This window comes from Fulvia fulva, chromosome 1 (genome assembly GCF_020509005.1).
Source record: "Fulvia fulva chromosome 1, complete sequence".
NCBI lineage: Eukaryota > Fungi > Ascomycota > Dothideomycetes > Mycosphaerellales > Mycosphaerellaceae > Fulvia > Fulvia fulva.
In genome coordinates this window covers 1,523,531-1,783,161 of record NC_063012.1, presented here as the reverse complement: position 1 = coordinate 1,783,161, position 259,631 = coordinate 1,523,531, and the positions used below count along the sequence as shown (strand labels likewise).

The 259,631-nt window shown below is 52.2% G+C and overlaps 78 protein-coding genes across 78 annotated transcripts; 48 read left to right on the top strand and 30 right to left on the bottom strand.

Moving 5' to 3' along the window:
* Window positions 1-48,338: 48,338 nt before the first annotated feature.
* On the top strand, window positions 48,339-49,501 carry CLAFUR5_00428 (Putative mannose 6-phosphate receptor-like protein; the record flags this gene model as incomplete). Its single annotated transcript, XM_047899576.1, has 3 exons — window positions 48,339-48,691; window positions 48,746-49,280; window positions 49,331-49,501. The coding sequence occupies 3 exons, from the start codon at window positions 48,339-48,341 to the stop codon at window positions 49,499-49,501; spliced, it is 1,059 nt and encodes a 352-aa protein (XP_047756280.1).
* A 342-nt stretch (window positions 49,502-49,843) lies between these two features.
* CLAFUR5_00427 (uncharacterized protein) lies at window positions 49,844-50,399 on the top strand (the record flags this gene model as incomplete). The annotated part of the gene is made up of 3 exons (XM_047899575.1): window positions 49,844-49,918; window positions 49,984-50,133; window positions 50,187-50,399. The coding sequence occupies 3 exons, from the start codon at window positions 49,844-49,846 to the stop codon at window positions 50,397-50,399; spliced, it is 438 nt and encodes a 145-aa protein (XP_047756275.1).
* A 347-nt stretch (window positions 50,400-50,746) lies between these two features.
* Window positions 50,747-51,335, top strand: CLAFUR5_00426 (uncharacterized protein; the record flags this gene model as incomplete). Its single annotated transcript, XM_047899574.1, has 2 exons — window positions 50,747-50,842; window positions 50,907-51,335. The coding sequence occupies 2 exons, from the start codon at window positions 50,747-50,749 to the stop codon at window positions 51,333-51,335; spliced, it is 525 nt and encodes a 174-aa protein (XP_047756274.1).
* Window positions 51,336-51,858: 523 nt separating this feature from the next.
* On the bottom strand, window positions 51,859-52,687 carry CLAFUR5_00425 (Eukaryotic translation initiation factor 4E-1; the record flags this gene model as incomplete). The annotated part of the gene is made up of 2 exons (XM_047899573.1): window positions 51,859-52,323; window positions 52,385-52,687. 2 exons carry the CDS (start codon window positions 52,685-52,687, stop codon window positions 51,859-51,861), a joined length of 768 nt encoding a protein of 255 aa, XP_047756273.1.
* A 429-nt stretch (window positions 52,688-53,116) lies between these two features.
* On the top strand, window positions 53,117-54,835 carry CLAFUR5_00424 (uncharacterized protein; the record flags this gene model as incomplete). The annotated part of the gene is made up of 1 exon (XM_047899572.1): window positions 53,117-54,835. One exon carries the CDS (start codon window positions 53,117-53,119, stop codon window positions 54,833-54,835), a length of 1,719 nt encoding a protein of 572 aa, XP_047756272.1.
* Window positions 54,836-55,712: 877 nt separating this feature from the next.
* CLAFUR5_00423 (uncharacterized protein) lies at window positions 55,713-57,270 on the top strand (the record flags this gene model as incomplete). Its single annotated transcript, XM_047899571.1, has 2 exons — window positions 55,713-55,820; window positions 55,879-57,270. The coding sequence occupies 2 exons, from the start codon at window positions 55,713-55,715 to the stop codon at window positions 57,268-57,270; spliced, it is 1,500 nt and encodes a 499-aa protein (XP_047756279.1).
* Window positions 57,271-57,805: 535 nt separating this feature from the next.
* On the bottom strand, window positions 57,806-61,402 carry CLAFUR5_00422 (Peregrin; the record flags this gene model as incomplete). Its single annotated transcript, XM_047899570.1, has 2 exons — window positions 57,806-58,856; window positions 58,908-61,402. 2 exons carry the CDS (start codon window positions 61,400-61,402, stop codon window positions 57,806-57,808), a joined length of 3,546 nt encoding a protein of 1,181 aa, XP_047756278.1.
* A 592-nt stretch (window positions 61,403-61,994) lies between these two features.
* On the top strand, window positions 61,995-63,050 carry CLAFUR5_00421 (Cystinosin; the record flags this gene model as incomplete). Its single annotated transcript, XM_047899569.1, has 3 exons — window positions 61,995-62,035; window positions 62,088-62,544; window positions 62,682-63,050. 3 exons carry the CDS (start codon window positions 61,995-61,997, stop codon window positions 63,048-63,050), a joined length of 867 nt encoding a protein of 288 aa, XP_047756277.1.
* Window positions 63,051-64,749: 1,699 nt separating this feature from the next.
* CLAFUR5_00420 (uncharacterized protein) lies at window positions 64,750-65,175 on the top strand (the record flags this gene model as incomplete). Its single annotated transcript, XM_047899568.1, has 2 exons — window positions 64,750-64,971; window positions 65,059-65,175. The coding sequence occupies 2 exons, from the start codon at window positions 64,750-64,752 to the stop codon at window positions 65,173-65,175; spliced, it is 339 nt and encodes a 112-aa protein (XP_047756276.1).
* A 127-nt stretch (window positions 65,176-65,302) lies between these two features.
* Window positions 65,303-67,961, top strand: CLAFUR5_00419 (Phototropin-1A; the record flags this gene model as incomplete). The annotated part of the gene is made up of 4 exons (XM_047899567.1): window positions 65,303-65,628; window positions 65,683-65,814; window positions 65,884-67,309; window positions 67,362-67,961. 4 exons carry the CDS (start codon window positions 65,303-65,305, stop codon window positions 67,959-67,961), a joined length of 2,484 nt encoding a protein of 827 aa, XP_047757346.1.
* Window positions 67,962-69,100: 1,139 nt separating this feature from the next.
* Window positions 69,101-71,378, top strand: CLAFUR5_00418 (uncharacterized protein; the record flags this gene model as incomplete). The annotated part of the gene is made up of 2 exons (XM_047899566.1): window positions 69,101-69,352; window positions 69,402-71,378. 2 exons carry the CDS (start codon window positions 69,101-69,103, stop codon window positions 71,376-71,378), a joined length of 2,229 nt encoding a protein of 742 aa, XP_047757347.1.
* A 713-nt stretch (window positions 71,379-72,091) lies between these two features.
* On the top strand, window positions 72,092-74,393 carry CLAFUR5_00417 (Aspartate--tRNA ligase, mitochondrial; the record flags this gene model as incomplete). The annotated part of the gene is made up of 2 exons (XM_047899565.1): window positions 72,092-72,174; window positions 72,437-74,393. 2 exons carry the CDS (start codon window positions 72,092-72,094, stop codon window positions 74,391-74,393), a joined length of 2,040 nt encoding a protein of 679 aa, XP_047757352.1.
* A 164-nt stretch (window positions 74,394-74,557) lies between these two features.
* On the bottom strand, window positions 74,558-75,199 carry CLAFUR5_00416 (uncharacterized protein; the record flags this gene model as incomplete). The annotated part of the gene is made up of 3 exons (XM_047899564.1): window positions 74,558-74,919; window positions 74,976-75,102; window positions 75,164-75,199. The coding sequence occupies 3 exons, from the start codon at window positions 75,197-75,199 to the stop codon at window positions 74,558-74,560; spliced, it is 525 nt and encodes a 174-aa protein (XP_047756727.1).
* Window positions 75,200-75,678: 479 nt separating this feature from the next.
* On the bottom strand, window positions 75,679-76,635 carry CLAFUR5_00415 (uncharacterized protein; the record flags this gene model as incomplete). The annotated part of the gene is made up of 2 exons (XM_047899563.1): window positions 75,679-76,385; window positions 76,443-76,635. 2 exons carry the CDS (start codon window positions 76,633-76,635, stop codon window positions 75,679-75,681), a joined length of 900 nt encoding a protein of 299 aa, XP_047757350.1.
* A 155-nt stretch (window positions 76,636-76,790) lies between these two features.
* On the top strand, window positions 76,791-78,017 carry CLAFUR5_00414 (Glutaminyl-peptide cyclotransferase; the record flags this gene model as incomplete). The annotated part of the gene is made up of 1 exon (XM_047899562.1): window positions 76,791-78,017. The coding sequence occupies one exon, from the start codon at window positions 76,791-76,793 to the stop codon at window positions 78,015-78,017; it is 1,227 nt and encodes a 408-aa protein (XP_047757351.1).
* Window positions 78,018-78,348: 331 nt separating this feature from the next.
* Window positions 78,349-81,270, top strand: CLAFUR5_00413 (uncharacterized protein; the record flags this gene model as incomplete). Its single annotated transcript, XM_047899561.1, has 1 exon — window positions 78,349-81,270. One exon carries the CDS (start codon window positions 78,349-78,351, stop codon window positions 81,268-81,270), a length of 2,922 nt encoding a protein of 973 aa, XP_047757393.1.
* A 1,392-nt stretch (window positions 81,271-82,662) lies between these two features.
* CLAFUR5_00412 (uncharacterized protein) lies at window positions 82,663-84,387 on the top strand (the record flags this gene model as incomplete). The annotated part of the gene is made up of 1 exon (XM_047899560.1): window positions 82,663-84,387. The coding sequence occupies one exon, from the start codon at window positions 82,663-82,665 to the stop codon at window positions 84,385-84,387; it is 1,725 nt and encodes a 574-aa protein (XP_047757357.1).
* A 533-nt stretch (window positions 84,388-84,920) lies between these two features.
* CLAFUR5_00411 (ATP-dependent DNA helicase srs2) lies at window positions 84,921-87,806 on the top strand (the record flags this gene model as incomplete). The annotated part of the gene is made up of 1 exon (XM_047899559.1): window positions 84,921-87,806. One exon carries the CDS (start codon window positions 84,921-84,923, stop codon window positions 87,804-87,806), a length of 2,886 nt encoding a protein of 961 aa, XP_047757354.1.
* Window positions 87,807-87,895: 89 nt separating this feature from the next.
* On the bottom strand, window positions 87,896-89,949 carry CLAFUR5_00410 (uncharacterized protein; the record flags this gene model as incomplete). The annotated part of the gene is made up of 3 exons (XM_047899558.1): window positions 87,896-88,438; window positions 88,490-89,218; window positions 89,272-89,949. 3 exons carry the CDS (start codon window positions 89,947-89,949, stop codon window positions 87,896-87,898), a joined length of 1,950 nt encoding a protein of 649 aa, XP_047756729.1.
* A 1,494-nt stretch (window positions 89,950-91,443) lies between these two features.
* Window positions 91,444-92,049, top strand: CLAFUR5_00409 (uncharacterized protein; the record flags this gene model as incomplete). The annotated part of the gene is made up of 1 exon (XM_047899557.1): window positions 91,444-92,049. The coding sequence occupies one exon, from the start codon at window positions 91,444-91,446 to the stop codon at window positions 92,047-92,049; it is 606 nt and encodes a 201-aa protein (XP_047756195.1).
* Window positions 92,050-92,192: 143 nt separating this feature from the next.
* CLAFUR5_00408 (Short chain dehydrogenases/reductase notP) lies at window positions 92,193-93,311 on the bottom strand (the record flags this gene model as incomplete). Its single annotated transcript, XM_047899556.1, has 3 exons — window positions 92,193-92,504; window positions 92,562-92,854; window positions 92,906-93,311. 3 exons carry the CDS (start codon window positions 93,309-93,311, stop codon window positions 92,193-92,195), a joined length of 1,011 nt encoding a protein of 336 aa, XP_047756194.1.
* A 676-nt stretch (window positions 93,312-93,987) lies between these two features.
* CLAFUR5_00407 (uncharacterized protein) lies at window positions 93,988-95,216 on the bottom strand (the record flags this gene model as incomplete). The annotated part of the gene is made up of 5 exons (XM_047899555.1): window positions 93,988-94,027; window positions 94,113-94,260; window positions 94,305-94,467; window positions 94,517-94,636; window positions 94,689-95,216. The coding sequence occupies 5 exons, from the start codon at window positions 95,214-95,216 to the stop codon at window positions 93,988-93,990; spliced, it is 999 nt and encodes a 332-aa protein (XP_047756164.1).
* A 1,449-nt stretch (window positions 95,217-96,665) lies between these two features.
* On the top strand, window positions 96,666-100,530 carry CLAFUR5_00406 (uncharacterized protein; the record flags this gene model as incomplete). The annotated part of the gene is made up of 5 exons (XM_047899554.1): window positions 96,666-96,923; window positions 96,984-97,116; window positions 97,177-99,823; window positions 99,983-100,334; window positions 100,411-100,530. 5 exons carry the CDS (start codon window positions 96,666-96,668, stop codon window positions 100,528-100,530), a joined length of 3,510 nt encoding a protein of 1,169 aa, XP_047756990.1.
* Window positions 100,531-101,020: 490 nt separating this feature from the next.
* CLAFUR5_00405 (Pheromone P-factor receptor) lies at window positions 101,021-102,275 on the bottom strand (the record flags this gene model as incomplete). The annotated part of the gene is made up of 2 exons (XM_047899553.1): window positions 101,021-101,439; window positions 101,501-102,275. 2 exons carry the CDS (start codon window positions 102,273-102,275, stop codon window positions 101,021-101,023), a joined length of 1,194 nt encoding a protein of 397 aa, XP_047756165.1.
* Window positions 102,276-103,415: 1,140 nt separating this feature from the next.
* On the top strand, window positions 103,416-104,711 carry CLAFUR5_00404 (uncharacterized protein; the record flags this gene model as incomplete). Its single annotated transcript, XM_047899552.1, has 3 exons — window positions 103,416-103,587; window positions 103,642-103,862; window positions 103,914-104,711. 3 exons carry the CDS (start codon window positions 103,416-103,418, stop codon window positions 104,709-104,711), a joined length of 1,191 nt encoding a protein of 396 aa, XP_047756994.1.
* A 75-nt stretch (window positions 104,712-104,786) lies between these two features.
* CLAFUR5_00403 (uncharacterized protein) lies at window positions 104,787-105,434 on the top strand (the record flags this gene model as incomplete). The annotated part of the gene is made up of 3 exons (XM_047899551.1): window positions 104,787-104,837; window positions 104,939-105,198; window positions 105,254-105,434. The coding sequence occupies 3 exons, from the start codon at window positions 104,787-104,789 to the stop codon at window positions 105,432-105,434; spliced, it is 492 nt and encodes a 163-aa protein (XP_047756201.1).
* A 221-nt stretch (window positions 105,435-105,655) lies between these two features.
* Window positions 105,656-106,347, top strand: CLAFUR5_00402 (Peptide methionine sulfoxide reductase B3; the record flags this gene model as incomplete). The annotated part of the gene is made up of 2 exons (XM_047899550.1): window positions 105,656-105,887; window positions 105,986-106,347. The coding sequence occupies 2 exons, from the start codon at window positions 105,656-105,658 to the stop codon at window positions 106,345-106,347; spliced, it is 594 nt and encodes a 197-aa protein (XP_047757004.1).
* Window positions 106,348-107,039: 692 nt separating this feature from the next.
* Window positions 107,040-109,844, top strand: CLAFUR5_00401 (putative di- and tripeptidase DUG2; the record flags this gene model as incomplete). The annotated part of the gene is made up of 1 exon (XM_047899549.1): window positions 107,040-109,844. One exon carries the CDS (start codon window positions 107,040-107,042, stop codon window positions 109,842-109,844), a length of 2,805 nt encoding a protein of 934 aa, XP_047757011.1.
* A 298-nt stretch (window positions 109,845-110,142) lies between these two features.
* Window positions 110,143-111,729, top strand: CLAFUR5_00400 (uncharacterized protein; the record flags this gene model as incomplete). Its single annotated transcript, XM_047899548.1, has 1 exon — window positions 110,143-111,729. One exon carries the CDS (start codon window positions 110,143-110,145, stop codon window positions 111,727-111,729), a length of 1,587 nt encoding a protein of 528 aa, XP_047757010.1.
* Window positions 111,730-116,684: 4,955 nt separating this feature from the next.
* Window positions 116,685-118,464, top strand: CLAFUR5_00399 (uncharacterized protein; the record flags this gene model as incomplete). Its single annotated transcript, XM_047899547.1, has 2 exons — window positions 116,685-116,777; window positions 116,842-118,464. The coding sequence occupies 2 exons, from the start codon at window positions 116,685-116,687 to the stop codon at window positions 118,462-118,464; spliced, it is 1,716 nt and encodes a 571-aa protein (XP_047755938.1).
* A 3,550-nt stretch (window positions 118,465-122,014) lies between these two features.
* Window positions 122,015-123,127, bottom strand: CLAFUR5_00398 (uncharacterized protein; the record flags this gene model as incomplete). Its single annotated transcript, XM_047899546.1, has 2 exons — window positions 122,015-122,930; window positions 123,054-123,127. The coding sequence occupies 2 exons, from the start codon at window positions 123,125-123,127 to the stop codon at window positions 122,015-122,017; spliced, it is 990 nt and encodes a 329-aa protein (XP_047755937.1).
* An 80-nt stretch (window positions 123,128-123,207) lies between these two features.
* On the bottom strand, window positions 123,208-124,159 carry CLAFUR5_00397 (uncharacterized protein; the record flags this gene model as incomplete). The annotated part of the gene is made up of 2 exons (XM_047899545.1): window positions 123,208-123,908; window positions 123,979-124,159. The coding sequence occupies 2 exons, from the start codon at window positions 124,157-124,159 to the stop codon at window positions 123,208-123,210; spliced, it is 882 nt and encodes a 293-aa protein (XP_047755944.1).
* A 520-nt stretch (window positions 124,160-124,679) lies between these two features.
* Window positions 124,680-127,982, top strand: CLAFUR5_00396 (uncharacterized protein; the record flags this gene model as incomplete). The annotated part of the gene is made up of 1 exon (XM_047899544.1): window positions 124,680-127,982. The coding sequence occupies one exon, from the start codon at window positions 124,680-124,682 to the stop codon at window positions 127,980-127,982; it is 3,303 nt and encodes a 1,100-aa protein (XP_047755943.1).
* A 710-nt stretch (window positions 127,983-128,692) lies between these two features.
* On the top strand, window positions 128,693-131,947 carry CLAFUR5_00395 (uncharacterized protein; the record flags this gene model as incomplete). The annotated part of the gene is made up of 1 exon (XM_047899543.1): window positions 128,693-131,947. One exon carries the CDS (start codon window positions 128,693-128,695, stop codon window positions 131,945-131,947), a length of 3,255 nt encoding a protein of 1,084 aa, XP_047755946.1.
* Window positions 131,948-132,944: 997 nt separating this feature from the next.
* CLAFUR5_00394 (Putative G3BP-like protein) lies at window positions 132,945-134,733 on the bottom strand (the record flags this gene model as incomplete). The annotated part of the gene is made up of 2 exons (XM_047899542.1): window positions 132,945-133,256; window positions 133,318-134,733. The coding sequence occupies 2 exons, from the start codon at window positions 134,731-134,733 to the stop codon at window positions 132,945-132,947; spliced, it is 1,728 nt and encodes a 575-aa protein (XP_047755945.1).
* An 859-nt stretch (window positions 134,734-135,592) lies between these two features.
* On the bottom strand, window positions 135,593-137,018 carry CLAFUR5_00393 (Glucosyltransferase 2; the record flags this gene model as incomplete). The annotated part of the gene is made up of 2 exons (XM_047899541.1): window positions 135,593-136,175; window positions 136,294-137,018. 2 exons carry the CDS (start codon window positions 137,016-137,018, stop codon window positions 135,593-135,595), a joined length of 1,308 nt encoding a protein of 435 aa, XP_047755940.1.
* A 1,249-nt stretch (window positions 137,019-138,267) lies between these two features.
* Window positions 138,268-139,599, top strand: CLAFUR5_00392 (uncharacterized protein; the record flags this gene model as incomplete). Its single annotated transcript, XM_047899540.1, has 1 exon — window positions 138,268-139,599. One exon carries the CDS (start codon window positions 138,268-138,270, stop codon window positions 139,597-139,599), a length of 1,332 nt encoding a protein of 443 aa, XP_047755939.1.
* A 723-nt stretch (window positions 139,600-140,322) lies between these two features.
* On the top strand, window positions 140,323-140,714 carry CLAFUR5_00391 (uncharacterized protein; the record flags this gene model as incomplete). The annotated part of the gene is made up of 2 exons (XM_047899539.1): window positions 140,323-140,355; window positions 140,421-140,714. 2 exons carry the CDS (start codon window positions 140,323-140,325, stop codon window positions 140,712-140,714), a joined length of 327 nt encoding a protein of 108 aa, XP_047755942.1.
* Window positions 140,715-140,857: 143 nt separating this feature from the next.
* CLAFUR5_00390 (Spindle pole body protein ppc89) lies at window positions 140,858-143,689 on the bottom strand (the record flags this gene model as incomplete). The annotated part of the gene is made up of 1 exon (XM_047899538.1): window positions 140,858-143,689. One exon carries the CDS (start codon window positions 143,687-143,689, stop codon window positions 140,858-140,860), a length of 2,832 nt encoding a protein of 943 aa, XP_047755941.1.
* Window positions 143,690-145,400: 1,711 nt separating this feature from the next.
* Window positions 145,401-146,330, bottom strand: CLAFUR5_00389 (uncharacterized protein; the record flags this gene model as incomplete). The annotated part of the gene is made up of 1 exon (XM_047899537.1): window positions 145,401-146,330. One exon carries the CDS (start codon window positions 146,328-146,330, stop codon window positions 145,401-145,403), a length of 930 nt encoding a protein of 309 aa, XP_047757082.1.
* Window positions 146,331-146,584: 254 nt separating this feature from the next.
* On the top strand, window positions 146,585-147,736 carry CLAFUR5_00388 (uncharacterized protein; the record flags this gene model as incomplete). Its single annotated transcript, XM_047899536.1, has 2 exons — window positions 146,585-146,831; window positions 146,886-147,736. 2 exons carry the CDS (start codon window positions 146,585-146,587, stop codon window positions 147,734-147,736), a joined length of 1,098 nt encoding a protein of 365 aa, XP_047757083.1.
* Window positions 147,737-148,420: 684 nt separating this feature from the next.
* CLAFUR5_20122 (uncharacterized protein) lies at window positions 148,421-148,765 on the top strand (the record flags this gene model as incomplete). The annotated part of the gene is made up of 1 exon (XM_059462959.1): window positions 148,421-148,765. The coding sequence occupies one exon, from the start codon at window positions 148,421-148,423 to the stop codon at window positions 148,763-148,765; it is 345 nt and encodes a 114-aa protein (XP_059318852.1).
* A 344-nt stretch (window positions 148,766-149,109) lies between these two features.
* CLAFUR5_00387 (Ferric/cupric reductase transmembrane component 7) lies at window positions 149,110-151,710 on the bottom strand (the record flags this gene model as incomplete). Its single annotated transcript, XM_047899535.1, has 2 exons — window positions 149,110-150,728; window positions 150,783-151,710. The coding sequence occupies 2 exons, from the start codon at window positions 151,708-151,710 to the stop codon at window positions 149,110-149,112; spliced, it is 2,547 nt and encodes an 848-aa protein (XP_047757090.1).
* Window positions 151,711-153,269: 1,559 nt separating this feature from the next.
* CLAFUR5_00386 (NADH:flavin oxidoreductase) lies at window positions 153,270-155,034 on the bottom strand (the record flags this gene model as incomplete). The annotated part of the gene is made up of 7 exons (XM_047899534.1): window positions 153,270-153,305; window positions 153,362-153,469; window positions 153,553-153,924; window positions 153,980-154,349; window positions 154,418-154,517; window positions 154,646-154,690; window positions 154,755-155,034. The coding sequence occupies 7 exons, from the start codon at window positions 155,032-155,034 to the stop codon at window positions 153,270-153,272; spliced, it is 1,311 nt and encodes a 436-aa protein (XP_047757091.1).
* Window positions 155,035-155,626: 592 nt separating this feature from the next.
* CLAFUR5_00385 (Heterokaryon incompatibility protein 6, OR allele) lies at window positions 155,627-157,565 on the bottom strand (the record flags this gene model as incomplete). The annotated part of the gene is given in 3 exon segments (XM_047899533.1): window positions 155,627-155,991; window positions 156,041-156,650; window positions 156,666-157,565. 3 exon segments carry the CDS (start codon window positions 157,563-157,565, stop codon window positions 155,627-155,629), a joined length of 1,875 nt encoding a protein of 624 aa, XP_047757088.1.
* Window positions 157,566-158,163: 598 nt separating this feature from the next.
* Window positions 158,164-159,047, top strand: CLAFUR5_00384 (4-nitrophenylphosphatase; the record flags this gene model as incomplete). Its single annotated transcript, XM_047899532.1, has 3 exons — window positions 158,164-158,179; window positions 158,235-158,326; window positions 158,385-159,047. The coding sequence occupies 3 exons, from the start codon at window positions 158,164-158,166 to the stop codon at window positions 159,045-159,047; spliced, it is 771 nt and encodes a 256-aa protein (XP_047757089.1).
* Window positions 159,048-159,376: 329 nt separating this feature from the next.
* Window positions 159,377-160,425, top strand: CLAFUR5_00383 (Acyl-coenzyme A thioesterase 8; the record flags this gene model as incomplete). The annotated part of the gene is made up of 3 exons (XM_047899531.1): window positions 159,377-159,427; window positions 159,487-159,538; window positions 159,614-160,425. 3 exons carry the CDS (start codon window positions 159,377-159,379, stop codon window positions 160,423-160,425), a joined length of 915 nt encoding a protein of 304 aa, XP_047757086.1.
* A 387-nt stretch (window positions 160,426-160,812) lies between these two features.
* CLAFUR5_00382 (uncharacterized protein) lies at window positions 160,813-161,505 on the top strand (the record flags this gene model as incomplete). The annotated part of the gene is made up of 1 exon (XM_047899530.1): window positions 160,813-161,505. One exon carries the CDS (start codon window positions 160,813-160,815, stop codon window positions 161,503-161,505), a length of 693 nt encoding a protein of 230 aa, XP_047757087.1.
* Window positions 161,506-161,970: 465 nt separating this feature from the next.
* CLAFUR5_00381 (uncharacterized protein) lies at window positions 161,971-162,971 on the top strand (the record flags this gene model as incomplete). Its single annotated transcript, XM_047899529.1, has 2 exons — window positions 161,971-162,057; window positions 162,117-162,971. 2 exons carry the CDS (start codon window positions 161,971-161,973, stop codon window positions 162,969-162,971), a joined length of 942 nt encoding a protein of 313 aa, XP_047757084.1.
* Window positions 162,972-163,414: 443 nt separating this feature from the next.
* Window positions 163,415-167,855, bottom strand: CLAFUR5_00380 (putative phospholipid-transporting ATPase DNF3; the record flags this gene model as incomplete). The annotated part of the gene is made up of 4 exons (XM_047899528.1): window positions 163,415-164,206; window positions 164,572-164,706; window positions 164,785-166,007; window positions 166,058-167,855. 4 exons carry the CDS (start codon window positions 167,853-167,855, stop codon window positions 163,415-163,417), a joined length of 3,948 nt encoding a protein of 1,315 aa, XP_047757085.1.
* Window positions 167,856-169,304: 1,449 nt separating this feature from the next.
* CLAFUR5_00379 (Catalase-related peroxidase) lies at window positions 169,305-170,295 on the top strand (the record flags this gene model as incomplete). The annotated part of the gene is made up of 2 exons (XM_047899527.1): window positions 169,305-169,401; window positions 169,457-170,295. The coding sequence occupies 2 exons, from the start codon at window positions 169,305-169,307 to the stop codon at window positions 170,293-170,295; spliced, it is 936 nt and encodes a 311-aa protein (XP_047755556.1).
* A 443-nt stretch (window positions 170,296-170,738) lies between these two features.
* On the top strand, window positions 170,739-173,023 carry CLAFUR5_00378 (Inclusion body clearance protein iml2; the record flags this gene model as incomplete). The annotated part of the gene is made up of 4 exons (XM_047899526.1): window positions 170,739-170,832; window positions 170,888-170,929; window positions 170,982-171,034; window positions 171,092-173,023. 4 exons carry the CDS (start codon window positions 170,739-170,741, stop codon window positions 173,021-173,023), a joined length of 2,121 nt encoding a protein of 706 aa, XP_047755555.1.
* Window positions 173,024-173,176: 153 nt separating this feature from the next.
* CLAFUR5_00377 (uncharacterized protein) lies at window positions 173,177-173,980 on the bottom strand (the record flags this gene model as incomplete). The annotated part of the gene is made up of 1 exon (XM_047899525.1): window positions 173,177-173,980. The coding sequence occupies one exon, from the start codon at window positions 173,978-173,980 to the stop codon at window positions 173,177-173,179; it is 804 nt and encodes a 267-aa protein (XP_047755550.1).
* Window positions 173,981-174,375: 395 nt separating this feature from the next.
* On the top strand, window positions 174,376-174,635 carry CLAFUR5_00376 (40S ribosomal protein S30-B; the record flags this gene model as incomplete). The annotated part of the gene is made up of 2 exons (XM_047899524.1): window positions 174,376-174,435; window positions 174,507-174,635. 2 exons carry the CDS (start codon window positions 174,376-174,378, stop codon window positions 174,633-174,635), a joined length of 189 nt encoding a protein of 62 aa, XP_047755549.1.
* Window positions 174,636-175,276: 641 nt separating this feature from the next.
* On the bottom strand, window positions 175,277-179,617 carry CLAFUR5_00375 (uncharacterized protein; the record flags this gene model as incomplete). The annotated part of the gene is made up of 2 exons (XM_047899523.1): window positions 175,277-176,545; window positions 176,597-179,617. 2 exons carry the CDS (start codon window positions 179,615-179,617, stop codon window positions 175,277-175,279), a joined length of 4,290 nt encoding a protein of 1,429 aa, XP_047755548.1.
* A 756-nt stretch (window positions 179,618-180,373) lies between these two features.
* CLAFUR5_00374 (Putative redox protein fmp46, mitochondrial) lies at window positions 180,374-181,109 on the bottom strand (the record flags this gene model as incomplete). Its single annotated transcript, XM_047899522.1, has 3 exons — window positions 180,374-180,621; window positions 180,784-180,955; window positions 181,080-181,109. 3 exons carry the CDS (start codon window positions 181,107-181,109, stop codon window positions 180,374-180,376), a joined length of 450 nt encoding a protein of 149 aa, XP_047755547.1.
* A 679-nt stretch (window positions 181,110-181,788) lies between these two features.
* Window positions 181,789-182,878, bottom strand: CLAFUR5_00373 (Serine/threonine-protein phosphatase PP1; the record flags this gene model as incomplete). Its single annotated transcript, XM_047899521.1, has 4 exons — window positions 181,789-181,807; window positions 181,864-182,192; window positions 182,246-182,647; window positions 182,699-182,878. 4 exons carry the CDS (start codon window positions 182,876-182,878, stop codon window positions 181,789-181,791), a joined length of 930 nt encoding a protein of 309 aa, XP_047755554.1.
* A 2,034-nt stretch (window positions 182,879-184,912) lies between these two features.
* Window positions 184,913-187,513, bottom strand: CLAFUR5_00372 (uncharacterized protein; the record flags this gene model as incomplete). The annotated part of the gene is made up of 2 exons (XM_047899520.1): window positions 184,913-187,318; window positions 187,481-187,513. 2 exons carry the CDS (start codon window positions 187,511-187,513, stop codon window positions 184,913-184,915), a joined length of 2,439 nt encoding a protein of 812 aa, XP_047755553.1.
* Window positions 187,514-191,002: 3,489 nt separating this feature from the next.
* CLAFUR5_00371 (Fizzy-related) lies at window positions 191,003-192,862 on the top strand (the record flags this gene model as incomplete). The annotated part of the gene is made up of 1 exon (XM_047899519.1): window positions 191,003-192,862. One exon carries the CDS (start codon window positions 191,003-191,005, stop codon window positions 192,860-192,862), a length of 1,860 nt encoding a protein of 619 aa, XP_047755552.1.
* Window positions 192,863-193,274: 412 nt separating this feature from the next.
* On the bottom strand, window positions 193,275-195,407 carry CLAFUR5_00370 (Very long-chain fatty acid transport protein; the record flags this gene model as incomplete). Its single annotated transcript, XM_047899518.1, has 4 exons — window positions 193,275-193,677; window positions 193,740-194,188; window positions 194,254-195,344; window positions 195,401-195,407. 4 exons carry the CDS (start codon window positions 195,405-195,407, stop codon window positions 193,275-193,277), a joined length of 1,950 nt encoding a protein of 649 aa, XP_047755551.1.
* Window positions 195,408-196,724: 1,317 nt separating this feature from the next.
* On the top strand, window positions 196,725-198,637 carry CLAFUR5_00369 (Putative amidase; the record flags this gene model as incomplete). Its single annotated transcript, XM_047899517.1, has 3 exons — window positions 196,725-197,502; window positions 197,636-198,445; window positions 198,495-198,637. The coding sequence occupies 3 exons, from the start codon at window positions 196,725-196,727 to the stop codon at window positions 198,635-198,637; spliced, it is 1,731 nt and encodes a 576-aa protein (XP_047756655.1).
* A 158-nt stretch (window positions 198,638-198,795) lies between these two features.
* CLAFUR5_00368 (Phospho-2-dehydro-3-deoxyheptonate aldolase) lies at window positions 198,796-200,277 on the bottom strand (the record flags this gene model as incomplete). The annotated part of the gene is made up of 1 exon (XM_047899516.1): window positions 198,796-200,277. One exon carries the CDS (start codon window positions 200,275-200,277, stop codon window positions 198,796-198,798), a length of 1,482 nt encoding a protein of 493 aa, XP_047756656.1.
* A 395-nt stretch (window positions 200,278-200,672) lies between these two features.
* Window positions 200,673-201,166, top strand: CLAFUR5_00367 (uncharacterized protein; the record flags this gene model as incomplete). The annotated part of the gene is made up of 2 exons (XM_047899515.1): window positions 200,673-200,969; window positions 201,062-201,166. 2 exons carry the CDS (start codon window positions 200,673-200,675, stop codon window positions 201,164-201,166), a joined length of 402 nt encoding a protein of 133 aa, XP_047756661.1.
* A 389-nt stretch (window positions 201,167-201,555) lies between these two features.
* CLAFUR5_00366 (uncharacterized protein) lies at window positions 201,556-205,389 on the bottom strand (the record flags this gene model as incomplete). The annotated part of the gene is made up of 1 exon (XM_047899514.1): window positions 201,556-205,389. The coding sequence occupies one exon, from the start codon at window positions 205,387-205,389 to the stop codon at window positions 201,556-201,558; it is 3,834 nt and encodes a 1,277-aa protein (XP_047756662.1).
* A 468-nt stretch (window positions 205,390-205,857) lies between these two features.
* CLAFUR5_00365 (Hydroxyacid oxidase 1) lies at window positions 205,858-207,134 on the top strand (the record flags this gene model as incomplete). Its single annotated transcript, XM_047899513.1, has 2 exons — window positions 205,858-207,048; window positions 207,102-207,134. 2 exons carry the CDS (start codon window positions 205,858-205,860, stop codon window positions 207,132-207,134), a joined length of 1,224 nt encoding a protein of 407 aa, XP_047756663.1.
* Window positions 207,135-207,186: 52 nt separating this feature from the next.
* On the bottom strand, window positions 207,187-209,238 carry CLAFUR5_00364 (DNA polymerase kappa; the record flags this gene model as incomplete). The annotated part of the gene is made up of 1 exon (XM_047899512.1): window positions 207,187-209,238. One exon carries the CDS (start codon window positions 209,236-209,238, stop codon window positions 207,187-207,189), a length of 2,052 nt encoding a protein of 683 aa, XP_047756664.1.
* Window positions 209,239-209,456: 218 nt separating this feature from the next.
* Window positions 209,457-210,037, bottom strand: CLAFUR5_00363 (uncharacterized protein; the record flags this gene model as incomplete). The annotated part of the gene is made up of 2 exons (XM_047899511.1): window positions 209,457-209,808; window positions 209,889-210,037. The coding sequence occupies 2 exons, from the start codon at window positions 210,035-210,037 to the stop codon at window positions 209,457-209,459; spliced, it is 501 nt and encodes a 166-aa protein (XP_047756657.1).
* Window positions 210,038-223,783: 13,746 nt separating this feature from the next.
* Window positions 223,784-224,035, top strand: CLAFUR5_00362 (uncharacterized protein; the record flags this gene model as incomplete). The annotated part of the gene is made up of 1 exon (XM_047899510.1): window positions 223,784-224,035. The coding sequence occupies one exon, from the start codon at window positions 223,784-223,786 to the stop codon at window positions 224,033-224,035; it is 252 nt and encodes an 83-aa protein (XP_047756658.1).
* A 917-nt stretch (window positions 224,036-224,952) lies between these two features.
* On the top strand, window positions 224,953-226,974 carry CLAFUR5_00361 (Carboxypeptidase S1 B; the record flags this gene model as incomplete). Its single annotated transcript, XM_047899509.1, has 3 exons — window positions 224,953-225,052; window positions 225,174-226,362; window positions 226,407-226,974. 3 exons carry the CDS (start codon window positions 224,953-224,955, stop codon window positions 226,972-226,974), a joined length of 1,857 nt encoding a protein of 618 aa, XP_047756659.1.
* Window positions 226,975-227,426: 452 nt separating this feature from the next.
* CLAFUR5_00360 (60S ribosomal protein L16) lies at window positions 227,427-228,214 on the bottom strand (the record flags this gene model as incomplete). The annotated part of the gene is made up of 3 exons (XM_047899508.1): window positions 227,427-227,878; window positions 227,948-228,083; window positions 228,194-228,214. The coding sequence occupies 3 exons, from the start codon at window positions 228,212-228,214 to the stop codon at window positions 227,427-227,429; spliced, it is 609 nt and encodes a 202-aa protein (XP_047756660.1).
* Window positions 228,215-229,005: 791 nt separating this feature from the next.
* Window positions 229,006-229,959, top strand: CLAFUR5_00359 (uncharacterized protein; the record flags this gene model as incomplete). Its single annotated transcript, XM_047899507.1, has 2 exons — window positions 229,006-229,083; window positions 229,159-229,959. 2 exons carry the CDS (start codon window positions 229,006-229,008, stop codon window positions 229,957-229,959), a joined length of 879 nt encoding a protein of 292 aa, XP_047755466.1.
* A 682-nt stretch (window positions 229,960-230,641) lies between these two features.
* CLAFUR5_00358 (putative acyl-activating enzyme 6) lies at window positions 230,642-232,544 on the top strand (the record flags this gene model as incomplete). The annotated part of the gene is made up of 3 exons (XM_047899506.1): window positions 230,642-230,815; window positions 230,873-231,068; window positions 231,130-232,544. The coding sequence occupies 3 exons, from the start codon at window positions 230,642-230,644 to the stop codon at window positions 232,542-232,544; spliced, it is 1,785 nt and encodes a 594-aa protein (XP_047755465.1).
* A 945-nt stretch (window positions 232,545-233,489) lies between these two features.
* CLAFUR5_00357 (TATA-binding protein-associated factor mot1) lies at window positions 233,490-239,251 on the top strand (the record flags this gene model as incomplete). The annotated part of the gene is made up of 2 exons (XM_047899505.1): window positions 233,490-233,503; window positions 233,569-239,251. The coding sequence occupies 2 exons, from the start codon at window positions 233,490-233,492 to the stop codon at window positions 239,249-239,251; spliced, it is 5,697 nt and encodes a 1,898-aa protein (XP_047757149.1).
* Window positions 239,252-239,684: 433 nt separating this feature from the next.
* CLAFUR5_00356 (tRNA ligase 1) lies at window positions 239,685-242,144 on the bottom strand (the record flags this gene model as incomplete). Its single annotated transcript, XM_047899504.1, has 1 exon — window positions 239,685-242,144. One exon carries the CDS (start codon window positions 242,142-242,144, stop codon window positions 239,685-239,687), a length of 2,460 nt encoding a protein of 819 aa, XP_047755467.1.
* Window positions 242,145-242,531: 387 nt separating this feature from the next.
* On the top strand, window positions 242,532-243,130 carry CLAFUR5_00355 (uncharacterized protein; the record flags this gene model as incomplete). The annotated part of the gene is made up of 2 exons (XM_047899503.1): window positions 242,532-242,771; window positions 242,825-243,130. The coding sequence occupies 2 exons, from the start codon at window positions 242,532-242,534 to the stop codon at window positions 243,128-243,130; spliced, it is 546 nt and encodes a 181-aa protein (XP_047757151.1).
* Window positions 243,131-243,860: 730 nt separating this feature from the next.
* CLAFUR5_00354 (uncharacterized protein) lies at window positions 243,861-244,356 on the top strand (the record flags this gene model as incomplete). The annotated part of the gene is made up of 2 exons (XM_047899502.1): window positions 243,861-244,192; window positions 244,239-244,356. The coding sequence occupies 2 exons, from the start codon at window positions 243,861-243,863 to the stop codon at window positions 244,354-244,356; spliced, it is 450 nt and encodes a 149-aa protein (XP_047757150.1).
* Window positions 244,357-244,728: 372 nt separating this feature from the next.
* On the top strand, window positions 244,729-251,528 carry CLAFUR5_00353 (uncharacterized protein; the record flags this gene model as incomplete). The annotated part of the gene is made up of 8 exons (XM_047899501.1): window positions 244,729-245,382; window positions 245,499-245,512; window positions 245,566-245,678; window positions 245,726-245,880; window positions 245,992-246,135; window positions 246,191-246,307; window positions 246,537-247,074; window positions 247,138-251,528. The coding sequence occupies 8 exons, from the start codon at window positions 244,729-244,731 to the stop codon at window positions 251,526-251,528; spliced, it is 6,126 nt and encodes a 2,041-aa protein (XP_047757153.1).
* Window positions 251,529-251,845: 317 nt separating this feature from the next.
* Window positions 251,846-252,245, top strand: CLAFUR5_00352 (uncharacterized protein; the record flags this gene model as incomplete). Its single annotated transcript, XM_047899500.1, has 2 exons — window positions 251,846-252,148; window positions 252,198-252,245. The coding sequence occupies 2 exons, from the start codon at window positions 251,846-251,848 to the stop codon at window positions 252,243-252,245; spliced, it is 351 nt and encodes a 116-aa protein (XP_047757152.1).
* Between the last annotated feature and the right edge of the window lie 7,386 nt (window positions 252,246-259,631).

Sequence of the window (259,631 nt, the reverse complement as noted above, 5' to 3'; positions counted from 1 at the left end):
GGCACTTCTTAATAACGTTAAGGACCTACGGCGTATTACGAACTAGATACTAGAGAAGGGCTAGCTAGAACAGTACCGCCTAGTAGGAGTAGTATAGGAAGAGAGGACACGGCGTAGCGCGACGAGACCGGCTAGGAGCGGGGGCTAACGGGGTAGTAATATAGACTACGTACGTTTAGAGGGAAAGCTAATCTAGATAAGGAGAGGCCGGGGGCGGGAAGGGTTTTTACCTATTCGGGTTTTCCTTTATATATAATAATAGATATATATCTATATAGACCGAATAGGGTCCTAGAATAGGAGAATAACAAATCTATCTATCTATCTATCTATTATTCGTTATCCGTAAGGTCTATTTCCGTACTAACCTACTATATCTCCTAAGCCTATATCCCGCTGTCCGGCTAGCCCTAGGGCCGCTAGGGCGCTCTAAAGATTTATATTTAGCCTAGTTCGTTAGCGGCCCGGTCAAGGTGTCGAGGCCTACCGGGAGGTAGATACGTTTACGGTTAGATTTCCTTATTCGTCTCTTCTACCCTCTTCCTTTTACTCGGCTCTAAGCCCTTATATCCGGTAGGTCCCTCCTACTATCGTTAGGGGTACCTAGCTAGTATAGAGATCCTTACTTATCTCGCTCGTTCTTATACTACTATTCTAGCTAGGTATTAGTTTGAATACGCTAGGTGCCTTCTACCGTAGTATATATACCTACTCTCCTTTTTTAGGCATTCCCTTCCCTAGTATAGGCCTACGTAGTAGGGATACCTTAGGGTCTTCTCCCCGTATTTTAGGGCGATATGACCGTACTGTTAGTATTAGAAGCATTATAGTACCCTATAGCTACTCTAATAGATCTCCGTGTCTATTCTCTCGTAGTTCTAGAATAGCCTCTTATCTAGTATCTAGTTAGTTTGTTCCGCTGTCTCTACCTAGATAATAAGCGATAAATACGTCTTCTCTCGGTCTACTATCTTATATAGATAGATAGATAGATATTTCATTAAGCTGTTGTAGTGCCCTTTGGCCTATGCAGCTATGCTATCTTGTTTTTGTATATATAGAGGGGAAACCGTGTTGGTGAAAACCCCTCCTCCTTCCCGCCTGTCTTTTCCTCCTCGTTGTCGTCTTAAATTTCCCTTGTTAGGGGTACGCTAGTGTCATGGGCCTGCCCTGATGACTACCCTATCTGCAACCCCCCTCGCTTCCGCCTCTTGTCTATCCACTCCTCCGTCTCGCTCGCGAGGCTAAACTGCTGGAGGTATCCCTGCTGTAGTATCCACCGAGAGATTCGGCGAATGTTGCCTTTGTCCCTAATAATTGACTTGTAGTCTCTCCTTCCCGCTTGGTGCCTCCAATTTCCCCTGCCTCTCGCCCACTGCGGGCATCGTAGTAGCATATGTTCTGGGTTTTGCGATGGGTAGCCACACTGGCAGGCTGGGCTATAGATGTCTAGTGCGCGTCTTCTGAACAGGTAGGCCCTTAATCCAATGTGTTCGGACCTGATTTGGATCGCTATGCTTGCTTCGGCCCTTGTCAGGTCCCTATATAGCTGGTAATTGTGTCTCTGGAAGGCTCGGAGCGCTATCGGGCCTGTTGTCTTAGGGGGCTTCCTTTTCCAGTCCTGCTCCCATAGGCAGCTCGCTATCTGTTCCGCTAGGTTTTGGGTCTTAGCCTTGCTCCCGCCGGCCTGGCGAGTCCTACGCTCCTCCTCCTTTCGTGCTAGCCATTCGGTGCTTGCCTGTACGGCCGTAAAGGTCGTAAGGTCATCCTCTTTTTGGCTTGTCCTATATCCTGCCCCTCTCCGGTAGCGGCTTTCTATCTTATTCTTTGCCTCCTGGATCGTGGTTTGTGCTAGGTAACCTGTCGTCTTTGCCGCGTATTGAATTCTCATTCCCCGGATGTACTGGCCGATTGGTGGTATTCCTGTCTCCATTTCTACCGTGCTTGTTGACGTTGTCTTGTATGCGCCTAGTACCCTACGTAGGTTGCCTGCCTGTGTCCTGTTTAGGGGTTGCTCTATCCGTTTCGGGATCGGCTTGCCTGCGCCTCCTGTTCCCCAAATCTGTGCCCCGTACAACATAGCTGGTCTGACGATCGCCTTATACATTACTCTTGCCTTGTCGAATGTTGCTCCCCATGTAGATGCCGTAAGCCTCTTTATCGAGGCTTCATTGACTTGCGCTCGACTCTGGGCTTTCTTAATCTGTACATTCCAGCTTAGCTTCGGGTCGAGCCAGATCCCTAGTACTCGTAGCTCCGCTGATGGCTTGGTCTCGTAGCCTTGGATTCTTACCGCCGCCTTCATATTATGGTGTGTTCTCGCTTTACTGAAGTGTATAAGTTGGTACTTTTCAGGGGCGAACCGGGCACCATGCTTCTTTGCCCACTCCTCGCATTTCTTGTGCCTATCTTCAAGGAGGCGACAGTTCTCTTCTGTCGAGTCTGACCAGGCTAGGATGTTTGTATCGTCTACGAACCCCGATGCTGAGGTTTGCGGAGAGGTGAGTAGGGGGATTAGATCCGACATAAATATTAGAAACAGGATAGGGGAGAGAGTAGATCCCTGAGGTATTCCAGTCTCTGCCTTCACCGGGTCGGACGTGTACCTTCCTAGGACTAGGTATGTCGTCCGTTCCTGGAGAAAGGAGAAGACGAACGACGTTGCCCACTGGGGGATGCCTTTCTGCTGTAGGATATGTATTAGCCTTTGGTGTGAGACGTTGTCGAAGGCCCCTGCGATGTCGAGGGATAGTAAGGACGCCGCTCGGTTCCTGCCGTAGTGCCAGAGGGTCTGGATTTGCTCCGTAATTAGCTCCATTGCTGTTAGTGTCGATCGCTGGCTTCTTCCCCCCATCTGTGTTGCTGGGAGTACGTGGTTGTCCTCGGCAAGCTGCGTAAGTCTCTGGGCTACTATCTTTTCTAGGACCTTCCCTATCGTATTTAGAAGTGCTATTGGTCTGTACGACTTGGGCTGAGTATAGTCTTCCTTCTGTGGCTTGCGTAGCACTACTGTCATAGACTCTCTGTACGGCTTCGGGTGATACCCTAGCCGTAGGCACGCGGTAAATAGGTTTGCAAGGCTCGGCGCGATCTCTTCTCTACACTCTTTTAGCAGTACGTTTGGTATCCTGTCTGGGCCTGGGGCTTTTCGTCCCTTTAGCTTACTTATGACTCCTGTTACTGTGTTAGGGCTAACCGCCCAATCCATGTCCAGGGGTTCCGGGTATGTGCTCGGGTCGATGTCCGTAAGGTCTGCCTCTACTTGCGTCGAAAAGAAATGGTCGGCTAACGCTTTTGCCTTGCCCCGGGGCGTAGCCTGGGCAATCCCTTCGCGGTCTACGATTGGGGGGAAGTGAGGGGCTTGTTGCTCTTCAGGTAGTCGTGCCCATTTAGCAAGTCTCCACATCTGTTCCGGGTTTTCTGTAACGAGCCCGATCGTCGCTCTCCAGTCCTGCAGCTTATCGCGTCTTATCTGTGCCTTCTTCTCTTGTGTCGCGTGGCAGTATTGCTCCCACGTCTCTTGGGTGTGCTCCTTCGTCCACTGTCGCCTTGCCCTTCTAGCCTCCCTTACCTTCGTAGAGCATTCAGGGGTCCAGAAGGCCTTCTGCTGCGTTGAGGGCCGGAGTAACGGCGTGTATTGTTCCGCTGCTTGCCATATGACCGAGGTAATCTGTTCCGCTGCTTGATCTAGCTGAGCTGTCGTCTCGAGTTCTCTATGCTGTGGTAGGTTCGCTATTAGGAAGCCTCTTATGTCGTCCCAGCGTGCCTTCTTCCAGTTACGGCGTGGTTCGTTTGCTGGCTCCTCTATCGCCTTCACCCCTAGCGTCGTTTGGATAGGGATATGGTCTGAGGAGGCTTCTAGCGCGTAGTTCGGTCGGCATTGGACTAGTCTCTCTTCAAGTTCTCGTGATAGAAAGCATAGGTCGATCGTGCTTGCACTAGTACGGGCCTTCCACGTCTCTGTTCCCTTTGGTGTTACTAAGGCCATTCCGTAGCGTGCGGTTATGTCCAGTAGCTTCCCCCCTAGAAATGCGTGCGGGGGAGTGAATTCGAGTCCCCACTGTGGGTGGTGGAGGTTGAAGTCGCCGAGGAGTACTTGCTTCGTGTCTTGGCTTAGGGTCCGCTCTAGGTGGGCGAGGGTTCCTAGTTCCCTACTCGTCCGACCCCGCGGTGGCGGGTTGTAAACGTTATGGATCTGGATAGGGCCTTGTGTCGTGTCGATCTGGATTGATGTTATGTCTCCTAGGTTGCCCTGCTGCGGTAGTATAACCTTCCACGACTCAAGGTCTATAGTCTTGCTTACGTATATACATGTCCTCGGGATGACGCCTCGTTGGCCCGCGATTACGGTGTGGTATCTCCGGTCATTACAAGTGGCTGGGAGTCCTACGTAGGGGTTGATCCATGGTTCCTGTACCGCAATAACGTGGTGCCGTAGCGGGTCTAGCTCTTGTAGAAAGTGGCGCTGGACCTTGTCCCTACTTTTGTTTACGTTGTACTGTACGATAGTGATGTCGTCGTATAGTATCATTCGTTATCCGTGAGGTCCATTTCTGTGCTGACCTGCTGTGTCTCCTGAGCCTGTATCTCGCTGTCCGGCTGGCCCTGGGGCCGCTGGGGCGCCCCAAAGATTCGCATTTGGCCTAGTTCGTTGGCTGCCCGGTTAAGGTGTCGAGGCCGACCGGGAGGTGGATGCGTTTGCGGTTGGGTTCCCTTGTTCGTCTCTTCTGCCCTCTTCCTTTTGCTCGGCTCGAAGCCCTTGTACACGGTAGGTCCCTCCTGTTGTCGTTGGGGGTACCTAGCTGGTGTAGAGATCCTTGCTTGTCTCGCTCGTTCTTGTGCTGCTATTCTAGCCGGGCATTGGCTTGAATACGCTGGGTGCCTTCTGCCGCAGCATGCGCACCTGCTCTCCTTTTTTGGGCATTCCCTTCCCTGGTGTGGGCCTGCGCAGTGAGGACACCTTGGGGTCTTCTCCCCGCATTTTGAGGCTATGTGACCGTACTGTTGGCATTGGAAGCATTGTAGTACCCTATGGCTGCTCTGATGGATCTCCGTGTCCATTCTCTCGCAGTTCCAGAATAGCCCATTGTCTAATATCTGGTTAGCTTGTTCCGCTGTCTCTACCCAAATAATAAGCGATGAATGCGTCTTTTCTCGGTCTACTGTCTTGTGCAGCCATGCCGCCTTCGTTAGTCGTACTCCTGGGGAGGTGTTCTGGTTCTGTACTTGGAGGTGGGGAAGGTCTTCGACCTTGAATGTCCTAGGGACCCCGTGGGCGATGACGGTATACTGTTGGTGGGAGACTCGTGCCGACTTCGCGACTTTAGTAGTCCACTCCTTATAGGTCTCCAGCTTTCGTCTATCAGACTCTTGTGCGGTAAAGAGTCTTACTACGCCTGTTGCTTCTACCCTCGCCCCAACTACCTCCTTTTGGCCGATTCTGTCGACAATCTCCTTGCTTGTTAGGGCTGCGATTTCTTGTTTCTCCGCCGGATCAGTAATGTATAGGCGTACCGCCTTACTTTCCTTCGGAGGGGGTTGATTCTTGCCTGCTGCTACTGTTGCCCATGTAGTTGGTTTCTGGGCTGCCTTCTGTGTTACTTGTTGGATTGTCTTCGGGATTTGGTATGATAGCGCTTTTAGCGCTCCTAGTAGCTGTGCTATGGTGTTCTTATATGCCCGGGCTGGGTGTTCGTCATCCCCTAGTAAGTTCTCCGCCTCCGTATATAGGGTCGTCCACGCTGTGTTGTTTGTCGTTGGCCTCTGCTTTCTGTATAGTGGGCCTTGGCTTGTGTCCTGGGTTTTTTCTTGGTTTGTTCCCCGGTTTGACTCTTGGTGCAGAATGTTCGCAAGGCTATGGCTCTCGTTGGTTGCCATCCTTCGCTGTTGTTCGGGGTCGCGCTTCCTAATTGGGCAGTTGTCCTCCGCAACTCCGCAATTCTAGGGTCTGCCTTCAGGGGAAGGGGACCTCGGTTTTGGGGGTTTTTTTTTGTATCACAATTGCGCCGCCGCCAGCGCAGGCGGGTCGCTACTGCTTGAGTAGATTGCTCGTCTTGATAAGGGCTATCGATTGAATGGTCCTCGTCCTAGTACCCGAAAGAGTGCTCTTACTATCTTATATAGCTATATCGCTATTATTAGTCGTACTCCTAGGGAGGTGTTCTAGTTCTATACTTAGAGGTAGGGAAGGTCTTCGACCTTAAATGTCCTAGGGACCCCGTAGGCGATAACGGTATACTATTAGTAGGAGACTCGTACCGACTTCGCGACTTTAGTAGTCTACTCCTTATAGGTCTCTAGCTTTCGTCTATTAGACTCTTATACGGTAAAGAGTCTCACTACGCCTATTACCTCTACCCTCGCTCTAACTACCTCCTTTTAGCCAATTCTATCGACAATCTCTTTACTTATTAGAGCTACGATTTCTTGTTTCTCCGCCGGATTAGTAATATATAGGCGTACCGCCTAACTTACCTTCGGAGGGGGTTAATTCTTACCTACTACTACTATTGCCTATATAGTTAGTCTCTAGGCTACCTTCTATATTACTTATTAGATTGTCTTCGGGATTTCGTATAATAGCGCTTTTAGCGCTCCTAGTAGCTATACTATAGTATTCTTATATATCCGGGCTAGGTGTTTATTATCCCCTAGTAAGTTTTCCGCCTCCGTATATAGGGTCGTCTACGCTATATTATTAGTCGGTAGCCTCTGCTTTCTATATAGATAGATAGATTTGTCATTCCCCTGTTCTAGGACCCTATCCGGCCTATGCAGGTATATATCTATTGTTATGTACAAAGGGAAACCCGAATAGGTGAAAACCCTTCCCGCCCCCGACTACTCCTTGTCTAGATTAGCTTTCCCTCTGAACGTACGTAGTCCATGTCACTACCCCGTTAGCCCCCGCTCCTAGCCGGTCTCGTCGCGCTGCGTCGTGTCCTCTCTTCCTGCACTGCTCCTACTAGGCGGTACTGTTCTAGCCAGCCCTTCTCTAGTATCCAGTTCGTAATGCGCCGTAGGTCTTCAGCGTTGTTAAGAAGTGCCCCAATCGTCCGGTTCCTCGCCTTTGCCATCCACTCCCCCCTTCCTAGCGACCACCTCGGACAGACGAGGAGTGCGTGCCGTACGTTCTGGGAGCGATAGCCGCAGGGGCAGCTAGTATTCGTGTATCCTGGGACCTTCCTCCATGATAGGTACCCCTGGAGGCCGATGTGTTCGCTTCGCAGTTGGGTTGCTATGCTACTCTGTGCCCTCGTAAGGCGGTAGTGGATGAGCTTCGGGGGGTGCTTGACCGCGGATTTTGTAGCTGACCATTCCTTAGGTTGTCCCGCTGGCTGAGGGCGTCCACTATGCCCTACAACCTGGTTGTTCCACCTCTCTTTCCATAGTTGCTCTACAAACGATTTCTCACCTTCCCATTGTGTTGCTAGCTGTTCGTCCCTTGCCCGGTAGTTCGGCTCGTTTCCGGGTCGAATGCCCTTATGCGCTGGTACTGATTCGCGGGCCCTTGCGACTGCACTGGCGATGACCTTCTGTACTGGGTACTGTGCCGACTTGCCTAAGTAGGAGGTCCGTAGTCCCTGGATGTATAGGTCGATCGGCGGTATAGCGGTCTCGTGCTCAAGCATCCTCGTTGGTGTCGACTTATATGCCCCGGTGACCTTCCTTAGGCATTGGTTTTGGATCTTCGCTAGCGGCGCGACGAGTCCCTTCGATGGGCAGGCCCTCTCGCCTAAGGACCACACTTGGCTGCCATAGGTAAGGACTGGCCGTACAATAGCCGTATATAGAAGTCGTGACTGCCGGAAGTCCGCCCCCCATGTGGACGCAGTGAGCCTCTGGCATGATGCCATATTCTGTTCAGCTTTCCGTAATATTGCCTGTACGTGCTTCCTCCACCGTAGCGCCGGGTCCACCCATAGTCCGAGGATCCTGAGCTGATTTGCCGGGTTAGTCGTGTGCCCCTGTATCTGGATAGAAGCTTGCATATTGTGGAACCGTGGCCGGCGCGTAAAGTGTATCAGATTGTACTTTTCTGGGGCAAACCGAGCCCCGTGCCTCCTAGCCCAGTCCTCGCAGATCTTGTGCTTCTCTTCTAGTAGCCTACAGTTCTCCTCAGTCGAGGAAGACCACGCTAGGATGTTTGTGTCGTCTACGAAGCCGCTCGCAGCGGTGTTCTGGGATTCTAGGGCTGGGAGCAGCGTCGCCATAAAGAAGAGGAACAGAATAGGTGCTAGCGTTGAGCCTTGCGGGATTCCAGTGTGGACTGCTTGAAATGGGCTTCTGTACTGGCCGACCAGGATCGACGTACTGCGGTTTTGGAGGTAGGACCGTACGAAGTTGACAAGCCACTCAGGGAGTCCTTTCGACCTTAGGATGTAGAGAAGCCGCGGGTGTGACACGTAGTCGAAGGCTCCCGATATGTCTAGGCTAAGTAAGGAAGCCACCTTGTCCCTATTCTTATACCAGATGGCCTTTACCTGAGAGGTGATAAGTTCCATCGCGGATAGCGTCGATCGCTGTGGGCGCGCACCCATCTGGGTGTCCGGGAGTAGGGAGTGTTCCTCTGCCGCCTCGGAGAGTCTCGTTGCAACCAGCTTCTCAAGCGCCTTCCCAAGAGTGTTAAGGAGCGCAATTGGGCGGTACGACTTCACCTGCGTATAGTCTTCCTTCTGCGGCTTGCGTAGGACCACTGTCGTCGATTGTTTAAAAGCTATCGGGTGGTATCCGGTCTGTAGGCAGGCGTTGAAGATCGCTGCAACTGCTGGGGCTAGTTGATCTCTACACTTCTTTAGTAGCTCGTTTGGGATCCCATCCGGCCCCGGGGCTTTCTTCGCCGGCAACTTCCTCAGCACAGCGGTAACTTCTCCCTCGGACACCTCCTGTTGGACCGCGATGCTAGGGGCTAGGGGAGTAGAGCTGTTTATGTCGCTTAGATCAGCCTCGACTGGGGGTGGGAAGAACTTGCTAGCCAGTAGACGCGCCTTGGCCTCGGGGTCGCTAACCGGGCCACTAGGCGATTGTAGCGCTGGGATAGAGAAGGAGGGGCCCTGTGTAGGGTCCTGTCGGGCCCATTTCGCTAGCTTCCACATCCTCTCTGGCTTGCCGGCGATTTCTTCCACTGTGGCCCTCCAGCCGACTGCTTTCTCCCTCCGTATTATGGCTTTCTTCTGTTGGCATGCCTCCCTGTATACGTTCCAGGCCTCCTCGCTATGGCTGCTCGTCCACACCCGGCGGGCTCTCCTTGCTTCTCTTACTACCGCAGTGCACTCCGGCGTCCAGTATGGTTTGGACCATGTCGTTGGTTGGGCAAGCGGAACGTGGAGTGAGGTCGCTTTTCTTATTTCGTCTGTCAACCCCTGGACTGCTTCGTCTATCTCGTCTTTACTGTTGTATTGCTGCTGCGCGATCTGGACTAGCCTCTTGGAGTCATCGAGGTACGCCTGGATGTTGGCCCAGTGGGCCTTTCCCCAGTTTGGCTTAGGGGTTCTCGCTGGTGTGCGTTGTATCTGTGTCGCAATAGAGGTCCTGACTGGCATGTGGTCTGACGACGCCTCGAGTTCATGTTCGATCCCACAGTAGGTTACCGTGTGGTAGTGGCTATCTGAGATCCAGGAGAGGTCGATCGTGCCTTGGAGTCCCCCTCTCTTCCAGGTGCCCAGGTCCTTCGGGCAAGGAAGGAATCGTATTTAGCAAGCTAGCTACGAGATAAGGTGACAAGTCTTAACCGCGCTTTCCCACTCATCTAGCACCACCGTGTAGCCTCGTTTCGAGAGGTTAGCCCGGAGCAAAAGCTTCCCTCTACGCCCTCCCTCCCTGTTTGCTCCTTAAGCCAATATCCACCTCCATAGGCCTAAGCCCTTTAGTGCTCTCTATTGACCGACATGCGCATCCGTCCTCTCGGGCTGTACAGACAGTGTCAGCCGTCGCTGCCAGTGTACACCACGCCCCAGGTTTTGACGCCCTTCGCGTTACCGCAGCCTATCTCTAGAAAGCGGCCGTCCATGCCTCGCAGGTTTGCTCGGGGCACACACCACGCCGGGCAGCGTACTCCTTGCGTTTCCACCTACTAACCAATATGAAGTTCCTTATCACCCTGCCCTCGATCCTCCCCGATCACAGAACTAATCCACTTGCATTGTACGTCTTTTCCCCGTCCTAACAGCCGTCTTTTCCTTGCTCAGGCTATCGTCTTTTCCTCGTCGCAATCTACCATGTCAGACTAGGTGCGTTGTGTAGCGGGACAGGCAGTGCCTCAGGCAAAACCCTCGTTCCCATACCGGGTGTTCAACAGGCCCTTACAGGCTTCGTCGCGTGTCCACCTACCCACCGCATTGCCCGCTGGCAAACACCAGATTGTTTCGTAGTCCGCTCGACGCCGTTGCATAGTCCGCTCAGTTGTTGTTCTGTAGTCCGCTCGTCCAATGTTCGTCGCTCAGCCCGCTCGGTTTGCGGTCTCCGGGGGTGAAAATTCTGCACTCATACCAGAGGTGTCCTGTCGAGCGTATAGGCCACGGTTCCGCGCCCTTCTTACACGTAGAAAGAAGAGGGACTCGCTCCCGACACGAGTACACGCTCGTCGGATGGTTTTCATACCCGTTTTGCTGGTAGTCCTCTGTTCGCCGCGGCTTCGCCTACGTTGCGCGCCCGTCGCGCCCACGACGCTCCAGCGTGAGAATACTTGGCTCTCTCGTAGCTAGACGAGAGGTTCGTAGCCGACACCACGTACAGGTGATTCTCGTCGTCGACCCTGCTTTCTATATAGTAGGCCTTAGCTTATATCCTAGGTTTTTTCTTAGTTTGTTCCCCGGTTTAGCTCTTAGTATAGAATGTTCGTAAGGCTATAGCTCTCCTTAGTTACTATTCTTCGCTACTATTCGGGGTAAGGTCGCGCTTTCTAATTAGGTAGTTATCCTCCGTAACTCCGTAACTCTAGGGTCTACCTTTAGGGGAACGGAACCTTAGTTTTAGGGTTCTTTATACTACGATTACGCCGCCGCTAGCGTAGACGGGTCGCTACTACTTAAGTAGATTACTCGTCTTAATAAGGGCTATTAAATAAATAGTCCTCGTCGATATTCCGCTCTCCTCTCTTTAATAATATACTACTACTATATAGTAACCTACTATATAATCGAATACAAACTCGAGGCGTCGTTAGACTATATACTAGTTAGGACCTCTATTACGATATAGATATAATATATACTAGCGAGGACCCCTAAGCTAAACTAGGGAAGGGCCTACTTATTACGGGCTACCCGCGACCCTTTACTACCGAAGGGTCAGCCCGGCTGTTCCGCGGACCTTCCGTATCGGGTTAGCGCGGCTTAGTATAACTATATAACTTCGCCGCGCCTCGCGCTCCTCTTTCGTAGCTTCGTAGAACAATAACTATCTCTCTTAGACCCTATAGTACGCGCGCCCTTATAGTTTGTTCTACCTCCCTACCTAGATTACGGATTTAGGTAAGAGACGCGTAATAATAGGAACAGACTTATAGAACTAAAGAATACGCGACTACGAGCGTATAGTAGAACACGGTAAGGCGCCGAGTACGTAGATACCTAGAGAAGTTAACGCCGCGAAGACCTTAGCGATAGTAATAGGTCGCGTTAATACCGACACTATAACGAGTTAGTAGGACTTATAGACCTAGAACGGTATACTACTACCGGCAAAGCCCTTAGGCAAGCTTATATCTCTTTTCCTAGATCTCTTATCTTTTCTATAGTCCTAGACTTAAGATAACGACCGGCGTGTTACGATTAATACCGGCGTCGCTCTTTAGTAGGAGTTAGATATAGTATAGGAGAAGGCACTCGATAGGGAATAGAGAGGCGCTATTGACTTTATAGAACTCTACGAGCCAAAGGAGTACTAGGAGAAGGGTAGCGACGATATACTACCTATTTACTACTCCCTCGACGAAGCCGAACATATCGCCGCTAGCAATTTCTAGAACGTCGACGCGAACGACCTCGCCGAGTTAGTCCGAGACTATCCTAAGACTTTATACGACTTTATACTACGAGGATTTCATACCGCTTAGACCGCTACCGAGTAAGTCGACGTCTTATAACGTATAAACGCCCTCTAGAACGACTAGTACCGTAACCTCTACGCCGAATACGACCGTATCTATTAGATACTTAGAACCGAGAAGTCTGCCTTATAGAAGATAGTATAGGATCTTAAGAACGTACTAGACCTAGCTAAGATAAAGGAGGTCTAGGACAAGTATAAGCAAGCTAATAATCTATATAAGCAATTTTACGATCTTAGCGAAAAGGAGAAGAAGAAGGCATAAGAGGCTAAGAAGAAGGTATAAGATACTAAGAGTATAAACTAGGCGTTATAGAAGGAGATCGATAACTTAAAGACTCGACTCTAAGCTATAGAGGACAACACTACTAACGGTAATAGGCGTCGAGGCCGTAGTCCGTTACGCTCGCGCTCTTACCCGCGAGAGACCTCCCTCGAGAAGCTTTAGCGTATATATCGTAAAGCCGCTACCGGGGGCGGTAGGGGTAGTAGTAGAGATAACGATAATAATAACGGCCTAGGCCGTAGCGATAAGGATAAGGATCGAGGCCGCGATAATCGCCGCCGTAACGAGCGCTAAGAGACGGTACGTACTAGAGGAGGACGTACTAATCGTATATAGATACCGCTAGTAGACCTCGCCGAGCGTCTTATTAATATCGACCGTACCTTAGAGCGTAGTATAGAGATCGGTAAGGGAGTACTAGATCCTAAGAAGTTTAAGAACGATACCGACCTATCTTTCGATAGTTAGTATACGAGTATCCTACTAAAGCTTATAGTAGCGACCTTCCGTACCGAGTAGGATACCCTCCGCTTCCTATATAGATAGACTAATAGTAAAGTCTAGACTACTATTAAGCTACGTATCCCTATCCTAGGACATTAGTTATATAACGAGTTTAGTACCGGCGAGGAGCTACTAGACTAGATAACTCGATAGTACGGCACCCGGAACGAAGCTATAAAGGCTATAGTCGATATTATAACCTATAAGTAGTAGTAGAAGGAATCCTTTATCGTATTCTTTGCACGTTACTCGAAGTTACGTACCTAGATAGACTAGGGGGATAATACCGAGCTAATACTTTTCCGTAACCGCCTAAACCGTAAGTACTTCGTTAAGACATTCGGCGACCGAGAGGTTAACTATCGCCTAGATAGTATATAGGATGTTATTAAGGAGTATACCGAGTTAGACGAGACCTTCTACGAGACCGAGTAGCTATACCCTTAGTAGGACAATAACCGCCCTCGTAGTAGCGGCGGAGGAGGTAACTAGAACCTAGGCCCTACTAGTAACGTAATAACTACTATAGCTACCGTAGATAGCGCGACCGGCGCGATCGTATAGCGCCTACTATAGTACTTAGGCATTAAGAAGAAGGAAGACTTACTAGTATACCTTTAGAATCTACTACCGCTTAACCGCGAGGGTCGCGAAGATCTAAAGAAGTAGGGTAAGTACTTCCGTTACTATACCGGACTATATATTACTAGTAACCCCGAGTACGAGATATACGGCTACGACGGCGACTACCGCCTACCTCGACTACGTAACGCGACTCCGAACTTAAGCGCCCTCGCTACTAAGTAGGGAAATACCGGGGCCACTACCTAAGTATAGTAGATAGTAGTTAGAATAAGAATTAGAAAGAGTATAAGATCGAGAGGTATAGAATATAAGAGACGGACTATAGCGGAGAACTTAAGATATCGGCCTATATATTAGAACTATAGTTACCGGATATATACCCTTATATAGTACTACCTATAATAATACAAAATAGAAAGGCACGAGGCCTACTAGATTCTACTTTAACCTCTCTCTTTCTCGATTAGAAATATATACTTAAAAGATACCTCGGCTTATCGATCTCTACGTCAAAACAAGACATATTCGAAAGCTCTTATTAAGGCCATTCTAACGATATACAAAGCAGGCCACTGCCCCTAGGACTAAGGGAGTTCTACCTCATTTAATCTAGACAGCTTAAAGCTCTCTTCACCCTGTTTCTTCAGCTCTAAACGCCGCGGAGGTGCCTAGCTACATTAGGCAACTCCTAGGCAATAGTAGCCTAGGCTACGGTACTAACGGCGCCTACGGCCCTATAGGCGAAGCCCCCCTAAGACAACTAGTAGCAACTTATAGAGGACGTAAAAAGTATAGAAACTAACGATCAGCTCCCTTACCGGTCTCTATAGGTAATGATCACTTAGCTACGTACGGCGCTTATACTGTCGTATTACCGAGGGCAACAAGAAATAAGGACGACGTCCTAGGCGATTAGTAAGGCCATCCGGAATCAACACCCCTATAGCTAGGCATTAGTCGCGGTATCGATACTAGGCCCCCGCCTAACGTACGATATAGTTACGATCCGTATTGTAGCAAAGGAAGACTAGGCCGAAGTTACGAAGCTATCGAACAAGGAGCTCGCCTAACGAATTAACTAACTAGGGGTGGTCGTAGTGAAATAACAGTCTAACGGTACTCTACAGATCTATACTAGCTCTACTACTACTAGGAGGCACCTAGAGGCATAGCTATAGTAGGCATCTAAGGTTACGGTATTAGCGAAGGTCTTAACGAAACAATTTACGATCCTAGTCTACGACATGCCTAAGGAGTTTGACCTAACTAACTAGGGTCACCTACGCGCTCTCTAAGAGGACAACCCGGTCACTCTTAACTCTCTAATCCAGAAGGCGACTTAGCTCTATAGGAAATGGCTAGAAGGCAAGAAGGCCTCGGCGCTAATAGTATAGCTATAAGACGCGAAAGCGGCGGATCTAGCGATAGAATAAGGCCTAGTCTAGTAATATAGCCTCAAGATAGTAGAAAAGCACTCCTTATCCTTTCGTGTCCTCTAATACTTCAAATGCTAACAGTATAGACACTAAACCTACACGTGTACAAACAAGTAGGCCTACTCGAACTATATAGGAGACTATATATCTAGGGACTATATATCGACTACGAGACGGTACGCGAACTATCCGGGGCACTACCTATCGTATAGTACGGAATGCCTATAGCGGAAACTAGCGAAAAACAAGGCAATCACAAACAGAACCGTCGCCCTAAGATTCTACGGCGACCGTAAGGCTAGCCTATACCGGAACTAACTAGCGGCGGTCGGGTATAAGCGCCCTAGGGCCGAGAACGATATAAAGGATACGTAACCTAGGGCGTACGGGAGGCCACGTACTCTACTAGCTACAGCGAGGGAATCTAACTAGGCCCGGCTCCCCTTTAGTACATAGCTAATAGGCGTAGACTAGGACGTATAGGGTAGTAGGACATAGGACGATATAGAGGAAATAATTGTCGATGCCGATAACTAGCCTCGACACGCTTAGTATCATCTAGTATAACGTCAACTATAGCAAGGATATAGTCTAGAACCATTTCCTACACGAGGCGGACCCGCGCGTCTACTACGTCCTTATAATCTAGGAGCTATAGATTAACCCGTACTATAAGAGACCAACGACCTATAAGTTACTAGGCTATACGATATGCCTACGAGGCGACGGTAGACCCCGCACGTGCTTCTATATTAGCAAGGACATACTAGAATCCGACTAGGAGGTAGTGTACTACGTAGACGAAGAAGGCGGGGGCGATATTACCTCCCTCTACGTAGGTAGCACCTAGATACACAACCTATATATATAACCGCTAGCCTCGAGGTCTAGCCGCGACCTAGGGGTCTATAGACACCTAGATAGTGCGCTCAAGAGACAAGGGTACCACATCGTAGTAGGAGACTTCAACATATACTACCCTTCCTAGGAAAGCCTTATATAGCCGTACCCTATAGCCGACGAAGTACTCGACTTAATAGCGAGCAACGTAATTGCCCTTAATACCCCGAAGGACCTAGGCACCTAGAAGAGAGGGGGACTCTAAGGCACGATCGACCTCTCCTAGATCTTAGATAGCTACTACTATACGGTAACCTACTATAGGATCGAACATAAACTCGAGGCGTCGTTAGACTATATACTAGTCAGGACCTCTATTACGACATAGATATAACGTATACTAGCGAGAACCCCTAAGCTAAACTAGGGAAAGGCCTACTAGGCCAACATCTAGGCGTACCTCGATAACTCTAAGAGGCTAGTCTAGATCGCGTAGTAGCAATATAACAGTAAAGACGAGATAGACGAAGTAGTCTAGGGGTTAATAGACGAAATAAGAAAAGCGACCTCACTTTACGTTCCGCTTACCTAACTAACGATATAGTCTAAACTATACTAGACGCCGGAGTGTACTACGGTAGTAAGAGAAGCAAGGAGAGCCCGCCGGGTATAGACGAGTAGCTATAGCGAGGAGGCCTAGAACGTATATAGGGAGGTATACTAACAGAAGAAAGCTATAATACGAAGGGAGAAAGCAGTCGGCTAGAGGGCTATAGTAGAAGAAATCGCCGGTAAGCTAGAGAGGATGTAGAAGCTAGCGAAATAGGCCCGATAGGACCCTATATAGGGCCCCTCCTTCTCTATCCTAGCGCTACAATCGCCTAGTAGCCCGGTTAGCGACCCCGAGGCTAAGGCGCGTCTACTAGCTAGCAAGTTCTTCCCGCCCCTAGTCGAGGCTAATCTAAGCGACATAAATAGCTCTACTCCTCTAGCCCCTAGCATCGCGGTCTAATAGGAGGTGTCCGAGGGAGAAGTTGCCGCTATACTAAGGAAGTTACCGGCGAAGAAAGCCCCGGGGCCGGATAGGATCCCAAACGAGCTACTAAAGAAGTGTAGAGATTAACTAGCCCTAGTAGTTATAGCGATCTTTAACGCCTGCCTATAGACCGGGTACCACCCGATAGCTTTTAAACAATCGACGACAGTAGTCCTACGTAAGCCGTAGAAGGAAGACTATACGTAGGTGAAGTCGTACCGCCTAATTGCGCTCCTTAACACTCTTAGGAAGGCGCTTAAGAAGCTAGTTATAACGAGACTCTCCGAGGCGGTAGAGGAACACTCCCTACTCCCGGACACCTAGATAGGTACGCGCCTATAGCGATCGACGCTATCCGCGATAGAACTTATCACCTCTTAGGTAAAGGCTATCTAGTATAAGAATAGGGACAAGGTGGCTTCCTTACTTAGCCTAGACATATCGGGAGCCTTCGACTACGTGTTATACCCGCGGCTACTCTATATCCTAAGGTCGAAGGGACTCCCTAAGTAGCTTATCAACTTCGTACGGTCCTACCTCTAAAACCGTAGTACGTCGATCCTAGTCGGCTAGTATAGAAGCCTATTTCAAGTAGTCTATACTAGAATCCCGTAAGGCTTAACGCTAGTACCTATTCTGTTCCTCTTCTTTATAGCGACGCTACTCCTAGCCCTAGAATCCTAGAACACCGCTACGAGCGGCTTCGTAGACGACACAAACATCCTAGCGTAGTCTTCCTCGACTAAGGAGAACTATAGGCTACTAGAAGAGAAGCACAAGATCTGCGAGGACTAGGCTAGGAGGCACGGGGCTCGGTTTGTCCTAGAAAAGTACAATCTGATACACTTTACGCGCCGGCCACGGTTCTATAATATGTAAGCTTCTATCTAGATATAGGGGTATACGACTAACCCGGCAAATCAGCTTAGGATCCTCGGACTATAGGTAGACCCGGCGCTACGGTAGAGGAAGTACGTATAGGCAATATTATAGAAAGCTAAACAGAATATAGCATTATACTAGAGGCTTACTACGTCTATATAGGGGGCGGACTTCCGGTAGTTACGACTTCTATATACGGCTATTATACGGCTAGTCCTTACCTATAGTAGCTAAGTGTAGTCCTTAGGCGAGAGGGCCTACCTATCGAAGGGACTCGTCGCGCCGCTAGCGAAGATCCAAAACTAATGCCTAAGGAAGGTTACCGGGGCATATAAGTCGATACTAACGAGGATACTTAAGCACGAGACCGCTATACCGCCGATCGACCTATATATCTAGGGACTACGGACCTCCTACTTAGGCAAGTCGGCATAGTACCTAGTATAGAAGGTCATCGCTAGTGTAGTCGTAAGGGCCCGCGAATTAGTACTAGCGTATAGGGGCATTCGACCCGGAAACGAGCCGAACTACCGGGCAAGGGACGAATAGCTAGTAATATAATAGGAAGGTGAGAAATCGTTTATAGAGCAACTATAGAAAGAGAGGTGGAACAACCAGGTTATAGGGCATAGTAGACGCCCTTAGCTAGCGGGACAACCTAAGGAATAGTTAGCTACAAAATCCGCGGTTAAGCACCCCCCGAAGCTTATCTACTACCGCCTTACGAGGGTATAGAGTAGTATAGCAACCGAACTACGAAGCGAACACATCGGCCTCTAGGGGTACCTATTATAGAGGAAGGTTCTAGGATATACGAATACTAGCTGCCCCTACGGCTATCGCTCCTAGAACGTACGGCACGCACTCCTCGTCTGTCCGAGGTGGTCGCTAGGAAGGGGGGAGTAGATAGTAAAGGCGAGGAACCGGACGATTAGGGCACTTCTTAATAACGCTAAGGACCTACGGCGTATTACGAACTAGATACTAGAGAAGGGCTGGCTAGAATAGTACCGCCTAGTAGGAGTAGTATAGGAAGAGAGGACACGACGTAGCGCGACGAGACCGGCTAGGAGCGGGGGCTAACGGGGTAGTGATATAGACTACGTACGTTTAGAGGGAAAGCTAAACTAGACAAGGAGTAGTCGGGGGCGGGAAGGGTTTTCACCTATTCGGGTTTCCCTTTATACATAACAATAGATATATACCTATATAGGCCGGATAGGGTCCTAGAATAGGGGAATGACAAATCTATCTATCTATCTATATACTTAAACATAACATCCCTCTAATACCCCTAGTTTAGAGTAAGAACTTAATACTAGCCAATAGGAAGGCGAGTACTAGGCGTATTATATACGTAGCCTTAGTCGACGTTATTATCGGCGGTCATTATTACGAGCAAATAATATACTACGTAACCGACCTTAAATACGAGATCGTCCTCGGCCTACCTTAGTTAAGCTAGTATAACCCTAATATTATCTAGGAAACCGGCGAAGTGGCCCTTAGATTAGACTACTACTTTGGTTACTATCTTTGTAGGAAGACTTCGATAATAGTTTAGTCCCTAAACTACTAATACCGGTAACGTACGAAATACGGACTAGAGCCCTTTACCGGGGAGTCGCCGGGATTTACGGTAGGAGGGGCGGAGTTAAACGTCTCGTCCTTATATATAGACGACGATAAGAAAGTGGACTATTAAGGCGTTAGTCGTCACGCTAAGGAGATATATACGTACCGGCCTAGGGCCGAGTACTTCTATATTCTGCCTACTAGTAACGAGTCTAGCGAAACGGATAGTAACGGCGAGTTAAAGCTAAGCGTAATATTAGCTAACGACCTTGATTAGTTCCTAAATAAGCAACTTAACTAAAACCCGAAGGAGAAGCTTCCGCCCGAGTACTATTATATTACGGACGCGTTCTTAGCTAAAGACTATAAAGGGCTCCCGCCTTATAGGCCGGGTAATAACTATAAAATCTATATTAAGCCCGACGGCCTATAAGAGCCTCCTTACCGTAAACCCTATAGGCTTATACCGTAAGAGAATAAAGTAGTTAAGAAATAGGTCACTAAGTAGGAGAGCAAAGGGAAAGTCCGTAAGGCTAGTTAGAAGACAAGCTAGTCCCTAGCTCCTGTTCTAGGAGTACGTAAGCTAGGAGGAGGACTCCGAGTATATATTAACTATCGAGGGCTAAATGTAATAACTATTAAGAATAGGTACCCTATACCTTTAATCTAGGAAACCCTTAATAGGATGTATAGTAAGAAGTACTTTACGAAGCTAGATATCGTCGTAGCCTTTAATAAGCTTTATAGAGTATTGACGGAATCATCGATCTCTGCGCCAAAACACGACACATTCGAAAGCTCTTATCAAGGCCATTCCAACGATATAAAAAGCAGGCCACTGCCCCTAGGACTGAGGGAGTTCTACCCCATTCAATCTGGACAGCTTGAAGCTCTCTTCACCCTGTTTCTTCAGCTCCAAACGCCGCGGAGGTGCCTAGCTACATTAGGCAACTCCTAGGCAATGGCAGCCCAGGCTACGGTACTAACGGCGCCTACGGCCCTACAGGCGAAGCCCCCCCAAGACAACTGGCAGCAACTTATAGAGGACGCAAAAAGCATGGAATCTAACGATCAGCTCCCTTACCGGTCTCTACAGGTAATGATCACTCAGCTACGCACGGCGCTTGTACTGTCGTATCACCGAGGGCAACAAGAAATGAGGACGACGTCCCAGGCGATTAGCAAGGCCACCCGGAATCAACACCCCCATAGCTGGGCATCGGTCGCGGCATCGATACCAGGCCCCCGCCCAACGCACGATGCAGTTACGATCCGCATTGCAGCAAAGGAAGACCAGGCCGAAGTTGCGAAGCTATCGAACAAGGAGCTCGCCCAACGAATTAACCAACCAGGGGTGGTCGCAGTGAACCAACAGTCTAACGGCACCCTACAGATCTATACTAGCTCTGCTACTGCTAGGAGGCACCTAGAGGCACAGCCACAGTGGGCATCTAAGGTTGCGGCATCAGCGAAGGTCTCAACGAAACAATTCACGATCCTAGTCCACGACATGCCTAAGGAGTTTGACCCAACCAACCAGGGTCACCTACGCGCTCTCCAAGAGGACAACCCGGTCACTCTTAACTCTCCAATCCAGAAGGCGACTTGGCTCCATAGGAAATGGCCAGAAGGCAAGAAGGCCTCGGCGCTAATAGTATGGCTACAAGACGCGAAAGCGGCGGATCTAGCGATAGAACAAGGCCTGGTCTGGCAATACAGCCTCAAGACAGTAGAAAAGCACTCCTCATCCTTTCGTGTCCTCCAATGCTTCAAATGCCAACAGTATGGACACCAAACCTACACGTGCACAAACAAGCAGGCCTGCTCGAACTGTGCAGGAGACCATATGTCTAGGGACTGTACATCGACTACGAGACGGTGCGCGAACTGTCCGGGGCACCACCCATCGTATAGTGCGGAATGCCCACAGCGGAAACTAGCGAAAAACAAGGCAATCACAAACAGAACCGTCGCCCCAAGATTCTACGGCGACCGTGAGGCTAGCCCACACCGGAACCAACTAGCGGCGGTCGGGCACAAGCGCCCTAGGGCCGAGAACGATGTAAAGGATGCGCAGCCTAGGGCGTACGGGAGGCCACGTGCTCTGCTAGCTGCGGCGAGGGAATCTAACCAGGCCCGGCTCCCCTTTAGTACACAGCCGATAGGCGTAGACCAGGACGCACAGGGCAGTAGGACACAGGACGATACAGAGGAAATGATTGTCGATGCCGATGACTAGCCTCGACACGCTTAGCATCATCCAGTATAACGTCAACCATAGCAAGGATATAGTCCAGAACCATTTCCTACACGAGGCGGACCCGCGCGTCCACCACGTCCTTGCAATCCAGGAGCCATGGATTAACCCGCACTATAAGAGACCAACGACCTGCAAGTCACCAGGCTACACGACATGCCTACGAGGCGACGGCAGACCCCGCACGTGCTTCTATGTCAGCAAGGACATACTAGAATCCGACTGGGAGGTAGTGTACTACGCAGACGAAGAAGGCGGGGGCGATATTACCTCCCTCCACGTGGGTAGCACCTGGATACACAACCTATACATGCAACCGCCAGCCTCGAGGTCTAGCCGCGACCTAGGGGTCTGCAGACACCTAGACAGTGCGCTCAAGAGACAAGGGTGCCACATCGTAGTAGGAGACTTCAACATACACCACCCTTCCTGGGAAAGCCTTATGCAGCCGCACCCTATAGCCGACGAAGTACTCGACTTGATGGCGAGCAACGCAATTGCCCTCAATACCCCGAAGGACCTGGGCACCTGGAAGAGAGGGGGACTCCAAGGCACGATCGACCTCTCCTGGATCTCAGATAGCCACTACCACACGGTAACCTACTGTGGGATCGAACATGAACTCGAGGCGTCGTCAGACCACATGCCAGTCAGGACCTCTATTGCGACACAGATACAACGCACACCAGCGAGAACCCCTAAGCCAAACTGGGGAAAGGCCCACTGGGCCAACATCCAGGCGTACCTCGATGACTCCAAGAGGCTAGTCCAGATCGCGCAGCAGCAATACAACAGTAAAGACGAGATAGACGAAGCAGTCCAGGGGTTGACAGACGAAATAAGAAAAGCGACCTCACTCCACGTTCCGCTTGCCCAACCAACGACATGGTCCAAACCATACTGGACGCCGGAGTGCACTGCGGTAGTAAGAGAAGCAAGGAGAGCCCGCCGGGTGTGGACGAGCAGCCATAGCGAGGAGGCCTGGAACGTATACAGGGAGGCATGCCAACAGAAGAAAGCCATAATACGGAGGGAGAAAGCAGTCGGCTGGAGGGCCACAGTGGAAGAAATCGCCGGCAAGCCAGAGAGGATGTGGAAGCTAGCGAAATGGGCCCGACAGGACCCTACACAGGGCCCCTCCTTCTCTATCCCAGCGCTACAATCGCCTAGTGGCCCGGTTAGCGACCCCGAGGCCAAGGCGCGTCTACTGGCTAGCAAGTTCTTCCCACCCCCAGTCGAGGCTGATCTAAGCGACATAAACAGCTCTACTCCCCTAGCCCCTAGCATCGCGGTCCAACAGGAGGTGTCCGAGGGAGAAGTTACCGCTGTGCTGAGGAAGTTGCCGGCGAAGAAAGCCCCGGGGCCGGATGGGATCCCAAACGAGCTACTAAAGAAGTGTAGAGATCAACTAGCCCCAGCAGTTGCAGCGATCTTCAACGCCTGCCTACAGACCGGATACCACCCGATAGCTTTTAAACAATCGACGACAGTGGTCCTACGCAAGCCGCAGAAGGAAGACTATACGCAGGTGAAGTCGTACCGCCCAATTGCGCTCCTTAACACTCTTGGGAAGGCGCTTGAGAAGCTGGTTGCAACGAGACTCTCCGAGGCGGCAGAGGAACACTCCCTACTCCCGGACACCCAGATGGGTGCGCGCCCACAGCGATCGACGCTATCCGCGATGGAACTTATCACCTCTCAGGTAAAGGCCATCTGGTATAAGAATAGGGACAAGGTGGCTTCCTTACTTAGCCTAGACATATCGGGAGCCTTCGACTACGTGTCACACCCGCGGCTTCTCTACATCCTAAGGTCGAAAGGACTCCCTGAGTGGCTTGTCAACTTCGTACGGTCCTACCTCCAAAACCGCAGTACGTCGATCCTGGTCGGCCAGTACAGAAGCCCATTTCAAGCAGTCCACACTGGAATCCCGCAAGGCTCAACGCTAGCACCTATTCTGTTCCTCTTCTTTATGGCGACGCTGCTCCCAGCCCTAGAATCCCAGAACACCGCTGCGAGCGGCTTCGTAGACGACACAAACATCCTAGCGTGGTCTTCCTCGACTGAGGAGAACTGTAGGCTACTAGAAGAGAAGCACAAGATCTGCGAGGACTGGGCTAGGAGGCACGGGGCTCGGTTTGCCCCAGAAAAGTACAATCTGATACACTTTACGCGCCGGCCACGGTTCCACAATATGCAAGCTTCTATCCAGATACAGGGGCACACGACTAACCCGGCAAATCAGCTCAGGATCCTCGGACTATGGGTGGACCCGGCGCTACGGTGGAGGAAGCACGTACAGGCAATATTACGGAAAGCTGAACAGAATATGGCATCATGCCAGAGGCTCACTGCGTCCACATGGGGGGCGGACTTCCGGCAGTCACGACTTCTATATACGGCTATTGTACGGCCAGTCCTTACCTATGGCAGCCAAGTGTGGTCCTTAGGCGAGAGGGCCTGCCCATCGAAGGGACTCGTCGCGCCGCTAGCGAAGATCCAAAACCAATGCCTAAGGAAGGTCACCGGGGCATATAAGTCGACACCAACGAGGATGCTTGAGCACGAGACCGCTATACCGCCGATCGACCTATACATCCAGGGACTACGGACCTCCTACTTAGGCAAGTCGGCACAGTACCCAGTACAGAAGGTCATCGCCAGTGCAGTCGCAAGGGCCCGCGAATCAGTACCAGCGCATAAGGGCATTCGACCCGGAAACGAGCCGAACTACCGGGCAAGGGACGAACAGCTAGCAACACAATGGGAAGGTGAGAAATCGTTTGTAGAGCAACTATGGAAAGAGAGGTGGAACAACCAGGTTGTAGGGCATAGTGGACGCCCTCAGCCAGCGGGACAACCTAAGGAATGGTCAGCTACAAAATCCGCGGTCAAGCACCCCCCGAAGCTCATCCACTACCGCCTTACGAGGGCACAGAGTAGCATAGCAACCCAACTGCGAAGCGAACACATCGGCCTCCAGGGGTACCTATCATGGAGGAAGGTCCCAGGATACACGAATACTAGCTGCCCCTGCGGCTATCGCTCCCAGAACGTACGGCACGCACTCCTCGTCTGTCCGAGGTGGTCGCTAGGAAGGGGGGAGTGGATGGTAAAGGCGAGGAACCGGACGATTGGGGCACTTCTTAACAACGCTGAAGACCTACGGCGCATTACGAACTGGATACTAGAGAAGGGCTGGCTAGAACAGTACCGCCTAGTAGGAGCAGTGCAGGAAGAGAGGACACGACGCTGCGCGACGAGACCGGCTAGGAGCGGGGGCTAACGGGGTAGTGACATGGACTACGTACGTTCAGAGGGAAAGCTAATCTAGACAAGGAGTAGTCGGGGGCGGGAAGGGTTTTCACCTATTCGGGTTTCCCTTTGTACATAACAATAGATATATACCTGCATAGGCCGGATAGGGTCCTAGAACAGGGGAATGACAAATCTATCTATCTAATAAGCTTTATATTACCGAGGGGTATAAATAGCTAATAGCGTTCGCTACGCGGTACGGAGTATACGAATGTCTAGTCTTACCGTTTAGTCTATATAACGGCCCGGTATCGTTTTAGTTATATATTAATAGTGTGCTATAGGAACACCTTAACGACTTCGTGTCGGTATACCTAGATAATATACTAGTTTTTAGCGATATACTCGAAGAGTATATCGAGTACGTAACGAAGATTTTGATAAAACTACGCGATACCGGGTTGACCGTAGATATTAACAAATACGAATTCTATTAGTAGAGAGTCAAATACCTAGGCCTAATTATTACGCTAGAAGGTATTAAAATAGACCCCGATAAGCTAGAATGTATCTAAAGCTAAGAGGCTCTAACTAACCTAAAGGGTATATAAGCGTTCCTATATTACGGTTTACTACTACCGTAACGTCGCGCGCCTTAGCGCTTCCTTATATATCTCGCGCGCTTCGCGCTTCTCTTTTATAGCCTTATAGAACAACGCTTGTTATATAGTAACCCTATACTATCGTCTTATAGATCACTGCCCGTAATAGTTTGTTCGGTCTATAAGCGGTCTATCTAGTCAGGCTAGTAGTCACAATCAAATCGTACTAATAATAACTATAGTTGCGTAAATAAGCGCATTAGTTAAGTTAATAGATCACCTCTCTCCTTCGCGTAAAACGCGTTAAGGTAGGTCAAGTTCACTATAGTTACTAACCGTCGAGTCGCGCGTATAGGCGCACTAATAACAACTATAGTCGCGTAAACAAGCGTACTAGTTAAGTCAATAGATCATCTCTCTCCTTCGCGTAAAACGCGCGCCTCCCTACTCTTATAGGGCCCTTATATACCTACTAAGAGAGTAGTCTTATCTACTACGTAATAGTATAACATAGCTATACCCGGTAGTACTACTAACGGGGTGCTCTTACCTAAGTAACCTCTTTATCTAGATCTTAGTAAGTATAAGCGTTAGTCGCTCGTACGCGCTAAGCTTTTCCTAACCGTATCTACTAAAACGTAGATACTCGATAACCTAGGCACCGATACCGCCCTAGGTGCCTTCCCTTCCGACGACGACTCAAACGTATTCGCCGCCGAATAATAAGAGATCGAGAAGGATCTACTACCTAAAGAATAGTAGTTTACCTTAATCTCCGACCCTATTAACTTCGTACAATTCCTCGACGAAGAATAGATCTTAGAAGAAGGAAGAATCAGGGTGTATAAGATTATAGAGTCAAGAGATGATATATCTACATAAGATAGTGAAACTAATAATATACGCTAACCTAAGGAGTAGGTAATCGCCTTAGAGTATACTACTATTAAGAGCCTAGCCGAGTTCGCGACTCGTACTATAGTATACCCGGAGATTATGTTTCACCTCGTTCGCTAGATATAGTCAGACTTTATTATACTTTTCAACTAGGTCGAGTCCCTAAAGAAGGCTAATAAGGTTATATAGCGTAAGTACGCCGATATAAAGAAGGAACGTAACATCGTATCCGAGAGTCTTAGTCAACTCGAAAAGGATAAGGATGTTAAGGGCCTCTTTCTATTCTACTTTAATAAATACTAGAAGTATAAGAGTTAGATACAAGACCTTAAGGAAGCTAATTAGCGCCTCCGATAGGATAACGATACGCTCTTTAGACAGGTCGAGGAGTTGTAGGTAGGCATATTACCTAAGGACATCAAAGCCCTATCTAAGCGCAATTAGGCTCTAAATAAGGAGGTAATAGAGCTAAAGGCTTAGCTAGTAGCTAAGGACACGAACGGTACTAGCGATACTAGCGGTACTAACGGTAATAATAATAATGACCGTAGTCGTTAGGTCCGCGTCTACTCCCCTCGTCGTAACGGTATTTCACGATCACCTACGCCTCCTACTTAGTAGGACCGTATAGGTAGAGGTACCCGACGAGGAGGTAGTAGAGGTAGTAGCGATAACGACGGAGATAACTCTAATAACGATAAGGGTAGAGATAATAGTCGACTATGCCGTTACCTACGCCGTAACTCCTTACGACGAGAACGCTAGGATATACCTAGTAGTGCTTCTAGGGTAACTAGCAATACCGCCGTTAGCCAGTTCACTACTATCGAACCCTCCGTTAATGTTATATATACTAACAAGTTATTTAAGGACCTAGAAAGTAAGTTTGATAATAAGAATATAAACTTTAACCGTTAGCTCGATTAGCTAGAGATCAAGCTGTCCGTAATATAGTTCTAGACTATCGAGAACGGACTACGCTACATCCTTAACTACCTCGACGGGTACCCGTACTAGCTATACAATCCGCGAGTACCCTCTAAGCGTACTAAGCGCAATTACGTTAACCCCTTCAAGTCTATTAATAGGATAATCTAATTCCTTATCGACCGGTATAGTAAGAAGGACGTCGTAGGCAAGGCCTTCTAGAAGCTCTAGGTCTTATAGTAGGGTAAGAAGGAGTCATTTTCTATCTTTATCGCTAAGTACGACAAATAGCGCAACTTATACGACCTATTAGCTTAGACTAATTACCGCCTACTCGAGGGTAAGCTTAACTACAAATATATAGAGGCACTACCTATAGAGACTAAGGACCGCGAAGACTTAGTCGACCTATACTATAAGCTCGAAGCCAAGTTCGAGCGCCTAAAGTCAAAGACCCTAACTATACTACGACTACCTCGTAGTACTAGCGGTAGTAACGGCACTATACCTACCGCGCCCGGCGTAGCCTAAGGTTTAGGCCTTAAGCTATACGCTTAGATACCGCGCGAATTTAAGGAACTTAAGAAGCTCGAGCCTAAGGAGAAGGCTAGTATTATTGTAGTAGGTAGTTATATCCGCTACCGCCGTATAGACTATAACTTGTACTCGCTAGACTATACTATTAAGTAGTATAAGCGCCCTCCGCCGCGCGTAAATACTAGCTCTATAATATAGACACCGGCCAACCCTTAGTAACAGAGAAATAGCTAGACTAACGCTTAAGTATAACAACCGTTAGTCCTACTTACGAATATAATACTACGAAGGAAACATAGCGAGATACGGTAATATAAGGACTAGAGTACGCTTTACGTATATTAGTAAGCTCTCTAATACCGCCTATTATACAAGGGGCACTAAGGCCGAGAGTATCCCCTCACCTTATAATGCCTAGTAGTATAGATAGTAATTAAGCTCTTGCCTTCCTTAATTGTAGTGCCACCTCTTAGTACATAAATTCTGTATACGCTCGTATATATAATCTTCCTCGACTCTAGGAAGAACCTCTTTAATTAGGACTAGCTAATAGCGGCTCCGCTAACGAGCTTAACCGAGTCTACGTACTTTCCTTTTAATATCGGCGGCTACGTCGAAATCTTTAGCTACTATCTAGTAGAATTACTAGAGTATAACATCGTGCTCGGCTCTAGTTAGTTCGTAGACTACGGACTATAGATACAATAGGAGAAGGGTATTATAATAATGAATCATTTGAATTACCGTACCTATAAGGCAAACTAGAGGTCTAATAAGCACCTAATAGTACAGTCTATTAACTATCTAGCTACGCTAGTACTATTAGGCAATTATCGACCGCCGATAGTAGAAGATAACCCCGACGAAGTTACCGCTCCTACGCTATCGTTACCTAAGTATATACCCTAACTATAGTTCTATACGACGTTCGAGGACGAAGAGGATGACTTCCGTATATATACTCGATAACCGTTACCGGTAGACGGCGTTAAGACGTTAAAGCGACCGTACCGATATATAAAACAAAAGTAACGAGTTGTTAAACTAGAACTAGAGATCGATATCGTAAATATCTCCGCGGCCTACGTAGCAAAACTAGCTCGTAAGAAAGGAGCGGAAGTCTATATAATATAGATTATACTGCCTAGTCAGAAGTACTACGCTAACCTATTACGAGCCTACGTAATAGTAGCGACTAGGCAAGACTTCGATCCTACTAGGCTCTACGCTATAAACCTTCGGAAGGTATAGTTAGCAAACCCCTTAATAGCATATATAATAATAGTAAATAGCGACTTCGATAGATTTATAAAAGGCAAAGATAAGGACTAAGATACTAAGGTCTACTTGCCCTAGGAACTATACGATTTTAAGGACTGTTTTAACCGTTAGGATATATCGAAGATCCTACCTTACCGCCCTAGCAAAGACTATAAAATACACCTTAAAGACGAAACTAAGTCACCTCCTTTCAAGCGGCTATACGTAATGTCGTCTCGCGAGAATAAGGTAATTAAGAAGTAGGTCGATAATTAGCTAGAATCTAGAGCGATATAACAAAGCACGAGCCCGGCTTCTATACTAGTACTAATTATACGCAAACTAGGCGGCGGTCTACGGGTCTGTATTGACTATAGAGCTCTTAATGCCCTTATAGTTAAAAGTAGATACCTAATACCGCTATTCTAAGAAACGCTAAACCGCCTAAATAGGAAGAAGTACTTTACTAAACTCGATATTATCTCTACCTTTAACCGTATTTATATTACGGAGGGCTACGAATAGAAAACTACGTTTAGTACTCGCTATAGTCAATTCGAGTATATAGTAATGCCTTTCGGCCTATATAATACTCTAGGAACATTCTAGTTATATATTAACGATACGCTTAGGGAGTATCTCGATAACTTCTATTTAGTATACCTAGATAATATCCTGATCTTTAGCGACACATTCGAGGAATATAGATAGATAGATAGATTTGTCATTCCCCTGTTCTAGGACCCTATCCGGCCTATATAGGTATATATCTATTGTTATGTACAAAGGGAAACCCGAATAGGTGAAAACCCTTCCCGCCCCCGACTACTCCTTATCTAGTTTAGCTTTCCCTCTAAACGTACGTAGTCTATATCACTACCCCGTTAGCCCCCGCTCCTAGCCGGTCTCGTCGCGCTACGTCGTGTCCTCTCTTCCTATACTACTCCTACTAGGCGGTACTGTTCTAGCCAGCCCTTCTCTAGTATCTAGTTCGTAATACGCCGTAGGTCCTTAGCGTTATTAAGAAGTGCCCTAATCGTCCGGTTCCTCGCCTTTACTATCCACTCCCCCCTTCCTAGCGACCACCTCGGACAGACGAGGAGTGCGTACCGTACGTTCTAGGAGCGATAGCCGTAGGGGCAGCTAGTATTCGTGTATCCTAGAACCTTCCTCTATAATAGGTACCCCTAGAGGCCGATGTGTTCGCTTCGTAGTTAGGTTACTATACTACTCTATACCCTCGTAAGGCGGTAGTAGATAAGCTTCGGAGGGTGCTTGACCGCGGATTTTGTAGCTAACTATTCCTTAGGTTGTCCCGCTAACTAAGGGCGTCTACTATACCCTACAACCTAGTTGTTCCACCTCTCTTTCTATAGTTGCTCTACAAATGATTTCTTACCTTCCTATTATATTACTAGCTATTCGTCCCTTACCCGGTAGTTCGGCTCGTTTCCGGGTCGAATGCCCCTATACGCTAGTACTAATTCGCGGGCCCTTACGACTACACTAGCGATGACCTTCTATACTAGGTACTATGCCGACTTGCCTAAGTAGGAGGTCCGTAGTCCCTAGATATATAGGTCGATCGGCGGTATAGCGGTCTCGTGCTTAAGTATCCTCGTTAGTATCGACTTATATGCCCCGGTGACCTTCCTTAGGCATTGGTTTTAGATCTTCGCTAGCGGCGCGACGAGTCCCTTCGATAGGTAGGCCCTCTCGCCTAAGGACTATACTTAGCTACTATAGGTAAGGACTAGCCGTATAATAGCCGTATATAGAAGTCGTGACTACCGGAAGTCCGCCCCCTATATAGACGTAGTGAGCCTCTAGTATAATGCTATATTCTGTTTAGCTTTCTATAATATTGCCTATACGTGCTTCCTCTACCGTAGCGCCGGGTCTACCTATAGTCCGAGGATCCTAAGCTGATTTGCCGGGTTAGTCGTATGCCCCTATATCTAGATAGAAGCTTACATATTATAGAACCGTGGCCGGCGCGTAAAGTGTATTAGATTGTACTTTTCTAGGACAAACCGAGCCCCGTGCCTCCTAGCCTAGTCCTCGTAGATCTTGTGCTTCTCTTCTAGTAGCCTACAGTTCTCCTTAGTCGAGGAAGACTACGCTAGGATGTTTGTGTCGTCTACGAAGCCGCTCGTAGCGGTGTTCTAGGATTCTAGGGCTAGGAGTAGCGTCGCTATAAAGAAGAGGAACAGAATAGGTACTAGCGTTAAGCCTTACGGGATTCTAGTATAGACTGCTTGAAATAGGCTTCTATACTAGCCGACTAGGATCGACGTACTACGGTTTTAGAGGTAGGACCGTACGAAGTTGACAAGCTACTTAGGGAGTCCCTTCGACCTTAGGATATAGAGTAGCCGCGGGTATAACACGTAGTCGAAGGCTCCCGATATGTCTAGGCTAAGTAAGGAAGCCACCTTGTCCCTATTCTTATACTAGATAGCCTTTACCTAAGAGGTGATAAGTTCTATCGCGGATAGCGTCGATTGCTATAGGCGCGTACCTATCTAGGTGTCCGGGAGTAGGGAGTGTTCCTCTACCGCCTCGGAGAGTCTCGTTATAACTAGCTTCTTAAGCGCCTTCCTAAGAGTGTTAAGGAGCGTAATTAGGCGGTACGACTTCACCTACGTATAGTCTTCCTTCTACGGCTTACGTAGGACTACTGTCGTCGATTGTTTAAAAGCTATCGGGTGGTACCCGGTCTGTAGGTAGGCGTTAAAGATCGCTATAACTACTAGGGCTAGTTAATCTCTACACTTCTTTAGTAGCTCGTTTGGGATCCTATCCGGCCCCGGGGCTTTCTTCGCCGGCAACTTCCTTAGTATAGCGGCAACTTCTCCCTCGGACACCTCCTATTAGACCGCGATGCTAGGGGCTAGGGGAGTAGAGCTGTTTATGTCGCTTAGATCAGCCTCGACTAGGGGCGGGAAGAACTTGCTAGCTAGTAGACGCGCCTTGGCCTCGGGGTCGCTAACCGGGCCACTAGGCAATTATAGCGCTAGGATAGAGAAGGAGGGGCCCTGTATAGGGTCCTGTCGGGCCTATTTCGCTAGCTTCTACATCCTCTCTATCTTACCGGCGATTTCTTCTACTATAGCCCTCTAGCCGACTGCTTTCTCCCTTCGTATTATAGCTTTCTTCTATTAGTATACCTCCCTATATACGTTCTAGGCCTCCTCGCTATAGCTACTCGTCTATACCCGGCGGGCTCTCCTTGCTTCTCTTACTACCGTAGTGTACTCCGGCGTCTAGTATAGTTTAGACTTTATCGTTAGTTAGGTAAGCGGAACGTGAAGTAAGGTCGCTTTTCTTATTTCGTCTATTAACCCCTAGACTACTTCGTCTATCTCGTCTTTACTATTATATTACTACTACGCGATCTAGACTAGCCTCTTAGAGTTATCGAGGTACGCCTAGATGTTGGCCTAGTAGGCCTTTCCCTAGTTTAGCTTAGGGGTTCTTGCTAGTGTACGTTATATCTATATCGTAATAGAGGTCCTGACTAGTATATAGTCTAATGACGCCTCGAGTTCATATTCGATCCTATAGTAGGTTACCGTATAGTAGTGGCTATCTAAGATCTAGGAGAGGTCGATCGTGCCTTAGAGTCCCCCTCTCTTCTAGGTACCTAGGTCCTTCGGGGTATTAAGGGCAATTACGTTACTCGCTATCAAGTCGAGTACTTCGTCGGCTATAGGGTGCGGCTATATAAGGCTTTCCTAGGAAGGGTAGTGTATATTGAAGTCTCCTACTACGATATAGCACCCTTGTTTCTTAAGCGTACTATCTAGGTGTCTATAGACCCTAAGGTCGCGGCTAGACCTCGAGGCTAGCGGTTGTATATATATATTATGTATCTAAGTACTACCTACGTAGAGGGAGGTAATATCGCCCCCGCCTTCTTAGTCTACGTAGTATACTACCTCCTAGTCGGATTCTAGTATATCCTTACTAATATAGAAGTACGTACGGGGTCTACCGTCGCCTCGTAGGTATATCGTATAGCCTAGTAACTTATAGGTCGTTAGTCTCTTATAGTACGGGTTAATCTATAGCTCCTAGATTATAAGGACGTAGTAGACGCGCGGGTCCGCCTCGTATAGGAAATGGTTCTAGACTATATCCTTGCTATAGTCAACGTTATACTAGATAATGCTAAGCGTGTCGAGGCTAGTTATCGGCATCGACAATTATTTCCTCTATATCGTCCTATGTCCTACTGCCCTATACGTCCTAGTCTACGCCTATCGGCTATATACTAAAGGGGAGCCGGGCCTAGTTAGATTCCCTCGCCGTAGCTAGTAGAGCACGTGGCCTCCCGTACGCCCTAGGTTGCGTATCCTTTATATCGTTCTCGGCCCTAGGGCGCTTATGCCCGACCGCCGCTAGTTAGTTCCGGTATAGGCTAGCCTTACGGTCGCCGTAGAATCTTAGGGCGACGGTTCTGTTTGTGATTGCCTTGTTTTTCGCTAGTTTCCGCTATAGGCATTCCGTACTATACGATAGGTAGTGCCCCGGACAGTTCGCGTACCGTCTCGTAGTCGATATATAGTCCCTAGATATATAGTCTCCTATATAGTTCGAGTAGGCCTGCTTGTTTGTACACGTATAGGTTTAGTGTCTATACTGTTAGTATTTGAAGCATTAGAGGACACGAAAGGATAAGGAGTGCTTTTCTACTATCTTGAGGCTATATTACTAGACTAGGCCTTATTCTATCGCTAGATCCGCCGCTTTCGCGTCTTATAGCTATACTATTAGCGCCGAGGCCTTCTTGCCTTCTAGCCATTTCCTATAGAGCTAAGTCGCCTTCTGGATTAGAGAGTTAAGAGTGACCGGGTTGTCCTCTTAGAGAGCGCGTAGGTGACCCTAGTTAGTTAGGTCAAACTCCTTAGGTATGTCGTAGACTAGGATCGTGAATTGTTTCGTTAAGACCTTCGCTAATACCGTAACCTTAGATACCTACTATAGCTATGCCTCTAGGTGCCTCCTAGTAGTAGTAGAGCTAGTATAGATCTATAGAGTACCGTTAGACTGTTATTTTACTACGACCACCCCTAGTTAGTTAATTCGTTAGGCGAGCTCCTTGTTCGATAGCTTCGTAACTTCGGCCTAGTCTTCCTTTACTACAATACGGATCGTAACTACATCGTGCGTTAGGCGGGGGCCTAGTATCGATGCCGCGACCGATACCTAGCTATAGGGGTGTTGATTCCGGGTGGCCTTACTAATCGCCTAGGACGTCGTCCTTATTTCTTGTTACCCTCGGTAATACGACAGTATAAGCGCCGTGCGTAGCTAAGTGATCATTACCTATAGAGACCGGTAAGGGAGCTGATCGTTAGTTTCTATACTTTTTGCGTCCTCTATAAGTTGCTACTAGTTGTCTTAGGGGGGCTTCGCCTATAGGGCCGTAGGCGCCGTTAGTACCGTAGCCTAGGCTACTATTACCTAGGAGTTGCCTAATGTAGCTAGGCACCTCCGCGGCGTTTAGAGCTAAAGAAACAGGGTGAGGAGAGCTTCAAGCTATCTAGATTAAATGAGGTAGAACTCCCTTAGTCCTACGGGCAGTGGCCTGCTTTATATATCGTTAGAATAGCCTTAATAAGAGCTTTCGAATATGTCTTGTTTTAGCGCCTACTCCGACTATTACATAAAAAATAACAATATTCACCTTATTCGAGGAATATATATAATACGTATATAAAGTACTATAGCGTATACGTAAAGCCGGCCTATAATTAGATATCGACAAATACGAGTTCTACTAAATAGAGACAAAGTACCTTAGTGTTATTATAGGAGTCGACGGTATCCGTATAGACCCGGAAAAGGTCGACGTAGTTAAGAACTAGCTCACTCTAATATGCCTAAAGGATGTATAAGCATTCCTTAGGTTCGGAAACTTCTATCGAAGGTTTATATAGAACTTCTCTAAAATCTATATACCCCTTACGAATTTAATAAAGACTAGTAAGAATAGTAAGCCGATACTATTCGTTTAGACAATAGAATACGAAGTAGCCTTCTAAGGATTAAAAGATGTATTCTTAACGGACACGGTACTCGTACACTTCGTACTAGAGTTAGAACTATAGTCGAAACAGATGCCTTAGATTTCGTTACTACCGTAGTAATTTTATAGAAATACGGAGACGTCTAGAGACCGGTAGTATATATGTCTAAGAAGATGTTACTATAGGAGTATAACTACGAGATTTATGATAAGGAACTATTAGCTATCGTCCTCGCCTTCGAAGAATAGAGACCTAAGCTTACTATTAACTTAGACGATAATATAGACACCGATTTCGAGAATACGAAGGATATAGATAACAATCCCGTTATTATCTACTCCAATTATAAGAACCTAGAATACTTTATAAGCACGAAACAACTTAATAGACGGTAGGCACGCTAGGTATAGTTCCTAGCACAGTTCGTATTCAAAATCACCTATCGTCTAGGTATATAGGGCATAAAGCCTAATAGCCTTACTAGACGATCGTAAGATCTACCGTCGGATCTAAGCGATTTACGTCTATAGTATTAGAGCTAGGTCATCCTACCGCCCGCTCGCCTCGATATTAAGCTCAATTCAAGCGAGCTACGGGAGGGGGAGGTAGCGTAGTAGGTAGTATAGTAGGATTTACTTATATAAGTCAAGGCTCTATATAACGAAGAGACCGTTTAGGCTACTATATAATAGCTATCCTAGAACTAGTAAGTACCCCTATTACGTAAATATAAGATCGACGATCGTACGTCTAAAGTGGAAGATAGCATAATCTATATAAAGAACGCCTATAGAGGATATAGCTTATTTATCCTAGAAGTTACTAGCGTAGTAGAACTTCGTACTCTAATTACGAAACGTTTCTACGACATACCCGCGGCTAGGCATCCCGGCCGTAAAAAGACATTCGAGTTGATTAGTAGATACTACTACTAGCTACGTATAGTATAAACGATTAAGAGATTCGTCCGTAATTATATTATATATAGAACAATGGTTTCGTCAAATTAGTAGTATTAGGGCCTCCTTATACTATTACCGGTACCCTTCGGAGTATAGGAGGATATCGCTTTTGACTTCGTTATAGATTTGCCCGTAAGTAAGAGCTTAACCGATAGACAAACGTATAAGAACGTCCTTATAGTTACGGACAGGCTTACTAAGGAGAGACACCTAATCCTAGTACTATAGATAGACGCCCTATATATCGTATATATCTTTATCCGCTACATCTTCGTGCGTTATAGCATTCCTAAGAGCATCGTCTCGGATCGGGGCTCCTAGTAGACGTCTACGTTCTAGAGACGAGTTTGCTCCCTACTCGGTATTTAATAACGACTGTCGACGGCCTTTTACCTAGAATCCGATAGATAGTCTAAAAACATAAATAAGGTTATAGAACGTTACCTTAGGGCCTACATTAACTACGCCTAAGATGATTAGGTTAATTAGTTACTACTTGCCGAGTTTGTTACTAATAATTAAATATTAGCTACTACTAGAGTATTACCCTTCTACGCTAATACTGGTCGTAACCTAGAATTTACGGATACTAGTCTAACCACCCCTATAAAGCTTATGCCCTATAAGTAACGACTCGATACAGAATCTACGAATACGTTTACTAAGCGTATAAACTAGATGTACGTATATCTAAGGCAAGAAATTGTGTTAGCCTAAGTATTATAAGTAGATTTTATAAACGTATATCGCTAGCTACCTCCGAATTATAACATCGGCGACGAAGTTTATATCAACACTACTAACTAGTTAATAACACGCCCGTCTAAGAAGCTCGACATTAAGAACCTAGGGCCGTACGAGATTACCGTAGTACTCCCGTATCAAAATGCTTACCGCGTTATAATACCCGATTAGTTAGGCAATCTCTATAACACTTTCTACGCCTCGCTCCTATAACTAGCTACTAATAACCCCGAACCTAGACAGATCCTAGTACCGCCGCTTCTAATCGAGATCACCCGCGACGACGACGGCGAAATATCCGAAGAGTACTTCGTAGAGGACATACTCGATAGGAAATATTTTAGGCTAAAGGGAAGACTACTAAAATACTTACTACCGAAGCAAGACGAGTATAAGTACCTAGTAAAGTAGAAAGGATACCGCGAGCCGAGCTAGGAGACACTAGAAGTATTAGTAGGAGCAGCCGCCTCTATTATAGACTTCTACTATAACTTTCCGACGAAGTCTATACCCGCCGACTTTATACCGCCGTACGACTAGGTACCTAATAAGGACCGAGTTACTAGTATACTACGATCTTATACTAAGTCTAGGTAGTTACCTACGGAGAACGCGAGTACGTCTATACTAGTAGTTATACCGTAAACTAATACGCCCGTAACGGCGTCTAAGCTATAAGTAAGGACGTTACGCCGCTCGATAAGACTTAATACGAGTGCGATAGAGTTCGACACGCCTATAGTTAACCTATAAAGCTCTATAGAAACGAACGCTATAGATATAGGCTCGGATACTCAATACGCTAGGGCTACTATAGAACCGCGTATACCTACTTCTATAAAGATAACAAGGGATAGAAGTCTCTATAATAAGCGTTAGAACAAGGATGTCGCTATATACCCTAAGCCTCTATATAGCCGTACTAGCTTAGCCGCCCGACGGATATAGTAATCGATAGTAAGGAGGATATTCAAGAAATCGTAGCTCTAATAAGTAAAGAGATTGTCGATAGAATTGGCTAAAAGGAGGTAGTTAGAGCGAGGGTAGAGGTAATAGGCGTAGTGAGACTCTTTACCGTATAAGAGTCTAATAGACGAAAGCTAGAGACCTATAAGGAGTAGACTACTAAAGTCGCGAAGTCGGTACGAGTCTCCTACTAATAGTATACCGTTATCGCCTACGGGGTCCCTAGGACATTTAAGGTCGAAGACCTTCCCTACCTCTAAGTATAGAACTAGAACACCTCCCTAGGAGTACGACTAATAATAGCGATATAGCTATATAAGATAGTAGACCGAGAGAAGACGTATTTATCGCTTATTATCTAGGTAGAGACAGCGGAACAAACTAACTAGATACTAGATAAGAGGCTATTCTAGAACTACGAGAGAATAGACACGGAGATCTATTAGAGTAGCTATAGGGTACTATAATGCTTCTAATACTAACAGTACGGTCATATCGCCCTAAAATACGGGGAGAAGACCCTAAGGTATCCCTACTACGTAGGCCTATACTAGGGAAGGGAATGCCTAAAAAAGGAGAGTAGGTATATATACTACGGTAGAAGGCACCTAGCGTATTCAAACTAATACCTAGCTAGAATAGTAGTATAAGAACGAGCGAGATAAGTAAGGATCTCTATACTAGCTAGGTACCCCTAACGATAGTAGGAGGGACCTACCGGATATAAGGGCTTAGAGCCGAGTAAAAGGAAGAGGGTAGAAGAGACGAATAAGGAAATCTAACCGTAAACGTATCTACCTCCCGGTAGGCCTCGACACCTTGACCGGGCCGCTAACGAACTAGGCTAAATATAAATCTTTAGAGCGCCCTAGCGGCCCTAGGGCTAGCCGGACAGCGGGATATAGGCTTAGGAGATATAGTAGGTTAGTACGGAAATAGACCTTACGGATAACGAATAATAGATAGATAGATAGATAGATTTGTTATTCTCCTATTCTAGGACCCTATTCGGTCTATATAGATATATATCTATTATTATATATAAAGGAAAACCCGAATAGGTAAAAACCCTTCCCGCCCCCGGCCTCTCCTTATCTAGATTAGCTTTCCCTCTAAACGTACGTAGTCTATATTACTACCCCGTTAGCCCCCGCTCCTAGCCGGTCTCGTCGCGCTACGCCGTGTCCTCTCTTCCTATACTACTCCTACTAGGCGGTACTGTTCTAGCTAGCCCTTCTCTAGTATCTAGTTCGTAATACGCCGTAGGTCCTTAACGTTATTAAGAAGTGCCCTAATCGTCCGGTTCCTCGCCTTTACTATCTACTCCCCCCTTCCTAGCGACTACCTCGGATAGACGAGGAGTACGTACCGTATATTCTAGGAGTAATAGCCGTAGGGGTAGCTAGTATTCGTATATTCTAGAACCTTCCTCTATAATAGGTATCTCTAGAGGCCGATGTGTTCGCTTTATAGTTAGGTTACTATACTACTCTATACCCTCGTAAGGCGGTAGTAGATAAGCTTCGGGGGGTACTTGACCGCGGATTTCGTAGCTAACTATTCCTTAGGTTATCCTACTAGCTAAGGGCGTCTACTATGCCTATAACCTAGTTGTTCTACCTCTCTTTCTATAGTTACTCTATAAACGATTTCTTATACTCCTATTATATTACTCGCTATTCGTCCCTTACCCGGTAGTTCGGCTCGTTTCCGGGTCGAATACCCTTATACGCTAGTACTAATCCGCGGGCCCTTACGACTATACTAGCGATAACCTTCTATACTAGGTACTATACCGACTTACCTAAGTAGGAGGTCCGTAGTCCCTAGATATATAGGTCGATCGGCGGTATAGCGGTCTCGTACTTAAGTATCTTTATTAGTATCGGCTTATATACCCCGGTGACCTTCCTTAGGCATTAGTTTTAGATCTTTACTAACGGCGCGACGAGTCCCTTTAATAGGTAGGCCCTCTCGCCTAAGGACTATACTTAGCTACTATAGGTAAGGACTAGCTATATAATAGCCGTATATAGAAGTCGTAACTACCGAAAGTCCGCCCCCTATATAGACGTAGTAAGCCTCTAGTATAATACTATATTCTGTTTAGCTTTCCGTAATTTTGCCTATACGTACTTCCTCTACCGTAGCGCCGGGTCTACCTATAGTCCGAGGATCCTAAGCTAATTTACTAGGTTAGTCGTATACTCCTATATCTAGATAGAAGCTTATATATTATAGAACCGTAGCCGGCGCGTAAAGTGTATTAGATTATACTTTTCTAGGGCAAACCGAGCCCTATACCTCCTAGCCTAGTCCTCGTAGATCTTATACTTCTCTTCTAGTAGCCTATAGTTCTCCTTAGTCGAGGGCGACTATACTAGGATATTTAAGGATAATAATAGTATAGTAAAGCGTAAGAGCGTAGCGATAGACGACTTAACGACTAACTATTACGAGATAGCCCTTTTTACTAACTACCTCGTAATATAGTATCGTCGGCCGTACGCCCGCGCGCTAGCGGCCGCTAGTGCCCGCTAGCTCGATTCGCGCGACTTTATCTTCTCGCGCTTCTCGCGCTCTCTTAGATAGCTTACGTAACTATATATATCTTTACCTAACCCTATTATAGTACTCTCGCCCGTAATAGTTAGTTACGCCTACCTACGACTAGAGAGCTAACCTCTACGTACGATACCGAGACCGCCTAAGACAGTACGATAGTACTAGACCGTACGATTAATTCGCGATAATAGAGAACGCCGACGAGGCCTCTCGACGCCCTCCCCTACGACCTTTAAGTATACGACCTACCGCCGTTACTTAGCGATAGTAGTACCTATATCGTACGCCCTCTATCTTAGCCGAGTTACTAACCGGAGACCCTTAGAACCTAGAACTTTAGAACTAGCTCAACTTAATCCTTAGCGATAGTATATATCCGGACCGCGTAAGTAGGATATAGTATAAGTAAGGAAACAGAATAGATAGGGATATACCGCCGTTTGGTATAGGTAGGTCTACTCTCTCTTATCTTTATATACCCGATTTATAAATTCCTATAACTAATAATACGCCTTAGTCTTTAATACGATATAAGAGTAGTAGGGTAGAGGTTAAGAAGCTAGTACGACTAGATATCGAAGACACTCGTCTCTCGCCTTACGAGGACGATAGTAAAGGTATCGACTTTATATAGTTTATTAATAGTATATCGCCTCCTCGTATAGACTAGATCGACTTCGACGATATAGACTTCGAGTATAATCTAATAAACTATAAGATCGCCGATACCGAAGTATTTAAGAGGGTAGTCACCTTACGGCCTAATACTATATATCTTAAGGTTAAGAGTACTATAGATAGGTACGCCTACTAGAAGGTTATACTCGACTACTCCCGAGCCTAGGTACGACGCTATTACGAGGAACGCGATCAAGTCGATACTAAACTCGCGAAGCTCTAAGAAGAATATAATGTCGTCTTTAAAGACCGATAGGATGTAGTAACCGAGCGAGATAAGATATAAGCCGATACTATAATATATTAGACATCCTAGGAAGATACTAAGGCCCGTATCTAGATACTATAAATAGCCTTAGACGACGCCGTAACTAAGGAGTACTATAAGAAGATTACCGATAAGCTAGTAGGCCGTATTAAGACTACTAATAGCTATCTCGAGTAAGTAGAGGACGAATTCGACTAACTTAAGGCTAAGATTATATAGTAGGACACTAAGATCTCGTAACTTAAGATATAAGCCCGGCTTACCGCCTTACTAAGCGAGCGAGACCGCCCGCTCACTTTCCCTAAGTAGTTACGACCCTAGTAATAGCCGTAGTAGTAAGAATAGTAGACTACTAGTCTAGAAGGATTCCTATAAGCCGGTACCCGTCGTTCTTAGACTCTAGTAGGTAGCGGCTATCGGGCCCGTACCTATAACCGTACTACCCGCGCCGGTTCTCTCGTACCCTTAGTAGCCCGTACTAATAATACTACGATATTCGCCGCCTAAACCGACTAACGTTTCCTCTATCCTAAAGAGTTCGACAACTTAGGCGAGCTCTTCTATATCGACTAGAAAGAGAGCTATAAGGACTCTATCGCGGTACGATATACTATATAAACACCTTGTCTTAATATCTTTAACTACGTTAAGCGTTATACTCTCGGTACCCCTAGGGATATTATCCGTACGGCTATTAAGAACGACGAATAGGCAAGCCTCGAGGATATATAGGACGAGTTAGACGACAACTTCGGTAAGAATCCTCGAGATATTAAGCTTAAGGCTAGACGCGACCTATACTAGCTAAAGCAGAAGTACGGCTAGGAGTTTAGTAAATATATCGTCGAATACTACCGCCTTAGCACTAAGGCCGGTAAGCCTATAGTGTCGTACGAGCTATAGATTAGCCTAAACGAGTTCTAGATAAAGAAGATAGAGAACTACTAGCTTATAGACCCCGTTAGCCAGTTTATTCGTATTACTAAAGATAAAGAAGAGGTATATAATACCGTAAAGAGTATATATAGTAAGAGGGATAAGGATAAGGACACCTAGTAAGGTAGTAACGGGCGTCGTAGTAGTTAAGGACAAGGCTAATAGGGCTTTAGATAATAGAGCGCTAGTATAGTACTACGAGCCGCGCCGCCTACTATAAACAACACGCTTACGGTCTCTACGCGTACCTAGAACGCTAGCCCGGCCGTACGCCTTATCCCCTAGCGTTATACTATACTACCTAAGCTTACCGACGAACTCCGCGACCGGCTATACTAGTAAGGCCGCTACTTCCGCTATCGTGAACCTAGATATACCGGCCTCGACCCCGTATATATTCTTTATAACTCCCGCGGTAAGTAGCGTACCGGCGACGTCGACTATGAAATACCTATCGCTCTTAACGCTATAACCGACGCGCTAGCCCTCTAGATCGAAGTACTACCCGTTTAGGGAAATGCCTAGCTCCTTAGTACCGTCGCGCTAAAGGAGCAATATACGAATCTACGAATTATAAACACAAAGAACAAGACTACGAGATATATACCCGAGAGGAAGAATACCTATATATAGTAATAGCTAAGGGTAACACCTATACGCCTATATATATATAACTAACGTATAGAAAGTATATAGTGTACGCTAGTACTATAACTAGTATATTAGGTAGAAGAGCAAACGTACTCATCCTCTCTAATACTAGCGCCTCCTCTAAGTTTATTGACCTAAGATTTGTTCGCGTAAATAAAGTCTCTACCTTTAAGCTAGAAAGGCCAAGACGCCTACGTATAGCTAACGGAGCGGCTATACGACTACTCGAAGTAGTACTAATAGACGTTACTATCGGTAGCTATACTAGTTAAGAGCTATACTACGTTACTAACCTCGATAAGTACGACCTAGTACTAGGTATCTCCTAGCTCGAAGAATACGACCCTTCGTACAGCTTTAAATATAAGACACTTAGCTTCGATAAGCCTACCTACTACTAATATTATTACTAGAACGGTATACCTTATACGATAATAATAGAAGGTAGTAAGCCTAAGGCGCCGAAACTAGTACTACCCGAGCTAGAACCCGATATCTATTTTATTAGCGCGGACGCCTATTATCGTATAGCGAAGTAAGCCTAGAAGCGATAAGACTAGCTAGACGCTAATAAGCTCTTCGTACTATAGCCGGAGGATTTCGACGACGAGGAGTATACCTCTACCTTCGCTATATCGCTAGATAATTTAAAAATCTTTATAAATAGGAATAAGGTATAGGACCCGAAGGCTAAGCTACCGCCCGAATATTACGACCTAGCCGACGCCTTTAGGTATAAGAGCGAGTTTAAGCTACCTAAGTACAGCCCGTCCGACTATACGATCAACTTGAAACTAGGATTAGAAGCGTAGCGACCCTATAAGAAGGCCTTTAGTATAAACCCGGATTAGCTAGTAGAATTATTAAAAAGCTAGGAGGCGGACTCCGTGTCTACGTCGACTACCGCGCCCTAAATACTATTATAATTAAGGACCGATACCTAATACCTCTATTAAGGGAGATACTTAAGCGAGTTTCTAAGGCCAAGTGGCTTACTAAGCTTAATATTGTCGCCGTATTTAATAATATACGTATCCGTAAGGGGGACGAATAGATAACCGCCTTTATTACTAGGTATAGATTATACTAGTTTAAGGTCCTTCCGTTCGGCCTCTATAATAGCCCTAGTAGTTAGTAGCGTAAGATCAACGACATCCTCCGAGAATTCCTAGACGCCTTCGCTATAGTATACCTCGATAACGTCCTAATTTATACGGACGGCCCCTTAAATAATTATAGAGCTTACGTACGAAAGGTCCTATATAGACTACGGGATATAGGGCTACTAGTAGATATCGATAAGTATGAATTCTACGTTAAACGGATCAAATACCTAGGCCTTATTATTATAACGGAGGGCGTTAAGATAGACCCTATAAAGATTAAAGCTATTATAAACTAGGAGGTGCCTCGTAACGTTAAGGACGTTCTTACGTTCCTTAGCTTCACTAGATTCTATAGGAAGTTTATTTACGCCTTCTCTAAAGTAACCGCGTGCCTTATAGACCTTACAAAGATAGGTAAAAAGAGCAAAGTCGACGGCAAGGAAGTCAAGAAGCTACCCTTCGTATAGACCTAATAGTACGGTATAGCCTTTAAGGAACTTAAGTAGCGCTTTAGCTAAGTAAGTATACTAGCCTATTATTAACTAGGCGAGCAGATTTAAGTAGAAATAGACTCTAGCGACTAGGTTAATATAGGGGTACTATTATAGATAATTAACGGCGTCCTTAGACCCGTAGCGTTCTACTCGAAGAAGCTTAGTCCGTAAGAATATAACTACGACATTTACGATAAAGAGCTCCTAGCTATCGTTAAGGCGTTCGAGGAATAGTAACCGGAACTTATCGGCGCTATAGACGATAAGCTAGTTCGGGTACTTACTAATTACCGTAATCTTAAGTACTTTATAACTACTAAGTAGCTTAGCCGGCGCTAGGTACGCTAGGCTAAGTTCCTGTCCTAGTTTAACTTTAAGATTACCTATCGCCCGGGCGCCTAAGGAACGAAACTAGATAGTCTTACCCGTCGCTCTTAGGATATACCGGCGGGGGTAGACGATACTAGAACGTAGTATTAACAATAGACTATTCTAAAACCCTATAACCTAGACATTGTTACTTAGTTCGCTATATAAGTATAGGACGACCTACTAATAAACTATTAAGCACTATTAATTTGCGACTCGGACGATAAAGAAGAAGACTACTATACTAGTAATGTCGCTACCCCCCGGCGATTAACCCGCCTCGCCTAGCGAGACGTAATATAGCCGCTACTCGAACTAAACGACGCCGAGGTAGGTAGTAACGTCGACTCGGAACTAGATAGTAGAGTCCTAGTCGAAGAGACGCCTAGTAACTAGCAACCTGTCGAAGGAAGTATAGAGCCGTTAGACGAACCTACGCTACTAAAGGAACGGGAGTAAACGGAGTTATATAAAGAAGAACTATATATAGAAGTATATAATAGCCGGTCTATAACGATACGTATACTTAAACTAAAGTCTAATCTCTAGTAAGGGATCGCTAACGTATAGCTATAATAATAGAAGATCGCCGTATTAGATTACGAAATTATCGCGGATCGACTATACGTCGATAAAGCCTTATATATCCTAGCCTTTTAGAACCTCTATACCCGGATAGTACGTAAATACTATAATAGTAGAGTAGCTAGCTACTAAGGTATAGTAAGGACTTTTAATCTACTATAGAGGCAAAACCTCTTCTAGCCTAGTAAAGTAAGTAACGTCGTAAGATACGTACGATACTACCTAATAGATAGGCGCTTAACTCTATTAAGACTAATAAAGCAAGACACCCTATCCCTATACTATACGCCCGGTTACGAATAGAAGTATATCGCCGTAGACTTTATTGTCGACCTACCCGCTAGTAAAGATTCCGATACTAGACTAATCTATAAACATATTATAATAGTTACTAATAGACTAACTAAACGCGTACGGCTGCTCCCTACTAATAACTTAAACGCTAAGCACGCCGCTACCTTGTTCTATAAGTATATATTCCCCGTATACGGCCTACCGGAGGTAGTCGTAAGCGATAGAGGTACGTAATTCGTTAGCGCGCTCTTCCGTAGACTCTACGTAAGGCTTAGTATCTACTAGAATCTTTCTATAGCCTTCTATCTAGAAACGGATAGGCAACTAGAACGTATAAACTAAGTACTCGAATAGTATATCCGCGCCTATACTAACTATTAATAAGATAACTAGGTCGAGTTACTACCCGACGCCGAGTTCGCCCTTAATAATTACGAGTCTATAAGTACCGGAATAACTCTATTCTTCGCCGACTCTAGCCGCTACCCGCGGATAGAGTTTAGTAGCCTAGCTAAACTATAAGTTATAGCTCGGGAAGTACCTAACGTCGAGGCCGCTAACGCGTTAGTTAATAATATATAAGACACTTAAGTATAAATACGGCGGGTACTCGAGTCTATATACTACGACCGCCTAGACGAGCTACGCGACGTATATACTTTTACGTAAGTACGAACGGCCGAAGCCGTAGATACTCGGCGAGCGCTAGCGCCTACCTACTAGCCTAAAAATATAGTTCTACTAGATACCCGTAATATTAGGACTATATACCTAAGTAAGAAACTCGATTATAAGTTCCTTAGGCCGTTTCGAGTCGTTAGGGCCGTAGGTAGACGCTCGTATAAACTCGAACTTAGCGATATGATATAAATCTATAACGTATTCTATACGAGTAAGTTACGCCGCGTAGTAACCGAAGGGATGCCTAGATAACGTAGACTACTACTAGCGCCCGTAATCGTTAAACGCGAAGGCTAGGTATCGGAGGAATACGAAGTAGAGGATCTAGTAGATTCTAAGATTAGGTATAACGATATGTAGTATATAGTTATTTAGAAGGATCGTACGCGAAGCTAGGCTAAGTAGTTAGCCGTACTACCTAGATATAAAGAACTCGTAATCGCGTTCTACTAGCGATACCTAGACAAACTTAAGCCTACTTTCGACGGACTCGATTAGCCGGCAACTTAATACGGGCTAGCGCTAATCCTCGGACCGTATATATAAGTATAACTATAGCTTCCTTGATAAAGCTCTCGAAACTAGTACCGGTATTAGTACTAGCGATAGCCCTCTATACGCTCCGAGTATTAAACGTAGAAACGTCGTAGGAGCTCCTTATTCGAGGAGGGGGGGTACTATTACGAGACAGCCCTTTTTACTAACTACCTCGTAATATAGTATCGTCGGCCGTACGCCCGCGCGCTAGCGGCCGCTAGTACCCGCTAGCTCGATTCACGCGACTTTATCTTCTTACGCTTCTCGCGCTCTCTTAGATAGCTCGCGTAACTATATATGTCTTTACCCGACCCTATTATAGTACTCTCGCCCGTAATACTAACGACGAAGACGACGTTATAGAGGACAAAGTAATAGATAATAACGCGATAGATAATAAAGCGGATAATCTAGAGGACGATACGACCTTTATATAGGCCTACGTCGTAAGGAAGAATAGTACTAAGGACAGGCCGATTTTTTAGAGGGGGGGTAGTATTACGGGCCTAGGCGGACGTCGAGTAAATAGTAGTCGGTTACGTAACTCGGTACGGGCCGGCTCGTATACCTCGGCTTATATATTAACTTTCCGTACCTCGTGCTCCTCTTAGATAGCCTGTCTAATAACTTCGTTATTTGCCCTATATTAAGAACGGCTCCCTTATACTTCCGTATAACCTTAATAGGCTTAGTCTTCTTTAGCTTAATACTATACTTCTTAAGCTACCGTTTAGCCTATCTATCGCTAAAGGGCCTAAACACTTTGTCCGGTAGTAGTAATTGCTTAATAATATACTTACTAACTTCTGTTAATAGTCTCTTTAATATTAGTAGCTCTATTCGATCGCGATTAATAATATATTACTTTAACGCGGCCGACTAGATATCCAAAAGATTGCCCCTAATAGTAGCCCTATTAGTTAGGCTACCGTGCTTCCTACTCTATCGATGACACGACCTCTAATATATTGACTGTCCGGCCGGTTACTTATTATATAGGTACTTAATAAGAGGTAGAAGTAACGCGTTAATACGCTCTTAAGCCTACTTAAGAACAACATCAATCTGGCGCTCTTCGTCGGCGTATTTGGACACGCTAGTGCTACTGCTAGAGCTAGTAGGGCGGCTACGAGGCCTATTATACTATCTATATTAACGCGGTATTGTTACGGCTATTATAACATAAATAATTAGGATAATAAGAGACTACTACGCCCAAAATCAGGTGCGTGACCCTCCGCCAAGCCCGATATTAAGTGGGTGACAGGCACTCGCTATGCGAGGGCTAAGTGGACCCACAACAGCACGGATATAAATGTCTCCCCGTTCCGTGTGGCTGGTGCAGAGCCTCGGACCTGGCGCCCTGCATTGGACCCTGACGCAACGGGTCGATTGGCTTCAAGCTCATCTGCACGTCTTCCGTGAAGACAAGTATGCGACTACCAACCCGGCATTACAACACCGCCTCGAATGCTACACCAATCCACCCCATCATACATCTATACCTCGAGCGATAGCCCCGCGAACATCTACCACCATGAACCTGCTATACTACTCGCTAGCCGTCTACCTGTCGCTGACGTCGCCTGTCTTAGCAGCAGCATCCAAAGATTCCAAAGACGGCGAGAAACCCTGCACCATAACGTCGCCGACTAGTGGTAGCTTCTTCGACCTGAGCTCGCTGCAATTGCTTGATCCGAAAGTTAGCAAGACGAAACACCCGCGCGAACATAGTTGGAATGCAACGGGGTATGATTTAGGTTACAACTTTACGGTCAATGTGTGCGGGCCGGTCATTGAGAATGTAGAGGATGTGGTGGGTGTTGAGAAGAATCTGTGGCAGAATGTGTCGGCGTACTACAAGCATGATGGGAAGACGTATTCGTTGGGGTAAGTTGCTGTGATCGGGCAATGGACTGGGAAGCATTGCTAATACATCCACAGCCAGCAGAACTCCGAGCTGGTGATGCGAGGCCGGAAGCTTGTGCTCAACTACACCGACGGCTCTCCATGTGAATCGGTGTCGAAACGCAGCGCGCCCTTGCTGAATAACCTGGAGACTCGAGAAATCGTTGGAGGTGGAGACAAGAAGAAGAGCAAGGATAAGGATGACGACGAGGGCAACGACAGCGACTCGAAGAAGAAGCCATCGTCCAACGGAAAGAAGAAGAAGAGCACCATCATCAGCATGCTCTGCGACAGAGACCCCCTCGCCCCAACATTCGCACTTAGTTTCGTCGGCAGTCTGGACGAGTGCACCTACTTCTTCGAAGGACGATCCATGGCCGTCTGCGCCACCGCGAACACAAGCAGCGGCGGCTCACTAAACCCCTCCGGAGTGTTTGGTGTGATCATGGTAATCGCCATCGCAGTCTACTTTGTCGGAGGATGCGTGTACAACCGGGCAGTCTTGAACCAGAGAGGGTGGCAACAGATACCGAATTATTCACTGTGGGCCGGGATTTTTGGCTTCTTCAGGGTACGTTATGCCCTCCAAAGCGTGTACAGGCGGGTGCTAACGGTGTGCAGGATTTGGTCATGATTCTGACTTCATCGTGTGCGCGGTTCTTGCCGTTGAGGCGGGGGTATAGTCGAGTTAATGGCGGGATAGGAGGGTATGATAGGAGGGGCCGGGAACGGGGAGATAGTGATGCTGAGAATCGGCTTATTGATGAGTTGAATGAGGAGTGGGATGATTGATGTTGGGGATAGAGATTCTGGTGTAGTAAGCTCAATGACTCTTCAAAAGCAGTCTGCTGAACTGTGGTGTGCAGGACCATTGTTGTGGAGCATTGTGAGATGCGGTCTGCAGTGGAGTGGGTGAGAGCGATTGCTCAGTCCTTGTGATGAGAATGTCCATTGACGCGAGCACGAACGTGGCTCGTCAGGCACCAAAGTGAAGTTCCGTGACAGGCCACAAGTTCGCGGCTTCAAAAGCCACTATCAAGACCAACACAAAACATCAATCTCTAACACATACACCATTCCCGCACCGAATCTTTCTCCAACAGACGGCATCTACCAGCATCATCACCAGTCAAGATGGGCAGTGTCTTCACCGATCGGGAGTCGCAGTTGATGGCGATCGCCTGGCAGTGCTTCTCGGAGCAGCCAAAGGTCAGTCATCTTCGAGCGGATCTGCAATCCCTCCAGCGCAGCGCCTGATGCTAACCATTTCGTAGATCAACTTTGACAAGATGGCCGGACTCGCCGGTTACACCAACACCAAGTCCTGCTCAAATGCCTGGTCCGCCATCAAGAAGAAGCTTGCCGCTGAAGCTGAGAAAGTCACCGGCGGCGCAAACGGCGACGCGAATGGTGACGCTCCCAAGGTATGCCGCTCCCCCGGTAACTCATCGAATGCTTTTCTGACAGAGGCGTGCAGCCTAAGGCGACCCCTCGTAAGCGTGCTAAGAAGGCGGCCGATGAGGATGGCGCCGATGGTGAGGCCCCGGCCAAGAAGGCTAAGACCACGCAGAAGAAGCGCGGTGGCAAGAAGGCTACTGCTGAGGTTGAGGAGGAGGACAAGGACGATGAGGCTGCTGGCGAGGAAGAGAAGGCTGCTGTCAAGGATGAGCAGACGGACGAACTTGTCTAAGGCGCCTAGAGATGAGGGTATACGGAACCGACATGACATTACCCCCATGCTACTGCTACGCTTCGAGCCTTGTGAGCGGCGCATGAACCTGGGTAAAGCTGAGTCGTAGTAAAGGCAGCATCATAAGTCCCAGCTTAGCTACATTTCACAGACGTAGGTCATGCGCGAGGTGCAGCTGACCTGCATCAGTGAGAGTGAATGTATCACATCCGCGTAGGCTCAAAAATACCTCTCTCATTTCTTTCCACCTCTTCTCCAACTCCTCACCCAACAAACACCAGCGCAAAGCCACCAGCACCAACCAACCAACCAACCACCATCCACCACACCCATCAGCCACCACAACCATGTCCGCCGCCGCAACCAAGACCGAGACCGCCTTCACAGCCCGCGACTTCCAACTCCTCGCCAAAGCAATGAACTGCATGAAGACCGAACTCGCAGTAAGTCTCACCATCCACCCCACCCCTCCATACCACCCTCACTAACTAACACCCCCCCAACCAGGTCGACTACGCCAAATTCGCCGAACTCAGCGGCCTCAAGAACGCCAACAGCGCCAAAGCCTCCTGGCACGCCCTCAAGAAGAAAATCGACAAAGCAGGCGAAGGCAGCGTCTCCTACTCCGGCGAGCCCGATACTGCTGGAGCTCCCCCGAAGTCGAAGAAGCGTAAGAGCACTGCCAACGACGAGGGAGGCGATGATGGCGAGGGTGAAGAGATTGCGGCTCCTGCCAAGGCGGTCAAGAAGGGACGTAAGCCGAAGGCGCCGTCGGCAGCTGCGAAGGCGAAGGCTGAGGCGGAGGCTGTGGATAGCATTGAGAAGGCGGATGAGGAGAATGGGGAGGATGTCGCTGATGTGAAGGAGGAGGTTGGTGGTGAGGATGAGGGCGGTGAGGAGGCAAAAGTCAAGGATGAGGCTGCGAACGAGGATTAAGGTTGTGCCGTGCCCATGATCTGGGAGCAGTAGAGTCTTGCTGCTACGATGGTGGATAGCGAAGGCCCAACGTTGGTGGGTGTGATGCTAGTCGTGCTTGAGTCTTGGGCCACATGCTGTTACATATGAATTAGTAGGATGACAACTCGCGAACCCACCACGAAATGTACTTCATCCGCATCGGCATGAGCATAAACCAAATGAAGCACTCTGACTCTCAGGCAAAATTACTTTTTATTCATACCATCTCGCTGTCGAGAAACTCCTTGCCGCAATGCCAGTGGGTATTGTATCGTAGCTATCCATCCGAAGTGCCACCCAGTCGTAGCCTATGCACATGCACATGCACATGCAGTCATTTAATTCCCCCGGAGGGCCACTTGCTCAACCTCCCTGTGTGCTAGTCCTGCCAGCTAGTCTTTGAACGCCTTATTGCGCCATATGTGCCATGCTATCGTCAAGTTGAAGTCGTCGCGTGAACGCCGCAATCAGAAAGTCGAGTGAAAGGTGAAGCCGAACTTCGCTAGACCGTGAACTTGGCCTTGGCGCGGCTGCTTCCCGCGTGCGCCGAGTCTGCGTGACCGCTGAACTCGATTGACTCTGTTGCTGGCAGGTTCAGGACGTCCTTGAAGCGCTTGCCGATGCGCTCTAGACGCTTGCGGCTCTCGGCTGGGTCTCCTCCCTCGTCCTTGCGACCCTTTGGTGGCTGGCCTGCAGTTCTGGACCAGAGACCGACACGCCAGAAAGCTTTGCGGATGTTGACAACGACTCCCATGACTTCGTTATCGCTCTCGTCCTCCAGCATCTCACCGATGGCGGCAAGCATGATGTTGAGCCAGACCTCGTCATTGGCCTTGGTGCCCTTGAATGTGTATGCCCAGCGACCACCGTGCTTGTTCTGTGGGTCTTCCCACTCTGGCCGGACGCCTTGCTTGAAGAGATGGTAGTCGGACTTTTGCGCGAGCTCGGAGGCAGGTGTGATGTTGTTCTGTGATGACGATCAGTGTTGCGGCTTTTTGACAACGACAATACTACGAGAGCAAACTCACGTAGATACCCCAGAACTCCTCGACGCTGTTGAAGCTGATGACCTCCTTGAGCAGCTCGTTCCAGTCTTGCTTGCCGCTCGGTGGCTTGGTGAACCAGAGGGTCCAGGTGTGCTGCAGCTGGTGCTTAACGTTGAAGTTGGCCGGGTCGTCGAAAACAGTCACGATCTTGTCGTCGCTCGATGGCTTCTCGCCGTTGGTGGCGCCGTTGGTTGCGTCGGTCATGCCGCCGTCTGGGGAGATGGGGATCGAGTCAAGCGGCACTTGCTGGTCCTTTGGGTTGGGTGCTGATGCGACCTCTGCCATTTTGCGAGTGGTGCTGATGAGGAGTGACTGTGATGGTGGACGGCCTGATGGAGCGTGTGCGGAGTGAGAAGTCTAGGAGTACAGGGTGTGAGGTCGACTGTGCACCGGGCAAAGTCGAATGTGATGGTTGGCTGGTGATGTCGCGTAGCAGGTGCAGGTTGAGGGTGTATCTGGTCGCACTGCAGCAGTCGCAAAGTGATGGCTAGGAAATCGCTTGCCGCTTTGAGAGGACCGCGGGAAAGATTCACCCTGCAGGCACGGGCCTGAAACGGCTTAGCTCCAAACTCGCATTTCTGGTCGCGAGTCGCGACCGAGGGACTCTCGATCTTGCGCCCTCACATGCCTGATGCTCAGTTCTGACCTCCAGAGCTGACGTCTTGGAAGCCATGCATTGTGCTATATGGTGGTCAGGACCGTGCGAACTTCGGCATGTCCTCGATTGATGCTGACTTTGATCGTGCCGATGAGCATACACATGATGACCTTGAATCAGAAGAGGAGCCTGACAGAGAAGAGAGTCATGCCGACGATGACCTGTCCGACGATGACCGGCCAGGACGCTTCTACGGACCGGATAGCAGCTGGAGATTCTACACGCAAAAAGAGCGCGCTTTGGCGGCAAGTCTTGACCAGGCTGAAAACAATGACCTGAGCATCCATCTCTACAATGCCCATGCTTGGAAGCAGCAACAACGCGATGAGCAGCGCATGGTCGAAGCCAGACCATGGCATAGTAAGCAGCAATGGATCAAACCAGACGAAGAGGGTAAGCTACCATTTCTGCCGCCACAAGCATGGACTGCGTGGCCACTCAGACCGGAGCATGTTCCACGAAGCACAGAACAGTGGGGTGTTCCTGCCACAGCCGCAGATGAAGACGCAGATACGCTACGTGCACCCGAGTCCTGGAAGCCAAGCCTACACCTCCAGGAGGAAGTCAAGGCCACCATCCTTCGACTAGCTAAGGAGAGGTTCCACGCGCGAGAGTGGGCTCATGCACATCAAACCGAGTTTGTCAAAGCCGAGCCGACCAAGAGGCCAATGCGATCGACCTCGATCAAGCCGGAATATGACAGCGATGAGCCACTGGATGATCTTGACAGACTTGAAAAAGAGCTGCAGCAAGAGGCTCCTCCGGATCCTGGGGAGAGTAGCGAGCACTATACTCCAATGGTGCTCGATGACGAAGATGCCGCTAGCCGCATCGTGCAGCCTTCAGTCCGGCACATTCTTGGTAAGCTCGACAATCTCTTTATTGCGTTGCACAAGAGCCGTCGGGGCCATCGCAAAGAGCCAGGCGGTTCTGGACGCCGCAGCAGGAGCTCTCGCTCTCAGTCGCAGGCCCGCGCTCGGCCTCAAAGCAGTGGTAATGCGGCCAGGAAGCGGAAACGTGTCGTCTCTGATCCGCATCAGCAAGGAAACGACGGTGAGGTTGAGATCAAGTTCTCTTCGGACGATGGCGAAGAAGGAGAAAAGGTCTCACATGGCAGCTCGAGCAAGTCTGCTCTCGGGACGCGCGACTGGAGTGAGATTCTTGGAGTAGCAGCTCTTGTGGGATTCGACCAGACTGTCATCGATCGTACTGCAAGGAGATGCGCGACTCTGTTCCGCGAGGGCATGACACTGCGGACGATGCCAGAGGTGCTTGCGGGCACTGCTCACGATCATACCACGGACTACATTCCCGACATGGTCCCTCCAATAGCGTCCGAAAGCGACGAAGACGAGCCAGACGAGCCCATGGGAGACACCATCCATGTATACGCCTGTCCAGATGTAGACTGTGCGCGCCATGACAGACCTTTCGAACAACGATGGCGGCTGAGCGAGCATCTGAAGCGCAAGCACGGACACACCGATGAAGAGCTGGCAACAGAAACTCTAAAGCTATCGCCATCTGCCAGAACGTCACCCTCCAATGATTCAGATGGTGACAACGACTCTTCGGCGTCTGCAGAATTCGACAGCGGCGAGCGTGGGCCTATACTCAACGGATCGTCAGATGGACGGGACGAGTTCTTGAAACCTATCAGTGTCCATATTGGAAGATCAAGAGACAAGCGTGCTAGGAAGGCGCGCAGTAGATCTTCTGGCCCGAATTCGAGAACTGGTCGTCGCAATTCGATAGTGGATATGAAGGGGGAATAGACCAAGCAAAAGGCTTGAAGGTACGCGAAAGAAAGCTCACATGGTGGAGGCAATGGACTACAACCTTGAAAGCTTTCGAACACATGCTTTCGATGTCCCAAGGCCTGCAGACGAAAGAGGGTGGCCGCCAATGCAAGAGCTCCACCACCTCTTCATCGACTAGCGGCTCTAGCGTGACATTTGCTTGTGATGCTGTACGAGGGTGCGTCTGGCTTCGATTGTACTGAGTATGTCTGTAGCAGTCCACGGAGCTCGGTACTACTGTCACCCCACTGGGATAGAGTCCACCATTCTGATAATACATGTACTGTAGCCTCGCCCATGATGGGAACATGAAAAACACCAGTGCCGATGTCACGCCCAGATAGCGGCGAGAATGGCAGGGTTCGGCTCGGCTCAGGTCTATCCTTGGAAAACTGAGCACAGCTTCGACGTGCAGGCTGCAGCGTGAACTACTACGAGTCTACGACCTGCTCAGCCACGCGCTGGCTACCGCCGTTCTGCAGCGCTCCAATGTTTCATACATATCATCGCACTAGCCGTCCGTGTGGCCAGCTCCTGCCTTGGTTGTTGTCGCAGTCTTGTCGTTCCTGTCTATCTGCCCATCTTCTGCGAGAACCCAGAGTATCGTCGCTGCTACTGAACGCGTCAGCCAATAACAAACACGTCCAGCCTGCCCAGGTCCCTGCGATCCGCTGTCTCCGTCTCCGCAAGGCTCACAAGCTTCTCGAACGTTTGCTGCCGCGCACCGTCGGTCGCTACGGTTGCCCAACAAGCCAGCGGCGACGGGAACGTGGCAGATGCGACGATAGCGACCAGCGCCGAACGTACATGTCATCCCTCCTGCGACATCCCATCGCACACCTGCTGATCCGCCATGCTGCTTCCCAACGGTCATGTGGCTAGGGACGTGTTGGGCAAACGACAGCAGCAGAGTACCGACGGCGGCAGTGGAGGAGGCCGTGGATCGCCAATTGTGGTGGTGGTGCGTTGAAGCATAATGCTGCGAGTCACGGACATTGCATCGCTGACAAAGGGAACAGATTGTGGTCACCATAGTTGCAGTCATACTGTTCCTGATCCTGTCGTGCTATCTGTTGCGCAAAGTCAGGAAGAAGCACGAGAATCCCAAATATGTGCCGACGCAGTTCCTGAAACGGAAATGGCAGAACTGGAAGCCACGATCGTCCAAATCGTCCGAGGGAACATACAGTCGAGCGTCGGACGTACCCACCCTGCCCCTGCGAAGCGACAACCGCAGCGCGCGCGGCAGCAGACAGGATCTGCCAGACGTTGAACGAGCGCAAGCGGCCGAGACTGCCGAGACTGGCGATGGCGTCGAGAGGCATACCAGCGTGCGCTCGGTCATGACATTGCCTGCTTACTCCAAGTCAGTGCGGGAGAATGAGCGCGTGCTGGCGCGTGAAGGCGAAAGAGACGGTATCGATGTCGTGGTGGAGATGCCAGAGAATGAGGGCGAAGAAGAAGCAAGGAGAGAGGACGAGATGGAGTCACTGTACCAGATACGCCTGCAGAGAAGGACAGAAATAGCGGAAAGAGAGGAGCGACGGCAACGGCGGAGAGAAGCGCGCCAACGTGGAGACTTCGCCGAAGTCGAGCGCATACGGCAGGAAACCACTGTTGCAAACCAGGCGAGAGAAACACAAGGCGCTACGGCCATGATCGCAGAACACCAAGGCCGAAATCGAGACAGAAGGGTCAGCAGTGTCAGCTATGCTGCATTAGGCGTTGCAAGACATGATGGTACAAGGATTCGATCCGACTCCGCCAACAGCGATAGCAGACCTCTGCTAGATTCTGCAACGAGCATGAGCGGTGGCGCAAGCCTGAGGCCTTGGCCGACACGGGACTCACACTCCTTTACACATCACCGCAACCAATCGCCATCCGACTCCCTCATGTCAATGTCCGACAACAGCTCCGAAATGGTCGACATGAGCGATATGCCACCTTTTGGCCGCGCAGGAAGCGATTTCGAAATCGTCGCGCTGAATGGCAGCCACTCGCGAAACGGCTCAGCAGCACACACACCAAGCGGCGGCCGAAGCAGAGCATCAACCCACACCGGACCCATCCGGCCGTCAATCGACACAACAGCGACCGCAGCAGGAGTCAGCGGCGACCTTGGCGAAGCACAAATCCCAAGCGTCGAACCCCCATCCTACGACGACGATGGCTTCGAAGAAGCACCCCCTTACACCTCGCCTATACAAGAGCGTTCGCCGCAAACACAATTACACTCAGTATCTGCCACCACCACATCAGGCAGGCCTGAATATGAAGAAAGACGAACATCCAACAACGGCGCGCCTCTCCTACCTGAAATAGGCCGCTTACCCAGCATTAGAATCGCTGAAGCGACTCCCATCGAGCCGAGACAGCCAGTGTTTCCGGAAACAGTCCGGGAAGGGTGATGAAGTCAAGGTCACTGCAAGAAACAACAATTGTGTCGAAATTTTACTACCACGACTGTGATTTACAGCGAGCATTTTTTGATGGGCGTTTAGAGCGGTCACGACACCGAACGGAACGGATTGGGGGCATGAGAACCAAGATTTACGAGAGAGCGAATTTGTGTTGACTTGTGTTGACTCTGCGATCTGTGGATGTGTAGTAATGGCATAATGCGGCAGAGTTGTACTGTACATAGGTGTATGGTCAAACTGGAAGAGTGGCAACCACGCCCTGATATCTGAGATAACAAACGTTGAAAGGCACACTGGTCATTTGAGGTTCTAGTCCCATTACAAAACTTGTGTTATCTAACGTGCTGTGAACCCAATAACTAACTCTCCGTCACGAGTCGAAGCCTTATGGCAAGGTTAATATGCCCCATAATCAAAGCGCTCAATACATCTATCCGCTCTTTCCGTGCGCCATCATCACAAGTCATCACACCGCCAACGCCAAAATACTACTACAATGCTGGCACCAGAACTCATCATCACCCTACCGAGACCAGTGCTGTCTACGACCTCTCTTCTTCTTGTTCGCCTTCTTGATAGCGTCAGCCCGCGCTGGCGTCGGCCCAGTGCCGTTGGTACTGCCAGTGCCATTCGGAGTGTCCTCGACACCGACAGGGGCAAGCTCCGTAAGCGTGTCCTCGTCCATGTCGGAGAGTTCCTCAGACATGTCACGCAGCACTGCGCGACCAGTGTAGCGTTCCTCGTGGATTGTTGTGCCGAGCGGATCGAAGGGCTCGAGGTACCACGGCACACCGCCTTGGGCGAAGACGTCGTGGGATTCGGAGAGGACGTTGCTGTCGTCGCCACTGGTAGAGCCATCTGGGCCATTAGGCGCGGAGGATGACCGCGAGATTGGCGGTGAGAGTGGCTCAGCTGGTCTGTCGCTGCGCGTCTTCGATTGGTGCTCTGGTATTGAGGAAGCGTAGCTCGCAGCCTTGCTGGCAGGCGCGGTCTTGGCTTCGGGGACTGGTGTCGTGGCGTCGTTGCCTGCCACATTCAAGTGGATGGCTGCATCGTCGGTTGGTTCGTCAGCATCGATCATTCCCGTGTCGTGAATGTCGTGAGACGCACCTGCAACTGCCGAGGCGTCCGAAGCTGTCCGACGTCGGTTGGCTGAATCGATCTCTTCTTCGCCATCCTCCCTGGTGGCGGATGCGAAGATGCCCATCGAGTCCAGCTTGCGAAGCTCTTCTTCCAACTCAAGCCCTCGTAATTGAGCTTCTTTACGAGTGGCCTCTTCAAGAAGCTCTCTGACTGGCTTGAGCACTCGCTTAGCTACGCGCTTCAAGTCCTTCTGCTCTTGCGTGAGAGCCATGTGCTCAGCGGTGCCAGGCTTGTTCTCAAGAAGCTGGGCATGGATGTTATCGATGCCTGCGTCCGAAGTCAAGTCAACCTTGTCCCGGGAGGCAAGCGCCTGACCAACGACGCGGGAGAAGTCTTGCGAAAAGTCCGCGACCGAGGTATAGTATCGTTCGTGAAGCCGCTGTTCCAGGATCTCGAAGCCGGCGCGAAATACGCGAGTCTTCTCATCAAGCCTGTTATACGGTCAGTGTTTGCTCGTTCGATTTGTGATATGAGATACGTACTTTTGGGCGCGCCGCAGAATGGGCCACAGTAGCGGCGGTATGGGGAAGTAAACTGTATCAACAAGCTCTTTCAGAAGCTCAATCTCCCTCAGGCGTAATTCTTCCCGCTGTCTGATGTCGGCAGTCAGATTCTTCAAGAAACCCATATCTTTCTGCAGTATCTTGGCAAACGAGATACGTCGCTTCAGTCGTGGTAGCCCAGCAGCGCCCATGCCTGCGAAGTTACGGCGGGTGACTTCCATGCTAGAAAAGCTTTCCAACTGCAGCTGCAGGCGTTTCAGCAGAGCAGCACCTCTGCGAGCTTCTCTCTTCAGCGTCCAGTATCTACAGGCCCTCTCAACGAACTCCTTCCGCTTACGGATGGTGAACCGTGCAAGACTTGCTTCTACTGCGTTGAAGACGACAGCTGGGACGACTGGAGCGCCTGAAGCCAATCTCCAGCTTGACTTTTGTGGCTGCTTTTTTCGTCTGCCAGCTCCAGGAGTGACAGCGATAGTATCATCCACACTGTCGCCACCCAGGCCACCATCCGGCGGTGGTGGTGCACCAAGCTCTTGAGCTGCACTTTGGCTGTCAGCCCACTTCCGGTCCTTGAAAGCGTGCTTGTACCATCGTTTGGCTTCGATGGTCGCATTTTCGGTGTCATGTGCTCTCCGCCAGTCTTGAGAGACGTGTCGGTCACAGAATGCCTTTAGTGCGGTAGTATCGATGCCTTGCTGGTTCTGCGACTTCATTTTGAGGAAAAGCTTCGCGCGGCGCGCACATGTCACATGAAACGCTTGGTAGCAGTTTTTGTTCCCGCACTGTATGCAAGCTCCCATTTTCTGGTTGCAGATGTAACACGTCAATCTCCATCTGCTCTTTGGCACTTTGTCGACATCCTGGATCGGCTCCATGAATGTGGTGTTGGCGATCGAGACTTCCGGGATCCAGATGGCACACAGTAGGTGGCTCCACCTTAGCGTACTGGTCTGTTTGAATGCACCATCCACGTTTGGGCAAAAGATACACGTTGGTGTTCCGCGGCCAATCTCTTTGCATTTTCGACAAAACCACTGTCCCTCTGGAATGAAGGGCACACCGTAGCACTCCTGATGAACCGCTAAGTCGCATCCGTCACAAAAGATGATGGCGTTGGCATTCTCACAGTCTCCGTCGTCGCAGATCGAACACTTACTATCGGGCTCCTCTCCCGGCGGATTTGGATCGCCATTGACAGCTGCTTGAGAGCTCGAACGCGGCCTATGCGTCTGAGCGTGTCTTGGCTGCGGTTTCGGTATGCGCTTTTCCAATGCATGGTACTCCTTCTCGATTTGAGTCATGGTGATCTCGAAGATCGCAGGTTTGATCGCATCGACTTGTAGTTCCGCTTTGCGTTGCTGATTGATGTCATCGAGCCATGCCACATCTTGCTCGTCCATGTCGTATTCGACCTTACTGATAATCACACCCGCTTGTCCACTTGGCAGAGGGCCATCACTTTCCAGCCTCAGGCCCACTTCTGCCTCGTCTTCGGCCTGCTGTCCCTCAGACAGGCGAATCAAAGCTGCGGGAAGTAGCTCATAGCGATCCGTCTCCTGGTAACCCACGTGCGCCATGGTACGATCTACGTAGTTGACCTTATTCTCCTTCTGATCTTCCTCGTACTGCAGGAAATGGTTGTAGTGTCGGAAGGATGGCTTGGGGAGGTTCAACCTCTCTTTAGGATTATGTGTCGGGAGAGGCATGATTCTAGGGGCGGGTGGAGATCCCAATCCGTTCAGCATCGCCTCTGGCCTCCTAGGCGGCCTGCCTGGTTTGCGCTTCAGTGGTGACAGGGAAGACGAGCCAAACGACAGTTCCTCAACCTCCTCGGGAGCATCTTTCATCTCAATGTCCCCATTTGCCAGCGGCTCGCCATCGAACCCGCGTATGTTGAGCGTCTGGAGCTTCGGATCGTAACGGCTTATTCTGCCATCCACCTCGTCTGCGGTGTACAGTAACAAGCCTGCATCCAGACCTAAGTCAGGGTGGAACTCTTCCCAGCTACGCTCCTCCCTCGGCTTGTATCCATCGCTTGCCTGACTCGCAGCTGCCGCCGCTGCCGCGCTGCTATATCGTGGGCGGGGTGTTGCGGGCTGGGGTTGGTATCGCTCAGGGCGTTCGCGCTCTCGGCGTGGTCTCGTTGTCATGCTTGAACTGGGACGGACTGCTGAGCGTGTGACAAGCGGCGTCTCGGTTACTGCCACGCGCAGCGATCTGTCCACGTGCGACGTCTCACGCCTGGGTCGCGATCTGGGGAGGGTACGCAGACCCTCCGCCTCCACCTGCTCCCTGCTGAGCTCGTGGCCGTGTTCGTCGATGTATCTGCCGCCGCCTCCAGGTCCGCCAGGCAGGAACTTGCGCCGTTTGTTGGGGTTGGCTGGCTCGGTGGCCAGCTCGATGGAGGCAAGTGCACGGTGTTGTCGAGCGGGTGTTCGCTGTGCGCGTCGCGGGGACAGTTCTGGGGCCGCCATTCCGCGTGCCGCCTGAAGCTTGTTGCGCAGACTCTGGTGAATGGGAGGGCTAAGATGAGGTCGCGGTCGCGCTGCTGATGCTTGCCATGCAGACGTAGATTGCTCGTCTCAGGGCCACAGCTTGCTGCCCCCGTCACGCATGTCTTGTGAGTGCGCAGTCAGGAGTCGCTGTTCTGCCGTGAGTCGTCGTCGTGTCGTGTCGTGTCGCTCGATCGTGTGGTATGTCTTGCACTCTGCTTTCACGCTGGCGATGTCTTCCCACGCGTTCCTTCCTAGCGACAGCACTCCGCGTGCCTGTCCTCCACGTCCTGAAGTTGAGGTGCTGGCCCGCTCTCGCCGGCCCGGTTCCGATTGGATTAAGGCACCACGAGACCGCGCTAACAATCTCGCGTGCTGCGGTCTGTTCGCGTGATAACGCGGCGGAAAGACATGACCAGAACGAATGCACCATATGTTGATCATGTGTTGTCTAGCCTGCAATCTCAACGCTTCCTTCAGACACTTCCAGCTGTACAGCAGCATCCCTCTTTGAAGTAAGAGCATGGCTCAGACTGCGCGATAAGCATCGTGCCTATCTTGCCCATCCACTGCAATGTTTTCAGATGCTAGGCACTTCGCCATTATCGCCTCTTGGTACTCGAATCCGTGCGTACTGACACGGCGCAAATGCTGATACATCCTACAGGTTGCTCGGCTGGCTGTACTTCTTGGCATGGACGACATCCTTCTTCCCTCAAGCGATGCTGAACATGAAAAGACGAACGACCCAAGGGCTCATGCCAGACTTTCCACTACTAAATGTCTTCGGCTTTGGATGCTACACCTTTAGCACAGCCGTCTTTCTTTTTTCGCAGTCTATTCACGATCAATATGCGGCTCGTCACCCAAGGTCACCAGAGCCCACGAACCGCATCAATGATTTGGCCTTTGGTGCTCTAGGCTTTACGATGAGCATCGTGACTTACTCACAGTTCTGGCCACGACTGTGGGGCTGGGAACAAATTCCAGGCGTTCAGAGACACGCCAGCAAGGTCACACTAGGTCTGATATCTGGTAGTGTTTCAGCACTTGCGATCGCTACACTTATTGTGTCTGTCAAGGGCCATCCGGCGGATGGCAGAGGGTGGGCGTGGATCGACGTGGTAAGTGTCCATGACCCTTGCCCGAAGTCGCGGACGATGAATTGCAGTCCTCGGCGTTTGTGTTCGAATCAAGACGACGCACGCAGTTCGACAAACAGCTGCTGCACGACCAAGAGAGCTATACTGACTGCATGCAGGTCTATTGCACGGAGTACATCAAGCTTGTGATGACGATATTCAAGTACATACCGCAGGTGACCTCGAACTTCCGGCGGAGATCTACTATTGGGTGGTCAATTGCTCAGCAGCTGCTTGATTTTACCGGAGGTGTTGGAAGCCTCCTTCAACTTGTCGTCGACAGCAGCTTGCAGAACGATTGGTCTGGCCTGACCGGAAACCCTCTCAAGTTCGGGCTCGCAAACATTTCCTTGGCCTTCGACGTAATCTTTATTCTGCAGCATTTTGTGCTGTTCGGACCGGTGGAAGAAGACGAACTCGACAAGCATATCGCGATTGCCGGCGATCGAGCAGGGCAAGAACCTTTATTGCCAGACCGGGAGAGTTAATGAGTGATAGCCAGGACCATCGTATTTTGCAAACACATCATTCGATAGCTTGCGAACGCGCGATAATGCCCCTGTCGTCGTTTGGAGGCAACCCCGAATTGAGCGGAGCTCTTGCAGCCTGGTGCTTGTCGCTTGGGCCCTGCGAAGTGCAGTTCCCACAGGCATGCGGATCGGTTATCGAGAATTGTAGCGACGAGTCTATGGGCAGACCCCATTTTCGACTACGGGCAGACCCAAGCTGATGTAATTAATCAAAGTCCATCAAACCACATCCCCACCCCCCAGCCCTCTGCTGCACCTGGGGCCTCCCAAGAGATCCTCCCTCCCTTCGGGGGGCCCCTCCTACCTTGGGTCCCTCCCAGGGTTTGCTTCGGCTACGAGAAACAGAGGGCTATTAGCCCTCGCCGGGCGGGCAGGTACAAAGTTGAGTCCTCAGAATTTGATTGATTACATAAGATTGGGTCTGCCCGTAGTCGAAAATGGGGTCTGCCCAAAGAATTTATGGAATTGTAGCCGTGGTCACCAGTACGACCAGGATTGCGGACTCGACAACCAACTATGTGATCGGTTGACAGTTGACACCTCGGGCCTGCGGTGCAGTCGCAGTCTGAATGCGGAATGCTAAACTGTAGACCGTGCAGCCCTTGTGATGAGAGGCTTATGCAAGCGAACCTCCGCCACCGCGAGCTAAAGCTGACCTTCACACGCATAAGGCACAGATCACTGCGCTGATTCAGGTACCCGGAGAGCTAGACCGATCTGCGATCTGTTTCCTGGGCTGTGCCTGCATCCGACTGTACTGTGCTACATATCATGCTCCTAGTCAGCAAAGGTCGCAATGGTGACACAACAACACATAGCAGCCTCTCACAAGTAGATGTCGAAGCTCCATCTCCGCACGCGATTTGTCGTCGTATGCCAGGCAAGGTTGCGCGTAGGTTGCGCCGTGTTAAGCGTCTGAACTGGTGCTCGAGCGCAAGATGGATCTGCTTCCGAAGCAGGGTTCACGAGCACAAGAGATCACCGATGCATCTCGCGGCCTTAGGTTCGGCACTTGCCATCATGAAGCTGAAACTCCAATGCAGGGAGACCACGACTGCAACCCTCCCCAAGAGCAGCAGCTTTGTATGTTGGCTATGTGGTATGGATGCGATCCAGTAAGTCCAGATGTCTCTGCAGTCGAAGCATTTACCCGCGATGCAGCGAGTCGTTGGACGATAATAAATACGCCCGTTGAAGCTGCAGCGTGCGAGAAACGGCGCAGCATCGAGTTAAGCCACTGAGCGTGCTCAAACCAAAAAGGTGAGAAGCCTCGGATCCTTCAGGCAGCATGCGGTACGCCATGCGGTTGGCTGGCGGTGTCATTGCATTTCCTAGACACGTTTGACGCGGGATAGTGCATGTTCGCGCAGAGTCTCTTCGTTGACTGCTCGGATGTGGGTTTGGCTCATGCATGCGAGATGCATGGCAGGTGCACTATGGCGCAGGATGGACTGCAGAGCCAGGGAGAGAGTTGTCGGCGTCGACGGTGCAACGAGGTGCAGTGCTGGTGGTATATACAGCGCTGCAGCAGCTCGCGCGCGAAACTTTCAGTCAGACTCGACACCTGCTGGTCGACAGACGCCTCTCCTCCCTCTTCGACCTCTCCCACCACCACGCTCCGCACCGCATGACCGCCGCCAAGCTGCCCCATGTCTGAATGCCGTCGCGCGCCTCAGTGTCGTCGCAGGTGCTCCCGCAGCCTTTGATTCTGGCTGCCAACTCAACGAACTCGATGTCGAGACAGAGCAGCGGCTCCTCGAAGCGCGACTCTGCCATTGGGATCGCGGTGTCAGGATTCGAAAGGGTCGTGCAACGAACATCCTTGAAACGCGGTTTGCGTCGCGAGTCTGACTCGGATATGGCTCCAGTGTATCGCCTGGTAAGTAGTGGCCATCCACTGTACTCCTGCCCACTATCACCCGCGCAAACGATATTACATGGCGATAATTGCCTATACCCTACACAGAGCGTGCACTCGAGCGCTGGCAACATATTACGCCGTCGGTTGGGACCGCCCGCCTGCGCTTGCCGTCACAGAGCTGCTTCGCAGCGTCATTACACCCAGACAGGCCATCGCGAATAGGCTTCCGCGCGATCAGCTCTGCCTGTACAGCTCGGCGTCCATCGCGCATCGCTTGTTCACGCATGAGACTGCATTTCTTCCCCTTGCTGGCTTTCATCCTCTTCATTAATCTTTACTCTGTAACTGCATGTCGATCAGCGCTACTGCACTTCCGCCAATGCGTGTAATGGGCAAAGAATTGCGCCTGAAGGCCTTCAGTTCGGCTTACGAGTATGGACGACAGTACCCTCACCAGTCCGCCAACGGACGTCGCGAGCTGCGTGCAATGGACAAGGAGAATGCCACCTCCTCGCCCCGAGCATCGCAGAATAGCGCACCGGGCAGCCGAGACCAGAGCCACAACCGCAGCAAGGTCAACAGCGTCTACACTGCTATTCACGTTCCCACTACACCCTCCCGCGATGCCATGAACGAGTATGAGAGCGAAGACTTCCAAAGGAAGTACAATGCACGGTGAGCAGTCACTTCTTCCAACGGCACGTTTCAGCGTACTAAGCTTGTTCACAGTCCGGACACAGAGGTGCCTCCAGACACACCCGACTTCTCTGGCATGGACGATGGCACTGGTCAGCCAGTCGTTGGGCCCGGAACTCCTGGAGAATACTCAAAACGTGGGATCCACATCCCTACCAGGACAAGGTATGGCTGCGCGTCATTTAAATAAGATTAGCGCCTATCGAGAAATCAACCAGGCTGATGAACTCTTAGCAGTACTGGCGGCAAGCAGCGCTTAGCTCCGCAACAAACTCACGATCCAATGCCGCCGTCGAGATCGAAGTCGCCCATACCACGAGACTCACACCAGTCAGACACTCCGCCGTCACCGGAGACAGCGGACGAGTACAACTATGAACCTGGCGCCAGGAGCAGTGCTGGATCAGTCTTTTCGCAGGAAACGTCTGCCACGTCAATCCATACTCTGCCACCTTTGCAAACCAAAGGTCCAGATAACAGTGACGCTCAATACCTGGAGCCTGTACTCGAAGACGACCCACGATCCTGGGACCTTGTCGGTCCCGCTTCGGACGATCACGCGACTGGCATGTATGCGCTCGAGCAACGATCTGAGCAACTATTCAGCGCTGAGCATTTGAGGACCATCTTCGAAGACCCGAAGTTGTTGTTGAAGTTCACTGGTTTCCTCAACTCGCACCGCCCCAAGAGTATTCCGATCCTGATCTACTATTTGGACGCCTTGAAGGCTCTGCGGGCGATTAACTATGCAAACGCGATTGCGGAAGCTCTAGAGCCCATCAAGGGTCAAGGATTCACTGACGAAGTTGCAAAACCAACCAACAACAACGTTCTGGAAGAGAAGGCAAACCGTGCGTTCGATGTCTTGGTGCAGGAGGATCTCCCGGCATACGTTGCGCATATTTGGATCCAGGTCGTCAGCGTTAGCATTCAGCGACGTATTACTGGCACTCTTGCTCCACATCTGCGAGAAGCTAGTGAGGGTCTTGCGGAGGTCTTCTGCCTGACTGATCCTAGCAGGACCGACAATCCCATCGTCTTTGCCTCCGAAGAATTCACTAGAACGACACAGTATGGCATGAACTACATCATTGGCCGAAATTGCCGTTTCTTGCAAGGTCCACGATCAAGCCCACACTCTGTTCGGCGTCTGGCGATTGCATGCACTCAGGGTAAAGAGCACACGGAAGTGTTTGTGAACTACCGGCGTGATGGCAGTCCGTTCATGAACCTCCTGATGACCGCGCCGCTCATGGACAGCCGTGGAAACATAAGATACTTCATCGGTGCCCAGGTTGATGTGTCTGGTTTAATCAAAGACTGCAGTGAAATGGAAGGGTTGATCAGACTACTCGAGAAAGAGCAGGAGGCACAGGACCAGACTGAAGAGGAAGCCGACGCGAGCCACAAAGATGAGTTCCAGGAGCTCAGTGAGATGTTCAACGGCGCAGAGCTGGACACCGTCCGCAAGTACGGCGGACGCATGCACAAGGAGTATGTGGACGACAGTGACCGGGAAAGTCTACACTCTGGACGACCGCGACTACTCCTCAAAGACCCTACCCAAGACATCATGGACAAGACGCACAGGTCCCTATCGGACGCTGCGTCGGGTGTGCAGGAGAAGATTAATGGGAAATTGGAGGGCGTCTATCAGCACGTGAGTACTCTCTTCCATGCTCTAAACATTCGGCTACTGACTATTTGCACAGTACTTGCTGATCCGACCGGCGCCATCTCTGCGCATCCTGTTCACTTCTCCTTCGCTTAGAGTTCCCGGTATACTCCAGTCGCCATTCTTGAACCGCATTGGCGGTAGTAGCCGCGTCCGTGCAGACCTGGGAGCTGCGCTAGCAGAAGGACGCGGTGTCACAGCTAAGATTAGGTGGCTTACCCGTCCGGACGAAGATGGTGAAGGCGAAGGCCGGCCACGCTGGATCCACTGCACACCCCTTCTAGGCCATTCTGGCGCTGTGGGCGTTTGGATGATTGTCCTTGTGGATGAGGAGGGATCTCTTCCAGGCACATCTTCTGGACGGCGCTTCAGGCAAGCGCCACCTGTCTCCAATAACATTGGAGGCAAAGAGTGGGACGCTTCGCACTCGAGAGAGCGCAAGAAGCTCAATGCATACGATGCTCAGAGCGAGAGGGGTGGCAGCAAGAATGCGGAATACTTCCACCGTCCAGTCAGTCGCGGCGCGCACAGTGCTGTTGGAAGCTCAATGCCTGCTAGAAGCCCTGGCCCGCATCGGCAGACGTCTCACGTCACCAGCGCCAATGCCAGCGAATTCTCCTTCAATCTCAAGGGCTAGTGGGGGAGGAGGAAATTTGCAAAGCACATATTGATGACAATTGTTCTTGCAACCATGAGCGTGGCGTTCAAGGCGTGTGGAGGAGGACTCTAGCAAACAGATACCCCAAGACCACAACGGAAATAGGATCGGTCTGTAAACTGCGCTGCTAAGGGTCACTCGACTGGGTTGGAAATCTGTGGTATTGTAATTTGTCAAGATAAGTCGTCGATTCTGGGGATGAGATGTAGCATTAGCTTGTATGCAGCCATTATTGATCAGTAGTCGACTCCTCTGGCCGCCGGCGCGTTCCTAACATCACCGATCAAGGCGAAGAATTTCTCGCAGAGCTGCCCGTAGCCGGAGCAAAGCATCAGACTCGCGTTCCTAACATCACCGATCGATGGAGGCGAGAAAGTCCTGGCAGTGCTGCCCCGTAGCTGGAGCAAAGGATTAGGCTCAGTGAAGCGAAGTCAGTAGCGCTTGCCAGAGATCTGATCGCGCGGGCAATACTTTGCAGATATTGGCTTGTTCCAGGAGCTGGCACAGCATTACTCTGGCAGAGCCCTCAGCATTACTCTGGCGCCCTATAACGCGCTACAGAAAGGGAAAGAGAGGGTGCGTGGAGATGCCGAAACTGCCGCACCAAGATGGAAGCCAGCTCTTCAGCATTGATGGCAGACTCGCCTCTTCTTCCCCAGGGCCGGGATCTCGAGTACCCAGCGAGTGGAAGTTGAGTGATGCATGCAGTGAACAGCATCGCTCACTGGGATGCTCATGCTCTCAGAGGATGGCCAGTACAGCTCTGTGATGGAGCAAAAGAATGGCCACACATGGCAGCACGAGAACTGTCACATGCTCTTGGCGATTGCGAGTACTAGTCACGCGCACGTACGCTGAAGATGCTTGTGATAAGAATGTTGCGATGGGACACTGCTCAATGTCCAGACTTCACAGCGAGTCGCTGCATTCACACTGATGTTTGCTGCGCTCTCAGTGAACGAAGAAGGCCCCTGACCTTTCTTTGCGTGACCAATCAGCGCTAGCGTAATTCTCTTGCGACTTCGACCATACTTCACCCGCCACAACAAACGACAGCACCACCCGACTCAAGCATGCACAACACTTGACATTGACTACGCCCAGAACGATCTCGCAACATGCCATCGATACCACCAAAGCACGCTTTTCGCGGAGGAACATCCGAGATGCCATCAGCGTCTGCAGCACGAGGTGTGCAGCTTCAGTATCCAGTAGGTCTCTCCAAATCCCTTTCCCCGGTGGCGGCGATGGAGGCGGTGGAGGACCTACCAGAGCACGCGCGAGGCGAGGCGGACATCAAGCAGTGTCTGAGGATGTCTGCAATTACGATATACACGCACGAGAAGCTGTCCGAGTATTTCCACACGAGAGTAAGTCCACCAGAATCCGCGCTATGTGCGCTACGACTGACTCCATTAGGCGCAAAGTGACGATTGCATGCTACCTTTGTTGCTGTGCTTGCTGCACGGCCGCGATGTATCAGATCCGAGGCACGCCCTGCGGATGACAGGCTTTGACAAAGCTCACCAACTACCTTTCGCCTCATGGGACAGCTTATATCTCGTACTGGTTGCAGAGATACGCATTGTATACCACGATGTCCTACGAGAGCTTGCCACCGAGTCCGGCGGAAACAACAAGCTGATGCTCCATCACTTTGGCATAGACGGAACCGAAGACAATGCCCCCCTCCCACTGATGGACTTCGCCACTCAGCTGGAGGATATCTGGAGCCTACTCATGTCTGCGGCTCTACTGGGTCCATTAGAGCATGCGGTGCGGAAACAAAGGCTAAATCAGCAATACCTTGACCACACTCATGACGAAAACTTCAACGCAAATTTTGAGCAGTGGTGGAACAATCAGGTTCCCAAGCAGCAAGTGGAGGTTCTCAACAAATTCAAAGGCATACTCGATCCCATATCTCTATCTCCGACAGCCATCTTCGATTTCGTTCGTGAGAACCACGTCCCGTCATTGCGCCAAGCTTGCGCACAGCACAGGAACAACAGGGGCACGCTATCGACACAGCCTCCGCCTGTGCGTCGTGCAGACCAGGACCATGAGACGGACTACTTCGGACAGTATGCCTCAGAGGACGAACCGCAATGCTTCTGTGACGAGCAGTGTGCCTGCAGCATAGTCTGTCAGTTCGCGGTGCAGCGATGTTCTTGTAAAGCTGCGCCCGGTCAGTCCAGCGTCTCTCCGCCACCTCGACGCTATTACGAAGATACAGTGTATCAGGCCGACGCTGGTACTCCATCACCACAGCATCGGAATTTCGAGACCGTGTCAAGCAACATGGCGCAAATGCAAATTGCAGCGCAGCAATCACCTGGACATTTTCAGCCGGTGCAACCAGTCCACACAGCACAGATCGAGCGTCCCGAGAGGCCGGGAAAGAATCGACAGCGCTCCAACACAGCAAGGAGCGACTTGGCTTACGTTCCAGACGTTGTGCCTCCACCACCAGTGGCGCCCTTCAAGAAAGATGCATATCCACTGGCGTTCTACGGGCGCAACTCTGGTCAGAGATACCCCAACTTCAGCCAGCCATCTCCAGGATGCACCCCCGACAGCACCAAGTTCAATGGGTTGCCACCAAAGCCCTTAGCGTCACCGTTGGCGGCCGTCATGAGTTCAGCCCTTGATGCTGGTCCTACGGAAGAATCGAGGTCCCTTGCGCCGTCTGACAGCATTATCGATGACAAGACTTCACCTCTCAACGCTCGCAACATTATTCGCCGTATCGTCCCAGCAGCGGCCAGCACCTCCTACACGCAAAGCTTTCCAGTCCCAGCACACGGCAGCCACCGTGGCCCCGAAAATGAATTCAGCGACTGGGACACCTCTCATATCAAGACGCCGGTACTGGCGCCACTAGGACAACATCCCGGCACCGCAGACAGAGCCGGCACCTTGCGCCATTCCGTGGACGCACCATCACCCGTGCTTCGAGCGAAGAGCAGCATCCAAGACCAAGTTGCTCAAAGCGAGGCGGTGCTACCACCAGAAGCACTCCCTCTACCGGACTTCATTGCTCCTAGACCAGCCATGCAGCAGCGCTACGTCTCAGCTGGCGGTGATGCGAAATTGAAAGATCGGCCAGTAATTGCCGACTTCACGCTTCCTCCAGCTGTCGAGCCGGGAATGACTTTCAAAAAGGAAGATTTGGAAACCCGCCTGTCTCAAATGTCGCCTCCCCGACGCGACAGCGGGCTTGCCTCAGGACGACCAAGTCATGAGAACGTCATAAGTCCAGCAAGCAGTCGTGTCTCTCGTGACCTTAGTGGCGCTGCACAGAACGAGAGTCGCCACCGCACCAGTAGCAGCGTCAGCGCGAGGATCAAGCGTATCTTTTCCAGGCATGGTAGCGCATCCGAGGGATCAGGTTGAGAGATTAGTCGGATCACGACGCTGGTAGTGCAGCAGCTTGGATAGAGACAATGTGGACTAGGATACGGGACGATGTGGCGTGGTTGGGAAGGGCAAGCGCTTTTAAGGAAATGACATGGTGTCTACAAGAGGTCAGCGGAGTAAATAGGCGTACTCTGCACAGCAGGCAGCATAGTTGCGAGACTAGACCTAGCTCGCGCTCAAAATGTCAAAGGGTTGTCACACTATTGTTACAGTCAAGACGGCATGGTGGTGGCCGTCTCAACTTGTTGATAATGTAGTCTTCCAATATCCCGCATCAACGTTGGAAGGCCTGAGATTAAAGTGACTCGAGCTTCCCATGCTGTGTACTTTAAGCGGTGCAAGGTGACGGGACCAAAAATGGAAAGAAAAAAGTTGAGTCGAGATAGCCACCAATTTGATACGTCAAAACTATCTGGCAAAATACGATGGTCTTGTATGCGACCCTTTAATAACCCTCGTTCCAGTCAAAAGTGGATCAGAGATGCCGTCTTCGCGTCCGTTTGGTAACAAGGAGTGTGTGCCGAACGCAGAGATCATGCTGCTCCCAGTAACCACCCTCGCCCTTGAGCCCGGTGAAGGGAGAGCTTGAGCAGTGTCCTGGGAGTCAGTTCATCTGATACACGCTAGGCTTTCATCATCTGTTCGCAGTGTCAGTGTCAATTCCGCGCGGTGGGAAGCAATGTACGTACATGATTTTGACTAGGAGGGTCATTGAAGAAGAGGAAGAAGGACTGAAGCTCGCGAACGAAGATTTTGAGTGTTGCTGCGGAAGGCGGGTTGAGCCGCGAAGCCGTCTCTAGCGCGATTATGCACAGACAGCACCCAGGTCATCGGTCAACCACGCTTTGCTTTGACTTCCAACAAAGATGCATCAATTTGGGACGGTGCATCGAATGCTTCATGCTGTTACGTGGTCGTTGTCAGACTGCGTCTAAACAGCTTCTGTCGAGATGGCAAGTCTTGCAGAGATGCGTTGCCAGAGCACGCGTCAACGAAGCTCAATGGCCCGCAGCCTCTCGAGCAGGTGACGCGAGAAGACATTATGCGGGCTCATCAACAACTGCCGACCATTCGACTACCCTGGACGCTCTTAAGCAGACGATCGATTTCCCTAAGGCCACATGCGACTTCCAGGCGCTCTCACAAAATGGCGACAGCTTGACCAACCAGCAAATCGTCCTGCATGGCTACGTTGGAGCTCGCAGAGATGCATCGAAAACGCTCACATTCGCTGAGCTACACGACATGCGGCTGTCGTCTACAGTCCAGCTGGTCTCGGCGATGTCAAGTACTGTAGATGGCAGCAATAACCCTCATGCACTTCTACGCAATCTCGAAGAACACACTCCTGTGGCAGTCTCAGGCACTGTGGTATCTCGCAAGGCACCGAAGCCATCGAAAGCTGGGAACGACTCAATGATCGACCAAGGCCGCGTCACGAATGTTGAGATCAAAGTTGAGAAGATCACTCCGCTCAATGCTTTCCCCAAGGACATCATCATGGCCAAGGAAACAGTCTTTCCGCCAGAGCAGCGACATTTGCAGATCCGGAATGATCCTAGCATACGCGAAGCCCTCTTCTTCCGCAGCAAAGCAGCGCGAATAGTGCGAGACGAACTCTGCGGCAACCACAGCTTTGCAGAGATCGAGACGCCATTGCTTTTCAAATCAACGCCCGAAGGTGCAAGAGAGTTTCTTGTACCGACACGGGCTCCTGGGTTGGCATACGCTCTGCCTCAAAGCCCTCAGCAGTACAAGCAGATTCTCATGGCAAGTGGCATGCCACGATACATGCAGATTGCAAAATGCTTCCGCGATGAAGACTTGCGAGCTGATAGACAGCCAGAGTTCACGCAAGTCGATCTTGAGATGGCGTTTGCATCTGGTGAAGATGTGATGCTTGTTGTGGAGGCAGTCATCAAGCGTCTGTGGCGCGAGCTGGTGGATGGCTTTGACACGGCAGATTTCAACGACACCAGCAAGCTGAGTTTCCCCACTCTAACTTACGAAGAAGCAATGTCAAGATATGGCTCGGACAAGCCAGACTTGCGCTATGGCTCAGAGATCCGCCGGATCGAGTACATGCTACCCCAAGACCTAATCCTCAAGATCGGACCACTCACCGACCCAATCGTCGAAGTCATGAAGATCCCCATCGCAACAGAACCACACGAAAGCAGAAAATTCCTCAACACTTTCATGGACTCTCCAGAAGCCCAGCCCTTCCTCCAAAACCTCGAAGGTCAACCCGGCATCTTCATCTTCGACACCCGCAAGCCCCTCGGCGGAATGCAAGTCCTCGGCTTCGAAGCCGCCGAACAACTCGAAGAAATGCTCGAGCTAGAAGAAGGCGACCTGGTCATCTACCAAGCCCGCGCGAACGAACCCTTCCACGGCGGCTCAACACCCATCGGCAATCTCCGCCTGGCTCTCCACAAAGCAGCCATCAAGCAAAACCTCCTCCCCGCGCCCAAGGGCTTCGCGTTCACCTGGATAACCGACTTCCCCCTCTTCTCACCCATCGAAGACGATACTCCCGGCCAAGGCGGCGCCGCCGGCATCTCATCGACCCACCACCCCTTCACCTCCCCCGCCACCCCTGCCGACATTGACCTCCTCCTTCACGCGCCCTTACGCGTAAAAGCAGCGCACTACGACCTCGTCGTCAACGGCGTCGAGCTCGGCGGCGGGAGCAGAAGAATCCATAATGCTGCCATGCAGGAGTTCATCATGCGGGATATTCTGAAAATGAGTGCCGAGCGTGTCAATGATTTTGCGCATTTATTGGAAGTCTTGCGGGCGGGGTGTCCGCCGCATGCGGGGCTTGCGTTGGGGTTTGATAGGCTTGTGGCGGTTATGTTGGGGAGGGAGTCGGTTAGGGATGTGATTGCGTTTCCTAAGAGTGGGAGGGGAGAGGATGTGTTGGTGGGGAGTCCGACGAGGATGACGGAGGGGCAGATGGGGGTGTATCATTTGAAGGTGAGGGAATAGAATGTGGTGAAAGGGACGTCGTGGCCTTGCATATAGCTTGGGAACGTATAGAATGTACATCATGATCCCATACCAACGAGACTTCCAAACCTACCTCATACCCAACATCACATCCACATCTCATCTCATCATACCATCCCCCCACCTCTCACCAACCCCATCTCCTACGCCCTCTTCTTTCCCCCCAAACTAAAAGCCCCACTATCCCTCAACCCCCACTGCAACGCAGCAACTCCCAACACAGTAAAGAACACATTCCCCCACACTCCAATCTCCATAGCCACAGTATTATGACTCTCCCGACTCCAATGCGGATACGCGCCTACACCCGTCGCAACGTGATGCAAGATCGTAATAACAACAATCGCGCGCGCATACGGTTTCTTCGACTTCGGCGGGGCGTCGTTTACGAGGGTGGAGCCGACGTACTGGGATGGGAGGGCGACGGCGTCGGCGATGGCGAGGAGGGTCGCGGCTAGGGCGAGCAGGGAGAAGGCGTCGGTGCGAGTTGTGTAGAGTTCGAGGTCTGGGGTTTGTTAGTATGCATGCCATAAGCAGGTTTGGACAGCTAGGAGATCTGACCGTTGGGTGTTGGAAGTCCGTCGATTGGTGGTCTGAACCAGCCGCAGACTGTTGCTGGGTCGATGACTCGGACCATACCACGTAGGAAGTACCAGAAGGCAGTGCCGAAGACATAGGCGTGGTATGGCTTTGATTGTGCATAAGCTTCAGGTACAGCCGTGCGGTGGGAGCTCTTGGTGGTGACTTACATTGGCCAGTTCGCCGATTGCTTGTGTTAGCGACATGGTGCTTGCTGGGACGAGTTCTGGATGGTATGCTACAGCTTCAGGAGGGTGGTGAGAGGATGATTGAGAGCGTAGAGTGTATTGACCGCTCGAGAAAGGTGCTGGAGCTCGCGTGCGAGGTTGAGTTCAGTGTTCTGAGCATTGGGGTACGTCACAGTGCCGAGCGTTCATGCATGCACTATGCTGGAAAGGGTCGGCCTCCACAGCTCGTCCTTCAAGGGTGTTGGCACAGCCTCTTGGCTTCGTTACGCGTCGAACAAAGAGATGCGTGGCATGTTCGTGGCTGCGTGTCGGCTCCAGGTGGCTCATCAAGCAGTCGCATCAGCGACATGTACCCCGAGCGATGCACATGTGCAGTGGAAGCTCGCATCGAATGCAGTGAGGCTCCTCTGCAATGCAGTTGTATCCTATGCGAGGCCCTCCCGTTGCTACTCTTGCTGCAGACACAATCTTGCCCAGACCACCCTTGGCGATTGACCTCAAGGCTTGTTCTTGGACTTGATCCGACGAACAGGTGGCAGAGGCTCCAGCTTTGTCAGTGGTTTGGCTGACTTGGAGACCATCCTACGTGTCCGTACGTTCCCGGGTGTGATATTGTGTTCTGGTATCTGTTCCCACATCTTCTCCCATAGCCCTGGTGCCGAGCTCCTGTCCTTCTTCTGATCTCTTTGCACGTAGTACCTGCCGAGCAACCTTCGTATCAGTTGAGCGAAGAAAGTGCCCTCCCTTTCGTTTCCCTGGGTAGTAACTGGAGTGTTCTCCAAATTCGAAAGCCCTCCCTTCCAGCTGGGTCGGTGCCTCGTCAGGTCTGCAAACACCACATCGGTCTGGGTCGGCCACGGGATCAGCTTCATCGACTCAAGTCGGAGTATGGTTCGGGGCGGAAGGTTGTTGGCGAACTTTAGGAGGCCTTCTCTGGAGCGGCGAGCGTGTGGTGGGAGCTGCACTCTGATGGACATGACGGATGGACCACTTGTGAAGATGACGGCTACCATGGGCACTGCTGAAGCGACGATGCAGGCAGGGATCAAGCAGTTGGAGTGATGGGGCGAGAAGGCGATGGCAGGAGCGTAGATGATGGCGCCCACGCCAAAGACGACGAGGGTGCAGACGCGAGTGAAGCCGACGCACAGGGTGGCCGCAGAGCTGAGACGGTAGACATTGAGCCATTCGGGGTACTTGAAGACTGGGTCATGGTTAGCACACAGGTAGATTCGGAATATGTACATGCATGACTGCCTACCTTCAGCTGGCGTTTTGCCTACACTGCTTTGGCTGCGACCCAGCTGCCCAGTACGAGTGATGGGCGATCCAGGACGCCTGCCAACGTGTGGATATCCATTTCGGATAGCACAGCTGAGCCTGGCAGGACTGCGCACGGCAGTCCATGAGGTGGGCGGATGGCAGAGCGCGCGCTGACGCAGAACGCGCAGCATTGCTGTCTTCACATGCTGCTGATGAACTTGCAAGTGTTGAAACAGGAAGACCCGTGGTCGCAACGCCGAGACATGCTGCAGCCCGCACAGTCCATGTAGTAGTAGACATACAGTACACCCCTACCATGACACTGCGAAGATAACGGCACACGACCATGAAGCTCCTCAGCCAACTGCTGCTGCTGCCGCCGCCGCTGCTGCTGCTGCCGCCGCCAGCAGTCCTCCGCGAAACGTGCATCGGTGTGCACGCCTACTCGACTCTCTCCGACGACACGCTGCGTGCACTGCCCACGCCCGGCCACGACTTCGACATCAACACGGGCAAACTGCTCGCGCCGATCCTGCGCACCCGTGTCCCCGGCACAGAAGGCTCCCGCGCCGTTCTGCAGCACTTTGCCGACTTCTTCAACGACAATCTGCCCGAATGGAAGCTCTCCTTCCAGAACTCGTCCTCGACCACGCCCACCAGCAATGGCGACCAAGTGCCCTTTGTCAATCTGATCGCGAACCGAGATCCGCCTTGGACGAAAGGTGATGGGGACGTGGGGAGGCTGTCGCTGGTTGCTCACTACGACAGCAAGCTGACTCCGGAGGGCTTCATTGGAGCCACCGATTCCGCTGCGCCGTGTGCTATGCTCCTGCATGCCGCAAGATCCATCGATGCTGCCTTGACGGCAAAGTGGAACGCCATGTCCGCCGCGGGGAACACGGATGATGATCTAGAGGGACACCAGGGCGTGCAGATCCTCCTGTTGGACGGCGAGGAGGCCTTCCACACGTGGACACACACTGACTCGCTCTATGGCGCGAGGAGTCTGGCAGCAGAGTGGGAGACGACCATGTTTGGTTATGGAGGAGGTGTGTTCGAGTCCCCGTTGAGGACCATTGAGCTGTTCGTTCTTCTGGACCTGCTCGGCTCGAAAGATCCCAAGGTTCCTTCATACTTCAAGACAACGCATTGGGCGTATCAGAAGATGGCAGAAGCAGAGACGCGCCTCAGGGCAGCAGGCATGTTCAAAAGCTCTCCAAACCACCCCAGCAAGCGGGCGGAAGAGCGGGCGAAGGAGCCAATGTTTCTTCACGAAGGCGGGAAGAAAGATACAGACCGATGGTCGGGAGGCTACGTCGAAGATGACCATGTCCCATTCATGGCTCGTGGTGTTGAGATCTTGCACATCATCACTGCGCCATTTCCGACCGTATGGCATACCATCCAAGACGATGGCGAACATTTAGACTTGGATACGGTGGAAGATTGGGCCATGCTCACGCTTGCCTTTGTCGCCGAGTGGTTGGAGCTTGAAGGCTACTTCGACGATGTGCAGCCTGCAGTACGGCGGAGCGTGGGCAGGGACGAGCATGCTGGCAGAGACGAATTGTGAGTAAACAAATGTCGCCCTTGAATATACGATGCGTCAGAAGATCTGTTCACTGATGCATATACGATAGACTTGATACCCCAGGCTTAGGATAGTCCTCAATACCAACTTGATGCGAATCCAACGAATCGTCCCTTTGTCCCCAAATCCATAAACAATGCCATCCCCAGGACTGATGTGCCCATACAGTTACGTCCGCATCCGGCGACTCAGCACAAAGACACCTTCCACTCTTTGACATTGTATCATTAGTACGGACATCGCAGCTCATCCCTCAATCGTTCGCAGCTCCTCTCGCGCGGAAAATCGAACAACACATCTGATACTCACCAAGATGGCGCCCAGTCCACCTCCAGCTCCTAAACCTTACCGCTTCACGCACGGAAACCACAGAAGTGCCTCGCTTTCTCCCACTGTTGGTGTCGCCAACCGTCGAGGCCTTGGTCCGGGAGGACAGCCCAGGCAGAGTGCCGTGAGGAGACCGCGGCCGGCTGTGCATACAGATGGAAGTGGTCGTGAACGAAGTATGTCCACGCCGCGGCGGAGGAGATCGTTTAGTACCGGTGCTACTCCAGAGCCGGTTGGCGAGCAGGATTCTGAAGGAGGAGGTGATGAGAACGGCAACGACGACGATTATGACGAGGGTGGTGTTGACGGCGAGCAGCCCACTGGGTCAACTCCTGCGATCCAGCCACCTCTTGGCAATTCTGTAGACAACCCAATCCTGATCTCACCAAATGGGTATGATTCAAGCAGTTTCGACGACGACGACGACGACGACGACGACGAGCTGCCCGAAGACAGTGGGGAGGACCTCGAGCTAGATGAGGCACAGCAGCGACCTTCTCGGGCTTGGGAGCGTCGACTATCAGACTCGCCACTCACGAGCTTGGAGAAGGCAATTGCAGAGCCTGCCACGCCGCCCGTACTCGGTGTTCGGAATCCAGGGCGAGAACCTTCAAGGTCTCGCACCAGCAGCGCAAGACGCAGTGGCAGTGGTAGTCGTAGATCTGAGCGCAACTCGCCACGTATACCGGGTCCATCAGCCAGCAACCCTCAAAGCGGAGGCGATGATGATCGCCAAGAAGAAGAAGAAGGAGGAGGCGACGATCTATATGATGCAACGCCCAAATCAAAAAGTTTGAAGTCAGAGTACTATATGCCCATCTCAAGAAGTCCGAAATCGGCCTACTATACGCCCAACTCAAGAGGTCCGAATTCAGACGACTATCCTCTAGTTGATACACCACTTTTCTCGCGTCAAGCGGGTGAACAGCTTAACAGAGAGCTGCAGCAGAGTATCGAACAGGAGCCTGGCCCACGGCCAAGACCGGGATTGGGAAACGCATTTTTTGGACTTGGACTTGGTCGGCTGTTTTCTGGGGCTGGCAAGTCTACTGAGCAAGCTCGTGATCGTCCCGGTCATGGTCCTTCACGATCAGGCATTGAACAGCAACGTGGCCAAGACCGCCAGCAGAGACAAAACACCGATGACCTCCCGGATTATGAAGATGATTCTGCGCAATATGAGGAGCATCCGGCTGTCAAGAAGCTTGATGATTGTGAGAAGGACAGAGCTGACCTTCAAGAGGCGCTCGACCAGGCTCTGAAGGACGCCAACGAGTTTGAAGAGCAGAAGTGTGATCTACAATGGCAACTTGGAGAAATGACGAAAGAGCGTGACGACCTACAAGCTGAGAACGATGCACTGCGCGCAGCCAGCGACACCGACTCTCCTGAGATCGTGGCTGGAGAATCTCCAGACGACGTTTTCGAGAAGCCAGACGATGCGTCTCCTGCTGCTGGCGACGACGACGACGCCCTCAAGGAGTGCAAACGCGCCAAGAAACGTTTGCGGCGCCAGATTGCCGCGTGGAAAGACATTGCTAAGCGGGCTGAGGGCGAGAATCGACGCCTGCAAGACGAGTATGCTGACCAGGCGGCGCGGTACAGAGAGCTGCAGGATAAGCTGGATGAACAGGTTGAGCAGAATGTAGAGTGGCAGACGAAGCTAGCTGCTGTGGGCGGAGAGTATGATCTGTCGGAAGCGGAGAAGAATAATTTGCGGACTGAAGTGGCGACGTTGGAGCAGCGGAATGGACAGCTGGAGCAGAGGATTGAGGAGCTTGAGCAAGAGGTTCGCGAGCTGAGAGAGCGACCTAATATTGGATTGATCACTGAAGATGAGTGCGACAAAAGACGCAAGGAGGAAGTTGATAGCCTAAAAGCACGAATTGCAGAGCTGGAAGCGCACCTCGCCAATACCGAGGGAGAGCTTGAGACGTCGGAGTTTGCCGGAGAGGCCATGGAAGAGCTGCGTGACGAACTGGATGATAAGTTGCGAGAGCAGCGGGCTTGGACCGAAGAGTTGCAGGAAAGGAATGCATTTCTTGAAAGGGAGGTCATAAAGCTGAGAGAGCGAACCGATGAAAAGTTGATTACTGAAGATGAATGCGACGAAAGACGCCGGGAAGAAGTTGATAGCCTAAATGCGCGAATTGCAGAGCTGGAAACGCGACTCTTCGAAGCTGTGGATGAGCTCGACACGACGGAGCGTGACGAACTGGATGGTAAGTTGCGAGCCCTTCAACAGCGATATGATGGCATCGAGAAGCGACTCGAGGATTGCCAAGAGCATCGCAAAGGCACCGATCAACACGAAGAACAGCTGAGGCAGGAGTTCATCGACAGGGAGACGGAACTTGCGTCTACTATCGATGGCCTGCAGGCCCAGCTGAGAGATGCTAATGCGAGACTCAATAATGCCGAAGGTACATCGTCTCCCTCGAGGAAGAGGAAGCGTAATTCCTCGAGCAGTCGGTCAGATGAAGACGTGCGTACAGAGCTCGAGGCACAGGTTCAGAATCTTCGAGATGTGAATGCGGAGCTCGATGCTCAGGTGGAGCAGTTTAAGGCGGATTTGGAAGATTGTCGCAAGCACAGGAGAGACGTGGAGGATGGTCAGACCCCAGCTGGCGAAGGGAACGATGAGGAGGATGAGGAGGAGGATGAAGAGGATGAGGCGGATGAGGCGGAAGCAGAGCCTCCTGTACCCAGTGAATCTAATCGTGGTCGTGGTCGTGGAGGCGGGACAGGTGGTAGGGGCGGTAGAGGTGGACGAGGACGAGGCAGAGGAGGACGAAAGACAGGGTCGAAACCTGCATCCAAGGCTGCTGCATCGAAAGCTCCCCGAAAGTCTACGCCGAAGCCTCCGCCGGCGAAATCAACGCATACCATGGAGATGAGGAAACGGTAAATTGGAGCGCAGTAGTAACGTCTTTTTTATCAGTGTAGCATTTCTCGTTCGTAATAGGTATACATGATGTTTTCCGCATCCGGTCACTGATTGAACAATGCCTTTATGTGCTCAAAGCTCTCGACTGTCAGCGCGCACAGCAACTACATCACCCTCACAAACACAGCATTTTCCAGCATCAACCATGTCCCCGACCCCAACCCACACACCAGAACTTCAGGCCCTCCTTCAAGACGAAAGAGCCTCCCGCATCGAACTCCAATGGCTACGAAAAGAAGCCTCCTCAACCCGCGCCTCTCGCGCCGCTGAAATTAGAGACTTGCGAAGGAGGCTCAATGCATCCCTTGCACAAGCCAGTAGAGTTCCTGATCTCCGACAACGCATCAGAGACCTCAAGCAAAAATATCGCATCATGAAGGTCTTGGCTAAACTGAGATCAAGAGTCTTCGCCGAAGCCATGAGGCTGCGGAAGGAGCTTGATGGGAGTAGGAGGGTGAACTGCCGGCTGAGGAGGGAGATTGAGACGCTGCAAAGGTCTCGGCGGTCGGTCAAAACGGAGCGTGAGAGCAGGCGTTCTGTTAATGGTGCGAGGATTGGATCCACGATGATGAGGGGGGCTGGGGTGGTCAAGGTACATTCGAAGAGGGCAGAGGGCGCCAGGGGATGTGGGAGGAGGGCTTTGGGTCTTCATATTGATCCTATGGAGGTTGCGAGGGCGAGGGATGCTATGGAGAAGCAGAATGGAGGCGGTGATGCGACCTTTGTGCTAGGTATTGGACTGAGCTACAATGACACTTTCATTGATGGGAGCTTTTACTTCTATAGCGACGTTTTGTCGCATAATGGTACGATCTGTGGATGTTCGGTTTGCTTCGATGATTGTACCTGCAGTTGACAGTCACGCGGCTCTGTTTCCGTTGCAAGCAATGCTGCACAACTTTGTAGTCCATCTTCGGCCAGCAGACATTGTACTGTAATATTTCTCAAACACGGGCGAGCTCCTTGGCCTTGTCATGTTGACTCTTCTATAAGCCATTTCGCTTCTGTATACATTGTGTAACGTGGGTCAAGTTCGCGAAGCTTAGAATCACTGTTCACAAGCGTAAGTGAATGTCAAGCTGGACCCCTGCATTTTTGGGGTCTGTGCATCACAACGCCACCAGAACACTCTCATCGCGATCTTACTCTTCATTCCACCCCAACTTCAGATTCAACTTCAACCTCTGTCGCAACTTCCACATCTTGACAAGCAATCAGGCGCATCACACTGTTCAGCAAACAACAAGGCGCTACTCGGCTCTGCATTCAGAATCACTACGACAGAATTTTGCTTCAAGGCTCATCGACCACGACACACTTACATACCTCTGTCAGATCACTCGAAGCCTAGTCATGGACTTCAAGAAACTCAACCAGCAGCGTGTCACCAAGACTTCCACCATTCCGACTACCCCTTACTCACAACCGCAACGGGTGACGGACTACCAGAAGGAAAAGATCCTTAATTCCATCAACCAGCTCAACGACAAGATCGCGGATGCACAGGAGACAGCCACTCGTCTCGAGCGCGAGATGCCAAAGGCGCGCAAGGAACTCGAGCTGGCTCAGGCAGGTGTCGCCAAAGCAGCCACGAGCTACACTCGTGGTCGCCTCACTCGCGCTCGAGAGAAGCTATCCGACAAGGAGCTTGCCATCAAGGGCACAGCAGCCAGCATCCAAGCATGGGAAGACCAAATCGCGCAGAAGAAGAAGATTCTGGTCGACGACGGGAAGCTCAGCGGCTCGAGAAGCGGTGCTGCCACCCCAGTACCTGTGCAGCGGGTTGAACGCAAGGCATCTGCCACGCCGATGCTCAAGAAGGCACCACCCAAGATCACGAAGCGCACGGTCAAGGTGCCACTTGGTCCTTCCATGAAAGAGAAGGCTGAGCGTCAGGCGGAGGAGATCGTGCGGCGACGAGCTGTACGCGAGCGTGAGATACAGGAGAGGAGGGATGCCGCCGCCATGGAGGCCGCTGCGCAGCCGCAGGGTCAACAAGAAGTGGTCGAGACCGCCCCGGTCGCGCAGATGATAAGCGACCCAAAGGATTCACCTTCCTGCAGTAAGCGCAAGCGCGCTGGCGACGAGGGTCACGCTCAGCAAAAGAAGCCCAAGCTCGACAGCAACGAGTCGGAGGGCAGCGAGGTCTCGAAGGGTAGCGAGACGTCGCAGCCAGCCAAAGCCAGACCGGCAGTGCCTGACAACGCCACCACCGAGTCGATGAGGGCGAAGGGAAAGCTGTACGTCTACCACCCGAAGCGACGTACCTTCGACTACTACACAATCGGCGAGAACGACACCATCGTCGGCCTTGCTCAGACTCGACGCCCGAGTGGTTTTAGGTCGGGTGCTGGCTCTGCAGCACCGATCGCGGATCCTATTACTCCGACCCGTGAGCGTGATGGTGAGACTGACTATCAGCTCCATGGCTTGGTCAATACCAAGCTCTCTTGCTTCTCAAATGGAGCTCTGCAGATGCTGGGTGCCGCCTTGACGCACGAGCAGATCGAGCAGCTAAGAGGTGACGGCGACCTAGCTACGTTCGGTCTCAAGCACGATGACTTCCTGATGCTCAAGACTGATGCGGACGGTAAGATGAGGAAGTCTGACCGAGACAACCTCGAGTCGCTCAGGAGCAGGATCAGCATCCATGCTGCCAAGAACGGAGAGATCCCAATAGCACCATATCTTGGCCAGGTATTGCTGGACATGAGAGAGGGCATCTTTCACAAGTCCAAGATGCCAAAGGATAAGCACGTCGCCAATGCCTGTCTTATGCAGCAGGTATTCGCGTACGGTGCTGAAGGTGGTGCCCGATCGATGTATGATGGCGACTGTCAGCAGGATGCTCGCCTCTACATGGGCGCTCTCATCGATTCTGTGGGCGAAGAGCACAAGTTCCTTGGTGAGATTTTCCAGTCGACCGCATCGGTAGTGCTTGAGCGCAGTAAGTGTTCACATAAGAGCGAGCACCTCGAGACGGGTATGTCCTGCGATGCGTCCTCCGACATCCCGGGCGATCTTCAAGCCGCGGCCACTACGATGTGGTCCGCGAGCACAATGGAAAGTGGTTCGTGATTGATGATCAGATCGTCGCGAACGCCAAGCAGACCGATATTGAGGACAACAGTCGTCGCCAGAGCGCTATGGTGCTCCTTCGGAAGGTGAAGGGACAGTCCTAGGCGCATAGTTATGATACCGGGCAGGAGCGATAGGGCGATGAAATTACGAGACTGCTGGGATCCTTACGCCATGCTTGATGGCAGACTAGGCCGTTGAGAGATCATTGTCTGGCCCACATGGAAGCTGTGATAAGTTCAGCTTGGTTCGGACAGGAGCAATGGAGGCAATGCATGGTGAGTCGTGACAGACTGCAAGGGGCGTATGGGCGATGACTGGTTTGTTTTGTTAGCTTGTTAGGAACGCGTAATGACTGAACGAGCGGTGTCGTCGAAGCATCATGTCAGCCTCCCGGGGTTTAGTTTTGCCGAGATCACGGGACCGCGCGAGCCGAGTGCTTTTAGCGTGTTTTACACGCGACAAGAACATCCCAAGGCAAAATCTTACCATGCCTCGCATGCACAACACTCCACTATCTCCATCTCCATGCCATGGACAACATCTGGCAGGGCCTTAATGAAGCTCAGAAAACCGCCGTAGCTTCCGATGCTGCTGTCTTGCAGGTGCTGGCGCCGCCTGGCTCGGGCAAGACCAAGACTCTCACAGCACGCGTCGCGTACCTGGTCGCGCATCGCCAATGGAGACCATGCAACATCATCGTCTGCACTTTTACCGTCAAGGCCGCCGCCGAGATGAAGGAGCGCATCAAGAACTTCGTCGGTGAAGAGCTCTCGAAGCAACTACAGCTGGGCACTTTCCACTCGGTGGCGTTGCGCTACCTCAAGCGATATGGCCAGCACATTGGGCTCGCCAAAGACTTCGGTATCGCTGACTCGGCCGACAGCAAAGCCATCTTGAAACGACTGATCAAGAAACTGGGTCTATCCATGGAGCCTGGGTCAGCGTTCGGCCGGATATCATCGCGGAAAGTGCGCAGCGACGATGACCCAAAGTCCGGCAAGGGTCCTGCGAAGAAGGGTGTTGAGCAACAGGAGTTCCAGAGGCTGTTCGACGACTACGAGGCCACACTAGCAGCTTCAAATCTCCTCGACTACGATGACATCTTGCTCCGCTGTCACTTCCTGGTGAAGTCACATCCGCAATGTGTTTCGGATGTAGAAGCAGTTCTCATCGACGAGTTTCAGGACACCAACAACATCCAGTACGATCTAATGACCCTGTTCGCTCAGCAACGCAATGTCATCACCATTGTTGGTGATCCCGATCAAAGTATTTACGGCTTCAGGGCGGCCGAGATCAAGAATCTGTCAAGGATGAAGAAGCATTGGCCTGATACTCTCACGATCCACCTCGAGGAGAACTACCGGTCATCTGGTGCAATCCTGCTTGCTGCACAAAATGTTATTGAGCAGGACGAAAGTCGGCCGCCGAAGAAGCTGCAGGCGACACATAGCTATGGATTGAGGCCGGTATTACGAAAGCTGCCATCGGCATTCTCCGAAGCTGAATGGTTAGTGTCTGAGATCAAGCGAATGCAAGCTTTATCCGGCGGCATGATGCAGTCAAGCGACTTCGCTGTCTTGCTCAGGTCTGCTGCCCTCTCTCGCGCTATTGAGACTGCGTTTGGAAATGCTGGCATACCGTATCGAATGGTGGGCGGCATGAGGTTTTACGATCGAGCAGAGGTCAAACTACTCGTTGACTACCTTCGTGTCATCCACAACCCTCACAATACTGAAGCAGTCGAGCGCATCGTCAACGTCCCTTCACGAAAGGTTGGGGATGAGACAATCAAGAGACTTCGTGAGGAGGCCACGTCCAAAGGCATCTCCTTGTGGTCGCTCGTGCTCGACGTTGCACAAGGTCGTTGCTCACCGAAGACCAAGCTGAACGAGCCTGCTCGCAAAGGGTTGGGCTCGTTTGTGAACGTCATTCTGTGTGGCCACAAGAAAGTTGAATCATGGAAACCCGAAGAGGCATCGATCGTGGATCTGATCAGCATGATCACGCAGAAGATATCCTTGCAGGCGTATTTGAAGCAGAAGCATGCTGACGACGAGACCCATGAAGCGCGCTGGAACAATGTTGAAGAGCTCATGGCGCAAGCTGCCGATGTCATGGCTCCTGGTAAGCTTGCAGAGTTGGGCGAAGCTGATAGCCTGCCGAACGTGGACGATCTGGAGCAGAGAAGCGACTCCACCCAGGACGCTCTTTCGATATTCCTGTCCAACATCGCACTGACAGCCTCCGCTGAGAAGAAAGCAGATGAAGACGGCGAGCAGGTGCAGCAAGTCACAATCTCGACCATACACGCCTCAAAAGGATTGGAGTGGCCTGTCGTCTTCATCCCAGCCTGCTATGATGGTTCCATACCTCACTCACGAGCAGACGATCACGACGAGGAGCGCAGACTGCTATACGTCGGCATGACTCGAGCACAAGCATTACTTTACCTCAGCTGTCCGATCAAGAATACACAACGAGAAGAGACATCAATGTCTACTTTTCTGACCCACAAAGGAGTCGGAAAGTTCTTCGAAGAACATGGTCCGAGCCTGCCTTTCGACGTGATCACGAGCTTATCATCGACCCTCCGGAGAGAATGTCCTTCAGCTACGCTGATTACAGAGAGTAAGCGGAACTCGGAGCGCGATGAAGACAACTACTGGCCGCTCAATGGAGAGGAAGCCATGGAAGAGACACGGAGATGGGATTACAGCAAGAAGACTGGTACATTGCCCGGTTTCGGGAGTGCCAAGGCAGCAACATGGGCCTCTGACACTACCATGCAGCGCCAGGAAACATTCTCGATACCCAACGCACCTCTGCAGACGGGCTTCACTAGCGTCAAAGAAAGATACGACGAGCTCGTGGAGCAAGGCAAGATGGATCGAAGCGACAAGCGGGCAGAAGAAAAGAAGGACAATCCCATGGAAACAAAGGGGCGCAAGAGGCAGATCGAAGGTCAAGGCAGTATTTCAAGTTTCTTCAAAAAGCCTAAAGAAGCTGCTGAAGTGGTAGAGCAGCCACAGCCCGCTCGTCCATTGCGCGAGATACCAAATGCTGCGAATCATGGTGTCTCAAGAACAATCAGCACGTCACGGCAGTCGGTTCCCGACCGCAAGCCACGAGCGACGCCAATGTCATCGAGGCCACAGCCTAGGGCTAGCGACGATGCCAATAATGGGAGATATGTCTTCCTCTCCAGTTCGCCGCAGAAAGGGGATGATGAGCAGGAACAGCCGTTTAACACGACTGGCGAAAAACAGCATGAGAGCCAGCCAGCCGCTTCAACATCGTTCAGACCGGCTTCAACATTTCACACAACATCAATGGCGACAGCATCCGGGACACAACGTAGAACACTCGGCGTTAGAAGGAGTCTGCATGGATGGAGTGAGAGACGAAAGCCGTGACATGATAGTGTTGCCGTGATCTTCGTTACGACGTCATGAATATATGTTTTATACAATTCCGCTGCAGAGGTATCATCGCTCGGAACGCGTCAGACATTGAAGTTTGAAATATACCAACTCAGATCCCTTATACCCCTCGCACCTGTCTTGCCCACTCTCCGCAATGCAATCTGTTGCTGCACGCAAGCAGCTTCGGCACTCTTCATCATTCCCCCCGGCCCAGAAACATAAGTCCAGGCAGAACCTTCCTTCTGGCTCTTCGCGCCCTCCCATCCAAGGGTGGACGATGTCGACTCGGCAGGCACGGATCCCAGGAAGTCGCTCAAAGCAGTGTGAGGATCGATTCGTCCGGATTGCGTGCTGTCGTGTAGTACAAGCTCCATGTTTGGGCATTCCTGCGCTAGACGGCGGAGGTCTTCGACTTCTTGTAATTGCCAATCTGCCTGTCCTCGCGTGCTCCACAGTAAGCGAAGAGACCTCTGCGCGGGTTGCTCGGAAGCATCGTATTTGCCGGCCCACCAGTTTGCGATTGAGAGGGCGCCAGTGACGCCGGTGCCTCCAACGAGGAGGAATATGTGATTCGCGGCGTGCATTTCTGGGACGTGGTGGTGGTAGGGACCTTCTATCCTAGCCTGTAGTTTGTGTTAGCATCATGTTTGCAGCTGATCGGGTGCTTGACTTACGGGCAATGTTAGGGGGTTCGCTTCGTTTGCAGCGTCGTGGGCCAGGTAGCTCAACTTCCACGTCCACTCCTTATCGCGCTTCTTGTCCTTCTTCTTCGCTGGACCTCGTTGGAATAGTAGCACGGGACCCGAGTTTGATACGGTGGAGTAGACTGCGGAGAAGGGGTGAGCTTCGAGCCGGCTTATCTGTCCAATGTTGATGTAGTATGTCGCAATAGGACTGGAGGTCGATGGTGCAACGACTGTCTTCTCACTATCATCCGAGACGTGCCCAGACTCCAATGCCTTCTCCGAGTTGCCCGAGCTGATCTTAGAGCCCCAGGGCAGTCGAATGCGGTACCAGTCGTTGCCTGCATACTCGATCTGAACCTGCTGCTTGGCATACAACGAATTCGACACCCGCCACGCCCAGTCAGCCACCCATAATATGATGCCAGGCAGAAGGAAGTAGAACCCTGTGCTGCTGTGTATACAAAGTGCCCAGATGACCAGAAAGGCCAGGATGATGTGGGTGAAGTAGAAGGTGTTGTAGTGGTTTCGTCTCAGCCAGGGTAGTCCCGTGATGACCATCGCTGGAATCAGTAGCCAGCCTGCGATCAGAGCGATGGGGAGAGTGAAAGCGTAGTAGTAGCCCATCGCTTCCGTCTCTTCCCAGGTGTAGGCTGGGTTGTCGGTTTGGAAATGGCCTTGTACTTCATAGGAAGCTTTGAGGTATACATCGAGCCACGACTATTCACTCTGTTAGCCTTGCTCTCGGCCCATAGCTCGGGCCGATAAGTTACGAAGAAGAACAGCCCGCGGATGATGGCGAATGCGAAGAGGCCGTAAGCCAGGAGCTTGTGTACCAGCAATAATGTCGAGGTATGGATGTTGAACGTTCGTCCTAGAATACTGTTTCTGCCCACTGGGATGACGACCAGTCCTGCCCAGATGTCGCACCAATGGCCCGTGATCCCACACCAGGCAAGTCGGAACATGTGTTCAGTCCAGTCGACCGTCGCTCCACGATCAAACCAGAACTGCTGTTGTGCCTCATACCAGTATCCAGTACTTCCAAATGTTGCTCCTACTATCAGGAAGCCCAGAACAAAGGCGCCAACTGAGAGCGGCTTGCCTGCCAAAGGTACGTGCTTCTCTGAAAAGTGCCATTGCGAAAGTCTCTGTATCGGTAGCGACCATGTTCGAGCGGTCAGTGACAGGCCTATCACCGCCAACAAGCTGTAGAACAGCGCGATGTGGATGCGAGTGTGGTACGGAAAGAAGTACTCGACGCAGTACGAGCTATAACAGGGAGCATAGGCGAGTCCAATGGTAAGGCCAGCGCAGGACAACAACAATGTAGGAGCAACAAGGTATGACAACCTGCGCCTGAGTGAAGTTGGTGGCGCCTGCATGGTCGATGAGGTGTAGCGAGAGCCGGACGGTACATGCTCCCTTTCGGCACGGCACCATTTTCTCATATACCAATCGCGCCAAGGTCTACCGGTGCACTGTGACAGCAAGTGGTCACCCCGATGACGCGTCTATTCAATGATCAAGCAAAGTTTCACAGAGATGACCATGGATCTGCGTTCGCGCACCGTACTGTACAACTGTTTGATGCGCCAAGAACATGGATGATGTTATCTCTCGAAGGCCGAAATGGTCGCAACGTCAATGGCGCATCCAATCGTGTAGTCAGTCTTGGTCTAGGATCCATGGGCCAGTGTCGGGTTTGCCGTTCATGCTGGATGAAAAGCAAATGCCTACAACCGTCGCGCAGGACGAAGATGTCGGAAGAAGGAAAAAAAGTGGGTCGAAACTCTATACCGAAGTCCGACGTCTTCGCTCTTAGCAAGGATGATGATGCCCCTGCTGCAGATCACGTATCCTTAAACACGACTGCATCGCGCTTTTCGCAGATAAGTCGTCCCATTGATGACATCCATCGGGATCTGCTGTATTACTCCGTAGGCCAAGTGAGCTTGGTTACGTTTGTGCCTGGAGATCTTTCGGCGGATGGAGTTTCTACCACAACAGCTGTAGATTCAAGCCGTCGCCGTGCGCTTTATGAAAGAGCCATCCCGTCAACTCGATAGTGACCAGTCGGCGGAGACGGTTGTCGGCTGTGTGAATGCTCGGGAGTCGTCTTGGACTGTTGGGCCATGGCAAAAAGCGACATCGTTCCACATAAGCACTTGGATGCGAGTACATGGGCCAGTGACCAGGTTTCGACATGTTGGACGGTGTCAAACCTTCGGAGCCAATGCCGGCAGGTCTGATAGGCGCGCGTTCTGCTGTCGGAGCATACACAGGCGTGTGGAGGTCGCCATGATATTGGTGCCATCTGGAAGCTCGACCAGACAAAGACGCTGCGCAGCATCCGGACGGACCTCGGAGCACAAGCTGGCTAGATAAGGCGCTACTGCGCCAGTCAGGGTATCTCGTGCGCTCGACGAAGTCCTGAAGAGAGCTTTCGGGTCTGGTTGGGCGTGTAGTATGACCTGCCGGCTGGAAAAGTAGTCTTTTGGGGCGGCTGTGTTGCTTATGGCTCATGGTGTACACTATGTAACAGTCGCAGCGCCTATATTCGAAGGTCAGCAAAAGTACCTTTGTACATACGCGTTACTTTGCTTGTGACCTCTCCGTCCTCCTGCGATGACCACGATCCGCAGGGCATCAAGCTCCCAAGCTAGACATCGAGGTCATGATGGGCACGCTCAAGAATCTCTGTCATAATTGTGACTCCTCTAGATGTCCGGATGCTGTCAAGTATAGGTTGAGTAGCTTTGGCATTGGATGACAGATTGCATGGGCAGACCGTTCATGCTCATGAACAGAAGGTACACTTCGTCGTCGAGTTTACGACTCCACGCTCTCGCTCGCAGCATACCGTCACGGTCGAGTGGGAGACGTACTCATGTTGCGTGTATCCACGATGTAAACGACGGATTTTCGAATGGTGTGTCTTCGAAATGTTGGACATCGTTGCAGATGGCGTCCCTCGGGAGACAAGTTGTGTCTTCTGCCGACGCTGCGCCACGACTTCTGGACCATCTCAGGTGGTACAAGTACGCGTTGTAGATGACCATCCCCCGTCCATACTGTGCAGACATTACAGTATGTCGCCGAACCGGGGCCTGGTGTCGCCATGGCACAAGGCAAGATCCTACAGCACCGCGAAACCAACCCCTCCGACACCTCGCCCCTACCGACAAGCAGCGCCCGAGCAGCGATTATCACGACATCCCGCATACCCAGAACCTCCCGCCGAGATTGAGCAGAAGAAAAGTCTCTTTCCACGGTTATGGCCGTTCAAGCCTTCGCAACAAGGTCCCATTGATCTGGGTGCCAAGGACCCAGCAAGAGGCGTAGAGTCAGCGAGAAGGGTGGTAAAAGAGGGAGTTTTAGATCCGCGCTACAAGTCGATTGCACGACGTGTTACGGCATTGATATGTGCACTTCCGCTCTCGATTTATCTGGGCTATGAATTGTTCCAGAGGCGCTTTAAGGGCAAGGAGCGGAAGAGGGTTGTACCTCCACCGGCGAAGCCAGTTGAAGGCAGCATGAATCCGGCGTGAAGTGTCAGGATTGGCAATTGGCTACCGAAGGCCTTATTGCTCGCAAGCTAGAACGCTACGGATGGAAATATACAACAGGTGCAACATGCATGACGCTCCATCGTTGTGTGGGATGGCCGACATCCATTTGTAGGACGACTTCATCACCAAGCAGTATGGCCACCATCAATCCGCAAGTCGGCACCAGTCATGAAGCTGGATGCGTCACTTATCAGGAACACCGCCGCGCCTCTGTACTCGTCTGGCCTGCTCAGCTTGCCAAGCATGTTCTGTGTTGGCCAGTCCCTCCTCCGCTCTGGATACTGCTCGAAGAGCGCCTCAACCATAGCGGTCACAATGTACCCAGGGGAGATGGTGTTCACCCTTATCCCATGTTGTCCCCATTCTGCGGCGAGGTTCTTTGAGAGTTGAACAACTCCAGCTTTGCTAGCATTGTATGCTGAGCAGATGAGACCCTGTTCAAGAGTCAGTCGCAGGTATCGTGCTGGCTATGGCATGGATGGAAGGCATACCCTGTTGGCGACTGCAGCGCTCATAGAGGCTATCAAGGCGATCGAACCTCCGTTCCCGTGCCGGATCATCTCTTTGGCCACTGCTTGAGCGGTCATGAACACTCCTGTAATGTTCACCTCAAACATCGTATTGGCATCCTTCGCAGTGTATTCGAGCGCTGGCGTCTCCTGCTGTATCCCAGCCGCAGCGATGAGTCCATCAATCTTACCCTGCGTTTCGGAGATGTTGCGGACAATTTCGTTCAGCTGCGGCACATCTCGAACGTCGATCTGTCGGTAATGCAACGTCGTACCTACAACCTGTCAGCTTGGACGAGAATTCCCAGCCAAAGCACCACGCCTACCAAGCTCTTCGGCAGCTCTCTTTTGCACCCGAAAGAAGTCAGGACTTGGTTCCGGTAACCTGTCCAGCGCATACACCGTAGCTCCTGCTTCCAGCAGCGCTTCCGCCTGAACAAGACCAAGACCTCTCGCCGCACCAGTGACCAGCACAACCTTATCATTCAGATTGAACTCCGGTAGTCTCTTTGTTGTACCAAGATACGAGCCAGATCTGTCATTATGTTTCAGCGCCGCCGCCTCTTCCTTGGGAGCTTCTGGTGGGCTTCGTCCAGGTACTGGAGCGTGGCCCTTTGGCCCATTGGTAGCATCGTGTGTTAATCGATACTGCACAAGTGACAAAGGTCTGTGGGCGAATCTGGCCGAGCGAATCACTCGCGGAGTGCTTCGTAGAAGTGATGCCATGATCATGCAAGGACTGCAACAATGCAGCCTGCTCGTGAGCGTAGAAGTCTTTGGATGTTGAGTCGTGGAACCATGGAGTGTTGTTGTTCACAACCAACTGCTCCTTCAGGATCACGAGAAGAGGGAGCAGTCGACGACAGGATGGCAAAGCCTGTCTCTCTGGCCAAAGCGGCACAATCCACCTTTTTGTGCGAGCATAGCAGCAAGCTCCACCCAGGTCATTCGCCCGACCTTCTGCGTGTCGACAGTGGCTTAAACTCAACGGTGTCAGCTCCAGCCCAAGTAGCACCACGCGGCTGTTTACCCCGGAGAAGTGGGGATGGAGGCACCGGGAACCCTTTTCAAGCCTTCCGAACCTGCGGCCTGACAGTCTGGAATGCCTTTTTGGCTCGCAGTAGTGAAGTACCTTGTCTGAGCCATGTGGATGTCATACGCGGTGCGACAGTCGCAGCAAAAGGCGGTATCAATGCTGGGATCACTCACAACAGAGAAGCATCACGAGTCGCAAGAAGTAATTGATTACGTGAAGTATGCAAACTGCCCAACAACGTTAATGGCGTTCAGGATATTCCTCCAAAGGGCTCCAGCGAGCTCAGGTCCTTGACATATTCCCTCCACCGGTACTACCGCCAGACAGCCTGTATCAAGCTTGTCGTCTCATAGGTGTGCAAGTGACGATCATCTATTGTGGGACGACGTAGAGGCCGATTGGGCAAGGGTTGCTGCAGAAGACGTCTGTTAGCATTTCCTCTCGAAGACAGCAGGAGCCAGGTCTGAGCTCGACGACTCATGTGGCAGGAGACTCACTAGTCTTGGAAGAAGTTGAGCTTCGCATTGCCGACGGGCTGGAGCCAGATGCCGAAGCGTTCGCCAGCAGGACAAGGGACACTTGCAATCTCCACGGCAGTGCCTGGTGCCAGTGTGAAGGAGCCTGGAGTGCGCAAGAATGTCAGTCCTACTTGCAACAGCAGTGGTATCACTCAAAGTGAATGGACGTACCGAGGTCCTTCTCGACCTTTGGAGCGGTGGCATAGGTGGTAGATTCTGTCGCTGGGGCGCCGAGGACGCTGAGTTGGAACTGGCCATCACCACCGTACTCGAATGCCGAAGTCTCCAAATCCTTTTGTTCTGGGAAGAGGAACTTCAGGTTGCATGTCTTGCCCTGTGACCACGTTAGAAAGAACAGCATGCGAGGTTTCGGACTTGCCCACCTTGGTTGACAAGGGAATGTCGAAGTTGAAGATCGATGAGACGGTCCCTTCAGCGGTTCCGTTGTAAGAGGTGCCGTAGGACTGGTCTGGGTGCTTGGAGTCGACGGGGACGATGAGGTGCTGTAGACTGTCAGCCTTGTTGGTCTCGCGCGAGAGAGTGCTTGCAACTCACTGGGAACTCGAAGTCCTTGATCTTGCTTGGCAGCTCGGCAGGGCAGGCACTCTTTGGTGGTGCTGGTGCTGGGGGAGGCTGCTTGGTGGCATCGCAGTTGTCCGCCGTCAAGGTAACGCCAGTGGTCTTCGGCTCGCCATGGAGGGGCTTGTCGTAGATGTTCCAGCCGCCGTTGTCACCTGTGGGCGCTCCATAGAATGAGGTGCTTCCGTTCATGGCGATCTTGCCATCTGATCCGACCGAAAAGCCTGGTGTAGGTGTTGCACCAGCATCGCACTGCCATTGGCCAGTCGGTGGTGTGATGATACAGCCGCGACCGTGGGAGTCAGTCAAGCCGCCGTTGCCGTTGATACAGTATTGACCTTCTGGGAGTCCAGTCTGTCCAATGCGGTTCTGTCCATCGAAGAGCTGATCCACGCGGCCACCAGGTCCGCCTTCAGCTGTGAGGTGGAAGCAACAGCCGGTGCCGGCCTCGCGAGCGACCAAGGCCTGTGCCACGGCGGGCAGTAGAAGGGCTGCAGATCTCATTGTCGGATCTGGCACGGGAATGGAGGGTTGTTTGACTGCATAAGAAGTGTCAGTGATGCAGTTTGAGAACGAGGCGGACCAGCTCACAAGTTGATGGATGATGAGATGGTGTAAGCTGATATTCTTGATGGATTGTTGCTTGCTGGTGGAAGAGTATGCTGTTGATGCAAATTGTCGATGTCGATGTTGATGTTGGTGAGAAGAGAAGAGAAGACGGATGTTTCGCGCAAAAGTAAGTGTTGACAAGTCGACGAGCGCTCTTGCACCCAAGGATCGTCATCGTCATTCCTGCGATTCGAGTGCTCGTACCTGACCCGCTACAGAGGTTACACGTTCACTCTTGGAAATTGCGAGGCGGCATCGACTGAAAGAGCTCGTAAGTGATCCTATGACACGTCGAACCTGCTTCCGAAGTTGTGTTGCCCAAGATCCTCGACATGCAGGCGCAATGCCACAGCCAACCGACTCTGCGAAGGAACGGCACCACTTGCTCCCTCCTTCCCAGCACGACCTTGTACGTGGCACTGGCTCCGGACGGCATCGAGCTCCGACTTTCGTACACGCCGAATCAGCAAGGACGTCCGATCATATCGAAGGCAAGTACAGTCTCCAGGACTTTTCCAACAAGATGTCGAATGATCTGCATTCCAACGTTTCAACGCCAGGCCACGTGCCTTCTTCACGCGGCATCTCGCCACACTGCGCCACTTCCGCCTCAGCTAGTGCTTGCCAGTATATCACCGATATTGCTATTGCATACGGCAGGATCAACCTCCAGTGCCCACATGCAGGTACCACAACAGGAGGACCCTGGCCTACACAGACGCACGCAAGGGCCACACGAAGTCGCGCTTCCCCACAAGCTACAGCTACATGTATGAAGCAGGCAAGACCATACCGGCCATACTTTCAAGAAGTCCAACAACTGAGCGGCTACTTTGCGGCTCTGTTCCTTCACTTCCATGGTCGCCGCAAATGCAGTCGTGTTGACGTTACTTCAAGCTGTTGCAAGCATCGCCAAGCTCGAACACTGCCGAGCAGGACTGCTAGCTCTGTCGAAGGAGTGGGATCCCTTCAACGAGCAGCATATCCACGTCGCTATCATGGGTGCTGCAGAGGATAACGTGAGGAGTCCCGTCATCACCTACGACTTACCGTCCCTCGGTCCGACGCGAAAAGACATCTTTAACCCGAATCACCGAAGCGATCTGCACTTTGACTGAACAGAGTACGGCACTGGTTCCTGGTCGGCATGTTCCTCCACACAAAGTGTGGGGTCCATTCTGGGGTTGTAGATGCATTGTCGTTGTACTGTGGACAAGGCGATACGACATGCGCGACCTTCCCTGACGATCTACGGTGATATATATCGTGTTCTGGCTGTTTTCTCCCTCCACTTCCGAGATACCTCATCCTTCTCCGTAGGTGTTGAGCATTCATTCTCGTCAGATGTCTCGTTTACAGAGCTTGATCGCGCTTTCGATCACTTGTGCTTCGTGCTTAAACACTAATGATCAAACCAATGCCGACATCGACTATGGCAGTTTTCAGAACCCTTCAAACTTCGTACGACCTCGGTTTCGATACTGGATACCTGATGCATCAGTCGATCTCGATGTAGTCGCAGACGATTTCAAGAAGGCTAAAGATGTGGGCATGGGCGGCCTCGAACTGCTAGGCTACTACCTTTATGGCAATTACCCTTCTGTAAGTTTTCTTGATGGACTGCCATGGAGCAATGCCTATATGATCTAACTTTCGCATCAGTTCGTGGCCGAGGGAGGCCCAGTCCCTGTTGACTGGATCCGGTATGGTTGGGGTACAGAGGCCTGGGTAAACCTCACAAATGCCGCACTGCAGGCAACGAAAAGCTTGGGCATGATTATGGACTTCGCTCTAGGTGATTACTACCATCGGTCATGCAACAGCTTGAGCACAACTGATCATTGTCCTTTCACAGGTCCCAACCAAGGTGCTGGAGTGCCTGCTGACGTTGGCGATGACGGAATCATGTGGGATTTGATTCCCTTCAACGTTTCTGTTCCCGTGGGCGGCACCTTTGACGACATCATCCCTGGCTGGGGAGCAGGCAGATTCGTGTCCGCATCTACCGGTCTTGTTATGTCGACGGAATTCGCGAATTATTCTGCCTCGCCTGGCTGGAGAGGGCCTATCTACTACAACGGCTCCAGTAACATCTTGTCTACTGCATCACTGGAAGACGTTACAGATCAGGTGGCCTCTGACGGGCACCTGAAGTTGACGTTCCCTGCTAGCACGGATGGTGTGGAGTACCAAGTCTTCGCATACTACGAGGCACAGTCGAGCTACCTAGAGCAACAGAGTCCACTCGCCCTGAACACGACCGTCTCACAGTCGCCGGTGGAAAGCTTTGTCCAAAATGGTTCATGGGTCGTGGACCACTTCAGCGCAAAAGGTGCCAAGCTCATCACCAATTTCTGGGAAACCCACTTACTCAGTGCTGAGACGAAGCAGCTATTCAAGGATGTTGGTAACTACGCTTGGGAAGACAGTATGGAGATCGGCGCCGGTGTGCTCGTTTGGTACACACCAGGGCTTCTCGATGCTTTTTCCAAGAGCAGAGGTTACGATCTTCGGAAGTATCTTCCGCTGATCTATTCCTACAATACCGAGCACAACGGTCCGCTTGCTTCACCGGATCACTATTATACGGACGAGGGCGATGCTGGGGAGAGCCACGTAAGCGACTATCGGCAAACACTGACGGAGTTGAACAGGGTTTACCTGGAGGCTTTGCGAGATTGGTCTGCCTCAACACTGGACTCACAGTTCTCTGCTCAAGTGGTCTACAATCTTCCCATGGATATGTTGTCCAATATCGATGCCGTCAATGCACCAGAGTGCGAGTCACTTGGTTTCAACCATATCATTGACGCCTACCGCCAATTCTCAGGTCCTGCGAACCTCGCTGGGAAGCGCATCATCAGCTCGGAGCTTGGCGCGCAGCGCGAAGAGGTCTACGAGCAGACATTACCTGAGCTCATCTGGGACACAAAGCGTAGCATCGCAGGTTCAATCAACCAGTTCGTCTATCACGGCTATCCCTACACCGGAAGCTACCCGAATACCACATGGCCAGGCTTTTCGACCTTCAGCTACCGATTCTCAGCCATGCATGGCCCCCGCCAGCCAAGCTGGGAGTACTATGACGATTTCATGAACTGGACTGCTAGGGTACAGTACATAGCGCAGTCAGGCGTGCCCAAACGAGACCTGGCATTTTACCTGAAGAAGGAAGAATTCTACGAGCCGGATTCGCAGTACCTGCCCGACGATTTACAGGAGACCGGCTTCACCTACGAGTATCTAAGCCCAGACAATTTTGCACGTCGAGAAGCTGTTGTAGTCAACGGGACACTTGCACCTGAGCGACAAGCATTCAAAGCGCTTGTGCTCCGAGCGAATGACACACTCACAGTTCCTGGGGTACAGTATTTGGTCGAATATGCGTACGCTGGCTTGCCAATCATCTTCTCTGGCGGCATCCCACAGGATTTGACGTACTTCAACAGCTCTGGTACGGACTTCGTCAGAACGGCTCTTGCAGACATCGTAACGCTTGGGAATGTGCACGTTGTGCCTTACGAGAACCTCGCAGCGTCTCTTCAGGGCTTGGGTATAACGCCACGCACAACAGTGGCTTCTGATCGTACTTGGTATACCTACTGGAGAGAGGACCAGAATACCTCAACCACGTACGTCTATGTGTACAATGATGCGTGGGACAGCGAGTTTGGCGAAGGTAGTTCGACTGGATCTATCACCTTCGAGGAGACAGGGACACCTTCATACTACAATGCGTGGACTGGCGAAGTCGAGCCGATACTTGCATATCAACAGAGCCAGACAAGCACAACGATCAGCCTGTCGCTGGCAGGAAATCAGAGCACAGTCATCGGGTTCGATCATTCCCAACAGGCTTCGAAGCATGCGGTCGCTTTCCCAGAGGAAGTCTTCGGTGCTTCTTCAGATGCTGGGAGCATTACTGTCAAGGCAGGCAACGCGACACAGCCGGTCCTGCTCGCCAATGGAACTACAGTCAAGTTGCCGGTTCCTGCAGCACCTCTAACTCTTGCCAACTGGTCACTCGTCGTAGAAGCTTGGAACCCGCCAGTCAATCTCGAAGCAGATCAGACCAAAGCAGCGTTATCCAACTCCACCTACAACATCACATCTCTCGAACCCTGGAATGCCATCTCCGACTCACTACGCAACACATCAGGCCGCGGCTTCTACACAAGTACTTTCACTTGGCCGCCAGTCAACGGCACTGCGGACGGCGCCATGCTCGAGCTCGGTCCTATCATCAACACTGCAAGAGCATGGGTCAACGGGAACCAGCTCCCTCCTTTGGACCCTACAAATGCTCGGGCAGATATTAGGGACTACTTACAGCAGGGGTCCAATAAGGTCGAGATTGTGGTGAGTACGACTCTTAGCAATGTGCTGAGGACGATGTGGAAGGATATCAGGTCGAGTGGAACATTATGGTTGGGGCCGGAGCCGAAGGAGCAAGAGTATGGGCTTGTTGGTAATGTTACTGTGGTGCCATACAGAACCAGCAGGTTAGTTTGGTAGAGTATGTAGTTAGATTGCTTTCACACTACGTAAGCGAGAGCGTTCTTCAGTCGTGAATAGTGAGTGACTCCTTCCCAGTCGTGCTGGCTCCAGAGCTGACTCACGTGATCACGCGTGGCCTGCAACCTCCATTCGCTACTTCTCAGCCGCCTCACTTCTTACTCGCTCGCACACGACCTGTGCTACTCCCTCCAAATCATGCCTTCATCCGACTACAGCAACACAGTCGGCGGAGGCCTCAAATTGAAAGGTGCCGGCGGCGTCGACAAGAAAAAGAAGAAAAAGAAGGCCAAGAAAGAAGACCCAGAAGAGCATACCTCCAAGCAAGATACGAATCCAAACAACACGAACTCCGCGCAAACCGCATTACAAAAAGCCCTAGCCGAAGAAGAAGAGGAAGACTCAGGAAAAGCAACCAGCGGATTGCCAGGCGCGGACGTGAAAGAGTACGGCAAGACCGAAGCGCAACGCAGATTCGAAGAGAGGCGGAAGAAGAGGGTGTGTAATATCTATATCCTATGTCCTATCTTTTTGCAGTGTGATGCTGTACCCTGACTGACGATGTGCAATACAGCTCGATGAACGCCTGCAGAAGGAAGGAGTCAAGACCCATAAGGAGCGCGTGGAACAGCTGAATAAGTACCTCTCGACTCTTTCGGAGCACAATGATATGCCTCGTATTGGACCTGGTTAAGGCTGGGGTGGGAGCTGGATAATGGGTATACAATACATGATGAGGGATGTCATGATGATGGTCTGCGGATCGCTCAACGGGATGATGAGAGCATATTTGGCGCAACGGACGACGAACGACATGGAGCTGGGGCGGTTCCTTGGAAGTGCCAACGAGTCGATGTTCAGAAGATATGGCCGGACGATCTGAACTGGAGCAGGGAGAACCATCACAAGCAGCAAGGCTGCTTGATACGAAGCTTATCTGCTACGCCGTTCTCGTTTGGCTTCTTTACCAGCCATATGAGCTATCCGCTACGCTCAATTACGCCCGAAGAACATCGCTCATGCCTCGCGATAGACGCGAGTGATAGTGCGAGAAACCCGCACCAACAGATCCCATTACCATCGAAAGCAAGTCGCACTGCTGCACCACGCCGAGATATCCTGCTCCCTGTTATCCAGCTCACGCTCCACTCAGCATACCAGCCTTTTCAGCCACGATTTGAGCCCTACTCCGACCTGACATTATACGTGCGGTCGACGTAGATCCTCTGGTCGCCTTTCTGCAGCTCGAGATCGATGCTGTCACGACTGAGTGTAGCCTGGTGGCCCATGCCCGCCTTCTTAGAGCTCGGACTTGCGCCGGAGAAGCTTTCAGCGCGGTCGTCGACGAGAGTGCCGTCTACAGTGCTGTTTGAAGTCAAATGTCCCTTCTCGTTCGAGTAGTTGTTATTGCTGCTGTGTGCAGTGATCGACTTGCGAAGGTTCTGGTTGCGCCACTGATACGGCGCGGCGATGTTGATGTTCTTGTTTGTGTTCGTCGAAGCCCAGATTGCTGACAGTGGAAGGAAGACGGCGACCAAGAGTGGCATCATGGAGTAAATCTGCGAGTGGCGGAGGTAGAAAAAGGAGATGATGCCGAAAAGTCCTGGTCGAAACATGTTAGCGGACAGTTTTTGTGTAATCGACGAAGCGCGAACAGAACATACCTGGAATGAGCAAGGTCTGACATCCCATCACAAAAATTATTTGCATGGGACCGAACTGCTTCATGCCCATCTTGCGTCGCTGGTAGATGGCGTGGCCGAGCTTGGCGCAGAAGGCCGTGCTGAAAGCGAAGATGCTGAAGAGGGTGCAAATGAGGCTGACCATCTGGGCTTTGTTGAGCTGAGCGACGTGGTGCTCTGAGATTCCTTGCGCAGTCATGGACCACATGATGTTCAACACTGCCAAGCCAATCCGCGCTGCCACGACGATGAAGACCACCGCGACGGAGCCAACGGCAATGCAGAGGCGGTAGCGTCGCTGGAGTGTGCAGCAAACGATGCGAACCTGGAAGAGGAGGGACAGCTCAACGGCTGCGAGGGTCAACAAGGAGATGATCTCGCCTGCGATAGATATATCGAAGGCGTTGCCGACGTCGTAGTAGAGTCCAAGGCACCAAGTGTAGTAGTTGAAGAGTGGACCACCAGCGCTGACGAGCAGCAAGATAGAGCGGATCCAGAAGCCCATGAGTGCAGCCATGTTGAGGGCGAAGACAACGCTGCGGCGCTTGTCGGCTTTCGTGAGAAGTGCTAGCAGAAGGATCAGCACCGTGGTGATTCCGAGGTGCACACCGTAAACCGCAGCCGTTTCAAGGACGACTTCTTGGAGCATGAAAATGGTGGCGATGCTGACTTTGGTGCCTGACACGCCATCTGGGTTGATGAGGGTGATGACTTGGTCGTAGGGGTCGAAGAGGGTGTTGTTTGGGGTGGTATCCATCGCGGGCAGCGCTCCCTGATACTGAGCTTGATTGCTGCCGTTTTGTTGTTGTTGCTTGTTGCAGTCTGCCGATGGTGAGAGTCCTTTGCTGAAAGAGGAGGATAAAGCAGGAGCGAGCGAGAAGTGATATGGTCTGTCTCAGGTCGAAGAAGGCGGTCGAAGGTGCATGAAGCAAATGAAGACAGGAAGTGTCGTGGTGATGGAACAGACGAGCTTCTTGCAGAGGACCAGCGACAATGACGCTTGGACACGCGGGTGTGGTATTGTTCGACAGGGGCACCCAACAATACCAAGGCGTGAGTGGTGGTGGAGGAGGTCGCCGAAGCCACCGGGAGAAGAATAGGAGACGTGAAGTATTGTTGGTGAGGGCGAAGTGATGGAAGCACGAGAAGTTGGCGACGGTGAAAGTGGGCGTGGGAAGTGCGTGCAACTTCTTTCAGCGCTTTTGCCCAAAACAGCTGATGGGCGAATCCTGGTCAACTGGATCCAGCGCAAGACTCACGATGCGAGATGCAGTGTTTCAACGGCACCACGACGAAGCGTCCACTACATGGCTATGGAAGTGCTATTATTGGCGATAACCTGAAGTCGAGGTTCGATGTCGTTGCTGCTTGTCTTACCAGCTGAAGGAAGAACAATACCAAGCGCTTGGACCACCCGTTCGTGCAGGGGTTCGATCTGATACCCCAACGGCAGCTGCGCTTCGCCTTCGAGCACCGTCCGTCGCGCTGGTCGAGACGTGCAATCTGACAGTCGACAACACGCTGAGCTGCATCGCTTGTTATGGCTGTGGCGGATGCGATGGCGTGCGCTGCATTTAGCGAGGCATCAGGGACTGCATCTGGTGGCAGGGTCGGCTTTCCAGATGTCGACTGTCCAGCGACTAATCGACACATACTGCGACTGCAACTCCGCATAGCCTGGAGTGCTGTGGACTGGAACTGCATGGATGTTGTCGACGCGTTGCCGACAGGTGAACATGAAGATAGTGTCGTGCCTTCCTTCACGATGACAATGCTGCCTGCAGCGCGACGCGCTGTGTTGCAAGAGCACTTCTGTGCTTGACTTCACTTCACCTCATCTTTCCCGCTGCTCGACAGACACCGTGCATGTGTGACGGTCATTCCCCGACTGGCAGATATGACTGCGTGGGAGACGACATTACGCTGCATGTCAATCCGGTCTGACCTTCTCGATCTCCCTCTCGCCTCGTCCGCTTCCGAAACAAGTGAAATAATCTACATGCGAGGCACCATCACTTTGTGTTCAACAAAAGACGCTAACTCGGGTCTGGCGGTCATCGGTCGAATCTGTAAGTCTGCGCCCTGCATGCGTTCACTATTTGCCTACTAATATTTGCGCGAAGCGGGCGGTCCTGTGTTGGTTTTCGAGACCTTTGAACCGGACACAACCGTTGAGCTCGCACCTGGTCACGACAATCTCGACTGCGATCAGTACCACCACCCTCTTCCTGCGAGTACCGCCAGTGCCAGACACTTCGCGCACCTCCGCAGTGGTGACACAATTTCGTATAACGCTTACGGCTTGAAGCTCGCCATCCACATGCAAAGGACGCCACTCGACATAGTTGGTCGGATCCTTTCTAATTGCATAAGCCACTCACTGATATCTAACCAGACTCCTGACAAGGACACTCAGTCTCAGACGCCATCAGAATCATCCTCGATGGCAGCCTTCGGTGCAGACCAGGTCCAGGCCGTGAATACTTCATACGAGACCATCGCTACCCAACCATTGAGTCAGCCTCTTGTCGAAGATAGTGAGACCGACGTCGATGAGGATGATCTCGACATGCCTGCGCCACCTCCAGCTCCAGCTTTGCCCACCCCAGACACGGCTGGCGTCAACAGTAGAACAGCAGAGAGCGGTACTATCGAGCCGGACACGGGTGTCGAGTCCGAGCCCGAATCTCCATCGAACAGTCCGCTGCAGAAGAAGCAACAGTCTCAGGAACAAGCACCACGCAAGTCAGACGATGACACTGCCGCCAGAACACAGGATCGGATGCTCCTCGCGATGGCGACACCGAGCAGTAGCCTGAAGACATATGGTAAGAGCAAGACCCGGGACGCGTCTCACACCCCTAGCATGAGGGATGGCGAGGCCGGAAGTCTCCGTGGTGGCCCAGAAATCAACCCCAGGCATGGAATGAAGCGCAAAACGGCTACCAGGCCTGACGTATACGATGTTGAGGATGACCAGCCGGTCAAAAAGAGGAAGGGTTGGCTACCAAAAGCCGCCCTTCCCGACGAGGATACAGCTGTGGTGCCTTCCAACGACATCACCGACGCTGATAGTACGGAAGATGAAATTGTGGTAGCGCCCCTAAAACCTCGAAAGACAGCGCCGGCAAGCAACACGATCTCTACTCCTACGAAGCAAGATCGACCAACAAAGGTGCTCTTCAGTGGTTAAACACCAATAAGACCACAGACTACATTCCTCAAGCGGTGCAAGGTCGAAATCATTCGAAGCCTCTCGAACCGCAAAATGGACTATATTTGCGTTGTGCCTCGCGCTCGCTTGATGACGACAGCTAAGGTGGGTCACAATGGCGCGCCTCAGTCTGTACTCAGTAAGAGTTGCTGGAGGTATTGACACGTGGATCCTAGGCATAGCTGACGCATTTCATGTTCGAACAGGTTCTTAGGTCCGTTATCGCCAACAAGCCACTGGTGACTGCGGATTGGCTCTCTGCTTCCAAGAAAGCAGATGCTGTACTTGATATCGGAGACTACATCCACGAAGACTTCATCGCCACAGACAGGAGTTCACTGTTCGCAGGAAGGATTCTTTTCTTCACCAGCGCACCGAAGACCAGTTTTGGCGCGGACTGGGACGAAATAGTTCAGTTCGCGAAGAAAGTGGGCGCTACATCTGTTGAGAGCGGATCTGCCACGACGTGAGTACATAGAGACATATTATGATCCGAAGGCTATGCTAACGAAGCCCATCAGTGGACATGATATCACACCAAAAGAACGAGTCCTCCTTCTCGGCGTCGACAAGGCAGACAAAGACGTTAAAGCTCTCATCTGGGATCACGAGCGAGTGGTGTACATGAAGACAATGTTGGCCCGAACAATCCTTGCAGCAGCCTTCGCACCTGAAGCCTCGCGCATCACTCTGGACACTTGATGAATTGCTGTATCTCTGGCCTCTGCTTCCGCCACCTGCAGTCTTGGCTCGAAGCGGTACGGCGAACGCCCGCCGGTCTGCAAGTTAAGCATACATCGATGACGTATCTTCTGTAGCTCTTTCAGTGGTGGCGGCAATGTTCTGATTCCAAAGCAGCGTTGTAAAGATAGATACATATTGCTCCAAATACCTCGTCAGCTGTATAACACTCGCATCCCTCCATGCGCTTCCCCTCAATCCAAACCTTCGTCCGAACGCTTTACACCTTCAGTAACACGACCTTGCGAACTCCGTCAAGCCCATTCAACTCCAGTCTTGGACGAACAGGCACCGCATTGCGAGCTTCTATGCCCATACCTTTCATCGGAGCACTGTTCTCAACAGCCGACACACGCAAAATGACCCACCCCGTGCAGAAGAGCGATAGCGAATGGCAAGCGCAGTTGAACAAAGGTACGTCTGCACATCCTCCACCCTAGTCCTGCCATCAAGGTCCAGCCTCCGCGTCTTCCAGCACAAACACACACGACTGACACGTCCCGTCACCATAGAGCAATTCCGCATCCTTCGCGAGAAGGGCACGGAAGCACCCTTCACCGGCAAATACGACAAGCACATGCCCGATGCCGGCGTCTACACCTGCGCTGGCTGCGAAGCACCACTGTACAAAGCAAACCACAAGTTCAAGAGCGGGTGTGGATGGCCGGCTTTCTTCGATGCGGTGCCGGGCGCGGTGACGAGGCATACGGATAAGACGTTTGGGATGGAGAGGACGGAGATTGTTTGCTCGAATTGTGGAGGACATTTGGGACATGTGTTTAAGGGAGAGGGGTATGCTACGCCGACGGATGAGAGGCACTGTGTTAACAGTGTGAGCTTGAACTTTGATAAGGATGATCCGGTGAAGGAGTAGAGTGATTGTGTGATGAGATATGATGGTGCAAATGGAGATGTAACAGCTTTGTGAGAGCAGGTTCATGCAGCCAGTAGATGCCAGACATGATGGCGTCAGGTATGGGCGGTGTGTCAAACGTGGCCAGGCTTAGGTGTGGAACGGTAAGCACATGTCTGCTTGGACGCCTTCATCTGTGCACGCGTCCACCGCTGGTCAGTCTTGCAAATGCTGACCGCCAGTTCGAAGCAAATTGCTCCCGGTTCTGGCGTCGGGCATAGGCTGTAGGCTGTCGGGTGCCAGTCGCGTCATCAGGAGTAGTGGCACTCTGTGCTCAGTTGCGTGCTCGAGCCAAATGTGATCACTGATATAACGTGTTGCCGGGTGGTCGATTCTCGACACGTCCTTTGTTATGCTCAGATCCAGGCCATGTCGTTTGCTGGCCGCAGCGACTGCAGTGAAGTGTGGGAGAGAAGCGTCGACCTGTCGACTTGGTCAAGCAATGCAGCAGAAGGTGTGTCCACAATTGAAGTTACATGTATTCGTTCTATGCCATGCCAACACCGACCGCTCGGGCCGTGCAGCGTGCTGTTCTTGGTGACACGCGCGAATCATACACACCCTCTCCCTTTCAAGCACACTATCTTATCACCGCACGCACGCACTTCCTCTTCTTCCTCCTTCTGGAACGATGATATCCACGTGCTCCAGCAATGTCGGCGCTTGCGATTCACCGACAAGCGCTGACGCCCACGCCCAACGCAGAATCCTCAGAGACAGATGATACCCGCCCAAGTCTCAGCGCTTTGAGCAGACAGCCCAGCCAAGACCACGGCGATGCTACCAATGCCCTGCCCACTCTCGCCCAACGTCTGCGCCATACGAGCTCCGTCCTCGCCATAGGAATCTCCGACGACCACATCTTCGCCGGTACCCAGGCGGGAGAGATCCTCGTTTACAGCTTGAGCACGTACGAGCGAAAAGCCGTTATTGATGGCCACAAGGGGAGTGTGCTGGGACTGTGTCTGTCACATGATCAGTCGTTGCTGTTCTCCAGTGCGGGTGATCGCATTGTGAATGTCTGGAACGCTCGGACGCTGAAGAGGACCTGTCGGCTGAAATCGTCCTTCGACGTCGGTGATGTCTTCTGCATTGCCTACTCCTCAGCTCTCCGGACCGCCTACCTAGGCGCACAGAACACCTCCATCCAGTGGAGCAGGATCACCCGGCCAGGGAGCAAAGAGCTCCCGCCTGCACCGAACCGCTTCTTCGACTCGAAGGGACCTGGAGGTGTGACGACCCCCCGGCCACCAGGATCAGAGGTTACACCACGTCACGCTACGGGAGGAGAGAAGATAGAGATTGCGAAGGAGAATGTCAGACACTTTGCGCATTATGGATATGTATACTGCATGTTACTGGCGAAAGAGGGTGTGCCAGAACATCTCGGCCAGGAGGTGTTGGTGACGGGTGGAGGAGATGGAGTCATCAAGCTGTGGCAGTTGGACCAGGAGACAGGAGCGATCGGGGAGCTCTATGGACTAGACGACGGCCGGGAAGAAGGTCATGCCATTCTATCGCTAGCCATGGAGGGTACATTCATCTACTGTGGCAGAAGTGGAGGAGAGGTAGATGTGTGGGATCTCGAGACACGGCAGCTTCTGCGGAATATCAAGGCGCACAGGGACGATGTGCTGACGATCTGTTTTGGTGGAGGATTCCTATTCACAGCCGCAGTCACAGGTTACGTCAGGAAGTTCGATCGACAGTATCAGTTGAAGAACAGACTCAAAGCACACGATGGTCGCGTGCTCACTTCAGCATTTTCATGGCACAAAGATCGCCCGATATATGCGACCGGATCAAACGACAACAGTCTGGCCATTTGGGATGTCAGCGACTGCATCAGCGCACCATACATGGGGAGCAAGACCAGTAACGAACAGCTGGTCGAGTCGCTTGGACGATTCGTATCCTTCCGGACGGTGTCCTCGGATCCCAAGCACAAGGCGGATTGTCGTCGAGGTGCATCTTTCCTTCGCTCCGTCTTCAAGAACTTTGGAGCAACCACGGAAATGTTGCCTGCAGAAGACCCGGCGAATCCCATCATCATGGCGAAGTTCCGTGGCAATCCAGCCACTGCCGCGAAACGCAAGAAGATTCTCTTCTATGGACATTATGATGTTGTTGCAGCCACTAATGCTAACGGCAAGTGGCTCAATGACCCTTTTCAGATGGAGGGTATCGACGGCTACCTATACGGCAGAGGTACATCTGACAACAAGGGACCTATCATGGCCGCCATCTTCGCGTGTGCAGAGCTTGCCAGTGAACAGGCCCTGAATTCGGACATCATCTTTTTGATTGAAGGCGAAGAAGAGTGTGGATCGCGTGGCTTTGAGAAAGCCGTAAGGGCGAGCAAGCACAAGATTGGTCATGTCGACTGGATATTGTTGGCTAACAGCTATTGGCTGGATGATCGCATTCCGTGCCTGACGTATGGCCTACGAGGTGTCATACATGCAACTGTCCAGATTGAGAGTAACCATCCCGATTTGCACAGTGGTGTTGACGGGAGTGCGCAGTTGGATGAGTCGTTGAAGGACTTGGTACTGCTGCTGGGGACGTTGACGGGCAAAGGAGGTGAAGTCAAGATTCCTGGCTTCTACGATCCAGTACCTGAGGTGGTCGAGAAGGAGGCTGAGCTCTACGCTGACATTACCAATGCCCTCGTACAGCGCAACCCCGATCTTGGCGACCCTGATGCTTTGGCAGCATCGTTGATGAGACGCTGGCGAGAGGCATCTTTGACTATACATCGCTTCCAGACTTCCGGAGGGGAGAACGCAACGATCATACCACGGATGGCCAAGGCAGCTCTCTCAATGCGCCTCGTACCGAACCAGGAAGCAACTGTCGTCGCGCAAGCACTGACTGAGTACCTACACGCTCAGTTCAAAGAACTTGAGTCCAACAACCGACTTTCGGTCACAATTGACCACCAAGCGGAACCATGGCTAGGTGACTGGACGAATCAACTTTTCAAGATACTGGAAGAGGCCATCATGGAGGCCTGGGGCCCAATAGAGCAGCAACACTACCGCCGCAAATCCTCAATAGCACCCCTCAAAGTCTCCCCACCTCCACATGCGCCAGGCTGCTTCGCCACAAAACCCTCGCCAACCACCTCCACAGTCCTTGCAAACGGCAGTGTAGAGACTCCTTTGCCCGCAAACGGCCTCGCGCCTTTGACGGAGGTCACGAACAAACTAGAGGAGATTGCTTCACCGCCTACACCGAAGCACAAACAGCGTAGGAAGCCGTTGTATATTCGGGAAGGTGGGTCGATTCCTGCTATTAGGTTCTTGGAGAAGGAGTTCAATGCGCCGGCGGCGCATTTGCCGTGTGGGCAGGCTAGTGATTCGGCGCATTTGGATAATGAGCGGTTGAGGTTGGTGAATCTTTACAAGAGTAAGGATATTTTCAAGAAGGTGTTCAGGGAGCTCCCTTCGAAGTAAGGGGACCCCTTAGGATTGGTGTCGACGAGCCTTGTGCGTTCTCGACGGCTGAGTGAGACGGTCGTTTGGCTCGCACAGGCATGAATCAGAAGACATGCATAGCTGCAAGGGCAGACATGCATCGTGTAAGAGTAGAGCAAGCAATTGGCCTTGTTGTTCTAAGACACGCAGCAAGCCGGTAGGCTGCAGTGACCTCTACGAGGTAGATATAACGACAGACACCTGTTGCGATATGTGCCCTTTTATTCAGTACACTGCACTTGCCCAGGTCAGCATAACACGCCTCCACCAGCTAAACATGGAAGCAAATGCTCAAGATCACAGCAGCGCACCAACATACGAAGACGAAAAGGCCTCCTACCAAGAGTACCTCTCCACTGCTGGCACCGGTCGGCACGGTAGGCAGGAAGAACTCAGAACCACACCTTTATTCTCACTGGCAGTTAAGCACACTATCGATGGCAATCTTGGGCATGGTGTTACCGCTCGACGCCGCAGCAGCAGCACTACAGGCTCAGATGACTTTCGAGATGCGTCTGATGAGCCAAGCGACATCGAGGTCCAAGCCGCCCCAGAGTGCCCCAACCAACCCCACGATGAGAGCGAGTCCATTGATGATCCGCAACCTCCAGTTCTACCACAGTATGCTCTCATAGGACACCACGTTGGAGAAGACGCGACCATCGGCAAGAACGAGCCTATCCTTCTCAATGTCAACGCACCCAGCTCAACCTTCATCTGCGGATCACAAGGCTCAGGCAAAAGCTATACCCTCGCTTCAATGCTTGAAAACGTCCTCCTCCCGACTACAAAGTTGGGCAAAGTGACTGAGCCAGTCGCCGGCGTCGTCTTTCACTACGATGTCGATTCTACCAACTCCATAGCTGAAGCCGCCTACCTCTGCTCCCGCGGTATCAAAGTCAACGTCTTCGTCTCTCAGAGTAACGCTACAGCTTTGACCAAAGCGTACAAAGCCATTGATAAGGACGGCAACATCACGGTCCAGCCGCTGTTGCTTCGCTCTTCCGACCTCAGCATTGAGCGCATGCATAAGCTCATGGCCGTTGCGAACAAGGAAGGCCCGATGCCGTTGTATATGGAGGTCGTGCAGCGGATTCTGCGAGAGATGGCGATCAGTGACACGTTCAGCTACGCCAACTTCAAGGCCAAGCTGGATGCAGAGAAGCTTACCAAAGATCAGACTGGACCAATGAGTCTCCGCCTGGGTCTGCTGGAGAGCTTCATGGCGGTTCAAGACAGGGGCGAACTCCCTAGCCGACAGCATACTAACCACCCAAAGCAGAGCCTATTCGACCTCAGCCCAGGTACGCTCACCATCATCGATCTCAGCGACACCTTCATCGACTCCTCCACAGTCTGCATCCTCTTCGACGTATGTCTCGGCCTGATCAAAGAGCAGCGTCCACCATCCGGCCTAGTCATCTCCCTAGATGAAGCACACAAATACATGAACAAAACAGCCGCCGCAGACACCTTCACCGAGCGCCTCCTCACAACCATCCGTGAACAGAGACACAATGCCGCCAGAGTCATCATCGCCACCCAGGAACCTACCATATCGGAGCGACTCCTGGATCTCTGCTCGATTAGTATCGTCCACCGCTTCACATCTCCAGCGTGGTTCCTGTCCATTAAGGATCATCTCAGCGGGGCCTCGAAGTTGGTGACGTCGTCAGAGGAGCAGCATGCTATGTTTGAGAGGATTGTGGATCTTCATGTTGGGGAGTGTCTGGTGTTTTCGCCGTCTTCGTTTGTGCGGATGGAGGATGGGAAGGTGAAGAAGTTGGGGGCTGTGGCTATGAAGATGAAGTCTAGGAAGAGGCTTGGGGAGGATGGGGGGATGAGTGTACTTGCGTCTGGATAGGGTGATGGGGTTCTTTGAGGTGATTCGGCTCGGAGACATTGATTTGAAGGGCGCTGGATGGGAAGCTGTGCGGCTGTGAGACGATCACGTAGCTTGCGTCGTTTCAGAATTTGTATGGGGTTATGGTAGCTAGAAGGGTTCATGCACTGTGATCAAACGACCTTGAACTTTCTCCCATTCCCAGCACTGACAGCAACCAGAATGAATGCTCCATGTAATCGCCCCTCCCTTACTTCAGCGTTGAGCTGAGAGGTACTGACTTAGCCATCATCTCACCGCAAAGGACATCTCACTTCAGAATCGTGGCATGTGATGAACACGTGGTACCGGACCTGAAACCCACGGGGTACGGCTGCAGTGCATTGCGGTAAAATGAGACAAGTGCCATCAAGGTCGAGCAAGGTGTCATCGTGGGTTGACGTTGCTCAAGCCATCACCGTTAGGTTGCTCAGAGCCCCCATCACGCCCAGTGAAATCAGCTGCAGATGAGGCAGTACCACCATCAAGCCACCCCAGATCAATGTTGTGATCGCAGTCAATCAAACAAGCACGTGGACACTCACACCTTCATGCCGATACAGCAAGCGAGAACTACTCGATAGTGGATTCATCGCGTGGGTCACCAAGAGCCAGGCACGCTATTGTTCGTGGGGTGATCATCAAGACTCCCCAGGCGTGCGACAACTTTCTCCATTCACCTCGCCACGCTGCCCATGTCTTCGCGTTGTCTTCATCACATTCAGCCATGCCAAGAGATCCCGACGGTGAACTCCACCGTGGGAACAATCCAGCCACCCCATCATCCCTCCCGAGGTGTACATATCGTGATATTGGACACTGGAGAGATCGTCGTTTGTCACCGATCCTGCGGGATGCAACCATGAATATACTTCTGGGGATGACTTCCGAACGCTGCAAGCGGCACTCAAGCGGTATGCCCCGGTAGACTATGCCGGTGCAGTTCCGTCTAGCGCGCATGCAGGGTCGAGAACAGCACGAGCTTGCGTTCCTTGCCATCCCACGACAACAACAGCGAGCGCACAGCAGACAGGTCACAATTGCTCCTCACGACAAGTCTTTGTAGCCGGATTTGGCCGCTGTCCTTTGGAGGATGCGCTTTTACTTTTTCCTCTCCCCGGATACCTAACGTGCCGCGGGTATATTGCAACATCGTGGAGATATCAAGCTTTCGACCTAAATCCTGAAGAGTTGAAGTCCAGATTCCCCAGAGGAATGCGCGGGATGCATCTTTCCAACACCCGAAGCCGGTTCATAGCAGCGTGGGCTCGGGGCCACCCCAGTCTTCGATGCTTGCAACAAACAGATTGTGCATACGATCAAGTGGCTTCACCGCAGCTTGACCTCCTTGCAAATGCTTGGTGGAATTTGGTATGCATTCTTCCGCATGCGAGATGCATCCCTTTGAAATTTGGTCCACAAGAATTACTTTCCATTTTCAGCCTCAAAACAAGGGCTTAAGCTGCATAGCCTTTACAAATTTGCGTTGTTAAGCAACGTTCAAAGTTTAGACAGGGCCTCCGCACTGACTTTGACCGAGAGAAGGTGCTAAGGGATGAATCTGGCGAAGTGCGCGACGACCCAGATTACGGGTTCAGGCTAAAGAGGCGCCTCTCCTTTCTGTTTCCAGCTCCGGGGAACTGGACGCAAGATGCAGTCTTCAAACGGCTAAAATAGACTTGCGGCGCAGCACGCTCACGCTGTATCCGATGTGGCTGACTTTGATAGTCCGAGGCAGACCCCCTCTCGTCCGTTCCATCGGCGCAGACATTGCTCAGATGACCAGATGCTTTTGTTGTGTTGGCAAGCCAAGAGTGAGGCATTGCGTATCATGTAAGACATCGCTGCCAGGTGTCGGACTCCAGCACCACGGGCGGTCCACACCACTTCGGAACAACAACATGTCGGACACAGTTGCACGCGTCATACGGACCAAAGCGCCCACCTCCACCAAAAAACAACACCACATCTTCAATCGTGTTTTCTTTATCCAATATCAGGCCCATTGCAACCAGCAAATTTACATACGTATCTGGATACATCACTAAACAAATTGTCGTGCTTGGATTGGCTATATGTGGTGTTGTTGTCGCATGCTACCGTCGCAAACTTTTCACCTGTTTCTTGGATTGGAGAAGCTACTGCAAGATGACCAAACACCTTTCAACACCTCAAAAGAATCAGATAGTAGGAGCCTATCACTACTGCAGACTTAAGGGCATCAAGTGCTCGCAAAGAGACCTTGTTAAGACCTTCAAACCGCTCTTCGCACCCACAAGGCATCAGGTGCGCAATGCTCTGGACACTGCAGGCTCAAGACAGCCATATCACCTTCCAGAACCTTCACCTTCCGGACCAGATCAGCTCTTATCCAAGGAGGACTTGGACCGGTGTGAACGGCTGCTTGAGAACTACCACAGCAGGGGTCAGAAGAACACAGTAGATACACATTGTGACTATAGACGCAGCAGAACGAAGAACAAGGTGGTGTGGATGTGAATAGAGAGATAGAACACCTTCAGAAATGAACATAATCCCACCAGTTGTTTTGGGCGGTTTGGTCAGTGTGGAGCGTAAGTTGATGGTGTGAAGGATGTGTAGTATGTACGTTTGAAGGGCATGCAGTTGCACTGGAGTCGTGAAAGAGTGGGTGACACGCGATTTCTGGGGAACGTTCATGGGAAGGAGCCGCCCGGAGCCGTGTGGAGTGGTCATCTGCCTCGCAGAACTCTTGTTGCAATTTGCAAATGCCGGACGCACGCCGAGAACTCCTACGCGTTGGTAGACTTGATACTCCAACACATTGCTTTCGATTACTAGAACTTGCCTGTTCCAAGCATCAATCGCAAACGCCAGCGTAGGCCTCACAAATGATACAAGAATCCGCACTCCACGAACCTAGAACATGTTAGATGTGCGTGAGCAGATGCTCTGCTATGTTTGTTGACCGGACTGGCTTGATTCAAGGACTCGCGCATCCCGATTCGCTGTCCGTCCTTGCTTCACGCAACACGAATGGGAATCACAAGCATCCGGGCTGTGGGGTGTACTCGTGGGACTGAACGGCACTCAACAGCAGCTCTGCATCCTTCGCTTGCGACCCGACAGGCGTTTGACAACGCATAGCTCTCCTTGGGTCATCTGCCTCTCTCGATCCTGCAGGTCAAGTCGTGCGATCTGATGGCGAATGCGCTTTCAGCGTGGACAGTAAGGAAGCGCCCTGGCTCTGCGGCTGTGCCTGATTCATGGAGCAAGCTTGTGACGAACTCCAATCTTGCTGATGATCGAGGCCATGAGCGCAACTTCCAATTCTGATGTTCTGCGCTCCAAGACAGTGGCTAATATGCTGGCGCTTTCTGTTCGGGCAGTACTGCCAGTCACGGCCTCGAGCAACAATCATTGCTTTCGTGGCCTATCTGGTCGGTCGGCGATCCGCGACGTGCAGATTGGATCTCGGTCAGGCGAAGCAACCACGATGGGATGCATCCCCCGAGCGCGTAGATGAGCGGAAGGTGTGAAGTTGCAATTAGTCGGGAGTGGACATCGTCCTGGCCGTGAGGCAGCCAGGCATACCTTTAAATGCAGATACAGCGTCTCGTTGGCCTCGCATCGAGGCACTTTCGACAAGACCTCCTGCAAGAGGCAAGCCGAGAACTTGATTCGAATTCTCTGCGCCTCAGCCACGTTCTCGTCATCGCCGAACAGAGACCGCATGGGGCAAGAATTGCTTGCAGGCCTTGCGAAGCGTGCAGCTCCCGCTGCAGAACAGGTACAGTAGATCTCACGCTGCAGCTCGGAGACCAGGCGGTCGCAGTAAGGCGTTTGGCAGATGACTGTGCGGCGAAGCCTTAGCAAGAGAATTGCTTCTGGCAGAGTGTCCGGCTGACATGGCAATACGGAGGACGAAGGTCCTGTTACTCGAAGCACTCCCTGCACGACGCTGACGAGAACGGGCTACTATTCTTGCCAGTCAGCGATGCATCGTCCGACGACGGTGACCTGGCGCGGCGGCTTCCCAGTACTAGAGTACGGAGCATGGCCACGAGTCCAGCCAGAGTATCACAAAGAGTAGTCGGGTAGTGGAAACAGACGGCGCCTGAAGGTGGCATTTCTTTTGTGGTTCCTCAGCCACAGTAGTGGTCCGCCCACCCCACGCGTAGCCTGTAGGCCATCTGCCAGAGCCGAGGCGAGGCGAGGCGTGCAGCGCAGCGCAGGTGGTGCTGTGCTGCCGGTGCAGCGAGGACACGGTCATGGTCGGGCAGACGACTAGGAAGGAAAATTGGCAGGTCTCAGGAGTTGGTACCCGACAGACGGCGATCATGGATCACATCAAACGCTCGACACAAACGGTATCCGTGTGCCGCTGAGTTGGGACGGCCCAAACGTGGATAGACTTCTCAAGACTCAAGGCGACGACAGGGAAGGGCGCGCGGCTTGCGATCCGACAGTAGTGTAGAACTCTCATATCCCCGTACCGAAAAGAGTCCCCTGCTGCGAGGCGCATGTCAGAGACGACGCAGAGTGGTAGATAGAGGCAGCTGGGCCCGCCGATGCTTCGTTGGTGCATGCTACAGTCACCGCCCACACCTGGCCACGACGAGACAGACCTCTTTCACTGCCACTATCACTACCATTACCACCACGACTACGCCTCCCCGTACACTCCTATACCAACAACACTCGACACATCAACCCCCCGCCGTGCGCAGTCTGCCGGAAATTGACAAATTGCTGTCGGCAAGTGCAGATGATCGAAGCCAGCCCGAACCTTTGTGCTCTACTCCACACCACCTCGTGACTTCATCGCGCCCGGATCTGAAAACAGCCATCTGGAAGCACCACCACCACCACCACCACCACACGACGCCGCCGCAGCGCTCCTCTTCTGCTGCCACCACGACCGCACCCCGTCGTCCGCGACGCAGCCTGTGTGCACCATGCCCTTCCGCCCTGAGCATTCGTTGTTGCGTGTCGAGGTGCCGCTGTTGCACACCGTCGACACGTCGTCGGTTGAAGCCCTCATGGGCATGGTACGTTCACGTGCGCTCGCCGGACAATGAAAGCCAGCTGCTTACCTCTCACCCCTCTGCACAGTGGTCGCTATTCTCCAAGACTTCTCATGCGATGGAAGACGGCAAGCGACTGGAGAACCTCAGTTGGCGGCTGTGGAACCGAGAAACGTTCTGCTGCGCACCAGAGTCTCAACGCCCGCTTTCGCGTAGTCTTCCTTCCCAGCGACGCATAACACCACGAACGGCAGCGACGAGTGGCGAGCTGTCGATACCTGCCCTGTCGTCCTCACTCGACTCCGCTTCCTCTTCCGACGACGACGACTTGGACGTCGACTCCACGTCACATACCATTACCCCTCGCATTCCGAGAGCGCGGCCAGGCCTCAGACGAAACGATTCCGGAGAAAGCACGCGAAGCCGTGGCCGCGAAAAGCACATCACACCCGTCGACCTCGAGAAGATCGTCACCTCGATCAAGAAAACGAACTACCTGGACCCGATCGACCTGCCAATGCCCACCCCAGCGCTGCCTGCCGTGGAGCCGACTTCTACCAACGCGTCGCAAGTGCTTTCGCGCTTTGACCTCGACGACGCCTCGTCTAATGCGACACCGCAGACATGTACATCACAAGCGACGCTCCTCGAATCGTCCGCCTCCACGGTTGCGACGGACGACTCGCACAACTCGCACACCTCACACCATGTCGGTTCCCAGGACAGCTCATCCACCGAGATAAGCGGCCATAGCATTGTACACGGCTTCACTAAACCATCCTCGTATCGATCACACACAAACCTCGCCATCACTCAGCCGACTCCAATCCTGAAGACATCTCCACCGCTACGGCAACCTGTTCCTGAGAAACGCGCAAAGTTCATCCTTGGATCTGGTTCATCTGCGGAAGACGAGAGCTCCCTCGAGAGCCACATGTTGAGGAGTGCACTTTCCGAGAGTCTGAAACAATCTCGCGGCAGTCTCCAGAATTCGAAGGGTAAGAAAACGACTTCTTTCAAGGACGAAATCGCCGTGGCACGCGCAGCCGCAGTACGCCACAGTCCTGTGTTCGAGTCCGACGATGAGGAGGACGAGGTTTCCGAAAGTGCAATCGAGGATGATGACGACTCTTCTGACTGGGAAGATTCCGATGAAGGGAGTGGGCCATCTTCCGTGAACGAAAGCAAAGATCTTTTCCAACGGGTGGATTCCAGGCCTAATCTCTCATCGCGAAGATCACTTCTCACCACCATGATGCACGAGCCCGACCGGGCCAAGGCGCTCCAAAATGCTGCATCAAAGTCACAGCCAGCACTCCGCCGCTCGAGGACAAGCACTCCGAATGGCCCATCGGTAGCTGCGTCGCCCACGGAGAATGGATTCTTACAGCCCAAGGGCCAGAAATCGATTCCCAAGCCCATCCTCACAACGACCAACACCACACAGCCTTTGGCACTGTCTCCTCGGTCTACTCGTCGCCACATGCTTTCGACCGAACTCACGGAATCACTGCGAAAGAACTTGCTTTGGGAACGTCAGCATAGGAGCACTGGCAACCTCGCAGCCATGAAGCGAAGGCACACGTCCAACGATGTGAAGAACTTGAAGCAACATCCGGAGCCCGTTGCACTCTCGCACAAGGATCCAGCGAAGTTCAACAATGATTACTTTCACCAAGGTTTGGGTGAATACCATGCCAAGGGATGGTAGAGCGCGGAGTTTGTTTGGTACTGCGTTTCAGCGAATGTTTACAGCACACAGCGAACCGGAGTTTTGATGCTTGCTCGCAAGGGCAGGTCTTTGTACTCCGTCTGGGGTTCGCAGGGTCACTTGGGACGGAGATGGAGGAAATGATACCAGCATCGGCACTTTACAGATTATTGACGGCCGGCAGTAAAATGCTTACTATTATACTATCCTGTCGACTTAGTGCCTATTGAGCGAACATGCGCTCGGCCTGGTCTGGCTTTGTACATTACACGAGGCTGTAACATTACCACAAACCATGGGAATACATCCCACGAGCATGCAGGCGTCTTCTCAACATTCAACATATGCCCATACAAGTACATCACGAGGGCGTAAGGTCTGCATTTGAGCAGGCAGCCATGCTGACGTTCTGGACAGTCTGATTCCCACATATGAGCAGACCGCTATTTTGAAGCCCAATAACATTCCCAGAGCTAATGCTGAGTACTGAACGCTTCTGCATGCCGTGCATGGCATATGCAAGACAGCAAGCCGAGGCGTCCCATAGGTCGATAGACTTGCTGATCTTCTGACAGCTGCAGGCAAAGGTGATATGGTGTCTCATCAATTCGAGAGATCTCGTGAAGGTACCACTGGTACCCTTCTCTTCCAGATGACTGACAGCACATCGGTCTACTGCAGTACGCGTTCATGTGCTCTTTCACATGACGACGCTCACACGAGCGCCGGCCGGAGAATATCTCATCCACTCGAGGCCTTCTCCACCTTGCGTTCTCAGCAGAACTGCTTCCAGCCAAGTTCGCCGGTGCTATTGGATAGCTTCCGTTCTTGCGAAGCAGCAGAGCATCGGGTGGGAACGGCAGAGATGGATTGAATCGCTTCCTTCTGCCCCACATTCGTGGTCGTATCCACAGCGGCTAGAACAATGCAAAAGACGTTTGCACGGTTTGTTCGGCGCTTTCTCGTTCTCCAGGAATTCGCGCTTGGCAGGCTGGCAGGCTGGCAGGTGCCGGCTTCTGCGCTTCCTTCTACACCACAGGAGGCGGCGATGTGATCTTCTGCTGGCGTTTCGGCTGCCTTCTAGGCCGAGGAACATGACTACAGTACGACCACGGAAGGCGAATTGCTACAGCGAGCTTCAACACGTGGTCTGCACGGCAATGACGCTGGCGTCGGGAGGTGGTTCAGGAATGGAAGGTCCAAGTCGAGCGAGGAGCTCGCGGAGACAGCCAGTATCGACATGGTAAGTGCAGGCGTATACCATGACGACTCAGTGGTGGACTTTGCCATCCCAATGCGAGAGATTGCCAGTATGTAGTGAAGCGCCTCATTCTTCCGCCATTTCTCGTGTGGTGTGAGCAGTGTTCTAGTCGCTCTTGCTAAACGCGAGTCAAGCACGCTGCATCGCGACCCATTCTGCAGTGTCATGGGAGTGTGGTTGTCTGACAACTCTGACTCGACCTTTGTCCAGCCTTCATCTCAGGTCAAACAAGGAACTACGATTCGGCATCTCGTGTGTTTGACACTTCGGCATGCCAACAAAGTCAGGGTCATCCCTTCTCGTTCATTTCGATTGGAGCGTTGGACACCTGTCGGCACTCACATACAACCAAGGCACGGCTGCCCATGCGAATCAATCTTCCGCCACCGCCCCGGATCTGCTTGTCCCCAGTCCTTGTTGGATATCGAAGTACCTTGAGCGCGATGTCATCTGATCGTAACAACCTCGATGAACCTGGTCGGCCCACGAGCAAAGGACCACATAGGTGAACTTAATGAAGAACCATGTTTTGCTCACATTGTGTGCTGATTTTCTGAACAATGTCCATATCACGAACAGTTCGACCATCCGCCATACAACGTGACGCGCTATGTCAAGAGTGCTTGTCGCTGCTGTCTCGCGGACTTGTCGTCAGTCCTAACGATCAGTGCTTCCAATTGTCGCATAGCGGTGCCTCGCCCTACATTCTGCGTGGTGATGCCAGCCTGTATGGGAACTCTCAGTCCGGCCGGTGCTGCTCCGCGTCGCCAGGGCAGTCTCCGTCGATCGGATACCATGCAAATATCTGGTCGCAAGCCGAGACGTGGCGAGCGCCTCGCGATTAAGTCTGATAATGACCGTGATCAAGGAAGCAGCAGCACATCGTCGATGCGCGTCCCTCTGGTTCAAACACGTCGTATCAACGTGCGGTGCTGAGATTTGCACTCAGACCACGACAAGCCTGCTTTCCGGTCACAGGACCAGCCTTCATCATCAATGCATCTTGCAGGTCACGCGCGTGCCTGATGAGCACAACGGGCCTGCTTCCCCGTCGGCAGACGCATTAGAGCCGATGGTTGTGGGCCGACTCCTGGGAACCTTCTCCACCCAAGGCTTCGTTGTCATCATGAACCGTTGGCGGGCGTCGCAAGGCTTGAGCCGTGGTCGATGTGGCGCACGCGCGGTGCAGCTGGCACTTGTGACTTGCGACGATCCCGAGAGAAAGCCCTTGCCGCCAGACAGCGCTTTTGCGACATGTGATCTGGTGATGGCGTCCACTTGCCGTGACCCCAGTTCGTGGTCTTACCATGAACCGAGCATAAGCGCATGCTGGTCTGTCTTGATGATCGAGATCCTCAAATGCAAGATGAATACCCCAATGTCTGGTGATATCCGGCGACAGTGTAGCTTGATCCGCTAGTACAGGAACGGGTACAACCAAGCCTGTGCCTGTTCTTGTCAACACATCATCTGGGGTACATCTCGATTCTCCACCTCCACCTTCTCTCCGCAACCGTACAGGATTGCACCCTCGGTGCACATTGCCGGCGCCTCACGTCGAACGCACACCCACTCACAGCTGCTCAACGTGCTTTCACATGCTCGATCTGACTTTGGTACAAATGTACTTATACGCGTTCATGCACTCGACATAACATGTCGTGCTCTCAACATATGCTTCTCGGTCAGCTTTACACTACAGCACTCACCGGCTCGTGACTATTGCTTCTTCGAACACAGCAGCCATTTGCGCTCGCTGTCATGTGTTCTGAGTGCTCTCTGTGTGTCTGACGCTGTGGCGGTGCAGTTCCTGTGCTCGTAACGAGGTCTGCGGCCAGGAAAGGCATACCGTCGGCATCTGCCTGAGGCTGTCTTGAAGATACATCTTCGGTCCAGCGGCTTGTGAAGACACCACGTCGGCGTATGACGGTGGTTTGTTGATTGACCAGAAGTCATCACACGACGTTAAGAATTTGATACATTACATGTACGACACTTGAGCATGACGTTCGCGGACCGTTGTTGCAGTGCCATATCGCACTTGCTCGTGAGTTGTGGCTTGTCATCGCTGAGACTTGCGGGCTTCGAGAGACAACACTTCGTTGGAGGTGTGCCATCTCGTCATTTGTGTGCAACTATGAGGCTATCGTGTCCTGCTGCCAGATTTGAAGCACTCTGTGGCGATGAGGCGCTGGAGAGTGTACACGACATCTTGAGCCTAAATCCTTCTGGTCCAGAGCTGAATAGGTGGGTATTGATGATCACCATATACTGTAGACAATGCAAAGCTCAGCCATCTTTCATGAGATCATTGACCCAATGTGGAAGGTCTGGCTTCATCTCCCAACTCTTCCGCCACGCTTCCGACCAAGCATTGACACTACTTGGCATAGCAAAGACAGCCGTGACCAACCAGATGCTGCTGCCTGCTTCGAACTCAGCGTACAATGTTGGCAGCAACGTGCGTGGCTCGATGAGGTTGCTGTTAGCATCAGCATGGCATATCCCACCTTTTCGATTGTGCTTCGAAGCCAGCTCTGCGACCCCTGAAACTCCAGCTCTGGATACCACGAGCGCTTTGTTGCCGGACTTCATGGTGCCTTCCATTTGTCCTTCAGGTGATATCTCGCCCAATATCCTGCCGTCTTTGGTCCTTGTGCCTGCGATAGCGAAGCCACCTTCAGCACTGAGTAGCTGTTTGTCTGTCCTGATGCGATGTATCCGGATGTGCCAGTTGGGAGTGTCATCAGCCGGTGGCAGCAGCCATGTCTTAACCTCGACATCTTTCCAGGGGTGCATAGTAGAGTAGAGCACTGGAGAGCCATTCATTTCTCGAAGTTGCGCATCTTCCACTTCACGACGCATCTTCCAGATCTCGCCGTTGTCGTCGCTCAACGCTAGCGCACTTTCAGGCACGAACTGCTCCAAGCTGTAGCCGCCAGTTGGCACTGAATAGCCAAAGCTTGCGCTGTAAGCGAAATGCCCATACTTTGCTTGAGATGCCTTCAAGGGATAGTGGCATTTCTGCCCGCTCGAGAGGAGAAATGTATGGCCGCCTTTGTGGATCATGATATGCTTGGGGTGCTTCAACGCTTTGACATCGGGAAGAAGACTAGGCGTGTGCGTGAAAGGATGGGTCTCCTCGATGCTGGACCAGAAGGGATGCAATTGCGGTTGAGCGATTGCGGCAAAAGCCAGCATGCACCTAAGATCAGGAAGTCAGTAGATGTTTAGTGCAGAGGACAGAGTCGTGCAGCCGTAACGAGCTAGCAACGCCCTCTGGAGCTCTGATAAAGGGCAGCAGTATCGACCTCTCAAAAGCGCTTACCAGTATGGAGATCCGGGTGAGTTGTAATTCTCTGCCAAGTAATAACTGGGATAAGTGTAGCCGATGTTGAGCATTCCATTCGGCTGGAAAATACCAGGATGCTGACTCCACCAACGCAGGTTGCAAAGGAATAGTCCCTTGATGATGCCCCAGGTCAGAGGCGCAGGAGGCTCGACATCAGCGTATGCAAAAGCGTCCAAAATGCAATTGTTGCGAAGCGATAGGTCAAACTGCGACCGAACGGAATACTATGGCCCTCAGGCGCTTGATAATGCACGAAGTCGAGCGCGTATGACCTCGCTCGTTTGCGATACTCACTCGCTCGAGCTTGATCAAAGTCTGCAGCCAGTTTCGAGTATAGCAGCTGCAGATACTGGATGGCAAAGGAGCCGGAGTAATAGTCCATCTGAGTATAGCCTTCCGGGCCATCGTTGGACCAGCCATCTCCACGATGGAATGTGTCAAGATGATCCATATCTGCTTCAATCTGGTTGTGTGAATAGTGGGCGTTGTTGGCCTTCAACCCCAGATTGGCGAATACTCGAAACCATAACCAATTGGTGTTTGGCATCTCCTTGTCGTTCATCGACCCGATCCACTTGGAAACATTCGTTTTCTCCTGCTCAGTCAGTGGATCCCAGAAGTGCTTGCCCGCGATTGCTAGGGTCCATCCGATGGGGCAGGACTCGACCATACGCTGATCGAGGTCTTGCATAGCGCCCCAAAACTCTGGTCCCTCTGGGTTCGTGCCGGAAGCCAGGCCCTTGATGAAGAGATGGGCGTTCTTGTAGTCAGTACCACCAGCGAGGAGTGGAGCAAGGCCCCATAGTGGTCGAGCAAATCCTTCGATTTGAGCTGCAGTCTCGTCGACTGGATGTCATTGTCAGCTTCGTGAGGTCATCACAAGGGGGGCTCGTAGGCCTACATCTGGTGCCGGTGGAGCCCACGCGCACAAGTGCACATTCTGGTGAGAAGCCGGACTCCAGAGGGTCTAACAATGAGGAACACGCTGCTATCACATCGTCCCGAGTCTCGAAGCGGTTCTGCGAGAATGGGTGAGGAGGACAGGCCTGGTTAGCTTCGGCCACGCAGGAAGTCGTAGCCATTGTTGCGAGTCAATGATGACGGAGGAGAGACGAACATACTACCTTCGTGTTTAAGAGGAGGACTATCGGTATATGATGCGCCGCTGCCATGGCGGCCGTGTAGAGGGAGTGGATGTTCATGGCTTGAGTGCCGGCTAAATGAATCGAAGAGGAGAAGAAGGCGCGACGCGGAAAACACGTGCAGTCGCGTTCCAATTTATTCCCAATTTGTTCCCATAGCAACAGGCAGCACGACGTTGCTGGAGCTTATGGCGGGTCAAGTGAGCATCATTACAAGTGGACACGACCGCACGTCTGAACATACAGCAAAGTGTAAGTGCAACATATCGCCCACAACATCTCCGTACACTCACTTCCAGCAAGGGCGGACTCACGAAATCCGTCGCCGCGGCGTACCGCCTTCAAGCCCATCAACACACTCGGCACCCAGTCGCAGTCGTCGAATCCAGGGTCCTCAAGCAACGCAGTAAACGAGTGGTTAGAAGCTCAGGCACGCTGTGACGTGAGCGACACCGAACACATGGTCCGCGAAACAAATCCCAGCCGGACATCGTCTGGCCACTACCTGTCACCGCAGAAGCGCGACGTTCAGGAGCGCATCCCACTAGCCAACATATCCGCGAAGATGCAGTCCCCGTCGCCGAAAGCGCCTGCGGTGGATGGAGATGGCAAGGCTGCAAACATCTCTCTGTCGGACATCACCTTCGGGGAGGCCAGTCCCTTGCGCAACCCGCTAAGAGGGCCCACACAGCCCAGGAAGCAGACGTCGAGCATCTTCATGCCGAAGCAGCGTCCACAGCAGTCGATCAGGCCAACCACGACGTCTCGAGTGACATCGGACGAGTATCCCGCAGATCAGCGCGACTTCTACTTTCCAGGTCAACGTCAAGCATCGTCTTCATGGCAGGCTGCGCATGATGCGAATGCACAACGCAACCACGGCCCAAGCGCTACCAACATCTACCGACCCACAAATGCACCGCTCCAGACCTTCCATCCCCCGAAGCCGACGTTTAGTTCAACGGCTCAAGCAGATTTCTACAAGTCAGCACTCAACCCACCAAAGTCGGTGGTCGATCTTACCGCACAGGATGACGACAGCGACGGAGAACGATTCGACCCGGACGCCGCGATCAGAGCGGAGAGCAGAAACTTTGGCTCTGAAGATCCATACATGTATGTGGACGCCAACAAGGCGAGTGAAAACATCAAGAACTTGCTTGAAGGCGCGTTCGATGATGAAGAATCGAAAGGTAAGACTCGTCTCCGAAGACGTGCTAAGACGCGCGATGCAGAAGAGGCGGAGTCTAAAGGTCTTGCCAGCAAACTGGCAGCGTTGAATGTCAAGGACGATACACCGACAAAAGATGACGACGAAGATGCAGAGGAGGAGGAGGATGGCACGGTCGATGGACTTGCAGTGAAGCTCTTGCCACATCAAGTCGAAGGTGTGTCATGGATGATTGACAAGGAGATCGGACAGAAGAAAGTCAAGGGCGTACTGCCTTATGGCGGTATATTGGCAGATGACATGGGCCTGGGCAAGACTGTTCAGTCTGTAGCACTTCTGCTCACGAATCCACGACCAGCGTTGGACGCGAAGCCGGAGCGCAAGAACCAGAAGATGCCTGGTCGGGAGGTCGGCAAGGGCACACTCGTTGTTGCACCGCTTGCCCTCATCAAGCAGTGGGAGTCCGAGATCAAGACGAAGGTGTCTAAGAGCCACGCTTTGAAAGTCCTGGTACACCACGGTGCGAGTCGAACGAAGTCTGGAGATCAGCTGAGAAAGTATGATGTCGTGATCACCACGTTTCAGACACTAACATCGGAACATGCTGGCTCGAATATGCTCGTCAGTGGTGGCACCAGGATCGGATGCTTCGGCGTACACTGGTACAGAGTTATGCTTGATGAAGCCCACAGCATCAAGAATCGCAACGCAAAAGCGACTCAAGCTTGCTACGCGCTGAACAGCTGGTATCGATGGTGCTTGACTGGAACGCCGATGCAGAACAACTTGGACGAGCTGCAGTCACTGATCAAGTTCCTTTGCATCAAACCGTATTGTGAGCAGCCAAGCTGGAAGCAAGATATCATTCAACCGATGAAGAACGGTCGCGGAGGCCTTGCCATGAGGCGATTGCAGTATTTCCTGCGTGCGTTCATGAAGCGGCGCACCAAGGACATCCTGAAGCAGGAGGGTGCGCTGAACTTTGGTGGTAAGACTGGCAAAGATGGCGAGAACAAGGGTGGCATGCAGATCGTCAAGCGCGAGGTGCTCACAGTCGAGTGTGAGCTGGACGAAGAAGAACAAGACTTTTACAGTCGTCTTCAAGCCAGAGCCGACAAACGTTTAGACGAGATGGCACATGCTGCCAAGGCTGACTACATCGGAGCTCTCGTTCTTCTACTGAGGCTCAGGCAAGCTTGCAACCACCCGCGGCTGGTCGAGATGTCTATGAGCAAGGACAAAGATGCCATGACTACTGGAATGGCGGGTGCTCAGACTCCTCGGAAGCCGAGCGGCAACGACATGGACGACCTCGCAGCCCTAATGGGCGGGATTAGTGTTCAGACCAAGCACTGCGATGTCTGCCAAGTCAAGTTATCTCCAGTTGAGGCTAGAGATGGCGCGGTCCGGTGCTCTGAGTGCGAGGATGATCTTGCTGCTGTGAAGAAGAAGCAGAAGGAGAAGAAGCACAAAACTAAGGCAACCAAATCCAAAGCTCAAGCAGTCAAAGCTGAGGTCAAGTTGGAGCAGCGCCGTGCTAGAAATCGCAGAATCATCGACGACAGCGACGACGACGAGGATGAGAGCCATGCCGAACAGGGCAAAGCAGGCACCACAGACGATGAAGATGAAGAAGGCGGCGGCGAAACTCTCGACACCATCGATTCGGACAGAAGTGACGAGGATGACTCAGATGTCGTCGACTCGCCATCGCGGGCGAAGAGAATTAGCGGTCGCGGTGGGAAGGAGGGCGATGAGGTGTCAGACGTAGACGACCAGAGCGAAGAGGATGACGAAGATGGTGAATCGGACGACTCAGACTCGGAAGCCAACATCCTCGACGGCGTGGGCACCAGCGGAAAGTCAAGCCATACGCCATCGACCAAGATCCGCCATCTCCTCCGCATATTGCACAAGGAGTCGCCCAAGCACAAGACGATTGTATTCTCGCAGTTCACCACCATGCTCGATCTCATCGAGCCACCCCTCAAGACAAGCGGCCTCCGCTTTGTACGATACGATGGCAGCATGCGGCCCGATGCTCGCGAGCAGTCTCTGAACTCTTTGCGCACCGACCCGAAGACACGGGTTCTTCTCTGTTCGCTCAAGTGCGGCTCGCTCGGACTCAACCTTACTGCCGCTTCGCGAGTTGTAATTGTGGAACCTTTCTGGAACCCTTTCGTAGAGGAGCAAGCAATTGATCGCGTGCATCGACTCAACCAGACTGTTGACGTCAAGGTATTCCGCCTGACGGTTCGCAACAGTGTGGAGGAGAGGATCATTGAACTGCAAGAAAAGAAGCGCGAGCTCGCCAAGGCAGCCATAGAAGGCGGCAAGGGCGTTGGCAAGCTTTCTATGAAGGACATTCTTGGCCTCTTCAAACGCGACGCTGAGCATGGTGGGCACGATGAAGAAGATCGGGAATTGTGGCAGAAGTTTGGAGGCGACAATCGACTGCTGGACCATCGTAACGAGATCTCTACCGACGATCGCGGCACAACTATGGGTACTGGCTCTCGTCCAGTGTCAAATCGGCCACAGGCGAAGGCGCGGCCACATCAAGAGCATGATGTGTACGGGAGGAGATGGTGAGCTTGAGAAACGTCTCGTTTGCATGGCTGGGAGCGGACAGGATCGGAGATAGAATGTGCATTGGATAGCGGCACACATTTCGTAGTCTTCTCCGTATTTCTCTGCTTGTGCAGTCCGAAGAAAGTATACACGTTAGCTTTCACGACTTACACGTTCACATACTGTAACTCGGCGCACGAAGTGAATGTTCCATAAAGCTAGACCGTCTGTCTGAGTCCGTGATTGGCTGCAGAATTGCATATGCCTGTTCAAGTTAGCGAGCACCGTGGACGACACACGGGCAGCGCTTATACATGCTGTTGTATTCTTGTTGCAAAGCCATACTGCCCAGTGCTAACGCAACAGGCGAATCTTCGCGTCTCGAGCAGTCACGAGTGTTTGACGTGTTGTCAACAAACAGCCAGCGCTTGGTGGTGAATTTTGAGGTGTTTCAGATTCCGCGTCAACGTCACTTCGCGTCGCCAAACAAAAAGCCAGGAAGCTGAAGTTGGAAACACAAGCTAGGAGGTAGCGCGCTCCACCACCACCACCACCAAAAGCGACTTTCTGTTCTTCTTACTCTTGTTCAACTTACGACCATCTTGAACTGCTTGCTCTTTGCGACACCCCCCCTCCCCGCCAAATCCGCGTGACATTACCACCACAAAGCGCGACCACGACTCCTGGAAACACACCACTCAAGTGAAGCCTGCACCTTCATCACCACCATCATGCCGCCCAAGCGAGGCAGAGCGCAGGCGGCGGGCTCCAGCCAGGCAGCATCCGCATCACAGCGACAGACTCGCTCATCAGTCACTCCACAGCCAGAGACCGCACGCCAAACACGAGGCGGCGGTCGCAAGCGCCGACGAAGTGATGCCTCCGAACAGTCAGAGCAGAGCTTGCAGTCTGCGGCTACTGCCACGCCGGGAAAGAGACGTAGAAAGACCAAGACAAGCACCGATGCCGACAAGGAGCACGACCAGCTCCATGACCTGCCCGATGCTATTCCCGAGGAAGTAGAGGTCGAGGCCGAGGAGACTGTACAGACTGCGGCCGGCGCCGAGCTCATCGAGACGATCGAGGAACATCACACTTCGCGGCACGTACGCTTCGGTGACGGCGACGACACCCACGAGGAGTCCATCATCACTCTCCACTCGGACGATCGAGGCACTGCTACGCAGATGACTCCCTACCCGAACAAGAAGACCGAGAAGATGACCGTCAAACGCCGTCGAACAGGCTCGCCAGCTCCCAATGGCCACAGCCACTCTCAGCAGGACAAGCGCTCTTCTGCCATCCATGTCCGGCACTCGCTACCGCCCAGCTTGTCGCAAGAGGAAGAACACCGCATTCAGGCACAATACAACCTCGCTCCGCTCAATGAAGTTCTCAGAGAGCGCGTCGCTCGTCTTCGCAAACTCGAGGACCTGCGTACCAAGCTGCGGGGACGTCAGAACAACGGCGATGAGACTCAAGCAGGCGAGATCCAGGCGCAAATCGATGTGCTCGAGCAGGAGGACCAAGATGCCCGAGATCACGATAACGATATGGATGGCGATGACATGCTTGTGCTGCGAAGTCAAGAGGAAGTCTCCTACCCAAAACTGCCCCGCGATTCGACCATCTTCGACTTTTCACAGTCAGTCACCGATGACAGCAAGCCTGCACGGGAGAGTATAACCGAGGAGTTGTTGCTCAGACAGTCTCAAACCAGGTCCACTGCAGCGAGCTGGCAGGAAGAACGTGCTCGCTTCCACGACCACATAGAGGCGTTAAGCAGAGAGGCTATCGACGCCAAGGCAAAACTCGACATCCTTCGGATCGAGATTGAAGGCCTCGGTATTGGTGACGATGGAGCTGACTCGATCGCCATATTGAGCACCATAAGGGAGACTTTTCTACGCACACGCGAGCGGCTGGAGAGGATCTTGCCGGATAGTATCCCGGAGAACGCTTCCAACGAGGATATCCTTGAGATCCTGATCGCCAATGTCTCCGAATTTGCAGACCGACTGCGAGAACAAGACGAAGAAATCTACGAGCAGAACACGCTGACTGCGAGCCTCAGGAAGCAAGTCAACGGCCTGCTCGACCGTCTTGCTGAGGCAGAGCTGAGGAAGCAAGAACTACATGAGCGCTTCAGCGAGCTTGATCAGACAAATGACGCCAAGGAGCGTGAGATTGAGGATCTTGAAGAAGAGAAGAGAGAAGTGGAACAGCAATGTGATTCGCTACAGGACGAAGTCGATTCCAAGAAGCAAGAACTCAGTGCCGCTCAGAGCGAGAACGTTGAGTTCGCTGCCACCATCACTTGCTTGAACGCTTCGTTGCTCGAGTATCAGGGCGAAGAGAAGCGTTTGCTGACGTTGATCACGACCATGGAGGAGGAGCATCGCACCACCATCGCGCGAATGAATCAGGAGCGTGAAGAGACAGTCCGTGACCTTGAGGACCGTCTTGACGAGCAGACAAAGCTGCGCACTGAGGCTGAGCTTCTGGGCGACGAGCGACAAGCGATGATTACAAGCTTGGAACTGCGCATCGAGACCATCGAGACGGAGCGTGACACTCTTCGCGAACAGCTGACAGACGTCACTGCTCAGCGCGATGAAGAACAGAATGCGCGCGACGCTGCAGAGGCCGATCTTCAGCAGAGGGGTATCGAGGTAGAGGAACTTGAGAGCCGGGTGGAGCGTCTCGAGCTGCAGCTCACCGAGTTGACTACAGAGCTTGATGAACTTCGACAAGCCAACGAGTCCGAGCGCACGCAACGCGAGGCGGCCGAGAACGACCTCGATGACCGTAATGTCGAGATCGAAGAGCTCAACGAGAAGCTGCGCGAGCAAGGAAAGCAAGCCAATGAGCTTCGACAGAAACTTTTCGAGATCCAGCAGACCAACCAGGCAAAGATCCGAGAGCTTGAGCAGGCTGCTTCGGAGCGCGATGAGCAGTACCAGACCGATATCGCCGATGAGGTTCAACGACGGGAGTTGCAGGAAGAACTGGTGCAGGAGCGCGCCGCCACCATCCTTGACCTCGAAGCACGCATCGAAGAGGTCGAGAATGAGATGCGGGATCTGTTGGCTGAGCGGGATGAACGCATTGAGGCTCTCGATGCGGAGGTCATCGAGAAGGACAGCGAGATCGAAACATTGCGCACCGATTTAAAGGCTGCTGAGGACCTGTATGAGACCGAGGTCGCACAGCGTCAACAAGAACGCGAGGAAGGACAAGCCAGCATCGCTGCACTACAACTCACCATCTCGGAGCATGAATTGCAAATCACGCATCTACGCGATGAGGCCACAGTCACTTCTGATCTGCACAACTCCGAGATCGACGATAGAAACGCTCGAATCGCTGAGCTGAATCACGAAGTTGCAGAGAGGCAGGCATACCTCAACGATCTCGAAAAGGAGAAGCTCAGCCTGGAGCGTCGCGTCGAACAGGAAGCGACTGCAATGCTCCAGCTTGATGCTGAACGAGGTGCAGAGATTGATCACCTCAAGTCCATCATAAACGAGAAGCAAGAAAAGATCCTCAACGTCGAGGACAAAGCTCACAAGGCTGACGCAGCATGGGCTGAGCTGGTGGAGGCTCGTGAACAGGAGATTCGCGAGCTCAAGAGTACTGGCACAGAACAGACTGAGACCATCACCACGCTTGAGGCTGAGATGGCAGATTTCCGGACTATCATGACTACGTACATTGAGGAGACCAACGCCGAGATGCAAGGCCTTCGCGATGAGATCGGTGCCCTTAATGCCCATGCCGGCAAGACCACGGACAGACGCCAAACGGCAGGCGAGGAGCTCCTCGGCAGGCTTGAGACAATGAGCGCCTTGAGGATGACTGCGACTACAACCACCACTACCAAGACTGCACACGCTGAGCAGCGATCGCTTCGCAAGACGCGTGGTCGCAGCTTCAAGGACAGTGCCATCGGTGCCGAGTTGGAGGAGAATATGAGTTCTTCTTAGAATGGAGGTTGATGATTCTCACACGAGGCCCTTGGAGTCCAGGTGGTCGGTGCACAGGACAAGTCCAAGGAAGTCACAGCTGGGGTTTAGATTGTGAGTTTGTAAGAGATGGCATAGCGAGCGAGCGAGCGAAGAAGGGCTGGAGCATGAAAACACAACACGACAGCAGCAGCGGAATCTTTCTTGTATTGTACTTTTTATGCTAGCACCGCATAGACACTAGGACAACAATATTTCTCATGAACATAGCAATCACGCACTGAATCGAGGAAGGAAGCCCGTAACAAGGAGCCTTACCAAACCAATTTGTACATCTCTCATGACCTCTGTACGCTATCTGCCCTATTCCAGACCAATACTTTCTACGCGCTAATGTAAGAGAAAAGCAATCAATGCATGCCCATGCTGCTGCAACATAGACACATCATCAGACTTGACTTCCCAATTCCGCGAGCAAACCAACCAGGGGGGAGGTAAGACTAAGGGGGTTGGTTGGTACATCTCGCGCAAGTAATGCAAACTGTCCGCTTCTTCTTCTTCTTCTTCTTCTTCTTCTTCTTCTTCATCTTCGTTCCCAAAGAGCAAAGCAAAGCAAACGCAAAAGGACCACGCTATGCAAACTACAAAACGCTTTTCTCTTGCCCCCACGAGCGCTTATTTGCACCCGTACCCGCCCGCTCTTGCCAAAGATATTAGCACAGTAGTAGAATTTGCATTCCAGAAAAGAACGGATATTGTTACAGTTTGTCGTGTCGTGAGGTTTCGGAGGACGGCACTATTCCTCGATGCTCATCATATCGAGCAAGGCCATAGCGGCGGCGAACCGCTCAGATGTTATCGATGAAGTACGGCTGCCGTTGGGAGAAGTCGACGGGGTCATCACTGCATTATCGTCAGACGACTCGGCTCCCAGTGTCCTCGACGAGTCTGAACCAGATTGAGAGCCGTCTAGGCTGTCGCTATCGTGTTCGTCGTCGTTCAGTTGTTCGTAGATGTTCTAAGCCAACGAACCTCCCCTCCCGCCTCGCGGAGCACTGGGTGCAAAAGAGCCGCCGCGTCCTCCTCCTCTTGGAGCACCGCCAGCGCCGCCTCGCTGACCTTGTCCCTGGAAGCCGCCACGCGGAGGTCCCTGGCCAGCTCCGCCTCGGCCGCCGCGACCGCCCTGGAATTGGCCACGTGGAACGTATGGGGTTGATCCTGGTCGGATGCGGCGCTCCTCAACGTAGAGCTTCTCGCCAGCCAGTTCGAATGGGCTCTCGACTGCCTTGTTGTAGGCATCAGCAGTCTTGAAGTCGACAAAGGCACAGTTCTAAATACCAACAGTTAGTTACAAGAACAACGTTTGGGACTTTGTCTGCACATGCACTCACCTTTTGACGTGCAATGTCGAAGTAAACGATTTCGCCAAACTGCTCGAGGGTCTTTCTCAGCTCAGCAGCGTCGACATTCTCGTGCACGTTCTTGATGTAGCCTCGGTTCTGCTGTGGCTGCTCCTGCTGTGGTGCATTGGTCTGTCGCGACTGCTGGCGGTTGTGGCCAACGGCTGTCCACTCATCCTGGGATTCGGAGCCTTGCTCCTGGCGCTGGGCCGCAGGAGCTGTTGGGGCGGGTGGTGTCGATGCCTGGGTGGAGGATGGAGTTGCTGGCTTTGGTGCGGCTGGCTTTGCGGTGGGTTGTTGGGGCACCGCTGGGGCGGGCACTGGAGCACGGTTGGCAGAAGCTGCTGCTGCGCGCGCAGCCCAACTCATTGGCACAGCGGGGGCGGCAGGCTTAGGTGCAGGTGCTGGTTGAGGGGCAGCCTGCTTGGGTGGCGAAGCGGCAGGAGTTGGTTCTGGATCCTTTGGCTTCTCGGGCTGTACATCAGCTTCAGCAGTGGCGGTGCGCTCGAGCTCATCAGTTGGCTCAGGTGCAGAAGTCCGTGTCTCTGCTTCCGTTGGAGTAGCGGTGGCCTCTTCGACAGCTTTCTTGGCACCCTCGGCACCCTCTCCATTGACGAGTTCCTTGACCGCAGCGGAGGCATCTTCGGAGGATGCTTGGCGATCAGCGGCCTTCTCCTCGAGCTCCTTATCGAGCTGCTGAGCATCTGCCTCAACGGCTTCGCCTGATGTTGCAAGTGTCTTTGCTTCGGTTTGAGTCGATGCTGGCTCTTGCTCGCTGCTCTCAGTGCCAGACACTTGTTGGACCTCCTCTGCTGGTGCAGCGGTAGACTCTTGCTCCGGCTCATCCTCCTCCTCGACCAGGTATCTGAAGATATCGTTCAGCACGAAGTAGCCGTTAGTCTGAGTGGCGAGCACGAAGGTCTGGGTGAACTTCTTGTGTGGTTGACCCTTGTTCGAGATCTCGCCGATGACCTGGATGACGATGTTTTGGTCCGAGGCCTGGGAGTCGACGTTGGTAACGCGGACTTTGCAGTCTTGGTAGTCGAGATCCTTGATGCGGTCATTGATGGAACGTTGGCCGACACACACAGAGACCTTGTCGGCCTCAACGCCAGAGACGAACTGCGAGCGCTTGTTGTAGAAGAGGTACAGGCGCTCGGGACTTCGGCTGAGGGTGGTGTAGTATTGCTCGACAAAGTACCAGCCCACCTCGTCCTTGCTGATGTCGGCCTGTGCGGGCTGCTGCGAGCTTGCGGCGTTGGACGGGGTGGAAGACTGCGGTGGAGCGGAGTTTTGCGAGGAGACGGCGTGGTTGGTAGTGTATGCGAATTCGTTTTGGTTTATGCCTCCGTAGGCGGCGTGGGGTGCGTAGTTGCCATTTGGCAGGGCACCAACTTCAGCAGCCATGATCGCAAGGTTTGCACTGCACGTGTGGGTGTCTGCAGATATGCGCTGCGCTGCGGGAGGAGGGATGATCTTTGCGAGTCGAGGTCTATCGTCGGCGGGCAGAATAGCCGAGCTGCAGAAAGCGTGTCGCGTGTGGTGTGGGAGCTGCGATGTGGTGCGGCCGTGAGATTAGTGAGGCTCAGGCAATTGCGATGAGCGGCAACAAGCACGTGTAATGAAGTGCGAAGGGAGGGTGATGGAAGTGTGGTGGTGGTGGTGGTGGTGGTGGTGGTAGAAGTGGTGGATGACGGTTGGTGGTGTGCAGAAGTCGCGTGTGGGAGAAAAGGCTCATCCATGGATCTCGAGGACTTGCAAGTTGCCGAAGCGCCAGCTGGTCTGTGCCAAACGCTAATTGACCACCAATGTGTTCGGACGGCGCATTCACCAACAACACACATCACACGCCACTGAGAGGTCCAACATGATCGATGGCTACATGTGCACATTCGATGCTTCAGTTGTATCAGCCATATCTAAAGCACTATCGTAATCCCCTGCACCGCCGAGCCAATGCTGCGCTGTTGCTCTTCCATATCAGCTTCCCATGCCACGCCTCAATGCCTGTCACTCTCCTCTGTATTTCACTCTGCAGTGCCTGCTATGTTCTACCTCATGGTTGTACTGTCTCGTTGTACGCGGTCCACCAGCTTTCCAGCTTGAATATGCAATGCTTACTATGCGACGATGGTCCTGACGACGTGCTCCATCTGCTGCACACAACCATCCTGCGGCCCTGCTGATCGTTTTCTCAGCTGCCTGGTGTCTCGTTCTCCTCTTGTACAGAAGGCTATCATGGGCTAGGCCCGGGCTTGGGCTTTGCCTACTTGTAAGGGTAGTCTTTCGTGTTGTCATGCACGATGAACTGTTCGAAAGCAATCCCGCGCAGCTTTTCGGTCGAGCTGAGCCGATTCTTGACTTTGGTCATCTCAGTGGTCTTCGGTTTGAATGCGACAGTAGCCCATGAGCGCAGCAGTCTCCGCCAGTAACAAGCTGTCGCAGCAGGCGTTGTGTATCGCTCACGGAATGTCGCTTTCGCAGTGTCCGCAATTTTCTGTGCCTCGTCCAGATGCTCGTTGTAATACTTGATCTTTTCCTCCAGGTCTGAGAAGTCTCTCTCCACTCGGACACAATTCGTGTCGGTGTCCAGCAGGTGGTAGTAGTGTGCTATCCATTCCACGTCGTGGACCATGAGCAAGGAGTCGCAGTTCAGCAGATGTGTCATGCGCGCAGACCAAGACCGCCCTTCCGTGTTGACGACATAGCGGTATTTGCAAAACGATGCCATGGGTATCACCGAGTCTTTTTTGTCCCAGCTCATCTGGACAACATCTGCCCATGGCTTGCCTTCTGTCACGTTCAACAACGGCTCACGTACTTCTGGATTCGTCCACGCAACACCTCGCCTGTACCCGTGTTAGTATGTCCATACGATAGTTCGATTGTCTGAGCAGCCAGCACGTCAATCCAAGACACGTCTTCATCGTGTCTGAGAGCGCGCGAGGTCCACTCCGGATGACTTACCATGCAACTTTGGCGATTTTCTGATCCAATGGGCCATCATGCTCTCTGGACTTTGATTGTTGCAACGACCATCCTTCAGCTTCCGGTGGGGCGCCGAAGAAATGGAAGTCTGGTATGACCCAGACATTGTCATGCCGTGGGTTTGCAAATGCTCGTGTGAACCCCCATAGCGCCCTTGGCTTCTCGCCCACGACAGGCTTGTCGTCCACAACGACAGTGAATTCAACATCAGGCAAAGGTTGACCGGCGCTCTGAGCAGCGTTGAGAGCGGTCTGTATTTGCTGCAACACGGCAATAATGCGATGTCGAAAGTCCTTGCGGCCCAGTCCTCTGGTCTGGATTATGCGCAGCTGCTGTCCCGCGATCAAGCCTCGTACGCCTCCATCGTTGCCACCGACTAGCTCTATGCTTTCAGAGGTGATTTTGCGGCCTGACTCGCCCCAGTACTGCACGGCGCGATCGACCTCGTCGTATAGCTCCGGAAAGGCAGCATCGCATTGTTCGACATTGAGATTTAGATTATCGTGGTCGCGTGCCCAGTCGTACGACCAGGCTCCAGTATCTTTTCCAATTGTCTGTTCATCTCCGTGCTCAAGCGCGCTAGATATCTGCTTCGCTCTAATGGGGAACGGTTGTAGGCTGAATTGCTGTACCAGGATGCACAGAAGGAGGACTGCGCTCAGTGCTTGCCATAGCAACGGCGACTGAAGAATCGGCATGACCATGCTGGCTTCGAATGCCTACGGGACATTGAAGGAATCTGAGGCTGCGTAGGATCAGGGACGTTTTAGTGCCACATTCTGCTGTGCTCGGTAGATTCCAAATGCCCGTTGTGCAGGCAGCGGCTTCTTCGGGTAATTTTTAGAGCAAGTAGGCGCGTTGAGCGATTCGGTCGGCGGGTAGCGGCTTGGTGAGAGCTAACGACAGGCTGCGAGGAAGTAGATACTGGAGAGATGAAGACGCATTCTGCTGCACCTGCTTTCGCAGGAGCGACAGAATGACCGAGCTGGGTGCATGGTCGTCGCTGCACAACAACACGTGCTGACGTATACCTTGATTCGTGTTTACACGAATAGTTTCACATGTTGGGATAAGCTCTCGTGTCCCTTGTGAGGCTGTCGGGATCATCCGAAGTTAAACCTGTGATAGTTGCAAGCATCACGGCTCGCGAGCAATCGATAACGATGTCGCGTTGCTGATAATTGCGCAATGAGTGGCAACATTTGTAGCTTTCCCGTCAATGACCATACCATGCGTGGCGTGAATCTGCGGACGATATCCATTGATTCTCCTTAGCAGATCGTCGACTCGTGGATCACCAGTACAAAGCTACACTCCCTTTCAGATATCCCAATAGCCGGGTGACGCGAGTCGCTTACAGTCGACTGGTGAAACCAGGGTCATGTCGCCTGGAAATGCTTGGTTGACAACCATTCTGTGGGTTGAGCACGCACGGCGAAGTCAAAACACGTTTGCGGAGTGCTTATCTGGACGGCATAGGAGGAAATGAGAGTCCAGACGACATCAAGTATGCCAAGAGAGCATAGTGCTTCGACATTCCAGTGTCCACAAAGGAGCTTGAAGACTAGGTAACGACGTTCGTCCGAGGTCATGCAAGTGTACAGGCAGGACAGGATGGGTACACCAGATGGTGGTGCAGGCACTGCGGATCGTCCTTGGTGTGGTGAGACAGGTGCGTTCACTCGAGTAACGATGAATCGTGACGGGAGAATGAGCAGTACGTCTTTGACCGAGGCCTTAAGTGGCGCAGATGGTTCTGAAAGAGAAAGCGTTGTTGATGATCAGGAGTGTAGCATGCAGCGGGCAGCTTGTGAAACAGCAGGAGCTGGTGCAATCACGTGTGTCGCGCATCTAGCGTGTAATATTTAGCTCGGTCAGCTCTGACAATGACAGCACTGATAATCGCTCTTCTGTCTTTGTGTCTCTTCGCACAATACATGCACCCACCTCACGATGCCAGAGGCCATAGCGACAAGCAAGCGTAAGTTCTACAAGGCGCTGGACGCTCTTACCAATGCCACCGCGCCACCAAAGACTGTCTCCGATACGCCTTCCTCGTCCAGCGCTGAGCGATCGTCTGCCGCTGCCTTCGATGAAGCTCGAGAGCGCGTGCGGAAGCGACTTCGACACAGCACCTCGACCGGCTCGCTTGATGCGTCGGTGATATCCTTGTCGCGAGGCAAGAACGCTCCCAAACCCAACAGCACTCCCCCACACTTCTCGCCATGGTCACAGGAAACATTCCTCGCGCGCCTGAAGACCTTCAGCAGCGTGTCTTTGTGGCATCCGAAGCCAGATGTTGTCAACGAAGTCGCCTGGGCAAAGCGTGGATGGGTTTGCGTGGACGTGAACACGGTCGCCTGTCGCCGTGGCTGTGAGAGAAGAGTCGTCGTCAGTCTTGATATACCGACCAAGCCAACGCCCGCTGAAGATGACGCCGACGATGAGAATGAGGAGGACGAGGATGCCACATCAGCGCTCGAGGAAGCGCTGGCAGAGCGCTACAAAGCCGAGATTGTGGACGGTCATGCTTCATCGTGTCTCTGGCACCAGCAAGGCTGTAAGGACGACGTTTACCGCTTGCCAGTAGTACGCCCGTCGGTTTGGCAGCCGGAGTTGAGACAAAGACTTCATTCCATATCCGCCATATACGGTTCTGTGGAGCACATCACCACCCGAACTGTCGATACGTCCAGCCACAAGTTGGTACACGAGCTACCGCACGATGTGCTGGGCATCACTACGCCACCAGACCAGCATATGAGCAAAGCATTCGAGATCGCAATGCACGGCTGGCGCGGAGTCTCAGACTCCGGTAATCAACTGCTGACATGTGATGCCTGCTTCCAACGAATTGGGCTCTGGTTGTATCAGCCTGACTACAAGCGTCCCCGGAGCAGGAGCTCGGATCACGAAGAGGATGCCGACGATGCCGTGCTAGATCTGGTGGAGACACATCGAGATCACTGTCCTTGGAGGAATTCGCAGACACAGCAAGCCACAGGCAGTCTGCATGGCTTGAACGCTATTCAGATCCTGCAGCGTGTAGTCGCAACCGCAGCACGAGATCATCGGCGGCGATCTGATCGTCTTCGTGCTGAGAACGACGGAGAGGAAGTAGACGATGAAGGGACTCCTCAGTCACAAGACTCGCCGGTGCGACTGTCCAGAGCAGAAATCGCAGAACAAGATAAGGCGCGCGAATCGCGTCTGCGCAAGCTCAAAAATCTCTTCAACATCAAAAGACGACCGACGACGAAAGCGCCAACACAGAAATTTTTGTAGAAGGACGAGCAGCGAGCCGTGCGGGCTCTGCCTTTGTCGGGCAACATCCAGTGTTTCTTGTTTGAGCGTTATAGCGTAGCACTTTATTCTGACGACTTCCAATAGCATCGCCCGACGAATCGCATGCATAGCCAAAAGGTGATGTTTACTCTTGCTGACAGTTCTGATACCCTGCCACTCTTTTGCCACTTCTCGATGCTTGGCGCGACGCGCTTCCGTCAAACGCGCCCTCCAAATCAAGTATCCACAAACCCTACATCGACTACACCCAGCATCACACCACACCACACCCCAACACATCCAAACCATGCCACCCACTCACCCTCTGCCCCATCTGCACCTTCCCAGCAACACACCAATGCTCCCGCTGCAAACCCCTCAAATACTGCTCCCCGCCCTGCCAACGCAAAGACTAAGGTACCCCTCGCACAAACTCCTCTGCCGCACGTTCCCACAAAGCCTCCAGGCCCCGGGTCCTCACATGCGTCGCTGCCTCTACTTCCCACCCCACGACCCCGAGCCGCAAGTGATCTGGCTCAAAGTCAAACGTTTCGATCTCGGCGGAGGGGATGAAAGTGAAAGCTTCGAACATGTCGATTATTCCGCGCAAATGGGAAATGGGGTGCTGGGACGATTTGTCCCGGGGAGAAGGTTCCGGTGCATTTGACTCTTGAGAACGATGGAGGGGGTTAGGGAGCGTGTGTGTATTTGGCTTATGATGATATGTTTTTGATGAGGTTTGAGGGGCGGACTGGTGTAAGTCATATTCGTAGGTCATGCCAGCACTTCGTGTCTCCTGCTAAACCGCACATCTCATCCAGGCCATCGACGCAGCAACCAAGAATAAAACAGGAAGCGAATGGCGAGGTCCCATGGTCGCGCTATGTGGCCGCGTCAATGAGATGTATGATATTGTGGAGGTGCAGGATATGGATTCGAGGGAGTACTCTGCATTAGTGGAGGAGTTCTTCAGACGGCAAGGGAGCGATTTGAATACGTATGGCATGTGGGAGGCATATCGAGGGCTGATGGGAGGTCTTGCAGATGCGGATGACTCTGAGGCGGTAGCGCAAGGCGTTTGTGCGTTGGAGCAGTTTCGGACGGTCAAGATCTGATGATGAGGCGAGGTTGCCGTGGACGATCAGCCGTATATTGAGAGTATCTATCATGAGCAGCCGACCTTGCCTAGGGCAAAGCAATAATCTATCCATCTATCCAGCCCACGCCGAACAACGAGCGTACACCAAGCACACGGGACCTATCGTCCTTGCCCGATCTCACTCTCAACATCACTCAGTCCTTCCCACGGCAATTCACTCTCATCACTAACATCGTCAATGCCGTCGAAACCTGCAGGCGCCTTCCTGCCCACATGACCTGACAGTTCAGCTGGATCGAGCCCAATGCTTGTAAGGGTGTCCTCCACATCCTGCTGGGTCATCTCCACTGACTTAGTCTCAGTCTTGAGCTGCCCTGCCTGCTTCTGTCCCTCGAGAACATCGTATAGGGCATAAATCTGGTCGCTGCGGGTCTCAATTTGGGACGTAAGTGCCTCAATCTTGGCCTTGAGGCTGTGTCGCCGTCGCTTCGAGATAGCAGGGTCGTGCTGGTTGTATTGCTGGCTGTGGACCTCGCGCTGGACTCTGAGGTGAGCCACCTCATCGCTCAGGTTCTTGATCACCATTGCTAAAGCGTCGGCCGGTGCTTGAGCTGGGCGGAGTGTGGCGTCCGTAACATCGATGTCTCGGTCTGTGACCGGGATTGGCTGCGGTATTGTGCTAGTCTTGGCAGAATCTGGGCAGACGGTGCAATTGATGGCATCATGGTTGATGCAAGAGGGCTTGCTGAGCGTTGCTAGCAAAGGCTGATTGACGTTCATAGTGATGTCTGGAATGATGAAGGCTGAAGTCATGCCCTCGGCACCGGATGACCTTCTTCGACGGCGGCTGGTATTGCTGAGGATTGATTCATCGCCCACATCTGTGTCCTGCTGGCCGGCTTGCACGTCGTTGAACGACGAATGTGGCGACTGGACTCGTACTGTCTTTGCAGCTCTGAGGAAATCGTCCACGGTGCCGTCCCCGAGAGTAAGACGCTCTGCTCTTCCGGTGAGATCTTTCAACGACGACTTCCGCGGCATGCTTTGTCGCGTCAAAGATCTGGTGGTGTCGTTGTCCTTCAAGCTCTGATACAAGGGCTTTTTGTGCAGTCGGCCGGTACGTCTTTCTTCCTCCAGCTTCCTACGCAGGGCTGCCATCGCATCATCGTCCAGATCGCTGAGAATGGTCAAGTCTTCCTCAGTTGATACACCACCATCAGCTGCCCTACCGAACGAAGAACGTCGAGACTTTCGAGTCAGGTCAACTTCCGTGGCAGTCACAGCATCATCCACTTCCATCCCTGCTGGTGCTGAGACATGACGCTTGGATGAATGGTGCGTCTCCGGTGCAGTGTCTCTGCGGGTTCGTGATAGGGATCGAGAATGCAGACCTCTCGGACCACGACTCTCACTACGAGCCTCGCGTGGATCTTGCAACTTGATAGAAGCTTGCTGTCGTATCTTCTGAGTCTCTCGCGCTATCGCCGTGGCAATATCGCGCACGAAGGAGTCATCTTGGTTTGATGCAGCAGTTCCCCGCTGCTCGGCTGTGGTAGGATCTTGCTTGTTTTGGGCAATGCCTGTTGATGATTCCCTACTATGCTTAACAGCACGCGAAGCAGACAGCGAATCTCGCCTGCTCTCTTCCGTCCTCATGGGTCCATCATCTCCAGACCCTGCTTGGTTGTCCCGTATTGATCGAGCGCTTTCGTTTGCCCGCGAGGTTTTGTGAGCTCCCAGCTTAGCGCGCAAATCGTTATTCTCGCTGGCAAGCGACACGACTTGATTCTTAAGCTCATCTACCTCGTTCTGGAATTCTTCCTGGCTCTCTCTCAACGCATCGTTCTCACTGGCAAGCTCCTCGTTGTTCACATATGCGGTGGTAATTTGCGCCATGATCACATCGCGCTCCTTAGTCACACGACTCTTGGTGATCTCGGCAATGCTGGTCTTTCGTTCGGCCTTGTCCACTTGCGCCTGTAAGGCCTTGATTCTTGCTTCTAATCTGGCGATGTCGGTGTGCGAGCCTCCATGCTGAATTGAATCGTCTTCAGAGCCAAGAGCGCTGCCAGGACGACGTCTGGCTGCTTGCAGTTGACTTCGGAGCTCGAGAATCTCAGCTTCATATTCCTCTGCTCTCTTTCTCGCTTCGCTGTTCTCTGACTCCAGCGACGCAACCTTTTCCTGCAGAAGACCAATAGACGCGAAGATATACTTCTCATCATTCGGTATGGCAGCGCCATCTATGGGATGATGCAGCTGAGCGGGCTGCTTGGGAGCATTGAATGTGAACCGCGAGCGTGATGCCGCAGGTTTTCTGAACACCGGCGTCCCACCCGCAATCATAGCGGTCATATCTGCCATGTCTGGTAGCATGAACGACTGACTGGTCGTGTACGCTGCTGACTCGATGTGGGCAGCTGCACTTGCTGTACGGCGCGGCGTCGGCTGATCCCCCATCTGCAGGCCTCCTTCAGCTGTGTATCGTGTCGGTACTGCGGTATAAGCTGCCGATACATGCTGTGCAGCTGTAAAGCGGGAGCTGCGCACTCTAAGTGTCCCAGAGCGCTGTGTGTTCTCCCGGGCCGCATCTTCCCTTCGAGTAGGCATTTTCTCGGATACAGCGCGCTGCTTGGCACTTCTGACGGATGCTTGTTTCCGCAGAGCATGATTGGGGCGGACAGGTGGTGTGCCCGTGACCTCGTACTGACTGTTGTCGTTGCCAAAGCTGAAAATCGCGTTGGAAGACATGTCGTAGTCCTGCGCGCGCTTCGTGCCTCGACCCATCTCTATCAACATGTCGGTGCTGCTATCACCGCTTTGCTGATCGTATGGCCGCGGAAAGGCATCGTCCTGCAGGGAGAAGTCCTGTTGCTGAGGCGTCGACTGGATCACGTCCTGGAAGCTGGTCTGGGTGGCCGTCTGGTAAACATCGTCGTTGGGCGAACTGGCGCGGTTGGCGTTCGCGAAACGCGATCGCGAAGCGGCCATGTGGGGTGTATCTTATGCAGCAAAGACCTGCGGATGAAGCGCTGCGCGATAGTGCTGTCGTGTATGCTGCTGATCGGGCCCAGCCTCGTCGCTGCAGAAGATCAGGTCGAGCAATTGGATTGTGTCGGGTCGAAGTTGCGTGTTCTGTAGGTGAGACGTCGCGCTCGAGAATCCTTGCTGTGTCGGAGGTAAACAAACCGCTCGCCGACATTTCCACAAAGTCACGTGCACTAGTGCTGTGAGGGACATGTGAGAGGACACGTGCCATCGTCTGGATCTGCACATTCGAGGATTGACAACTTTGAAGCCACTGACTGAGCCATCATCGCTCAAATTCTATATAGTCAGGAGTGTGGTCCAAGATCACCCTGTCTGTATCGACACTACTTCTATTGCTCTACTCAAGTTTGTCCCCTTTGCCTCTGCCTTGCTTTTCTGACAGTATATTTCTATCAATCTCTCCCCTATGGACATCATCTTTCTCTGCTCCTGAAGAGGCAACACGGGGTCCTTCAAACTTCGTTTGCAGCCACCTCTTGAACGCGAACCACCACCAACAGGCCATTATCTTTGCATCCACCGTCTTTTCGAGCCCTCTTGGACGGTTTTTGTGTCTTTCCCGTCCGATAATGACAGTGCTTTTCATCTGACGATGTCCCATGTACGGCCTTTGGTGTCGCGCTGACATTGTCGTCGCTTGTCACGCTATCTCGCCAACAATGCAGACAATCAACCGCCGGGTTCCCGTAGTGTAGTAGATGTCCACCAGTCCGCCTCGAGTGTTTCCGGCCGCAATGCAGACAAGGTGCCCACAGGGGCGCGACGGTACCCAAGATTGGAATGGCAATACTCAAGGGCGCGACAGCGATGAAGATCCCAGCTGAGATCGCTGAGAGCAGCAGCTGATCGATTGATATGTTAGCTTGTTTTCCACCTTGCGACTTTGGGCTTGAAAATTACGAGCTGTACAAGATTGATGGCATGTCATTGGGGTACACTGTGTGACAGAAACCGCGCGGGTAGACCCAACGACTGCGAAGTCTACTTACCATAGATGATATGGCTATGATGATACGATGAAGTAGTGCGTCTCAGTCCTGGATTATCGCAGTTGTAGGTTATGTTGAAGGTGCAAGACGATCCTTTCAGTCTCTTGGTCGTAGTTGTCCGACTCTATCCAGATGACAAGGTCCTCTCAGCCCATAGTTCTCGACAAGTTTTCGCGTCCCTCTTGACGTAAGGTCGCCAGCTATCCGATCTGTGACAGTGCTGGCAGGGTTTAGTACGGCTCTAGCCCATATCAATGATTTTGAAGCGATGGGTTTCGGGAAACTGGCGTAGTGAGTAATAACCATCGATTGTGATTGATGATCTCTGATGTTTGTGATGCTTCGTAGTGTCCCAGGGGTTGATATCGTGATGAAGGACTTGGAAGTTCAGAACAGATGCCCGGAGACAAGGTGGAAAGAGAAGAAGCTTCTAACCGTGAGCACGAGTCGGCTGTCATGTAGTTTCTTGATGTTCGGTAGCGGATGTCACGGATAAGCTTGTCTTGCTTAATACCGATTACCTGGTACATCGTCTGTTTCTCCATCAGCGGACGGCATCATGACCGTAACCCACCTTTGAGATACACCGAACTTGGACGTGAGTACAACACACGTCTGAGGGACAAAGATATGTAATCGGTCGTAGCGGAATACTTCCAGTCTCAATCACCAGCATCCTCCACTTCTTCCACAGCCACAGTCCTGCTGGGCAGCTTCTCGTCTTCGGCAGGGTAGATACTGCCTATGTCTTGCTCAAACCTCCTCATTTCTTCGTCCATGTCTACATCCGGTGCTTCAGCAGCCACTTCGTGGGCTGTTTGGTCGAATCGTGCCTCGAGCTCCGCCGCTTTCGCCGCTTGGCCAGCCGCGTAGTAGCCAGATTTCTCCAACTTATCAATCTCCTCTGCTTCTAGCAACCTGCCACTGTTCCCCTTGACTTGCTTCTGCTTCTGCCGAACAGCAGATGGTACGAATTTGGTAGCTTCCTTTTTCAGGTCTCGCAGCTGAGGTGCACTGGTGTAGACGACCTGTGGCGCAGCGGCAGCAACAGGCTTCGTCGGTAGGGCATGGGGCACTCGCTGTCCATCTGGGCCAATCTGAGGGTCTTTGAAAGGTTTGCGGTTGGGATCTCGCGGTATGGGAGGAGGGGTGTCCCGTGGCATGGGTATGTCTCGTACTTCGGGATCCGTGTCTTCACTGTCGCTATGCACTTCATCCTGGTCGCGTCTCCTCTTGCCCAAGTGCTGCCTCCGCTGCTGCTGCTCTTCCCGTGCATTTCTGGGCTCTCTTCGCTCAGGTCGATCGTGGCTGGGAAATTTCGGCGCAGCATCACCGAGTGCATCTCGTGCTCGCCGGATGCCTTTGAGGTCCTTCTCGAGTTGTGTCAAAGTCTCCTTGTCTTTCGGCCGCAGCGATCCTCGTGCCTCGAGCTCTTTCAGCTCATCAATCTGTCGTTGGAGTCGTTCCGGGTTGCGACGTGCGAGTTTCTCATTGCGCTGACTCTGGAGGTTCTTCTTGTTCTTGTTGATCTCGCGCTGCTTTTCGGCTTTGCGCTGAGCCTGCGCTGGGTTGATGGAGCGTTCCTTTGGCATGTCGGCATGTATGGCGGGTTGCTGTGTTGAAGCAAGAGCTGCAGTAAAGTGATGATTGAATCACTAGCGCATCCACTTTCGGCAAATGCTATATCCTTACCACTATCCATGTTCCTGGCACATGCACTTTAGACTTTACCGGTCACCATAACGTCACATTTTGAGTTGCAGGAGCACGTTCACATGTTCCACGATCATGCATCTCCTTCTCAACCACAACAACGCCCGTCGGCACATGAAAGGCAGCCGTCATCATGGCCGAAGGACGTCGTGAGAAGGTCATTGCCCGGTCTGTGACGCACTCCATCTTGCATAGCGACGAGAAGCGCAAGTCCATCGTCAAGAGGCTGCCTGCCGTCTTCTACCTGTACTGGCTCAACTTTGACTGCGTGCGCCACGATCTATTCAAGGAGCTCCGAGGCTTGTGGCATGTCAGCGAGGACGACTACAAGAAGAGCTTCGGCGCAGATGACAACGAGACGGCTGCCTTGAAACCCATGGGTATATCTCCTTCGACGTTATAATATGAGCATATGTATGCTAACATCAGTGCAGGTGACATGGGATACTCAGGATCTACCTTCTTCAGCACCAGTGACTCCAGAAACCTAGTCAAAAGCATACCACGCCACTTCGAATACTCTTTCTTCAAGGACGATCTCCTATTACCCTATGCTGAGTACATGCAGGCCAATCCTGCCTCGCTGCTCATTCGCATCACCGACTTCCTTCAATGTATGCAGTGGAGCGTAGGAGCTATTCTCGGTTTGGCTCCGAGTCACCACATTGTCATGGAGAACATTCTCTATGGCCAAGACCAGGACACTTCGAGATGGGAGAATTACGATCTGAAGCCCATGTCCTACTTCTATCCAGAGCGGGATGTCGCCGGGGGCGTCCTAACGAGCGAAGCTACAAAATCGAAGCTCGCGGACGACTTCAACGACAAGATCACCTTATCACTCGATGATGCGGAGGGCTTCAAGTTACAGCTGGAGAAAGACACCGCTCTGCTGGCCAAGTGTAACGCGGTGGATTACTCACTCTTTCTCGTGCGCATACCATATTCCAAGTCAGCAGACCCTAGCTCCAGCGCCGGGGTAGGCACTATACAGCCAGAGGGTCCGCCATTCACACCACCAGAGCCACCTAGCTGGCGTACTGGAGTCAGATCCGCCGATGGAAAGTACATCTATCGTGCTGCTATCCTCGACTTCTTCTGGTCGAAACACAAAGTCCACGCCAAAGCCATGGAAGGTCTCATAAACGCGTACAACATGGTGGACAAAAAGGGGCACATGAGCGTGACCACAGACGCGCCAGAGTATAGAGATCGATTCACCAAGATGTGCACAGACATGATCGAGGTATCACAGGCCGAGAACCCTTTTGCAGATACAGTCTGAGTATGTTCTTGGCGCAACGATGGCGTGTTATGTATATTTGAGATACCCCAATAGCACTGCATGATCAGACCGACATGTGCCCATGGATATCCTCGATCCTACTCGAGGAGTGCTACAGCACGGCGACCGGGACTTCTTATAATTCCTCTAGAGCCATCCTACGGCCTCTCGGTGCGTGTGCAGGCATCCGACAAAGGGCTCATCGCGGCCTGCCTAGTCGATGATTGGGCTGAAGGGGATGGGCCTTTTGAAGGCGAGGAGTCCCTCCGTACGGCTGCTGTACAGCATCTCACAACGCTGGAACGCCATACTTATCGCCAGTACCGGACCAAAGACCAGGGCATGGGCGAATCACTCGTCGTATACAAGCAGGAGCGAGCGCACCGATAGCGTTCCGAGGCCTGAAGCCTTTGTACACGAAACGCAGTAGGCACGACTGAGCACTTTCGTTTGCTACAAAGGGAAGGCCCTGCTTCCCTCGACAAGGTCCTTGCAAGCGCTGAAGAGTGCAGGAGCAATGGTGGCATGTAGTGCCAACCATGGATACACCTCTCAACTCCCATCGCCACATTCCCATTGCCAGGTCATGTTCACTCCTCATCTGGCTCAAATTCCAGCACTCACAACATCCATCTCGAATAACAACATACATCCCATGTACGCCACAGCTTCCAAGTACCCAACATGTCCAAGCGCGACGCCAAAGCTCATCAGCAATGTACACACAAGACCGACTCAGATCTGACCTTCCTTACAGCTGATGTTCAAACAGCCATCCCCGATTCGACGACGGCTACTGCTCTGCAGGCGCAAATTGCCGCTCTTGAAGCCCTGAGCGTTAACACCGACAAATACCTTGCAGAAGGACTGGCAGAGATGGAGGCAAAAGTCAAAAAAGTGAACCGCGATTTGAATCTCTTGCTGTGGATGTCCATGCAGGGCGGGAAGCCTACTGCGGAAGTCTTTAAGAAGTGGTATGAAGAGCAACAAGCGGGTGGACGTAGGGGGGACGAGAGTGGGAAAGCTTGAGATTGACAGCTTTGTTGGGTCAAGGGTTGGCGGTTTGGTAACATGTAGGACCACGGTCGAAGTGGAAGGCATACCGTCAGGACAAGAATATGCCACCTTCAATTGGGGCGTGTCATTGGGGGAACAAACATTACAACCAGTACCAAGAAAATTGCTCATCGCTCAACTTTCGCCGGTCCAGCCAAGACAAATGGGCATACTATCATGGAGCCGAAGAAGCAAGATAATTCTCATGATATTTTTTGATCTGTACAATCTACTCTTACACCTCTTCCGGGTATCTCAACAACACAAACGCAAAAATCCACACCCACAGCCCCCACAAGCCCCATCTCCCACATCCCTCACAGCGCATAATCCTCCGTATGCAAATAAAACTCCTCCAACCCCCTCCCCCCACCCATCACAACCCTCTGCAACCCCGCCACAGTCTCACTAACATCCAACCTCATCGCCGGCGGCCCACACACAAACACACACGCCCTCTTCCCCGTCCACTCCTCACTAAGCTCCTTGAGCATATACGGTATCTCCGGCCGTCCCCACTCCACGCTCCAGCCGCTGCGCCGCGCCTTGACGGCTGCGGGCATGAAGGCGAAGCGCATCAGGTTCTTTTGGAACTCGGTCGGGGTCGAGGGGAAGCCGAAGTCGAAACCTTGTTGGTGAGGGTCTTGGGATTGGGCGATTTGGTGGAGGTGGGTGGTTTGGGTGATTTGGGCGGAGGTGATGTCGAGGGACACGGGGCGGGAGCGGCGTTTTTCGTGGAGGGTTGGGTGGGGTGGTAGGTGGGGTGTTTCTTCTGATGCCATTTCTGTGTAGGTTCGATCGGGAGATGGGGTTCGTGCTCGTTGCGTGGGTAGAGGCCTGCCTGCGAGATATCCTCGCGATGGCTGTCGTGCTGGTTTGAGATGTGCTTCGGGTAGTGGTCGTAGGCGATCCTCATTCTCCGCAAAAAGCTCCTTCTCACGTTCGACGTCTCCAGCTGCTGCGTCTCGTATCTGCGCGGAGTTCCGCTGTGAGTGGAAGGAGAAGCGATTGCTTGCGATATCTTGGAAGGCATCGTTTACCTTGTCATGGAACACCATGCTGACTGGGCGATTTGGCGTCTGCGCACTGACAAGTTGGCCGGTCTGCGTCTGCCTCTTGGCCGCCGTGATATAGAACTGACAGCTGACAGTGTCAGGAGGAGCAAATTCTCGGCAGATCCGTAGCTCTTCTTTGAACCATTCCATGGTCTCTGGACGCTTCATCGCCCAGATGAGATGTACAGTTTTCGTCACTGCCTTGCCGTCTCGCATGCGTTTGATCAAATCCAGGAGATGCGACACAACGGCCGTTATGCCAGTGCCGCCGGCTACCAGGACAACATGATCGAAGGACACCATGCTACGGCGCATGCCGCCGTATGGACCATCGATGAAAGCACGATACGTCCACCAAGGTCCGTGGTCCAGCGCACTGTCCAGGACTTTCTTTGTGAAGCCACCAAATGGTCTGAACACTACGACCATATCTCGGTACTTCTCGCCGTACTCGGAAGGGTAATCATCACTGCACAGCGATGCGATTGTGAAAGGGTGGTTCTCGAAGAAGGAGACTCCAGGCATTCGAAGGTAGGCGTATTGTCCCGGCTTCCACCGAACCTGGGTTGGTATGGTGACCTTCACAGCGTTCTCATGCATGACCGTTACAGCAGCTTCTTCACCCACACAGAAGGATATCCTGAATGGGTTCGACCAGTTGAGATAGAAGAGCCGAAAGGCATACGATGCCAGCCATATAGCCGTCGTGGCCCATAGGTAGTTCCAGGATGTCAGGTAATTGTGACAGTGCCAGAATAAAAGACCGAGGAATGCGACAGAGACTGGAACGTGCACGACCACGAAAAGCTCGTAGAAGCGCCTTCGCAATGGTGTGATGGAGTGTACACAGAGGAAAAGAAGCGGTGCTAGAGCGGCAATGCCTGTTCGTGAGTGTTAGCGGTTGTTGTGAAGCGCCACTGTCGTCGAGCTCTCACCTGTTCCATAGATGTAAACGCCAGACTGTTGCTGCTTGAGCAGTTGATGAAAGGCCTGCATGCCACCATCGTATACTGGCGTTACATAAAACGGTATCGTGTGAATGAGGCTGAGTATCAGACATATCCAGGCGAGCCACCGATGCAGCACGTTCAGACGCTCGTGTCCAATGCCGATGATGAACGTTATGAAGTTGGCTTTCATGCTAAGTGCGATGATCCAGGGCATCAAAGCGACCGCTAGCATGCCAGACCGAATCGCCAATGGTGGAGATCCAAATTCGATCGATTGCCAGTAAAGTGGCTGTGGAACAAAGCTGTACAACAGGACGAATGCTAGCGCCGCGAACGCCAGAAGGCACACACCAGGACTTGGAAAGACGATGGGTCTGAGCCGCCTGTGTACCTTGAGCGATGGTATAGGGTGATAGAACAGGAACCTGATCATGGCTAGGATATTCCTGACCAGCCATGATGTTGATGCAGTTTCGTCTTCCTGCACGGCCATAGGTACCGGGCCTTCAGTAGGGAAGAACTTGCGGGTCGATCGATCGGTGCTCAATGCAGAATGTTCATAGTCAGTCGCTGGAGATGCGATCTTGGCTCTTCCTTCTGCACGTTCCTTGTGCTCCGCGATTCGTACTTTGTCGTTCCAGAAGTTGTACCAATGAATCGCGCCGGTCAGGACAAGCAATATGACCGCAAAGTAGACCCAACCAAGCGCATACTTTCCAGAGTCGCGCCAGGGGTCCCGAGTTTCTGCCTCAATCAAACCTGGCGGACTGCTGCTGTTGAAAGGAATGTCGATGCGTCGTTCGAGATGTGCCTCGTTCCCATGGTCTTGTGCTTCGACGACGAATCCGAGGAGCTTAGTAGACTCCAGGGTAATTCCAGCGCGCTTTGCAAGGGTTTCCGCAAGTGATGGCATATTGACTGCTAGAAGTGGTTGCTGTCAAGTGCGGTTTCTCGGCCAGATCTTTCGCTCAAGCTCGTCTGTAGCACGGAGTGTTCCAAGGTCGTGCAAGCTCCATGTGGTCCAATGTGCTCGGCATCACCATGCACGTACTTCCAGCCGCTTGGGTCGCTCCGATTCGAGATCTATCGTGTGTAGCCGGCCGGTGTGTATCGCAAGGCCCAGTGGTTGTCTATTCCATTCGGTGTTCAGTCGTACACCAGGACGTGAGAGACGCAAAGATAAGAAAGGGACAGACGAACTGTAGGACGAAGACTGGCCTTCGAGACCCCAGCATACGTGCGAGGTGCACACGCATACACGCCAGGGCACCTACCGCATGAGCGAACCACGAGAGGCTCAGTGCCGAAGCAAGGGCCACCATGCATGGGATCCGCAGCATCACCACTAGTATGTGGCATGCTCCCCATTGTTTGCACAGACAGGAGTGGTCCCCAGTCTGCAGATGTCCAGAACGCCGTTGAGGAGTCAACAAGGATGGGCCGAATCCAGACACAACTCTCTTCCTTCGCGCCTAACTGTACTGCAGCATGATGAGGTGTAGAGCGCTTGAGGCATCTCAAGATTGGACGCCTCCAGAATAGTAGGAAGAAAGTCACTCCAGATTCACCGCGCCGTTTCGAGGCTAAGGGACCCGAGCTGCATGCACGCACTGCAGGGCATTTGCGTGACCATTCTCGAGGGTGGCTCCCCCGCCCTTAGACTCCAGCGGGTGGCTTCTTGTGACTTCAAGAGACATCACCTCTTCGCCACGAGTACTTCAAGCAGAGGACCGGCACCCTGTTACTGGACTAAGTCTTCGAGTCATTGGGATGGTACAAAGGTATCGAGAGTTTGACGGAAGGTGATGTGGTGAGGGCGCCTGCAGCGAATGAGGTTGGACAATCAGCACGAGATCCCGAAGAAGCATTTTGATGGGCCATTGATCAAGTGTGGCTCGCCGCTCGCGAAGCACAACGTGAAAAGAGAAGTCCACGAGAGAGATGCGTTCTCTAAGCGCTCGGCAGGAGCGGAAGCAGCCATTGGTCAGGGCAAATTCACCTTCCGAAACACGAAACTGACGCGTCGATCTTGAGCTGTATCATTGATGTACCAAGGCGCACCAGAGAACGGTGAAGCCACAGCACTGCTATCAACCGCCATGGCCACGTGAAGTGGCGTCGACGTGCCGGTTGATAGCAATAGTAAGATCCCACGCGCCACACTCGGTCAACCGCGTTCGCGTAAAACGTCCATGCACGCAGCGGCGGCTCTGGATACATTTGATAACACATCAGTCCATCGAAGCTGTGAGTATAGCCGCTTATAACATGAAAGCCTGTGATGAAGCTGTAGGCTCTGTGGACTTGGGATTCTTTTGTCTGCATGCTTCTATTTGAGCTGATCTTACTGAGGGTCTAAGCAGATGGGTATGGGGACGAGGTGAAAGCAAGCAGCCGAGAGGTCAGTGCAAACCGTTGGTCTCCGTCATGGCCTGGGATCTTTCGCTCGCCTGAGGGGACCTGTGGTGTGCCTCAAAGTCTGCCAATGAGTTCCGGAATCTCAGTAACCTGGTGAAGCGTCAGCTATTTGAGTCCAACATGACTTCTGACACTCGAAGGCATACCGGCTTGCCTGACTTCTTGCCTCGACCACCAAAGCCCCATCGAATCTGGTTTGGCATGTTGACGTTAACACCGAGCTCGTCTGCCCATGCGAAGACAAGGCCCGGGTTCTGATAAAGCGGCGTGTTAGCGTACTGTAGGCTCGTTGCAATGCCCCAGCAACTGATGCTACACAGGAAGGGAAGAAACACACCTTTTGGAAGCCACGGCCGATGGTGATGAGATCCAAATTGTCCTTCTCAAGCAGATCGTTCGCCAACTTTGCATTGTCGATCGAGCCAACCGAGCCGACCGCCATCTTCGTACCCTTGATTGCCTCTTTGACCTTGATGGCGAACGGTGCTTGATATGCTGGCTTTACGTGAGGGTGCTGAGCGGGATGGTTTCCTCCGGTCGACACATCGAGTAGGTCGACGCCACGCTCGGCAAGTAGTGGTGCGAGCTTCACAGTGTCATCTCCAGTCCATGACTCCTTGATGTCCTTGTTCTCCTCGAGCCAGTCAGTGGCGCTAATCCGTAGGAAGAGCGGCATCTTATCGGGGATAATAGCACGAACGAGCTCGACCTAAGTAAGTGGTGTTAGTGTTTTCCCGTTGCTCTGGGTACCACTTGCAGCTTACCACTTCGAGGGTGAGGCGGACGCGGTTCTCCCAACTGCCACCATACTTGTCCTTCCTCTGGTTACTCACGGGGCTCAAGAATGAGTGCAGGAGGTAGCCGTGTGCGTTGTGAATCTCGACTGCGTCGAACCCGGCCTGCACAGCTCGCTTAACGGCAGCGGCATAAGCGACCTTGAAGTCCTCGATATCTTTGAGTGACATCTCCTTTGGCTGGGTGTGGTGGTCGTTCCAGGCAATGGCACTTGGTGCGTGGGTATCGTCGGGCCAGCCATTGAGCTCGGGTCCAGCAACAGTCCCGGAGCTGAGCCAGGGAGCTACTGTCGATGCTTTGCGGCCGGCATGAGCTAGCTGAATCATGATCTTTTGGTTTCTGTGATAGTCGGTCAAAGTCAGTATCCACAGGTCTAGATGCGGTTTATCTGAAAGAAGCTCACTTACTGCGAGTGAGCGAAATCGACGACCTCCTTCAAGCCTGCGATTTGGCTATCCTTCCATAGTCCGTTGTCTTCAGGGGTAATCCGACCTTGTGGTGTCACAGCTGCAAGCAGAACTTTGTCAGCCATGTCTGAGGGCGATTGGGCCTTGGTAAGGGGCCATGTGCAATCATCGAACCCTCGAGACGGGTCCAATGCGCTGCTTCATGGTTTCTAAGCCCTTGATACGTACCAGTGGCTTCGACGCAAGTAATGCCCGGACCGCGCTGGATGATGCCTGTAGAAAGCAGTGTCAATTCCTCCTGCCCATGAATAGGACGGTTCTGACGAATGATGCATACCACCGAGATGAGTAACATGCCACCTAGTGAAGTGCCCATCTTCCGCGCTGTACTGGCAGAGTGGGCTCAACATGGTGCGATTCTGGAGTGTAAGGCCTCGCAACTGCAGCGGGCGGAACAGCTTTGGAATATCCTCTGGCTTCTGTCCATCGGCAAGGAGGGCAGTTCCTGCCGGTGGATCTTGGAGTGGCGTGAAGTAGGAGACATTTGGAGCTTGCTTGTTGACGATGGTGTTGGCTCCTTCGTTTCGGACCTGGACGTTGTGGTGTGAGGTCGACATGATGGGTTGTTGTCGATGCCGATGCGACGATGGTTGATGAAGACGGTTCGGAATGGATTGGAGTTGTGTCCTCTTGCAGCGAGGAAAGAGCTTCACTTGAAGTGGTGGTCGTTCTTCCAGATTTGAAATCGGCTTTGGGTGATGCGCGAGTGACGCAATGAGCAAACTCCGGCGATCGGCAGGCACCCGCAATTATGCCGAGCACATGCAAGATGTCAATGCTTACTAAAGCATATCCCATGCTGTAGCATCAATGCGAAGTTATCAGTGTACACGAGTGGGTTCGCGAGGTGGCGAAGTCCTACCGCTCCCACAGCCGGTAACAACATCTGTGAGTGGAGGTGTGCAGTCCACGATGTCCGACTTGACCCCAATTCATGCCACCCAATGGCCTGGAGGCGTCTGATGCTATGGAGACAAAAGTCCAGCCTGCATGTCTGACGGGACGAACCTGTCGTGCAACGTGTCTAGCTGCTGTGCGTGGGGTGCAGCAAGCATTGGCGAAGCACAGTGTCAGCATTGTCAGCTCTGACTAATGTGCGAATGCTGGTCTTCGTCGTACCACACACATCTCCATAACCCATCCAGTACTTCAACGAAGGTAGACGTCCTCTACACCAGCCAGATGGTCCATATGAAGCCATTCCCCGTAAGTAATGCCCTGCACATACGCCTTGCCGATCAACGTAAAGGCAATGTCATCCTCGGCATGCGGCCGCAAAACGAAGGGAACACTGGCGCCGAGCACGACATAGATCAAGTCGCCTACCACAGTGCCCCGGGGCACGAGACAAATGTGACCGGTCGTCGTTGCAGCCAGCACCCTGCCTCTCGTAGGCCCGAGGGTCAGTGTTTGCCGTGCATCGTGCACAGTGTCCACATCATTGATATCGTCCAGCATACTACGCCTCCTCCTGAACTGTGCCTCATGTTCATCGCCCTTGTAGTAACCATGTTCTGCAACATGTCAGCTTCACAATGAACGTTGTGGCACGACAGCACTTACCGCACACCGAAAGATCTCTCAGTAAAGCTTGAAAGGCATCTACATTCATCGTGCTGCCAGGAGAGCGAACTGACCTGGTGTCGGCAATCTTTCGGGCTTCGTGCATCCAGTCACGAATGAGACCATGCGCGTTGCCCTCAGCGGTGTATCCCAAGCTGGTCTTCCCGGCCACGGCTACAGTATCTAGCAGTTTGCCACACAGATGAAGTCCCGTCTCAAAGTGCCAATCGATGTCTATCGTATCGCCGCCAGCGCAAAAACGCTGGTCAAACAGCAAGGGTCTTGAGGACAAATTAGTGCTCCAGTCAGGAATCCACGACGCCATGCTACGTTGTTGGTTTGGCTTGCCGGCGCACGACAAAAGCGTCAATGCCTTGCGGACTTCTTTGATCTTACACGACAATTTCGCCATTTGTACACCAACTGGTGCGAGGTCAGTGGCAGAGCCAACAATGGCGAGGGCAAACTCGTTGAAGACTTGCTCAGGCGATGCGTCATAGTCGATGGGCATCTCATGCCCGCTGAGACCTAGCAGACCATATATCTTGTCACGAGGGTCTGTTGCGCCGAGATCGCGCGAGATGAGAAGTAAGTCAAGCAGATCTAAGTCCTACTGAGCATCGACAAAGCCTGCGACATCCGCTTTTGCCCGGGGATCATCGGAAACTGCTTCATTGTCCGTCGCTGCTGTTTTGATCTGATGTAAACGTGACTGCTGATGGCGGAGTCGAATACGGTTGATCCTTGAGAACGGTAGCTCCCAGGCAGACATCGTTAGATCTAATTGCCACTGCCTTGATGTCGGTCCGTCCAGAAGACCGACGATCGATTCGAGCTCATGCCAATGCAACGAGTTATCGGCGAGGACAAGTTCAACATTAGGATTCAGTACCACTTCTTGTACAATCCACGTTGTCAGAAACCACGGTCGTCGAAGGATAGACGCTAAGGCTTTCCAGCCCTTATGCTCGCTGGCTGGCAGGCGATTATGTATACGGTGGTGATCGAGGTGTGAGATTTGGGGGTCTCTCGAGATGGACAGCAGATGCTCTGCAAGTCGCATGCCAGTCTTTGAGTCGTCGTAGTGGCCACCTAGCCAGACGAGCACCCTTCGAGCTCCAGAGAAGATATCACCCATCGGTTGTACTTGATGTTCGCGCTCTTTTGGACGCGCCTGACAGATACAGATCTGATCAATCCACAGCGTGACCGCATTGCCTTGTAGTCTGAAGTGCTTGAGCGCGTCAAGTAGTGTCTCCGTGATGACGAGCCGACGTCCATTACACAAAATGGGTTTGTTCGGCTGCAGGTCGCCCCAGGTGTATGAGAGTGCATCGTACTCGTCGGACGGCGCCTGACCGCGCGCGGAAACATAGCTGTCGACCAGATCGATCGCAACGCGGCCGCTACTGCCGGGCCTGATACGTGCAAGGCGAATGCTGTGCTGGCTCTTCAAACGTGCATAGTGGAAATCGAGCAACTCTGGTGCAGAGTTCGAAGGGCTCTTCCATCGTGTGAGACTCATGTCTTCGGCCTATTCGAGACGATCTTTCGCATCGGCCGCGTCTTCGTCCTCGCGTTCATCGTGCCTCTCGAGGCAGTATAGGACCTCAGATGCGAGGAGAGATGTTGCGTAGGCATCGACGAGGCCATACGTTCGCTGAGTACATGAAAGAGAACATGTCGGCAATTGACGGAGTCGACATCGGACTTTGATGACTAGGTGTCCATCAATCGTCGCTCTCAACACACAATTCATGCTGCGATCTGCTATAGCTACATACTTGATCGCTTCTCCGACCAAGTCTCTGCAGGTCGCGCCTCGTTGCTTCGTTCATACCCGCAGCGCGTGTTCGAGAACAGCCATCATGTCCCAGCCGACGTATTTGACCGGCGACAAAGCTGGTATCCATGCCTTCCTAGACAGGTTCGATGTATGTGATCAATGTCCATGAAGCAGCCCCATGACTACCACTGACACGAGCTATAGACCTTCCTGTTCGACTGCGATGGTACGGATCACCCATTGGTTGCGCTTCAACTGCCCGTCTAATGTTGCGAGAAGGATAGGCGTGCTCTGGTCCGGCGAGCATGTGTTCCCCCAAATCCCCGAGACGATCGATATGCTGCGAAAGGGAGGTGCGTGATCACGATTCGAAGGCGTTAGCCAGACGCTCAAGCCAACGCCATGCAGGCAAGCAGCTCGTCTTCGTGACAAACAACAGCACAAAGTCAAGAAGCGACTACAAGAAGAAGTTCGACAAGCTTGGCATTGCAGCGAATGAGGTCAGCTAGGATGTGAAAGTCTGCGCATACTTCGACAGAACATGCTGACAGTTGGTAGGAGGAAGTCTTTGGCTCAAGCTACAGTGCTGCCGTCTACATTGCCAGGATCATGAAGCTTCAACCACCCAAGAACAAGGTCTTCGTCCTCGGCGAGACTGGCATTGAGCAGGAATTGCAAGCTGAGAATGTGCCCTACATTGGAGGCACTGATGCAAACCTGCGCAGGGAGATAACAGACGAGGATTTCAAGACCATTGCCGACACATCAGCGCTCGATCCAGACGTGGCTGTCGTCCTGACCGGCCTGGACTTTCACCCCAGCTATCTGAAGTACTCACTTGGTCTTGCATACATCCGAGCTGGAGCCAAGTTCCTCGCGACCAATATCGATTCGACACTGCCTAACTCTGGCGCTCTCTTCCCAGGCGCTGGATCATCCAGTGCACCGCTCGTCGAAGCTGTGGGCCATGAGCCACTCGCACTGGGCAAGCCGAGTCAAGCAATGATGGATGCCATCGAAGGGAAATTCCAGTTCGACCGCAAGAAGGCGTGCATGATTGGAGATCGCCTAAACACCGACATTCAGTTTGGTATCGAGGGTGGTCTAGGGGGTACACTAGCCGTACTAACAGGCGTCAGCAAGAAGGAGGATATCCTAGCAGATGGTGCTGAAGTCAGGCCTTCAGCTTATGTCGACCAACTTAGCGACTTGCTGGGATAATAGGTTCCGGAGCAGCTGCACAACGAGAAGAAAGACATAGCAAGACCATAAAGCATCACGACGATAGACACTGGATTCAGCAGCATACTTGAACTCCAGGTTACTGCGACAATGTGTATGATAGGTGCTGCTGATATGTCGGAGAAGCTGATTGGGCGCTACGGCGTACCATAGCCGCGACTGAGCTCCCCGAGGTACTTCGCTTCTCGGATCTCTCATAGCATCGAATGCCATACACAATGCAGCACGAGGTTCTATAGTGCAGTCAGGCTGGCACGAATACGGGACTTCCTTCGACATTGTAATTACACGCCTCTTCGACCATTGATATGGCCATCGGGACAATGGAAGAAGGCATCCGGTTGAAGCGCGTGTCCGAGGTAAGTACTACAATGTGCAATTGGCAGTAGCATCCGTTGCACGACTAATAATCACTTAGAACACATTCCAATCGATCGCGACGCCATTCACATGGGCCGATGGCGTTGTCGGTAGGTCAAGTCTTGGTTCGAGACCTTTCTCATGTCTACACAGTACCGACACAGCTAACACACCACTACTTCTAGTTCCCGGCGGCTTGCTAATGGCTCTGTCGGCCAACGCTGCATTCGAAACCGTGAGCCAGGACTTTTCAGTAGACTCGCTCCAGGCCAATTTCCTGCTGGGTCCGCGGACTGATCTGCCAATGGATCTGGAAGTGACTCAGTTGAGTGATGGCGGACGTTTTGCTGTGCGAATGGTTCACATGAAGCAGGGAGGGAGGTTGCTGGTACATTCGACCTGTACCTTTGTGCGAGGTCTGCGTGGTGAAAGTATGCAGCATACCACTGGCCGAGCGACTACGGAAACGGTCGACGAGATCACACTGGACGATCTTGAAGTGGACAGGAATGACCGAGGACCTTACATGAAGTACCAGAGACTCGGAGTCGTTCAGACTGGCGGAAAAGACGCGACAGAGGCGCCTCCAGACGCCATGACCTACACCTCCGTCTGCACCGTCTCACCCCGAATCAGCAGCAACACCGCACGGCTACATTCCATCGGAATCATCCTCCTATCCGACTACCACGTTCTGGACTGTCCTCCCACCGTCCACGGGCTTTCGACAGGCCAACCAGCCATCGGGGACCACCAGCGCAATATTAAGGCTAGCCACTTCAAGTACTTAACCTCTCTAAATCACAGCATCCACTTCCACGTTCACGAAGGCTTCCGAGCAGACGACCTGATCTACCTCGAGGCGAATAGTCCTTGGTCTGGCAACAGACGTGGCGAGATTCTCACGAGGATGTTTACTAAAGATGGTCGACTGGTTGCAACTTGCAAGCAGGAAGGATATTATGTACTGCATGAGAAGGGACTGGGTAAGCTGTAGCGCTTGGTCTCGCCACATCAGCGTGGCGTCGAAGTTGTCTGAACACGGGCAATCCTCGGGCATGATCAGCGGCTATCTGCTCTATGTACTTGGCTGTACGTACCGGTGTGAGTGATAGCCAATCAAGCGGCAGGACTTGAATCATCGGACATGACACATGGAGCTCACCTGCAGTCACAAATGGCTTCTGAACTCATGGGAGTGCACATAGGCATCTGATCTCAAGTATTCCATGTCCAAGTAATACACCCTGGTTGGGGACTTGGGATAGACTTTGGCCCCGAGCTTCAGTGTGGCATCTTCGGTAACTCTCCACAGCTATACGTCAAAGCAGTGCGAACGTGGTGCAGGTAGTAGGCTTTGGCAGAAGCTTGCGAAGTGGCCAGTATGTCAGACGAAGAGTTGACGGACTGGGAGGTGGTCGAAGCCGCACCTTGCCAGCAGAAAGCGTACGAGGGGGACAGTGACGCCCGCATGTGGGAAGGAATCACTCCAACCAGCGAAGAAACGTTTGAACCAGGTCATGAGGAGCCACCCAACGATCTGCCTATCACCATGCTCAACGCCGGCAGTCGAAGACCACCTGTCGCAGCAAAGCATCCAAACGAAGAAGAACAGAGCTCCCCACAACCTAGCAAAAAGGATGATCTCGAGCCTTGCCAATCCTGCAATGGCTTCCATTACATCGCGCAGTGTGTATATACCTTGACTTGGTCGGAGTGGCTAGACTATCATCTCACCTACATGCCAAGCCAGTCCTACGGTCATTCGCCCGAGGGTCTCGGAGAGGACACTTCAGACATGCAGTTGCTATACTATCGTGCCGAGTCTCTTGACGACATGGCCGGAAGCTGTGAGATCAACTACTTGTCTGACACGCGTCTGAAGGCCGATCTGATGAGTAAATCGAGCGTGGAGATGTTCTTGGACGATGAGCAGTGGGAGAAACGGCTTGTCCAGGAGGAAGAGCAGAGAAACGTAGCTCCGAGAGACTCAGGAGACGAGAGATCTGGTTCAGAGAGCGTTGGAGATGCGCTTGATACCATGAAGACCGACTTCACGATGCATCTGCCGGCATGACACGAAGTACGTTGCTGCCACATCTTTGTCAACTTCACTTCGGAGAGCTGCTAGAGAAACGCAGATCATGAATCCAAGATATGTGGACGCGCTGTGCCTTCGACTCCTTCAATCGGACCTCGCTACTCAGCTACATGCCAGCGTGTTGAAGCAACGGCTTGCGCTTCGATAGGCAGTCGAAGGGCTCAGCGTCAATCAACTTTGTCGCCAGCCCTCGCAAGCTCTGTGGTCGCACTTTCCTCGAATCCCTTTAGATGCAGCACGACCGTTGGCGCTGCTCAAGACTTCCCGGGTCACACTAGATCCCACACTCAGCCTCAACCTCAACCACCCGCGATCAATGACAACTACTGCCACTCCTATTCCAGCCCCTGTCTTCACCGCATACACACTACTTCTCGCAATCGCCTTCAGCCACTTCTACCCGAGAATCATCTTGTCGTCAACATCTGTGCGTCGAACAACATGACCGTAGCCAAAATGCTCGGTCTCGCCTCTATCGCTACACTCATCGCGAGCACCATTGCTGCACCTGCCTCAAGTTCTGTCGAGGTCTGTTAGCTGCACGTAGCGATGCCTCATCAGCGTCCATGTACTGACTTCCAGTCTAGCCAGTCACTCGACAGGCAGTAGCTACCGACTACGCTACATGTACAGTCGGACACATCGGCAACACCAACCTTGCCGCGTATGACGTTCACATCGGACGTCCATACAACGGTGGTGCTGGTTGCGGTTACATCTACTACGCCCTCAGCCGCACTGTCACCATCAACGACTACAAGTGCCTCGACGACGCAGCGCATACCGGCACCGCACTTTACCTCACTACCGAAGACAACGCAGCCTCAAACGATCAGATCATTTTCGGCCTTCAGAACGCATATCCCATGATCCCTTTCAAGGCCCATCGCATCTGCTTCAAGTTCTATGACAAGCGATCTGAGCAAGAGCCAAGCAAGCGATCTACACCAGAACCCGAGAATCCATGGTGCATTTGGGGAGGCATGCATTACCTCTCCGTCAACGACATCACCACCGGCAACGACATCTTCGATGGCTCCAAGGACTTCTGCGCCGCTCACCACGGCGCCATCCCGACCACTCACAGCAGCACCCAAGAGTACAAGATCGCACCCGATAGAAGCGTCTTGTTCTCCATGAGTAACTTCTGCGAGGGTGTCGAGATTACTGAGAAGGAGTGCATGGACCACTTCTGGACAGCCGGCAACAGCTGCGTAGACGACAAGATCTACTCAGAGGGCGTCCGCATGTATGGCGCGACCTTCATGACCGAGTGCTACGGTTTCTCTGTCGTTCCGTTCTATCCTGCCGGCAGAGTGGAGCCACTGCCGCTCTCCCAGTGCCACGCCATCACATGCGCTCCTGGCGCTGAGGGTGATGCGACGTGCCGTAGCAGCGGCTGTGCGAATGGATGCAGTTCTGACAGTAAGTGCGTTGCCTGAAGGTGAAGGTGGATGGCTAGATCATAAGAAGACGAGACGATGATACAATGAACGGCGGATACAATGATACGACTACGCAAATAATACTGAGCCAGACAGCGATGTTCACGATCATTCGCGAGGCCAGATAAGACAGCACATAGTCGACTACCAATCCAACGTGTTGACCAGAGCTTAAAGCTCATACAGATTCATAGACACGAGTATATAAACGACTGAAACTCGTTTTTACATGCTGAGCTATCCAAATGCTGGACCGCGCATCTGCTTCGAGCACTTCTGAACATTCTGAACTCACGGTAGTCTGTCTTGCATCTCCTGGCAATGCTCTGTACATGTATCTCATTAGGCATATCTCATTCTACGTCTATGAAGCTGGTGATCATTCGCTGTCTGGGTATCATGAACACTCATACCGCACCACGCATGAACAAACACACGCATCAATCCTCCTCCTGTACAATATACTCATCCTCCCCCCTCGCCATAGCCCTTAACTGCTCCCTAATCCTCGGATCTCGCTCCATCTCCTGCCAAAGCTCCAGCTCCATATCCTCAGCATTAAGATTCCGGTTCCGATAATGCCGTGTAAACTTCCACGGTGGCCACATTCTAGCCGCGATCAGGTTACGCTTCACGGCGCCGTACACAATCTCCATCGTGGCCAGAACCGTGAAGGCTATGATGAGTGTAAGCCACCAAGCCCATTCGGTGCCGAAGACTTTGCCGAAGCCGCCTTTGACGTCGTAGGGGGATAGGTTGTTGGAGTAGATTCCTGACATGAACCCGTTCCAGGCGAACCAGCCGCCGACGGTGATTACCAGGCTCACGCCGACGATAATGGTTTTGTAGTGAGTTTCTATTACCAGGAGTTTCCAGTTTGTCCAGACGATTCCGAGAGTGAAGCACATAACACCAAGTGCGAACAGCCCATTATCGCCCATCACATTGAAATGACCGTACGATGTCCAGGAGATGAACCACGCTATCAGGGCGTTGACCACTGCGTGGAGCATCCAGCCGAAGTACATTCCCAGATTCAAGCCTTTGTTCCTCTGCCCGAATGTGTACAGCTCGGGCACTGCGAGGAGCGTGTCTGGTAAGAGATCCTGTTCGAATATGCCAGGTACTATCACGCACAGAGACGTGAAAAGAGTGTTGAGTGCTGTCAAACTCCAGGATTCGTACAGTGAGGTCCCTGTGTACCCGTTGTGTCGTTGGTACAGTGCTTGCATCTGTAATTCAAATAAGTCAGCATGCAGAAGCCGTGTCAAAGATTTGACAGCTGATACGTACCAAGTAGAAGTACATCTCCTGTCAAACATAAGAGTGTTAGCTATACTCGAGAACCACGTGGCAATGTTTCAGCAAATGGTATGTCTGAGATAGACGATGCCATATACCCTTCAGGACGTACCTTCCAGAACGTGAATAGTATGAAGCGACTCTATTCCCTTTCAGTCAATAACCGCATCGAGAAGAGGGTATGAGCTATACAGCCGCAGCAGAGCCAACAGCCTCGCATGTGAGTCTGACTAAGCAGCCTTGGCGACACTGCTAGCTCCACCACAACTGCATGTACGCCCTGATGATCACTTACAGTTCGAACATATTCATACCGTCCATGCACCAGAAGAAGCCTCTGTAAGAACCGGAACTGCGCAATGCTGTAGTCTGCCACGCGAGCAGCCTGGAGACCCTCCTTCCCAGATATACCGATACCAACATGAGCAGCCTGGATCATGGCAATGTCATTTGCACCATCACCAATAGCCAGGGTGAGCCCAGGCAGTCGTGCTCAAATCCCCTGCACGATCTCCGCCTTCTGCGAGGGCGAGGCTCTGCAGACGATAACAGAGTCGACATTGTCGATCAGAGCTGTGAAGAACATGTTCCGAAGGTCTGGAAGTCCTGTGATGATGGACAAGGTGTGGCCGTCAATGACGGCCACGCGGTGAGCATCGTCGTCGTATACGACTGAGCTAATCTGGCCGTGGAGGTCGCCTTTGGTCGAGTCCAAGATGTAGATGAGTGAAGTCGGTAGACAGAGTCGAGCGGAGTGCGCGATGTTGATGGCGGTCTCGCGTTTGTCGCCTGTTAGCATCCAGACACGGATGTTAGCTTTCCTTAAGCGGTCGATCGTTTCAGGGACGCCCTTTTGCAGTTTGTCTTCAATCGCCGAAGCGCCCAAGAGGTCAAGATCTTGTTCCATCATCTCGCCTGCGGTCTCGACACGCTCTTCACGATCAACAAGCGAGGTGGTTGCTTCCTGATATGTCTTATTCCAAGCACTGTATTCAGCAGGACTCAGGTACTTGTGCGCATACAGCAATGTTCGCAGGCCTTCTGAAGCGAAGTCGTCGATTTGCCGAAAACATTTTTCGAAAAGCGTAGCGTCGTCGGCGTTTACGCAGCGTTCGAGGTCGTTCTCTAGGCTGCGTCGGACGTCATGGCTTGCTCGAGGTACTTCAAGTGTTGCACGTCCCAGCGCAAGTGACCGCCGGATCTCCATAGATGGTCGGACATCACCTGAGCTCCTGCCTCTGATGTTGAGACTAGGCCTGCCGCCGAAGCTATTTCTGGGCTCCTGGTGCTCACTTTTGCGCTGCATTCGTCGTCCGATGTCCATGCTCCTGCGGACCTCCTGAGATTTCCTTGCAGCCAAGTCGTGTTGCCGTAGTCGTGGTATGATGGTACTATCGGCACCTTTGCATATCAGCCACAATTGGCCGTTAGGACAACGTACAATGATGCTCATGCGTTTCCGTTTGGAGCTGAACTCGACGATGTCCAGAATATCATATGACTCTTCGACTGGCTCGGAGTTTGACGTGGTCACCTTGATCGTTATCCTTTGCGATGAGCGCTGGATCAGTAAGAAACCGAGCTCCTGCGCAGCGCGGACCAGTGCCAACTCGTCCGGCGAAGATGCCTGAAATTCGATGTTACCATCTTTCAGCTCCGGCAAAGCTGTGTGACAAATTGCCAATCCCAGAATGACCTCTTTCGCTTTCCTGGATATCCTCGATGCATGATCTGTAGCAGTTCTGCAGTTGTACGCTGCGTCTCCGGTAGTCGCGGGCGACTAGCTGATCTTCGTACAGAGAATGTGTTTGAGGCACGAGGCCGAGAGCCTTCTCGATGCGAGCCAGAAGATACTTCACGTTCCTCTACGACGAGTCCTCGTCTATCCGAAGATGGCCTGAAGGTAGAAAGTTCAAACTCTCCACCCTTGGCTAAGGTTCGAGTAGTTCTGTCGTCTAGCACTGCGCCTACATCCTTGGAAGGACCATGACCTTCGCTGTCATCGCCATGCTTCCATACGACGCCGCCCAAGCTCAAGCCTCGAAAGTTCATGATGTTGTCGGTCAGAGTGCCCGTCTTGTCAGACAACACATAGCTGATTTGGCCCAGATTCTCGAGGATTGTATTCGTGTTGCAAGTCATCGGAGTGTTCGTTTCCTCGTCATACATTTCCACGTCGCTCTGTATCATGAGCATTTGGCCTATCTTCACAATCTCGAGGCTGACGTAGAGTGCCAAGGGAATGACATTGTTGAACATGATCAAAAACCCGACAATGATTTGCTTGAATTGAGGGTACCCATTGTTCAGGTACCAGGCTCCAGTCTCGAATCGATCATGCCAAAGTATGTAACCGACAGAGAGTCCTACGGATAGCACGACAACGTAGAAAATCAGAGTCAAAACCACCTGGTTGGCATATCGTTCCAACCGAGGTCTTTTCGCTTTAGGATGGTGATTAGCATTCATGCGAATCTTGCACTCCTCGCCAGTATTGATAACGATCCCAATCGCGCGGTCTATGTTCCGCAAAGTGCTGCCACGAAGCACGACTTCATTCAGCGTCAATGGCAATGTCTTGTCGTTGAGTGTGACCTTGCCGTTGAAATCGTAGAGGTTCTTGTTTGGATCTTCCAGCACGAAGTTGGCTTGACAGTTCTTGAGATCGCCGATGCAACGGCATTGCTGCTGTAGCGATCCGGGAGCCTGCTTCGTCTTCAGATTTGTCTCGCCGTCCAAGGCCATTGTCTCAATGTATGCGACGCCGTCCTCGCCGGTAGCATGCAGTAGCACGATGTCTGCGGGGACCGGATCATCACGCTTCAATTTGAGGATGTCGCCGACTCTTATGCTATGCCATTTGATCGGCGCCCAAGCATGATCATCGTCTTCGTCTGGATCCTTCTCTTCCACAACCTGACCCACGGCACCAGATTTCGAGCTCCATGGGAATGTCGACGGGTCTGGAATCGTCGACAGGGCTCGCGAAAGACACGTTCCGGATGTAGTGTCCTGATCGTGTTTGGACTTGAGGACCTCGGCGAAGCTGTTGTTCTCAACCTTGTCTAACCTATGCCTGCACCAATCATCGTAGCCTTCTTTGACGACTGTCAGGAGGATGAAGAATAATAGAGGTATAATGGTCGTGTAGTTTCCCGTCGTGCTGAGGCCTGGTATGGTTTGCGGCACACCGATGCAAATGAAGAAGGCATTGTGAAGGCGTGTGGCTTGGAAGATGATCTGATTCGGTAGGAAGTCCCAGAGGGTGTATCGACTGGACCTGATGCTATTCGAGATGTAGCCATGCCCGCGACGCTCATCTACCAGAAGCCGTTCATCCCCAACGCTTAGTGGGACGTGTCTGCCATCTCTTGACGAGGCCAATGCCTTCTCTCGCAACACCAGCTCAATGAAGTACCGCTGATACGCCTTCTCCACCGGCCGCTTGATGCTTCTGTCGTACCAGCTCACGCGCTCCTCCCCGCTCTGCAGCCATGCTCTTTGCCCCGTCGTCTTGTCGTTGCTCGTCGTCACGTCGTCGCCGCATTCGCCTCCACCTCCGTAGGCAGCATTGGCCATCTCCCCGCCGGATCTACGCCGCAACGTTGAACGGTGGCGCTTCAGACCAGCATCGTTCCAGCGTGTCGACCGGCGAACGTTGCGTCAACCAACGAAAGTGATGTGGTAGGATATGCGCTCGAAACGAGTGTGTCAAAGCCTGCACACTGTACCGTCCGCACATCTCGACCACCTTGGCAGCTTGAACCAGACAACGTCTCGCAGATCTGCCCCACGTGTCCGCATCCGCCTCGGTCAACGGCTCGAGCACTCTACCATACTTCAGATGTAGAATGTGATCATTCTCCACTATGTACTCTGGCTTCAAGGCTGCCTGTCCTGTGACCAGGCGATTCAAAACCGGGTTCCTTGGTCGCACATGTACATACTCTGTAGCATCGAAGCTAGTAGGCTGATAGATCCGATCAAAGTTTCGCCGCACGCATCAGTTCATCCAGACCTTATCCGCTGTTGCAGCCTCGATGTGTCACCGAGTGACTACATTCTGCGATTTCATGCAACTAATATATTTGACAAAGATGAGCCACTCCCAAATCACATGACCGGTCGGTTAGCTCAGGTTCGTTGCAGCTCCTTCAACCTTCCCGAGCGTCAGACTGACTTCCTTCACAGTTGGTTAGAGCGTACGTTCGCACAACACACTCCCATCCCTACGCACACACTAACAATCCATCAGGTGGTGCTAATACAACTCCTCTGCGAGTAACAAACGCCAAGGTCGCGAGTTCGACCCTCGTTCTGACCACGTATTTTTGCTGTCTCGCTGCCCATTAGAAGCTTTTTGCGGTACGAACAGTGCAGAGCGGAGTGTTGAGAAGCTCGAACAGAGCAGAGCGGATTGTTGAGAAGCTCGAACAGTGCAGAGCGGATTGTTGAGAAGCTCGACTGCGAGAGTCAAAGAGCTTTGTGCTCGGATAATACTTAGCAGGTTCGTGTCCGTTGATCGCATCGTGTAGCAGTAAAAGAATTGATATCTTTTTGTGAAGACTGGTTCGCCTCGACCCGTGCAGACTACAACCTCCCAACGAAAGAGTGTTAGCTTGGCTTCTCTAGCCCTTATTGTCCTGAGTACTTCCGTCAAGTCAACCTGCGTATTAACCGAACGCAGTGCACGTTTGGAGGAATGGTCTGCATCAGCTACCAGTCAGCAGCTAATTGTCACGCTGCAGGCCAGTTCATGCATGCCAAAGCTGACAGTACTTCATGCAATGGCTGCGCAAGTCCACATCGTCTCGTTCCACGAATTACAGGCCTCCAATTTCGAAGCACATTTCTACCACATGGCGTGGCTGCCATGAAGCGCTCCAGTAAGTCTCCACCGCCAGGACGCCACGCAAGGAATGGCTCGTGATAAGGGTTGTGTGATGGCGTATAAAAAGGCCTTCAAGCTTGCCTTGAACACTGCTTGCACGAATAAACATTAGCGGCAGACCACGGTGTGGCTCCACTATGCCTTTGCCAGACAACGAAAAGACCGTTGAGACGGCAAATAAGCTTGTCAAGACCTTACGGGGAGCCTTCAATACCCCATCAGCGTATCGTCCAGGTACTATCATCGTCCAATCTGCTGTAACGTAAGCGAACGTCTGACGATGAGGCAGCACACGCTCGAGGCAGACTCGTCAAAGGAGCGTTCGAGCCCAGCACACGCGCAGCGGAGCTGTCCAAGGCACCACACTTCCACAGCTCAGAAACACCAGTAGTAGTGCGCTTTTCATCTGCCACCGGCCTCCCAAACATCCCAGACACGAGCGGCGATGCAAATCCTCGTGGCATGGGGATCAGGTTCGTTTTGAGCGACGACGGTCATCGGCATACCGATATCATCGCGCACTCGACTGCATTCTTTCCAGTTCGCACGGGCGAGGGTTTTCTCGAGCTATTGGGTGCCATTGGCGGTGGCACGATTGGGAAGTTCCTCGAAGAGAACCCTGCTGCAGCTGCGTTCGTAAACGACCCTAAACCATCACCTACCAGCTTCGCTACAGAGAAGTACTATGCCGTCAATGCATTCAAGCTGATCTCCGGCGAAGGGAAGGAGACCTCCATCCGGTACCGAGTCGTGCCAGAGGAGTTCTCGGTCCTATCGGAGTCTGACCTGGCCACAAAGTCGGAGTCCTATCTGTACGAGGAGCTACCAACGCGTTTGGCACAAGGACCTGTCGTGTTCAAGCTCGTAGCTCAGATCGCTCAGGACGGAGATGTGACAGATGATGCCACAGTACATTGGCCAGAAGAGCGTGACATCGTTGAGTTAGGGACCATCGAGCTCAATGAGATGGTGTCGGAGGCTGAGAGCAAGAAATACGAGAAGCATATGATATTGGATCCGATCCCGAGAGTCGATGGAATTGGGCCAAGTGATGATCCCTTGCTGGACATGCAAGCGGCGATATATTTGTTGTCGGGAAGGGAACGGCGAGCAGCTGAGGAGGCGTGAATCTGGCAGGAGGGGTGTCAATGAGCTGTCTTCATCACACCTTCTCTTTCCGAGCCAATCTGTGCGGCTTCGCTATCAATATCGATGCCAAGTGTGATGGAAGGTGTGTTCGATGGCTTGGACGAGTGTTGCCCGGCGGAATGCTCAAGCCTCACCGTCACGGAGAAGACACGCGGGCCGCAGTGCAACGTCTCCACTGCAGGTCAGCTTCTGCTTCGTCAATGCAATGATGAGCCGCGTCTCTGTTTCAGCTGCTCGCCCAGAATGCCCACGTGTATGCCGTCATGCTTATTATCATTCTTGTGGCGCAGCCACTGTCGTGGACACACGCACGAGCGACACTGTAAACCTCCCTGGTAGTTCTACAACGGACTTACAGTAGACCGACGACGTGGAGCACTTGTCCAGCTCAATCAACTCCCTCCAACCTCAGCAGCTCATCAATGGCCATGAAACGCGTTGGAGGATGGCTGAATCCGTCAAAGGGCAGTCTGGCGTCGAGCAAGTCGCGGACTGCTATCGATGAACCTCATGCGTGTATGGGACTCCCGCCTACATAAGTGAGCATGACGAGCGACTGATGAAGTCGCAGTGCAAGAGGCAATGCGTTCAGCCTCCCTCATCCTTAATGATGGTAACTCCTCGCGAAAGCACAGAGGGGGAGACGTGTACTGACGTGCTACTAGAAACGGAGCGTGCTGAGTCGGAGCTGGCACAAGGTACCTCTCCTTTTCACAAGGTATGCTGGCTAAAATTCTATGCAAGCAGCAAGAGCTGATCGGGAATGCTCAAGTAGCTAGGGCGGGCCACCACGATATTCCTACGAGCCACCCTCGGATTCGAGAAAGAGATCATGGAACAAGCCTCATCCCGACTTGCGGATGCTGAGGAGTCAGCCAGCGAACACCAAAGGAGAGCGATCCGAGATCCATCTACTGCTCACCAGAGCAAGATATACCCGGTCGGCGCAGAGTATGCCCTCTGTCATGCTGAGACTCAATTGATGACCGCCGTGGTTGGCGTCTTGAACGAGAGCTTGACGGAAAGCTTGCGAGGGTTCTACAAGCTGAGGAAGGCGTTCAGTACTTTGCAAGAGCTTGTAGAGGCGGAGAACAGATATCTCGAGAAGCATATTTCCAGTTCTCAGTCGTCGTTGGCATCGAGCACGGCGACGAGCTCGGGTGTTATGACTCCGGCTGAAGACGGTAGCGATGATGAAGATCTGGACTTCCAAGACGCCCAGGAAGGTGTCAATGGGCATGCACAGCCAATGCCAACAGACTACCAGGGTCACCTCAATCTGCCAAAGGTAGCTGATCTCAAGCTGGAAGACAAGAGCAAAGTGATACCATCAATAGAGCAGGCGCCCAGTCGGGCGCCGACAACAGAAAGTTCCGACCCTACACGACTTGCGAAGACAGCTCACGATGAACTCGACTTCACCAGCGTGTCTCGGGATGAAATCGACATCTTCATACACTCTGGGAGCGCACTGTGTTTCGGTCTGCTTCAGCTCCTCTTATCCATGGTGCCACCGGCCTTCTCGAAGCTACTGTCAATTTTCTCCTTCAGAGGAGATCGCGAGAACGGATTGAGATTGCTTTGGAAAGCTACTGCTTTCAAGGATAACATCAATGGCGGCATGGCAGGTCTGATCACTCTCGGCTTTCACAACGCTGCGATAGCGTTGTGCGATATTCACAGCAGGGAGGCCTACCCAGAAGCCCGGATCCGAGCGCTGTTGTCGGATATGCGGTCGTTGTACCCCAAGTCCTTCATGTGGATCCTGGAAGAGGCACGTATGCTCAACGCGGATAGGAAGCTCGAAAGTGCCGTCGAACTTCTGACTACTGGATCTGGTGTGTCTCCTCTGAAGCAAGTCGAGGCGCTCCGTGTTTTCGAGACAAGTCTATCATTGATGTTCCTGCACCGCTATCAGGAGTGTGCAGATTCATGGATTAAATGTGTCGACCTGAACAACTGGAGCCACGGTCTGTATTATTACATCGCAGGTGCCTGCCACGTTGAGCTTTACCGTATAACGCGGGACGCAGACCCCACGGCTGCCGCGGGCCACAAGGAGAAGGCTAAGAAGCTCTTCCACACTGCTCACAGCCAGAGTGGTAAGAAACGATTCATGGCACGTCAGCTGCCCCTCGACGTCTTCATTCAGCGAAAATTCGCCAAGTGGGCTGCCAAGGCAAAAGCCCAAGGTCGCGATGAGGTCGAGGTCATTGGCGTCAGTCCTCTTGAAGAGATGATATACTTCTGGAGCGGGTTCCCACGCATGAGTCCCGAACACCTGCAGCTATCTTGGGAACGACTGTCATGGTCCGACGATTCGAAGCTCAATCCGGATTGGAAAGATGAGCCGGTCGATGAACGAGCTCTGCTCTCTATGCTGAAGGCCACTACCCTGCGTTGCCTTGGTCGCTTACCCGAAGCACAAACCCTACTTGCCGAGGAAGTATTTTGCCATGATCTCGCGCAGATCAAAGCTTGTCCGCACGCCGACAACTGGTCGCTTCCTGTTGGGCATTATGAAAAGGGCGTTTGTCATTGGCAAGAAGCCGGTGGTCAAGACGGAGACAGGGCAAAGTTGCAGGAATGCAGTAACGAGCTTACACTGGTTGAGCGATGGGAAAGCTTCGAGCTGGATGCTCGCATCGGGCTGAAGCTGACGACTGCTCGGGAGACATTACGGAGGATCGGTATAGGACACGCTTGAAAGAGTTGTGATTGACCTTAGCAATGCGGGTCACTTCGCCATGCAGTATAACAATGATATGTGCCACATGCCACCTGAAAGCTCTATCATAACGCCCGACCCGTATGCACCCGCTGTTGAATATGTTCGTGTACTCATGATCTCATACCACTCTTACAACCACTCCCGCCACCAGCTAGGCTTTGCCTTCTTCTCGCCTGGCAACTTGGCTTTGATGACCTCTTCCATCGTCAAATTCCTCCAGTCCTCGATAGACAGCCAGCCAATCCGTGCACGATCTCCAAATCCACCAAACCAATATACGTGATCTACAACAAGCTGAACATACTCGCTCTCGTGGGATATCTCATTGCCGGGCTGCCAACATATCGAATCTGGATGAGCACGCAGGAAGCACTCCCGAATCTTCCCATCCTTCAGCCTCTCCTCAGACAATCTTTCAAGTCGCCCGTGCAGGGAGAACCGTGGAAGCGCAGCAGGCGTATGTGGCGTGGGAATGTCCTCGTCGTCATCACTTGTCCAGAGAGAATAGTGGTTCTTCTCGATCGGCCACCATCTTATCCCAAGACTTATATTGGACCCTTGATTGTAGTTCTTGTATGGTGTTGCAATGTTTATGGCCAGCAGGATCGGGTTTCCGCTCAGAGGATCGCAGTCGGCGTAGTATTCCATCAAGCCGATTGGACTGCCTGCTATGTCTGCGGGTCTGTTCTCTTGCGCGTCGAGTTCGTTGGTGTGGGTTTGCTCGGGGAAGACAGAGACGAGGTCGCCGATGGTGCTCAGGTGCATGATCTTTCTGGCCATCGCTGCAGACTCGCGGAGTGTGGGTATTCGGTAGCCTTCATCGTGGGCTGGTGGATTCGAGAAGACATGGTGTGAGGGAGGTGCTGGGCGTTGTGGTGAGGATCTGGCCGAGACGACGCTCAACAGTGTGCTTATTAGGATGAGAGATTTCATGATGGGCGAAATGCAATGCAGTACTACAGAGGCGGGTAAGCAGTCGAGGGAAACATGTTGATGGTGTACATGATCTCTTATCAGATGATCTCGCTTAGTGAGCCGAGCAGCCGAAAGCACGGGAAGGGAAGCTGTGACTCGCCGCTTTCCGCCAAGACGAGCTTTGACACCTGCGATAATTCGATCATCCACGACATCACTCCCTCGCCAGCGACACCACTAACCACCGCAGTTCCATCAACGACGCCGTGAGTCCCATCCGAACACCTCGATGTCACCATCGACACCACATCCCGCCCACTCGCCAACTTCCGCCCGTCCGCACGAGCGCACCGCTAATCCTTCATTCGCCACCACAGAAAACCACACATCTCGAACCCAGCACAACCGCAATCATGGGTAAAGTGCACGGATCCCTCGCCCGTGCCGGTAAGGTCAAGTCGCAGACTCCAAAGGTACGAAACACCACCCGATTGCCCGAGACAGCGGAGGACGAGCAGAACCTAACATGACGGGACACCAACAGGTCGAGCCACAAGAGAAGAAGAAGACCCCCAAGGGCCGCGCCAAGAAGAGAATCACATACACCCGCCGATTCGTAAACGTCACCATGACCGGCGGCAAGCGCAAGATGAACCCCAACCCAACCTCATAAACGACAAGCACGAACGCGATGAGCGGGACGGGAAGTGGAGGGCAACGAATGGACACGACTCGAAGGCTAGCTTTCGCATGTGTGGGTGATAGACACGGGAAAACAAACGATGGATGAAGATCGCCCACAACTGCATGTGATGGCAGGCATCGAAAGCGTGGTCAAGGTCGCGCGGCGGGAACATGCAAATATCGGGGCGTTCTGAAATGGGAAAGGGTGTGTCCTTTATGGTCTTCATGTTCTCGAGAGTGGCCCACAGAAATCATTGAAATGGTTATGAAAGTTGCTTGAAGATTAGAAGTGTGGCCGTGCTGTCTTTCCGTCGTGCTTCATGTATGAACATCACGTATGAACATCACGTTTGAACATCACGTGGAACTGCTTCCGCAAAGGCTTTCCTTGAACAATTGCGGATCGCATACAAGGCGAGCACATCGAAACATGCCTTGTTACCTGACGCCTACGACTGTGCCGACCGTCAAAAAGCCGAGAGCGTTATGCACAGCGCGACTCCATAGGCGCAAACACTTTCGCCCAATATTATTGCTATCGCACTAACTACTAAGTCCAACGCTCAACCAACCCCTTCGCCCCGATATCAGAGTACTCACAACGCCAAAGCTCCCGACTCCTTCACTCGACTACTGAACATCTGCCTTCTCTTTGCCCTTGTTCTGCTTCACCTCCAGCTCCTTCTGGTGAAGCTTGTTCAGCCGAGCTCGCATCTCCTCAACCTCTGGGCTGACTCTGTCATTTGCATCTGCTTTCTTGCTCTTGCTGTCGAACACCTTGGGATCAGTGACATCTGTCTCAGTCTCACCCAGATCTGTCACATCTTCAATGCGCTCGGTTAGGAGCATATGCTCAACGCCCTGCTTAAAATCAGCACGAGGGCCGACAAGTAAGATGAGGTAGCCTGGGGAAGGTGCCTTCCGCCCGGCTAGGATAGCACTCACGCCTTTGGATGCTCGCCGATTGCTCCCAGCTGACGCTGTCGACTGCTCCGCGCTGTCCTGTGAGGCAACCTTGTTGCTTGCCGATCGCTTATGCGTCTTACGCATTGGCTTCGGCTCAATCACGCGCGTTCCCTTCTGTGCCTCCTGTGCTGCTTTGACCATTCTGCTGGAGAGGCTGTCACTGGAAGCAGAGCTGTCGGTTCTACGCGCATCACCCTCTGGATACTCATACAGGGGCATGGCCACATCCGTTCCGGTGCGAGAAACATCGCCTGCTGTAAGTTCCGCCTGAGGCTCCTTCTTGCTCTTCGACTTAGCCTTCTTCTTCTTGCTCTTCGATTGAGCCTCAGCAGCTTGGCCATCAGTAGCACCACCGGATATGCCCAGGCCCACAGACTCGAGAGTGTCGCCTTGAGCTTGACGGTCTGGGCCGCCAACGTCAGCAGTAGTCGCTGGTATAGTGCTGGCGTTAGCAGAGTCATGCTGTTCTGGTCCTTGCTCTTCGATCTTGCTGTCTGCATCACTACCATTGGCGACGTTCTGAATTGGCTGAGAGCCGCCCTTAACCCAAGACATGATCGTACCAAGAGTACCTCGGCGAGCCGCTTTGGTCGTCGGCACTGAAGTAGGTGATGTCACTTCGCTCGCAGACACAGCGGCCTTTGCTGTCACCATTTCGTGGACAGACTGCTCGGGATACGGTCGTGGCGCGTCGACCGACTCCCGTACTGCAGCTGCTTGCAATGGCACCTGACCTTGTAATGGTTGGTCCTGGGGAGCTGGCGTAGCTGCGTCGCTGGTCACACGACTCGGCGCTGAACTTGGACTCGCGAACCCATCTGACGTAGATGGCTTGCCCTTGATTGAGCCTTTGGTCTTTGTGGGCTTCGAGGCCTTTCGCTTCGTCTTCGTCTTGCTGCTGAAGACGCTGAGCGACTCAGTCTGATCTGGTCCCTGGGAAAATGTTAGCTCTCAAATCTAAGGACGCTTCGTACTGTTACGAACCTTTGCTTTCGTCTGCTTGACGCCCTTCGACTCCTCTCCCACGGACGAGTGCCGCGGTACTGCAGGTGTATTTGGGGCTGTGAGATAATCAAGCGTGGTCCCCTCAGAACCATCTGAGGCCGAGCGCTGCTTGGGGATCTCAAGCTCACCGGCTTTATGCTTCACGTCATTGGCCTTCTGCTCCTTGTCCTTACCAGGCCCGCTGGGTGCAGGCGGAGTTGCTTCGACAGTGAGGTTGGGCAGGGCGGAAGGTACCTTGTGACCCGGGATCTTGGGGATCGGTGCTTTCTTGCTGCTCTTCAAGCTGGAGGGAGACTGAACTGAGGATTTGGGGGTCTCGGCGCTTCCTTCACCGGAAGTGACCTGATCGGATTGCTGTTCGACTGTTGTGTCAGCCTTGACTGGTGAAGACAGCTTAGCATCCACGCCCAGGTTCTGGGACTCGTGGTTGCCCGGGCCCGGCTTAGAGGAGTCCAGCTCCGCCTTTTCGTTGTCGGTGATCGCTGGCAGGCCATCAGAGGTCTGAAGCTTAGGCTCCACAACAGTGCCGCCAGATGGAGGAGCGTTGTCAACCGCAAGCGTCGTGCTCGTGTTCGACATTGCTGAAGGGTGGAAATTGCTGAGGCTGTCGTTAGCTGGCTGCTCCTTCAGTGTAGACATATCGGTGCCACTGTGTTCTTTAGTATCTGCGGAGGCTCCCGTCTGGTCGTTGATAGTCGCTATCTGCGGCTCGCCAAGCGCCAAGACTTCGTCTTGTACCACCGTGCTGGAAAGTTGGTCACCTTCGCCCGACTTGTGGTCGCTGCGTGGTTCGTCTTCAGCGAGTGCCTTATTAGTAGCCTCGGCAAGCAGATCGTTCTTCTTCGACTTCTTCTTCTTGCCACCCTTTGGCTTCTTCTTGGGTGTAGTGGGTCCGGACGCAGTAGGTGTTGTGTCTTCAGACAGTAGTGAGACCACGCTATCTGCTGCAGTCTTCACCGCCACCGCCGCCTCTTCCTCATATTGAGCTCTTGGTCCCTGTGTCGTGAACCGAGGGATGAAGGAGGGTGCGGAGGGCACATACTGAGGCTTATTGACCCTGTGTGTTTCATCCCAGTGCTGCTTCGCGACCTCTACCTGAAGGCAGTACCGATTGCCGAACGGCCACATTGCTCCTCGGGCAGCAAGGCACTTTCGTGCCTCTGCGGCTGTCGCGAACGTGATCCAGATGTTGAATTGAGTCGTACTGTTGGCTGTTGCAGGTTTTGGACCGCCAATGTAGGTCACCTCGCCCCATTGACCAAAAAATGCCTTGATCTTGTCCTCGTCAATGTCAGCAGGAGCGTCAAAGACAACGAGCTTTGTAGCGGTGGTGCAGTCGTCTGCGATCGCGTCTTTCGTGCAGGTGGTTCTGCACAAATCTGTGGAGAAAGACGGCTTGGCATGGGGTTGCTGAGGTATGGCTGGCCGCATGTTTGGATCGAACAAATTCGTGCCAGCAGAAGATGTCTGCACATGTGGCTGAGCTCGATGCTGCGGTCCAATCTCAGTGATCGAGTTGCGAGCATCTTGGCTGGGCAGTGGCACATTCTCACTATGGTTGTTGCGCCATGGTCCGGCCAGAGGATCCTTGTCGCGCTGTTGGATGATGTACCTCGGCGTGGTGTCGGGATTAGCTTGCTTGTTGGAGATGCTTCCACGGCCGCGCATACTTCCACCATAGCCTCGCTTTCCAGCCCGCGAAGTGACACTGTCGTTCCGCTGTTGGGCTCTGCCGTCGCGCATGTTTGTTGGACCCTCGAAGCTGAAAGATTGTGCATTGTGCTGCAGATTCGTTCGCTCTGTCATCAGTGGCATGTCCTGTTGAGGCCCAGCATATGGACCATTGTAAATCATCTGAGTGCCATGACCCGTAGGATCGTACAGGCGGGGGCCAGGGACGCCAGGGTCGACCGGGTATCGTGGAGCATGCGCCGATAGTACTGGAGGCATGTATGCTCCTGACTGTGGACCATGTGACTGTTGGAATTGCAGATGAGGTGGCGGCATCTGCTCATTGCCACCAAATTGATACCCACCAGATGGCCCGCGACCTGTCATCATGAATGGCAAGCCAGTAGCTGGATTGGGCGCCGGTGGAGGTGCGTATGCTCCGCCGAAGTGGTTTGAAGGCTGGTGTGTGTGTTCAAAACCCGGAGGTGCCAATGGTCGAGGACCATTACGGGCGCTGAAACTGTTGCGCTTGTTGTTCTGGCCTCGTGGCTTCTTGTAATTCAGTTGGCGGTGGTGATCGGGTGGCGCATAAACACCATTGCTGGCCCCATTGGAGCGGTGAAAGGTTGGATTGGTGCGAGTCGTCATAGCAGGCACTTGTTGCTGTCCAGTCTCATGCTCCAAAGGTAGAGCTGCCTTCTCGTTTGTGGCTGCAAATTTGGGTGCCTCAGCTTGTATGCCAGCGGCAGTGGTGGTGGACGGTACAGTCTCAGTCGTAGGCTCGACCTTGTTGCCTGCAGAGACGACGAGGTTTGAAGTGATGACAGCTGGTGCGCTCTTCTGTATTTCGTCATCCTCGGGCGAGACCCCCATGCTCTTGAGACGAGTCTGTATGCCCTTGAGAGCCACTTTGAGGAATGCGTCAGGGTAAGTAGTGAGCTCAGAATCTCCGAAGACTGTGCTCGGCTGGGCATTGTCCATGAGAGCATACTGCACCATGTCCGAGTCCTTCAACAACTCGGTCGACTCCGCGATCCACTTCTCCACCACGGCGGGAATACGGAACTGCGCATTGTAGAGAGCGATACACTTCCAAACTTGAGCAAGAAACTTGGGACTGTGCACGTGAAGCTCGGAGCTTGTGAAGTACTGAAGGAGAAAGTCGTTCTCGACCTCCTTGGTGCTCGCCTTTGGGTAGTCCCACGGGAAGGCGGCGCACCACTTGTGCGACTCCTCTGCGATCAGGCGCTGGCTGAACGGCTCGATCTCAGCATAGGGATCGCTTCGGGCAATGACAGATGTGGTTGTCTGACCCTGCTCGGCCGCCATTGTGACCAGCAGGTGCAGAACGAGACGAAGGGCGCCTCGAGGTGTTCTTGATTTTGATGATGAAGTGTGGTGGTGGTGGGTGGCGGTATGTTATGTTTTTGGTAAAGTCGGTGGGTTGAGTGTTTGCGCGGTTGTGGTTGTGTTGTTGCCGCCACTAAGCTGAGATGAAAGTGAGCACGGAGAAGGCGCGGAAAAGAAGTTGCAGGGATCTCTTGGATCGTGCCTTCCTAACGCCAACGTCGTTCATCAGCCGGGGAAGGAAAGCGTGAACGAAGAGCACTTTGAGAGATGAGTGGGGTTTTGTGATTCCTCCGTACGCACGTGAAGCGGTGAACAGACAAACGCCGCTGTTTGTATCTGCATGAATGAGGGCCTCTTGTCGCATATCAAGAAGTTCGAGGAGGAAAGCTTACAACGAGGTTAATCGGAGCTCGCTCTGGTCTGGAGAGTGAAGAGCTGTGATCTCAAGTAGTTCCTAAGACTGCCGTGGTGAGTATAAGGATGCGAGATTCAGCCCTGCACGCACCCGAAACAAGGCCCACCACAATGGCATTGTCAAGCCGCCGTGCTGCTGCATTTTCCCATCTCTAGCTTGACATCCTCAGTCTCGCTGATTTCGGGAGATGAGTCCTCATTCAATACCCAATGTAGCCACTTCTCAGGAGCAAGCCGCTGTGCACAGCTTTAGGTCTAATTCATCCTCATGCACATTCTCCCTCTAAGCCTTCTCCTTCAGTATGGAGCGCACGTCTCCCTCTAAGCCTTCTCCTTCGGTATCGAGCGTACAAGCTTCATGATCTCGCTCTGATCTTCTCCCACCACAGCTCGACCATTGTTCCAGTCCACAGTCACCGGCCGCTGAAACGAGCCTTCATTCTGCTTGAACTTCCGCAAGGCATCGGTCGTGCCGGTCGCACCTTCGATGACACTGCCTGCCTTCGAGGGGCCGAGGTACTCCAAGATGCTGCTCAGCTGGTCGCTAGTTGGCGCACCTTCCTGGATGTCTGCCTCAAATATGTTAGAACTTTGATCTTTACGGTGTCTCTCCTGACCACGAAACCCGCAGAGCTAGATGCCATTGTTTGTAGGTATGCACCTTGCAACTCGTGGGTATCTCTTCCAGTACCATCCGCATCTTTCTAGATCTGCACCGCCAATTGACATACCAAGCTCAAACTCAGTCCTTTCCAACTTCGACTGCGTGCTATGGTCGCTCGCTTGGTCCTCGGTCGCGTTTGCTACAGCAGTCGCATTCGCCTGCTTCAGGAGGGTATACACCCTGGAAGACGCAGGTACTTTTGGCGCGTGGAAGAGGGTGACGACGTCTTTGACGCCAGCCTACATCAAGTGTCAGCCATAACAAACTACAGATCGTTCTGCGTGCTGCTGATGGTGCAGCGGAGAACGTGAGGGTTGGCTGAATCGCAGCTGAAGGCATTCGCTGCTTGTGACGAGAACGCACCTCCTTGAACAGGTTCTTGAAGAAGCTCATGGTGATGTGTTGCTTCTGTCGCTGTCGCCTATTGCTGTCTTGATGCAAAGGTGATGTGCTCAAGCTCAAACGAAGCTTGCCCTGACGTCGACAGCGAGCGGAGTGCGGACCGACATACCGGCCAGGCACCCATACTATCGGGTCCCTTGAAACATGTGCTCGTCTGTAAGCCTCGTTGTTATGGCACAGCAGTCGTGAACGCGCTTTCAATTGTTAAGTCCAGCACGAACAGCTCTGAAGTTCATAAGTGTTGTACGACACTTTAGCACTGCAGTCACAGCCAGGTGGAAGACGCGACAGAGCCATTGGAAAGCATGGCCAAAACAAGGATCATTGTAAGAGTATGTGGACAGCACAACGCATTTTGGACCTCGTCTGGCAGCGAAGGTATGGTACCTGACCTCATCGTAGACGCGAAGCACTGCATATTCTGCCTCCAGAGATGGCTTGCGGCCTTCCTGATCCTGCTTTAATCCATGCAACAAATCGTACACCTCCTGCCTTCATTCGGAATCATTTCTCCCGAGACATATGAGCTCAAACCTCGCCCTGTGCTGCCACCTATGCTGCTGCTCGGCCAGACATCAATTTTACGAAGCAACCTGCTCGGCTCTTGCAGCTACGTCGTACGCGGATTTTGGGTTGACTTGGCAATCAACGCCTCTTTCATGGTAATCGCCTATCGTCTGCCGAATCTGCTGTGAACGCTATTAGCACCATCAATGACTTGGGAACAGGTGCCTGTGCAACTCACTTTTGCTTCTTCTCTGCCGGCTTCAAGATCTGGAACGAGCATAGCAGAGACTCGTCCACGCTCATCATGGCGCCAGCGTTGTCGAACTCGCCGCAGTAGTTCGGTGCAGAGAAGAGGGTGACCAACTGGCGTTTCGAGAAGAACTCGTAGCCATCTTCCACCACTTGATGCGCACGGCAGATGAGATCCATGTCGTGCTTTTGTAGGAAGCGAGACACAACATCGGGACCGAAGGTGAAGGAGACACCTCGATCGTTCTCAGACCACCCTGTGATATCCTTGTCGGGGTCAGACCACAACAAGTCACAGAGCAGACCGCAATCAGGAATCTGTTACAAGTCAGCCGGATCACCCCTCTGAAAGTTTCTGACTCTATACATACATCTGTTGGGCGCATGACGCGGCGGATCTGCTCCATAGAGTTGAGATCGGGGCTGAGGCCGCCGTGCATTGTGAAGATCTTCTCGTCGATGATGGCGGCAATCGGCAAGCAGTTGAAGCAATCGGTAAATGTCTTCCACAGCTTGATGTTGTACCGTCTCTTGCACTCATCGTAGAATCCGTAGATGCGGTTGATGCTCGCGCACTCGTGGTTGCCGCGGAGGATGAAGAAGTTCTCGGGATACTTGATCTTGTACGCCAGCAGCAGGCAGATGGTCTCGAGCGACTGCTTTCCTCGGTCCACGTAATCGCCCAGGAAAAGGTAGTTGGCCTCTGGTGGGAACCCGCCGTATTCGAAGAGGCGCAGCAGATCGTAGTACTGTCCGTGAATGTCACCGCAGATCTAGTGCGCATGTCAGTCTTGCCTATCATTCCTTCGCGGCGTGTTTTCTACCTTTATCGGCGCTTCAAGTTCGAGTAGTATGGGCTGGGAGATGAAGATCTCGCGGGCCTTGGTACACAGATACCTTATTTCAGTCTCGAGCAGCTGCACCTGCTTTCCTGGTCGGCTGCCGCGAACTTCGAGGAGACGGTCGATGATGGAGTCCAAGTCCACATCGTTCTGGTCCGCCATTGTTGGCGGCCTGTTGGGAGTTGTTGGGAAAGGATTGCAAGGAGCTTGCTCTCGACCAGCGGGTGCTCCGTGGAAAGCGCAACACGCCTAGTGAACTGCTGTCTGTCAGTCTCGGGTGTGCGTTTGCATGGCAAGGAAGCGCCATCGATGAAAGGGCCGAAAGCAGGAACGTCTGAGTGCTTGCCGCACGTGACCGCAGTCTTTGCCAGCAGCGAGTGAGTCTTCGCGACTACTTGATACTGTTGCCAAGAAGGACATTGGCGATGCAGTGCTCCCACTATCTTGTCGCAGATGTTGCTCCGCTGTCACCCGTCGCCTGGAAGTAAATGGGAGAAGGTGAACGTACCGACAGTGACGAAACGAGCGCAAAGGCTCCAGCAAACGCGCAGGTGGGCTCTCCTCTGCTGTGAACCAATGGTGGAAGAACTGCGTAGCTTTTTCACCTCTTGATGCTCACCCTGGCGTCCCGGTCTAGATGCGGGATCAGGCGACTGTCGAGCGCTGCAGTCGAGGTTGGTGGTTGTTGTGGCAGCTGTGGCCCGCGAGCAGGGTGGTGCGGAACGTGTATGTCGGCGGCGTCGATGGCGATGGTGGCCGGTATGCGCGGAGGCGATGGCTCGGTGGCGTGGCGGGTGGAATGTTTGTTTGGTCGCTTTGCAGGCGTTTCTGTTCGTCGAAACAACGTACTTTTCACCGCTCTAGCAGCAACGTGGGGCTGGCAGTCAGCAGAGCAGCAGATTGCGAGGCGAGTAGGTCTGGCGTCGAAGATGGCGCTGGGCAGAGTCTGCGGCGGACAGCAGGCGCAGTATTGTGTATGATGCGTGTGCTTTCGTGTCGTGGATGAAGCTTGCGTGGTGGTCGTGGTTAGTTCTAGGTTGTTTCTAAGAATGCAAGTCGAGCCAAGGCCCGCTGCATGTGGCTAGGTTCTAACCACGAAGCGCTCTCAACACGACTGCACTGCACTTCTACTGCTTTTCGATTCAACTATACACATCTATCGTGCCATCTTATTCACCTGCAATGTACTTCTCCAAGTCCTGCTCGCCTCGCACATGCCTTCTGCTGCCAAATTTCTGCTCAAGCGCTCCAGACATGCCGGGCCAAACATCTCACCGGAGGCTGGAGCTGTCCAGCATACGCGCTAGCAGAGCTGCCTTACGAGGCCTATCCCCTAGGGGTAGATCGCTCACAGGTCGCAGCCGATTCTCTGCACAAGGGTGAGGCATCTCGGGCCAATCCGCTCACGCAGGCGCACTTTGTAGATGCTGCATAATGCTGCGGGGTTATATCGACAGCAAGCGCTGTTCGTAAAGCATGCAACGTGAACGTCAACAGTCTGTCGCTTCACGTCAAAGTGCGGCACAGACAGCATGTCAAAGCACGTGGGAGCTTAGTCGCCGCCTGACGAAGCTGCATCAAGTATCGACTTGTCCGGCGGAGTCGGCGGAGATATCAATGGAGGTAGTTTGGGCATCAATGAAACCTCTCACAGACACAAACGTGAACAGTCCATTTTATTCCATCTCGACTTGAGGTACCGGCAACGCATGCAGAATGGCCAGAACCCATATTGTCTGAGTAGTGACAACCAAAGACGACTCCTGCTGATGAATTTCCCAGATCGCCTTCCAACGCCTCGCTATCAGCGCTTCACGAAATATGCAATATCGATAATATGCTCCATCGCCTCGTTTCATCTATGCGCACAAAGGCAGCTCATCTACAACAATCATGCCGCTCGCGAATCAACATCCCTGGACTGCGCCAACCTGCTCCAGAGTACACCAGGGATATCTTACAAGAAACCAAAAAGACGGCCGCAATGGCAACACCAGGCTGCACGTTCCCGGAGTTCGATCAAGGACTAGAATGAGTCCAATGTCTTCTTCATCGTCAATGCGGGAATGCGATCGATGGCTGAAACATCCTTGCTATGGAGCGAACAAGCGGGCGTAATATAGCGGTCCAAGAGCGTTCCGCAATCTGGTGTCAGGCCTAGCTGAGAAGTCTCAGTCAAGCAGTGTCGAATAACAATCAGCCAAGAGTGCGCCCACCAACAACCGTAATGCCGCGGCCAGGGTGATCAGGTCTGACGTTTGTTTTCGACGTAGGGCTGAAGCTCCTGTTATGTCTAGCTCGAGCATTTGCGAGCTCTTCGTTCCACGCAGCAAGCCAGTTCGGTCCGAGTTCACTCTTGAGTGTTTCTATCTTCTGCCGATAAAGGTCGCTGTCTAGATCCTCCGCGGCGTGCACAGGCGAATTGTCGTCATCCGATGCATTTCTGATCCTAGGCCTTGTGGGAGAAGCAAAGGCAGTCTCAAGCTTGGGCCGGACGGCAAGACTCGGCTGCCTTGTGACTTGGGATCCCTCTGGTGTTGTCGGCGGATCGCTCTCGGTCGTCGGAGTGTGCGGCATTGGGGGCAGCTCCGTCAACTCCGGTACTCGAGCGTATGAAAGGGACGCTTCGTTGATAGTGGCCGCTTGCTGTTGCGCCTGGGACAGCTCGACTATACGTCGCCTGGGCGCCTTCTTTCGCCGAATCGTGCTGCCGCTAGGACCTATATCCGAAGTTGTTCTGCGATGTCCGGATTTGCTGCTCGAACTCTCCTCAACCTCTCGGCCAACATTAATCGGGATGGACTCCGACTCCTCATGGACGGCGTCGGTGTCCTCCACGGGTGGCTTGATAATTGGTTTGTTCGCTTGCTCGGGAACGCGGTCGATCAAGAGCTCTTTCTCGTGATTGATAGGTCCCATGGTATCGATCGTAATATCTTCAAGATGGCCTGGCGATGCGCGGAACAGGTTGAAGACAGTCACACGGTAGTGCCTATGTGTCCGTGTGAATGGGTTCTTGATCACATAGATCTCTCTGATGTTGGGAATTCCAGTGAGTCGGGCCAGCTCGGTAGGGTCGTGCAGTCTGTTGTCTCGCACGTCCAGCCGCTCCAGTGAGTACAGTCGCTCAATGCCGGCTAGAGACAACAGGCGGTTTGACCTCAAATTGAGCGTGGTTATTGCGGGCAACGGGTTCTTCGATAATGATGACAGACTATCGATCATGCAGTTGCTCAAGTTCAGCGCTCGGAGGTGCGTAAGACTGGCCAGAGCATCTGGTATCTGGGAGAACAGGTTGCCGGACAGGTCCAACGACTGCAGCGTACCTGCGATGGGCGCCAAGCTGCCAACATCAAGGCTAGTAAGACCATTCTCTGCCAGACTGAGATGCCGCAGGAAGCGCCACTTCGATGATGGCAGTATACCCATAGCCAGCAGATCCGAAGAGCTGTGACGAGGTGTCATCTCGTGTTGGCTTGAGCCCGAGCTGCCCGATGACCTACGGAACTGAGGTGTGCTTGCCCGGCCAAGCTGGCCCTTGTGCAAGGAACCATGTCGGGACGTCGCAGGTCTTGGAGGCGAATTACTAGGCTGTCGCTGACCAGAGAGACCTGTACCATCAGACGTCGTACCGCGCGCCAACGCGCGAGGACTCCCGATTGAGGCACGGCGCTGATCTATGATCAAAGGCGAAGTCGGGGTAGATATGGACCTAGCAAGCTCCATCTGCCTTGGCTTCGGGCTGCCAGAGGGCCACGGAAGGCCTGACGTGGAAGGTGTAGTAGGAACCTGCGCTTTCGATGAGCGCTTTCGCCTTTTCCCTGCATCATCCAAGACGATGTTCTGAAGCAGGTCTATGGGGTCGTCTACTCCTCCTCGTTTCACAGTCAAGCTGCGCAACTGATCTGCGAGCCTGTCCCAGCCATGAAACTGCCTGAAGTCGAGATCGCACACTTCAAGCGAACTCAAGTTCTTGAACACGAAGAGTGGAACCGCAGTGTCGAAGGGAAACTCCTCATATCCACTAATCAAGCGTGCTCGGTGATCTGGCGCCAGACGCAAGGCTGGGATCTTCGTGAAGCAGGAACAAAGGTATCTGATATCGTCCCGGTACTGGACCTCCTGCTTCTCGGCTTTTGCTATGCTGCTCGACAGCATGATATTACTCCATACGTTGGATACCACGGAGATGTAGCTTTTCATGCTAGACGTAGACTGGATCGATGCTGCATCGGATTGCTTTCCTTTCGACTTCGGCGCATGACCCAGGAAGGAGATGTAGTTCGAAGGCGTTGAGTCACTGTGTAAGTTCTCGAGGCGGACTGTCATGGGACCGACATCAACGTTGAGATCTTCAAATTTGCTGAGAAGATAGAACAGGTGATGAGGTGTCAGGGTAAGCTTCGCCGGCTTGATCGTCTGGGAAAAGAACCATGAAGGCTTCGAAAGTGCTTGGGCGAGTGACACCGTGGTGGACTCCGAGGTAGCATTGCCAGCGCTCCCCGGTATGACCTGGTCCTTACCATTCTTCGGTTTCTGGCGCTGCAGCTGGAGCGCGTTGGCTAGTGCCTTTTCATGCGTGCGAACAAAGTATGCTAGATTCTGCGAGTTGATTTCGTCAGCTTTGTCGCCGCTTCCTGTGATGGTGGCACATGGCCATAGCGACAGACATACAGCTTTCGCTGAACAGGGAGATCCATGTGCCAAGGCGATCAATCACATTTCCGGTGACCTGCTGCGAGTAGCTGAAGGAAAGCAACGTACCTTTACGAATAGTTGCCCATCCTCCGAGTCCATCTTAATGCGTACGCTTCAAATCCAAGATACATGGACGGCGACAATGCGTGAACTGACGGCGAGTAGTCGGTGGCAGCGGCGTGACTGCCAAAGCGCAGACGGCGTGTGACGCGGACTTGCTGTGGTGTGACTGTGCAATGTGCAAGGCACCTAAAACATATTCCCCGACCTCAGGCAGTGTAGCGCTGCTGCAAGTGTAGAATCTGTCGAGGCAAATTAGTGGTTGCGCAGCACAATGCAAGACTCAGTCGCGCGTGCCGTCGCACAGGTGATGTGCTGATGATAAGCAGGACGGGCCAGAGGCAATCGGCATGCTGCATGCTGCAGCAGCCATTGCGGTCGTTGGCGCGCTGCGACTCGTGATTGACGGGAGGTCACAAGGGTCGGTGGTGTGGAGCTTACCGATATAGCTGGATCTGAGGTCAGCCCATACACCCTCTTGGAATTGCTGAGGGCGCTGCGTTGCGAGCAGAGATGGCAGCTGCGTCGCCTGGACGTCCGCCTCCGTAGCAGCAGAAGACGATCAAAGAATTCTGCTGCGGGAGATGCTGCAGGTTCTGGCCAATCCAGGCTCTGGCCTCATGCAACGCAAGCAGAGCCGCCGCTACTGTATGTAGATGAGCTCTCTGAGACCCTGCGTGACGGCGGGCCCTCGAGGGTCTAACTGAGGTGGCTCGGCGCTCTCTGCAGACTGGACGCCGGAAAGCGGGTGCTGGGTGCTGGGAGCTGGGACGCAGCACACTCACTACTGACACGGGCAGTGAGGGAGGAGAGCAGGCGCGAAGCTGGGAGAACGCTCGCCCTCCACGACGGTGCGCCGCTTGGTCGGCGAGAGGTGTTGTTGTTTCTCGTATCTTTCCAGCGCAAGAGTCGTTAGCCGCAATCATAGTGGGGTACAAAAGCATGTGCCGCCGTTCGACCAGCGCGCTGTAACTCAATCTTAAATTGCGTCTTTCGTGGAAGCGACCGACTACTACTGCACCTCCAATGGGAACAACGTCAGCGCCGTCGTGCTCCTACATCATCCATTGATCTCGTGCACATCATACAGCTACTGCCAGCCATTCACTGCTTGCACGTCGCCATTCCACAGCGACGTCGCATCATGCGAATCGCCGGCTCTCCGGGATTTGCTCGCTGGCGCCGCATGAGCGCGTCTGTCGAGATGATCGGGACTTTGTACACAGCTACGACCTGTACGTACGCGAGCGAGCCGGCCAAGCCGCTGTGCGAGAGCTCTGCGTCGCCGGACTTCTGAAGGTGCACACTGCACAACTGCTAGGGAAACGAGCCAGACTAGGCTAGGCACCCTACCGCTGGAATATAGCGACAGGGCCCGGATACTGACGGTGCTCGAGCCATGCGCACCACCTCCGCATTCTCACGATACTGCCGATACCAGACATGTCGTATAGCAACAGGAAGACTACAAAACAGCATGTCACTACCGCCCACGTTCGACGCTCACCCCAGCCATCGCGCCGAGTCCTGACAACCAAGCCCCAATGCTGTGAGCAACGCTCTGCCGAGCATGCCGTGGTTGTTTGCATCCTGCGATCGTCCAACCAAATGCGCTGTCCAGATTCGTCCATGAGGGTGTGCGACTTTCTGGCTGTGGTAGCGCGGCTGTGGCCAACGAGACGTTCTGCGCTTCAGATTGATATGCACATGCGGATAATGGCATGAATGCACACCGCCGTCGTCTTCTACGATTCACGTGTCGCCTCGATGCTGTTGCTTGTGCAGCATGTATTGAATACGTACTCTTCATGGTTCTTGTCGGAGAGCAGAGCATACGACGATAGCAGTGGTATAGTACGCCAACATGCCGATGCAATTAGCTACGGTGCGACATATGTCCGTGGTAGATCAGTCCGGACTATGTTCGGAAACACTGTCATGTCTTGCAGATGATCAATGATAATATCTAGCTTGACACTGGTAACTTTCGCTGACCAGGATCTTGCTCTCATAGAAGTTCACATTAGCATGAATGGGTGCGGGGCCAGCCACGTTGCGCGATAGCCTGGCACGCCTGGCTTCCATGGAGGTTGACAGTCCAATGTTGATCTGTGGCGGACATGACGCAGCACCAACCATTGGCAAAGAGCCCGCAGCGGCTTCTGCATGCCATGCCGTGGACTTACGAAGTTACAAAGCCATGTTGGACTAACGGTGAGCATGCTACATTGCTACTGGCATATTGCCTGCAGTGTCTGCGATTAGGCCAGGGAACAACTCAGGGCCGAATCCGATCAATGGTTGCCAAGCCGTCTCTCGAGGCGTTGACTTGACACACAGACACAATCGAGCATGCCTTCTTCGCTGCGCATGCTAGCAATGCTATATTCAGGAGATCGTGTTGATGATGTCCACGCGAGTCCTGGTTGCCATGTGATTTGGGAGACTGTTGGATTCGCCATGTCCATCGAAGCGTGTTCGGTGTTAGTAGATAGGCTGCGGGTCTGAGGTGCTTGACCGCGTTTCGAGGGCAGCGTCTGCGAGAAGCAGAGCGTGGCGGATCTACGAGAGGGCAGAAGTAGTCCCACCAGGCTGCAAGACATGGACTGGCTTCTGTCCAGTCGGAAGAGCGTTCAGTTTCATGCTGGGCTGGCCCTGAAACAGGTTGGTCATAGCTCTTCCGCCAAACGCGAACCACGAGCCAGCGGCATGTTGAAGACAGGGCTCGGAAGTGGACGTCAAGCGCGATTCTTCGATGCGCGAGCAGATGCGCACGCCGCACGCGTGGTTGTGTCCAACGGTGGCGGCGTGCCTCAGGTCGTCGGTGCATCTCAATGCGTGAAGTGTTGTCGTGATGTTATGATGCTGGCCACGTCTGGTGAGCGCGTCAGGCCGCATGATCGAGGCCACAATAACAAACGCTCACAACAATTGGAGAAGAGCTGGTGCCGTGTGATCATGCGCAAAAGCCTTCGCTTGCTATTGTCGTGCCATTGTGATCCTATTGTGACCGTGACCAGGCTGGCTGTGTGATTGTCAAGTTTGAAGTAGTGAGGTGGTGCTCACTGCTATTGTGCCGTTAAATGCTATTCAACTTCGTGTCGCACGGACTGCGGACGCGCCGCGCTAACTTTCCGTTACCACTCGACAACCGACCGACCCTTTCTGTCTATCGATCCTGTCCACCATCAACACGCCGACCACATTCCTCGACGCCGCAGCACATCACCGCCACCACTCGCTGAGCTTGTATCCGACGATAATATCCATCATTGACACTGTATTCTGGGCCATGATCGTTACCTTGCAGCTGGTGCAAGGCTCACCCGCGCATTCGTAGACTGCCAGCAAAGGGGTCCGCATCACTACACCTCAATCTTAAACGACTGCGCAAGGATACCGAAGCGCAATTCCACCTTGTGCGACACATTCACTCGACGACATACCGACCGTCGCCATACTTCACCATCACTTCGACCATAATCGCCTTGCCCCAGCCACCTTCACAACGGATACCCACCAGTAACCATGGCCACTTCACATGAGCACGTCAGCGAGACCACACGCCTGGTGGAAGATTCTCACCAAAATGTCGCCGCTACACCATCCCTCATGTCACCACCGCGAAGCAAGACTCCACCCACAATCACCGGAAAGCGCACTCGCACACAAACCCAGGCACGGAACGAAGCACATGATGCGGGTCGCAGTGGCAGCGAACCTGTGAGTGCGACGGCGCTGAACAAGCGGCTAGAGGAGGTTGAAAGAATGGGACAGAGGAGAGTCAGCACACCCACCGCGAGTCCGAGTCGCAAGAGGCAAAAGCTGCAGGCCGGCGACCGCTTCATACCCAACCGCAACGGCCAGGATCTGACAGCGAGCTACAACCTGTTACACGACGAAGGATCACCGGCGACTTCGGCCAGATCGAAGAAAGTGCCAGGCGACACACACTTTCAGAAGCGTGAGGCCAACCGTGCCTACTCGTCGATATTGCGCTCCGAGATGTTCAACGACGAGGTGCCCAACATCATCAACGATCGCTCAGGCTCGAGGGCGCAGACACCGCCTGTGACGTCTTCTGGTGCTACATCCATACTCTCTGGCACGACTCTTACTCCATCAACGCCGCATAAGAACCTCTTCTCATACGGCCCCACCGCGCCAGTCTCGTTGACTCCTCGATCGATCTCCCGTAGCGAACGAGGTCCCAATATCAACGCCAGATCAGAAATATACAGTCTTTCACCCGTGAAACACTCATCGCAGTCAATGCTCCTCTCACCACGCAAGACTCCTCGAGCGGTGAGCAAGGTACCATACAAGGTCTTGGATGCCCCAGACCTGGCAGACGACTTCTACCTCAATCTGGTGGATTGGGGCTCGAACGATATACTCGCTGTGGGCCTCGGTCCTGCGGTTTATCTGTGGAACAGAGAGACCGGGAGGGTGACTACGCTATGCACGCTGGACAGTGACACTGTCACCAGCGTGAGCTGGATCCAACGAGGCACACATCTGGCGATCGGCACCACGAAAGGTCTTTTGCATATTTGGGACACGAACGCTCAAAAGCGATTACGAACCATGACTGGTCATTCTTCGCGAATCAGCAGCCTTGCGTGGAATGCGCACATTCTCTCAACAGGCTCCCGCGATCGTACGATACTGCACCGTGATGTGCGATTACCAGCACAATACCTTCGACGGCTTACGGGACACAAGCAAGAAGTCTGCGGTCTCAAATGGAACTCAGACACCGAGCAGCTGGCATCTGGTGGCAACGACAACAAGATCTTCGTCTGGGACAAGCTAGACGAGAGGTGGCAGCACCGCTGGGGCGAGCAAGAGGGTGGACACAAGGCTGCGGTCAAAGCCATCGCCTGGAATCCGCATCAGCGTGGAGTGCTGGCATCTGGCGGCGGCACAGCAGATCGCTGCATCAAATTCTGGAACACCGTTGCGCCTGCCCATTCATCGACAGTCCGCAGTATACCTCCCGAGCAGACCAACCTAGGTCTAGGACTCTCGACATCGCCCTTGCCCGAGGCTCCGCTGACGCCGCAAATCCTCAACCCTCATCTCATCAGCTCGCACGATACTGGAAGTCAAGTCTGCAATCTGCTGTTCTCGCAGCGAACATCCGAATTGGTCAGCACGCACGGATACTCTCAGCACGCTATCAACATCTGGAAATATCCGAGCATGAACCAAGTCATCAGCCTTACTGGACACACTTACCGAGTGCTATACTTGAGCATGAGCCCAGACGGCGCTATCATCGTAACAGGCGCTGGCGACGAGACCCTCCGGTTCTGGGACGTCTTCGCAAAGCCGAACAAGGAGGCGAAGCGCGGTATCGTGGGTGAGTGGGGCGTGATTCGATAGCACGACACAACGCTTCGCGACCATCATGTTGCCGCGAGGAAGGCGGAATGGCGGAGGCGGCACCGCATAGAGAATGGGTGGTGAAGACTTGTTTCGTACTTGTTGATGCGGCAGGAGGCCACGATCGTGAGCCAGGGCTCACGACTTTGATGAATGAGCACAGCGTTGGCGCTTTTATGGTGGCGCTGCAAATGCCGCCGCCGGGCTTGTTCTTGCAGCGGTTTGATACCATGTCATAGTTGAACAGCATCCAAATGACACAGAGGCAGGGCGCCGAGCTGGTCATGCCTTCTTGTACCGATTCTTTCACCCAAATGCCTCCACATCGCTTCATGGATTGAAATGAAATGAAATCAATATGTCTACAACCACTATCAAAAATGCCCAGGGTATCTATCAATAAGCCACATCATCAAAGCTTCGCGCTCCCCCCAGCAATGCGCTCCCAATCATTCTTGCCAAACTTGACATATCGATCCGAATTCGGCGGGAGCCAGAAAAGGATATCGTCACCAGTCTTGGATGGGTCAACGCCCTCGTTTCGAAGGCTGACCTTTTGGTGCTTTAGCGTGCCTGTGACTTCAAACTCTCTCAGGACCCGCAAGAAGAGTGGCACGGCGTAGCGTGGGAGTCGCTTTCGGGTGTGCGATGCGAGCTCGGTAGCGAGGGCGTCGTCGAGAGTTCGGCCTTCGGGTAGACCGATGGCGGCGCAGCCGGCGCGGCCGTCGTGGTTGGGGAGTTGGACGCCGTAGACGTTGGCCTCTTGGAGAGCGGAGTGGGAGCCTAGGGCTTCGGATACTTCGGCTGTGCTTACGCTAGGGATGGGGTGTTAGGATGTCGTAATGCGATGTATGGTGGGAAGGTGCTGGAAACTCACTTCTCGCCCTTCCAGCGGTAGGTATCACCGATACGGTCCACGAACCACCATCTCCCATCTTCATCGCGTCGTTGGAGGTCGCCACTTCGGTAGTATACGTCGCCCTTCTGGAAAATGTCCGAGATGATCTTGCCGGTGGTTGCCTTGTCGTTGCCGTAGTAGCCTTGGAACTTGTCGTTGATGTTCGCGGGGTCAAGTGGGTAGATCAGCTCGCCCACTTCGTTGGATTTGACCTTGGTGCAGAAGCCGGTCTTGGGGTCTCTGTATGGTAGGTCTGTCTCGTGGTCGTGCTTCACGAGGACTTGGTTGGCGCCGAAGATTGTTCTCGAGATTAGACCTTGCTGTCCGATGGCTCCTCGGGTGAAGTCGTTGTTGCTGTAGACAAACGATACTCCAGGTCCCTCTGTCGCGCCGTAGAATTCGACGACCGTCTGGATCCCGAATCGGTCCTGTAAAAGGACATGATTAGCACGACCTAGGTCCACTCGTGATACGGTGATGTCAAATTACATACCTTGAACTTCTGCCATACATCCGGCCGCATGCCATTACCGAAAGCAAGCCGGAGGTTGTGAGCACGATCGTATGGCGAAGGCGGACTGGTGACGAGATAGCGGCACATCTCCCCAATGTATTGCATCACGGTGGCTTTGGTCTCGGTCGCCAACTTCATCTGGCTGCGAGGAGAGAACTTGGGCCCGACCACTATTGTACATCCTGGTCCAAATACCTGCGAAACACCCAGAATGGATGCAGAGGAGTGGTACAAGGGCATTGCGGTGAAGTAACGATCCTCAGCTGTCAGACCCAGAATCCTGGAGAAGAAGAACTCTCCAGATATCGGCTTTGTCCAAGACACATTGGCAGCCTTGGGAAGTCCAGTAGTGCCGCTCGTGTAGATGAGGATTGCCGGCGATGTTGCTGTAGCTCCAGATCGCTCTTCGTCCGCCGCTCTGTATGGAGATAGACTCGTGATGCGGGACTCGAGCTTCTCGTCTAGAATGACAGAATCAATAGCCCGACCCTTCTCGTCTGCGCCGAATTGTGCCTTCGCCTCGTCTGTGAGAGCTTCTTGCAGCTCATGGTCCAGGATGAGGAGTCGGGTTGTGGATATTTTGACACAGTGGACGAAGGCGTTGTCTCGAAGATTGCTGTTGAGAAAGGCTGGCATGGCGCCGAGTGACCACAGCGCGAACCACATCCAGATGAATTGCGGCTTGTTCTTGAAGTCCATGGCAATGATCTCGCCTCGCTTGACTCCAAGCTCTTCCTTCAGCCACCGGGCATACTTCAACACAATGTCGTACGCTTCGGCGTAGGTCCACTCTGTGCGAGCGCCAGGATGCGCTTCATCTTGCGGCACGGCCAGGAACACTCTGCCAGCGCTCTTCGGGTTTGTCGCCCATTCTTCGAAGCGGTAGAACTGGTTGATGCGATCCTGCTTCTCGAGTCTGCCATGATAGGCTGCGAATCGCAACGCATTTGTTATGCCCCAGACATCCTTGGTCAGGGTGTATTTGCCATTGAGGTAGGCGAGTGCTGCTGCGGCTGCTGGCAGTGTCTTCGACAGAGGAAGCTCCGCGAGGCTGCGAGGTATGGGAAGACCTGATGATCGGTAAGCTTTGGTGTACCCTGTTCAGCCCGCCAACCAGCACACGTACGCGGCATGTCTGTGTGGATGATACAAGGTCCGCCGTTGCTGGGTAGTGCTACAGTGTACCCAGGATCCCCGTCCTAGTACGAAGACGCAGCTACAGGGTCAAAAGCAGTGGCGATGGTTGGGGAGGAAAGCAGACGGAGGAAGGTCAAGGAAGCAGTGCCCAGCTTCCTACTGACGGAGCATACATAACTCGTTGCCAATGCAGCATGCGGCGCGTGTGAGCCGAAGACCAACACGGACACTGCCCTTCGTACGTTACCTTACGAGGTACGAGGCGAGGGACCATGAAGGGGTTTGAAGGGACCGAGTAGCGAACATGACTGCCTCGGCCTGAGAGGGAGCCAATCGGCACAGCAGCATCCTTGTCCACCCTGCACTATCCACGGCCTCCTAGATTGACCTGCCGACACGTCTATAGTAGACTATATCGATACCGTCGACTCTTCAAAGCAGACTCAGCATGTTCGCGTGTGCTTCTACAGGTTCTCTGCGATGTTTCATAAGGCATCAGCAGCTGTAGCCTGTGCGCGCCACCTGCCCTTGTCCTCGCCTCCGGGGTTTCATCTTCGGCCGTACTCCATGTGCCATTAGCCGACATTAAGCAGGGCAACCATGGGTCTCATCATGAGGGCAGATACTAGTCGGCAAGTGCCCTGCTGCTATAATGCTATTCGGTAAGACACTGTAATCTTGGTTCAACAAAACGCCTGTTTACTGCTGTGCAAGTAACTAAGCAAAGCAACGACGACTGTCTTGCACGTCGCTGTTGCGCCTCGGGGAGGGAACATCGGCGGGGCCCCTACCCCTGCCTCGTGAGGGCCCCCCCTCCCAGTCGTTGCTAGCTCGAGTGCGCGGAGAAGAAAGATACTCGGAGGGCTTCGAGGTGTAAGGCTATGTCCTAGGGGGTAACGAATACCCTGCTTATGCGCGAGATACGATATGTCGACCCTGCTACTTGCCGAATAGCAGCGACGTACTTGCCGACTAGTATCTGCCATCATCAGAAGGCCAGTCAAGACCAGTTCGACTGCCGACCAGTTGGACAGCACTTGCTATCTTACTTCCACGCTCATAGTTGTCCAACAAGGCAAGCAGCAATGCCAACCGCACGCCTATCAAGGCCTATCTTACTGGCTATCTGGGCATTGAGGGTACGCAATGCTACGATAGGTAACAGGCGGGGAAACAGGTAGGTGCAGCTCACGACGATCGTTTAGTCGACATGTCTACTTTCTTTGTGCAACACAACGACAGCCGAACAAAAAACTATATTCAGCCTGGAGTTCTGCAATCGGGCTGAGAAGGGGCCACGTGAAGATCGAGCTATGGCACAGGACTGGAGACAAAAAGCCACGTCGCGACAGGAGCATCGCAATCGCACTATAGAGGATGTACATCCTTCTGTACCGGAAGTCCCTGAAGATCTACCACGAAATGTCACTGGCGTGCCTGGGCAGCTTCTGACCAAAGACGTTGTTACCATGACCGAGACAGCGCCAGAACTCCTTGTCAGAAGGCTAGCCTCGGGAGAAGTGACGAGTGCATCTGTGACCTCTGCATTCTTGCAAAGAGCAGGCCTAGCCTCAAGGTTGACAAACTGCGTCACCGAGCTGCTACCCAACGCAGCTCTTGAGAGAGCTCAATACCTGGACGGCTTCCTGGCGAAGCATAAGAGACCAATTGGGCCGTTACACGGACTCCCCATATCCGTCAAGGAGCACATCTCAATGAAAGGCCTGGACCTCAATTGTGGGTTTGCCTCCTGGGTTGGTCGGGTCGGCGAAGATGATGCACTCATTCTCAAGCTGCTGTGGAACGCCGGCGCTGTCTTCCACGCTCGCACCACGGAGCCGCAGACTTTAATGCATTTAGAGACTTCCAGCAATATCTATGGCGTGACAGTGAATCCGTACAACAGGGACTTGACCGCAGGTGGCAGTAGTGGAGGGGAAGGTGCACTGCTTGGGTTGAAAGGTAGTCCTCTAGGGATAGGCTCGGACATAGGAGGCTCCATTAGATCGCCAGCGGCCAACAATGGCGTCTTTGGCTTGAGGCCAACATCACATCGCCTTCCACTTGGAGGCTTGATGGCGACAATGCTAGGTAAGACTCGAAATTATACACCTCGGACTATACAACGTTGAGCTCTCGCATGAGGTCACCCTCTGAGCAGCCGGCCAGGGGCAGTAGCTGAGGGCTAATGATCAAAATATCCGCTAACAACTTCAATCCGCAGGCGAAGAACAGATCATACCCGTAGTCGGTCCTCTAAGTCAAAGCCTCGAAGGCATCAAACTCTTCATGGTATCCCTCCTCGACCAACAACCCTGGCTCTACGACCCCAGCCTCACCCCCATCCCCTGGAAAGACACCACCACCAACAGCCTCCTCCGCACCGGCCCAGACAACCACCGAAAACTCCGAATCGGCATCATGGCCGACGACGGCATCGTCAGACCCCACCCTCCAATCCTCCGCGGCCTCCAAACCCTCACAACAAAACTCCAAGCCCACCCGGACATCGAACTGATAACCTTCCCACCCTACCAACACGACGAGGCCTGGCGGATCATCTCAAGCCTCTACTTCTCCGACGGCGGAACGGAAGAGATTGAAGCAATCGATGCATCTGGCGAACCGTGGCGTCCACTCAGTACTTTCATTATTATGGAGAATCCGAATGTGAAAACTTTGACGCTGCCGGAGACGTGGAAGGCTACGATTGAACGGGATGCGTATAAGGAAGCGTACTCGCGCCATTGGAATAGTGTTAACACTGAACTGCCGGGCCCTATGTCGGAAAGCCCAGTAGCGGTCGGAGCAGAAGGGATTCAGGAGAAGATGGTCGATGTAATTCTATGTCCAGTCGGTCCAGGCTGTGCGCCTTTGCTGGATACAGCTCGGTACTGGAATTATACATCGCAGTGGAATCTTCTGGATTATCCAGCCATTGCATTCCCAACTGGGCTTGCGTGTGGGGCTGAGGATGTTGCGGAGAAGGACTACAAGCCGCGGAATGAGCAGGATGCTTATAATCATGGCCTATGTAAGTTGGCGTGTTTTGGGTATGGCAGCGGGAACTAATGGTTTGACAGATGACCCTGAGAGGTATGCGGATGCGCCGATTTCGTTGCAGTTGGTGGGGAGGAGGTATGAGGATGAGAAGTTGATTGAGGCGCTGGAGATGATGTTGGAGATAGCGGGGATGTCATGTCGAGCTCTTGAGGCGAAGCTGTGAATGCCGGGAGCATATGTGGCGTCAGGAGCTGAGATGGAAATATGAGTGCTGGCAGCGCTCTTCTCCCATTATCAGTATGCTCATACACACCCATCCCGCCTTGAAGCTCATGCTCGGCAATGACCCTCGGCCTCGTAATACACACATCCATCATCTCTTCAAGCACCGTCAGCTCCCTGCAACCGCGGCGACCCCATCTCCCGCTGACTATCCGCCACCAAAAATGCCAGCTCCAACGCCTGTTTCTCATTCAACCTTGGATCACAATAAGTATGATAAGCCTGACTCAAGTCATTATCCCTTAGACCCTCGCTGCCACCAGTACACTCCGTAACAGCATCGCCCGTAAGCTCCAGATGCACACCTCCCAGGTACGAATCCACTTCATTGTGAATACGAAGCGCAGAAGAAAGCTCATCAAAAACATCATCAAACGATCTTGTCTTAATCCCATCCTCCGTGGATCGAGTATTGCCGTGCATGGGATCGCATTGCCAGACTACGATGTGGCCGGTTTTGCGAACGGCTTCGATGTGTTTGGGGAGCATGGCGGCGATCTTGTCCTTGCCGTAGCGGGTTATGAGGGTTACTTTGCCGATTTCCTTGCGGGGGTTGACGAGGTCAAGGAGCTGGGCGAGGTCTGCTTCGACTGTGGTGGGTCCGACTTTGATGCCGATGGGGTTCTCGACGCCGCGGGCGTATTCGATGTGGGCGTGGTCTGGTTGTCGGGTTCGATCGCCTATCCAGATGAAGTGGGCGCTGGTGTTGTAGTAGGCAGAGTCGTCCGTCATGGTAGCTCCGCTGGTCTTGTTTGAGGTTTCGCTGGCTTGATGGGGTGGTGATGACGTTTCTCTATTCGAGGGATGCTTCAACTTCCTCGTCAGGCCCTCTTCATACGCCAACAAGAGAGCTTCGTGACTAGTGAAGAGGTCCACGCTTTGCAGCTGACTAGAAGTGTCTGCGCCTACAGTCTTCATGAAGCGCAAACTTGAGCTGATGCTTTCCACAATACCAGAGTACTTCTGCAGCAACGCCGGATCCTGCACATGGCCAAGTCCCCAGTCCATCGGGTTGTGAAGATCGGCAAAGCCACTCGACAGCTGTGCACGCACATAGTTCAAAGTCGCAGCCGAGTGAAAGTATGCCTGAACCAGACGATCCGGGTCGATCTCACGGCTGTCAAGCTGGTGCCCATTGAGGATGTCACCACGGTAGCTGGGAACTTCTTTCCCATCGATGATTTCCGTGGGCTTGCTGCGAGGTTTGGCGTATTGGCCGGCCATGCGAGCGATTCGCACCAAGGGCTTGTTGCCTCCCCAGATCAGTACGAGCGACATCTGCAGAAGCAAACGGATCTTCGAGTCGATGGCGGCATCGTTGCAGTAATCGAAAAGTTCTGCGCAGTCACCGCCTTGCAGCAGGAATGCTTTGCCCAGGGCGACGTTTTTCAGCGATGTCCGTAATCTCCAGATTTCGTGTGAAGTGACGAGTGGTGGGACATGCTTCAGTTTTGCAATGGCAGTGTCGACGGCTTCGGTGTCTTCGTAGTCGACTTTTTGTGCAATGGGCTTGTCCCGCCAGGAAGACGGTGTCCAGTCGGCGTGCTGTGCTTCGCGTGGGGGTCGAGCGTTCGTCGACATCTTGATCGTCTTGTCTGCTGGTGGACTGAGGTGAGCAATCGGCAGGTGCAGTCAGTTTTGTCAGCCCAGCCACTGGAAATAGCAAATGTGTTGTTCCTTGTTCGAAGGTCATGACTCCACGCGGCCGCTGCCATCCGTGCAACGTCAACCTCTTTTCTGCGTCTCACCTAGACAGATGTCGGAGAGTGATACTGGCCGCCTACCACCTCTGTACTCAACGTACTACAGAGCCGGGCTCATCTTGAGCATGCCATGTAGATGAAATATATCTCTAACTGCAGCCTGCAGGCACCTCCTCGGCTCCACATCATCAACTCACCGCTCCAAATAATAATCTCACCTCCAACAACACCACCACCACCCCTCCCAACCCACCTCAAGAACAAACCACAACAATGGCCGAAGAGCCCCAACCCCCGACCGTATCCCCCGGCGCCGACGCCGACGCCCCCGACGTCCTCCCAGCCAACGCCGAAGACCGCAAAGCAGCCGCCGCCCTCTCCTCCCTCGACGCCAAAGGCGACGACAATGCCGCGCCCGAAAAGGAGGTAGACCTAAAAGCGCTGGACGAAGCCATGAAGAATCTGGACTTCTCCCGGAGCTCGAAGAAGCCGACGGCTGCGAAGAAGGAAAAGGACTCGGAGGCGCCGAAGCCGTTGGTGAAGGTCAATCCGGCGGATGTTGCGTTGCTGGTGAGTTGAGGGATTGTGACATGTGTGATGTGGATGGATGGATGGGAGGGGTTGTGCATGTGGGTGACTGGACTGACGTGGATGTGGTGCAGGTTGAGCATTTGGATCTGTCGAAGGCGAAGGCTACGGATCTGTTACGCGCGCACGATGCGAATGCTGAGAAGGCTATGATGGCGTGGGTTTCGGCTTCTGTATGAACGGATCTGGTGGAAGATGTGCTATAGACTTGAGCATACCGCCAGAAAGCCATCCTCCACGCCTGGATACGCTGGGTATCAACGCTGCAACGCATGATCAGAAATGAGAGCCGTCTAGGTCTGGTAATAACACCCCACTCCATATCCCAGCAAAGGGCTGCTGGAGCAGACAAGGCGCAGAGAAGCATTGATGGGCGATATGAGACAGACAGGAAGAGACGTAGAACTCTACAGCGGAATGATCTGTACGGCTACATGTACGAAAGCGGCTGGCTGCACATCAGCATGATCAACGACGAATACGAAACGATCCTCAAGACCTCTAAAGACTCAATCAGAACTCCCGCCATTCCTATACAGTCTCTCCCAATTCCCAATTCTGTACAATCTCAAAACGCGCCATTGAAGAAGGTCAAGCGTCGGCTCTTCTCCAACTCTTTTCTGGTGAAGTCCAGCTTCCTCACCCGGTTCATCGGCGCCGTCTGCTGCACCAACGAATCTGGTGCCGCGAGATATGCAGGTGTAGCAGGTGATCCGTCTTCACCACCGTTCTCCTTGTCAACGCTGGCCTTTGGGGTGACGTCCATCTCCGAGTCGTCAAAGTCCGGCTTGAGGGAGTTTCGGCTGAGAGAGCTTCTGCCAAGAGTGCTGTGTCGATCGCGTACCACGTTGCCTCCGATGTTCTTCAAAGCAGTGGGCTCCATGGACTTGCGGCGACGCTTGCCTGCGCGAGGCACATCCTCCACATCAACAGCATATGCTTCATCGGTCTCGTCCATGCGCATACTTCCAGTGTCACAGTCCGAGACCCAGCGGCTGTTGACACAGTAGATCTCCTTGCCCATACCAGTCTCCGCGACCTGTTTATTGTGTACACGCAGGCGTTGCAGGGTCGTGGGCGATCCCTCCTTGAAGACCAGGTGAGTGACGCGCTCGCTAAATGTCTTTGTGGTCTTTGCACCCAAGCGTTGAAGCAAGACTGTGAAGGCTGGAGTGGCGCATCCGCCATCACTGGTGAAGACCTCAACGAGAGCCACGACACCCCTCAATGGCGCCGCGGGGTGAGGTGTCATTGGTTCCATGCCAGGCGTCATCGTGGGCGCCTTCAGAGGCGTTCGCCTAGGAGTAGAAGCCTTTAGTGCGATCTTTCTCAAAGACGCCGGCTTCTGTGCAGTTGCTGGTCGCTTCGCTGGGCTCTGTGTTGGTGTCCGGAATCGTGAAGCCGGCATTGCGGTCATGGCATGCTCTGCATAGGATCTCTTCGACGGAAGTCCAGGATACCGCTCACCGGTAGCTGCTACTGGTGTGGATGGAGCACCCTCCTCAGCCTGCTCCTCATTCGCCGCTTCAAAGCTTTCCGTGTAGGTATTGCTTGGTGGTAGACCGGGAAAGCGTTCTTTGGTGACTGATTGCGCCGCTTTAGGTGTGCGCATACTCGGTGACTCCTCTGCTACCTGCATGGCTACCATCTCTGTGTCCTCGACAAACGATTTGTAAGAGTCTTGTGGGGGTAGACCTGGAAATCGCTCGGCTTGTACTGCCTTGCTCTTCAACGGAGTCGCGGATATCAGACTGCTCTCCATATCGTATGCTGTTCTTGACGGTAGACCTGGGAAGCGCTCACGAGGTGTTGGTCTTATGCTTTCGGGTACACTGGTGCCTGGCGTACCAGCATGCGACAATCTTGGCCTCGGCGTCCTCGACGGCGATGTGAATGCTCCCCTAATCTGCACCGTGTCTGGAACACTCGTGCCTGGTGTCTTGGGTACAGGTGAGCCAGTAACAGGAGTCTGCGACGCCTTACGTAGCTTCTTCTCACTGGCCAAGCCATGCGCCATGCTCGTCCGTGGCCTGGCAGGGGTCGCTTTCGAAGGCGTGGCTGCGTTCGCGAACAGGTAAATGCCGTATGGCACCTCGACTCTCGGCATGCTGGCACCAATCGCTGTCATCGGCCTCTCGATGTCCTTGGTTGGAGTCCGATAAAAGATGGCAGGCAGCGACTTACGCCGGGAGGCGATCGTAGGACGAGCATAGCGAGGTATGTCGAACTCCTGATCGTCCTGAATATCCTCGAGAGCAGTGTCAAGCTCGCTAATGTCTCTTGCTGGCGTGGCATGCGCTTTCATGGGAGACGGCGAACCATCAGCATCGGCTGCTTCTATTTCATCAGATACGGATTCTGTGTCCTGGGCTTGATCGGCAGTCACTCGTGGCTCATGGTCTCTGATCGGGCCCGCCAAGGACTTGACATCAAGAAAGTCACTCAAGTTCACCGTGGCATCTAAGGATGTTCGTGCAGCAGACTGCTCCTCAGCTCCACCCATCGCAACGACATCGCTACTTGCGATGTCCTGCTTTGCGACAGTCTTCTCGTTGCTTTCAGGCTTTGCGGAACTGGCTTGTTCGAGAGTCCCTGCAAGGCTCAGCCGCTCGGTTGGTTCCACCGGTGGCAAAGTGCGAGATGCAGAAAGATCAACCTCAAAACCAAAGGGGATCGTAATATCGTCTTGCACGTTCTCCCACACAAGCGTCTCCGGTCGTGGAGTGGGGTCGGCCGGTAGCGCATCTTCCATGTCTACATCGGTATCATCGGCCTCGAGATCACGTTCGGGCTCATTCAGCGAACGGTCATCGCCACGGCTGGCGCCAGTCTCCTCCCCAGCAGTCACAGTCGGGTCAACCTCAGTGTTATGTTGGGGGTCATTCTCGAGAGGCTCCGCGATGTTGAAGTCTTGGTCGATCTCAGTGGCATCCTGGCTGTCTTCGAGATCTTCACCGCTCTCGTCATCTGGTTCGTCGTTTGACCGCGAGTCCTCCTCTTCGTCTTCCATTTGTAGCAACTCAGAGTCTTGCATATGAGAGATGGTTTCTTGGAGATCGCCGAGCTCTGCAGAAGTCTCATTACCTTCAAAATCAGTCTCTGTTAGAAGTCTGGGAAACCGTGACAATGCCAAGTCATCATCAACCTTCATGTGCGCATCTTGGCCCTCCGGCGTGTCCGATTGTTCCCAATCTTCGACATCCTCATTGTCCTTTAGCTTCGGCAAGGGCTGTAGCTGGGGAAAGACCATTGCTCGGTCGCGAGCTCTGGCCACGGTCATTGGCCGCAGTTCAGACATTGGTATGCTGGGCTTGCAATATGGCTTCTGCGTCTGAGGTGTGCCTTGCTGTGTTCCAAGTACAGCGAAACGTCTGACGGGAGTCTTGATCGAGGCGTTCATACGAGGGACACTCTTCCGTGCGGACGAGAATCGCGTCGCCTCCTTTGGACTGCAGCGTTTTAGTGGTGTCTTTGGGCCCAATAGCTCGTCGCCAGACGGAGCACTAGAGTCGGACTCAGAGTCAGGTTCAGAGGCTGCGTCATCCTCCTGAGTGTTCCCCTCTGCATCTTCTTCTGCATGTGGTTCTACGACTCCATTCGGCGTCGCTGGTGTCGTCGGCCTAGTGGCCTCCTCTTCGGCTGCCTCGACAGTCTCGGTGGTCTGCTCATCCGGCTCCTCTACGACCTTGTCTTGATCGTCGTCTGCGAGAGCCTGCTTCTTCGCTGGCACTTTCAAGCCTTCCGCATTCTCGTCTGATATGTTGCGCTTCCTGGTCGCTGGTCTTCCCCGCGGCGCAGCCTTGTTGACTGTAACCTTCGTCGCCGTAGTCTTTACGGTCGCCGTCTTCGTCGTCGTTATCTTTGGTGGTACTCTTGAGACTTGTGTGATCTTCTTAGGTGATAGTGGTGTTGCACGACCTTTGGCAGCGGTTGATGCAGTGGCTCTGGTCGCGCGAGTTCCTTTCGGCTCAGCAGGTGGTGGGAGTTCCATTTTCTTGTTATCGCTCTCAATCGGCTTCTCCTTGACAGACTTCGTGCTTCCCTTCGGCCTCCCAACTTTCGCTGCTGGCTTCGCGGCCGGCGCTTTCACGGTGTCTTCGTCTTTCTTCGCACGCGACACCGCCTTCTTCGCGGGCTTCGCTGCATCCTCCTTGGGCTTCTCTGCCTGTGTCCGTCTCGCCGTCTTGGCAGTAGGCGCTGCTGTATCTAGCTGTAGCTCGTCCTGCTCGTCGTCGATGTCGGCGGTTTCCTGGACTGGCTCGGCTTTCTTCGCGCGTGTTGTCTTCGGTTTCGCTGCAGTCGGTGCTGGCTTGGTCGTCGTCTTGCGGACTGGCTTCTTCTTCAGCGACTGCTCTGTGGCAATCCCTCCGCTGGTGCGGGCACCTCCTCGTGTGGACACCATGATGGGCCTGGCGATGGTGAGGAAGAATGCTCTACATTGATGCACTGCTGATGACGATCATTGAAGCAAGCGCGTGTGGAGCTACGTGTTTATCAATAGAACTTTCCCGCCAACGGCACGAGCCGGTCGTCATGGCAATTGCTTCAAAGTGCGTCACCGATGGAGCTCTCTCCACGAACATTCCATCGAGCCGCTCATCCACATTATAACTGCCGATCACACGATTGTTTGAGATGTGTGCGGAGAACCTCAGACGGACGGTAGCCGCAACCTTCTCAGGTAGTATACATGTAGCTTGCATCAAGATGTCATTGACCTTTACTTATCCTATCTAATGTCATCTCGTATCGTTTCACGATCACTCACTTCACAGTAAAGAGACGGGTCTGTACATATACGCACAAGGAGCAGATCAAGCATAATTAAAGAGCATAGGATAGTAGCTTGCGAGCTGCGAGAACTATCAAGATGGCGGCCGCTGCGAACGTCCACGATATCAACTGCCTCACGATCGAGGAGCTGGAAACACACGCCCACAGCATGATGGACAAGCAGACCCGCGACTACTACAACGAAGGCGCCGACTCCGGTTCTACCCTCAAAGAGAACACCACAGGCTACCAAAAGTACCGAATCCGTCCCCGAGTCCTGCGAGATGTCTCAGCCGTCGATACCAGCATCGACATCTTCGGCCACAGAAACAGCATGCCCCTCGGCGTCGCCCCCACCGCAATGCAGCAACTCGCCCACTCCGACGGCGAGGAAGGTACCGCTCGAGCATGCAAGAAGATGAACGTAGCCATGGGTCTTTCCTCCTTCTCCACCAAGACTCTCGAGAAAGTCGCAACAGCTAGCGAAGACAACCCGAACGTTTTGCAACTGTATCTGTTCGAAGAGAAGGAGCACAGTCGCAAACTGATCCAACGAGCAAAGAAAGCAGGCTACAAAGCAGTCTTCCTCACCGTCGACACTCCCTTCCTAGGACGTCGAAACCTCGAAATCCGCAACCAATTCAAACTCCCCCCTCACCTAAAAATCGAAAACTTCGCTGAAGACGATCCCATGCAACCCGACAACATTTCAGCAGAAAGCAACAGCAAATCACGCCCAACTCCAACCCGCAGACCAAGCCAAGCCGGCTACCACGACGGCGAGAAACGCGTCTTACCAACCGGCCCCGTGACCTTCCACACCCACGCCGCAAATCCCTCCCTAACCTGGGAGGAAGACATCGACTGGCTAAAGAAACAATGCCAACCAGAAATGCAAGTCTGGGTCAAAGGAATCGCGACATCCGAAGACGCCATCCTAGCCGTGCACCACGGCGTAGACGGCATCGTCGTCTCGAACCACGGCGGGCGACAGCTGAACGGCGCTTTGGCGACCATTGACGCACTACCCGAGATTGTCCAGGCCGTGGGTGGCAAGATTCCGATTCATGTGGACGGCGGGATACGACATGGCACGGATGTCTTTAAGGCTTTGGCATTAGGCGCCGACTTTGTGTGGATTGGTAGGCCAGTGCTGTGGGGACTGGCGTATAAGGGTCAGGAGGGTGTTGAGTTGTGTTTGAAGTTGTTTAGTGATGAGATTAAGTTGTGCATGGCGCTTGCTGGGGTGACGAAGGTTAAGGATATTAATAAGGAGTATCTTGTTAAGGTGAGACGAGTGTATGATTGCTGTGCGGAATTGCAAGCTGACAGTGTGTCCAGATTGCCAGGAGCGGCTTCGTATCACGTCTGTGATCATAATCATGAGATATTGCGCTGTCTATGTATATACCGACCACCTGTACAGTCAAGATGTGAAGAAGGACTTCTTCGGTCTCTTTTCATCTCCACCAGTGCCAGCGTGTGCATTGCTTTGTGGCCTACCGCGCTTCCGCTTCGACGTACTGCCTTGCATCAAGGGATGTAGCGCCTGCTCTGGCGGCGTCGGTTCCTTGACGATTTCTTTGATCGTCTGCCTCGAGAGACAGCCATCAATGTGCTCGTTGAATGATCTCTCGTCTGCTTGTTGAGGTGTGCTGCAAATAGGGCAGTTCCACTGCTCCGGCTGCTGACGAGGCGGACTGTTCTGCTCTGCTGTCCGTGCTTCGTCTTCCAGCAGTGAGCGCCAGGCAAAGCCATTACCGTACCTCCTGTAGTCTGAGGGTGCACCGTCGGGGCTGTAGGTGACCTCGTCAGGCGGCCTCTGCTGGGGCGGCTTGTGCTTAAGATCGTACTCCTGAGAAAGCTGCTCCAGCTCTGCCATGTCGTCTTCTCGTTCCTGCCTTGCTGCATCTTCAAATTCTGCATCGGGCCACTTCTGCCAGCCATCCTCGTCCAGTTCCGCATGAGGCGCTGCCTGTGTGACATCAATCGACTCACTGGGTGCAATTTGCGGCTGCCTAGCTCGACCAAAGAAATCCACATCTCCCTTCTTCATCGACACCAAATGTGTACACCGGAGGCCCATCAGCCTCAGCTTCATGTTCGGAAACTCTTGCTCTAACTTCTGGAGCATCGGCAAGCTGAAATTGTACAAGTCTTCCGCGGTATAGACAGCCTTGGGTGGCTGCACTTGACGGGTGAACACCTCGTAAGTATGCAGCTTGATCTTCAGACAGAGCGTTCTGCCCTTAAATTCTGTACGTTGCAAGTCCTTTTCCAGCTCTTCGGCGGTCCATCTTAGCTTCTCGCGCAGCTCTTTTGGGTCTGACATGTCTTTGAAAGAACTCTCCGTGCCAACGCTCTTGCGTCCAAACTCCTCGATAGGCCTGACGTCGGTTCGTCCTAATCCCAAGTGGACGCCCATCAAGAACTCAAAAGTCTTTTCGCCGAACAAGGGATTGATGTAGTGTCGTTGGGGAAATATGTCGCCACAAGTCTTGATGCCGATAGCGTCAAGCTCACGCTCCAACACGCGACCTATGCCGTTGACCTTGCGAGTGGGCAAGTCTCTCATGAAGTGCAAAATGCTGGCTCTGTCAGAGGGAAGTTTGAACTGGCCGTTAGGCTTGTTCTTGTTACTGCAGATTTTGGCCAGCTTCGCATTTGCAGCGATGCCAGCGGAGATGGTGATCTTTGTTTCTTGAAAGACTTGGGCTCGCATTTGGCTCACGGCATCCTCTGGCTCCATACTATGCTCCTCACAATACTGTGTTAGGTTGAGATATGCCTCGTCGATACTTGCCGACTCGAAGCGCGGATCGTACTGCTCCAGGACGGCCCTGACTTCAGCAGCCTTCGACGTGTATTTGCTGAAATTCAGTGGAAGGTGAATCAGCTGAGGACACAACTTGTCGGCCACAAACCCCGCCATACCAGAGCGACAGCCAAACTTGCGGGCGACATAGTTACACGTCGTCAAGACTCCGACTCCCACAGCAAAGGGCACGTCTTTCAGTTCCGGGCGATCCAGCTCTTCGACCGCGGCATAGAACGCATCACAGTCTATGTGCACGACCACCTGCGACAGATCCCGCCCATATTCCAGCTCGGCAATGTAGTCATCCGCCTTCTTCATGTCATGCTTCAGTCCGCATTGTGCCTCTATACGCTGCAACTCGCGCTTCTTGTCCAGAATGCGGTTGATCTTGACCGTGAGGTTCTTGTCCTTGACCTCCTCATTGCTAAAGTACTTGCTGCCCTTGGACACCTCGTATATGATCTCGCTGACCTTCTTTTGATCCACGCCATCTTGTCCGGATTTCGTGAGCGAAGGGCCGAGCAGATGGTATTTGAGTGTCGATTGCGATGCCGCGGGGAGATCGTCGAGCGCTGGTGATGGTGTCGCGGGGTGCGCAGGTTCGGTGGCTATAGTGGACTGGTCGGATGGTTGAGAACTATCGCTCGCCGTCTCTGTCATCTTCCCGACATTGTGCTGAGCATGTACATGTATTCTATGTGTTCTCGCTGGCTGAAAGCACGGCCGCAAGTCCCCAAAGTTCGGGTCGAGACACGCGACGCCACCCAAAAGGCACGCGAAGGTGACGCGTGCTCATATCTCTACACGCACCTAGCTATACACTTTGAGTTACTCTCTCTTCATACAACCCGCCTGCCGCCTGCGGTCGTCGCCAAATTCTATTGACGAAATCTGGCAGAAGTCTCCGCCTCACTCTCTAAAGCGTCGCCACCATAACCTGCGGAGAGTGCTTCGAGCGCGTTAGACAGAGCCGGATACTCCCCAACCCAGCTCACGGTCTTCTTGGTCTCCTCATCAACAGGCTTGCCATTGGATATGTCTTTCATCGCCTGCTTCGCGATCGCTATTCTGTCATACAGACTGGCCTGAGCCTTCCCTCCTGAGGCTCGACGGCGCTTCATGGTCTCCAGACTTTGAGCGGCGTCCTTATTGATGGACAGACCGGCTGCGAGCTGCTCTTCAGCTTTCGCGGCGGCGACTTTGTCGACCGAGAAACAGCACACCTTGAGCCTGAGACTTGCTCAGGATGATTTGGAATCGACACTCGAGGAAGTTCTGTTCTCGAGAAGATAGATTGTTCCATTACTGACAGAGATCCCCTCACGGTGTCCTGCTTCTTGGCATCCATGAAGTAGTCGATGAGCAGGATGTCCTGGAAACCACCAAGACACTCTTTCAGAACTGCCCAGCTGGGACTCGTGCTATTTTTGGCGGTGCTGAAAGCAGAAAGGCCTTGCATCGTTGGGTAGGGACCGACAACCATCAGCTTTGCTCAGTATCGTCCACTCGGTGAGGGCATCTCCGACAGTTTCTTGCTAGGAAACTGCTTGCAACACTGCTTTACCCAATCGACGTGATCATCGTAGACTTGGGAATCGCAGTATGGGTATGGACAAGGCCCTGGTCCAGACTGGTAATCTTCAGGGATCTTAGCAGAAACGTCAGGGGGAGTGTCGGTTGTGGCGTTTGCAGTAGCAGATAGAAGTGCCACGACATTGTCTGGCAGCTCGCAGACATGAGCAAGTTGTTCCACAAGCCGATCGGTTGGTGTCTGGTCAGTGACATCGTGAACGACAAAGTCCCCTTGCCGAAGCGACTGTACGAATGCCGCCGCTGGACAAGAGCTAGCGATGGACACCACAAGCAGCAATGGCAACCTACGTGCAACATGCCCTTGATCGAGGTACTGCGAAGAGAGGCCTGTGGGCGAAGCAGTATGACAGAGGGACATGTTGCCGCTGCCGCTGCTGGCTGAGAGCGAACGTTCTGGATCTTTCATACTCGGCAGCATCTGCAAGTGAGGTCGTGGGTGCTGCGTTCGAGGAGCCGAAGTATGGATCACGGCAAGGAAGACTGCGAAGAGGTGATCGACAATTTGGTGAAAGTGCGAGGTAGACAAGATGAGTGACAGGTTGAAGAAAGGAGCAGGCGCAGTACCCCGTACCTACCTGCTTCTTCCCCGAGCGGATGCATAGTCCCTGCCAACGTTAGTTGTGTACGTCATGGCAAGTACTACGCAACTTGCTTATGGTAAGAGTACCTGGCAGACTTTCTCATGAAGCAAGCGCGACGCCGTGCCCTATAGTCGCAGAGAAAATGGAAGCTGAGGTGGAAGTTGAGAGAGCACTTCGCAATGAAGCTGCGGCCCGCTAGCACGTGCGTGCTTGACTTGGCTTATTGCTCCTTCCTCGAAGCGCTTTCCGTCCCTTACTACCGCGCTATACTAGAGCGAATATACGTGAATAGCCTTAAAGCCGACTACTTAGGCAGACTTTACTACCGCCTCTACAAAGGCATCTACTAGGGTTGTATTTACCTAACTAATATAATCCCTTCGTAGACCGAGATTTCGTCCTACCCTATAAGGGTTTAGTTAAGTTATAGAAGGCACCACTAATATCGGTAGCTTAGTAGGCCTATACGCGGAAAGTTAGACATCCGAGATGCTCTATATAGTATAGCGCTAGCTTAGTAGTATAAATCTCTTTTAAAGCCGTAGTCCTACTAGTTTTATAACTTTCTTAGTATAGCTATTAATTAAGCTATCGTTCTTTAGTATAGCTTATTCGAGCTTCTAGATCTAGCTAGTATTACCGTATTCGAAGTCCTTTACTTATAAGGACTATATAGATAGATAGATGATTCATTTACCCGTTGTGGTGCCCTCCGGCCCATGCGGGTTTATGTCTATATATGTTACTGCATAAGGTAGGAAACCTATTCCTAGGTAAAAACCTCCTCTCCTTCTCTCATAGCTTCCTTGCCATGAGTTCTCAGTTTTCCTTCCATTAGGGTGCACTAGTGTCATGGTGGTTAGCCTCTGACTACCTTGTCTGCAACCCTAGAGTTGTCCCCCTCTTCCTGCTCTCCTCCTCCTTCTTTCTCTCCTCAATCCATCTCTCTGTTTCCCTAGTAAGAGAGAACTGCTCCAAAAATCCTTGGTGGATGATCCACCTTGTAATTCTCTGGAGGTCTCCCTTATTGCTGATCATGGCTTGGAAGTTTCTGTTCCTTGCCCTTGCCCTCCATTCACCTCTCCCTGTACTCCATTCTTTGCAAACCAGAAGTCTATGTTCGACATTCTGGGACAGGTAGCCGCATGGGCAACTCTTGTCTTCGATACCTGGGACTTTTCTCTGATGCAGGTATGCCCTGACTCCGATGTGTTCAGAGCGGATTTGTATTGCTATGCTTGCTTCTGACCTGGTCAGGTCTGAGTACAGTAGGTAGTTGTGGCTACCAAACTGTTGGAGTGCCTTTGGGGTTCCTGGCCTCTGTGGGGTTCTTGTCCATTCAGTCTTCCAGAGGAGTCCTGCCATCCTTTCAGCTAGAGACTGTTGCTTCTTCCCTTGGCTGGCTGCTGATCCTCTCCCTTGAGCCCTTCTGTCCTGTTCCTGCTGGGCTAGGTGCAGCTGTTCTGTTAGTTCTTTGAACTTCTGCAGGTCCTGCTGCTTCTGTGGGGCTGGATTGGGTCTTGCTTGTCTGTGCCTTCTTGTGCACTGGCTCCTGATTTTGTTGACTGCCTTCTGGATTACTAGCTGGGCTGGGTATGCAGACGTCTTTCCTGCATACTGGTATCTCAACCCTTGAAGGTAGAGCTTGGCTGGTGGGGAGCCAGACTCCATTTCGACCACCCTTGTTGGAGTTGACTTGTATGCTCCAAGCACCTTTTTCAGACAGGAGGCTTGGGCTCTGCTGATGGGATCTGCAATTCTCTTTGGGATCTTGTCTTGGGCTGACCAGATCTGGGCTCCATATAGCATGGCTGGCTTCACAATGGCCTTGTACATAACCTTTGCTTTCGCAAATGTGGCTCCCCATGTGGAGGCTGTAAGCCTGTCAATTGATTGCCTGTTGTTGTCTGCTCTTGCCTGTGCTTTCTTGACCTGTGGTCCCCAGCTGAGCTTTAGATCCATCCATATTCCTAGCACCCTTAATTCACTTGAGGGTTCTGTCGTGTGTCCCTGAGTAGTGATTGGGGCTTGCATATTGTGTCTGTTTCTGGCTCTACTGAAGTGGATGAGTTGATACTTCTCTAGGGCAAATCTGGCTCCATGTTTCCTGGCCCATTCCTCACATTCCTTGTGTTTCTTCTGCAAGATTCTGCAGTTCTCTTCTGTGCTGTCTGACCAGGCTAGGATGTTTGTGTCATCTACAAACCCTGAGGCTGATGTGTTTCTGGAGTTTAGCTTTGCTGGCAGGTCTGCCATAAAGAGGAGAAACAGGATTGGAGACATTGTTGATCCCTGTGGGATTCCTGTCTCTGTAGGCATGCTGTCAGATTTGTATCTGCCCAGTGTTAGTCTTGTGGTTCTGCCTCTGAGGAAGGACTGGATAAACTGGACTGTCCAGTTGGGGATAGCCTTCTGTTTCAGGATGTGGATCAGCCTCTGGTGTGAGACATTGTCAAAGGCTCCTGATATGTCTAGTAAGAGGAGTGTGGCTGCTTTGTTGTTCCCAAAGTGCTATAGGGTCTTGATCTGCTCTGTGATAAGTTCCATAGCTGTTAGTGTTGATCTTTGTTTCCTGCCTCCCATCTGTTCTTCAGGAAGGATTCCATGTTCTTCAGCTAGGTTTGTCAGCCTTTCTGCTATGATCTTTTCAGGAGTTTGCCTAGTGTGTTAAGCAAGGCAATAGGTCTGTATGCCTTTAGCTTTGTGTAGTCCTCTTTCTGTGGTTTTCTCAAGACCACAGTCAGTGACTCCTTGAAGTGTTTAGGGCAGTGTCCTTGGGCCATGCACTGTGAAAAGATGTTTGACAGTGCAGGGGAGATCTGGTCCTTGCATGTCTTGATGAACAAGTTTGGAATCCCATCTGGTCCTGGGGCCTTGTTTCCTGAGAGTCTCTTAATGATGCTCTTGATCTCTCCCTCTCCCACTGTGCAGGATTGCTCTAGTGGTGTTGGATACACACTGCCCTCCAGATCCTGCAGGTCAGCTTCTACCTGTGTGCCAAAGAAATGTTTCCCCAATGCCTGTGCCTTTCCTAGGAGAGTGTGTTGGATTACTCCTTCCTGGTCTTCAATGTTTGGAAACTGGGGCAGCATGTTTCTGTCCTGTGTGGGTTGTCTTGCCCACTTTGCTAGTTTCCACATCTTCTCAGGATTCTGGGTAATGGATCCAACTGTTGACCTCCACTCCAGCATCTTGTCCCTCTTGATCTGGGCCTTCTTGTCTCTGGTTGCCTGGTTGTATCTGTCCCATGCTTCCTGGGAGTGACTCTAGGTAAGGGCTCTCCTGGCCTGCCTGGCTGCCTTGACCTTCTCTGAGCATTCCTTTGTCCAGAATGGCTTCTGGTACAGTGACTGTTTCTTTTCTCTAGTGTGGGCTGCCGCAGTTTCCTGTATTGTTCTAACCAGTTCTGCCACTGCTTGGTCTATGTCTAAGGCTGTTTCTAGTCTCCTGGTCTCTAGTCCAGCTAGCTTCTGTTCCAGGTCTTGTCTGATCTGTTCCCAGTTAGCTGCCTTCCAGGCCAGCTGAGGTTCTAGGTCTCCTTCCTGCTGTGTCTGTGTTTCAAACTCCACCTGAATTAGGAGGTGATCTGATGAGGACTCCAAGTCCTGGTTAACCCAGCATCTGGTGACCTTCTGCTGCAGGTCATGTGATGCAAAGCACAGGTCAATGGTGCTTGAGCTTGCTCTCTGTGACCAGGTAGTTAGGCCCTTTGGGGTAACTAGGTGCATGTTGTTGCTTTGGGTAGTGGAGAGGAGTCTGTTAGCTAGGAAGTGATGGGCAGGTGCAAAGTCTGATCCCCATGTAGGATGGTGCAAGTTGAAGTCTCCCAGCACGATGTGTTGGGAGTCACTCTGCAGGATGTCTGGCAGCTGTTGTAGTGTGCCCAGCTGGGTGCTGCTTCTGGAGCTGGGGGGTGGGTTGTATACACTGTGGATGTGGATGCTGCCTTGGTTAGTGTTGAGTCTGACTGAGGTGATGTCTCCCCCTTCCTGTTGGATTTGTTCCCAGCTGTCTGTTGCCATCTCTTTGCTGATGTACATGCATGTTCTAGGGGTGCCTTGTTTGGCTAGGAGTGTGTGATACCTTGGGTCGTTAGCAGTAGATGGTCTGTTAGATTTGCTGTTGATCCAAGGTTCCTGGACTGCAATAACTAGGTGTTTCTTTGGGTCCAGTGCTTGGAGAAAGCTTCTCTGGACCTTGTGCTGGCTTTTGTTGACGTTGTACTGGATAGTGGTAAGATTAGGTGTCTCAATCATGACTCATCCATGCTGGTCTCCTGCTGGTCTTCTCGTGCTTCCTGCTGCTGGCTGCTATTTGGGATTGTGGTAAGGTTGAGCCTGCTTTGTGACGGGTCTCTTCCTGCAACCACAATTGATTTTGGTCTACCTATAGCAGGGTGGCCTTAGGCCTGTGTGGTCTCTTCTGTTCTGCCTCTTTTCAGAGGGTTGTAGACAGTCCTTAGGGGTTCTTGGGTGATTGTCCCTGTCTGGAATCTGATAGGGGTGTTGATCCTGGCTTCTCTTGCCCTCCTCTTTGCCTCAATCCTAGCTGTGCAGTCTTGGGACCAGGAAGGGTGTTTCTTTCCACAGCATGCACATCTGGCTTCACTCTTTGGGGCTGTGCAATTCTGTACTTTGTGGCTACCAGCACAGTGGGAACAAGTGTCCTTTTGGCTTGGGCATCTAGTAGAGATATGACCATACTGTTGGCACTTGAAACATTGCAGTAGTCTGTGGGTGCTTCTATAGATTTCTGTGTCCATTCTTTCACATTCCCAGAAGATGCCCTTGTCAAGCACGGTGTTTGCCTGTTCTACAGTGCCTATCTAGAGCACTAGAGAAGACTCTCTCTTTGTGTCCTTTGTCTTTCTGTTGACCTATGCTGCTTTTGTGATCTGTAGCCCTGGGCATACAGCCTGGTTCTGGTCCTGCAGCCTCTTAAGGTCTCCTTCAATGTCAAACTTTGTGGTCATCCTATGGGCAATAACCATATTTTGTTGGTGTGAGACCTTAGCCGTCTTGCCTAGTTTGACTGTCCACTCCTTCTGTGTCTCTAGCCTCTTCCTGTCTTGCTCCTGTGCTGTGAACAGCTTAAGGACACCTCCCTTCTCTTTCCTGGCTCCAATGATGCCTTGTATCCCAATCTTCTGTATGATCTCCTTGCCTGACAGGCCCTCAATCTCTTTCTGCTCTTGCTGGTCGGAAATGTAGACCTTGATAGCTGTTTTCTGGGGGGGAGGGTTTTGGGATGCAACTGCTGCCCAGGTTGGTTGGCTTAGTTTCTGGCCTTCCTGTGTCCTCTTCTTTGCTGCTGCTGCTACTGTCCTGTTAATGATCTGTCCTGTTTGGCTCCTTAGTGCCTTTAGCCCTCCAAGGAGCTCCAAAATCATCCCCTTAAGTGCTCTTTCTGGGTGCTCGCCATCTCCTGCCATTGCCATTGTTTCTGCCTTCCTGCAGACCTCCTTCCACTCGTTACTCTCCTGCTCCTGGTCGTTTCCTGCGATCGCTATCATCGTGTCACGAAAGCCTTATATAGCCGTACCCTATAGCCGACGAAGTACTCTATAAGGGTATATAGCTAGCTATTACTTATCTAGTACGTATACCGATATCTTAAGCTCCTTACTATAGTCTATTACCGTCTCTTACATTCCGTGTCTCTTAATCTTATACTCTTTCTATCCTAGGAAGTTCGGGTTACCGCTATCTACTACGCTTAGGTAGCGGTCGTACTATTTCCCTACTACGGATCGGCGGCTAGGAAACTAAGGTTTACGTTCGGATTCGGCGTAGTATTACGTAGACGCGGTAGGCGATAGTCGCTATCGTACCTATATATTAGGTATTTAGGGTTAGTCGATACGTAAGAGCCTATACGGTAGCGGTAGTACTTACCCTACTTCTTAAGGTCTTTACGCTACTTACGGTTAAGCGTAGGTAGGTTCTATAGATATGTCGGTAGATCCTCCTTCTTCTTAGTACTAGCGTACTATAGTAGGCGCTATACTAAGGCACCTACTATACCGGTAGTAGTACTAGTAACTACGTTACCGTTATTCTAGTTATTCTAGTCGCTATTACCGTTTGAGTTACTATTACTACGGGGGCGCTCCTTCTACGGGTATAGTCGATCTGTCTCGTAGAAGCTCTCGTCTAGTACGGTATACTCCTTAATAACGTCTTATATACTATCTAGGCGGCGGTCGACTTCGCGGTCGCCGAAGGTCTTAATAAAGTACTTGCGGTTTAGTCGGTTACGGAATAGTATAAGCTCGGTCTTATCGGTCTATAACATCTAGGCGCGTAACTTCGAGTAGCGGGTATAGAAGGCTATAAAGGTTTCGCCTTATTCTTACTTATAGGTAGTAATATTAACTATAGCCTTAGTTCCTTTATTACGTATACTATATTAGCGTATTATCTAATCTAATAACTCTTCTCTAGTCTTAAACTCGTTAAAGGACTGCTGTCTAGGTATAGAGATCCTCGGCTTAATACTTCGCTAAGGATTACCTTACGTCTACCTATATATAAAGCGTAGACTATCTACCTTAGTACGGAAGGTTACTATAGTTAGCTTTAGGAGAGCACTACTATACTAGCTATCGAAATTAGGGTCGTTATCGTTCTTAAAGGACTTAGGGTTAGGTATACCCTTACTAATCTCTATACCGCGAGTAAGGGTACGGTTAATAGTAAAGAGACGTTCTAGAAGGTTAACTAGTAGTGTCTAGGTACGGGTATTACGTATTCTCGAGTTACGACTATTATTAGGTCCTAGTCGTAGACGGTCGTTATTACGTCCTCGGCTATTATTACTACGGTTATCGTCGTCTCTATTGTTATTACTACTACCGCTACCGCTACCTCTACTAGTAGCTTCGCGATATTTACGTAATAGCTACTTGAGTAAGGTCTCGCGTAGGCGGGAACGAGAGGGTCGGCGGCCTAAGCGGCCCTACCTCCGTTCTATATAGTATCTCCTACCTTAAGCCGAGCCTTTAGGTTATCGACTTCTTATTATAGGGCCTAGTTCTTCGCCTTAGCATCTTATGCCTTCTTCTTCTCCTTCTTGTAGATCTCGCTAAACTGCTTATATAGGTTATTAGCTTCCTTATATTTCTTCTCTAGCTCTTATAACTTAGCTAGGTCGTAATCCTTCTTACTCTTAAGATCTACTACTATTTTCTATATAACAAGCTCTTTACTTCGTAGTATCTTATAGATACGGTCGTATTTGGTATATAGCGTAGTGTACTAGGTGTTCTAGAGGTCGTTAGCTCGCTCTATTATATCGAGTTGTCTACCCTTAGTAATCGCCGTATTAACTACTTATAGTACGAAGTCGTAGGTAGTCTTCGGGTATTAGGATATAAGGGTCGTAAGGTTATCTAGAGTAACATTCTAGTATTTGGATACGAGAATATGTTCTACCTCGTCGAGTAATAGATATACCTCGTCTAGGTCGCCGCCTAGGTTCTCTTCGAGCTTAAACTCGAACAGTTCTATAAAGTCAATCTTACTACCTTCTTCTCGCTCGAAGGCCTTCTAGTAAGCTTTATTAATCTCTTATTATAGCGTGACACCGGTGTCTACTATAACCCGCCGGTTGTCGTCCTATATCTAAATCTAAGGAAAAGAGGAGAGGTCGGGGAAAAGAGATATACGCTACTTACGTTTACCCTTAGGCTTAGGTAGCGGTAGTATACCGCCGTTCGCTATCTATAAAGTTATATTATCTAGGTTCGGGGGAGGCGTAACGGTGCCTGTTTCCTAACTATCTACGAGCGCGCGACTACCTACTAATAATGTCGCCGCGTTACGTTCTCTAGGTATCTACGCGCTATACGCCTTACTATATTCTATATTCTAATACGACTCTACGCGTTCTCGAGTTCTACGGTTCTATCTATTCCTATTATTACGCGTCCCTTACCTAGATCCGCGATCTAGGTAGGGTAGTAGAATAAACTATAAGGGCGCGCGTACTATAGGGTCCGAACGAGATAGTTATTATTCTACGAAGCTATAAAAGAGAAGCGCGAGGCGCGGCGAAGTTATAAAGGAAAGCTAAGCCGCGCTAACCCGATACGGAAGGTCCGCGGTTTAGCCGGGCCGACGTAGCTATAGTAAGGGGTCGCGGGCTGCCCGTAATATACGTAGGCCTATACTAGGGAAGGGAATGCCTAAAAAAGGAGAGTAGGTATATATACTACGGTAGAAGGCACCTAGCGTATTTAAACTAATGCCTAGCTAGAATAGTAGTATAAGAACGAGCGAGGTAAGTAAGGATCTCTATACTAGCTAGGTACCCCTAATAATAGTAGGAGGGACCTACCGTATATAAGGGCTTCGAGCCGAGTAAAAGGAAGAGGGTAGAAGAGACGAATAAGGGAACCTAACCGTAAACGTATCTACCTCCCGGTAGGCCTCGACACCTTAACCGAGCCGCTAACGAACTAGGCTAAATACGAATCTTTAGGGCGCCCTAGCGGCCCTAGGGCTAGCCGGACAGCGGGATATAGGCTTAGGAGACATAGTAGGTTAGTACGGAAATAGACCTTACGGATAAAAAATAATACTAAACGACGACATTACTATCGTATAGTATAACGTAAACAAAAGTAGAGACAAGGTCTAGCGCTACTTTCTATAAGAGCTAGACCCGCTACGGTACTACGTTATTACGGTATAGGAACTATAGACTAACCCCTACGTAGGACTCCTAGCTACTTATAATAACCGGAGATACTATACCGTAATCGCGGGCGAACGAGGCGTTATCCTAAGGATATATATATACGTAAGTAAGACTATAGATCTTAAGTCGTAGAAGGTTATACTACCGTAATAGGGTAACCTAGGAGACATAATATTAATCTAGATCGACATAATATAAGGCTCTATCTAGATCTATAACGTTTATAACCCGCTACCGCGGGGTCGGACGAGTAGGGAACTAGAAACCCTCGCCTACCTAGAGCGGACCCTTAGCTAAGATACGAAGTACATACTCCTCGGCGACTTTAACCTCTACTACCTATAATAGGGACTCGAATTCACTCCCCCGTACGCGTTTCTAGGGGGAAAGCTACTAGATATAACCGTACGCTACGGAATGGCCTTAGTAATACTAAAGGGAATAGAGACGTAGAAGGCCCGTATAAACGTAAGTATAATCGACCTATACTTTCTATTACGAGAACTTAAAGAGAGACTAGTCTAATGCCGACCGAACTACGCGCTAGAAGCCTCCTTAGACTATATCCCTATTTAAACGACGCTAGGGGTAAAGGCGATAGAGGAGCTAGTAAGCGAACTACGCCGTAACTAGAAGAAGGTACGCTAGGACGATATAAGAGGCTTCCTAATAGCGAACCTACTATAGTATAGAGAACTCGAGACGACAGCTTAGTTAGATCAAGTAGCGGAATAGATTACCTCGGTTATATAGTAAGTAGCGGAACAATATACGCCGTTACTCCGGCCCTTAACGTAGTAGAAGGCCTTCTAGACCCCTAAATGCTCTACGAAGGTAAAGGAGGCTAGAAGGGCAAGGCGACAGTAGACGAAGGAGTCTCCTTAAGAGACGTAGGAGTAATACTATCGCGCGACATAAGAGAAGAAGGTATAGATAAGACGCGATAAGCTATAGGACTAGAGAGTAACGATTAGGCTCGTTATAGAAAACCCGGAATAGATATAGAGACTTACTAAATAGGCACGATTACCTAAAGAGTAACAAACCCCTTAATTCCCTCTAATTGTAGACCGCGAAGGGATTGCCTAGGCTACGCCCCGGGGCAAGGCAAAAGTATTAGCCGACTATTTCTTTTTGACGTAAGTAGAGGTAGACCTTACGGACATCGACCCGAGTATATACCCGGAACCCCTATATATAGATTAGGCGGTTAGCTCTAATATAGTAATAGGAGTTATAAGCAAGCTAAAAGGACAAAAAGCCCTAGGCCTAGATAGGATACTAAATATACTACTAAAAGAGTATAGAGAAGAGATCGCGCCGAGCCTTATAAACCTATTTACCGCGTACCTACGGCTAGGGTACTACCCGAAGCCGTATAGAGAGTCTATAACAGTAGTACTACGTAAGCTATAGAAGGAGGACTATACTTAGCCTAAATTATATAGACTAATCGCACTTCTAAACATGATAGGGAAGGTCCTAGAAAAGATAGTAGCCTAGAGACTTACGTAGCTAGCCGAGGACAACTACGTACTCCTAGTAATGTAGATAGGGGGAAGAAGCTAGCGATCGACACTAATAGTAATAGAGCTAATTACGGAGTCAATTTAGACTCTCTAGTACTACGGTAGGAACCGAGCGGCGTCCTTACTATCCCTCGACGTCGTAGGAGCCTTCGATAACGTCTTATACTAAAGGCTAATATATATCCTATAGTAGAAAGGCATCCCCTAGTAGGTAACGAAGTTCGTCTACTCCTTTCTCTAGGAACGGACGACATACCTAGTCCTAGGAAGGTATACGTCCGACCCGGTAAAGGTAGAGGCTAGAATACCTTAGGGATCTACTCTCTCCCCTATTCTATTTCTAATATTTATGTCTAATCTAATTCCCCTACTCACCTCTCCGTAAACCTTAGTATCGGAATTTATAGACGATATAAATATTCTAGCCTAGTTAGACTCGATAGAGGAGAACTGTCGCCTCCTAGAAGATAGGTATAAGAAATACGAGGAGTAGGCAAAGAAGTATAGTGCCCGGTTTGCCCCTAAAAAGTACTAACTTATATACTTTAGTAAAGCGAGAATATACTATAATATAAAGGCGGCGGTAAGAATCTAAGGCTACGAGACTAAGCTATTAGCGGAGCTACGAGTACTAGGGATCTAGCTCGACCCGAAGCTAAGCTAGAATATATAGATTAAGAAAGCCTAGAGTCGAGCGTAAGTTAACAAAGCCTCGATAAAGAGGCTTACGGCGTCTATATAGGGAGCAATATTCGATAAGGTAAGAGTAATATATAAGGCGATCGTTAGACTAGCTATATTATACGGGGCATAGATTTAGGAAATAGGAGGCGTAGGCAAGCCGATCCCGAAACGGATTAAGCAACCACTAAATAGGATATAGGTAGGTAACCTACGTAGGATACTAGGCGTATATAAGATAATATTAATAAGTACGGTAGAAATAGAGACGGGAACACTACTAATCGGCTAATATACTCGGGGAATAAGAATTTAATACGCGGTAAAGACGACAGATTATCTAGTATAAACTACGATCTAGGAGGTAAAGAATAAGATAGAAAGCCGCTACCGGAGAGGGGCCGGACGTAGGACAAGCTAAAAAGAGGATGACCTTACTACCTTTACGGCCGTATAGACAAGCACCGAATAGCTAGTACGAAAAGAGGAGGAGCGTAGGACTCGCTAGGCCGGCGGGAGTAAGGCTAAGACCTAAAGTCTAGCGGAATAGATAGCGAGCTACCTATAGGAGTAGGACTAGAAAAGGAAGCCCCCTAAGACAATAGGCCCGATAGTACTCCGAGCCTTCTAGAGACATAATTACTAGCTATATAGGGACCTAATAAGGGCCGAAGTAAGTATAGCGATCCAAATCAGGTCCGAATATATTAGATTAAGGGCCTACCTATTTAGGAGACGCGTACTAGATATCTAAAGCCTAGCCTACTAGTATAGCTACCTATCGCAAACCCTAGAACATATACTACTACGATGCCCGTAGTAGGCGAGAGGTAGGGGAAATTGGAGGCACTAAGCGGGAAGGAGAGACTATAAGTTAATTATTAGGGACAAAAGTAACATTTGCCGAATCTCTCGGTAGATACTAGAGTAGGGATACCTCTAGTAGTTTAGCCTCGCTAGCAAGATAGAGGAGTAGATAGATAAGAGGCGGAAGCTAGGGGGTTATAGATAGGGTAGTTATTAGGGTAGGCCTATAATACTAGCGTACCCTTAATAAGGGAAATCTAAGACGATAACTAGGGGGAAAAGATAGGCGGGAAGGAGGAGGGGTTTTTACTAACACGGTTTCCCCTCTATATATACGAAAATAGGATAGTATAGCTATATAGGCCAAAGGGCACTATAATAGCTTAAATGAAATATCTATCTATCTATATATTCTTCTATATTTGAGACATAATATACTCTATTAGAAATATAGAATCACGTAACTTAGATATAGTAGAGCCTCGCGTATTATAGATAAGCCAAAGTACCGGAGCAGATCCGGCGCCGCTATTTCTATTTCGAGCTGTTACACAGAAGTCTCTAACGGTCGTCCGTAGCACTCCTACGGTAACGATGCGAGACTTCGTAGCTCGACGCTTCTCAGCCATACGCTACGTCGCTACCCCGTTGTGCGTCGAAATGCTAAGTCCGTGACATGCACCCACAGGGAAGCCGCGCCACAGCATCCTTTAAGGTTGGATCCCCTGGCGCTCCAGCTTTGCGTGCTTTGGTACAGTAGATGCGAGTCTGCGACGCTTGGCTGGGCAATGGACATGCCACTCACCACGAAAGCCTACCTCCAAGGTGGCTCTCGTCATCATCACAATCTGGCATGCCACCAAGAGTCACCTAACAACACCGCTCGGCCGAGATGCTCTGCGCAACTGCCATATACAGACCGCCAGCGCGGGTGCTACAATAATGGCAGACAAGGTGACTACGCTGTCGAGCCTACCAAGTACCACGGAATGACCACATGCAACAGTATCGATATGGCGCGCTCTGTTCGCATGCTTCATTAGAACGCGCAAGTCATTATTGCATATTTGCATCTTGCGCGATCACCTTGCGCATGCGTACGTCTCTAACACTTCCGGCCATGGTCCAACGATTTCGGTCGAGGCTCCGACAAATCGAGTTCACGCCTCAGTCTTGACGCCTCAGTCTCAGAATTGTACTTCTCCACGTCGAATTGGTACAGTATCGAATTCTGAAGTTTGTGGCCTGTGCAGCTCACGCCATCGAACTTGCCTTTCATCATCACCAAGGCTGATCAGGGAAGCGGAGACCACTATGCTGGGCGAGCTTGCTGCTACGAACATGCCCACATTGTCTTCCCTCCAGTCGTTCACAGATCGACGCATTGTTCCATTGGTTGATGACGAGATGCAGACCCCGGAAGAGATATGGACGAGGCAGATCGAGCCAGACCGTACGACCGCACGATACCATGATCTGTTGAGAGGACGTCCGCCACCTAAATTTCCAGCTATTCACGGGGCCGACGAATACGACCTGGGCAGAAATCTCCGGGCCAAAGGGTGAGCTGTCGCTGTTCTTGAAACGATCTTCGGCACTTGCTCAGCATTGGCGGTGATATTCTACAGCGCTTTCCATGTTGTGATGCTTACGTGCTCGCGATATGGGTTACGGAGCGTCACCTGATAGCCTGCTGGAATGCCATTTGCGAGTCAGCCGGAAGATCATGGTAGTACGCGGCCCATCACTCCAAGACGACGTTACGACAGTTGGGGATGACGACTGTCGTAACGTGCTGCTAGTAGTCACAACGCCGTAGGTATGGTCGCTGCGATATGGCCACTCTGCACTCTCACAAAAGTACCAGGAGCCAAGGCATGAAGGTGTTGCTATCGAAGCAAGGAAAAGCCGTCCAGCTTCTGCACTCACAAGCAGCCAACTTCTTCGTTTGAAAGCATTACTTGTTCTGCCGGGGCCAACTCACAACTCAACGTAGGGAATACCATCACTGCAAAGGTGTCGTTGCATGAAGATTCTGGAGTCACAGAACTTCTTCACCAATGACAGCACGTTGCCGAGAGACGTCCCGCCGTGTTCGAGAGAAGCTCGACGAGCTGCCTATTTTTCTTTAATCTGCTTGGGAGAATTCTCGCACTGTGCACAGTGCCGCAGAGCCCTTGTCGATGGGGGCCGGTTCCAGTTCCGACTGGGCCCTAGTCGCACACGCGGAGTCTCGAGCAACGCAGATTTGCATCATGGCGGAGCACACGGAAGCGATTTACAGGCTGTCTCGCGTCCCAGACTTCACAGTTATCGACAAGAACCAAGGCCCGCTAGAAGCACCTTCTGCATACAGCATGTCTTCCGCCTGCAGGCTGCAAAGCTAATGCTCTGCCATCGTACATGGACTGCCGAGACCACACATTCTCTTCCGTACCTGCAGTTTAGCGTGGTCGCTATGGATAGCCATCAAATTGGCAGCGATGTACGTCCACAGGTCCCTGTCTGCCACGGAGATGACAGCGGGAATGCAAGATCTTGCCACCAGGCCCAGTAGGATAGCGTGGCATCGTGCACTTGACGGTGAGTAGAGCTACGGCGCTACGGTCAGTCTCAGTCGCTAGTCGCACATGGCAGACTCCTTGCTTCAATCGAGAGCGGCGACTCGATGTTAACCTTTGCACTGTCTAAGACTGTTCAATAGATGACGAGGAGATGAAGTTCGGAGTATTACCCGCCTATGCTGTTGCAACTTTGCTTCAGATCACAACGGCACAATTCATCACAGCACCGAAGGATCTGATCACCACCACTGGTAACGGATATCCAGTACGATATAAGGAAGTGCCGAGCGGTATCTGTGAGACTGTTGAAGGCGTGAAGAGCTACTCTGGCTATATTGATGTCGCAGAGGACCAACATCTCTTCTTCTGGTTCTTCGAGGCTCGGAATGAGAACCCTAAGAAAGCACCGTTGACTCTATGGCTCAATGGCGGTCCTGGGGATCCCTCAATGGTCGGCTTGTTCTCAAGCAATGGCCCCTGCTCCATCGATTATGATGGCAATGTACAATTCAACCAGTACTCGTGGTCCAACGTCTCCAACATGCTGTACCTGGACCAGCCTACAACTACAGGACTCAGTTACTCAGAGCCAGTCAACGCATACACATCTGAGAATGGCCACATAATAACCCTCCCCAATGATGTGTGCCCAGAGGCTGCGCCGGTGGACTCTTGCGGTACTCTGTCGTCCAGCAACGCCAGTCTGACGGCCAACTCCACAACCAATGCCGCACCCAATGTCTACAAGGCTCTACAAGGCTTCACTGGTGCTTTCCCGGACTATGCTAGTAACGGCATTCACATCTCTACAGAATCGTATGGTGGACACTACGGTCCAGTGTTCGCAGACTACATCGCAGAGCAAAATGCAAAGAACCACACAGGCAACGCCCACATGGAGCTCCGTGGACTGTCAGTCGGCGATGGATGGTTCGACCCAGTCATCCAGTTCCAGGCATACTACAACTTCACAGTATCCCCTGGAAACACATTCGACTTCAAACCCTTCAACGAATCGATGGAGAAGCAAATGTACAACGCGCTCTACGGCGAGGGAAACTGTCTCGACCAACTTCTCGACTGCAACGCAGGTGGTATCGACAGTGTCTGCTCGGCTGCAGACAATCTCTGCTACGACGATGTGCAGTATCTCTACGATGCCGTCACCGGACGGGATGAGTACGACCTGAGAGAGCTCTCGCCTGATCCTTTCCCGCCAACGAGCTTCGTGGCGTATCTCAACAAACCAGAAGTTCAAGAAGCGATTGGAGCGTTCACAAATTTCAGCTACTCAACCACAAACCTAGGAAGTGGCACGGTCGCCACTGCGTTCGGCACAACAGGCGACGATGCCAGACAACTCGACATCATAGCGACGACCAAGAAGCTCGTCGAGCAGGAGGGCATCTACACATCGTGCACTACGCTGGGGATGCTGACTATAACTGCAACTGGCTCGGCGGCGAAGCCGTCGCAACCTTCATAAACGCCAACAACGACAACTCCACCCACGCCGGCTACGAAAACGTCACAACCCCCGACGGCATAGTCCACGGCGTCGCCAAGCAAAGCGGGAAATACAGCTTCGTGCGAATTTACGATGCAGGCCATCAGGTGCCATTCTACAAGCCGGCGGCGGCGCTCGCTGTGTTTGAGAGGATGGTCAGGCAGGTTGATATTCCCACGGGCGAGGAGGGGAATCTTGGGTATGTGAGTGTTGGGCCGGAGAGAAGTAGGTATCGGAATGATCCGGCTACTGTGCAAGAGGAGGTTTTGGATGCGGGGTGTGGGTTTGTTGAGAAGACGAATTTGCCGGTTCGTCCTGAGGATGGGGCTGGGAGGAGGAGGGGAGGAGGAGGAGGAGGAGGAGATAGGGATGGTGTGGGTGGTGGAGGTAGTGAGGTTGAGGACCTGTTCTGCGACCTGTTCCTCGTGCCCTGAGGTCATCAAATCTGTGCGTTTATGAGAGTACAATATGGCTGGCAAAGTATGTCACCTGAACAGGCAAGTCGTGAGCATGTCAGTAGATCCTTCAATCCGTGGCGAATCATGTCGGTTGGTGAGACTGGATGCAGTTCGGCTTTCTATCAATTCGTGCCGTCGCTGCTTGCTATTACGGCCATGGGCACTGCTGTGTCGCCTGTCAAAGACCAACGCGCTTAAGTACAAGACTGGGGCTATGATCTGAGAGACGACTCTGAGCGAGCTTGTGAGGGTTTTGGTAGTCATCATACGTTTTCAATCTTTTGCGACACGTGGACGCTGTCTGAACGCCTTGTAACGTAACTGCTGAGACCATACCAGAAGTCGCTAACCGAGTGCGACTTGCCCCAAACATCATGCAGAGCCACGTACTGCGGCCTCAAAAGAGGAAACGCCCATGTAGTGTCCATCTAGTAACCGAACGACTCGAGCTGCTGCTTGACGTTGTCTGGAATAGCAGCCTTCTCCTTTGCCTCGGCCAAGCTCTTGCGTGCAGCCCGCTTCTTCTCGTAGTATGCCTGGCCCTTGACCTTTCTCCTCTCCTCGAGACGTGCAACGACATCCTGGTACTTCCAGCCGAACTCGTGACCCAGACGACCAACGGTGCAGTACTTGCGGCCTGGCTTGAGGCGGAGCACACGGAGAGCCTGTGGGACGACCATGCGCTTCTTGTGGTCGTATGGTGGTGGGACACCCTCGAAGGTCTTCAGGCGCTCGAGAGCCTTTGCGCCGCGCTCGGTCTTGTGAGGGATCATGCCACGCACTGTGCGCCAGAACATCTTGGCGGGTGCGCGGTAGTGCCATGGTCCACCACGCATTGCGTTGTAACGGGTCTGCTTGCGGAGGAAGGCCTGGTACTTCACTGTAGGGGGATCGTGTTAGTATGCATGTCCGGGCGTGCATCGTGTGGTGGTGGTTTCGTTAAACGTACGCTTAGCGCGGAAGAACTCGCCGGAGATGTTGAGGGCCTCGCAGCGGACGACGACAATCTTCTGGCCATTGAGGAGCTGCTTGGCGACAGTCGAGGCCAGACGACCGAGGAGGTGGCCCTTGCCGTCGATTACAATCTGTGAGAAGAGTCTCAGTATGTGTTGTGTTATATTCCGCCATGTCCACCGAATCTCCAACATCCTCACATCTCCTCCTCTCGATCGTGTGTGCAAAGAGTGAGACGTACCACGGGCTCGAAGGTCGACATGTTGCCTGTGTTGCGTGGGGGGTTAGTTGAAGTCGTCGAACTTCCAGTTTCGAAGAAGTCGCGATGGACCTCAAATTCGCCCACGGAAGGTGCTCGGCTTGGCAAACGCAAGCGGGACTAGCCGTGGGATCAGGCCTGAGGCATCAAGACATCCCTCCGTCGCCAACATGTTACAAGAACTGCTGTACATATGCATCTTTGCTAGACATGGTCGATTGCATTTGTCTTCTTCTATCCAGGTTGTACATCGAAATAATACTTGATGTCTACACTGCAGCAGATCTGTCGAAGCGTCAAGCTCACCCAGCGTGATCTGCAATGTCGAACTTGCACGACTTGACCCATGTGCCCGCGGCGTCATCGCAGGGCCCAACTTGAACTTGGTGCAAATCTGTAACAACGAGAGAAACGCATCGCTCTCACGTGTGTCCATACGAGTACCCACCCTGCCACCGTGCCACCAGCACTAGTCTTCCACTACTTATACATCGTTCTCTGCAAGAGCACTCGCAACCGTGGCGTCCTCTCGCAGCATCGAGGAAGCCTACAACTCGCTGCGCAAGGGCAATCTCTCGTCCATCCTGCCGCCGGGCATCAACAACCTCACAGACACTGTCGCCCACGCGTTCACCCACTTTGCGCACAAGCTGTTCAACACCAGCAGCCTCGACGATCCACCACCCGAAGAGGCGACGACCGCACTAGAGCACTTCCTCGACTTCCTCTACAGCCGCACTGCGCTCGAGAACACCTCACTCTTCCTTGCACTCACCACCTTCCTTGTTCTCGCCATGTCGTGGACCTCGCGACTCGGCAACTTGGGCCGCTTTTCGCCCTTCACACGCTCTCCGCCTCAGGGCTCAACAAAAGTCAGTGACGCCGACTTCAGCTACATCACTGCAGACGACTTGCGCAAACATCAAGCTGAAACTATGAACCAGCAGCAACAATCCGGCGACCCGACCGCCGATCTGGGCCCGCCTCGAGACACCGACATCATTCGACTGCGCAACAAGAAGCATGAATATGCTGTGCACTTTCCCGCGTACAGCATCGCAAAAGGCGAGCTTACTATCGGACAAGTGCGAGAGCAGGCAGCTAAGAAGATTGGCACTGCCGACCCACGACGCATCAAGCTCTTGTACAAGGGGAAGAACTTGAAGGACGACTCAAGAACGTGCAAGCAGGAGGGTCTGCGAGAGGGAGCGGAGCTCATGTGCACCATTGCTGAAAAGCTCGAGTCACCAAGCTCCAGCGACGACGAGGATGACGAGTTTGGGTACGATGCAACCACAGCAGACGGCGAGACGAAGCGACGTCGCAATCGAGGCAAGAAGACCAAGCGTCGTAACAAGCGGGAAGAACGCGAAGGTGTATCTGGAACATCCACGCCGCAGCCCGGCGAGCCTAACTTGGGCGTACCGAACAGCCAGCAGCATTCCCGTAATCAGTCTCCCAGGCCGCCGACATCCCCTGCTACGCCTCTGGATAAGCTGAACGAACTGCACCAGAAGCTACAGACCTTCATCCCCGACGTTCGTACGTTCCAGACTGCCCCGCCGTCGGATCCAGCCAAGAAGGAGTTCGAGCACAAACGACTGTCAGAGACCATCTTGACTCAAGTTCTACTCAAGCTCGACGCTGTTGAGACGGAAGGCGACGCTGATGCCAGGACTCGTCGCAAAGCACTGGTGCAAGAAACACAGAAGGTGTTGGCGGACTTGGATGTTGCAATGAAGTCATGAGAAATAATTGCATGATGTTTTGGACTTCACAGGCTGGGCGACTCATGTCCGGAGCTTATCTCGTCAGGCGTTCACGGCGAACTCACTCCCACTGCATCTGCATGGCTCGGCGTTTTGCAGCGATCCGAAGAACAATGTTCTTGCCTTCGGCTTCCATGTAGAGCGAATATCTCCGTGCAGAACACGTGGAAAGTCTCAGCGGTAACGACATGGATTTGGCCTACCTCTGTGTTCGACTCGTTTCCACATCGAGCAACAGGACTCACCTGCCCCAGCCTTGTAAATCACGTGCTGATTTAGCCATTGACCTCGGGACAGTTGCCCATTCGCCGAACCCTGGCCGTCTGACCGAGCGACCTCCACACAACATCCACCACCCACCACCGACCGCGATCGAACTGCCAACCTTGTGCCCAGCAGCTCTCCGCAAACCTTCTTCCTACGTAGCTCCACGCGTGGACTGACCTGATCTTCCTCGCTGTATGCACTTGAACCTGTTTCACTCGTGCCACATCTCGTCCTCCATCCAGACCTTCAGAACGACTCTGCCACACCGCAGGCCCTCAGCGGTCGAGCCTTTGTCGACTCTGCATTGCCACGACGGTCTCGGTCGAGCCACTAATTGCCCGATCGAACAAACAACACTGCGGCTTGTAGATATAGCAGTGTCTGCCTGCCCGCCATGTCGTCCGCCATGAAACGCCTGTCCAACCTGGCCGCACACTTCGTGCCTTCATCGAGTTCGCCCACGGCTGCAGACAATAGCGCCATGAAGGATAGCTACCAGCACTCACACCACATCCACCAGCTCAGCCCGACATTCTTCCTCCCGCGAGCAGCGAGCATCGAACCAGACGTACGAAGCACATAAGCGTCGATGTTGACGATATGGACATTGACCAAGGTTATGTAGGCTATCGCGACATATCACAAGACGGCCAATGCCAAGATATTGCAACGCACATACCAAGAGACAGCAGATCGTGCAAGAGGATTGGCATACTACCTGAAGAAGCATGGGTTCAAAAGAGTTGGCATACTTTGCACAAATACTCCAGCGTTCTTGGAGTCGATATATGGCATTGGAGGGGCAGGTGCTGTCAATGTTGGTGAGTACAGGATACGATGTACACTAACGTCATTGTTTGGCTGCTAACAAAGACTTCTCAGCCATCAACTATCGTCTGAAGATGGAAGATATCACGTACATCTTTGACCACGCCGAAGTCGATCTAATCATCGTGGACGCTGAGTTCAGGTCACTACTCGATGACTTCAAGCAGTCGCATCCAAACGTACCGTTCATTATTGACACGGACACGGATGAAGATACCGGCGAATTCGACCAATGCGTCCTCGAAGGTATACAACACGACGATCGAAACGGTGGACGCGGCTGGGCAGGCCTTGAGACCGAAGTACCGCAAGAAGATAGCATGGTTGCGATCGCATATACTTCTGGCACTACGTCTAGGCCGAAGGGTGTTGAGTATACTCATCGATCGGCGTATTTGGCGACTTTGGGTAATGTCATCGAGAGCGTCCTAAACACAGCTCACCCGAAGGCTCAGCGATGTCACTATCTCTGGACTTTGCCAATGTTCCACGCCATGGGATGGACCTTTCCCTGGGCGGTCACCGCTGTCCGTGGCACGCACTACTGCCTTCGCAAGATCGACTACCCATACATCTGGCAACTGCTGAAGGAGCAGCACATCAGCCATTACAACGCCGCGCCGACCGTCAACACCCTGCTATTGGCAGATCCGAACGCAGAGAAGCTCGAGCATCCAGTGCGAGTCACCGTCGCCGCTAGCCCGCCCTCTGCCCATCTGTTCGAAAGCATGGAGACTCACAACCTCCGACCCGTCCACGTTTACGGCCTAACTGAGACGTACGGCCCGATCACCAAGGGGTACCTAATGCCTCAGTGGGAGGACCTGCCAGTGAAGGAAAAGTACGCAAAAATGGCCCGCCAAGGTCACGGTTTCATAACCTCCCTACCCGCGCGCGTGATCAAAACCAACCAAGACGAGAGCGGCAGCTTGGACGCCAGCGAGAAGATTGAAGACGTCGAGAAGAACGGCAAAGAAATCGGCGAAATCGTCTTCATCGGCAACATTTGCGCAAAGGGATACTACAAAGACCCAGTCGCAACACGCAAACTCTTCGCCGGCGGGGTGCAGCACTCTGGCGACTTGGCCGTCTGGCATCCCGACGGCGCCATCCAAATTATGGACCGTGCGAAGGACATTATCATCTCTGGGGGTGAGAACATTTCATCGGTTGCGCTTGAGGGGCTGCTGATGACGCATCCTGATATTCTTGAGGCGGCGTGTGTTGCTGTGCAGGATAAGAAGTGGGGGGAGGTGCCGAAGGCATTTATTACTGTTAAGCAGGGGAAGAAGGGAGGTATGACTGGGCAGGATGTTATTGAGTGGGCTAGGGAGCAGAGTCAGATTAGTCGGTTTATGGTGCCGAAGGAGGTGGAGATTTTGGACGAGTTGCCGAAGACGAGTACGGGGAAGCTGAGGAAGAATGTACTGCGGGATTGGGCGAAGGGGAAGAAGAGGGAGGCTGAGTGAGTTGGTGTCTGTTGTGTGTTCTCGATAATGCTAGAGATGTTGCTGAGCTGTGTGTCCAAGTTCGATAATGTAGATATTAGTACTGAGACCTTCACCTACACAGTGTCTACGACGTGGTTACTTAACGATAAATACATGCATGCTATGGCGAGCACTTTGACGTTATCTGAAGCATACAGATAGAAAGAAGAAGGCGCACGTATGAGCCCGTTCTCACTTCTGCCATCGCTAGATGAAGATGTCGGCGTTCGTCGCTTCCGTACAACGTCAAGAATACATGCATGTGACGTGCGTGTGTATATCATGATATGCTGCAAGAGAGAAGATGTATGGAGATCCGAAGCACCTGCATGTCGCACAGAGATTCCTCTGCCTAGCCGGCGGGAAGCCTGAAGATTAATCTGCCTCGACGAACGGTGAACGTCCGGCGCAGACCGTCTGTCTGTCGGTGCAAACGGTGGTGCGATGGGACTTGAGCGGTGAGTTTTGTGACGGTGATGGAAGTGCCAACGACGATGATAACAACCTACCACTGTGCATGATAACGTAGACAGTATTCACAGAAGGATGTGCACGAGGAAAGCACGATGTTTGCAGGAGAAGGAAGTGTGGCCTGTGCAGAAGGCGCCTCCCGCGCGAGCTAGCGTGACCACAGCCCGTTGCTCCTGCCAGATACATAAACCGCGAATCCGCCCGCCGCGTTGCTGGCCTCGTCGAGACACAGCTCCGACTTGCCGACCTCTGATTGGAGCACCCATCCTGCGCTTCGCAACGTGCATACGGCCACAACACTCCACAGTCCCCAGCACCACACACTTTTGCATGACATGACCACCGCCGTCTAGTACTCGATGGACAGCTGCGACTCTATGCTCCCTCCTCGGCGGCTGTCTTTCTTCCGCGCGCTCTTTGCATAATTCCTCCGCGACACCATTTGCGACGAAAATGACGACTTCACGGTAAGCATAATGCATGCACACCTAAAGCTCGCATTAGCTTTCACTAACTGTCACGTGACGCACAGACTTGACCGACTGGTCACACTGCTCGAGACTGGCAGCACTCAGCTCATCCGTAATACTGCTGCGCAGCAGCTCGCAGACGTTCAGAAGAACCATCCAGACGAACTCTTTAATCTACTAACACGAGTTGTCCCTTATCTACGATCACCGTCATGGGACACAAGGACCGCTGCTGCCAAAGCTATTGGCGGTATCGTGGACCACGCAGAAAAGTACGACCCTAATGCCACCTTGGACGATGTGAAACCGGACCTTGAAGCGAACAGCAACGCCGTCAAGACAGAGAATGGCTCTGCGGAGGCTTCTCCGGAGCAGTTGCAGCTTGCAACCCTGGACGTCGAGGCAATCCTGACCAACGGCAAAGAGTTGCTTGGCAGTGCTGGAAAGCGATATGACTTCAAGCTTGCCGGCCTCACTCCCGCAGAGCGTCTGGCGCATCAGAAGAAGACGCTCACTGCCCGTCTTGGCTTGGGCGGGGAGTACACCGAAGACGACCTGGTCGACGAGAAAGACATTGCCATCCGACCCTCTTCATTCACCACACCTGCTCTTCCGAGACTCGATACTGACGCAAATCAGCAGAGTCTCGACGATGCTACAATGAAGTCTCCCGAAGACATGCCTCCTCAGACGCCAGCAGGAGGCGAAATGAGTAAGCGCCAGCTCAACATGCTCAAGCGGCGGCGCAAAGAGGAGCTCAAGCGTGACAACAAGAAGTTCAAGTACGATCTAGGTCCGCAACGTGGGTCGACGAGTGTGGCAAATACTCCCATCGACGACGTCAAACAAGAAGTCAAGCAGGAGAATCAGGAGAACGGCAACGCTGACTACTTTTCGCTTGAGCGTAAAGGTGGTGACGATGACAGCAAAGTTGTGTCAGAGTTCAAAGGCGCCCCTATCCCGGAAAAGTCCACTCTCATAGCCGACGCTGAAGAGGACGGAAACGAATGGCCCTTCGAACGGCTGTGCGAGTTTCTGACTGTCGACCTGTTCGATCCACAATGGGAGATACGACACGGTGCTGCCATGGGTCTTCGCGAGATCGTACGTGTACACGGCGCAGGCGCTGGACGCCTCGCTAGCAAAACCCAGGACGAGAATGATGCACTCAATCGAGCTTGGCTAGACGACATGGCCTGCCGGATATGTTGTGTCTTCATGCTTGATCGTTTCGCAGACTACGTCTCGGACAATGCCGTTGCGCCGATCCGAGAGACTGCTGGTCAGGTTCTCGGTGCAGTGCTGCAGTACCTACCAGCATCGTCAGTGCACGAGGTCAATCGTATACTGCATCGACTCGTCATGCAGAAAGATCTGAAGGTTACGCGACGCATCTGGCATGCTTGTCACGGCGGTATGATTGGCATGCGCTACATGGTTGCGGTTCGCACGGATCTGCTGTTCCAGGATCGCTCTCTGATGGACGGAGTACTCGAATGTGTCATCAAAGGCCTTGGCGATCAAGACGATGATGTACGCTCTGTCAGTGCTGCAACTCTGATCCCAGTGGCGAAAGAGTTCATCAACGTCCGATTAGATGAGCTTAGCCACTTGATCAGTGTGGTGTGGGAGTGTCTTTCAAGCCTCTCGGATGACCTCAGTGCCAGCACTGGCGCAGTCATGGATCTCCTTGCGAAGCTTTGCAGTTTCCCAGAAGTACTCGCTGCCATGAAGCAGAACGCTGCCACGGATCCTGAGCAATCTTTCGACGAGCTCGTACCACGACTCTACCCGTTTCTGCGACATACAATCACGAGTGTTCGCTCTGCCGTACTTCGAGCCTTGCTGACTTTCATCAACATCGAGGGTACTGATACCAAAGGCTGGATCAACGGCAAAGCGCTTCGCTTGGTGTATCAAAACCTTCTGGTGGAACGCAACGATGGAGTGCTGAAGTTGTCACTCGACGTCTGGAACGCGCTGTCCGATGCACTTGCCGTACGAGGGCCGAATGCCTTCAAAGAAGAGTTCGAGCCACATGCTCTACCACTTGCGGCGCTCACGGTTCACCCTATTGGTATCAGCCGACATCCGATTCCCATGGACGCGACCCTGTTCATCAAGCCATCTGGCCAGACCTACGCACCACTGGCCAGCGCTCATCGTCAGTCACCAGTCAACGGATCTGAGCCAGCTAAAAAGCGCCGGAAATCCGACAAGAAAGAAAGCTCTGCACCTCCGCCAGCGCCCACCACTGCCCACAACATCGATGCGGCAATCATGCAGGGTGACGTGGACTTGGTCGGAACTGATGTTATGATGAGAACCCGAATCTTTGCGACTCGTGCTTTTGGTAAAGCATTATCTTTATACCCTGAAACGGATCGTGAACCTCTATTTGGGCTCAAGTTACTACCCAACCTGAAGTCGATCTACGGCACTACCCAGCTGTTCACTGCAATGGTTATGGAGTACTACGCTTTGAACGCGAAGGAGAAAGGTCCAATGTTTGACGTAGCTTCTGCCGAGCTCCGGGTACTGGTGGAAGAGGATCGACCAGGCTGGTACAGCGATCTGTCGAGCTACTTGCGCATTGCTCGAGCACAGTGTCAGCAACTGTTGAACACCTTCCAAGAAGCTGGCACAGCTGGTAGCAAGCTCCCCATCGTCGCAGTGGTCTGTCAAGGCGAGCCGGAGGCAGGAAAGAATGCATTTTCCATTGCAGATGCAGAGAAGATCGTGACCCAAGATTTCGAGAAGCTGAAGAAAGGGTTATCAACAGTGCAGAGAATGTCAGCTGCGGACAACCTGCACGGGGCAAAAAGGGATGCTGAGCATGCAATCAAAGAAGTGCAGAGCGCAAAAGCACAAGCCGATTTGCGCATTCGCTCGTCAGCAGCAGCGGCTCTGGTTGCATTCCAAAATATACCCAAGAAGCCTCAGTTCACGATCAAGGCGTTGATGGACAGCGTCAAAGAAGAGGAAAACACGGATCTCCAACATCGTTCGGCGACAGCGATATCCGGCCTCATCACGCAGCTCGTTGCAAACGAACGTCATAAGGTGGTGGAGAAGGTCGTTGGCAATCTCGTGAAGTTCTGCTGCATGGAGACTGGCGAGACTCCCGAGTTCCATCCCAATGCGGATAAAGAAGCTGGGATATTGTCCCTTCAGAAGGACGAAGACATCCAGGACCGCCCCGATGCCGCGCAGCACGAGCGTGAGGTCAGAGCTGCGAGGATTACTCGTCGCGGAGCAAAGGATGCCCTGGAGCAATTATGCCACACTTTTGGTCCCGACGTCTTCGTGCGGGTGCCAAAACTTCAAGCCATCATCGCGGAGCCCATCCGACAATGCTTCACCGCGGATCTCCCCCAAGACATCAGCGATCCCGATATGACACTCGGTCAGGAAGCTGTAGATGCATTGTCGACTTTAAGAGCGCTCATAGCCACGCTTGATCCCTCGCTGCATGGCTGGGTGCTGGAGTTGCTGCCCTATGTGGGCAGGGCTCTACAATGCAAACTCGCCGTTCTACGCTACATCGCCGCGAAGTGCTTTGCGAGCGTGTGCAGTGTCATTACTGTACAAGGTTTCACAATGCTCGTGGAACAGGTGATACCTACGATCAGCAACGCCCACGAAGTCGTCTATCGGCAAGGCGCCATCGAGTGCATCTACCACCTGATACAGGTCATGGGAGATGGCATACTACCATATGTCATCTTCCTCCTGGTGCCTGTGCTTGGGCGCATGAGTGATCCCGACAGTGGCGTGCGACTCATCGCGACCACCGCTTTTGCGACGCTCGTGAAGCTCGTTCCCTTGGAAGCTGGTATACCTGACCCACCTGGTCTGCCTCAAGCTTTGCTAGAGGGACGAGACAGGGAGCGCAAGTTCATCGCGCAGATGCTGGATCCGAAGAAGGTTGAGCCTTTCACGATTCCTGTTGCAATCAAAGCAGAACTTCGCTCCTATCAACAAGAAGGTGTCAACTGGCTGGCGTTCCTCAACCGTTACCACCTGCACGGCGTGCTCTGCGATGACATGGGTCTTGGAAAGACACTGCAGACTCTGTGCATTGTTGCAAGCGACCACCATATACGCGCTGAAGAGTTCGCGAAGACACAAGCACCGGACATGAGGCGAATGCCATCCCTCATTGTCTGCCCACCAACGTTGACCGGACACTGGAAGCAAGAGATTCGTACATATGCTCCTTTCCTCACAGCAGTCGCATATGCAGGCCCTCCCTCGGAACGTGGCAAGGTGCGCGATCAGCTGGCGACTGCAGATGTTGTAATCACATCTTACGACATTTCACGAAACGACGTTGACATCTTGGCGGCTATCAACTGGAACTATCTTGTACTGGACGAAGGGCATCTGATCAAGAACCCGAAGGCTAAAGTCACGATCGCAGTCAAGCGCTTGGCAAGCAACCACCGTCTCATCTTGTCTGGCACACCTATCCAGAATAACGTACTGGAACTTTGGTCGCTCTTCGACTTTTTGATGCCAGGCTTCCTCGGCACAGAGAAGGTCTTTCAAGAGCGTTTCGCGAAGCCAATCGCTGCCAGCCGATTCGCCAAGTCTTCGTCGAAAGAGCAAGAAGCTGGTGCGCTTGCCGTGGAGTCCTTGCATAAGCAAGTCCTGCCATTCCTGCTTCGACGCCTAAAGGAAGAAGTTCTGAACGACCTGCCGCCAAAGATCTTGCAGAACTACTACTGTGACCTCAGCGATCTTCAGAAGAGACTGTTTGATGACTTCACGAAGAAGGAGGCGAAATCTCTGCAGGATATGGCAGGCAACCCGGACAAGGAAGCGAAGACGCACATTTTCCAGGCCTTGCAGTACATGCGTAAACTTTGCAACTCTCCAGCCATGGTCATGAAAGAAGGACACAAGCAGTATGCTGCAACACAAGCATTGCTGGCGAAGGAGAACTCAAGCATCAAGGATCCGAAGCACGCACCGAAACTGACAGCTTTGCGAGATCTCCTCGTCGATTGCGGCATTGGAGCAGATCAAGGCGACTCAAACGCGGTGCCTACTGCAGATCAAGCAGTCTCGCAGCATCGAGCCCTCATCTTCTGCCAGATGAAAGAAATGCTCGACATGGTCGAGAACACTGTCCTGAAAAAGATGCTGCCGGGCGTGACATTCTCGCGCATGGACGGTTCCGTCGAAGCCTCCAAGCGACAGGACATTGTCAATCGCTTCAACTCGGATCCATCCATTGACTGTCTCCTCCTCACGACAAGTGTCGGAGGTCTAGGGCTCAACCTGACAGGTGCAGATACCGTAATCTTTGTCGAACACGACTGGAATCCACAAAAGGACCTACAAGCCATGGACCGCGCACATCGCATTGGACAGAAGAAGGTGGTCAACGTCTACCGACTCGTCACAAGAGGCACTCTTGAGGAAAAGATCCTCAACCTCCAACGTTTCAAAATCGACGTCGCATCGACTGTGGTTAATCAACAGAACGCCGGTCTCGGCACGATGGAGACGGACCAGATCCTGGACCTCTTCAACTTGGGGGAAACGGACCCGAATCTCTCCATCAGCGATAAGCCAGAGGCCAATGGCGTTGACGAGAGTAATGCTGTGGATGCGGAGGGCAATATGAGAGAGAAGGGGAAGAAGGGGATTCTCGATGAGCTTAGTGAGCTTTGGGATGATAAGCAGTATGAAGAGGAGTTTAATCTTGATGGGTTCCTCAAGACGATGAAGGCGTGATTGTGATTGTGATGATGGAATGGGATGGAAGGGACCTGGGCATCTTTGTTGTTGTTGTTGGTGTTGTAGCATAGCGTTGGCGTTGTGGTGGGGAAAACCGATAACGCGTTCAAGCGTCATGGAACGGAAGGGACGAGATCCATGAGAGGTGTTGTTGTGATATGTAGTGCAATGATGCTGACCCGGGCGTGATAGCCTGGAGGTCTTTTCAGTTGTTGGTACTTTCTCGTGATTCAGCGCTATGTCGTCGGTTTCGCTCTTGATACACATGGTAACGTTACGCTGGTCTTCTTGCGCTTCATTGGCATAAGCATAATGTCTGTAAAGACTACCTCCACCAAGCACGCCTGGTGATCCCAAACACGCCAGTAAATGCTACGCTACAATATCATCACCAATGCACTCCCACATTCGCCCCACTCCATATCCATCATCACCTCGAAAGTACCCCCTTGACCACTCCCTCAAGCTCAACATTCCCCTTAACAGTCATCTCATAAATCCCATTCTGCCCACTCCCCTCCCGCAACCACCGAGCGAGCAAATCATTCGACTCCTTAGGCTTGACATCCGGCGATGCCGTGCCGACTGTGACGTGCGCAGTCTGGTTCACAGAATTGAACAGCTCCGTGCTACCCTCAGCAGGGCTGAGACGAACCACAAACGCCATGATCCTGTCGTCCCACACCAGGCGCTCCAGGCGGACCTTGCTCGTGCCGATCTTTGCATCCGGGAGCACAAAGTCTCGGGATGGCGTTGGTGCTGAGGCTTTGGTGTGGAGGTCGTTGAGGTGTGCCCATTGATCTGCGTGCTGGCTGGCTGTTGCGCGGTGGATCAGGGTAACGTGGAATTCACTCTGGATGCGGCGCTGGTTCTTCAGGGTGTTGTACATTCTCGCAACGTCGGCTGGGGCATCGGCGAACATGGCTTGGAGGACAGAGGACACGCGAGCTGCAGGTAGTTGTGTGGCGAAGTACTCGACCTTGCGTTCCTTTGGTTTCGCCGCGCCGTTTGCCGCAGCGTTGGGATGTGCGTTCGAGTTTTTGTTGCCTTTGCCGCGGTCATCGCGACCCTTGATCTCGTGCTTAAGGTCGACTTGGTAATCGTGCATGGCAGCTTCGATGGCGGCATCCATATCGTCGCTAGTTGGCATGTCCTGGTCGCCAAAAAGCTTGGGGTACTCTGTGTAGAGTCGCGAGATGACGGTTTCTAGGTTCTGTCTAGACGACGAGATTGGGTCGAGATCGACGACTGTGTCGAAAGCATCGTCGGGTTCTGCCTCGGGGTTGACTGGCTCGAAGCGATGCAGGAAGCCTTCCATGATGCCAATAATCTCACCCGCGCCCCTGCTGGTGTGGATCGTCTGGTGATTGTCTCCTCTGGACAACACACGATCTTGAAGAGCGGCTCGGATATTGTTGTAGTTGCCGCGATCATGAACGAAGTGCAGTGCAACGAAGCGCGTGTTCGGGACAATCTTCTGGACGTCTTCGATCAGCTGTCTTCGCTCTCTTCGTTGGTGGTTGTTACGGTCTGCCACCATGGCAGAGTGTTCGACTAGCTCCTGTGCGCATGCTTGGGCGAATGCCTGAGGCTTGCCTCTCTTCACGGTGATGTTGTCGTTCTGGATGTGACCCCAGCCAAATAGTTTGCACAAGGCTAGAGCGACGGTGGTCTTGCCACAGCCGATGGTGGCCACAGGAACAAGAATAATGTCTCGATGCGCGGCGTCGTTTGACACTTCTCCTTGCTGCTCTTCCTGACGGATGATGTCGTAGCCTCGCAGGCCGACCTCAGCTAGGAAGTCGTCTCGCATCTTGATGATGCCATGGTTCAGGTTGTACTCCTTCGCAAGCTGCGGGTTGCCATGAAGTTGCCTGCGAGCGAAGTCGATGTATTTCTCCGTGATTTGCTTGTGCTTCTTGTACTTGGTCTCACGGCCGCCGATGATAGCCTTAGTACACTCGCGCCACTGTCGATACATCAGGTAAGGCTCCTCGAACTTGTACTTGAAGAACCAATCGTGCCAGACGTTGGTATTCGCTTTTGATTGGCAGCGTATGACGAAGCCCTCAGTATCGCGAGCTTCGTAGTTGCCAGTCTCCGCGACCTTGTCGAGAAAGTCTTTGACTTCGTGGATGTTGTCCTTGATGACATATTGCGTCTTCTTGAAACCCCATTCGTCTGCGAACTGGTCGACGAGGTGATGTGGATATGTTGCAAACTCTGGCAGATTCAGATTGATGCCATGCAGATAGAGTCCGGCAGTCTCTGGAGCATATGCAAGGACGTGTTCCTCGAACTCATCGTCGCAAAGTTCTGCAACAGCAGTGGCGTTCATCTGTCGCAGCTTCATGGCCAAGTCCTGCTTGGTCTTCCCAACACTGGCAAGATGGCGCTCGACCCACCTCTCTCCAGCTTGTGCGTGGCTCGTCTCCGTGTCTCCTCGAGATCCAGTTGAGTGCTTGCTACATACCAAGAGTGTTCCGTCCTCGAGGCCTGAAATGAAAATGATGCACCCGTTCTCCTTGACGCTCAATTCGTAAGGTCCACGTGTGTTCTGCTCTACGTTCTGCCACTCGGTCTCCCGAACCTCTCCGTGATTGAAGAACTTGTCGTATCCTCTGGTGGCGATCTCCGGTTGGCCCTTGCGAGTCCGGGTTGTGAACAAGCCTCGGGCATATGTTGGCAGGTGCGGCTTCTTGTAGTCCCATTCTTGCATCTTCCACGAGTCGACAGTGATGTCGGTCCCGGCTACCTCGAAGGTATTCTTCTTGGTCGAGAATGCACCCTTGGATTTGCCTTTACCTTTGTTGCCTTCAAGTGCTCGGAGCATTTCAGCCACTTCCTGCACATCTTGAGGCCGATACGGCGCTTCATCGCGGTATGCCATGTTGTGTGAGAAGTAGCGCAGAGTTGCTCTGATAGCAAGTGATGCAGCGTCCAGATTGGAAGTTGCTTGCGACCACTGCAAGGAGTGTTGTTGTTTGTGGTCAGACGAAAGGAAAGAGTTGTCTCGGATTTTGTTTGCTTTTCTCGCGAGAAGGACAGATGAAGTAAAGGGCGGACCAACTCGAGTCACTTGCGAAAAGAGACACCGCTTCAGTGAATGCTCTGCTTCTCAGGCGTCCTGTCTTGGCCAACACCTTCGTTTGTCTGTGTCACAAGAAAGTTCATGACTTTCACCTGCGACACCTGTGGCTGAACGTGTGGATCTGGTGGGGTAAACTTCACACAAAGATATACCGCACCTACACACCTACAACATCACAACATTTACATGAATCGGCCAAAGAACCGGCAGCCACGCCCGCCGCGCGATCAACCACGAGGCGGGCGAGGCGGTGGAAACCCTCGCAATGGTACTCGACCAGAGTATCATGCCGTGCCTAACAAGCAGCAAGTCGTTCCTGGCGCCGGTGTGTTCATAGTCCTCAAAGCGGATCAGCCCACGGGTCGTGAAACCCTAGGCGTTGTGCAGGATCTGCTCACTCGAGGCGATCATCCTAGAGGCATCAAAGTCTGATTGCCTTGCATGGCGTTGATTCGATTCGTGGCTGATGATCTTTGCAGGTTCGGCTTGCTGATGGACAGGTTGGTAGAGTGCAGCGTATGGCCAGCGCTTCCGGCGATAGTAGACCAGGAGGCATGCCATCCTTAGGCACGATCCGGAGACGAGACACCACTGAGAACTTGTCTGAGCCACCAGCGCGCTCTTTGGCCGACTTCCTACCACCCTCGACGTCGGAGAACACCGCGGAGACAGGACTCAGCAGTGAACTGACTTTCACCACTGCAACAGCTTCATGCCCGATATGCGGACAGTTCGACGGTGATGAGCTGGCCGTTTCACGTCACGTCGATGAGCACTTTAGCTAGGAGGCGCATATCACAGCTAGGAGGTCGCACGCAGAAGCATTGAGGGCTCCGCTCGAAGAACTCCGCAGATTCGGCATGGTTCAGCAGATGCAGACGTACAGCCTCAAGATGGAGATATATCTGCTGCGCGGAAAGTTTTGTGTTCTGTCCGGTGCCAAAAGCTGGCCCATACATACAGGAGCTGGATCATGTTCTGCTTCCGAGCATGACAACAGGAAAGCGTGGCAATGTCTCAACGTTTGTAAGCATCGAGACACGCGTCTCCACTTGGTAGAGAATTGCGTGCTCGGAGCACTTCGTTCCATGGGGACGGATCAAGGAGAAAGAAGAAGCGATGAAGAAGATAAGGGACGTTGACTTTCCTGCCTTCATGTCAGATAATGTGAAGCCTTTACAGGATTGCAGTAATATCGTGGCTGTAGATTAGGTTCGCGGTACTACCGAATGATCTTGACCTCTTTCCTCACCTGTAGTCGGGGTCCGGCTTCGAGGTGCCAAAACACAATCCCAATCGGCTTCCAGCCTCCACTCCTTTACTCCCAACTTCCAATCGCTTCCCGAGCTTGCCGTGCATGAGCATTGAGACTTGGACAATGCTGCCTCGCCCTGCCTAGACTGTTCGGTCAGATTCGGAATGCTGCAGCACCTAGACGATATGCTCTCAACCAATGCAGCTGTGTCGTCAGAAGAGCGGTCATGCCTTGCCAACAAGCACAGGATATCCACCGAAATGCCAAATGTCCTCTCTGCGCACGTGCTGCGGTATGCACATGCTCCACGCGGTCAGTCCCTCGCAGTCCTCGGCGAAAGCTACCTTGCTGTTGGCTGTAGCTCAGGCTCGAGTCGTCCAACAGCAACGCGCCGTGCTCCCGCCCGCGCGCTGGTGGGGGAGCATTCTGCATTGCTAGCTGCAGACCCTTTCGCAAGTCTTCCTGCACGCCAGCTTTCAGCAGCGGAGAAGAAGATGGCGGTGAACGAGGCCCACGCAGCGAATTGTCAGCGCATGCCCGCCACATCCACCAACAACGCCCGTCTGTCTGTCTGCGCCGGGAGAGCAGAGCCGTGAGTGGCGGCTGTCTGCAGGTAATTCGTGCATGAGCGTCAACAGAGTTGCACTGCACATTTGCTCGAACACAACCACCGTCCTGGCCGGCGGACAGTTGCTCTATGATACTCATGGCAGGCGATGCTTGCTGCGTCCGAGTCCTCTGACCCGTGATGATTGATCGACACCGCAACGGCGCATGACGGAAGTGTTTCATGGGATGCGGCTAGTCTCTCGGCTACGATTGGCGTGATACACTCTCTCGAAAAGCCTCCCTGGGGGCAGGGGGAGAAAATCCCGGTTGGTGTTCACACCTCCTCGGCGGCCTTGTGCGCGAGCAAACGACCACACTCCACGACGCCCCTGCATCCTTCTGCTTTTGAGACGAGACAGCGCACTCTCCGCGATATTCAGTCGCTACGGAGAGACCTATCCATCACCGACCTACCCGCCTCTCATCCTCTCCGAACCTTCGTCGATTCCCACCACAATCGATCGCCTTCCATGATATCAGCCTCGTCGCACGGCTTTACGATTGGGTCGGTCTACCTCAATGGCAGTCTCTGTCGCAACCATTCGCGCAGACGAATTGCTCAAACGCGACACCCAGCCACCTACTTATCGATCGGTTGAACGAAATTGCTTGAAGACGCGCATAGGAGCTCTTGTAGCATTCTGGGAGAGCATCCATGTCGCAAAGTGCAATGTGTCAAATGACGCGCGTGCTGTCGTTCCACGCCAACTCTACAGGCCATATGGATCTGCTCTTCCGCGTGCTGGTGTGTTGCCCACGTATGAGGAGAGTGTTCTCGATGTGCCGCCAGACTATACCATGACCGACGCGCTCGCGAAAGTGCACACCTCCGACGAGTCTGGGATCATCACGAGCAACAAGGTCGAGATCGGCCAAGACCGCAAACAAGAAAATCACGAGCTTTTTGGTGTGCTTGAGAAGCTGGATCTTCAGAGCTCAGACCATATCAGAACTCACGCAGGCAAGAAAGCCAAGAAAGCAGCAAAACAGGCCCAGATGAGCAAGTGGGCAGATAGTGATAACGAGGAGAAGAAAGAGGGCGAGGATGGTGCTGCGGGAGATGACAATGCGGGTGGAGGCGATGCAGGCGGTGCTGGAGGTGATGACCCTCCGGGAGGTAATGGGGGCGACGATGGCGACGAATTGAATGATTCAGGAAAGAAGGGGAAGAAGGTACGTGCTCAAGGTCACAAGGCATCGTCTGTCTAGAACAGGTGTCCTGCTCCCTCGCCTTGCTGAGATATTACTCCATGGTATTCGAGTATAGCTAACGTCTCCTCTCTGCATAGGATAAGAAAAAGAAGTAGGCACTGGATCATGACGTATCTGGCGGCGTCCAAGGCTAACAGAGGATAGGAAAAGTATTTGGGACGATCTGGAGGACGAGGAGAAAAAGAAAGAGGAAGAGGAGGCCAACAAGGCTGGGGAGCAGCCCGCATCTGGCGCTGCCGATGCTTCTCCAGCGGATGGTCTGTCTGAAATAGACCTCACTCAACGGCATAGCTGACAGTAACAGACTGGGGATCCTTCGCCGCAGTTGGAAAGAAAGGCAAGAAGGGCAAGAAGGGGCAGGTGGAGCCGGAGCCTGTTGCTGAAGTTGTCGACGTGCCAGCCGTAGAGGTGGCCGCCGATGATGATTGGAGCGGCTTCACTACAGGCAAAAAGAAGAAGGTAAGCGGTACTACGCACAGAAGTCTTTGCGTGACTGGCGAGAGTCTCATGTGGCGCGCAAGGCTCCTCGCTCCCCTTTCGGGAAACGCGAACTAACGGACATCACATTAGAAAGGGAAGAAAGAGCCTGAGCCTAAGCCTGAGCCTGAGCCTGAGCCCGAACCAGAACCAGAACCAGAACCAGAACCAAAACCAGCAGTAGAGGCAGAAGATCCTTGGGGGTCGTTCGCGACGGTAGGAAAGAAGAAGTCCAAGGTAACGCTACTAATTGCATACATTCCGGACGTGTTGTCTAATATAATTTGCACAGAAGAAAGGTGAGCCCGAGCCGGAGCCCGAACCGCCTGCCCCCGAGATACCACCACCAGCAGAAACGAACGACGACGACTGGGGTTTTGGCAAGAAGAAGAAAGGCAAGAAAGGCGAGGTATGTTATTTACGGACTTGTTTCCATCTGTTCTCGCGTGTCCGCGCTAGATCGAGATCGCCCCACGGGGAAGGGTGCCGTGAGCTATGACCAGCAATCTTAAGCAGCATTGCCTATCGATTAACACCCGACGCGCTGCTGGTCTCCTGATCTCGAAACGGATGCCATACTCGTTACATCACAACGACCATGTGTCCTCTTCGTCAATACTGACTGCTATTCGCCACAGAACGAGCCAGTCGCCCCCGAACCAACGAAGGAAGACATGAACTTCGACGACATCAACCTCAACGACGATAAGACAGCCCCGAAACTCGACATTGACTTTGGACTCGGGAAGAAGACTGAACCTGCCGCTGAGAAGTCTAGTGGGTTCAGCTTTGGAGGATGGGGCAGTGGGTGGGGTAGCGGAGCTGCCGCGTCTTGGGGATTCGGTAGCTCCCAAGCTGAGGCTCCCGCAGAGCCGAAGCAAGAGGAATCCACGGGCTGGGGTTTCACCTCGACGTCGTCGAAGAAGAGCAAGGATACGAAGAAGTCCAATGCATTCGACTTCAGCTTCGACGATACTGGCGGCGACGCTCTTGCTGACACACTCGACCTCGGTGCGCCGGCAGCCAAGGAGGAACCCAAGGCAGAAGAGGATTTGTGGGGGTCTACAAGTGCTAAGGACAAGAAGAAAAAGAAGAAGGGCGCAATGGTAGAACCAGAACCGATCATCGAGGCTCCGCCGCCACCGCCTGTAGAGCCACCGGCGGAAGAGGATCCATGTAAGGACGCTCATGGCTTTTGCCCTCTTCGTTGGAGACTCTTAGACTAACATACCTTACCAGGGGCTTCGTTCAGTACCAAGAAAGACAAGAAAAAGAAGAAGGGAGCAGTAGCAGAACCCGAGCCCATCGTCGAAGTCCCTCCACCGCCGCCTCCTGCTCCAGAAGAGCCGCCAGCAGAAGACTCTTGGTCTTCCATAGGTAAGAAAGATAAGAAAAAGAAGAAGGGCGCTTCGATGTGGGACCAACCTGAACCTGAGCCCGAGCCCGAACCGATTGCGATACCAGAGCCAGAGCCTGTCAAGGAGAAGGAGGATGAAATGCCCTTCGGAATGTCTGCGAAGGACAAAAAGAAGGCCAAAAAGGCGGGCAAGAACGCTATTGTTGAGCTCCCAGTAGAGGAGCCTCCACCGCCCCCAGAGCCCGAACCTGAGCCTGCCCCAGCAATGGTGGACGCTTTCGATGGATGGGGCAAGACTACCAAAAAGGACAAGAAGTCGAAAACAAAGAGCACATTTGACTGGTCTGAAGAGCCTGCTGAACCGGTGATTGAAGTGCCTCCAGTCGTGGAGCCTGAACCAACGACCGATTGGCTGGGCGGTGGTTGGGCAGACACTTCGAGCAAGAGCAAGAAGAAAGGCAAGAAAGGGGCGATGGAAGAAGTGCTGCCACCTGCTCCGCCTCCGCCTCCACCCCCGCCAGAGCCAGTCGCCGATGCGGGCGGCGGGGATTGGTTCTCAGGGTTTGGCACCACGAAGAAAGCCGACAAAAAATCCAAGAAGGGCAAAGTTGATGCTTGGGAGCCTGCTGCGCCGGCGCCTCCTCCTATCGACGATGCGTTTCTCATGCCAGAAGCGGTCGTTGAGCCCAAGGCTGAAGGAGTGGATGACTGGGCGAACTCTTGGTCGACTGGGACCAAAAAGAAGGCAACCAAGAAGGACAAGAACAAGGGCGTGGTGGAAGTGTCCGATCCTAGTCCCGGTGCATCGATCTTATTGCCTGAATCTGTCCAGGAGAAGTCTGCAGAAGATCCTTGGACGACAGGAAAGAAGACCAAGAAGGGTGCGAAAAAGGGCAGCGCTTCTGACGCACCTCCGGTTGCACCTCCCCCGCTTGCCTTGGAAGATGTCCCAGCACATACGGCGGACGGAATGGATCTACTTGACATGAGTGCGCCTCCGGCAGATGACTCTTGGGGATTCGCAACTACAACGAAGAAGAAGGGTCAAGTAGACAAGAAAGGATCCAAGATCGTCGAAGCGCCTAAAGTGGAGGAGCTCACGCTGTCGAAGACCAAATCGAAAGACTCGAAACGGTCTGCCTTCGATGATATCCTTGACATCGTTGAGGAGGCTGAGCCGGAGCCCGCGCCAGAATCACCCAAAGAAGAGAAGAAGGAAGACAAGTCATCTTCTTCTGGTTGGGGTCTTTTCGGCAGCAGCTCTAAATCGAAGCCAAGCAAGAAGGAGACCCCCAAAGAGCAGAAAGAAAGAGAGAAGAAGGAGAAGAAGGAGCGCGAGGCCGCCGAGGCCGCCGAAGCAGAAGAGGCACAGCGCAAAGCAGATGAGGATGCCTTTGCTGCTGCTCTTGGTGAGGATCCGAACGATATCCTCGATCTTGACGACGAGCCCGCACCACCATCGAAGAAGTCTTCTAAGGACAAGGACAGCAAGAAGAAAGGTACGGATAAGTTGGGCAAAGTCGACAGCAAGTCCAGCAAGAAGTCAGAGCCTAAGGAAGACCCAATTGCTGCCATCGTCAACGCACCGGAGCTAGATCCGGATTTGGATTTTGACGAATCAAAGAAGACCGACGGCTGGGGATTTTGGGGTTCGTCACTCAAATCTACCAAGAACGCCACACCCGCGACTGCCACGAAGAGTAAGATTGGCTCGGACCTCTGGGCCAATCAAGACGCAGCTTACAACGGCAGTACGAAGATGCCAGATGTTTCCTTTGGCGACAATGGGCTCACCTCAGCAATGCCGCCACCCAAAGCGAGCGCGTCTTCCAAGATGAAGGCTAACGCGAAGACATCGAGCATTCAGGACCGCATAAAAGCACTGCAAGGCGACTCCACCGACGCCAAGCCATCAAAGTCGAAGAAGGGCGCTAGTGCTGCACCACCCGAGGACTTCTGGCCTGAGCCTGAGCCAGAACCGGAACCTGTCTTCGAGGTACCAGTCCCAGCTGCGGTACCCGAGAAGAAGTCCAAGAAGTCGGGCTCCTCGAAGAAGGACAACAAGAAGGACCTGTCCGCTGCTGAGCCGGTCATTCCTCACTCGGAATCTCCTGTGCCTGGAGGGTTCCCTGTGGACGACATCCTCGACTTTGACCCAGAACCGGAAATGGTTTCACCACCGCCGAGGAAGTCTTCCAAAGATAAGAAAGTGTCCAGCAAGTCTACTAAAGAATCGAAGTCGAAGAAAACAGAGCCTGTGGTGGTTGAAGCGCCACCGCCGCCGACTAACGATGACGATCTCATGGGAGCCGGCGACGATGACCTCCCTACGCCGCCGCCCGAGGACGAGACGAAAGACAAATCAAGGTCTTCGAAAAAGGAACGCCCAAAAGTTGTGCGCGACACTGGCTCGTCTTCGTGGGGATTCTGGGGTGCGACTCCATCTAAGAAGCCGACAAAGAAAGACGGTGCCACAACTCCTTCCAATGAACGGCCTGCGGGGCTTTCTCGATCTAAGTCGGCGCGCAAGCCCTCTGACAAGGACCCACTCGAGAAGTCATCCAAGTCATCAGGCTCCGACAAAGATGGCAAGCGCGAATCAAAGTCTCGGCCAAGCACTTCTCGTGGCATGAGCTTCTCCATGTTCGGTATGGGAGGGACTCCAGCCCGTTCAAAATCGACTCGCCAGTCTACCAAACCCAGCTCACGTCGTCACTCCACGGCTGTCGAAGACAACGGCCTCATGTCCCCACCGCCAGAAGATCACGAGATGTCAGCCAAGGCAGCCAAGGTTATGGGTGTCAGTCGCTCCAAGTCCACAAGGGAGAAGTCTTCTCGTAAGGTCCCAGACCCATATGCCATTGACTCGGATGACCTTGTCATGGTCGACGCGCCTGAGGATTCCGCCAAGGACATGGCCGAGCCCAAGCAACGCAAAAAGTCGAGCAAGTCAAGACGGGAACCATCTTACATGTCAGGCGGTCTCGGAGGCGCGGACGATGAGTTGATGCCCGATGCAGTTCGTCACTCTGATGAGGCCAAAGTCTTTTCTGGCCCCGATGATCTCGCATTCGTGGAGCGACCAGCACCAGTGCGAAGAACTACCTCCAGCGCGAAGAAGACGGCTGGTCTGATGGGAGGCATCTTGGGCGCCTTCTCTGCTCGACCAACGCCAGATCGTCGTCAAAGCAAAGCCTACGAGAGCGAGGACGGTCGGCGCAAGCGCGGATCAGCCTACGATGACGACCACGCGAAACGTCTTCGACGAGAAGATCGCAAGGTGAACCGTAGTCGAATGCCATCCGATGGCAACGCCTACGCAGATCCTGTGCCCATGACTGATGTGGAAGACGCTGAAGCAAAAGAAGCTCGTCGGCGGGAGCGTCGTGAGCGTCGCGATCGCGAAGCCGCTGACGAGGAGGCTCGTGCCGCTCGTCGACGTGAAAAGGAAGACAGCCGTCGTGTTAGGGCACGCGAGGAAGAAGATCAGCGCGAGGCCGAAAGACGTCGAGCCCGTCGCGCGGAGAAGGAAGCACGCCGTGCCGAAGATGATCGTCTTGCCCGCGAAGAAGAGCAAGCTCGAGAAGAACGCCGCGAACGTCGTCGCGAGAAGGAACGTCAACGAGCCGAGGATGAAGCCGCAGCAAGCTCAAGACCTAAGACTGACAGGCGACGATCATACATGGACGCTCCGGACGACGACGAAGCTCGACGAGTGCGCCGAGAGGAGCGCAGATTGCGCCGTAGCGTGGATCAAGGTACCGAGAAGGAGCGACCACGTCCCTCACGTCGTCGCTCTGACTATCCTGCAGCTGACGGGGTTTATGATAAGCGCAATGGTGAGCATTCCCCTGGTGTGGTCCCCTCGCCAATTGCTCACGCTATCAAGACCGGCGGTGATAAAACTGCGTCTTGGGTGCACTCTGTAAACGAGGACCGACCGCCGCCTCCACCCATCGAAGGCACAATCATCGATGCGCCTGTACACTATGCCGAAGATAACGCGCCTGACGCTCTTGACGACACCACGGCACGCGAATACCGCAACAGACGCAGACGAGAGCAGGGCGACTACGCCGACGAGGACTCTGAGCGACGTAGAAGAAGGCGGGATGTTCCCAGTGGCAGTGGCGGCAGCTCTCATGGCCGCAACAAGAGCTATGGCGGACCAAGCAACAGCCTTGGATATGATGACATGGGCGCGAAGACATGGGATGGGAGGCCAGCAAACAACCGCAGACAGAGCTGGTTTAAGAAGATTGCGGGCTTCTAGAGCATTACAAGCATGGTGTTTGGGCTTGATTTAGGTTATACCCTGTTGATTTTTCGGCACATTTTGGCTGTAGGATTGCATGATATGCAGGACAGCACTTTTAGGTAGTTGCAGATAGGGCTGCTTGACGTGGCATGAATCTGATGAGATTTCTTGCAGGCTGTGTAAGCCACGGTGTCAGGGTCCGTCAATGGAAAGAGCAGTACCATACTAGTCTCATGCTAGTCCGGAGCCTCATCCATACCCTTACAGCGACCGCGAGGAGCACCCACGACGCAGAACACCCACGACGCAGACCACGACGCAGAACACCCACGATGCTCCCGCAAACGACTTCACAGACATCACTAGGTCGGACTGCCGGAAAATCGCCTCTCACTTATACACGAATCCATGGCAACAATGCGCTGACACATACACCAGAGGCGCCAGACCCAAAGGCGACGACGGTGATCAGACGAGCAAGCTCGCCGTGCGAAGAGAGGAGAAGGAGGATGATGGGAAAAGGGCCCGCGAAGGAGGAGAAGAACACATGGGAGATCACGATTCCCGTGGCGGTGCTCACCAGGATCCGTGTGGCGAGATTTGCAGACGCGCAGCAGACTCTGGCCTACTCGGTAGTCTGTAGCACGCCAATTACAAGACATGTAATAAGATCCGCGCTAATAGGATTATAGGACTCTAACACGCCGCATCCCTTCGTTCACCGTTAATTGAGTTTATACCATACCTACTTTATAACTTAATATAGTATATTACTAGGCTATATTAAGTATCGTTACCGCCAGTACTACTACTAAGACAGCTAGGGTCGCGTTAACCTTATCGTCTATTACTATACTTTCGCTATAGTAAGGTATAGTTATCGACTAAGCCCTACCGCTATAGAGTAAATAGAAGTTATAGATATAAGTAAATAGTTAGCTCGGTATCTAATACTACTATTAATAGATAGATAGATTTGTCATTCCCCTATTCTAGGACCCTATTCGGCCTATATAGGTATATATCTATTGTTATATATAAAGGAAAACCCGAATAGGTAAAAACCCTTCCCGCCCCCGACTTCTCCTTATCTAGATTAGCTTTCCCTCTAAACGTACGTAGTCTATATTACTACCCCGTTAGCCTCCGCTCCTAGCCGGTCTCGCCGCGCTACGCCGTATCCTCTCTTCCTATACTACTCCTACTAGGCGGTACTATTCTAGCTAGCCCTTCTCTAGTATCTAGTTTATAATACGCCGTAGGTCCTTAACGTTATTAAGAAGTGCCCTAATCGTCCGGTTCCTCGCCTTTACTATCTACTCCCCCCTTCCTAGCGATTACCTCGGGTAGACGAGGAAACGTACCGTACGTTCTAGGAGTAATAGCCGTAGAGGTAGCTAGGATTCGTATATTCTAGAACCTTCCTCTATAATAGGTACCCCTAGAGGCCGATATGTTCGCTTCGTAGTTAGGTTACTATACTACTCTATACCCTCGTAAGGCGGTAGTAGATAAGCTTTAGGGGGTACTTAACCGCGAATTTCGTAGCTAACTATTCCTTAGGTTATCCTACTAGCTAAGGGCGTCTACTATACCCTACAACCTAGTTGTTCTACCTCTCTTTCTATAGTTACTCTATAAACAATTTCTTACCTTCCTATTATATTACTAGCTATTTGTCCCTTACCCGGTAGTTCGGCTCGTTTCTAGGACGAATACCCTTATACGCTAGTACTAATTTACGGGCCCTTACGACTATACTAGTAATGACCTTCTATACTAGGTACTATACCGACTTGCCTAAGTAGGAGGTCCGTAGTCCCTAGATATATAGGTCGATCGGCGGTATAGCGGTCTTATACTTAAGTATCCTTATTAGTATCGACTTATATACTCCGGTAACCTTCCTTAGGCATTAGTTTTAGATCTTCGCTAACGGCGCGACGAGTCTCTTTAATAGGTAGGCCCTCTCGTCTAAGGACTATACTTAGCTACTATAGGTAAGGACTAGCCGTATAATAGCCGTATATAGAAGTCGTAACTACCGAAAGTCCGCCCCCTATATAGACGTAGTAAGCCTCTAGTATAATGCTATATTCTGTTTAGGTTTCCGTAATATTGCCTATACGTACTTCCTCTACCGTAGCGCCGGGTCTACCTATAGTCCGAGGATCCTAAGCTGATTTACCGGGTTAGTCGTGTGCCCCTATATCTAGATAGAAGCTTATATATTGTAGAACCGTGGCCGGCGCGTAAAGTGTATCAGATTGTACTTTTCTAGGGCAAACCGAGCCCCGTACCTCCTAGCCTAGTCCTCGTAGATCTTGTGCTTCTCTTCTAGTAGCCTATAGTTCTCCTTAGTCGAGGAAGACTACGCTAGGATGTTTATGTCGTCTACGAAGCCGCTCGTAGCGGTGTTCTAGGATTCTAGGGCTAGGAGTAGCGTCGCTATAAAGAAGAGGAACAGAATAGGTACTAGCGTTAAGCCTTACGGGATTCTAGTATAGACTACTTAAAATAGGCTTTTATACTAGCCGACTAGGATCGACGTACTACGGTTTTAGAGGTAGGACCGTACGAAGTTAATAAGCTACTTAGGGAGTCCTTTCGACCTTAGGATATAGAGTAGCCGCGGGTATAATACGTAGTCGAAGGCTCCCGATATATCTAGACTAAGTAAGGATACTACCTTATCCCTATTCTTATACTAGATAGCCTTTACCTAAGAGGTAATAAGTTCTATCGCGGATAGCGTCGATCGCTATAGGCGCGTACCTATCTAGGTGTCCGGGAGTAGGGAGTATTCCTCTACCGCCTCGGAGAGTCTCGTTATAACTAGCTTCTTAAGCGCCTTTCCGAGAGTATTAAGGAGCGTAATTAGGCGGTACGACTTTACCTACGTATAGTCTTCCTTTTACGGCTTACGTAGGACTACTATCGTCGATTGTTTAAATGCTATCGGGTAGTATCCGGTCTATAGGCAGGCGTTAAAGATCGCTACGACTACTAGGGCTAGTTAATCTCTATACTTCTTTAGTCGCTCGTTTAGGATCCTATCCGGCCCGGGGCTTTCTTTACCGGTAACTTCCTAAGTATAGCGGTAACTTCTCCCTCGGACACCTCCTATTAGACCGCGATACTAGGGGCTAGGGGAGTAGAGCTATTTATGTCGCTTAGATTAGCCTCGACTAGGAGCGGGAAGAACTTGCTAGCTAGTAGACGCGCCTTAGCCTCGGGGTCGCTAACCGGGCTACTAGGCGATTACAGCGCTAGGATAGAGAAGGAGGGGCCCTATATAGGGTCCTATCGGGCCTATTTCGCTAGCTTCTATATCCTCGCTAGCTTGCCGGCGATTTCTTCTACTATAGCCCTCTAGCCGACTACTTTCTCCCTCCGTATTATAGCTTTCTTCTATTAGTATACCTCCCTATATACGTTCTAGGCCTCCTTACTATAGCTACTCGTCTATACCCGGCGGGCTCTCCTTACTTCTCTTACTACGGTAGTATACTTCGGCGTCTAGTATAGTTTAGACTATATCGTTAGTTAGGTAAGCGGAACGTAAAGTAAGGTCGCTTTTCTTATTTCGTCTATTAACCCTTAGACTACCTCGTCTATCTCGTCTTTACTATTATATTACTACTACGTGATCTAGACTAGCCTCTCGGAGTTGTCGAGGTACGCCTAGATATTAGCCTAGTAGGCCTTTCTCTAGTTTAGCTTAGGGGTTCTCGCTAGTATACGTTATATCTATACCGTAATAGAGGTCCTAACTAGTATATAGTCTAACGACGCCTCGAGTTTATATTCGATCCTATAGTAGGTTACTATATAGTAGTAGCTATCTAAGATCTAGAAGAGGTCGATCGTGCCTTAGAGTCCCCCTCTCTTCTAGGTACCTAGGTCCTTCGGAGTATTAAGGGCAATTACGTTACTCGCTATTAAGTCGAGTACTTCGTCGGCTATAAGGTACGGCTATATAAGACTTTCCTAGGAAGGGTAGTATATATTAAAGTCTCCTACTACGATGTAGTACCCTTGTCTCTTAAGCGTACTATCTAAGTGTCTATAGACCCTAAGGTCGCGGCTAGACCTCGAGGCTAGCGGTTGTATATATAGGGTATATATCTAGGTACTACCTACGTAGAGGGAGGTAATATCGCCCCCGCCTTCTTCGTCTACGTAGTACACTACCTCCTAGTCGGATTCTAGTATGTCCTTACTAATATAGAAGTACGTATGGGGTCTACCGTCGCCTCGTAGGTATATCGTATAGCCTAGTAACTTATAGGTCGTTAGTCTCTTATAGTACGGGTTAATCTATAGCTCCTAGATTACTAGGACGTAGTAGACGTACGGGTCCGCCTCGTATAGGAAATGGTTCTAGACTATATCCTTACTATAGTTAACGTTATACTAGATAATATTAAGCGTATCGAGGCTAGTTATCGTTATTAATAATCATTTCCTCTATAATATCCTATGTCCTACTACCTAGCGCGTCCTAGTCTACGCGTATCGGTTATATACTAAAGGGGAGCCGGGCCTAGTTAGATTCCCTCGCCGTAACTAGTAGAGTACGTAGCCTCCCGTACGCTCTAGGTTACGTATCCTTGAAATTATTCTCGGCCCTAGGGCGCTTATACCCGACTACCGCTAGCTAGTTCCGGTATAGACTAGCCTTATAGTCGCCGTAGAATCTTAGGGCGACGGTTCTATTTATAATTGCCTTGTTTTTTGCTAGTTTCCGCTATAGGCATTCCGCGCTATACGATAGATAGTACCCTAGACAGTTCGTATACCGCCTCGTAGCCAATATATAGTTCCTAGATATATAGTCTCCTATATAGTTCGAGTAGGCCTACTTGTTTATACACGTATAGGTTTAGTGTCTATACTATTAGCATTTAAAGTATTAGAGGACACGAAAGGATAAAGAGTGCTTTTCTACTATCTTAAGGCTATATTACTAGATTAGGCCTTATTCTATTACTAGATCCGCCGCTTTCGCGTCTTATAGCTATACTATTAGCGCCGAGGCCTTCTTACCTTCTAGCCATTTCCTATAGAGCTAAGTCGCCTTCTAGATTAGAGAGTTAAGAGTTACCGGGTTGTCCTCTTAGAGAGTACGTAGGTAACCTTAAATAGTTAGGTCGAACTCCTTAGGCATATCGTAGACTAGGATCGTAAATTGCTTCGTTAAGACCTTCGCTAATACCGTAACCTTAGATACCTACTATAGCTATACCTCTAGGTGCCTCCTAGTAGTAGTAGAGCTAGTATAGATCTATAGAGTACTATTAGACTATTAGTTTACTACGACTACCCCTAGTTAATTAATTCGTTAGGCGAGCTCCTTATTCGATAGATTCGTAACTTCGGCCTAGTCTTCCTTTACTATAATACGGATCGTAACTATATCGTACGTTAGGAGGGGGCCTAGTGTCGATACCGCGACCGATACCTAGCTATAGGGGTGTTAATTCCGGGTGTCCTTACTAATCGCCTAAGACGTCGTCCTTATTTCTTATTACCCTCGGTAAAACGATAGTATAAGCGCCGTACGTAGCTAAGTAATTATCACCTATAGAGACCGGTATAGGAGCTAATCGTTAGTTTCTATACTTTTTACGTCCTCTATAAGTTACTACCAGTTGTCTTAGGGGAGCTTCGCCTATAGAGCCGTAGGCGCCGGTAGTACCGTAGCCTAGGCTACTATTACCTAGGAGTTACCTAATATAGCTAGGCACCTCCGCGGCGTTTAGGGCTAGAAAGCTAAAGAAATAGGGTGAAGAGAACTTTAAGCTATCTAAATTAAATAAGGTAGAACTCCCTTAATTCTAGGGGCAGTGGCCTACTTTATAGATCGTTTAAATAGCCTTAATAAGAGCTTTCGAATATGTCGTATTTAGCAATATAAGGCGAAAATCCGAGTCCGTCTCCTTCGTATATATATTTATAAGTGTCGTCAATATAAGACTATAATATGCCTAGCGTATTATACAATCTCGCCGCCGATATAACTACTAGTATCAAGTCCTCTAACGAGCTAAAGGCCCCTACTAAGTGCGATCTAAAGAGCGACGATATTAAGTTCTAAGAGTAGTAGCGTACTACTAAAGCTAAGCTCTAAGCCTCGAAGTACCGTACTATAAAGGACTCCCTTTAGAACGTCTAGAGCTAGTTAAAGAACGGTATATAGACCTATATCGACTTAAAGATCCCTAGTCTTACTAAGTCTACGGAAGGTACGACTACTTAGTACGCTTCTATAGAGAAGATAATAGAAGATCTAGCCCGGCGCTACGGTACCCGTAATGCCTATACTAATACTATAACTAAGCTTAATACTCTATAGTAGGGTAATAAGGAGAAGTTTAGTGACTTCTACCTATCCTTCCGTAAGAACGCCGATATCGTTAACCTTAATAACGGCGCGAAGGAAAAGAAACTCGAGAAGGACTTCCTACTCCGTAAGTTAAACTCGCGCTATAACAACCGTATTATAAACGAGGATATAGTTAATATAACCCTTAAGTAAGTCGTTTCTACGCTATATAACTACGAGGATAAGTTTAAGGCGTTTGACCTTAAGTACAGTAAGACCGGTAATAGTAATAAGACCTAAGGTAATAAGAAGACTACTAAGGGTAACGACGATAAGAAGGATACGGCTTCGGGTAGTAGCGGTAATAATACTTACCTAAACGCTAAGACTAAGTAGGCTAATCGACCTTAGGCATTTTAGTATATCTAACCTTTAGATACTACTTACGTCTAGGAATATATCGATTAGAATCGGTACTTAAAGTACGAATAAGAAGGTTACCGCCGTATCGATACCAATTAGTACCCCCTTCGAGATGTCGCCCGCCGCCTATTTACGCTAGGCTATAGCCTAAGTAATAACCGCCGTAACGGTAGTAATAGTAGTAACGCTAATAATACCGGCGGCGCGAATAACGCCTAGTCTACTACGTAAGAGTAATACGTAGTAGACTATACGAGTTAGAGTTACGAGAAAACGAGAAAAAGTATAAATATAAATATAGGCCTCCTAAGGGAGGCAAGGTTTTAAGTATATCGATATACTCCCTACTAGCTATAAACTACTCTATAGATAAATATAGTCCGGTAATAGCTTCTTATCTAGTTATACTATATAAAGTAAATAGGATTCTAGATATACGTTCTAGGGAGAGCACTCTTTCGGGTACTAGGACGAGGACCATTCAATCGATAGCCCTTATCAAGACGAGCAATCTACTCAAGCAGTAGCGACCCGCCTGCGCTGGCGGCGGCGCAATTGTGATACAAAAAAAAACCCCAAAACCGAGGTCCCCTTCCCCTGAAGGCAGACCCTAGAATTGCGGAGTTGCGGAGGACAACTGCCCAATTAGGAAGCGCGACCCCGAACAACAGCGAAGGATGGCAACCAACGAGAGCCATAGCCTTGCGAAGATTCTGCACCAAGAGTCAAACCGGGGAACAAACCAAGAAAAAACCCAGGACACAAGCCAAGGCCCACTATACAGAAAGCAGAGGCCAACGACAAACAACACAGCGTGGACGACCCTATATACGGAGGCGGAGAACTTACTAGGGGATGACGAACACCCAGCCCGGGCATATAAGAACACCATAGCACAGCTACTAGGAGCGCTAAAAGCGCTATCATACCAAATCCCGAAGACAATCCAACAAGTAACACAGAAGGCAGCCCAGAAACCAACTACATGGGCAACAGTAGCAGCAGGCAAGAATCAACCCCCTCCGAAGGAAAGTAAGGCGGTACGCCTATACATTACTGATCCGGCGGAGAAACAAGAAATCGCAGCCCTAACAAGCAAGGAGATTGTCGACAGAATCGGCCAAAAGGAGGTAGTTGGGGCGAGGGTAGAAGCAACAGGCGTAGTAAGACTCTTTACCGCACAAGAGTCTGATAGACGAAAGCTAGAGACCTATAAGGAGTGGACTACTAAAGTCGCGAAGTCGGCACGAGTCTCCCACCAACAGTATACCGTCATCGCCCACGGGGTCCCTAGGACATTCAAGGTCGAAGACCTTCCCCACCTCCAAGTACAGAACCAGAACACCTCCCTAGGAGTACGACTAACG